The 288,358-nt window shown below is 46.2% G+C and overlaps 5 protein-coding genes and 1 non-coding gene across 13 annotated transcripts in view; 1 reads left to right on the forward strand and 5 right to left on the reverse strand.

The window, feature by feature from the left end:
• SMG1 (SMG1 nonsense mediated mRNA decay associated PI3K related kinase) overlaps nt 1-581 on the reverse strand; it is a 97,604-nt gene extending 97,023 nt beyond the window's left edge. For 3 of the 4 annotated variants that reach the window (XM_027098124.1, XM_027098125.1, XM_027098123.1), the window contains exon 1: nt 370-570. In XM_027098124.1, coding sequence (XP_026953925.1) covers nt 370-455 — 86 coding nt within the window. In that variant the 5' untranslated portion in view covers nt 456-570. Of the gene's footprint in view, nt 1-369 lie in introns of all 4 variants that reach the window. The other variant, XM_027098126.1, reaches the window with a different exon arrangement.
• A 30,720-nt stretch (nt 582-31,301) lies between these two features.
• On the forward strand, nt 31,302-31,408 carry LOC113615588 (U6 spliceosomal RNA). The gene has a single exon (XR_003431057.1). It is a non-coding gene; the product is annotated as a U6 spliceosomal RNA (small nuclear RNA).
• Nucleotides 31,409-82,095: 50,687 nt separating this feature from the next.
• Nucleotides 82,096-106,656, reverse strand: CLEC19A (C-type lectin domain containing 19A). The gene is made up of 5 exons (XM_027098117.1): nt 106,554-106,656; nt 94,833-94,998; nt 88,682-88,775; nt 85,121-85,253; nt 82,096-83,137 (listed from the first exon to the last, which is right to left on the reverse strand). Exons 1-5 carry the CDS (start codon nt 106,639-106,641, stop codon nt 83,058-83,060), a joined length of 561 nt encoding a protein of 186 aa, XP_026953918.1. The 5' UTR covers nt 106,642-106,656; the 3' UTR covers nt 82,096-83,057.
• A 6,325-nt stretch (nt 106,657-112,981) lies between these two features.
• On the reverse strand, nt 112,982-228,706 carry SYT17 (synaptotagmin 17). Of its 4 annotated transcripts, XM_027098111.1 has the most exons (9): nt 227,243-228,706; nt 221,800-221,913; nt 216,028-216,106; nt 194,595-194,729; nt 188,273-188,421; nt 184,880-185,499; nt 152,263-152,383; nt 150,294-150,449; nt 112,982-114,358 (listed from the first exon to the last, which is right to left on the reverse strand). In XM_027098111.1, exons 1-9 carry the CDS (start codon nt 227,286-227,288, stop codon nt 114,162-114,164), a joined length of 1,617 nt encoding a protein of 538 aa, XP_026953912.1. In that variant the 5' UTR covers nt 227,289-228,706; the 3' UTR covers nt 112,982-114,161. The 4 variants fall into 4 exon arrangements, with proteins under 4 accessions (XP_026953912.1, XP_026953914.1, XP_026953913.1 ...); XM_027098113.1 differs by lacking the exons at nt 216,028-216,106; nt 221,800-221,913; nt 227,243-228,706 and adding exons at nt 195,401-195,418; nt 199,014-200,839 and having other exon boundaries at nt 194,595-194,743; XM_027098112.1 differs by lacking the exons at nt 216,028-216,106; nt 221,800-221,913; nt 227,243-228,706 and adding exons at nt 195,401-195,423; nt 195,562-195,848 and having other exon boundaries at nt 194,595-194,743.
• Nucleotides 228,707-241,768: 13,062 nt separating this feature from the next.
• ITPRIPL2 (ITPRIP like 2) lies at nt 241,769-248,689 on the reverse strand. Its single transcript, XM_027098116.1, has one exon. The coding sequence runs from the start codon at nt 248,004-248,006 to the stop codon at nt 246,408-246,410; it is 1,599 nt and encodes a 532-aa protein (XP_026953917.1). The 5' UTR covers nt 248,007-248,689; the 3' UTR covers nt 241,769-246,407.
• Nucleotides 248,690-267,317: 18,628 nt separating this feature from the next.
• On the reverse strand, nt 267,318-283,015 carry COQ7 (coenzyme Q7, hydroxylase). 2 transcript variants are annotated; one of them, XR_003431051.1, is made up of 8 exons: nt 282,805-283,015; nt 276,918-277,093; nt 275,647-275,761; nt 274,640-274,779; nt 273,930-273,998; nt 273,419-273,497; nt 267,809-267,893; nt 267,318-267,549 (listed from the first exon to the last, which is right to left on the reverse strand). XR_003431051.1 is itself a non-coding variant. In XM_027098072.1 (7 exons), the coding sequence occupies exons 1-6, from the start codon at nt 282,875-282,877 to the stop codon at nt 273,420-273,422; spliced, it is 651 nt and encodes a 216-aa protein (XP_026953873.1). In that variant the 5' UTR covers nt 282,878-283,015; the 3' UTR covers nt 267,716-267,893; nt 273,419. The 2 variants fall into 2 exon arrangements, 1 of the variants encoding a protein (XP_026953873.1); XM_027098072.1 differs by lacking the exon at nt 267,318-267,549 and having other exon boundaries at nt 267,716-267,893.
• Nucleotides 283,016-288,358: the final 5,343 nt, after the last annotated feature.

Consider the following 288,358-nt stretch of genomic DNA (forward strand, 5'->3'; position numbering starts at 1 on the left):
CCCCAACTCATATCCCAACTTGAGGGCAAGGTGGCAAGTAAAAAGTGCCCCCACCGCCAGGTCCCCCTTCCTTCACCCAACTCCTAGGCCAGTGCCTTCTCCCGGCGCCCTGGCTCTTGGCTCCAGCCCCCGAGTTGAAATGCAGGGAGAGGGGAGGCATTTAGGCCTCGCCTCCCAGCGGCCTTCCTCCCCCGGCCGGGGCGGGAGGGGACCCAGGAAGCCGCGCCTGGTTCCCCGGGGCGGGGGATGGGGTGGGGGGAGGAGGGTGGAGAGCCTAGGCCGCGCCTCCCACCCCGGCGGTCCTAGGCCTCGGCCCGCCCGAGGCGGGGCCCGGGGTCGGGTCGGCGAGCTGGGCGCCGGCTCACCCACCTGGGTTGCCAGTCATTCCAGCTCCGCGGGTACTTGGTGCCGCCGCCGCCGCTGCTCAGCCGAGACCCCGGGGCTCTGCGGCTCATTACCTTCCCCGACACGACATGGCCAAGCGCCGCCGCCCGAAGAAGCGCGAGTCGCCGCCCGAACCGGCCGCCGCCGACACTCCGCTCCGGCCCGGGTCAGAGGAGGAAGCCGAGCAGGAGGAGGAGGCGGCGGAGGGCGGGGGAGGCGGACGGCCGTTCCGGGTTCCGCCTGAGCCCGCAGCGCAGGACTGGGAGGCGGGAGCGGCGCGGTGAGAGGGAGGCGGAGGAAGGGGAGGCGACGTCTCTTACAGGGCCGTACGCGGCCCGCGACGCCGGAGCGCAGGAGGAGGAGAACAGCGAGGAGGAGGCGGTGGCCGCGGATCCTCAAGCTCACACAGCCACGGCTACCCCACCTCCCGACTCCGCCCGCCGCGCCGCCGCTGCCGCACGGCATGCTGGGAGTGAGGGGCGGGGCCGGCGCCCGCCGGGCCAGGGGAGAGGGGCGGGGCCGGGCTCAGCGAGCGGACGATCCTCCCGCGCCCTGCGGTATTCTGCACTATCCGCGGACCTCGCCGAGGTCTGGCCCCGCCGCAGGGGATCACGGGAGAGGGGAATCTCCGCCACCACTCCCACACGCACACCCTCCCACATAAGCCCGGGAAAACACCTGTCCCCTTGAGGGCCGGGCAGTAAGGTGTAAACAAGCATCCAATTAAGAACCTGGGGTGCCCTTGCTGGGGGGGAGGGGGCGCGCGCGCGCGCGCACACACACACACACACACACACACACACACGGAGGCGTGCCTTTAGGGTTCACGTGCCTCCACGTTCCTCACCTTCTACGGTAAAAAGTGGAAATTAAAAAAAAAAGAGAGAGGGTGGGTATCTATTTACCCAGCCAACGCCTGAAATGCCCATGGAGTCCTGACACCTCGACCATTTCTTCACATTGCAAAAAACTAAATTAAATCGAGAAAGCGGAGTACTCTCAAGCACCAGACCCGATTCCCTGCAATGTGAAATATGCTCTGAAATCCTCTCACCGTTACACTTGCCCACCTTCCCCTCCAAAAAGAGTCGGGGGGCTGGGGGGCAAACCTGAGCACTCTCTCCCCCACAGCGACAGTCCGCCAGAAAGACTTCACTAAAGCATCTGATACGTGATGTGAATGCCATCCATATACATTGAGAAAAGGTCAGCAAGATGCACATCGAACAGGTAACAGGAGTTACCTTTGGGGAGGATAGTAAAAAGGATCTTACCCTTGTCTGCACAGAGGGTCTTAACCTATTTTATGTTGCAAGAAGAAAGTCTTTATATGTTGCTTGTGTGATTTAAAATGGTTACCAAAAGTACTTGAGATTATGAGGTGTTACACACTCATCCCGCTTCAACCCTGGGCTCCTTTCTTGTGCCCAGCAACCCCTCATAAAGGTATGATCCTGCCAGTTCTAGAGGATAGAAAGTTAGATTTTCAAAAGCACTTTTCTCCCCTCTCCCCTCCACCCATTCAGGAAAAAAGAAACTCCTCTGAACTGGGGCTATTTGACTCAACACAGAAATTCCCACTAGGTCAGACCCAAGCATGGTCACCCACATGTGTAAAAAAGAAATTTTTTTAATAAAATACCTGAGTGAAGAGAGATGCATCTGGAAGGTACACACTCTACCCTGAAATTTGCCCTGGGTTCCCCTGCACTTGCTGTGAGGAAGGATCCCACCAGTTGTAAACGGGGCCCTACAAGAGGTATCCTTTCTTCCCTACTCTCTGATGAAGAGAAAAAGTCCCTCTTGAATCGAGTCCCAAGATTAGGGTCCCCTCACTCAGTATGGTTCTCTCTGGAAAATTGTTAATCCTGCCACAAGTTATTTTGGTTTGTTTGTAGTTAATGTCTAATTACATAAGCAACAGTGAACATATTGTCCTCAAGTATGTTTTTAATGTGCAGCCTAATCATGATTTATTCTTTCATTCAACATTCAGCAAAATTTATTGATCATCTACTAACCAAGCAGTTGGGGACAGGGACAGAGATCCAGACTCAATCCTTGTCCTTAAGCAACTCTGGGAGTAGGGGTCAGAGAGATAGATCTATTATTAGAAATGTCTGGAATTGTTATGTTTGCTCAATCTCCCCTCTCTCCATCATTCTGCAAGCCTGTCTTGCAATCTGACTAAAAAGGCCCCTTCCCCCAAAGCCTTTTCTTAATTCTAAGTTTTGACGATTCTTGGACCTGTCTTCCTCAGATCCTTTTCTTTTTGTGCTCCAGGTAAGTTGATGCTCTCTTCCTCTTTGGGACCCTCAGACCCATGAGCAAATGGCTGATGTAGCCAATTAATAATTTTGACTTGCTTCAACAGTTGATTGCAACAAAGGTGCAGTGATGACCAAATTATGTCAATTGTTCAGCTTCCAAAATGATTCCCAACAGAATAATCAGAACCTTAGACCCCTGAGAAAAATGTCAGGAGTCCTTTAACCTTTTCAAATTACAGAACAACAGCAGAGTACTTCAAGGAAGGGCTCTGGGTTCAAATTCCAACTCCACTTAAGAGCTGAGGGAGCATCAGCAAAGCTCCTGACTCTCGCAGTGCCCCAGGTTCTCATCTGTAAAATGAAGATGATAATATTAGCACTGACCTCTTGAGGATGTTGAGAGGATTAATAGCGATCTTGCATGTAAAGTGTTTTTCACAGTGCCTTCCACATGGTAAGCAATCAAAAAAAATTACCTAAAGATCAGATTCACCACTTCTCTGAAGCACGTGGCTATTTGGATAATATTTGATCAATGAAGAAAAAGAAAAAGAAAGAAAAGTAGCTGGCAGGGGTTGTGCCCAGTTGCTCAAACAATTCCTTCTTATTTATCATTGTTTTTTCTACTTCTTTCATGGAAGTGATTAACCCTCAAAAACAGTGTTGGCACAGGGGAGGTGTGAGGACATGGGAGGTGGGTGAGTGTCATGTGGCAGCAACTTCCTGGAAAGCAATTTAAGAGTGTGTGTCCAAAGACTTAAAACTAACGCCCTTTCCCCCACTAATTCTTCTCCTGGGAAACTATCCTAAGGAAATGTGCCACATTACAGACAAAGTGATTTTCTTAAAATAAAAATCAGATCATGCGAACATCCTACTTAAAATGCACCAATGGCTTCCCATTCTTAGGATAAAATCCAGACTCATCATTACTAAGAGCCTGTAAAAGCTGGCTTCTCCTGCATTGCAAACATCCCAGGGCTGCTCATACCCAAAACAGGATCCTAACAATGGTTCTAAAGTTTGTCCTTATAGGAAAACGCCCTCATGTAGGCTGTACCCCAATTAAATCAGGATCTCTCAGTGTAGACTCAGGCATCAATACTTTTGACTTCCCCAGGGGATTCTAATATGCAGCCAAGATTGAGTAACACCACTTTTGAGCACCTAAGCACTGAGAAAGTTATTGGGGACCCCACCACATCCTCACCTCCCAATACATGTGGACTATAAAGACAATTCTAAACCACTGAGAAGAAAGAATTAAAAGCCCGGTTTTTCCCATGATGACTACTTGGATACTTAAAAATATATACACATCAAATATGATCAACTCTGAAAACTTTCCAAAATTTTTTCTCACTTCTTTTAGTAGTTTTGCTTCACTGGTTCCATTAGCACTTTTTCATTCCACTCCAATAATAGAGACAGAATTTCAGTTCCTGAAACACACTTAGCCTCTCCAGCCCCTGCACTTTTTTGTACTTGCTGTTCCCTCTGCCTGGAATGCCTTTCCTACCTTTACTCCCATCAAGGTTGGTACTGGGGTAAAGAGTGGAGTGCCTCTGGGGCCAAATTTAAGGAGGCACTCACCCTTGAGGTTGTCCAAGTGCCAACCCTGCACTTGCACCAGCCTGCGAGTGAGTGCCTCCTTAAATTAGGGCCTCTAGGCACCTCTTTTGTCTCACCCTAGTCCTGGCTCTCTTTTCCTGGCCCATCTCAAGTCTTTTTTTTAACATCTTTACTGGAGTATAATTACTTTACAATGGTGTGTTAGTTTCTGCTGTATAACAAAGTGAATCAGTTATATGTATACATATATCCCCTCCCTCTTGCGTCTCCCTCCCACCCTCCCTATCCTACTCCTCTAGGTGGTCACAGAGCACTGAGCTGATCTCCCTGTGCTATGCAGCTGCTTCCCACTAGCTATCTGGTTTACATTTGGTAGTGTACATATGGCCATGCCACTCTCTCACTTCATCCCAGCTTACCCTTCCCCTCCCGGTGTCCTCAAGTCCATTCTCTACGTCTGCATCTTTATTCCTGTCCTGCCCCTAGGTTCTTCAGAAACTTGCTTTTTTTTTTTTTCAGATTCCATATATATGTGTTAGCATACGATATTTGTTTTTCTCTTTCTGACTTACTTCACTCTGTATGACAGTCTCTAGGTCCGTCCACCTGACTACAAATAACTCAATTTTGTTTCTTTTTATGGCTGAGTAATATTCCATTGTATATATGTGTCACATCTTCTTTATCCATTCATCTGTCGATGGACACTTAGGTTGCTTCCATGTCCTGGCTATTGTAAATAGAGCTTCAATGAACGTTGTAGTGCATGACTCTTTTTGAATGATGGTTTTCTCAGGGTATACCATCTCAAGTCTTCTGAGAGGTTTTCCCTGACCTCCCTGCTCAAAAAAGCTGGCCAGTGCCCTTTCCAGGTGTGTTCTATCACACACCCTATTTCTTTCCTTGGTAACACCCATCACCATCTGCAAGTATTGTGTCTCTTTGCATATGTATTATCTGTCTCACCCTTAGGATATGAGCTCTGTGAGATTCAAGTCCATACCTGTCTCACCTTTACCGCCTCCATCCCCAGCACACAGCACAGCACCTGACTCAGAGTAAGCACTCAAAAAATAGTTGTTACTGGAAGGAATGAAATGGAAATTAACTAAGATATGGACCAAGATTGATACAGAAGTATTGGTCTCAGTTTTACTTATAAATAGCACACACAAAAAAAGAGGAGGCATTATTTCAGTGTCCAACAGTAGGAAACATTAGGAGACAGTCCATTCGTACTTGTAATTTTCTTCAGATTATTAAAAATTATAATTATGAAGATTTTAATGGAATCGGGAAGATATTATGCTTACATGTTTAAAAAAGAACATGAAATAGAGAAATGCAAATCAAAACTGCAATGAGGGGCTTCCCTGGTGGCGCAGTAGTTGAGAGTCCACCTGCCGATGCAGGGGACACGGGTTCGTGCCCCGGTCCGGGAAGATCCCACATGCCGTGGAGCAGCTGGGCCCGTGAGCCATGGCCGCTGAGCCTGCGCGTCCAGAGCCTGTGCTCCACAACAGGAGAGGCCACAGCAGTGAGAGGCCCGCGTACCGAAAAAAAAAAAAAAAAACTGCAATGAGGTATCACCTCACACCAGTCAGAATGGCCATCATCAAAAAGTCTACAAACAGGGGGACTTCCCTGGTGGCTCAGTGGTTAAGACTCCGTGATCCCAGTGCAGGGGGCCCAGATTCAATACCTGGTTAGGAAACTAGATGCCACATGCATGCTGCAACCAAGAGTTCACATGCCGCAACCAAGGAGCCAGCAAGCTGCAACTAACGAGCCCGCCTGCTGCAACTAAGACCTGGTGCAACCAAGTAAATTAAATAAATAAATATTTATTTAAAAAGTCTATAAACAGGGACTTCCCTGGTTAAGAATCTGTGCTTCCACTGCAATGGGCATGGGCACAGGTTCGATCCCTGGTCAGGGAATTGGGGTCCCACATGCCATGCAGCATGGCCAAAAACAAAGTCTACAAACAATAAATGCTGGAGAGGGTGTGGAGAAAAGGGAACCTTCCTACACTGTTGGTGGGAATGTAAATTGGTACAATCATTATGGAGTACAGTTTGGAGGTTCCTTAAAAAACTAAAAATAGAACTACCATATGATCCAGCTGTCCCATGTCCCATTCCTGGGCATATATCTGGAGAAAACCATAATTCAAAAATATACATGGGGCTTCCCTGGTGGCGCAGTGGTTGAGAGTCTGCCTGCCGATGCAGAGGACACGGGTTTGTGCTTCGGTCCGGGAAGATCCCACGTGCCGTGGAGTGGCTGGGCCCGTGAGCCATGGCCGCTGAGCCTGCGCGTCTGGAGCCTGTGCTCCACAACGGGAGAGGCCACAACAGTAAGAGGCCCGCATACCGAAAAAAAAAAAAAAAAAATGCACCCCAGTGTTCATAGCAGCAATATTTATAATAGCCAAGACATGGAAGCAACCTAAATCCATCAACAGAGGAATGGAGGGGACTTCCCTGGTAGCACAGTGGTTAAGAATCCACCTGCCAATGCAGGGGACACAGATTCGAGCCCTGGCCTGGGAAAATCCCACATGCTGCAGAGCAACTAAGCCTGTGTGCCACAACTACTGGGCCCACGTGCCTAGAGCCTGTGCTGCACAACAAGAGAAGCCACCTCATTGAGAAGCCTGCACACCACAACGAAGAGTAGCCCCCCACTCACCGCAACTAGAGAAAGCTCACGCGCAGCAACAAAGACCCAACGCAGCCAAAACTAAAATATAAATTAATTAATTAATTTTAAAATGAAAAAATACAAAACAGAGGAATGGATAAAGAAGATGTGGTATATACATACAATGGAATGTTACTAAGCCATTAAAAAGAATGAAATAATGCCGATTGCAGCAACATGGATGGACTTAGAGATTGTCATACTAAGTGAGGTAAGTCAGACAAAGAGAAACATTGTATAATATCACTTATATGCAGAATCTAAAAAGAAATGATACAAGTGAAGTTATTTACAAAACAGAAACAGACTCACAGACTTAGAGAAGGAACTTCTGGTTACTGGGGGGAAGGGTAGGGGAAAGGAATAGTTAGGAAGTTTGGGATTGACATGTACACACTGCTATATTTAAAATGGATAACCAACAAGGACCTACTGTATAGCACAGGGAACTCTACTCAATATTATGTAAAACCTAAATAGGAAAACAATTTGAAAAAGAATAGATACATTTATATGTAAAATAAAGTAAAATAAAATAAAATAGTGGCAGAACCAAAAAAAATAAAATGTGGTACATATATACAATGGAATACTACTCAGCCATAAAAAAGAATTAAATAATGCCATTTGCAGCAACATGGATGGACCTAAAGATTATCATACTAAGTGAAGTAAGTCAGACAGAGAAAGACAAATGTCATATGATATCATTTATATGTGGAATCTAAAAAAAATGATACAAATGAACTTATTTAGAAAACAGAAACAGACTCACAGTTTCGAAAACAGACTTGTGGTTACCAAAGGGGAAAGGTGGAGGGGAGGGATAAATTAGGAGTTTGGGATTAACAGATACACACTATTATATATAAAATAGATAATCAACAAGGACCTACTGTATAGCACAGGGAACTCTATTCAATATTCTGTAATAATCTATATGGGAAAAGAATCTGAAAAATAATGGATACGTGTATATGTGTAACTGAACCACTTTGCTGTACACCTGAAACTACCACAATATTGTAAATCAACTATACTCTAATGTAAAATAAAAATTAAATTAAAAAGTAAAAAATAAATTAAAAAGAGCATGAGATCCAAATGTGAACATGTGCTATGACCTCAGCTCAGTTAAAAAAGAGAGGGGAAGGGCTTCCCTGGTGGCGCAGTGGTTGGGAGTCTGCCTGCCGATGCAGGGGACGCGGGTTCGTGCCCCGGTCCGGGAGGATCCCACATGCCACGGAGCGGCTGGGCCCGTGAGCCATGGTCGCTGGGCCTGCGCGTCCGGAGCCTGTCCTCCGCAACGGGAGAGGCCACAGCAGTGAGGGGCCTGCGTACTGCAAAAAAAAAAAAAAAAGGGAGGGGAAGGTTTTATAGAAAAAAGATTAGAAAAAATGTATTAAATTTACTTAATATTGATATCCTGTGATAAGTGGGATCACGGGTGATTTTTTCCCTTGCTTATTGCTCGTTTTCTAATTAAAATATAGAAATAGTATTTGAAAACACAATTTTTTTTTTTTTTGAGGTACGCGGGCCTCTCACTGTTGCGGCCTCTCCCGTTGCGGAGCACAGGCTCCGGACGCGCAGGCTCAGCAGCCCTGGCTCACGGGCCCAGCCGCTCCGTGGCATGTGGGATCTTCCCGGACCGGGACACGAACCCGTGTCCCCTGCATCGGCAGGAGGACTCTCAACCACTGCACCACCAGGGAAGCCCTGAAAACACAATTTTAAGGAACTTCCCTGGTGGCACAGTGGTTAAGAATCCGCCTGCCAATGCAGGCCACACGGGTTCGAGCCCTGGCCCTGGAAGATCCCACATGCCACAGAGCAACTAAGCCTTTGCACCACATCTACTGAGCCTGCACTCCAGAGCCACAACTACTGAGCCTACGTGCCACAACTACTGAGTCTGCGAGCTGCAACTACTGAAGCCCACGCACCTAGAGCCCGTGCTCTGCAACAAGAGAAGCCACCGCAATGAGAAGCCTGCACACTGCAAGGAAGAGTAGCCCACCCTCGCCACAGCTAGAGAAAGTCCTCGCACAGCAATGAAGACCCAATGCAGACAAAAATAAATAAATTAATTAAAAAGAAACACACAAGTTTTAAAAAGCTAAAGCATTTGATAAATACGTGTTGAATGAACGAACAGAGAAACAATACTCTTATGTGGCAGTGACCGACATAGAACAATTAAATAAACTTTGGCCAAGGCATAGAGTGTTAGCTCTAATAATGGTGACCAACTCTAGCTAATATTTATTGAGCATTTGCTAATGCCTATTTTACTAATTTACTTCATGGAATTCTCCAAAACCACGCTATGCGGTAGGTATCTCTGATGCCAAGAGTAACTGAGCAGCCTGTCCAAAATCACCCAGCTGGTAGCAGGCAGGGGACTGTCATAGGCAGGAACAGAAGGGACATTTGGTCCTGCGCCTGACTTCACATTCATCAAGGTTTCAGATTTAGACCTTTGACGTTATTGCCTAATGAGGCTATACACAAAGTCCCAAAAACACACTGACAAGGAAGTAGCCTGGATTTTAAAAATTGTGTCCCCTTACCAGCCCACACACCTCGAAGGGCTGTGCATTTACCCTTTATAATTGTATTACATTATTCACCTGTTGAATAGGTAATCCTTTTGCATTGTAGTTTCTTCCCTCTTGTGTTAAAAGTGGTCAGTTGTAAAAAGAAAACTGTGAAAATATACCATAAATGCTGTGTCCTGTTCGCTATTTCTTAATTTTTTAATACACTCAGAAACTCCAAAACTATAAGTTGACCTGAGCCTTTAACTTCTGAAAGACCCTGGCATCAGGATTTGAACACAGGCACCAGGATTTTCCTAGATAGATCTTCCAAATTTCCTAGACAGACACTCAAATGTATAACCTGAGTAAACAAATCTGGGGATCTATAATCCCCAGATCTGGTGCAGGATTAACCCCAATTCATCTCCAAAAATCAAGGGACGTCATTCTCAAACAGGAGACTGGAGTACAAGAGGGATTTTTAAAAAGTAAACCCACATCATAGAGACATTAAAGCAGATTTTTTGAAAAGAAAAACAGCAGCCCTCATATTCCTGCTCCCAGCTAGGAAAGCTTTGTCACAGGTCAGGCTCCCTCAGTAAGGGCTATTTTTATAGCCAGTTTTCAAGTTGGTGCTGAAGGAATTTGGCTGGGAAACCTCTTGACACATTTGAAATCTCCCCTCAGGCTGCCTCAGCTTGAGGCAAGGCCAAGCTTCTGTGAATCAGGGCACAAGATGTGCTGCCCAGTGACTCGTGCACACTCCAGACAATAAAATAGGAGGACAATGATGCCCATCCAAAGCTGTTTGTGACATAAAGTGCAGGAAACATGAGGGTGAGATTCCCCCATGCTTGGCTCTGAGGTGCCCAGGAAGTTATATGATGATTCTAAAGGAGCCAGCTCCTTTGCTTTTTAAGATTTAAGCAATATCAGGCACATATGTAAATAAAATGCAGATTATGTAAATAAAATTTCCCAGCAAGTCATTGCCATCTATTGTTTGTACAGTCATCTTTTAACATTTTAAAAAGATGTCTTGTGTTGGACTTCCCTGGTAGCGCAGTGGTTAAGAATCCGCCTGCCAATGCAGGGGACACGGGTTTGAGCCCTGGTCAGGGAAGATCCCACATGCCGCGGAGCAGCTAAGCCCGTGCGCCACAACTACTGAGCCTGTGCTCTAGAACCCGCGAGCCGCAACTACTGAAGCTCACGCGCCTAGAGCCCGTGCTCCGCCACAAGAGAAGCCACCGCAATGAGAAGCCCGCACACCGCAACAAAGAGTAGACCTCGCTCGCCGCAACTAGAGAAAGCCCGTGCGCAGCAACCAAGACCCAGTGCAACCAAAAATAAATAAAAATAAATAAAACTTTAAAATAAATAAAAAGATGTCCTGTGTATATCTCCTTCTTGTACCTGGTATATGTCTTTCTGAAGAACTGGATTGTAGGGGAGCAAAACTTTTTTTTCAAATGCTAAATGTTAAGTATTTTCCGGCCAAAGATAGTTTATCTTCCTTTCTCGCAGGCCTTTAGTAGAAGCTCCTACCAGTGTAGAATTTGGTTTTTCCTCATTTTTTAATCTGTGACTTCTAGTGTCGTTTCCTGGTCTCTTATCCACCTCAGCCTTCTGAAACGTTTTGCCTGAAGTCAGGGCCCACCAGGATTGGGTTGAAGAGAAAGGATATTAATGTGTTGGGGGTGGGAAGAGGAGGTGTAGAGATGGAAGTTAACCCAGGGCAAAGAAGAGTGGTGCCTTTAGTACTTGTTGTCACTGCCTGGAAGTCACCCAAGTCTAATATGATGATGATGATACAGTTGATAATAACAATAGCTGACATTTACTGGGCTTTTGCTCCTCCCCAGTCATGGTACAAAGGCTCTACAATAACTAGCTCATCGTTCATGGAACCCTCAAGATGATCACATAAGATTGATTGCTCTTCTTATTCCCCTTTTACAGATGATGCAGAGGCTTATAGTGGACACAACTCGCCCAAGGTGACATAGGTAGCATACAGTAGAGCTGAAGCTTAAATTCACATGCCTGTCCCCATGTTGCCCGGATAATTTACTTTACCCAACAATCGACTTAATGCATCAATTTCTATGAGTAGCCATGTTTAAAAAAGCAAACAGGTGTTGCAAATTTAATTCACTGTAGTTAAAGAGCCTACCAAATAAGGGAGGGATAAATATTTCCCTGCAGAGCTTCTCGCTGAAATAGAACTCTTTGACCTCTTTAGTGCACTGCTATATGCGTTACTGAAACTGAAACGATCCCTTCATCCCATGCCAAGGAGGCAAACGCAGGCTTATTCTGGAAGGTCTTCTGTGCTACAATGATTTGAAGGTCACTCTGCTTGGCCTGGGTGTTTGGAACATCCCCCAGGCATACCACCTCTCAGGGGACCCTCCTGCTGGGCCCCGGAAGAAGCTTCTCAGTAAAAGCATGACTTGAGGTGGCTTTTGGATGCAGGGGAAGCAGATGGCCGAGTATGACATCACCTGGGGTAAGGGAAACAGAAATATGAAAATAATAGGATTGTAGGAAAATAATAGCCTAATCTCCAAACCACTGGCTAGTGTTTATTCCTAGCAAATACCAGGGATGGAAGAGAGCTAATAAAAGACAAATCCTGAAAGAAAAAAAAAAAAAGACAAAGCCTGGCCTTGAGCTCCCCAGTTTAAACTCAGAAACCACCTTTTTCACCATTTTGTTAAAATAATAGTGACTACTTACTGGGAATTTTAATTATATTTATTTCTAACTGCCACCCTTCCTCAAACGCTGGGAGGTAAATATTATCAAATCCTGATTTTTGCATAAGAGGAAACTGTACTCAGAAAGTTTCCTGAGTAACTTGCCCCAGGCCACCCAGCTGGTAAGTAGCAGAACCTGGTTTTAAACCCTGGGCTATCTGATGTGCGAAGAAAACCTGAAAACCACTTGAGGGGCATGTAATGAAGGAATATTTTTTCTGGTCAGTCCATAAAGTACCAAAATGATGTGCTTCTGAGGACACTATCAACAGAGTGAAAAGGGAGAAAATATCTGCAAATCATATATCTGAAAAGGAGTTAACATATAAAGACCTCCTACAACTCAACGCCAGCAACAGCAAAATATACAACTCAATTAAAAAAAAAAAACGGGCAAAGGACTTGAAGAGACACTTCTCCAAAGAAGATACACAAATGGCCAATAAGCACATGAAAAGATGCTCAACATCACTAATCATTAAGAAAGTTCAAAACAAAATCACAATAGGATACCACTTTACACCAATTAGGACAGCCGTTATAAACAAACAAACAGAAACTAACAAGTGTTGGCCAGGAATTGGAGAAAATAGAACCCTTGTAAGTTGCTGATGGGCATGTAAAATAGTGCAGACACTGTGAAAAACAGTATGGAGGGTCCTCAAAAAATTAAAAAATAGAATTACCATATGATTCAGCCATTCCACTTCTGGGTATATGCCCAAAAGAATTGAAAGCAGGAACTCAAACAGGTATTTGCGCACCCATGTTCATGGTAGCATTATTCACATAGCCAAAGATAGAAGCAATCCAAGTGTCCGTTGATGGATGAATGGATAAATAAAATGTGGTAAATCCATACGATGGCATATTATTCACCCTTAAAAAGAAAGGAAATTCTGACGTATGCTACAATATAGATGAACTTTACAGACGTTATACTATGTGAAAGAAACTATACACAAAAAACAAATACTGTATGATTCTACTTATAGGAGGAACTTAGAGTAATCAAATTCATGGGGACAGAAAGTAGAATGGTGGTTGCCAGGGCCTAGGAGGAGGGGAGAATGGGGAGTTACTTTTTAATAGGTGTAGGAAAAAAAAAATAGGTGTAGAGTTTCATTTTGGGAGGATGATGAGTTTCTGGAGATGGATGGTGGTGATGGTAGAACAACAGTGTGAATGTACTTAATGCCACTGAACTATACACATAAATGGTAAATTTTATGTTATGTATATTTTACATCAATTTTAAAATGGTAAAAAAAAAAGTAGAGAAAGAACAAGTCGTAGGAACTATTACTGTTCTCTACCTAATAACTCTGCCTTCCTAATGTTAACACGAAGCAAAAATAACAATCTCTAACTTAAAAAATAATAATTTAAATTATTTTTAAAGTAATGAATAATGGATTTTTCTTATGTGCTATTAATAGAAATACTTTTTAGATTAAAAAATATTGCTGGGCTTCCCTGGTGGCGCAGTGGTTGAGAGTCCGCCTGGCGATGCAGGGGACACGGGTTCGTGCCCCGGTCCAGGAAGATCTCACATGCTGCGGAGCGGCTAGGCCCATGCGCCATGGCCGCTGAGCCTGTGCGTCTGGAGCCTGTGCTCCATAACAGGAGAGGCCACAGCAGTGAGAGGCCCACGTACCGCAAAAAAAAAAAGAAAATATTGCTAACACCAGCATCAGAATAGAGTTTGGGAAAACTGCTGGAACCAAATTAACTGTATTCAAACTTTCTGGAAGACAGAACATATGAATAAGAGTGGTAATTTATACTAACATTGTCCAACATGGTAGCCACTAGCCACTTGGGGCTATTGAGCGCTTGAAATGTGGCTGGTTCCCATTGAGATATGATGTAAGTAAAATATACACCAGCTTTCAAAGACTTATTACCAAAAATAGAGTGTAAACTATCTCATTAATAATTTTTGCATTGATTGTATGAAGTGATAATATTTTGGATATATTGGGTTAAATAAACTATATTGTTAAAATTAATTTCACCTGTTTCTCTTTACTTTTTCTTTGTTTTTTTTTTTTTTTGGCCGCACTGTGTAGCTTGTGGGATCTTAGTTCTCTGACCAAAGACCAAACCCAGGCCCTGGGCAGTGAAAGCATGGATTCCTATCCACTGGACCACCAGGGAATTCTCTCTACTTTTTAAATGTGGTTATTTTCTCTTTACTTTTTAAAAGTTTCAAATTATATATGTGGCTCAAATTATATTTCTATTGGACAGAGCTGAGCTAGATAAAGGATAAGAATGAACCTTTATTAAGCACTGTCTAAGGGATGCTGACACTGTATCTGGGCAGCTCTAGAGATACAAGCTATTCCTGGGGCCTTGGCCACTCATCTGCAATCTCTGCTGAGAATTACCTCCCAGGGTCTCCTCACAAGACCCAACCTTTCTAACCTTCAAGGCCCAAATGAGATCTTGCATTCAATTTATCTTTAAGACCTGACCCTATAGAATAATCTTAACCATTCCTTTTGACACCTAAGTGTATTAAGTCTTAACTCCCCTATCAAGCCGATGTGGGTGGTTTGTAAGATTTTTGGTGAGGAAACACACAACAAGCACCCTATGTCTTCTACTAGTCTATACACACAACAGACATCAACAATCAATCACAGCACTATACCCACAAGAGACATTAAGAATCAATCACATGGACTTCTCTGGTGGTGCAGTGGTTAAGAATCCACCAGCCAATGCAGGGGACAGAGGTTCAATCCCTGGTCCAGGAAGAGTCCACATGCTGTGGAGCAACTAAGCCCGTGCACTACAACTACTGAGCCCTCGTACCACAACTGCTGAAGCTCATGTGCTCTCGGGCCTGTGTGCTGCAACTACAGAAGCCCTTGCACCTAGAGCCCCTGCTCTGCCACAAGAGAAGCCACCGCAATGAGAAGCCCGTGTGCCGCAGCTAGAGAAAGCCCTTGTGCAGCAATGAAGACCCAATGCAGCCAAAATAAACACATTAAAAAAAAATCAATCACAGCATATTTGCCCTCCAAGCCCATTCAAGGTCTTATTATTGTTTTTAATACAGAGCTCTAGGCAGCCACTACCCATTGATCAAAATTGTCATGAGAGAAAAAACCTATTTGTCAACCCTGTAATAGAGTCTTAGTGAATAAGATTGACAGAGTAAATTCAGCAAAGAAGCATATGTTTAAAGTTTTCTCTCTTTGCATCATAGGCTATATAACAAAAAAATGAGACCAATAAGTGGATTTTATTAATAGTGTGTCTTTAGCATGCTATTGTTGCCTGACACCAGGTATATGGGTAATGCCCATATGTCTACTGAAGACCGGGGAAGTTGTAAAACATGTCTGTCTTTTTTGGGAATCTTTTTAGCAGGTCCATCATTCCCTCTCCAAGTAGGTACTGAACAAAAGGTATTGGCATTATATACCACGTCAGGGTCTCCAAAAGTGAGTTTCACAGAACACTAGTTCTGTAGTTCTCTAGGATGCTAATAAATATTCAATGAAGAATGAAATCTCTAGTCAAATAAGTGAGAAGCATTGGGTTTATAAAACGTTAAAATGATTTATTGTTACTCTCCAAAAAGAGGATCTAGTATGCTCCCCAATTTTTCTGATGTAGAGTCCCATTTTCACATCTTGAGGAGCTACGTTCTAAGAAACATATTTTAGGAAATACTGTTCCAAAGATTAGCGCTGATGCTTTGTTTTTGAAATGGCTCAGGAGAGGGTGGGAGGGAGGAACATTGATGCTAAGAATCACCGTAGTCTTTCCTTTATTTTCAAATTTATTTCTTTGAACCCGGGCATTTGTTGCCATCATTTAATTGATGGTTAACCGGTGATAGATGAATCATCATGGTTATTTAGAGTGGAAGACAGATAAGCCATGGCCTGATCCACCCCCTTGAGTTTGCTGATGAGGAAACTGAGGCTCAGGGAGATTAAGTGCCCTAGCCAAAGTCACGAAGCGTATCAGTGCCTAACAAATTAGAAAGCTAAAAAAAAACAAGGGGGGGGTAGTTAAAATATGAAGTGGCCCAGAACTATCACCTCCGTAATCTCCTGTCCCTTAGACTACCCTCATCTTTCATTTGTTTACTTGGTTTACCTGCAAGAGAAAATTACATTTTGTGGGAGGCCCGTGAATGTGGACACACTCCTTTCATCCAACAGAAATAAAGAAGAGACTTATTACAGCAGAAAGTGGGAGAGAGACTCAGCTCTGTCAGCCTCCCTGGGGAAAGTGGGCAAAGTGAGTATTCATGTTAGAGTTCTTTCTACTCATGACGATACCATTCAAAGAGCTTCTCTGGCTTGGTTTCTAGAGTTCTGGACATAACTTTACTGTTCTGAATGCACAGTGTCCTCCAAACGTGGGCCCAGTGACAAGTAATGGTTAATGGTTGGAGCTGGCCTCTCAGCGGAGAGCTTTGCAGAATTTGACAACTCAGCCGACCTCGGCAATTCAGCCATCCCACACATTTCATGGCTTCTACTCTTGTGCAGCCCAAACAATTTTCCCCCTGGCAAATCTAATCAACACTGACCTTGACTAGCTCAGGGTTTCTCAACCTTAGCACTGTTGGCATTTGGGGCCAGATAATTACCTGCTGAGGGGGGCTGTCCTTTGCAGGACGTTTAGCAGCTTCCCTGGCCTCTACTCCCCGGATGCCAGTGGCATCCCCTAACTTGTAACAATCAAATATAGGTCCAGACATCAACAAATGCCCCTTGGGGAGCAAAACTGCCCCTGGCTGAGAACCATGGTTACATGAACCCAAGGAGGATGACCACCACTTCCAACAGACAGTGAGCTTCTCAGACAAGGAACTCAGAAAACATATGTTAATCATCTTTGTATCTCTCTCCCTGGCACACAGTAGGTGTTCACTCACCAATTCATTCCACAAATATTTGTTAAGCACCTATTATGTCCTAGGCACTCTTGCAGGAGATAGCGATACAGCACTGAACATCAGGTAATCCCTGGCTTCAAGGAGTTTATATTCCAGAGGGGGCAAGATATTAAAAATATAAATAAAAGTATAAATAAATATAGAGGGTAATTTTAGGCACTAAGGGCTTTGAAGAAAAATTGCAGATAAATATGAAAGAGGGCTGCCTTAGACAGAGTAGTCTATCAGTTGGAATTAAGTTGGTAACAGGATCCAAAATAACTGTGACTTCAACAAAAGTTTGTTTCTCTCTCAAGTAGAAGTCCAAAAGCAAGTAATCCAGGGCTGTTATGGCAGTTCTGCTCCATGAAGTCCTCAGTGATCCGGCTCCTTCCATTCTGTTGCTCTGCCGTGCTTGGCCTCCATTTCCAAAGTTACCTCATGGTCTGAGGTGGCTGCTCCAGCTCCAGCCATCAGTTCACGTTCCAGCCAGCAGAACGAATAAATGGGGAGAAGAAGCTAAAGGCATGTACCAATGGTTTTTTAAGGCTGGTTCTTGGATACTGCCACATGATATTTCTGTTTATATTGCATTGGATAGAACTTGGTCATGTAGCCATAACCAGTTTAAGGGAGACTGGCCAATTACGGACTCAGCTAAAAATAGGAGGTTCCATTTCTTTGGAAAAGGGGAAGAGTGGATACTGGGGGACGGCTAGAAGTCTGTGAAAGAGATGGTCAGGGAAGGCCTTTCTAAGGAAGAGACGATGAGAAGGAAGGCTGTCATGAAAGAACTTACTGGCAGGAGATGCAGATGTGCAAGCGACCTCAGTTGCCAGTAAGGGGGAAAACAGGTGGAGGCTAGATCACATAAGACTTCTGGGGCATGGCTAACAGTCTGGATTTTTATTCCACTTGCAATGAAAAGCCTTTGGAGGGTTTTGAGCCAAAAAGATATGTTATTTATGGTTTCAGAAGATCACCCTGGCTGCTGTGTTAGGTCAGAAGTGGGAGAGGCAGAGAGATGGGTTAGCAGGCTGTTGGAGTAGAGAAAATGGTGGCTTGAATTTACCTATACAGTGCACAAGGCGAGGAGTGATCCCATTTTTCATATAATGCCATGGAATATCGGAGTCAAAGTGCACAGGGCTACCTGAGGGATTTGATATGGGGTGTGATAGGAATAAGAAAAAATTAGAATGTTTTCCAGAATTTGACATATGGCATTGTCATTTATTGATATAGGAAAGGCTTGGGAGGAGGCAAATTTGGGTCAAGCGATCTGTTTTGACCAAGTCAAATCTAAGATACATATGAGATCTCCAACTAGAGATGCCAAGCTAAGAGCCGGAGATGCAAATTTGAGAGTCATCAGCCTAAAGATGGTGCCTTAAGGATAAGTGTGAACACAATGTTAGAGATAATTGGCTCAAACAAAAGGAAAGTTATATGTTTTTAAGCGCAATCAAACAAATTAAAAAACCTAGAATCATCCATCTTAAAGGCCCTCCCTACAAGCCCACTTCGGAATCACCAAGTATGCAACTCTTTGCTCTTGGTCTTCTAGTTAAACCTGGCTTAGCATGTGTAGCTAGAAGCACCACTCACAATAAGCCAAAAGCCTTTAACTTTGTTGAAAAGAACCCCAAAGGGCTTCTTCTGTTGTATTTGCATCACATCAATAGGGTTTTCTGATTTTTTAAAAAATTGCAGTTGTGCAATATTTAGGCCACCCTATAGTTTATTAGTCTTTTTAATTTTTAGATATTTATTTATTTGGCTGTGCTGGGTCTTAATTGCAGCACGCGGGATCTTCATTGCTGCTTGCGGGATCTTCGTTGAGGTGCGCGGGATCTTGTGGCGTGAGGGATCTGGTTGCCTGACCAGGGATTGAACCTGGGCTCCCGGCGTTGGGAGCGCAGAATCTTAACCTCTGGACCACCAGGGAAGTCCCCATCCTATAGTTTAAATAGGCTTTTTGGGGTTTGCTTGGGGGAGTAACCAACTGATGCCATCTCTACAGGAAAACAAACTTGAAGGTATACATTTGGGAACGCAACCAGCTGCTTCCAAGTTAAGAACTGCCGTCACATGATTTCCATCAGACCCAATGCCTAACACCTAGGAGTTTATAATGTATCAATAAAAGTAGTAGCGCTAGATAGCATTGTTTATTGAGCATCATCTATATGCCAAGTACGTTACAGACAGAATTCTAATCTTCACGCAGGCTTGATGGGGAGGTATTATTCTCCCCCATTTTACAGATGAAAATACCAAGCCTCAAAAAGATTGTGTGTCTGACTAAAGAACCAGGTCTGCCTTTCCTTAGACTTTTCAAAAAGCCTAATTATTCACTGAGCCTTATTATTTATTGGAGTATCTCACTTAGCTTTCCCATTTGCTCACCTAAAAGTAGAAAGCCCCATCTCATTCTTTTTTTTTTTCCGGTCAACTATGGTTTCTGGCTTACAATGGGTAATCAAATATTTATTGAAAGAATAAACTAGAGACAAAAATATGACTACACAAAAAACAACAAATTCATTAAAGGGGTAGAATTGGAATTCTTAAAGAGTGCTGAGATATCACTGAGGCTGGAGGACATTACTTAGCTAGCGCCGGTGGACTATGGCCTCAGGAGTGTTTGGTGTGGTTTCCAAATTCTGGGGGAAAATTTCTATTAGTTACCAATATTCAAAAACTGAGAAATTGCAAACAAAAAAGTCCAGATTTTCTTTTCTTGCTTCCTTTGAAATCTGGCAGCATTGGACCCACATTTTCACAGGTTAATAAGGAGAGAGAGGGGCTGCCCTTGCCCCATTTAGATTTCTACCTAGGCCCCTGGAGGTATCTGAATCTGCAACCACAACTGTAAACTCCCTTACTGTAGAAGCAAGAACACTGAGGTCCAGCCCAGTAAAGTGACTTGCTGTGAAGGACACTTACTCCCAGCCGAAGGCTCCTTCTATACCCTGCTGCCCAGGATACACAGGCATCCTGAAAATTCATATTCGTCATGACAACACACAAACACACATATACAGAGATGAGGAAAAAAGCTGACTATGTGGATTGGGTTAATAAAAAAGATCTTATAGGTTAAAAAAATTGCAAGGCAATAAAATTTCTATTGCCTTTGCTCACAGCGTCGGCCTATTTTAATCTGGACCTCCTTCCACTTCTTTAATAGTAAGTCATGGTTAATATTTATTCCAATTCTGAATCAGCCTTGGTTTCACTTTCTAAATCATTCAGTAGTGGTCTGGTAAGATGTTGAGAAATAATGAAATAAGAAATTGGAGGGTGGGGTGGAGAGAGAGAGAGAGAAAGAAACAGCTTGTTTATGGGGAGGCCTCCTGGGAGTTGCTATTGGACAAAGTGGTGATTAATAATATGGTGAACAGAATATGACCAGAATACACCCAAATGGTAACTAAAGTGTTTCTTCCTCCCTTACTCACTCTGTAGGGCCCCCTTGAGGTGCTTTTTGAATTTATTTCCTTTCCCCCAGGTGCTCTCCCCCTCCCCCATTGAAGGGGGGAGGGGGAGTGTCACCAGAGAACCAGAAAAACAAAATCAGCAACCTCTGGACCCGGTTCAGTAAATCATTGATCTATAAGTCACAAAGTTTGCGACACGCACTTCAGATTGCGTTTTTTGTACCCCAGGCCCGTGCTTGTCACATTTTAATGTGCTTATGAGTCACTTGGGATCTTGTTAAAGTACAGACTGATTCAGCAGGTCTGGGCTGGGGCCCTGAGATCTGACAGTTCTAACAAGCCCCCAGGTAATGCCAATGGATGCTGCAGGTCCGGAGACCACACTATTGAGCAGTGAGGCCCCAGATAGAGCAGTGGTTTTCAAACTCGCTTGCCCATTTTGAATTACCCTGGGGGATCCTTAAGAACTCCTGATGCCCAAGTCTCATTGCCAGATTCTGACTGAATTAGTGTGGGTGAAGCCTGGGCATTAGGATTTTCAAAGCTTCCCAAGAGAGTGTAGTACGAAGCACAGCTGGGGAAGCACTGCCCTAGACTAGAGCCGTAGTTCTCGAACTTTAGTGCACATCAGGGTCACCTGGAGGGTTTGTTAAGACATTCAGATTGCTGGACCCCACCCTGAAGGGTCTCAGTTGGTCTGGGTGGGGACTGACCGAGAATCTGCTTTTCTAACAAAGTGCTGTCGATGCTGTTGGTCTGGGGATTACACTTTGAGAGCCACTGTCTGTGGGCTGAGAAGGAACACAGAGCTGTGTCACTAAGGGGAGACATTAATCTTCACTTAAGTAAGCACCTAAGGAAGCATAAATTACCAGTGCTTGGAAGTTGCATTGACTGTCCTTCTCTTGCCACCTGGAGAGGACTGTCCACCCATTACATCCAGCCTATGGCCCCTGCTTCATGGCACAAGACTTGCCAGCTCTCCAATCTGTCCAATCTATGTGGATGACCCCCTTTGCCATAGTTCAGGCCAGTCGTAACCCTCTAGAGTAGAGGGTGGTGGCGTCATCCTCAGAGAGGTGATGCTGATGCGGCGGATGAATGCTGCACCTGTGCAAGCTGCAGATCGCCCACCAAGTCCAGACAGTGGTAGAACATCCACCTTTGCCTCAGGAAAAGCCCATGATCCCATTCCACAGAGACGGTTTAGCTAGCCTGGTTCTTGTGTAAAGAGTGGAAGAGCTCAGTTATAACCACAGGGATGCTGAGATGTGGCAGAAGAAGAGAGAATTCTCCTATGGGGACCAGATGGGAGAATGTTCAACGTCCAGGACTGTCCCCGAAAACACTGAGCTCCTTACTCCAAAGAGTTATTTTCCAAATTTAATGTTTTCTCCAGCTTTTTAAATTAAAAAAGGAAGAAAGAAAGAAGCATGCTATAGATTTATAGCTAAGCTTCAAGATAGAGCAGAGGTAAGGTCCAGCAGCTCTTTTTAAATATTCACTTTTATCTTCCCCAAAGAAAATTCCTTTACTTACCTATCTATTTTCTTTCAGGGACATTTTCATAATCAGTAGTCTGAGTTAAATAGCACTTTAAAAAAAAATTAAGATATATTTGATATATAACATTATGTACATTTAAGGTGTACAACATGTTGATTTGATACATTTAGGTACTGTGATATGATTGCTATTGTAGCAGTAATTAGCACATCACACAGTTATCATTTCCTTTTAGTGGTTGGAACAATTAAGATCTAGTCTCTTAGCCAGTTTGGTGATCATAATACAGTGTTGTTGTCTACATTCACTATACTATGCATTAGATCTCTAGGATTTATTTACTACTTATTGAAAGTTTGTTTAATCCTTAGAAGAAAATATCCCTAGGGATGTGGGAAGGAAAGTATCATTTATTAAGCATGCACTATGTCTCAGGGATTCCACAAACCTCTTTGTGTTCGTTAGCTCATGTACTATAGTAGAAAGCTCTGCTATCACTGAGATTATGATTGTCTGGAATTTTTGGAAAAAAATTTTTAAGCAAACTAAAGATAAATCATTCTTTCTCACAGAGAAAATGATGTAGACATTAAAGAAGCACGTAGAGCTCTGAATGTATGTGGGCCATTATGCCACAGAAACTCTCTGGACCTTGTACGATGAGCATTAAAATTCCTTCTGAGAGCTAGTTATTTAATCACATCACAAACAAAGTTTTAGCAGTTGCTTCCAATGGTTTTTCCAAGTCTATGGGGTCTCCCAGAGTTAGTGGGTGGTATGGCTAATTTTTGCCTCCTGGCAGAAACTTTAAGTATTGTATTTTTGTTGCTCTGTATAATAAATTATAATAAATTATACTGTGTCGACCATAAATTGTATAGCAAAATGAAGCCATTAGGCAAGGGACCTATTTCTTTTCTCTAAAATACTATATCAAACATTGGCCTTGAAAATGACTATGTTCTTTCATTTAATAGATATGTTTTGGGAGCTACAACACACCAGGCACTGGGTTTACACTGAAGAACAAAATAGACACGATCCCTGTCCTCAAAGAGCTTCAGAGCTGGCACAAGAAAGAGATGTTACAAGTAAATATACACCCCAAGGTGTGTGTTGAGACTTGTCTCTTTGTTGTATATATACATCCTCAAGTTATATATAAGAGAAAAATAACGGGAAGATAATTTATATTGGAAGTCCAGGGAGAATGACTTTAGCTTGACTCTAAAGGATGAGGAAAAAGGAGCTAGGCAAGGAGGTGGTGAGAGGAATAATATTTCAGCTAGAAGTAAAAGGTCCTTGAGGTGGGAAAGAACTTGGAGACTTCTGGGAACTGAAAGAAGAGTGATATAGAAAAGAGGATGTATTAGGGTCCTCCAGAGAAAGAGAACAAATAATATATATATATATATATATATATATGAAGAGAGAGAGATAGAAAGAGAGATTTATTATAAGGAATTGGCTTATGCAATTATGGAGGCTGAAAAGTCCCACAATCTGCTGGAAGCCCATGAAAGCTGGTGGTGTGGTTCCAGTGCATCCTGAAGGCCTGAGAACCAGTAGAGTCAATGGTGTAAGTCCCAGGTGAAGGGCAGGAGAAGATTGATGCCTCAGATTAAGCAGCCAGGTAGGGATCAAGAATTTTCCCTTCTTCCGGGACTTCCTTGGTGGTCCAGTGGGTAAGACTCCACGCTCCCAATGCAGGTGGCCCAGGTTCGATCCCTGGTCAAGGAACTAGATCTCACATGCCACAACTAAGAGTCTTCATGCTGTAGCTAAAAGATCCCACATGCCACAACTAAAGATCCTGCATGCTGCAATGAAGATCGAAGATCACACATGCTGCAACTAAGACCTGGTGCAGCCTAATAAATAAATATTAAAAAAAATAAAGGATTGTTTAAAAACAAAAGGAATTCTCCCTTCTTCCATCTTTTGTTCTATTCAAGCCCTCAACTGATTAGATGAGGCCCACGCACACTGGGGGAGGGCAATCTGCTTTGCTCAGTCTACCCATTCAAATGCTAATCTCTCCCAGAAACACCCTCACAGATACTGCCAAAATAATGTCTAACTAGGTATCTGGGCATCTTGTGGCCCAGTCAACACTTAAAATGAACCATCACAGAGGATGATGGCAAGAAGAGGCAAGAGAGGTGGGCAGGGATGTGTGGTTTGTATTGTGTCAACTCGACTCAGCTGGAAATGTTTCCTAGACTCCTCTTCCCTTTAAGACTTGGCAGAAAGAGGCAAGTGCAAGTGCAGCAATCACCATCACTGAAAGTCACTATGGTCAGATGCAGTGGCTGATGAGATGCAGAGATGCCCAGAGGTTCCATCTGAGCTTGCTCTCCTCTGCTCTGCCTCCTGCTGTCCCAGCAGGTGTTTGGTGGTGGCACTGACAGAGGTACAACTTGCCAGAGGGCCTTCCCTTGGCTCTCCTACTTTGGTGACTGAATGTGCTTGGCTTCCCAGAGGGACTGGCTAGTGCCTCCTTTGATCCTGCATTTTCCCTCCTGGACTGTCCCCTCCCCGCTCCTCCTATAGCTCTGTAAGGTCTAATCCCTAGGATGAATCTCCTATCCCATGACCCATTGTGTTTCTGTGTTGAACCCTGACTGATACAGTGGACCAGACCACCTGGGCCAAGGTGAAGAACAAAGGAAGCTATCAAAGGCCTCTAAGACAGGCAGTGGCCTACATATGCGATTGGGGCTCCTGTGACTGTAGCCAGGGTTCAAGGCCCCTGGGCTTCTAAACGGAGCAGGGCACTGTGCAGAAAATATTGCCATCAGACTATTTCCCAAGTCAGGCCCACGCCTGGTGCCCTGTGCCCTCCTGCTTCACTGGCCAGGGGTCACTATCACTTGACCCCTCACTCCTGACAAGAAGAGCTGGTGTTTGTATCTAACAAGTAGAAAGATTAACGTGCAAGAAAAGAACTCCAGTCCTTTATGGCAGTGGTGTTTATACGCAGCAGCTTTGGGGCAACCACAGGAGTAGGTTAAATGGGGTGACTTTTCACCAAGAGCAGCTGTAAATCTGCCTTCCTCCAGGATGGATGTACAGGGCTCTGGGGAGGAGAACGTGTAATTGGCTGAAGGAGGCATTAGTGGCTACATTTCAGAATCAGCTGGGGTGCTTTAAAAATACCCAGTTGCCCCACTGCAGACCATTTAAATCCAATTTCTGGGGGTGAGGCCCAGACATCTTGGTGGTGGTTTTATTTTTAGTCCAAAGTGATTCCCAAGAGTAGCCAGTGTGGAGAATCCATTCAATCACAGTGAAGAGGTTGCAATAAAGGGGACCTGTGGGCCATATCTTTATTTATTTGTTTGTTTGTTTATTTTGGCTGCACTGGGTCTTAGTTGTGGCACACAGGACCTTTAGTTGTGGCCTGCAGGATCTTTTTTTTTTTCAGTTGCAGCATGTGGACTCTTAGTTGTGGCATGTGGACTTCTTAGTTGCAACATGTGGACCCTTAGTTGTGGCATGAATGTGGGATCTAGTGCCCTGACCAGGGACTGAACCGGGCTGCCTGCATTGGGAGTGTGGAGTCTTACCCACTGGACCACCACAGGTCTTACCCACTGGACCACCAAGTCCTGTGGGCCATATCTGATTGACGACACTATTTTCTTTCAGAAATTTGAATTTACTGCTAATACTGAAACAGGGAGATTGCAAATACAAACCTAAATTTCCAGCTTCTTTCCTTTGAAAACCCGGAAGCAATAGCAATACTGGGCCACAGTCCCCTCTAACCCCTAATGTCTTGCCCTGCCTTTTTCACTCACTTTATTATCTCCCTGTCCACTGCAGACATTGGATTTGGGGACCTTGCAGGGATTAAGAGCAGGTGTCAGTGAACTATAGCTCTTGGGCCCAATCTGGCTCGCTGCCTGTATTTGTATGACCTGTAAGCTAAGAATGGTTTTTACATTTTGAAACGGGCGGGGGAAAAGTGAAAGAAGGATATTTCATGACACATGAAAAATTAAATAAAATTCAAATTTCAGTGCCATATTGGTACAATGATCATGGCCATGCTTATTTGTTTATGTGCTGTATGTGGCTACGTTTGTGCCACAACAGCAGACTGTGTGGTCACAAAGCCTCAGATATTTACTACCTGTCACTTGTTACAAGTTTGTTGATTAAAAGAATAAGATTTAGAATGAAAGAAAGCTAAGTTTGAACCCTGTATCTATTATTAGCTATCAGAGAGAATTTGGGCAAATTCCATCACCTCTCTGTAAAATGCAGAGAAGAAATCTTACCCTGCAGGGGACTGTGATGATGTCTACTAGGTGACTATGTTCGGCCTCCAGCCTAGCGCTGAGAAAGCGCACAATACACTGTACCCAACAGAAGAGGGAGACTGAAAATCACCTTCTTTGAGATTGATAGTGTTTTTCAATGAATAACAGAAAAAGAGCCAGGGGTCCTTAACTATAAAAAAAAAAGTTCATTGCTCTTCTCCTAAAGAGGTTACATTACTATGTCATTAAAATCACTTTGCGACAATTCAAGTGGAGTTATTGTTCTACATTAGATATCTTTTAAGTGTAAAAACTGCAATATTTATCAAATACAAAATCACCTTTTTACTCGACACTATTATTGGCTTTGTTATCGTATAAAAGCCTTGGAAATAATCACCCATTTAGCATTAATAATAATTTAGTTTGATTAGAAAGTGAACTGTCCATACAGAGTGAAAACTGTCTTTTCTAGGATATCACTTTATATTTTACATTGGAAGTTTATTAATTATCTAGAAGCTGATATTGTCAATTTCCCCCCAAAATGAATTTTCCTCTGTTTGATCAAAGTTGGCCAAATAAAAGACGTGGCTGTACGTATTTATAATCTAATTAAATCATCAGAACTGATCATACACTTAAAATACACATAACTTAACACTTACCATTTTAACCATTTTAAAGTGTACAGTTGTGTGGCATTAAGTACCATTCACAGTGTTGTACAGCCATAACCACTATCTAGTTCCAGAACTTTTTCCTCATCCCCAGAAGAAACCTGGTACCCACTAAGCACTCATTTCCAATTCTCCCCCTCACCCCATTGCCTAGCAACCACTAATTGGCTTTTTCTCTCCATGAATTTGCCTATTCTGGATATTTCATTCAAGTGACATCATATAGTATGTGGCCTTGTGTACCTGGCTTCTTTCACTTAGCATAGTGTTTTCAAGGCTCATCTGTGTTGTACTGTAGCATGTATCAGTACTTCATTTTTTTTGGTGGCTAAATAATATTTCATTGTATGGATATCCCATGTTTTGTTTATTCATTCATCCACCGATAGACATTTGGGTTGTCTCCATTTTAGGGCTAGTGTGACCAGTGCGGTGATGAACATTCATGTACATGAAAATCTGTCAGGAGTTCTAGTATCAAGACGCTTTCAGACAGTGCTAAGTGTCTGAAAAAAAATGAGCTGGATGGACAGTAAAAGGACTGAGACCTGGATGAAAAGGGTCTTGATAATGCATTTGCTTGCTTGCATAATACCTTGAATGCAAGGGCCATGAGGGCCAGGACTGTAGGTATGTTCACTGCTGTACCTTGAGAGATTGAATATACAAACAGACAATGCCCAGACCACATATAAAAATAGAACTCTGACTCACAATCTGCAGCAACCAGCCCAGGAAACCAACCCATTATCACAAGTAACCAGCCTAGGAAGCCAGCCTGCTCTCTCTAAGTCAGACTTGGAGGACCACCGTCCTCAGCAGCCAGCCCAGAAGCCAAACAATAACCCCTGTACCATCAGCCCCAAATGACCAGGACTTGATTCATAACTGACAGCTTCCCTAATTTTTGTCCCCTCTTCTAACTAGAGGGACCAACCAGAGAAAGCCAAACGTTCATGCTTAACCAATCACACAGGATGCCCTGCTTCTAGTTAGCCTACCTCCAACTTCCCTGTGCCAACAGCCTCCAATCGGACACACCTGGCTCCTTCTCTCATCCCCCCCCCCCTCTTTAACTATAAAGCTTTCCCACTCCTCTGCCTGCTTCTGAGTCTCTGCCAAAAGGCAAATGATGAGGGCTGACTCCCTTGCTCTACCAAGCTCTGAATACACAGCTTCATTATGTTCTCCTTTGGATGGTCTTTGTCTATTTCCACAACCTCCATCTCCTGGACAGGGCCTGGCACACAGAGGGGGCCTGGTCAGTAACTGCTGATGATGTGAACACACATTGCTGAGAAAGGGCCTGTGTGGTCCTATCACAGTCCCCTGCCTGGATACTCAAGCCCACAGCACACTCTCTGGTCTTATCCCAGCCCCACTCTCTCTTTAGAACTCCAGACCTGCACACACAGCAGCTGACATGCCATCTCTGCCTGGACATCCACAGACCCCTGGGACTCAATGTGTCCCACATCTACTGGCCACCTCCCCCGCTTCCTTCTACAGCTCTTCACCTGGCTTTATCACCCAGGGTCCCCCCATTGCCCAGCCTGGAACGTGGGAGTCAGACTACCTCCTTCTCATTCTCCCCAACCAATAATCTGTCAGTAAGTTCTGTTGGTTCTACTCCAGAATGCCTGGTGAATCCACCCCTTCTTCTGGCTCCATTCCTGGGACAGGCCCTCGTTGCAGCAACAGCCCAGAACTGGTCTAGCTGCCTTCAGTCTGTTCTCCTCCAAAACAGCCAGGGGACACTCCCCTGAACAACCCATTTCTGACCAGGAGATGCCCCTGCAGAGTGACCTTCCAGTCACCCTCAGATTAGAGTCTAAACCTAAGAGAAGGGAATTCCCTGGCTATCCAGGGGTTAAGACTCTGCGCTCCCAGAGCAGGGGGCACAGTGTTCCATCCCTGGTTGGGGAACTAAGATCCTGCTCACCACATCACGCGGCCAAAATAAATAAATAAATAAATAAATAAATAAATAAATAAATAATAAACCTACGAGAAGAGTTTTTCTGGAGCCTCCCAGACCTGGTCCTTGCCCACCTTCCCAGATTTAAATCTGGCCCAGCCTATACTCTAACCATGAACACGCCAGGCAACGGCACTCTTTGCTGTCCCTCCCTCCCCTCGCTTAACTTGGCAGGTAGCTCCTCTTCTTCAAGCCTCAGTGAGTCACTGCCTGGGTGGGGAAGGCTCGTCCTGACTGCCATGATCCCCTCCTCTTACCGGATCAGTTATTCTGGGCTCCTTACACTAGGGTGAGATTTGCTGGTCAGTTCCCCATCCCCCACCCCATTGTGTAAATTCCTTGAGGGCAGAAATTTTAGTTTTTAACCTTTGTCATCTCAGAACCAAATACAACGCCTGACACTTCGCAGATATCAAAATGTCAATACTTGTTGAGCAAATAAATGCTTGCGCAAGAAAAGAACCGTATCGGGGCTGGATTACCCAACGGACCTTAGGGCTGGTAGTGAAAGAGGGGAACCACCCCCAAATTATTTGGAAAGATTTTGATATGTGATAGTTGAATAAAAGCAATGAGGTCATCATTCTGAGAAAATAGAGGAAATGAGGATTTTGTTGGACTTCCTTACGTTCCTCTTGCTGTCTAGGTTTTTTATTTCCTATTTTATTTTATATTTATTTATTTTTTTAGAAGAATTTAGAAGAAATTTTTTAAAACATTTTTATTTCTTTAATGTTGTATCTATTTTATTTATTTATTTTTGGCTGTGTTGGGTCTCTGTTGCTGCGCGCGGGCTTTCTCTAGTTGCAGTGAGCGGAGGCCACTCTTCGTTTTGGTGCGCGGGCCTCTCATTGCGGTGGCTTCTCTTGTTGCAGAGCACGGGCTCTAGGCACGTGGGCTTCAGTAGTTGTGGCACGCAGGCTCAGTAGCTGTGGCTCGTGGGCTCTAGAGCGCAGGCTCAGTAGTTGAGGCGCACAGACTTAGTTGCTCCATGGTCTGTGGGATCTTCCCGGACCAGGGCTTGAACCCGTGTCCCCTGCATTGGCAGGCGGATTCTTAACCACGGTACCACCAGGGAAGCCCATATTTCCTGTTTTATTTATTTTTTTATGTCATTTAATTTTCTTCCAGTTTTATTGAGATGTAATTGACATACAACACTGTACAAGTTTAAGGTGTACAGCATAATGATTCGACTAACATACATCATGACATGATTATCACAGTAAGCTTAGTGAACATCCATCATCTCATACAGATACAAAAGTAAAGAAATAGAAAAAAGTATCTGTTCCTTGTGATGAGAACTCGGGATTTACTCTCTTAACTTTCATACATAACACACAGCAATGTTCATTATATTTATCATGTTGTACATTACACCCCTAGTGCTCCTTTATCTTATAACTGTCTAGGGTTTTTATTATTATTATGTTCTCAATTGTATTTGTAATACTTGACACATGAAACTTGCTTTTGAATAAATTTTAGGAATACTGAGGATATGAACAATTATATAACTCGTTATTAGCTTTTTTAAAAATTTTATTTATTTATTTTTGACTGCGATGGGTCTTCGCTGCTGTGTGTGGGCTTTCTCTCGTTGCGGCGAGCGGGGGCTACTCTTCTTTGCAGTGTGTGGGCTTCTCATTAAGGTGGCTTCTCTTGTGGAGCACAGGCTCTAGGGTCGCGTGCTTCAGTAGTTGTGGTTCGTGGGCTCTAAAGCTCAGGCTCAGTAGTTGTGGCGCACGGGCTTAGTTGCTCTGCGGCATGTGGGATCTTCCCCAACCAGGGCTTGAACCCTTGTCCCCTGCATTGGCAGGCAGATTCTTAACCACTGCACTACCAGGGAAGCCCTCATTATTAACTTTTAAAAAATTAGGATCTGCAGGAAAGATTTCTTTCATAGTTCTTCCCTTCCTTCCAAATACAATCTTAACCTCTATTGAGCAGATGTATGTTTTTAAATTTTCTCTCCCTCTTTGCCTAGCTTCCATGAAGGTCTGCACTGAATTTGTGGCCCATATTTTATAATTATGCAATACTTTTCTGACTACTAACTTCTCAGATTATTATTTAACCTTCATTTTTCTTTTTTATTACTTTACTTTTCAAGCTTAACTGTACCATGGTTGTTGCTGCTTTTTCAGTTAACAGACTATTTTTTACAGCAGTTTTACAGAAACAGCAGGTTTATAGAAAAATTGAGCAGAAAGCACAGAGAGTTTCCATATATTCTCTCTTCCTTAAGTTTCCCCTGTTATTAAAAACTGGCATTGGGTGCTCGCTTCAGCAGCACATATACTACAATTGGAACGATACAGAGAAGATTAGCATGGCCCCTGTGCAAGGATGACACACCAATTCGTGAAACGTTCCACATTTTTAAGAGAAATGAGTTTCAAGCATTTTTGTTGGAAGCATTTTTGCTGAAGACATTAAAACTGACTCTGGGCCTTACACAACTAAATTAGCTGGAGAAGATAGAATGATCTTTTCATATTTTTATTCGTTGTTAAGTATTAACCACCAAGCAAATTTTAAGACCAGAAATTATTGACCCCATAATTCTACCTTTTTAATAAAATTTAATTCAATAAAAATTTTAATTTTTTCAAAAAAGAAACTGGCATTGGTGTAATACATTTGATTCAGCTGATGACCCCATATCGGTACGTTATTATTAACTAAAGTTCATAACTCATTTGAGGGTTCACTCTTTGAGGTGTACAGTTCTATCGGTTTTGACAAATGTATAACATCATGTAACCAACATTTCAGTATCACACAGAAGAGTTTCACTGCCTTAAAAATCCCTGGTGCTTTCCGCTGCCCCCCTTCCCCACCTCCACACTTCGCTGTCTTTGCTGTTAGTTTTGTTTCCATTTTGAATTACATAAGAAAAAGGACAGAGAGGAATCACAATCATTTTATCCTATCATCTTATTGTGGAAACTTTCAAACATCCCTAAAGGTGCAATGAATGATCACCAGTATACCTTCCACCTGGATTCAACAATCATTAACATTTTGTCGATTTTATTCTCTATTGTTTATTTATTTTCCTTTATTTTACATATTTTTCTGAACCATTTGCAAGTAAGTTGCAGACACTGTGGACAGTTGATCTCTAAATACTTCAGCATACATCTGTAAGAATAAAGACATTCGCCTATACAATGTCGATGCCATTATCATAGCCAAAGAAATTAACTGTAATTCTATACTGTCGTCTAATATTCAGTACACATTCAAATTTCCCCAGGTGTCTTTCAGAATGCCTTTTATGACTGTTTTGTTTTCTCAAACCAGGATGCCATTAAAATTCATAGTTGGCCTGTATTGTCTTTTTAGTCCCTTTTTATTCAAAACTGTCCATTCATCTCTTTCCATCTTTTTTTTAATTGACATTCACTTTAAAAAATTTTTGTACAATATACATAGCATAAATTTTTCCATCTTAACCTTTTTTTTTTTTTTTGGCCATGCCTTGCAGCATTCAGGATCTTAGTTCCCTGACCAGGGGTCGAACACATGCCCCCTGCAGTAGTAGCGTGGAGTCTTAGCCACTGGACCACCAGGGAAGTCCCTTAACCATTTTTAACTGTACTGTTCTTGATCCTATATGAAGAAAACCCTAAAGACTTCACCAAAAAACTATTAGAATTAATAGGCAAATTCAGTAAAGCTGCAGGATAGAACATAAAATACCAGTAGGGCTTCTTTAAATTAACAATGAACTTTCTGAACTGAATGACATTAACGTTTTTTATATTTATTTATTTATTTGTTTGTTTGTTTATTTATTTAGGCTGTGCCGGGTCTTAGTTGAGGCATGCAGGATCTTCGTTGCAGCATGTGGACTTCTTAGTTGCAGCATGCGGGATCTTTAGTTGCAGATGCAAACTCTTAGTTGCGGCACACATGTGGGATCCAGTTCCCTGATCAGGGATTGAACCCAGGCCCCCTGCATTGGGAGCTCCGAGTCTTACCCACTGGACCACCAGGGAAGTCCCAGTGACATTGACTTTTAAAAGCCTCAGGCCAGTTGTCTTCAAATATGTCTCACCTTCTGAATTTTCTTGCTTCTTCCTGATGGTGACTTCCTACCCTGTCTTTCTGACAAACTGGAAGTTAGTTCTAGAGGCTTGATTGGATTCAGGCTAATTGTTTTGGGGCAAGAACCCTTCAGAGGTGGTATGCCCATCAGAGTGCCTCACCTCAGGAGGACACACAGCATTGCATGCTGCAGTATAGGAAGGGCTTAATCCAGCCTTGAGTTGAATGAAATCTCTGCTCCTCTGGTCCCACTTAAGTTGATGTCCCTACACTCTCTATAGCTGTCTCCAGCAAACTTCATGCTGAATTTTCTCCCAGCCACTTGTGTCCTGCCTTTAAAAAACAGCTTTAATCTTTAGCAGCCAAGGATGGGAAGGAAATATTCAAGTAAATTAGCTGCAAATGTTCTCCCCCACCCAACTCTCCCCTTCCATATTCAGAAGACTGCTTTAATCTCAAGATGCATTTTTATCCTTTACTTTTTTTTAAATCAATAAATGGATATGAATTTCATTGCTTTGATTTTATCATTTTGGTGCATTTTCCTTCCAAAGGTGTTGGAGTAGGCAATTTCAGAAAAGTTCAAAGAGGGCTTCCCTGGTGGCACAGTGGTTGAGAGTCCGCCTGCCGATGCAGGGGACACGGGTTCGTGCCCCGGTCCGGGAAGATCCCACATGCCGCGGAGCAGCTGGGCCCGTGAGCCATGGCCGCTGAGCCTGCGCGTCCGGAGCCTGTGCTCTGCAATGGGAGAGGCCACAACAGTGAGAGGCCTGCGTACCGCAAAAAAAAAAAAAAAGAAAAGTTCAAAGAGCCATTTTAAGATCTGGCCCCAGTTTCAATCATTATCTCTGGTTCATTAATCAGAAATATAGATGTCTAAATTGACTTAAAATTGTAGAAGGAAAGACAAATGGAAAACACTCAGATACTTCTGAAGAAGTTTGCAAAGGTTGGAGTAGGGGACTGGTAATAATGATTATAAAAATAGCTACTATTTACCGAACACCTGTCACATGCCTTGCTGCCTGCTGTTCTTTCCAACACGTTTTCTGATTTTCTGACATGAACTGGGTGTCCAACAATTCAGTTCCCTTTGAACACTACCTGCATCAGATCCCACAACTTAAAGGGCTTAGTCCCACAAGACTGCCCACACTTCAGATGGCAGCCACAAGGCCTGGGCCACCCATACTTCTCACCAACGGCTACAAATTTGGGGTTTTTCACAACTCCCTCCTCAAGTTCAATAATTTGCTAGGATGGCTCACAGAACTTGAAACCGTGTAACTAAGATTGGACTTGAACCCACACGCCGGGACTCAAACCCAGCCAAAACCCAGACTGGGACTTGAACCCATGGTCTTTTAACTGAGATCACACGCTTGGTCTCAGGACTTAATGAAGCTCAGACTCTTGATGCCTCATCACAGAAAGAATTCAGTGAGAGACAAAGTGATAGGTAAGAAGTGGATTTATTCAAAGAGAAACACACTCCACAGACAGAACGTGGGTCATCTCTGGAGGTGAGAAAGGCACCAGGAGTTGTCAGCTTTCAGAGCAGTGGGTAATTTCATAGGCTAATGAGGGGGAAGATTATTCCAACTATTTTGTGGGAGGGGTGGAGATTTCCAGGAATTGGGCCACTGCCCACTTTTTGATCTTTGATGGTCAGCCTCAGAACTGTCATGGCACTGGTGGGTGTGTCACTTAGCTTATGCTAACGTATTACAAGGCTCAAGGTCCACTGGGAGTCAAATCTTCTGCCATCTTGAATCTAGTTAGTTCTTACCAGTTCTTGTCATGTCCTATACAATATGTCATTCTTTTGAAGGTTGTACCCTGCCCCCTTCCCTCCCGTTTCAAACTCAGGAATACACTTCATTATATTTACCAATTTATTGTAAAAGATAAAACTCAGGAACAGACACAGGGAAGAGAAGCATAGGCAAGGTTTGAGGGGAGGGCAGCACAGAGCTTCCATGTCCTCTCTGGGCAAATCACCCTCCCAGCACGTTGGTGTGTTCACCAACCCAGAAACTCATGGAATCTCAATCTTATTGTAAAAGTCTTTATACAGCTCATCTCCAGCTCCTCCTCCCCTCCCTGGAGGTCCGTAGGTGGGGCTGAAAATTCTCACACTCTAATCACAGATAGTCAGTCCTCATCCTTGGGTTCAGAACGCTTAGATTCAACCAACTGAGGATCAAAAATATTTTTTAAAAAAATCTAGAAGTTTCCAAGAACCAAACTTGAACTTGCTGTGTTCTGGCAACTATTTACATATCATTTACATTGTATTTACAACTATTTATATAGCATTTGCATTGTATTAGGTATTATAAGTAATCTAGAGATGATTTAAAGCAGATGGGAGGATGTGCAGAGGTTATATGCAAATACTACACCATTTTGTATAAGGGGTTTGAGTATCTGTGGATTTTGGTATCTGAAGGGGTCCTCGGACCAATCCCCCATGGATACCACGGGATGAATATGTTTGGTCTTTTGGGTAACGAGCCCCACCCTGAGGCTATCTAAAGACCCCATCCTAAATCATCTCATTAGCATACACTCAGATGTGAGGAAATGGGCTTGTTAACGAATAGCAAAAGACTCCTATCACTCAGGAGATTCGAAGGATTTTAGTAATCCAGGACGAAGATCCAATATATTTCTTATTATTATGTCACACTAGTACATACTTTCTGATTGTCTACTCTATGCCAGAGACTGGGTCAAGGGCTGGAGGTGCAGTGGACACTGGAGGGTGGGGTGGGAGGGGAGGGGGGGGGACAAGAAATGCATGGTTCCTGACTTCACTGAGCTTGAAATTTAGTTGGGGAGACAGATAACTAAACAGGCAATTACAATTCAAGTTTATAAGTGGTATTGAGACAGGAGGAAAGGGGGCGAGGCACAACCGTTAAAAGAAAGATACAGCCATTGAAGATACAACAAAAATTGGTTAGAACCTACTAGGCCCAAGATGGTAGAAGATTCAACTTCCAGTAGACCTTGAGGTTCATTATATGCTCATTGTACTACCTTAGCATGTAATACACAGGCGCCATGACAGTTCCGAGGCTGACGTAAAAGGCCAAAAAGTGGGCTGTGGCCCAATTTCTGAAAATGCCCACCCTTTCCCCAAAATAGTTGGAATAATCCTCCCACGATGAAATGGCCCAGCCCATGAAAACTAATCATCCCAGCACCCCAGGGCTGCTCTTGCCTTCTGAGATCGACTGCATTCTGCCTATGAATGTGTATTTCTCGAAATAAACCTGCTCTCACTTTACCATGGCTCACTCTTGAATCCTTTCCTGTGCGAAGCCAAGGACCCTCACTTGGGGGCCCACCTCAGGGACTTACCCCAGACCTGGGGCATGACCATCCTGTTGCACCCCATTTTCCTGCAACAGTATGAAGGAGATATAAAAAGAGTGTTGGAGTGCCGAGGAAGGTACTGAATGTGGAGAGTGGGTTAAGGGTAAGGACAGAACACTTTATACTTGCTGACTCTGAAAACAGAATTTCACATGCAGAAGAATGAGGTTGAATCCTTATTTAATATCATAAAAAGATTAACACAAGATGCATTAAAGATCTAAATATAAGAACTAAAATTATAAAACTCTTAGAAGAAAACATAGGACAAAAGCTTCATGACATCAGATTGATTGCTTGGATATGACACCAAGAAAGCACAGGCAAAAAGAGAAAACAGACAAACTGGACTTAATGGAAATTAAAATTTTTTGTGTGTCAAAAGGCACTATCAACAGAGTGAAAAGATAATTCACAGAATGGGAGAAAATATTTGCAAATATATATTTGATAAGGGATTCATATCCAGAATATGTAGAGAACTCCTATAACTCAATAATAACAAAACAACCCAATTCAAAAATGGACAAAGGACTTGAATAGACATTTCTCTAAAGAAGACATACACATGGCCAATAAGCACATGAAAAGATACTCAACATCACTAATCATTAGGGAAATGCAAATCAAACCTCAATGAGATACCACCTCATTACAATTGCTATTACTGGAAAACAAACAAAAACCGAAAAAAACAAGGGTTGGTAGGGATGTAGAGAAATTGTTACGTTTGTGCATTGATGGTGGGAATGTAAAATGGTGCAGTGATTATGGAAAACAGTATGGTGGTTCCTTAAAAAAATTAAACATAGAATTACCAAAAGAGCCAGAAATTCCACTTTTGAAATTCTGAATTTCAATTATTTCAAAGAACGGAAAGCAAGGTCTCTAAGAGATATTTGTACACCCATGTTTAGCTATCACAATAGCTAAGATGTGGACACAGCCCAAGTGGCTGTCCATGGATGAATGGATAAACACAATGTGGTATATGCACACAATGGAATATTATTCAGCCTTAAAAAGGAAGGAGATTCCGACACATACAGCAACATGGTTGAACCTTGAATTCAGTACGCTAAATGAAATGTCAGACACACACACAGAAAAACAAATACTATATAATTCCACTAATATGAGGTACCTAGAGTAGTCAAAATCATAGAGACAAAGTGTAGATTGGTGGTTGCCAGGGGTTGGGCAGAGGGAAATGGGGAGTTATTGATTAATGGGCATGGAATTTCAGTTTTGCAAGATGAAAACATCCAAGGATGGATGGTGGTGATGGTTGCATAACAATATAAATGTACTTAATACCACTGAACTGTACACTGAAAAAGAGTTAAAATGGTAAATTTTATGTTATATATATATTTACCCACAATTAAAAAAAAAGACAATAACAAGTGTTGGCGAGGATGTGGAGAAACCCTCAAACACTGCTGTGGGATTGTAAAATGGTGCAGCTAGTTTGGGAACAGTCTGGCAATTGTACAAAAGTTTAAATATACAGTCACCATGTGATCCAGAAAATCCACTCCTAGATATATGCTCCGAAGAAGTGGAAACATATGTCTACATAAAAACTTGTACACAACGTTATTCATAATAGCCAAGATGTGGAAACAACCCCAATGTCCATCAACTGATGAATGGATGAAAAAATGTTATACATACAATGGAATATCATTCTTCCATAAGAAAGAATGAAGTATTGATTTATGCTACAACATGGAAGAACCTTGAAAAGATTCATCTAACCCTTCTAACCCTTCATCTAACCCTTCCAAGGGTTAGAAGCCAGACAAAAAAAGCCACAGAATGTTTGACTCCATGTTTGTGACATGTCCAGAGTAGGCAAATCCATGGGGTAGTTGACAGGGACTGGGGGAGGGGGCAGTGGGGAATGACTGCTAATGGGAGTGATGTTTGTTTGGGGGCAATGAACACATTCTGGAATTAGATAGTGGAGGTGGATGCACATCTTTTCGAATATACTAAAAACCACAGAATTGTACATTTTAAAAGTGTGAACTTATGTGAATTATATCTCAATTTTTAAAATTAAAAAAAAAAGACTCACTTGGAGATCTTGTTAAAATGCAGATTCTGAGTCAGTAGGGCTGGGGCTGCTCCTGTGATTCTGCATTTCTAACCTGTTCCCAGGTGATGCAGATGCTGCTGGTCCTTGGACCATACTAAGTAGCAAGTTGAGGATCTAGCCTGCTTTTGACTTAGCAGTTCAGCTTACACAAACACAACAGCTCTATCTCTGGAGCTCCTGAAAGGGCAGCTGCCCAGGAACAGGACCCTGAAGTCAAGTGTACTTCAGCCCCCTCAGTCACCTAGTATAATAGGCACAGTCAGAGTAACTGGACAGTGTCAAGAGATCAATGTCTCCTGCTATGAGAATAATCTCTGTGGCTTGGTCTGGGCATTCACAAGCAGCAAGAGACCATTGCATAGCAGTCACCTTGTATTATGGTCTCAGTACACACATAAAAGTTACAAATAAAATAAAATAAATGAGAAAGTTCACAGGCTGATTTAAGTTATTGCTTCTCATGACTGAAAAAAAGTCAGCATTTTGATGCTTTCCGTAAATCTTCTGGCTGTAGTTATTAATCCCATCCCAGAAATCTTGGTTCTTTGAATTTTAAGTCCATGGCCCATGTTGCTGAGGGTTTGTTTTAATTTATTTTTTGAAGTCTGGAATAATGTTATATTGGAAAAATAAACACAATAGAAATAGTTGAATCTGAGGTGAAAACCCACTGAAAGAGCCACAGACCAAAACTAAAGGCCAACTAACACTCAAAGAAATTTCTTCCTTTTCCAGAAATGATACTGTGTGGAAAGTAAAAAGAAAACAACTGATCTTTATTAAACATCCAATAGGTACCTGGCATTCTTCATGTATTGCCTTGTTTATATTTGTTAAGAAGGCTTTTGGGTATGAGTAAGAGAATACTTGACTGGGATGTATTCATCAGTTATTGCTGGATAACAAACAATCCCGGAATCTCAGTGGCCTTACGATAGTAAACATTTTTTTTTTCTTGCTCATACATCTGTGGATTGGCTGGAGTTGACCGTTCTAGGTTGGGCTTAGCACCAGTTCATGAGTTTGGTTAAATCCTGCTTCCCACATCTCTTCTGAGACAAGCAGGTTTCTTGAGGCACATTCTTCCAAGGAGATGTCAGAGGTTTAAGAGGGCAAGCCCAGCTACACAAGCATGCATTTCATTGGTCAATATCTCAATAGTCTATTCAAGTCACCTGACCAAGCCCAAAGTTAAGACATGGGGAAGGATGCCCTTCATGAGGCCAAGAGTGTAGATGGTTAATTTCACCACAGAACAGGAAATAATTGGGACCAACCTGCCAATATACCTCTATAGGTTAGCTAAATGGGGATTTTCTTTTTTCTCCCATAGGAAGTCTAGAAGCAGGCAGCCCATGGCTGGTGAGGCTGTTCAATGACAGTGCCATCCCAGGCCTTTTCTCATTCCTCTTCACCATCTTCAGCATGTTGGAGCCTGCCTGTGTGCATAAGTTTCCCTGACTGGGACGTGGCTACTCACTTGCAGCCCTACATCTGCATCGTCTGCAGGAACAAGCAGGAAGCAGGAAGGGACAGAGCCTGATTTCATAAGGCAAAAGCTTTCCCAGAAACCCTCAGCTTATTAGTCATTGACAGAAACTGTGTCACTTCCATCATGGAGATGAGCATGCTTACAAAGGCCCATTGCTGCCCCCAAACAAAATCGGGGTCCTTTCAGGAAGGAGAGGTAATGGACATTGGGTAGGCAGCCTGCAGTGTCTGCCATGCTGTTGAAATCTCACAAAAATTCTCTGTGATAAGCAATATTCCCATTTCAAAAATGAGGAAATCCTGGCTCCAAAAAGTTAAATTAACTCATCCGAGTTGCCTCAGCCAGGATGTAAGGATATGACAGGATTGCGATTTGGACGTAATACATTCATTTCACAACAACTCACTCCTTCCCACTAAGCTGGGGCCCAAGACACCTGGGTTCTTGTCTTTCTCTCTGCCACTAATGCAAATGTGTGACTTTGGATGTATCAACCAATATGAGTGAGTCTCAATTTCTGCATTTTTCCAATGTCCAGGTGGCAGTAGAATAACTTTATGAGTTCTTTTTCAAGCTTGAATATTCTGTGACTTTATGTGCTACTTCTAATATAAACTATGAAGATATATACCCTTCCTTCCTGCAGTGTTTTCAGTCATTTATTATACATTTAAGGTTGAAGAGTAAGTTGATCCACCAGGTTTGTTAATTTCATATTTCAAGTTTATTAACTTTCAAGAGTGTTTCTTCCAACTCTATTCAATTACTTGGCAATCTATTGAAACTAATACTATAGAAAAATTGGTGTTTAGATCAATACAGACATCGTATTTTCCCTCAGAGCATATAAACCTAGTGAATTACTTCTCTCTAGTCTTACCAAAAAAAACCCCAAACTAAGGTTCTTTTTAGCGAAACCAAAAGAAATTAAAATTTACCCATGGTTCCAATCACTCAATGATAATAAATGCTTCTAGAATATTTTATACACATGTATAAAAATAAATACATGAAATATGTATAATATATATTATTTTGGATCTGCTTTGCTTCCAATTTATATTTTATCATAAGGATTTTTCCACGACAATAAATATACATTATATCATCACTTGCAATGCCTGCTAACATTCCTTTGATTTATACAAATATACTACAATTTGTTTAACTGTTGCTGTTGTTTCCAACTTTTTGATGTTAAAAAGCAGTAATTTGCCATAATGTGATACAAGTAACTGGAGTAATGCAAGGTGAATTTGGATAGTACATTGATGAATTCTTAAACACTTAAATAGTTATATATTTATTTGTATACATATTATATATATTTGCTTATATATGATATATTTATTAGAAACAGTGTAACTAGCCTTTTGGTAGTCATGTAATGTTTAATTTTAAAATAAAATTAATTTAACTAAATGTCCTGGGTCAGTTAGAAGAATAAGAAAAGAGTAGGATGGGCTTCCCTGGTGGCACAGTGGTTGAGAGTCCAACTGCCAATACAGGGGACACGGGTTCGTGCCCCGGTCCGGGAAGATCCCACATGCCGCGGAGCGGCTGGGCCCATGAGCCATAGCAGCTGAGCCTGCGCGTCCGGAGCCTGTGCTCCGCAGTGGGAGAGGCCACAACATTGAGAGGCCCGCGTACCACAAAAAAAAAAAAGAGTAGGATGGTATGGTATGTGGATATAACACAGACCATGAGCACAGTGCTTGAATGAGACAAGTTTAGAAAACTCTGCCGCAAGCAGTGCTATGATAAATATCCCTGGGTACATATCTCTGTGTGTACTTGTCTGATGCTTTCCTTAGGATGAATTCTTACAATTGCTCAAGAGGTGGGCACATTTTTTTTTTAATTCTCTTCCTTTTAGTTCTTTATTTAAATACATTTTTTAAAAACATCTTTATTGGGGTATAATTGCTTTACAATGGTATGTTAGTTTCTGCTTTATAAAAAAGTGAATCAGTTATACTGGGCACATTTTTAAGTTTTTAAATATGTTCTGCCAAACTGCTCTGCATAAAGGATGCCCAATTTATTCTCCCACATTCCATCCCGTTGGAATAGAAGCTTCAGGAAGATAGACATTTTGTTCATTTCTGTAGACCCAATATTTACAATAGTACTTAGAAAAGAGTAGGTTCTCAATAAAAAATCTGCTAGATGGATTTGTCAAGGACTTTGAAGGGCCTGAGACCTTATTCTACTTGCAAGTGAACAAGGTGGCCTGCCACAGCTTCATGGATGCTGGCAGAGCAAACAGGACTCCCGGCTCAGAGACAAAGGACCTTACCACTCACTGCAATAGCAGTGGTTGGTGTACAGTATTTGTGCCAGTTCCCCAAGCCCCAATTTCCCAAGGGTGATGCAAAAGGGAGAGGGGATCCCAGCACACACAATAGGATGTGTTGCAGATAAGGAAGCTTGAGCTTAGAGACCTCTTATCTTTTATAATGAGCAACAAGCCTGCCTGAACTTTGCCCAGAGGGAGACGTTACTTTCTTTTTCTTCTCCTTTTTTCTCCTTCTCCTTCTTCCCCTTCTCCTCCTCCTTCTCTTTCTTCTTCTTTTTTGAGACATTACCTTCTTATACTGGACAGTAAACTAATTTGCCCTTTGCTCCAGAGAGAGATACTATCTCAATCTTCCAAGGCTGTTTGTTATACAAACATTCTTAAAAAGACAGTCCTGAAAAGTTCTGTTCATAAAACATGCAGAAACACGAGACTCATGGAGAATTGTCTCCCAACAACACCCAGCCTTCATTTCTATACTGTCCTGGCTTTTGGCAAATTCTCCCGTGAGTATGCCACTCCACTGGCCACGTCAGTTCATCTAACCGACAAAGGCTAGAACCGAGTCCATTCACTTTGTCTCATACAGCACTTAGTTAAGGCTCCTCTCAATAGGACTCCAACCAATAGTATTGTCCTTGGCAGTTCCTCCACCCATGGTCGTGGACTCAGTCGGCTGAACAAATCCCATAAACCATCTGGGTCACCCTTAGAAAGCCAGGTGGCTTTCTCCTTAAATTGTTGTGCTGACCTTTCCTCTTGGCCCAAGGAATTGGTTCAGATACAGCAGGAGGTACTAGAGGTTGCACAGATTCCACTGTGACCTGCAGAAAAGAAGCCTACAGCAATCACATCACCATAACAACCCTGGCCAGTGAGAGGAGGCTGACCTGAATGTCTCCCAGGGATGAGGAGGACGTATCACTGATCAGTTTAGCTAAAGTCAGGGACTGGTTTCATACCATCTATTCCAATTGGATGATTTCCTTTTTGGGGATAATTGTGAAAAATAATAAGTGTGAAAAACAATGAGCCAGGTTTCATTCTGGAAATAGCCTCATTTTGGAGAGATCCCTGCAGTTGTGCCAGTATTTTCTTAAATACTTGAAGATCTTTTATGACCATCCCTATGGTGCAAGTCATGGTGTTTTCAGGAGGGAGACAAGTCAATGCCTGACTTAAACACAAGAAGTACAGTCCCAGGGTTGCCCATGGTGCTCCTGGAAAGAGAGTGTTGTTTACAATTGTTGGGGCCTCCCAAGTGGGACGTACATCACTCAGAGGGGGCAGGTGACAAACTGGTAGCCTAAAGATGCCAGTTCAGTTTGAGTAATTAAGGAACTGCCTGAGGGCAACCTGTCTTGTCCATCCATGCCACCAACTGGGGCATTCACCCAAATTACTGAGCAATGGCTATGGGAATGGAGATAGACAAGAGGTTGACCCTGGGAGATACAGGAGCTGGGGCCAATCCCTGCTGTTCCCAATAGACTTCTCTGTAAGGTTAAGGAGACCAGTGATCAAATCACGGTTAGAGCCAGCTAGTGGGGGATGGCAGACCAGCTGACAGTTAGATTTAAGGCATTTGCAGCGGTTTGAGATCAGGGCACTTTCCTTTGTAAGGAAAGCTCTAGAGGTGGCTCTGCAAGACAGAAGATTGCTAACGGCCTTTCCTTCCCCATACCTTCTGGAGACCAAGGTGCTCCCTCCCCCGTGCCTGGGCTGACCTTCTTCCTCCACTGCCACAAATCACTGTGCGCCTTCCAGGAGCTATAACCTCACCTTTTCCAGTCACCCCCTGCTCATACCCAGACCTCTGTCTGAAAGGCTGGTGCAAGGACAAGGATGGTTTTATCAAACTTATAGAGAACCATTATGGCCCTAGCTTTAGGGGGCTACTAGCGGGGGACTCAGTGAGCAGGGTACTCAATGAAGCGTTCATTAACCTTATGATCTAGGACCATATTAATCCAACAAGAGAGTCCAGGCGGCTGAAGCAGAATTACGTGTGAATCTCCTAGGCCCCCTTTAGCCAGGTTTCTATCTTGTAATGATTAATTTTATATGTCAGCTTGACTGGGCCACTGGGGTACCCAGACAATTGGTCAAACATTATTCTGGTGTGTCTGTGCTGGTGTCTCTGGATGAGACTGTCTGACTGTCTTCCAGCTGGGACATCAGTCTTCTGTCTTTGGACTTGGACCCGCACTGGAACTCACATCGTTGGCCCTCGTGGTTCTCAAGCCTTCAGACTCAGACTAGAACAACCCCATCACCAGCGGCTCTCCTGGGTTTCCAGCTTCATGACTGCAGATCTTGGACCTCAGCCTCCACAGTAATGTGAGCCATTTCCTTACAGCGATCTCTCTTGTATATATCATATATCATCTATATCTATATATCTCTATCTATCTATGTTTGCATGTATGTATTTCCTGCTGTTTCTGTTTCTCTGGAGAAGTCTCACTAATATATTCCAGGAGAAGATAACCTGGGTTGCAATTAGCCCAGAAATGGTTAAGATGAGATTCTGATTTTTTTTTTTTTTTTCGGTACGCGGGCCTCTCACTCTTGTGGCCTCTCCCGTTGCAGAGCACAGGCTCCGGACGCGCAGGCTCAGTGGCCGTGGCTCACGGGCCCAGCCGCTCCACGGCATGTGGGATCTTCCCGGACCGGGGCACGAACCCGCGTCCCCTGCATCGGCAGGTGGACTCTCAACCACTGCGCCACCAGGGAAGCCCGAGATTCTGATTTTTAAAACAAATCACCCCTACCCCTTTCATGTTGAACATTACTCAAGGAGTGGCCAAGAGGAGATGATCCCTTTCCAGGGACATCGGTGTTCAGTGGCCTGTCCGCCTAACTAAGGTGCTTGGACCAGGAGGAGGTGAGAGAGGGAGAGTCAGAAATCTTTCTGAGTTGGTTTTCTAGGACTTAATTCTACCAGATGCTTATGGATGGTAGGGAGCGTTATGGGCAGAATTGTGTCTCTCCAAAATTCATATGTTGAAGTCCTAACTCCTAGTATCTCACTCAGAGTGTGACATTATTTGGAGATAGGACCTTTAAAGAGGTAATTATGGGAATTCCCTGGTGGCACAGCAGTTTAGAATCCGCCTGCCAGTGCAGGGGACACGGGTTCGAGCCCTGGTCCACGAAGATCCCACATGCCGCGGAGCAACTAAGTCCGTGCGCCTGGACTGCTGAGCCCACGTGCCACAACTACTGAAGCCCATGTGCCTGGAGCCCATGCTCCACAACAAGAGAAGCCACCACTCTTCACAACTAGAGAAAGCTCACGCACAGCAACCAAGACCCAAAGCAGCCAAAAATAAATAAATTTATTTTTTTTAAAAAAAGAGGTAATGATGGTAAAATGAGGTCATGAGGGTGAGCCCTAATTCAGCTTATATACAACATATATTTATACACACATATAACCTACCCCTATGCCACAACAGCCACGGAGTTTCAGTAAGCAGGACCAGCCACTGTTTATTGTCACCCCATGACCTAGAATAAACCAGGGTGAAGGTTGCAGCAGGGTTGGACTCGCACATCTTCTGTGTCCCTACCGACTAGCAGGTTGCTCTCCAGCAGGTCCTGCCTAGGGTTCTTCACTGGCCTCTGAGCATCAGCTGTGGCTTGAGATTCACAGTCAAGTCACTCAAACCAATGCCTCCAAGTCCCGTAAAGAAGCAGAGACCAGGAAGGTGAGAATTCTCAGGGTCCAGCCAAATGAGTTCCCTTTCTGTTTTCTCTCTCTGCATCCTGCAGATAAACAAGCTCTACTGCTTCTCACAAACCCCAGCGCCCTCTGACTCCCCGAGTAACATCACTCAACAGAGGTATCAGATTGTGACTGGTTAAAACAGGACTTAAGACTTTGGAAATGGAGAGAGACAATGGATGCATGCAGAAAGGACAGAATGACTTGGGAGCTTCCAGCATCTCTGTAGATTCAGTGTATCTCATGTGAGTGAATAAATTAATAAAGACACATGACCTACCCAAGGTCATACAGCCGGTTGGCCAGGGCTGGGATTCAACCCCAGGGTGCCATCTGAGGCCGCTGGAAACTTCTGCAGAACTCAACCCCAGGGTGCAATATCGTCACTTGGAATTTCTTCCTTCCCTTAGCATGTGTCTGCCAGGGCATTGCTCACACTGGAATGAAAGGATCTGTTGTGTGTCTCTCCCACATGACTCCAAGATCATGTGACATATTATCTATTTACCTGTTGGTTTATTTCCAATCAACTCCCATTAGGATGCAAACGCTATAAGGGCTGGGCTTTTTTCTTTTCAAATGACATGAAATTCACATAACATAAAGTTAACCTTTATAAAGTGTATACAATTCAGTGGCATTAAGTACATTCACAGTGTTGTGCAACCGTCACCTCTCTCCAGTTCCAAAACATTGTAATCATCTTAAAGGAGACCCTGTACCCATTAAGCAGTCCCTCCCCATCAATCCCTCTAGCCAGCCCCTGGCAACCACTAATCTACTTTCTGTCTCTAAGGATTTGCCTGTTGTAGACATTTCATATAAATGAAGTCATACAATACGTGTCTGGCCTCTTTCACTTAGTATGATGTTTTTGAGATTTATCCGCAATGTAGCATGTATCAGTACTTCATTTCTTTTTATGGCTGAATAATATTCCATTGTACGGATAGGCTGCATTTTGTTTATCCATTCATTTGTTAACAGTTCTTGGTGATTGTGAACAGGTAGGGTTTTTTTTTTTTTTTTTTGTCCACTCCTATCCCCCAATGCCTAGAACTGAGGAATAAAGAGTGGGCCAGGTGTTATTCATTCTATCCTCCCCAGTAGATAATGGGCATTACTAGAAGGCTTGTAGATCTGAGATCAAAAGAATAAATGACCAGAGAGGCAGTAACAGTGGAAGCCACTGTGAGGGAGGAAGGGAGGGGCCCAACTGGAGAAAAGCTTTCTATTTTCTACCTTTTGAACTTGAAAAAGTGAATCATGATGGCCGCAGAGAGACATCTTTATATGCCCAGTTCTGAGGAAGGAGGTTATTTATCATCAGACAGCAAAAGCAAAATGATGCATTAAGATGTTGGCAGATTCACAGTAAGTCAACAAGTAGGCAGAGAAGGCAGATTCTACCTACCAGGCCAGCTCTAGGGAGAAAGTCATTGAAGTCCAATTGTCTGCCCACAAAGGACTTCATTAAATTGCTGAAATTACCAGGAGCCTATTGCAAAAAAAAAAAAAAATAGAAAGGGCGAGGGGAGTAATTTCTCTTTAATTGTTGATGCAATTCAGAAGAAATTAAATTGCAATTATGTTCGTTTACTTAGGAGGAGACCGACTGTGAACACCCGGTGGGGACCCCTATCAGCCTTTTGAAAATAAGATGGCTTTTTAGCTCGTGATGGTTCCCAGGGGCCCGCCCGGTTCCTTAGCGAGTTTGGCTACTTCGGCGCGCCCTCTCGTGGCCATGTGTGGAAAGTTCGGCAATTGTCCTCCGTTCTCCAACGTAGTGTGCAAGAGCAAGGGGCCAATTTCAGCCACACTTAATTTGTCACACTTAAACCGGAAAGTCCGTCTCAGCATGTGCCACTTGGGGGGGGGGGAGGAAGGGCTGTAGGAAGGGCCGTCTAGATCAACTGACTTCAAAAAATTGTAATTATAAAGTTAATTATGATTATGGTTATAATTTCAAATAGTTTCGAAGATCATAATGTAAAAGGCCAGTTTCCCCGACCAACTTTCTCACATCCCAAATAGTATCACATGTTATTTCAGAAAATTCCAGAATTTTCCTCTGCATATACACGCGTGTCAAGTGTGTCCCCATCTTCCCTTCCCCCCCATAAACGGGATCACATTATACACACTGTTTGGCACTTTGCTTCTTCTTCAAGCCCTCCTCTTAACAGTATACGTTGGAGGGCTTCCCTGGTGGCGCAGTGGTTGAGAGTCCTCCTGCCGATGCAGGGGACACGGGTTCGTGCCCCGGTCCGGGAAGATCCCACATGCCGCGGAGCGGCTGGGCCCGTGAGCCATGGCCGCTGAGCCTGCGCGTCCGGAGCCTGTGCTCCGCAACGGGAGAGGCCTTAACAGTGTAGAGGCCCGTGTACCGCATTAAAAAAACCCCAAAAAACAAAACAAAACAAAAAAAACAGTATACGTTGGAGAGAGTCTCATGTGAGCACATGCAGATCCAGTTTATATTTTCTAAAGGCTGTATCATCTTACATGTCATGGATGTACCATACTGTTTTAACCAGTCCCCTACTGATGAACACATAGATTGTTGCAGCTGCTTCTCTTTAATTACAACAGAGCAGCACTGGATATCTTTGTATTTTTGCATATCTGTGCACATATTCCTGGCAGTGGGCACATTACTGTTGAAATGATAAAGCTGAAATGGCTGTTGAGGACCTTGTTGTTACCTCTCCCCGCTCCCCCCGCCCCAATCCCCTTCCTTTCACAAGCATTCACTGAGCACCTCCTGATTGCTGGACTGGGAGCTGAGGGTACATAGATCCATAAGCCATGCCCCTCCCTAAGCTGTCCACAGTGTATTTGGGCAGATGGACCAGTCAGCAAACAAACATCAGTAATATAATAAGCACCTGTATAATACAGTCCACGGTCTACATAAGAGGTAGAATGGAATGTACTGTGGACACAAAAAAAGGCTGTGATCAAGCTTGGGAGAAGTCAGGAAGGCATCCTAGAAGAGGCGATAACACTTAGGTGTCATAAGAACTTTCTAGGATGGGGCGCGGAGGGGCGATACGGGTTGGAGAAGAGAGAAAGAGGAGGAAAAATTCTTTGCGCATGCGCAGAGGTCAGATGCCCCTGGAGTCCTACATCAATATGGCTGAGCGATGGGAGGAGCTAGTCAGGAAAGGGGCGGGGCCAGGTAATCAGGGGCTTTGTCAATCACTCCAGGGAGCCTGGGTCTCATCTTGTAGGACAAGGTTTCTCGGAGTGGGCTCTGGAGACCACCAATTTCAGAATCCTCTGTGGGAGAAGGATGTCTTTATTTAAAAATGGAGATTCCCAGGACCCACCTAGATCTGCTGACGCATGCTCTCTGGAGACAGATCTTTGGAATCTATGTTTTTTAAATCAACTCTCTGGGCCATTTTTAGATTTACTAAAACCTGAGAACCTTGCTGTTGGCAGTCATAAATACACAATTGTTCATTAGCAGGTGTCAATGTTTATTTAAGTCAGTACCAGCCAGAAGCCAAAAAAGCTGATCTGAAGAGTATTTGAGGGACAAAGTTTACATATCAGTCAGGGAAAAAAAATGCAAGAAATAAGATTGCTAAGTTAGATAAAAGAACGGCTAGTTTTCTAAAAGGCAAAAACGAAAAATCATGTTTGAGGTTGACTTTGTTAATGGCCTGTAAAATTATAGCTGAGCATACTCTTATAGGAGAGTAAAGGGACTGCGTTTGATCAATTGTGCATTGTTCATCAAAATCTTGTGACAGAAAAAGCTATATTTTCCAAAGTGTCTGATGAGGGACAAGAAAGCTATTTAATTAGTAAATGCTCTAATTCAGGGATCAATCACATCTTTTCTGTAAAGGGCCAGATGGTAAATAATTTAAGCTTTCTGGGTCAAACATCTGTCTGATTACCCAACTCTGTCTTTTGTAGGAATGCAGTCATAGGTAATATGTAAATGAATGGACATGGCTATGTCCCAATAAAATTTTATTTACAAAAACAGAGGCCTGTTAACCTCTACTAGGACTTCAGCTCCAGGAGCTGTGCCCTCAACCACTGAGTGCACTGCCTCAAGTGCATAGCTCTGGAGCGGTTATGGAAATTCCAGGTGAGAGGTCCACTTTCAAGGGAGAGCACCAAGCACTCACTGCCATTCGATAACCTTCTTTTCTCATCAGAAGATGCCAAACTATGGAACCATAGAATAGTTCTTTGTAGCAGATGATCTCAAGTTACATGGGAATAATTACTGACTGATTAGGTTTGCATTTTACAATCAGAACGGCAGGCATGGCAGAAACTCCAGGTCGACTCGAGCTTTGGGTATTTTCACTTAAGAAAGTCCTTGCTGATGACAGTTGCATCAACTGGAACCCCAAATAATTTGACATGATTGGAGATTCCCACCCCACTGCTGAATTCTCGGGGCCTAGGATGCAAGTGAACAAATATGTCCCAAACACAGACGTTGCTAAACAGCTTCGTGCTTCAGCAGACCTATCAGAAGTTGTCACGTGGCTGAGGGGAATCAGCCTCCCAGGGAGGCTCACTCTTCTGGCTCTGGGTTGGAGGCCTCGGTTTCTCACCACAGGGACACTTCCACAGAGCTCTTTGAGTGACCTCACAACAAGAGGGCTGACTTTCCTCCAGCGAGACTCAAGACAGAGCAAGGAGGAGGGCACCTCCACTAGGAAGTCACATGCTGCCATTTCCCCACCATCCTACTGGTTCCACAGCCCTGCTCAACGTGAGCACCAGGAGGCGACACTCACTGGGGCCATCTTGGAGGCTGGCCACCACAGTCACATTCTAGGGGAGAAGCTGAGTCTGGCAGAAGTATAGCGAATCTGGGGCAGATGTAGCAGGAGTTGTGCATGGAAAAGCAGCTTGGGGCTAGGGTTCTGAGGCCTATCACAGCCAAGTCTAACAGTTTTAACTGGGAACCAACAAACGTAATTATTACAGGGATGTGACATGATCAGTTTGCATTTAGGATGCCGGTGCTGCTGGTAATATCTCCCGAAGATATAGAGAGAAGTGAGGGATTAGAGGCAGCAGATCCATTTGGGAGCTATTGTAATAGTGTAAATGGAGAGAGAGTAAATGATTAAGAGACAGGTAGGCTGCTGTAACAAAGAAACCTTAGAATACGATGTTTTTTTTCTCTCTCACATAACAGTCCATGTTGGAGATCTAGGGCTGGAATTGCGGCATGAAAGGGTTGGGGACCCAGGCTTCTTCCATCTTCTTGTTTTGCATTCTCAACACCTGCTTCCACCTTATGATCTAAGATCCTGCCAGCATGCCTACATTCCAGCCAGAGAGAAGATGGAAAGGTGACAGTGGAGGACAAGCTCCTGGCCTTTAGAAGCACAACCCAGAAACTGCATGCATCACCTCTGCTCCACACTTCATAGGTCAGAACTTATAATTCTAGAAGTACTATAGTGTGGTCATAGTCACATGACCACACCAGCAGCAAAGGAGGCTGGGAAATGTAGTCTTTATTTTGGTTGGCCATGTGTTTAGGGAGGCAGAAGGTGAGATCAGTCATGCAGGACAACTAGCCCTCTCTATCCAGGAGTGACAATGGTGAGGGAGACAAGGCGCCAGAATCAAGTGCTCTTTCTGAGGGAAATATAACAGAATTAATTCAGTGATTGAATGAATGAGGGAAAGGGAAGCACCTCAGATGACAATGAGGTTTCTTGTTGTCCTTTAAGCAGACGCCCTGCCTGGGGGTTTGGAACACGCACTCCCCCTCAGCCACTGATACGTACTTCTCCTTCCTTGGAAAATGTGAGCCTTCTGATGATTCTTCTCTTCTTCCAGCTCACTCGGGATGCTCTCCACCCCCAAATGTACTACCAGCTGCTGTTTACTTAGGAAATGAAAACTAATTTTAGTGTTAGCTTTAGCACAACCTAACCTCGAAGCAAATCAGCTGCTGCCATTGAATAAGTACAAGGGACTTCAGAGTCAAATAGAAAAAACTTCGGACTTACAGGCTCTATGAAGTTATCTACACCATAGCACAGCTCTACTATGGAGATAAAAATAACCATTTTCCTGCTGAATTCTGAAAATACCATCTTCATTATATTTGCTTTTTCCTCCACCTGGAATGCTCTTCCTTTAAGGTCTCTGCTCAAATGTCACCTTACCAGTGACAGGTGGTGACCACGCTGTGTAAACCAGCACCCACTCCATCGTGCTCAGATTCAACACCCTTTACCACTCTGGTGCTCATCAGAGCACCTGTCACCATCTGACAAATGGTATATATACCTGTCAAGCAGTTTATGATATTTCCTCACCCCTTCACTAGATTACAAGCTCCTTGAGGGCAGCGGCTTGTGCCTGCTTGTCACTGCTGTCTCTCTGGTGCCTAGAGCCGTGGAAAATCTTGACAGCCATTTGCATAATGGCCATTGCCAGCAAAAGTGGAAGGTAGGAGAAATGGACCCTTCAAGCAAACTCCTGGTGGCAATGTTATTCAAAACCAATTTTCTAGAAGACGATTTGGCTTGACTCTTTATGTGTTTATCCTAAGGTTACCATCAACAATGTAGACAAATGTTTAGAACGGAGATTGACAAATCTTTTCTGTAAAGACCCAGATCATGAATATTTGATGCTTTGTGGGACATAGAGTCTCTGTTGCAAGTACTCAACTCTGCTGTGATAGCGGCAGTAGACAATATGGAAATGAATGGGTGTGGCTGTGTGCCAATAAAATTTTATTTACAAACACAGGCCAAGGGCTGGATTTGGCTCATCAGGCCAGAGTTTGTTATTTAACTTTGGAACAAAATGTTATTTATAATGGCATATATTGAGAATATTCTAAATAGTCAACAGTTGGGAATTATTTAAATTATACTACATCCAGAAGATGAAAATGATGTAGCCATTAAAAATGGTGTCTTTGAAGAAATCATAATGTACTGGGGCTGTGTTTTTTTTTTTTTTTTTTTTTGCGGTACGCAGACCTCTCACTGTTGTGGCCTCTCCTGTTGCGGAGCACAGGCTCCGGACGCGCAGGCTCAGGGGCCATGGCTCACGGGCCCAGCCGCTCCGCGGCATGTGGGATCTTCCCAGACCAGGGCACGAACCCGTGTCCCCTGCATCGGCAGGCGGACTCTCAACCACTGTACCACCAGGGAAGCCCTGGGGCTGTGTTTAAAGCATAGTCATGTAGATGAGAATCAGGTTAGCCATTCATTAAGAGCTTGAACTCTGGAGTCAAAGAAAGCTAAGCTTGATTCCAAACTTGGGCATTTACTGGCTATTTGACCCTGGGCAAATTCCTTAATTTTTGGTAAATCTTGGTTTTTTCATTTGAAAAATGGAGACAAAAGAATTACTTATCTTGTACGGTTGTTGAGAGACATATAGCATACTTCTCAGAGTGTAATAAGTGCTTAGTAAGTAATTGTTCTCAAGTGTGGAAATTCAAAAGGGATTTATTTTTATAGTTTCATGGATTGTGTGTGGAGCTGCGAGGAAACATTGAGGGGCAAGCCTCTCAAAGTAGGTGCTCAGCAAAAGTATCCCAGCCTCAGTTGCCACAAGGCTAAGGAAGGACAGTGATTGGCTCATTTTTGAATCACATGACAACACCTTGGACCAATCAGTGTGTCAGAAAGTCAAAGTGCTGCTGGATTGGCTCAGACTTGCTCACGCACCTGCGCCTGCAGCAGGGAGGGTGGTAGTACAACCTGGACAGGCAGTGGGTCTTTTCTATGAACACCCTTGTGTGGCGTACTATAGAAAGTGGCTGGTGGGTCCCTGCCCTGCGGGAGTTTACAGTCTAGTGTGGTCTTGGGGAACTTGCTAGCCTTTGGCATAATAGAGTAGAGAAATGTCCAAAATATGTATCTTGGAGCTCACTTCCTGTTAACGCCCCTATGTTCCAACGGGTGCCGAAGTTATGGTTACTGTTTTGATCCCTTGGGCCCTTATAATATATACACGATACGGTGATTTACAGTAGTAGGGGTTGAGTAACCTGGTGTGGTTTTCAAGCAGTGAGGGACTGTGTTTTTGAAGATCTAATTTTTCTCTTGCTTCTTCTCTCCCTCCTCTCCCTGCACATAAAACTCCATTCTCTGATTTGTACTTTGTGCTCTGTTTTACTTCTCTGACTCTATCTTTGTCTCTCCAAAATACTCTACAACTTTCTCTAATTATAACTGCCCTCCTACCCTGGTGATTTCCACCTGACATCTTTGCTTAACTCAGATTTTTACTCTTGGCATGTTTAAAATCAAATTCAGTTTTCAAAGTTCCCTTTACACCTAACCCTTCCAAAAGTAATCTAAGGTGTCCATATTTATCTGTGCATTAAAAATCTTGTTGGATGTTAGTAGAAAATACAGATGTTCTCTGGGTCCCACCCGAGGCCTATGGACTCAGATCTCTGGGAGTGAGTTTTTGTAAAGGTTATTCTAACAAGATTTTCACAGGGGATTTAATGAATAGCTAGGTTGTCACTACTGAATTTATTACACTTGTAATTTTACATGAATTATATGTGGATGAATGTCTGTCTCCTCTGCAAGATCTTGAGCCTTATGGACATGAGACTGTGTCCAGCACACACTGCATGTTTAATACTGTGTGTTTGTGGAAAAAATGAACTGGCCTCCTGAACAGGGTGTGGTGGTGAAGCTCTCTCAGTCAACCAGCAGGTGGCGCAAGAGGCTAGGCCACGGTTGAGAATTACAAACCCGTGTTCCCATTCATTTAGGTCGCGGGTGGGTTTCCATTTTAAAAAATTGTTTTTACGAACGATTCCACAAATTTATGGAATAATTTCTGTTCACAGCACATTAAAATGCTCTCGGGGATCCTTTTAAAATTCAGTTAAAAATGGAAATGTTAAATGAATATCCCTAGAAGAGGAATGAATTTCTGTCCTCTGACAATCTCCTCTAAGTATTTTCGAAAAGTACTCGGTATATTTAAAAAATAAAAATATGGTGGTACTGCCTACACTATCCTTGGCCTCTGTCCTTCCTTCTGTAAAATGGAGGAGAAAAGATGGTTTCCAAAGTCCCTTTCTAGGCATATGCGGGGATCTTGGGTGGGCTAGGGGCGCTTAAAAATTTGTTTCTTGAACTGGGGGCTTGTTATACAGGTGTGCTCAAATTGTGAAAGTGTATAAAGATGTATGCTTATAATGTTACACTTTTATAATATATCTATTCTTTTTCGTATTCTTTTTCATTATAGGTTATTGCAAGATATTGAATGTGGTACCCTGTGCTATACAGTAGGTCCTTGTTGTTTATCTGGTTTATATATAGTAGCGTGTATCTGTTAATCCCAAACTCCTAATTTATCCCTCCCCCTCCTTCTCCCCTTTGGTAACCATAAGTTTGTTTTCTGTCTGTGAGTCAAAATAGGTGTACTTTTATGTGTGTATGTTATACTTCAAAAAAGTTAAAAAAAAAAAAAAAAGCAAAACCAATAAAGGTCCGCTATGAGTTTCCTATCACTGCCTTAACAAATTAAACGCAACACAAATTTATGGTGCAGTAGCTATGGAAAACAGTATGTAGGTTCCTTAAAAAATTATATATAGAATTATCATATGATCCAGCAATCCCATTTCTGGGTATATATTTAAAATAATTGAAAACAGGATCTTGAAGAGGTATTTGCACACCCATATTAATTGCAGCATTATTCACAACAGTCAAGTGGTGGAAGCAACTTGAATGTGCATAAACTGATAAATGGATAAACAAAATGTGGTCTCAACACAATGGAATATTATTCAGCCTTAAAAAGGGAGGAGGGCTTCCCTGGTGGCGCAGTGGTTGAGAGTCCGCCTGCCGATGCAGGAGACACGGGTTCGTGCCCCGGTCCGGGAAGATCCCACATGCCGCGGAGCGGCTGGGCCCATGAGCCATGGCCGCTGAGCCTGCGCGTCCGGAGCCTGTGCTCCGCAACGGGAGAGGCCATAACAGTGAAAGGCCCGCGTACCGCAAAAAAAAAAAAAAAAAAGGGAGGAAATCCTGTCACATGCTACAACATGGATGAACCCTGGGGACGTTATGCTTAGTGAAATGAGCCCATTGCAGAAGGATGAATAGTGCATGCTTCCACTTATACGAGGTATTGAAAGGAGTCTCCAATTTTTAGAAACAGAAAGCAGAATGGTGACTGACAGGGGCTGAGGGGAGGGGGATGGAGAGTTGTTGTTCAACGGGTATAAAGTTTCAGTTTCACTCTATGAAAATGGAGTGCATAGGATTAACACAGTTTCACTGTTTACCTAAAAATGATTAAGATGGTATATTTTGTGTAGCGTGTTTTTTACTGCAATAATGATGATAATAATAACCCCACAGATTTACTGTCTTACAGGTCAGTAGGTCAGAAGTCTGAAATGGGTCTTCCTGGACTAAAATCAAGGTGTCTGCAGGGCTGCATCCCTTCCTGGAGGTTCTGGGTAGAGTCAGTGTCCTGCTCATGTGAGTTGGCAGAATCTGGTTCCTTGCAGTTATAGGGCTGGAGTCCCAGTTTTCTTGCTGGCAGTCAGCTGAGGGTTGCTCTCGGCTCCTGTCACAGTCCTTGCTTCCCTTTCTCCATCTTCAAAGCCAGCAATGGTGAGTTGAGTCTTTCTCATGTGGCATCTCTCTGACCCACTCTTCTACCTCCCTCTTGCATTTTTTTCTTTTTTTTTTTTTTGCGGTACGCGGGCCTCTCACTGTTGTGGCCTCTCCCGTTGCGGAGCACAGGCTCCGGACGTGCAGGCCCAGAGGCCATGGCTCACGGGCCCAGCCGCTCCGCGGCATGTGGGATCTTCCCGGACCGGGGCACGAACCCGTGTCCCCTGCAGGCGGATTCTCAACCACTGCGCCACCAGGGAAGCCCCCCTCTTGCATTTTTAAGGACTCATGTGATTAGATTGGGCCCATCTGGGTAAGCTCCCCAGTTTCAAGATCCATAACTTAAATCTGCAAAGTCCCTTTCGCCATGTAAGGTAACACATTCACAATTTCTGGAGAATTAGGACGTGGATGTCTTTGGGGCGGCCATTATTCTGCCCACCACAGGCCCCTCCAGCCCTCACCTGATCATTCTAACTTATCTGCACGTGATGGCAGGAGAGGAGATAATTATATGAGAACGGATGCCAATATTGATCTACATATGAATATAAGGGTTCACCTTTATTGAGGCTTTATTATATGCCAGACACATTTGAAGAACATCAGACCTCTGTCTCATACAATTCTTCTTGGCGGTAAATGTCATTATTTTACAGCCAAGGAAACAGAAGCTTAGAGCAGTTAATTAACCTGTTTAAAGTCACGATGCCACTAATAATGGATTTGCTATAAATTTGGGATTTACATTCATACAGTCTACATGCTTAATCGGCTTTACTGCCTCTTTAATAAATACAATAATGTTGTTGGCAAAATATTAATTAAAAGATAATTACACTTGTACACTTAAAGAAATATGAGTAAGCAGTGAGTTCAAGAAAGTGGGGAATTAGACATGGTAACAAATTTATTTTATAATCAAAGACATTGGAGTTCAGAGGGAAGGCAGTTATTTGTGCAACGTCACACAGCCAGATGAGGTTTTGGATTCAGTCTCTTTGGACTAGAAGGGTCTTGAACTGGTAATCTATTTCATTTGGGTACGACCTTATACAGCAGCTTACAGAGAAAATCCAACTTTGGGGGTGTATGTGTGGTGATGGGAGCATAATTATTAACGTGGTTTTCTAATTACGCGTGAAAGGAAGCGTTCTTTCAATTCTCGCTTGTGTTCAGAAGATAACATTTGCCCCCCTGCAGCCTGAGTCTTGGTTTTTACCCTGTGTCTAGCCCTCCCCGTGTGACTCCAGAGTAAATCCTAATTGGTCTAAGCCCACAGTGATGGCCTGGGCTTTAGTAATGGGCATTTGGTCCTGACCTGGCAAATGTGACATGAAGGGAGTCTGCTGGGGGCTCCTGGGAAAGGTTCTTTGCTCTTCTTCAAAAGAGATGTGAAAAAAAAAAAAAAAAAAGAGATGTGTGGGGCTTCCCTGGTGGCGCAGTGGTTGGGAGTCTGCTTGCCAATGCAGGGGACGTGGGCTCGTGCCCCGGTCCGGGAGGATCCCACATGCAAGCCATGGCCGCTGAGCCTGTGCGTCCGGAGCCTGTGCTCCGCGGCGGGACAGGCCACAGCAGTGAGAGGCCAGCGTACTGCCAAAAAAAAAGAGATGTGTAAGGAGAAAAGGTCCTATTCCTCCTGCTCTGGGCATTGTCCTGCCTGCCCACGAGACTTGAAACTGAGGTCAACCAGAGGAGGGGACGTGGGGATGGCAGAGCCGGAAGATGGAAGGACTCGATGACTTTTTCTTTTTTAAATTAATTAATTAATTAATTAATTTTTGGCTGTGTTGGGTCTTTGTTGCTGCATGCGGGCTTTCTCTAGTTGCGGCGAGAGGGGGCTACTCTTCGTTGCAGTGCGCGGGCTTCTCATTGCAGTGGCTTCTCTTGTTGCCAACCACGGGCTGTAGGTGTGCAGGCTTCAGTAGTTGTAGTGCACAGGCTTCAGTAGTTGTGGCGTACAGGCTCAGTAGTTGTGGCAGGCAGGCTCTAGAGCCCGGGCTCAGTAGTTGTGGCTCTGGAGCGCAGGCTCATGGGCTTAGTTGCTCCGTGGCATGTGGGATCTTCCTGGACAAGGGCTTGAGCCCGTGTCCCCTGCATTGGCAGGCAGATTCTTAACCACTGCACTACCAGGGATGTCCCTTGATGACTTTGTTGAGCACTGAACTAACTGGCCCTGGATGCTCTCTGCTGCCCTAATTCCTCCGTTTAAACCACTGGCACCTGGGTTTCCTCATACTTGCAGATGGAGCATCCCGACTGGCTCACACATGCTAATTTCAGTCTCTGTTTATCCCGTCGGTTATAGTTTGTCTCAAGACCAATAGCTTAGATCTCTTATTCTCACCGTGCAGTGCTCCGGGAGGTTTCTAGTTACACATTTGTTGCATATCCACTTCGCGCCCAGCACTGCACATACATTTTTAGGTTCAGAGAAATGAAATGTTTGCTCAGGGTCACAAAGCTAGTAAATATCTGAGCTGTACAACACTCTTTTTATTTTTTTTTTTGCCCCAGGGAAGCTGCCTCACCTGTTCCAAATGCAGGAAGTGGTCCATTTAGTAAAAGACAGTGATGAGAATGGCTTACCCTGTGCCAGACATGGTTCTCAGCTCTACCCTATTAAGTCACAGAAAATATGTGTGTGGTAGTGCTCTTAACACCCCCATTTTACAGATAAGAAAACTGAGGCACAATGCACTTAATAACTTGGCAGAGCTAGCATTTAAGACTTCCTTCTCATAAGCTAACTGGCAGACAGGAACTGGCAGCTGCTGAGAAAACCTTGATCTGGGGATTTAGATGTGGTGGTTAATTAAAAACAAACAACAACAAAACAAAACCAACTTTTTCTAGGTTAAATAGAGAGAGATTTAAAAGGAAGTAGCCCTATAGTTCCCCAGAGGCAACCATTCATCAGTTTCTTGTATTTCTTTTCTTGGGAATTAAAGATTGTTTAAACCAAAGCCATGCCCATGGTATTGGTCCGAGAAGAAATAGGGAAGCAAAAGGAGTGATGAGATATTTCCCATGAGAAAAGCAGCAGGACCTGGGCAGTTGGTGGGAGATAATCTGTTTCCTCTTCTGTACTGCTAGGTATTTTTCCCTCACACATGCATTACTTATTTAAATAAACATCTATTTTTTCAGATAATAAGAGTAAATTTCAAAATAATTAGATTAATTCATAGAACATTGATTATTTCTTTTACTTTGGATTTCTAAAAATAGCTGTATCAAGATATAATCTAGCCGGGCTTCCCCGGTGGCGTAGTGGTTGGGAGTCCGCCTGCCAATGCAGGGGACATGGGTTCGTGCCCCGGTCCGGGAGGATCCCACATGCCGCGGAGTGGCTGGGCCTGCGCGTCTGGAGCATGTGCTCCGCGACGGGAGAGGCCACAGCAGTGAGAGGCTCGCGTACCGCAAAAAAAAAGATATAATCTGTGGGGGGGCAGTATAGGGGTGGGGAAGCAGGACGTACAAACTATTGGGTGTAAGATAGGTTAAAGGATTTAGTGTACAACATGGGGGAAATAGCCAATATTTTGTAATAACTGTAAATGGAGTGTAACCTCTAAAATTGTATTAAAAAAGATATCTATATACCATGAAGTTCACTCATTTAGACTGAATAATTCAATGGTTGTTATATTTTACAGCTGGTTTGTTCAAATCCAGATCTAAACAAGGTCTACACACTGCATTTGACTATTATGCCTCTTAAATCCCTCTCCCTTCTTTCTCTTTTAACTTTTTGTTGTAAATGTTTATTGTAAATGAAACATACTGAAAACCACACACAAATGACTAGCTTAGTGAATCATGATCATACAAATTTTGACATCAGAGAATGCCTTCAAACCACTTATGTCACCAGATTGCTTGTTAAGCTTTAATTCTCACAGGAAAATTACAATGCTTTCTCCCACTTCCCCAATTTCTTGACTAAATTTTCTAGTGATTCAGAAAAATGTACCAAGAAATACTCAGAAGGAATTCCTACATGGAAATACTACTTTCCAGTGGGTTTTTGAATGAAGCCCAGGCATAGGGTTGCCAGATAAAATACAGGATGCCTGTTCAACCCAAATTTCAGAGAAACAACAATCTTCTAGCCCAACGTCCCAAACCGTGCATGGAATATACTACAGAACTATTCATTGTGTATTTGAAATTCAAACTTAACTGGGTGTCTTGGAATTTTACTTGCTTAATCTGGCAACACAACCAGGCAACCAATCAGACTACGATCCTGGAACATAGAAGAAACACACCTGGGCAGCCGGTTTCCCACTGAGCCGCAGAATCCGCTAGCCCTGGTGTTGGCACTGTCTTTAAGACTTGGATTCATCTTTGCTCAATTGTCTGCCTAATTACCTTACCCATTGTCCTGTCTCCATTTAAAACTGGGTATTTGCTCTGAACTCCAACTTAACTTGTCTGGGGCCCTTAGTACCACCTCTTTCCATTTTCTTTCTTTTAAAATTTAATAAACGCTTTTTATAGAATAGCTTGAGATTTATAGACAAATTGCAAAGACAGTACAGAGTTCTCGTGTATCCCACACCCAAGTCCCCCTATTATTAACGTCTTACATTAATACTGTACGTTTGTCACAATTAATGAATTGATATATTATTATTAACTAGAGTTCATACTTTATTCAAACATCCTTAGTTTTCAACCTCAAGTCCTATTTCTGTTCCAGGATCCCATCCAGAGATACCATGTTACATTTAGGCTTCTCTTGGAGGTGACCGTTTCTCAGACTTTCCTTGTTTTTGATGACCTTAACAGTTTTGAGGAGTACTGGACAGGTGTTTTGTAGAAGGTCACTGAATTTGAGTTTGTCTTATGTCTTTCTTATAATTATACTGTGGTCATGGGTTTTGGGAGGAAGACGACACAGGTGGTGTCGTTCTCCTCACATCACACCATGGGTGTGTAATACCATCATGATTCTCACTGTGATGCTGGCCTTTATCACCTGGCTGGGCAGCAGGTGTTAGGTTTCTCCGCTGTAAGGGTGCTCACTTTCCCACCCCCTTTCCGTACTGTGCTCTTTGGAAGTCACTGTGTGCAGCTCACACTTGAAAAGGGCAGCCTTAGGCTCTGTCTCCTCGAGGGCAGAGTATCTGTGTAAATTAGTCACAATTCTCTTGCCTGAGAGAATCTTTTGTCTATGCTATGTATTTAATCATTTATTTATATCAGTATGGGCTCATGAGTTTATTTTTTATTTTTTTTTTTACTTTGGGTTATAGTCCAATACTACTTTATTTATTTTGGTGTTCAAATCATTCCAGCTTTGGCCACTGGGCTCCCGTGTCCCTTTGACATCCCCCTTCATCGTGGTTTTTCGTTTGAGCACTTCCTTACTTTCTTCATTACAAGATGCTCTAGGCTCATCTTGTATATTTCTTGTCCCTGTCCTAGAATCAGCCATCTCTCCAAGGAGCCCTATTTCCTTGTATTGGAGAATGGTATTAAACACCTAGATCTGAGAGCTCAAAGTGCTTATTGCTACTGAGGTGTCCTTGCTTCTCAGCCTTCTCAGCAGACAGTGCAAAGAAAAGTATCTGTATACTGATCTGTATATATACACATAACAGTAAATGTTTCTGTATGGAACCATCTGAACGTATGTTAAGCTAAATATGAGTGCAGACTGAGGTCTCCAACTTTAGTGCACCACCACATGGATCATTCCAGCCCTCTCTACTTGCTGATCTACACTCTCCCACTCCAACAATGAGAGCTTTGGTTCTCACCATTGCCATCCATCTACTTAGCTGTTCAATTCAAGTAAACACATAGCAGTGTGTGCCTTTGTTTTGAGCAGGGATTCTACCCGTAGGAATTTATCCTATTGAGAAATTCCCCCAAGAATATAAAGATGCACGTGAGAGGAAGTTCATGGCTAGACTGACTCTGCCAAAACTTGGCTCCCCTTTCCATGGGAGGATTATACTTCTCTGTCATTTGAACTGTGGCAAGACCAGGTGACTTGTTTGGGCCAAAACAAAATGTGAACAGGTCACATGTGTCACTATCTGGCAGAAGCTTTAAGCCTTTGTGCGTCGTCACGCTCTCTTTCCTTATGCCACACTGTCCTGCTAATTTCAGATAATGGCGTCTCCATCAGCCTGGTTCCTGGAGCGAGGATGACATAGGGCAGAGCCCCAGCTGACCAAGTATGGAAATGTGTCATGAGCAGGAAATAAACCTTTCTCAGATACTAAGACTTGAAATATTCATTATAGCAGCCTAACCTAGCATCCTGACTGAGTTTGTAGCACTGAAAACTGGAAGTAATGCAAATATCTAGCACTAGGGGACTAAGCTAATAAATTACGGTGTTTTTCAACAATAGTCTATTAGTGCAGCCCTTGACAAAAAAAAAAAAATAGTTCTGTCTTTATTACTGAGATGGAAAAAGTCTATATTGTTAAGTGAAAAAAAAAACCGTTGTGGAGCAGTTTATTCAGTATGATCACATTGTTGTAAAAGAAATAATTTATAAGGGCTTCCCTGGTGGCGCAGTGGTTGAGAGTCCGCCTGCCGATGCAGGGGACACGGGTTCACGCCCCGGTCCGGGAAGATCCCACATGCCGCGGAGCGGCTGGGCCCGTGGGTCATGGCCACTGGGCCTGCGCGTCCGGAGCCTGTGCTCCACAACGGGAGAGGCCACAGCAGTGAGAGGCCCGCGTACCAAAAATAAATAAATAAAATAAAAATAATTTATAGACATATGTTAGTATGTGCATAGGAAAAAACACTGGAGGAATATATACCAAACTGTCAGCAGCAGCTATCCGCACATTTTAGATTTCTGTATTGTTTGAATTTTTACAAGTTCTGAGTCAAGATTCCCTCTGCTCTGGGCTGGATCTGTTTCATCTGTCATTTGGCATCTAGACTGGATTATGCAAACTGGCTTTCCTCTTGGATGGATTTGACAGTCTCCAAGGTTAAGTCTGGAGGCAAACACATGGACTTGTTAAGTGGGGACAGGTTAATAAATAAGGCAATTTGAGCAGGTTTCCTGGAACTTCTTCCAAGCCCATCAAAAACACAGAATGTAATTAGTACTCATCTTAATTCCCAGTGTAAACAATGGTGATTACAAACTGATGAAGACTTAGATGGTTTCTGCACCACCATTTGTCCCTTACGACTCTTGGATAATTATTTTCACAGAGCAGTTTTAACAACATGGAGGAAACAGGTTGGGAGTGAGGGGTTTGTCTCATTTGTCTTTAAATCCTCAGTACCTGGCTCTGGGTTGGCCCAGGGTAGGTATTCAATTAATGTGATTCAGAAAATACATGTTTTCAATAATAATAATTATTATTATTATTTCTTTCTTTTTTTTTTTTTTTGCTGTACACGGGCCTCTCACTGCTGTGGTCTCTCCCGTTGCGGAGCACAGGCTCTGGTCACGCAGGCTCAGCGGCCATGGCTCATGGGCCCAGCCGCTCCGCGGCATGTGGGATCTTCCCAGACCGGGGCATGAACCCTTGTCCCCTGCATCGGCAGGCGGACTCTCAACCACTGCGCCACCAGGGAAGCCCAATAATTATTTTTTAAATACTTATTTTATTAAAAAATTATCATACATTAAAATTGACTTTTTGGTGAACAGATCTATGAATTTTAACACATGTATAGATTTCTATAACCACCATCACAAACAGAATACAGAACCATTTCATCACCCCCAGAAACCCCGTTGTGCTTTTCTTTTGTAATTACATTCTCCCCCAGCCCTAACTCCTGACAAGCACTGATATGTTCTGTGTCACTACAGGTTTATCTTCTCAAGAATCTCATGTAGATGTCATCTTCTATAGATGATCTTTGGAGACTGGCCTCTGTCGCTCAGTTTTTTATTACCGAATAGTGTTCTTCACTAACATTGTATGTTGAGCACCCTACTATGTACCAGGCACTGAGCTAGGTATTTGGGACAAAACAAAAGATAGGGCAGATATGGATCCTATAGGTTTAGAGCTTAGAGACATCCACAGTAGATTCATAGAATGCCAGAGTCCTAAGGGGGCTCTGAGCTAATCTAATTTCTAGATACTCGAAGTGTGGTCTGTGCACCAGGATCATCAGCCTCCCCCTGAGAACCTGTTAAAAATGCAGAACCTCGGGAATTCCCTGGTGGCACAGTGGTTTAGAATCAGCCCACCAATCGAGGGGACACAGGTTTGAGCCCTGGTCCGGGAAGATCCCACATGCCATGGAGCAACTAAGCCCGTGTGCCACAACTACTGAGCCTGCGCTCTAGAGCCCATGAGCCACAACTACTGAGCCCATGTGCCACAACTACTGAAGCCCACGTGCCTAGAGCCTGTTCTCCGCAACAAGAGAAGCCACCGCAATGAGAAGCCCGTGCACTACAATGAAGAGTAGCCCCCGCTCCCCGCAACTAGAGAAAGCCAGCGCACAGCAACAAAGACCCAATGCAGCAAAAAATTAAAAAAGAAAAAAAAAGTGCAGAACCTCAGGCCCCACCCCCAAACTAACTGAATCAGTCTATACAGTAACAAGATTCTCAAGTGATTCCTCCGCAACATTCACTGAGCGCAGAAATTCCTACATCCCTGCCCAATACCCATCTAGTCTTGGTGTGAATACCTTCAGTCACAGGGTTTTATTCTGTGCTTCAGCAGCCAGCCCCTTCCATGATGAGCAGCTCAAATTATTTGTGGTTTTTCTTAGTCTAAAGGGAAACTTGCTTTTGTATAAATTCCACACGACAGCTCTAGTTCTGACTTTTGGGTCAATCCAAAGCACACATACTCTTCTTTCATCTAATATCCCTTTGGTTATTTACAGACTTCATGTTCTTTTCTCCAGGTGAAACACCTCCAGATGCTACAATCATTCTTTATATTCATTTATTCATCCACTTTGTATGTTTTTATCGGTACCTACTACATGCAGTTACCAAATCTGACTTATCTCAAAAAAATTTTGACAGAGTTAAAATGGGTTAACTGGATGTTAAAGTGCTGAGTATTTCTGATAAGATATAAATGAAGAAAAGTTTTAAAGGAAACATTTAATACGGACAGCTAGGACTGGAAGACACAAGCCCAAGTGCCGCTTAGGTAACTACAATACACCACTTAAAGGGAGGTTGTTGCTGCCATTCAGCCCCACTATTGCAGAATCTCATTTTTCAAGACAAGTCAGAAATGTGGATTTTGATGTGAATTTTCTGATTTTTAGATGTGTGCAATTATACCATCAGGGATACCAACGGCTAACAGAATCTTCTCAAGATGGCTTAGCAGAAAAAGGGTTTATGGGAAAGGTATATTAGGTGGCTCAGAAAATTAACTGCAAGGTGGGGAACTGGACTCAGGAAGTGGGCAACATCCACGAGAGGCCCAGCAGCTGGGAACTCAGCCAGGTCACGTGAGGGGAGCAGGCTGGGAGAAAGCTAACATTGGCACCCCTGCCATGGGACATTGAGCAACGCCCCCCTAGACCATCAATCCCATTGCCTTTGGCATCTTCCAACTGCCCCCCACGTTCAGAATACTGGGTGTGATCTTCAACTGGCAGCACCTGGTTTGCATGTCCCAGCACCCTGGATTTCAGGGAACTGAGAGAGGGAATATCTGCCCTTTCTCATTCTTTGAAAAGGGGTAAGGATTTATTTGTGGAGTTTAAATAAGAAGAGTTGAGCACAGCAACTGTATTAGGAATGCTTTTGGCTGCAAGTTACTATGAACAGCTTAAAAGGCAAGGACACAAGAAACCAGAGACTGGGAGTCACAGAGCTGACTCAGTAATTCCTCAGTGTAATCAAGGACCAGGCTCTTTCTCCTTACACATACATCCTTCAAATACCGGCTTTTTTTGCACTTAGTCTTGTTGTCTCATGATCATAATATGGTTATCAGAGCTCAAACATCACATCTGCATTCCAGTTGTGGAATGCAGAAGAAGATGGGAGAGCATCCTTAAGTGTTCCTCATGAGGGTCAACAAAAGCCCAGCAGGTCTTGACTTATAGTTCATGGGCCAAACTTTGGTCACATGACCACATTTAGCTTCAAGGTGGGCTAGGACAGTGAGTATCTCACTTTTTTCCTTTTCTTTTTCTTAAAAATTTTTTTCTCACTTTTGGTAACTTTATTTTGAAATAATTTCAAACACAGCAAAGTTGCAAGAATAATATAAAGAACAACCATATATCCTTCACCCACATTCTCCAATTAACTTTTTGCCACATTTGCTTTACTATTCTCTATTTTTTGAATTATTTAAAAATAAGTTGCAAACAGCGTGCACTTTACCTCTACGTATCTCACAGTGTGTTTCCCAAGTACAAGTTTATTCTTATAGAAAACCACAGTAGAATAATCAAAATCAGGAAATGACACATAAACACAAGTATCTGGCTTTTTTCAATCTCTGTAGTGGATATGGGCAGAGAGAAGGGAGTTGGGAAGTCATCAGGGTAACAAACCGTAGCAACTAATTATTTTAAAAGTTTCCAGTGGAATTCCCTGGCGGTCCAGTGGTTAGGACTCAGTGATTTCACTGCCGTGGGCCCGGGTTTGATCCCTAGTGGGGTGAACTAAGAGCCCACAAACTGTGCAGGGCAGCCAAAAAAAAAAGTTCCCACTATACAAAACAAACAAACTGTGTCTAAGAACCAAATCCAGCCTGAAAGGCACCAAATTGCCTTAACTGCTTTAAACTTCTGGCTGATCTATCTTCCTTTTGATTAGAATAGTGAGAATATTTGTACAGTATACATTTCCACTTTTCACGTTGATGTCATTTACTCTCTAAATGGTGTTGGAAAGAATCTGTCGGAGATAACAGGCAAGTCTGGTTAAAGAATATTATTCTCTCCAAATTTTCACTAACTAGATAAAAAATGGACATTTTTTTCTTTAATTCCCTTTTAATGTCAATTTCCTGAAAACATCCCTGAATGATACGATTATACTGCTTTAATTCTCACAATTTATAATGAAATCAGAGGATAAAAGAGGGATATTGAGAGTTCTTCCTTTTCTCCCAGCAAAATTAAATTCAAATTGTGCTGGAGAGATAGGAGGCAGGACACGTGGAGTAATATTTTTATATTATCCTTTTTAATGAAATTGAAGATAGAAAGTGTTCTTTAAAAAGTGGGTGCAACAGGGGCCTGGCCTCTGGTCTGTTTGGGGGTGTGGGAAAAGCTATGTGTGACCGGCTAACGGGAGAGTCAGAGATGGGCGAGCAGTTAGGAAGGAGTGAGGGGGCTGGCAGTGAGTTTTCAAACGGGGAGAAGAAGAGATATTTTGACCATGTGCAGCCCTTTGCTCACCTAAAACTGCTCCCCCTCCTGCCATTGCTTTCATAGATCCGTGAGAGCTTCTGAGCTAAATATTTAAGCATGGAATATGAAAGAATGGGATAGAATACAGCTGGTTCCTCCACTCTGACAGGGAGGAGATCTTATCAGAAGTGTGGTCTCAGAGGTCTGGCAGACCTGAGCAGCCTTTTTGCCTACAGAGGGGTGGGTACCACAACCAGGTTCCCAGAGCGCCGAGCAGAAAAATTGCATCAAGAACTGGGTGCACAACAAGGGCTTAATTCCCAAAATATACAAACAGCTCATACAACTCAACAACAAAAAACAAACAACCCAATCGAAAAGTAAGCCGAAGGCCTACATAGACATTTCTCCAAAGAAGAAATACAGATGGCCAATAGGCACATGAAAAGTTGCTCAACATCACTGATTATTAGAGAAATGCAAATCAAAAGTACAACGAGGTACTACCTCACACTGGTCAGAATGGCCATCATTAAAAAGTCTACAAATAACAGGGGTTTCCCTGGTGGCGCAGTCATTGAGAATCTGCCTGCTAATGCAGGGGACACGGGTCCGAGCCCTGGTCTGGGAGGATCCCACATGCCGCAGAGCAACTAGGCCCGTGAGCCACAACTACTGAGCCTGTGCGTCTGGAGCCGATGCTCCGCAACGAGAGGCCGCGATAGTGAGAGGCCCGCGCACCGCGATGAAGAGTGGCCCCCGCTTGCCACAACTAGAGAAAGCCCTTGCACAGAAACAAAGACCCAACACACACAAAAATAAATAAATTAATTAATAAACTCCTACCCCCAACATCTAAAAAAAAAAAAAGTCTACAAATAACAAATGCTGGAGAAGGTGTGGAGAAAAGGGAACCCTCCTACACTGTTGGTGGGAATGTAAGTTGGTGCAGCCACGATGGAGAACAGTATGGAGGGTCCTCAGAAAACTAAAAGTAGAATTGCCATATGATCCAGCAACCCCTTCCCTGGGCATATTTTTAGACAAAAGTCTCATTTGAAAAGATACATGCACCCCTATGCTCATAGCAGCACTATTCATAATAGCCAAGACATGGAGAAAACCTAAATGTGCATCGATAGATGAATGGATAAAGATGTGGTACATATACACAATGGAATACTACTCAGCCATAAAAGACAATGAAATAATGCCATTTGTAGCAACATGGATGGACCCAGAGATTATCATACTAAGTGAAGTAAGTCAGAAAGAGAAAGACAAATACCATATGATATCACTTATATGTGGAATCTAAAATATGACTCAAATGAACTTATTTACAAAACAGAAACAGACTCATAGACACAGAAGAAACAAACTTATGGCTACCAAAGGGGAAAGGTCGGGAAAGGGATAAATCAGGAATTTGGGATTAGCAGATACAAACTACTATGTATAAAACAGATAAACAACAAGAACCTACTGTATAGCACAGGGAACTATATTCAATATCCTATGATAAACCATCATGGAAAAGAATATTAAAAAAAGAATGTATAACTGAATCACTTTGCTGTACAGCAGAAATTAACACAACATTTTAAATCAACTATACTGCAAAAAAAAAAAAAAAAGAATTGGGATCAAAGAGTGACATGCAGCTGGCAAGAAGAAAAATTGGCAGTCTCAGAGTTGGAAGTCAGGAAAGTCCAGAATTTATCGCCTGTGAGTGAAAGGCAAGTTGAGGCAAATAGTACAGGACCAAGATCACGTAGGATGTGTGGTTGCTGGAGGCCTGTGGATGAGTTGCAGGTTGTGGGGTGATGGTGGGGTGGGAGTTGGGGAAGAGGGCTTGGCAGATTAAAGAAATGAAGGAAAGCCTCCCTCCTCCCTATTCCATTGTTTCTGCCTTCCAAGACTATTCTTATTTGTGATGACATGGGCAGAAACTTCAAGGGGATTATTGGACGAGTTAATCTCTAAAAAAGTCAAGCTGAGCATAGGCATTTGGGACCAGATGATTAAAAAAAAAAGAAAAAAGAAATCTAATTTAGAGGTTAAAGAAGATGGGATTGGGGGCTCAGATATAAAATAAAAGCATAAAAATTATAAACAAAGAAGTAAAACTGTCTCTATTTGCAGATGACATGATTATTTACATAGAAAAGCCTAAAGAATCTACAAAACAACTGCTAGAACTAATAAGTGAGTTTAACAAGGTAGCAGAATCCAAGGTCAATATACAAAATAACATAACAAGATGCCTCACGAGGGGAGGGGTCCCAGTGGCTCAATAGTATCATCAAAGACCTAAGTTCCTTCTAGCTTTCCACATTGCCAAATATAACGTTGATCTTCATGGTTGCGAGATAACTGACACAGCTCCAAACATCACATCCCCACAAAACAATATCCAAATGTGTACATTTATGAGAAGAGAAAATTTTCACAGAGCCCCACCCTCCAGGCTTTCCTTCATTAGCCAGAACGATATCACATGCTCATTTACGAACCAGTTGCTGGCAAAGGTAGCAGAATTACCATGATTGTCTCGAAATATTCAGTATTCACCCTCCCTATTCAGTGGGGCTGGGGAGACGCACTGTATTCCTTAAAGCTCATGGCCACAAGATATCCGACAAAACCAGAATTTGACTGATGAATAAAAAAGTAAAAATAGTTACCAGGTAAGGAACCAGCAGTATCTGCCATAATATCCCACACAATTTCCAGAAATGAAGCCACTGGGTGGCCCCAAGCTGGTCATTTATGAGATTTTATCTTCTGTGGGCACTGGTGTCTATTTCCTGGGGGTGGCATACAGACCCTTTCTGAGTTTCATCTCAACCAGAAAAACCCTTCAGCTATTTATATATTCCTGAATGATAAAAAAAAAAAAAATTCTTCCATTCACAAGTATGTTTTTATAAATTGGGGGCTCATAGCTGACACTATGATTAAAGAAAAGATTGATCCAAGAAGACTTGGTTATATACAGGTTAGAGTTATCAGTGATACAGTTAAAATATTAACATCCCAAGTTACTTCGAGTTGCAGATATGTTGGGTTCCATGTGAGAATTACAGCTTCTTTGCTCCTGGGAGGCCCCTGATGTTCCCAGAGATACTGACAGCTAGAGATTGAAGGGAGGTGGCCTGATGAGGCCTAAGATTTATATCTCCCGGAGAACCAGGAGCCTGGCTACATCCCCTACAGAATCAAGAAAGTATCTTTACTGCCATGTATTACTCAGGCTCCCCAGTCTCTCAGGAAAAAGGCTGGAATTTGTTGAGCTCACTGATGCCAATTATCCAAAGAGGATGCAGTCCAGAAGCAAGAAAAGGATCAATAGGACTCAGCTGGGATTTGCCTTCTCCAAGTGCAAGGAATAAAACCTGTGATTAGCTCTGAAAATAAAAACTAAACAACATCTCAGGCAATCACAGACACAGTTCTTTGCTATCTACAAGATTTTTTAAAAAATTTAAACAGTGCTAGGATTTTCCTGTGTGGACCTCAGAGTCCAGCTTTCACACTGAAACCCACCATCACATTCAAAGCACCTGCTACCCATATGTGCTCCAGTGGGGCTTTGGGAATGTCAGGTGGTGCTGCTGGGCATGTTTGATTCCTACCTGCTACCACATGAATGCTCCAGGCTCCTGGACCCCTAGTGTTTCTCTGAGAAGAAACCTTGCCAAACTGTAATGATGCCAAGTAAGATGAACAGAGGGCATTTTGCCTGTAATGGCCAACTTTCAGACACCTGAGGTTTGGGGTCCTCAGTTCCAAAAGCCATGGGGCAGCTCTTAACCAGGAGAGAAGGTCCATGAGATAAGTTGCATTCTTCCAAAGTTGTTGTTTCAGATAACTGGGTTGTTTTTTTTTTTTTGCGGTACGCGGGCCTCTCACTGTTGTGGCCTCTCCCATCGCGGAGCACAGGCTCCGGACGTGCAGGCTCAGTGGCCATGGCTCACGGGCCCAGCCGCTCCGCGACATGTGGGATCTTCCCGGACCAGGGCACGAACCCGCGTCCCCTGCATCGGCAGGCGGACTCTCAACCACTGCGCCACCAGGGAAGCCCCTGGGTAACTGGGTTTTAAATAAACTGGGTTTCAACTGGTGCCTGTCATATCCTTTCCAGCCTGATGTTCTGGCAGAGGCGTGTTTAACTTCATAAATTTATGGTATATTGTGAACCACAGAGAATCATTAAGAAAACGGACTCTAAAGGGCTATTCCCATGGCCGTGAAACGCGCTTGCAATGATGCTTGGAGGGGGCTGTGAACAGTTACGCCTTTTGCGGCTGGCCCTGGATCCGAACAGAGCCGAGCTCTCCTGGGCTGCGTTTACTTACGATCCCACTGTCAGTCAGTACGGCACATTCACCAGACCGCAGGCTGGGAAAACTTCTCTCATAGCAGAGGGAACAGTTCCACTTGTTCAAATATCACTGTATGGCCAGCAATATCCTTTGAATAAAATAATACTATAACCCAAAGATCACTCAACATCTGTCCGAAATAGTCCAGACTTTGTGACGTTGCTAGGATGAACAAATGAATGGGTAGAATACTTTTAAAACTTGTGGTAAAATACATATAACATAAAATTTACCATTTTATACTAAATACCACTGAATTGTACACAATATCCACTCTATTACTGATTGCTTTGCTGTAATAAGACTTTGGTTAAAATGAGTCCATTTGGCAGAATCTTAATATCCATCTGCCAAAGCCAAGGTCAAGGTTGAAGTGGACATGTAGTGTTTCTGCTATCATGATTTTAAGTAACGTTATGAGTATTTAGTTTGCAGGTGGTGTCCTAAACTTTTATATATTTTAACTAATTAAAGTGTGGGCAGGACTTCCCTGGTGGTCCAGTGGTAAAGAATCCTCCTTACAATGCAGGGGACATGGGTTCGATCCCTGGTCAGGGAACTAAGATCCCACATGACGCGGGGCAATTAAGCCCGCACGGCACAAGTACTGAGCTTGCGTGCCTCAACGAGAGAGCCTGCTGCCGCAACTAGAGAGAAGCCCGAGCGCCACAATGAAGAGTCCGCGCGCCACAACGAAAAGACCCCTCATGCCTCAACGAAGACCCGACACAGCCAAAAACGATAAATTAAATAATAATAAATCTTAAAAAAAATAAAGTGTGGGTATTAATAGTATCCCCACTTTACAGATGACTGTATAGAGGACGATATAGCTTTGAACCCAGATGGGCTCTAAAGTCTGTGTACTTAACCAATAGGATTACTGCAACAATTACTGCTGTGTCACTTCTGCCACTGTCATTGATTGAGGGCTGACCATATGCCTTTATCCACACGAGGGAACATATATATACACCTCTCTAGGCCAGTTCTGAACAGTCAGCAAGGTAGGCATCATCGATGCCTTTTTTTCAGGCAAGGAAACTGAAGTTCAGGGACTTAAGTGCTCAAGGCCATAGGCAGCAGCAAAGCTGGAACTTGAACTTGGCTGCTCTGCTCTGGCTCCTCAGCCCACACTGCCTCTGTTGATGGAATTAACTAATGGAAAGTAGCACCCTGAGCCCTGCAGGAGAAGCAGGAAGATGCAGGTCAGGAAGATGGCTAGGCCTGCTTTGAAACCCAGCATCACTACTCACTTGGGGACCAATTCAAAACCAATTCCAGAGAGAGAAAGATGTTGACCGACTTACTGTTTTTTGTTTTGTTTTGTTTTTTGGAGTGATTCATTCATTTATTTTTCTTAGGAAAAAAGTGATCTTTAATACAGGGATTTCTTGTTTGGGAAACCTTTCCATTTTAATCATTTAATCCTAGAGAACTTGCCCCTGAAAGCTGTGTCCAATTTGTGATGCAGAGAGAATGAAAGCAAACGGGGAAGAAAAGAGCTGCCAGGAATGGATTTGTTCTTCAGGCCGTTGCTCGGTTCCTCTTGACTCACCAAAGAGAAACATGTTAGCTGTCATCTCTATTTAGGAAACCGTGCTGTGCTTCTGAAACTCCTTAACCCTAGTCACAGTCTGAAATAGGAAGTCTCTTAAAGACTTTGGGAAATACCAGGATGGCTTTTTTCCCCCGACTTACTGTTTTTCCTTCTATGGGTGCTATCATCAGGGTTGGACCAAGATGTGTGGACATCCGGTCAGGCTAATGATTTGGTGTCCTATTGAGTCAGGTGGTCAGGATTAAAACTCTGGCTCCATCACCTACCAGGTTTGTGGCTTTGAGCAAGTGACTGGAACACCGTGCCTCACTTTCCCCATGTGTAAAAAGGCAATAATAAATGATGCCTACCTTGTAGAGTTGTAATGAAGATTAAATCATCTCTCCATGTAGTAGGAGTCCTGTAAGTCACTGTAAAAAATAATGACAATTTTCTCTATCTGGTTAGATTTCTAGGGATGTTTTAGCACCATCCCTGTGGTTTGGCACCAAATGTCCCGTCCCTTAATCCAGTTCAGGCCGCAGCCTGGATCCTTTCCAAGCCCAGCCACTTTGCTAATCAGGATCTTATCACATCTCAGACTGGGCTCTCCCAGACCAGGCAGGGAGCCCCTGGGTCCTGCCAGCCTGCCGCCACCGTCTGTGTGGCTCTTAGCTGGGGAGACAGAAACCAAATCCTTCCCAAAGATGCTGGGAAATTAGTTTAGCATCGTCTGCCAGTGTGCAGTGACTCAGAGACTGCCTGCCCAGCGGGGCTCCCAAGCTCTGGGGTTGGAACAAGATTGATGTTGTCGTGAATGCAAAGCAGGGCGAGAGAACTGTGGGGTTGGGAGGCAGGGAGAGGGAGGGAGAGGCAGGGACTTCTGTTTGTCTCTTGCTCCCCTTCCACGTGAGCTGAGGTTTCAGGCAGCAGGACGGCCTCAGCTGCTCACCGTGATGGAGAGGCGGTAGGGAGTAGGGGAAAGCCAGCAGCTGGTTGGACTAATGTGAGGTGGGCATCCTGACCTGGTCACTTACTGTGTGACCTTGGGCAAGTAGCTTAACTTCTCTGAGCCCCCATTTCCTTGTCGGTCAAATGGATATCATAGCGACTGGGGTTGTTGTGAGGATGAGTGAGATGATGGATGTAACGTGCTTAGCTTAGCACAGCACCTGGAACACAGTAAGTGCTCAGTAATTGTGAGCAATTAATAAGATCAGATTTACGAGCTCCCTAACCCTTCCTTTTGTTAAACATCCTCATCCCTTCAAGCCCTTCCAAACAACTCTCTGAAAGCAAACATTCACCAAAAGGTGGGGGAAGGAAAGGATTGAGGGGAGGTGTTGTGAGTGTGTGTGTGTATGCGTGTGTGTGTAAGAAAGAGAGACAGACAGAGAGGGGGGAGAGACACACACAAAGAAAAAAGGAGAGGGACAGACAGACATGCACACACAGAGACGTGCACATGAGCATAGAGAGGTACAAACACAGAGACAGAGAGAGAAATAGGAGAGGCAGACAGCAGGGTCTGAACCCTGGCTCTGCCGCTCACTAACTGTGTGACCAGTCTCTTAACCTCTTGGTGCCTGGCCTTGCTCACGTGTGCAATGGGGAAAGCAATAGTTCCTCCTTCATGGGATTGATGTGTAGGTTAAATGAATACAATAAAGCAGTTGGTAGAGAGACTGGTAAATGCTCAATAAATTTGGCAGGTGGAATTCTAAGATGGCTCCCAAGACTGGCGCCCCCCTGGTGTACACTCCCGGTACAGTCCCCTCCCCCTTGAGTGTGGGTGGGTCCTGTGAATACTTGGGACCTCATGGATTAAGTTACATTATATGGCAAAGGTGAAAGGATTTCGCAAATATAATTGGGGTCCCTAAATCTGTTGACTTTCAGTTAATCAAAAGGGAGATTATCCTGAGTGGGTCTGAATTAACCACAGGAACCCTCAGAATCTGGTTCTAGAGGTCAGAGTCAGAGGAAGGCAAGAAATTCAAGCCTCGCTGATGTTCTCCAGATGACCTTGAAGAAGCCAACTGCCATGTGTGGAGAGTGCCATGTGGCAGAGCAGTGGGCAGCCTCCAGGAGCTGAGGGCCTCAGCTACACCTACAGCTACAAGGAGCTCTGTCAACAACCAGTAAAGGTGGGAAGAGGACCCGAGCCTCAAATGAGACCACAGCCCAGCTGACACCTTGATTTCAGCCAGATGAGACCCAGAGCCACATGTGGACTTTTGAACCACAGAAGCTGTGAGATAACAAATTTGTTTTGGCTTAAGCCCCTACATTCGTGGTAATTTGTCGTGCAGCATAGAAAATTGTTACTCGGTTTTTTCAGATTGTGCTTAAAAATACTGTAATAAATATGTAATAATAATATAAAATTTAAACTGTAACAAAGATAGCATGAAAGTCATTATCTATGAACTGAAACAAAAACCAAAACAAGAACCATTTATTATCTCACGTTTCTGCAGGTTAGAGAAGTCGGGTAGGCTTGGCTGGATTTACTGCTTTGAGTCTCACAAAGTTGAAATCAAGATGCCGGCTGGGCTGAGGTTTTTTCTGGAGGCCCTGGTGAAGCTCATTCAGGTGGGTTGGGTAATTCACTTCCCTGTAGTTATAGGACTGATCCCAGCCTCCTGCTGGCCATCAGCCGGGGCCACTCTCACCTCTGAGCGTCCCCTCCTTCTCCAAAACCAGTAACGGTGCATCAAATATTTCTTACACTGGGAGTCTCTCTGAGTTCTTCTTCCGCTATGAGCCAGAGAAAACTCTGCTTTTAAAGAGCTCATGTGATTAGATTAGCCCCACCTGGATAATCTCCCTTTTTAGGAACCCAGAGTCAACTTATTAGAAACCTTAATTACATCTGCAGAATCAACTTTGCTATATAACATAACATAATCATCAATGTGCTATCTTAGCAAATTCACAGATTCCACCCACATTCAAGGGGAGGAGAATGTGGGGGTCATTCTTAGAATTCTACCTACCACACTGAGACTGTGCCTGTCCTTTTCAAGTCTTGTCTCTCCCATTTTTCATTCCTTCCCGTGAGATATACTCTCTGTATACTTTCCATAAATTTTTGCTTCTTTGTTTAAGGTAGCGATTGTTGGCCCCAAACTCTAACTCCAAACCCGAATCCATCTCCATTTGCCAAGATTTCCATGTGTACACGTTGGAAGTCTGAGGTGAGGCCTGGAGTCTTATGACCTCAGAACCTTCTAGGTCAGTTCAGCTGGCCTTAGATGTGGTGGCTGAGAGGATCACTGAGGGAAGTCTGCTTGTGGATGGGCTAAGGGCTGTCTCACTCAGAGGGAGGAGGCCCCTGGGAGGGGTGCAGCAGTGGGGGCAGCATCTGGCCACCCATCTAGGAGACAAGACATGATGTGTGAGCCCCTCAGACCCAATCCAGGGCAATTTGGGAATGGCTTGGTTAAGAAATAGGAATTTGGGCTTCCCTGGTGGCGCAGTGGTTGAGAGTCCGCCTGCCGATGCAGGGGACACAGGTTCATGCCCCAGTCCGGGAGGATCCCACATGCCGCGGAGCGGCTGGGCCCGTGAGCCATGGCCGCTGAGCCTGCATGTCCGGAGCCTGTGCTCCGCAGCGGGAGAGGCCACAACAGTGAGAGGCCCGTGTACCGCAAAAAAAAAAAAAAAAAAAGAAACAGGAATTTACTTCCCCAAGGTCAGACCCCAGGGTGGCTTCTACACAAACGGAGAGACCATGAGAATCCAGTGAAACGAACTGGGACTGAATCCCGTTCAAATCGGCACAGCCTCAGGCTCTGCTTCCCCAACCAGCAGGTCTCTGCCGAGTGCCAACTCCTTCCTCAGGTGCTTTACATGCAAGAGTATAATCTTGAAGCTCCAGGGCGGGCTTTCATAGAAAGACACTTACACCCATTTTTCAGATGGGGATCCTGAGGCTGCCTGTGTGAGTTCCACCCCACGGTTGGCACTGGAAGTCTGAGCAGGCTTCTCTCGAGATTTAGAGGGAGCAATAACTTTTGGGGGGGTTACACTAGAGCAGGAGTCAGCCAACTTTCTCTGTCAAAATCCAGATAAGATGCTATTTTAGGCTTTGTGGGGCGGGTGGTCCCTGCCACAATTACTCAACTCTGATGTAGTTGAGTAGTGGGAACACAACATGTAAACCAATGGGCATGGCCATGTGCCAATACAACTTTACTTACAAAAACAGGTGCTAGGCCAGACTTGGCCTGTGGCTCATAGCTTGCTCCCTGCACTGGATGGTAATCATGAGACAGGGGGCGGAGTTAGTGACATTTTAAAACCTTTTCAGGACTTCCCTGGTGGTGCAGTGGTTAAGAATCCGCCTGCCAATGCAGGGGACACGGGTTCAAGCCCTAGTCCGGGAAGATCTCACATGCCGCGGAGCAACTAAGCCCGTGCGCCACAACTACTGAGCCTGCGCTCTAGAGCCCACAAGCCACAACTACTGAGCCCACGTGCCACAACTGCTAAAGCCCACACGCCTAGAGCCTGTGCTCCGCAACAAGAGAAGCCACCGCAATGAGAAGCCCGTGCATCACAACGAAGAGTAGCCCCCGCTCGCCGCAACTAGAGAAAGCCCGCGCGCAGCCACGAAGACCCAACGCAGCCAAAAAATAATTTTTTTTTTTTTTGCGGTACGCGGGCCTCTCACTGTTGTGGCCTCTCCCGCTGCGGAGCACAGGCTCTGGACGCGCAGGCTCAGCGGCCATGGCTCACGGGCCCAGCCGCTCCGCGGCATGTGGGATCTTCCCGGACCGGGGCACGAACCCGTGTCCCTTGCATCAGCAGGCGGACTCTCAACCACTGCGCCACCAGGGAAGCCCGCAAGGACTCTTGATGGGGCAAGATGCGGTCCTGCCCTTCTCTAAGAAGACTCTCCTGAGGCTGCAGTTACTCTTCCATGTTTTCAACCCTCCCCCCGAGTTTAAAATTTAAAGTTGGCTCCTCCTTGCCTTCTTGTAACAGAGATATTTTGTTTTGTTTTCAACATGACTTTCAACATTAGCTCTCTTTTGATAAAATAGCACCTCCAATTCCTTTTGGGAAGCCAGCTCTCCCCAGCTCTCAGCCTTGATTGCACAGAGCCTGATTGGCTAAAGCAATCAGGCTTGTCTTCCGGCCAGAGTGATTGGTTAAAAGTTGGCCAAGTAACCTGGTACAGCCAGTGAGGCAAGAGGAGGTGACTGCAAGGGCTTCTGGGAAAGAAAGGCCCCTCATTCTCTTGAAGGGTGTAAGATTTAGAATTACCCTGGCCATTTTTGCTTCCCTAAGGGGAGAGACTGGAGCTTCAGGGTCAAGCCAACAGCATGGAGGCAGAGCATGGACACAAATGCCTTTGGCGATATCACTTACATTCCTGGATCAAGCTGAGCCTGAAGGTAGATACCTCTGGACTTTTCAAGTCTATGAGTAAATAAAAGCCCTTTTGTGTTTAAGGCAGTTGGGGTTGGGTTTTCTGTCACCAGCAATTAAATCAGTCTCAGTGATGCATTTGCCGACAGAATGCCCCTGAGGGTTGCCAAGGGAGTGGAAGGAGTGTCCACTTGCTCACTGGAGGTTCAATTTGAAGGTGGGACCAATGTGTTGGCAAAAGTGCAGGTGAAGAGGGGCTCTCCTACACTGCAGGTGGAGTGTAAATTAGGGCAGACTTTTGGGAGGGCCATCTGAATATACTGCATGTATTAATCTGGGTCCTTAGAGAAGCAGGTGCCAAGATAAATTAAGTATATGCAAAGATTTTATTAGAGGAAATGCCTGTGTGAAAGAAAACAGGAAAGGAGCCAGGGAAGGCTGGTAAAGTCGTCAGACTTGGATGCAAGTCTGACTCCCAGTGAAGCAGAGAACGTGGAGGCGTCCTAGACTGTCCTGCAGTCTAAGGCGAGTCCTCTCTCTCTCTCTCTCTCTCTCTCTCTCTCTCTCTTCTCCCTCAAATTATTCTCAGGCCTGGTTGCCTGGCTTCCCAGCCCACAGCATCTCAGCAGCAACAACCTAGAAAAGATGGGGGATTCTGTGGGCTGTTAGAGACTGGCACAGTGACACCCAGATATGACAAGAGGAGACAAAAATACCTGAAGCTGATGCAGCCCACATGACCCTGAGTCATCTAGAAAAGACTAATCCCCTTGAGTATCTTCTGTTTAAGGAAGCAGGAGAATGTATAACATGGTTTAGAAAGATTTCTAGCCAAAGTGGAAAAAGTAGAGATAGTTGTGATGCTTGAGGAGTGAATTTTAGTTTTCTGGACACGTCACCTATGCAGAGCTCTTCATTTCCGAAAGCTGCCTGATAAATCAGTTAGAGCTGGAAGGGACTGTGTCTCCATTTTACAAAGGAGAAAACTGAAACTCAAGAGAGGTTAAACCACTTCCGTGAGATCACATGGTAAGTGGCAATGGTGAGATTTGAACCAATGTCTTTTTTTTTTAAGATTTATTTATTATCTATTTAATTTATTTTTGGCTGTGTCGGGTCTTAGTTGTGCACCCAGGATCTTCATTGAGGCATGTGGGATCTTTCGTTGTGGCGCGTGGGCTGCTCTCTAGTTGTGGCCTGCGGGTTTTTCTCTTCTCTAGTTGTGGTGCGCAGGCTCTAGAGCGTGTGGGCTCTGTAGTTTGCAGCATGCAGGCTCTCTAGTTGAGGCGTGTGAGCTCAGTAGTTGTGGCAAATAAGCCACCAGGGAAGTCTGAACCCCATGTCTTTCTGATTCCAGACGTGGTAACACTGAGCTGTACCACCCAGATCCCTACCTTCAAGGAAGGGGGCAGAGTGGCTTCCAGCTGTCAGCTCCTACAGGGTCAGCCTCAGCTGCAGAGAGCTGCCTTAATCAAAGTCAACTCCTTGGGACTTCCCTGGTGGCGCAGTGGTTAAGAATCTGCCTGCCAATGCAGGGGATACGGGTTCGAGCGCCGGTCCGGAAAGATTCCCACATGCTGCAAAGCAACTAAGCCCGTGAGCCACAACTACTGAGCCTGTGCTCTAGAGCCCGCGAGCCACAACTACTGAGCCTGTGCTCTAGAGCCCGCGAGCCACAACTACTGAGCCTGCGCTCTAGAGCCCGCGAGCCACAACTACTGAGCCTGCATGCTGCAACTACTGAAGCCAGCTCAACTACTGAGCCCATGAGCCGCAACTACTGAAGCCCGCGCACTCTAGGGCCCGAGTGCCACAACTACCGAGCCTGCGTGCCTAGAGCCCGTGCTCTGCAACAAGAGAAGCCGCTGCAATGAGAAGCCCACGCACGGCAACAAATAGACCCTGCTCACCACAACTAGAGAAAGCCCATGCAGCAATGAAGACCCAACACAGCCAAAAAAAAAAAAGAAAAAAGAAAAAAGAAAGAAAAGTCAACTCCTTTCCAGGGGAGCCCACATCAGTGACTGAGTGGAGTATGCGGCTAAAGGCCTGGCCATTTCAGTCTCATGTGGTCCACTCTGATCGCCTCTATTTGCCCCAGATCTCCCTGCCAGGTGGACCGATAATTTGTCAGGCTGCATCTCAATTCCGCTTCTTCCTCTGCCTTCCCTTCACAGGTACTTATCCCTAATAAACATCTTTTACAAACCCTGTCTCAGCAACTGCTTCCAGAGAACCCAGTCGGGAGCAGTCGAGGGAGCAAGTGACAAGATGGGGCTTAGAAGCTGGATCGCTTACCTTCCAACTGGCGATCAGTGGTGGTGTGTGGAACAGACAGCCCCGGCACGGGGCGGTCTTCAACCGTTCAAACTTCCATGGCGTGAACTGGGAGTGTTTACGGGAAGGGGATGCACTAGGAGGAGTGAGGTAGCAGGTAGTTGATGAGCAGAGAAGAGCACCTACAAGCATAACTAGACTGTGGCTATTGCTAAGAATTTGATGTTCTACAGAGAGATAATAAACAGCTGAGGGGCTTCCCTGGTGGCACAGTGGTTAAGAATCCGCCTGCTAATGCAGGGGACATGGGTTCAATCCCTGGTCCAGGAAGATCCCACGTGCCGTGGAGCAACTAAAGTCTGTGCGCCACAACTACTGAGCCCGCGAGCCACAACTACTGAAGCCTGTGTGCCTAGAGCCCGTGCTCCACAACAAGAAGCCACTGCATTGAGAAGCCCGCACACCGCAACGAAGGGTAGCCCCCGCTCACCGCAGCTAGAGAAAGCCAGTGGGCAGCAACGAAGACCCAACACAGCCCCCCCCAAAAAATATATATATATGATAATAATAATAAAATAAACAGCCGAGGACAAGTAACACGTTCTTGCTCCAAGAGTGAAAGCCAAAGAGTCTCTTTGGTTGCAGACAAAGAGGTTCTCATCTCTTGTGGCAGGAGGGCAGATCAAGCCTGGGACTCAGAGTGTCCGAACTGCAAAGGGAGTTGAGCTGTCAACCAGGGCAGCGTGTTGTGCTACCGTCAAGGCCCTGGTTGGGATCCTGACGATGGGATGGGGTCATCTGGGTTGTGCCCCCAAAGATGTTTCCACTTTGGGGGCCATTGTGAGTAACGCTACTATGACCATGCATATCTGAATACCTGTTTTCAGTTCTCTTGGGTGTATACCCAGAATTGGAATTGCTGGGACCATATGGTATTCCTGTGTTTCACCTTTTGAGCAAGTGCCAAGCTGGTTTCCAGAATGGCTTTACCATTTGGCATTCCCACCGGCAATGTACGAGTTTGGTGGTACTTTCCTTTGCCTTGGGGAACCACCTTCCTCCTTGGGCCCATGTGGTTCAGGTGATGTTGACCCCACCCCTCCTGCCCAGCCATGTGCATCTAAGCAGGGTCTAGCCGACCAGCACACGCCAAAGAGACTGCTTCAAGAATGGGCATGTGCCCTGAGCCAGGCCAGTGAGATTCAACTCCATCTAGAACAAGCCCTGGACCGTTATTACTTGGACCAATAAATGCACCATCCTTTATTTATAAAGCCAGCTGAGTTGGCTTTCCTGTCACTCGTCACCAAGTGATCACTCTGTATCTTAAGATTTGCTTGTATAAAATCTCTGTCTGGGAGATTTGTCTCCTCTGTGCGTTTTACATTTATTGAGTGTCGACTTTACATTAGGTACATCTACAAGTCGATGCTGGAGGTGGGCTTGCTCCGAGAGGGCGAGACTGGATCAGTGAATGGTCAGAGCTGCGATCTTGCAGACAAAGGGGAACTTTCGGCTGCAGGTGTTATCATTCCATGACCTCAGAGCTGTGACGGGAAAAGCAGAGACTCTGCGTGAAGGTCCATCCATCACAGTAAAAGTCACCCCGCCATCCCACCAGAGTAAAAGTCCTCTCCCGTAGGCCTGGTGTCTCCACTGGCATTCCTTTCTCGCAGATGCTTAATGAGGCTGCTGTCCAGCCTTACTCTCGCATCAGGCTAGGGTTGACTTGTCACTGTGGAGGAACAGGGCAAGCCTCACCCAGAGGCTTGGCCCAGCTCTGGCTCCCAGGATAGCAAGTCGCTGTTCCATGCCTCCCTCCCGTAATCAGAAAAAGAAAAAGGAGCAAAGTAGGAATGGCAGCAGTTCAGCACTTGCATCTGGAGTAGATATAGGTTTGAAACCCAGCTCCATATCTGCTTGCTGGACAAACTTGAATAAATCACTTAACTTCTCTGAGTCTTGATTTCTTCATCTGCAAAATGGAAATATTAATAGTTTTTACTTCTTAAGGTTGGTGTGAGCAGTGACGTTGTTGTTCACGATGATGGTGGTGATTGCTGATACCACATGCAAACCATTGCAGTCACTTTATGTCTCTTATCTTCTTTTTCCTTCACATCAACCCTGTGAGTTGTGTCATTAGCCCCATTTTGCAGATGAAGAATCTGAGACACCAAGAGGTTAAGGCACTTACTTTGGGCTACACAGTTCATAAGTGGTTGAGCTGGGGTTCAGACAAGGACATTCAGCTCCAGAGTCCATGCTCTTACCACTGTGCTGTATCAACTATATCTCCTTCAATGCTCAGAACAGCCCTGTGGGTAGCAACGATTATTAAACCCATTTTACAGAAGAGAAAAGGGAATCTCAGAGAGAATAAGTAATTGCCTGCAAGGGCACAGAACTAGAAAGCAACAGGGCCAGTACTTGTACCCATCTGGGTACTCTTTTCAGTACTACATCTGGGCGCTCCTCCAGGCATCCCTTCATTCTAATGTCCAGGAGCACGAGCCACCTCTGGTGCATTGGTGAGATGACATAAAAGCACCATCCTTTGGTCTCTATACAAGTTTCTTTTTTTCATGCTTCTATCTCTAATGTCTTTTCATCCAAATCACAGTTTGCATGTCAACAATGCACCATTAAACATTGTTTAAACTGGGCATATACCCTGAGAAAACCATAATTCAAAAAGAGTCATGTACCAAAATGTTCATTGCAGCTCTATTTACAATAGCCCGGAGATGGAAACAACCTAAGTGTCCATCATCGGATGAATGGATAAAGAAGATGTGGCACATATATACAATGGAATATTACTCAGCCATAAAAAGAAACGAAATTGAGCTATTTGTAATGAGGTGGATAGACCTAGAGTCTGTCATACAGAGTGAAGTAAGTCAGAAAGAGAAAGACAAATACCGTATGCTAACACATATACATGGAATTTAAGAAAAAAAAATGTCATGAAGAACCTAGGGGTAAGACAGGAATAAAGTCACACACTGGAGAATGGACTTGAGGATATGGGGAGGGGGAAGGGTGAGCTGTGACAGAGCGCAAGAGAGGCATGGACATATATACACTACCAAGCGTAAGGTAGATAGCTAGTGGGAAGCAGCCACATAGCACAGGGAGATCAGCTCAGTGCTTTGTGACCACCTAGAGGTGTGGGATAGGGAGGGTGGGAGGGAGGGAGACGCAAGAGGGAAGAGATATGGGAACATATGTATATGTATAACTGATTCACTTTGTTATAAAGCAGAAACTAACACACCATTGTAAAGCAATTATACTCTGATAAAGATGTAAAAAAAAAAAAAGCTAAAAAAGAAAGAGAGAAAAACAAGAAAAAAACAAACAAAAAATGCATCCACCATAGGGAACTGCCATGCCCCTAACACCCCACCCCCAACCCCCAGTGACCTCTGGTCACTCTCCAAGGTGTTGAATAATTCGCAGTTTCCTGGCTACCCCTGGCACCTCCCCAGCACCCCTGCAAGAGCCCTGGTCTCGAGGGCACCCACCGCTGGTGGGTCGGTACCATATTTGCACGCAATCCTCCTCTTCTGGGTCCGCGTGGATGCCATCGTCTGGCTGGCTCCCATCCCAGTAGCTATAGTCATAGGATGAGCCGTCTGTCCATTCAAACTGCCCTTCCTGGGGGGTTGCACCCAGAGGAAAAGAAGCAAGCCAAGGAGAGAAAGGTCAGGCATTTGAGCCAGCTCCAGCTTGGGGTAACATTCTAATACCTCCATATCTAACAGTGCAGAAGCCCTCACTTTTATCTGATATACTATTATTAACCACCATTACTGAAACTGAGCAAGACCCCACAGGGCCCTCCCAGGTACAAAAGCCCCTCCATGTCCCCGCCTCTTGTTTGCAGAAAAGCTATAGTCTCCCAGACCTTCCCTGAGTCACAAAAAAAGCCGGCTCAAACAGCTAATGATTAGGACACTAGAGTCACAGAATCTTTAGCTCCTTCCTGAAAGATACAGATCACAGTGTCCTATGTACATTCCTGAGTAGTTTTGCAGATATTATGACTGCCGCCAGAGGGAAAAAGCTAACTGCCTGATGACCAGACTGTAGCCATGATGTAAGCTGCTCCGTCTTGAGCAGTACTGAATCTATGGCTAGCTCAGGGCCAAGAACTGGCCTCAAGGAAGTGAGAACAAACTGACCCTGGAGTTGAAGATTATGCTTAAAACAATCAAGATGATGCTGATCCAACCACCGCATGACCAGTTTCGAGGTGACTGTCGGAGCTGGCTGTGCTGTTCTGCTCATAGCCCCCCTGCCTGTGCAGCCCTGAAACTCCCCTTTAAAACCTTTGTCTCCTAACCAGCAACCGGGAGATAGTTTGGGGGATGCGAGTCCGTCATCTCCCCAGGTTGCCGGCTTCTGGAATAAAGCATCTTTCTTGTTCTACCAACCCTGTCTCTCGAGCATTGTCTTTTGAGCAATGAGCAGCCAACCTGGAGTGTGGTTCTGGCTCCGGCTGGTAACATTACAAGCCGCCGTTTGTTGAGGGCTTCTTACGTACCATGCCAGGTGTGCTTTACTCATTTTATCCTCACCATCCTGCAGAGCAGGCATTGTCATCTCCATTTTACAGACGAGAAAACTGAGGCTCAGATTAGTCTACCCAAATTCACACAGTTAATAAAGCATTAGTGCTAGGATTCAAACCCGGGTCTATCTGACTCCAGCACTCGAGACCCTAACTACCATATTAAAAACAAAATGTTGTTTACCAGTGGGTGCGAGTCACCCTTCATCTCTTTTCTTTCTGTCCAAATAGTGTGTATTTTTCTTGCCTGCTGTGGAACTAGTCTGTCCAATTACAAGAAAAGTCTTGCTGGGAATTTGACAGGTGTTGCAATAAATGTGCAGATTAACTATGGAAAGAACTACTTCTTTGCAACGTCCTGGAACAAAAGTCATTTCTCCATTTATTCAAGTTTTTAGAGAAGTGTCTCCCAAAGCACTGATGATTTTGGAGGCCATGTCATGTAATGGACACTGCATGCTCCTTCTGGGAGAGACTAGAGCCTGGGATTCCAGCTCCGTCTACTCCCTAGCTCTGCAATCTGGACAAGTTACTTAACTTCTCTGAGCCTCAGTTTCCACAACTATAAAATAGAACTAATACTTCCCTCAGAGAAGTATTGAGAGAAGTGAATGAATTAAAAGCATTAAGAGACTTAGCTAGTGCCTGGCATGCGGTGCCTAGGCTTGAAAACTATAAAAAGAAGTCCTGGGCTTCCCTGGTGGCGCAGTGGTTGAGAGTCCGCCTGCCGGCGCAGGGGACGCGGGTTCGTGCCCTGGTTTGGGAAGACCCCGGGCCCGTGGGCCATGGCCGCTGAGCCTGCGCGTCTGGAGCCTGTGCTCCGCGGCGGGGGAGGCCACAGCAGTGAGAGGCCCGCGTACCGCAAAAAAGAAAACAGACAAACAAACAAAAACAAGTCCTTTTACTGTATCATTTGTTATTATTATTCTTAGGTCTTGTTATACAAGTTCCTTAACTCTAAGTTAAGGAACTCATAAGCCAATTTTAAAGTTACTATTATAATGGGACATTTTGGTTTTTTAATGTTACAACTTCTATACAAGTTTTTGGCAGATGAATTCTATTGATTTTTAAAAGTATCTATACTGAGTCTGGCCACTATTGATACTTCTGCTCCTTTTTTTTTTTTAGCTGTGGCATGCAGGCTTTTAGTTGCAGCATACATGCGGGATCTAGTTCCCTGACCAGGGATCGAAACCCAGGCCCCCTGCATTGGGAGCGCGGAGTCTTAGCCAACGGACCACCAGGGAGGTCCCACTTCTGCTACTTTGACAGCAACTTCAACCACCCTTAATGAGCTCTCACAGTGTGCTGAGCACAGGCTAAGCCCTTTACATACCTTGGCCCGTTTACTTTTTACAACCAGGCACTATTATTGTCATCCCATTTTACAGCTGAGGAAACTGAAGCTCAGAGACGCAAAAAAAAAAAAAAAAAAAAAGTCCCAGTCACCTACCATCCAGTACGTGGCAGAACAGGAGTGGAACTGGAACCCTATCTGAGGCAGGGCTGGAGGCATCCATGCAGGAGAGACGCTCAGGATACAACTTGTCCATGGAAAGCGTGGAGACCAGATCTCCAGGTGGAGTGTGCCGTGATATTGCCAGGTGTGAGATCTGGCCCAAGCCAGCCTCTTTGGCCTTATTCTTCACCGTTATTCCACTCACCCCTGCGCCACCCTGCATCCCAGGCACACTAGTCTTTAATGTCCTTGAGTGTGCCGTGATCTCTCCCACCTCAGGACCTTTGCCCATGCTGTGCCCTGTACCTGGAATGCTCTTCCTCTGGCTGGTTCCTATTTATCCACTAGACGTTAGCTTAAATATCTCTGACCCAGGGAGGCTGTGGCAGCTGCAGACGTGCGCTGCTCAGAGCTCCTTCAGGAGGACCAGCTGAGGGAGCGTGGCTGACTGAAAGCCCCTTGGACCCAGCACTGTATTCACAGTGAGACTGTGCTTCCTCCATGCTGTTCCCAGTTAGTGACTTAGCATGTCAGGGGTATTAGTGCTGGCTTCCTCCTGCCCAAGGTGGGACTCCTGGAATGGGCATCCTTTGCCTGGGGACACCCCACTGGCTTAGCTAAGACTTTCCAGGGTGAGCTGTGATCTAAGGCTCTCCCCGCTCAGCCGTTCCCTCCCCCTCTTCTTTCACAGGGCTCAGACCCACATCATGGCCTGAAGGTCTTCCCTGCCTCTTCAACCCTCCCGTCTTTTTTCCTTCGCCAATGTTTTCCCTCAAAAGCCTCTTACCCATCCAATCACGTTTTTGTGTCTGCTTTTTGGAGAACCCAAACCTAAACAGAGGCCGTCCCTGGCCATCCAATATGTTCCCATAATACCCTCTTTCACAACAATTATCATATTCTAACTGGGGCATCCTCGTGTTTGATCTTTCTGTGTGCTGGGCACATAGCAGTGACCTGGAACCCAGGTTCCATGTGAAAGGCTGGTTAAATCAAAATGGAATCTTGGCTGGAACTTCCAAAAGGGCTTGACGGTCAGCACTTCCTCACCTGCCTGTGATCGTGAAGCCCTGTCCAGATGTCAGCTGGGATCCCAGGAACACAGCTGTTCACGAGGTCATACACAAAGACATTCTCCTCCCAGCTGCGAAGGTAAGAAACCCGGTAGCCTGTTACTCATCGCCTCTTGCCATAGGATTGAGTTGAAAATGGACAGAAGTCTTCGTTAGCCCTCCCAGACCAAAGTAAATAGAGGATGTGATGCGGTCCTGCTTTCTCTTTTTCCTTTTTAAACTAAGGCACGCATGTGGGCTGTCCTCTCAGGGGCATCTCTGGATTTGGTCCAAAGCAGGACTCAGCACACACTGTTACTCATCCTAGAAATGTAAAAACACTAGCAAACAAGGTGGATTACATCGAAGACACAAAGAAAGGAGCTGACTTTGCATTGTACATGTCAAATAACGAAAATCTCCACTGGATGTTTTTGGTCTTTCTCAAAAGCCCTCCTTACGGCGCCAGTCCTTACATAGCCTCCTCTCTCCTAATCCTTTCTCACAGAACATCTTCAAAATCTTTTGTTTTGCTGGAAAATTCAGCTCGAGGCCTGAACCTGCATAGACGACTCAGCAAAACCAAATCCTGCAATTATCAGTCCACCCTCTTCAGCAGGTATCTTAGGCCATTCAGGCTGCTACAACAAAATACCACATACTGGGTAGCTTATGAACTACAGGAATTTATTTCTCACAGTTCTGGAGGCTGGGAAGTGAAAAATCAGGGTGCCAGCATGGTCAGGTGAGGGCCCCTTCTGGGTGCAGACTTCTTGCTGTGCCCCCATATGGCAGAAGGGGGCAGGGGAGCTCTGTGGGGCCTCTTTTATAAGGGCACTAACCTTACTCATCAGGGCTTCACCCTCAGAACTTAAGCATTTCCCCAAGGCCCAATCTCCTAATACCATCACATTGGACATTAGGATTTCAACATATGAATCTTGGGGGGCACACAAACATTCAAACCATAGCAGAAGGCATTGGTGTCTTCTTGGGGGATTCTCACCTCCTATTTTAAAGAGCTTATAAAGTAATTCACCCAAAAAAAGAAATTGATGGAGGACCCTGGAGGCAGTCTGCTGCCAAAAACAACAGAGAAATAGGGATGGATGAATGGATAGATAGACAGATAGATAGGAACACAGCGATTTTTTTCTTCAGGTCATTAAAATGTTTCTTGAGCACTGATTTCATGCCAGGTACTATGCCGAATGTTTTATATACATGAACTCATTTCATCCTCACATCAAGCAGGCACAGCGGCAGATGCTACAGGTTACCTGCCTCACAGTCATTCCTAATCCTTTTGCCCGTTGCCTACAACCAAATTTAGGAAGGCCAGATTTCACTTTCTCAGCCTCCTTTGCAGCTAACATTGGCCATCTGACCAAGTTCAGCCAATCAGATGTATGGGGGAATTGGTAGAGGACGTCTTGGAAACATTCTCCTCCCCTATAAATGGAGAGTGGTGTGTGGAAAAGGTCCCAGTTTCCATCACTGCCTCCCTTCCTGGGGTTGTAGCTGTGTGTGGACATGATACTTGGAGCTGCTGCATTGGAGGCCCTGGAGGGGGGGCCAAGGTAACCACTCACCTAGTGCCCCAATATCCATGAACCTGGGGAAGGTCATTTGCAGAGATGAGAAGGGTGGGCAAGGGATGTGATAGAAAACGAACAATAACAGGCACAGTTCACTCAAGCAGCTCACAGACCCAGAGGGACAGATCCCACTGGACAAGGGATTCCACATTTTTGGCTTCCACATGACACTAAAAGGTGAACATTGGTGTGTTGAAGAAGTCATTACGTAGTAATAATAATCAGCCCCAGACCTAACAAACACCTAACCAATAACTCACTTCAAAACAGGACTATGGGGCTTCCCTGGTGGCGCAGTGGTTGAGAGTCCGCCTGCCGATGCAGGGGACGCAGGTTCGTGCCCCGGACTGGGAAGATCCCACGTGCCGCGGAGCGGCTGGGCCCGTGAGCCATGGCCGCTGAGCCTGCGCGTCCAGAGCCTGTGCTCCGCAACGGGAGAGGCCACAACAGTGAGAGGCCCGCGTACCGCAAACAAAACAAAACAAAACAAAACAAAAAACAGGACTATGTTGAGGTACCCTTTACGTTACAACGGTGTATATCTGCTCCCATTGGCGTCTTCTAAATCTGGGGTCTCCAACCCCCGGACCGTGGACCAGTAGCAGTCCGCTGCCTGTTAGGAACTGGGCTGCACAGCAGGAGGTGAGCGGCGGGCCAGCGAGCAAAGCTTCCTCTGCCGCTTCCCATCGCCCGCATTACCGCCCGAACCATCACCCCCACAACCCCCGCCCTGGTCCGCGGAAAAATCGTCTTCCACGAAACCGGTCCCTGGTGCCAAAAAGGTTGGAGACACTGTTCTAAATGACCGCTCTCTACAGGCTGCCACCTTGTCTAGAACACCCACCAATAGATTTCCTTTTGCTTGAGACGCTGGTGGCAAGTCAAAGCACACAGAGCTACTCTCCTTAATTTTGTGTTTGTGGAAGACATTCTTAATCCATCCCAGAAGCACCCAGAATTCTGGCTCTCAGAATCCTTCTCAACGCAGTGCTCTAGGCAGTCACATGCCGGGCATTGTTAAACAAATATTGTTATGAACTGAATGCTAGTCCCCTGCCCCCACAATTCATATGTCGAAATCCTAACCCCTAATGTGATGGTGTTAGGAGGTGGGGGCCCTTGGGGGTGATTAGTTCATGAAAGTGGAGCCCTGTGAATGGGACTAACGCCCTTATAAAAGAGGCCCCAGAGAGATCCCTTGCCGCTTCTGCCATGTGAGGACTCAGCACGAAGATGACCGTCTGTAAGCCAGGGAGTGAGCCCTCACCAGAACCTGACCGTGACGGAGCCCTGATCTTGGACTCCAGCCTCTAGAACGGTGAGAAATGGATTTCTATTGTCTATCAGCCGCCCGGTCTGTGATATTTTTGTTATAGCAGCCTAAATGGACGAAGACAGATGTTATTAGAGGCAATGGAAAGGAAACAGGGTGGGTGAGTCAAGGCTTACTTGCCCTCCGAAAGATGATCTGACGTGCGCACGCTAAGTAAGCACTGACCTCTTGAGACACTCGTAATTATAATTAATAAAAAGAATAACAGCTCCCACCACGGAGCATTGAGTTACCCGAGCACTTGTGTAAGAACTTCAGATCCATTTTTATCTCCTCTAAAGCCCCTCAACCTTAAAGTCAGTGTGACTACTTCTATTTCCCAGCTGAGGACTCTGGCTCAGAGAGTTTATGGGACTTGGGCGAGGTCGCCCAGGTGGGAAGTGGTGGAGTGGGGACTAGCTTAGGGCTGACTGACTCTAATGCCCTCAATCAATACACATAACATTGCACAGGTTTCTTCCTTTAGAACATCTGCTGCCCCCATTCCCTAAGCTTCCCAAGCCTTCAAGATCTTGATCCAAGACTAGTTCTTCCAGGAAACCTTCCATGAGCACCCTCTATCCAATTCTTGCCCACCTGTAGCACAAAGTTTCCATACTCCCCAGGGCAGGCTGGTTGGTTTAGTTTTCTATTTCTGATGGGCTGGTCTCCCCAAAGAGAGAGACCAACACGGACCCACACGACGCCTTTTTTCTATTTGACATCTTATCTCACACCATCACCAGGCTCTATTCAGTGCTGATGTTCCAAGACAGTGTGTTCTGTCTAATATCAGAGTGGTAGATTTCTGGGGACAAAGTGCTCTCCAGTCCAATGGGTCTTTGCCCTTGGTCCTACCCAGTGAGGCACTGGCATCCCCAAGTGCCCCTCTCATGCGCAATTTGGGGTGTCCTACAGCAACTGCTGAACATGCATGGTGAGCGGTCATCTGGGGGAGTGGCTGCCCAGCCATTTCAGCACTAGTGCCATCTTTGTTCAGTGGCACCTGCTCAGGAAATTATTTCAATAGTTTATTGCATTTTCCCCATATCTGTTCAAAATAACTGGGACATAGAAAGGCCCAAGGTGCTACTGCAAGTAGTAAGCAGAGATCAAATGAACTTAATTCAATTCAACCGTCACTTGAAGCAAAGATGGAAATTATTAGGTAAGCTGAAAGTATGAAAACCTTACGCTTTAATCAGTTGCTCAATGAACGTAAGTTGATAGCGTGCTTAATTATGAAGGAAAAGAACAAAATTACAAAGCATGAAAAATTGCCAGAATTAGAAAATTGGATTGTGTCTCAAAGACAAGATGTAATTAGAGATTTTATAATATTGTCTGGCTTTATGGGAACTGAACTTATAACAGATGAATGCGTTGTGCAAATTCAACTTTTCTACATGTTTTTGGGAAAGTATTCTATTACATACCAAAGTGGAAAACTACCTGTATACGAGAGGAAATGCTGGTATAACATTTGGGAAACATTAGTATAAGAGAGAAAAAGAGGGATGTCAGGACTGGAGAAGAGAGGAAGGAGGTAAGTTTAGGAAGAAAGGAACAGGATCTGGGTCAGGGGCTGTTGGAAAACCCCTGAATTTGCCTGGAATCCTTTCTAATGCCTATTAAACCAAGGGATAGATTACAAGCACCATGAGGCAGGCTGAGCCGTCCTTCCTGCAGACTGGCCAAAGGGAAATCTTCATTTGGAATCACTTTTAAATTTACTGTTTATTACATATATTTCATTTTCCTCTATAGGTTGGTTATTTTTGAGAACTTATTTTATCCATCTCTATAAATGCCAGTCACATGCTGTGCTCTGTATCACAGGGGATTTGACCCCCGAAGATCGCCTTTGCCAGGCTTCCATGTCAGCTGCCCTCCATGTGACGGGAGGCACTGATGGGAAGGATGGGAGGGAGAGAGAAGCCAGGGTGTATCTTTCCCTCTCTGCCTGGGGAGGTGCTGGCAGGGGCTGCCTGCCTTCTGTGGCTCTAGCTCCCATAGGACTGGCCCGCCCTCCAGTTAGGGGTGGAGTTGGCTTCCTGCTAGTGTTAATCTCTAGATACACTACTGCTTCTTTAAGTTCTCAGAGTCCATCACTTGTGTATGTACGAAATTCTCTCTGTGTTAAATGTTTGTAGTGCTTCCTGTTTTCCTGGTCAGACCCTGACTACCTCACTATATTCTTCAGCACCACCAAGGATGCAGTAGGTGCTCAATAAATCTGCTGGATGAGTTGATGCAAGGATTCAAGACTTCTTTGGAAACTAAGATTGAGGACCCCTTCCCCACTCTTAACAAAACTCTGTGACTGTAAAGCATAAAGAACCAACCGTCATTGTAACTTCAAGTCTCTGAGATTCTTGAAAAATGAGGTAAGATTGTAAATTTGTAGTTTAGTGGCAATGGAACACATCACAGCTGGCTTCAAAGAACCCACGAATCAGCAAGGAAGACAGATGTGAAAAGAAGTCACTAAAGTGATGAAGAAAGTGCTCCTGAGAGGTGGGTGGTGAGTGCAGTCAGGTGCCATTGAGTCAGGGGCGACTTCGGTGGAAAGATGGCAGAACTGAGTCTGGAAGGTTAAGGAAGTGTCTCCCTGGAGGAGAAGATAGGGATGGGAATTCCCAGTGGAGGGAACAGAATGTGCAAAGTATGCAGGCGTAAATGGGCTGGACCGCTTTGGAGAACTTCGAGATGGTGAGCATGGCTGGGGCTTAGGAGGCATGGAGGAACACTGAAGGAGGCCTTGGTGGCTGGGCTATGGAACCCAACTGCTCAGGTTCAAATCCCAGCTCCACCACTTTATAGCAAGTTACCTTCTTTGAGCCTCAGGTTCCGTATCTGTGAAATGAGGATACTTACCTAATATGGTTTGCGGGAACCTGATGCTTATAAACTCTTAGCAAATAAATATCAGTTATTATGTCCTATGTTATGTTCTTTACATACATATTATGTGAGTTATATCATAGGGTCAAACCCCCTGCGATACAGAACAGGGCACAGCACAAGATCGGCACTTATAAAAATGGACCTTCCAGCCGCTGTTTGCTACCCTTGCTGAATGCTTTGTCCTCTACTGCCAAGGCCAGTTTCAATGAGAAATTGGGCTGAATAAAAGCTGCAATTACCAAAGAGAAACACCAGTGGGACACACCATTCCCCACACCCCTTTCCAGAGCGGGTGTTTGGTTGGGCTACAGAGGACAGAGGAGTCCACTCACCTGTGGATGGAGGCCAGTTTGGCGGACTTCCTGCCGATGGAGAACTCAGAGCAGTAGAAGTCAGCCTCAGCCCAGGTCTTATTGAGAGGGAAAAATCTATAGCAGTGGCCTTTGAACTCCATCCAGAACAGTGGGCACAGGGAAGCCTGGGGCAGCTCTGGCATGGCTGGGGGCAGAGAGAATACGGGTTGGGAAGAAGCTTGGCCGTGCAAACGTTGATGCTATGACATCTTTTTAAGAATGAAAGTAAAAAGTGTCGCCTTATGATTAACGCATACCTAAAGTTTACAAAATAATAAAAGTAATATGTGCTTATTATAGAATCCTTGGAAAACGTTACTACATTAGAGTGTTTTTCTTCTTGTCATGTTGAATGCAAAGATTTTTTTAAAAATGCAATTGCGATTTTATTGACCATACACCCCTGTCAGTATTCTGATTTCTAAAAATTAAGAGTATAAGCATTTCCCCTCATGTCATTATAAATTTTTGTAAACATTGTTTCAAATAGCTCTTTAATATTCCCTAGTGGTCCCCCTAGAGGTTATTTAATCATTCCCCAATTTTGGGATAATTAGATTGTTTTCTCTTTTTAAAAAACAATTAGAAATAACCCTGAGATGAAAAGCCTTGCGCATAAAGCTTTTGCAGCATTTCTGATGATTTTCTGGGGATAGATTTTTAAGGCTTTGAAACAATTTGCTAAATTACCTCCTGAAAGCAATTTATACTCCCACGGTGATGTCTGAGAGTGCCCATCGCACAGCGCCCTTGCCTGCGCTGAGTGTTACCACTTTAATGGCAATCTTTGCAAATTTTATAAGCAAAAAAATGGCATCTTATTTCAATCTGCACTTCTGGGCTGTCTGGCCAAGGTGTATATTTCCCTACTGTAGTCAAGACTACTTATATCTTTAGCCCGTGGAACTACTGGGGTTCAGGATGTGTTCTTAATTCTGAAAAGGGACAAACAAAAACCCCATGTTTGAGACACTAAAGTTCTCCAAAGTCTCAGCCCCTCTGGAGACCTCTTAGCATATACTTTTTTTGGAAACCACGATTGAAGATGACTGACTGGGGGAGAAAGGCATGCTGAGAACCTGCCTGGAACTCAGCTGGGTGGCTCATCTGTGACAGCAGGCACCGGGCAGTGGTGAACTTGTTAGACTGGGATCCAGAAGCCCGGGTCCCAGCTCCAGCTCTGCGCCTGACATGCCATGTGATGCTGGTACATTCCTTCCCTTCTCAGCTGTCCGATTAGAAGATCTTTGGGGTCCCTTTTTTGATGCCCAGGGGTGTGAAATCTTGCCTTCAAAGCCACTGTAATAGCTGGCTGGGCTCATGAATAAGGAAGTAGTGGACCACCTTTACTGAGCATTTATGATGTGTCAAGCACGTAGAGGGAAGCTGAGACTTAGACAGGTTAAGTGACTTGCCCAAGATCATCCTGCTGGTAGTAGGCAGAGTAGGGATTTGAACCCAGGCCTCCTGACACCAAAGTCTTTGATTTTAAAATCCACATGATACTTCATCATGGGAAACCAATAGGGCTGAGCATGGTTAATCATGTGTTAGCCCCTACTTCGTCAGGTTGCTAGGCCAACTAATTGGGTCAAATAAAGTCACCGAGTGCTTGGCATGTACGCATGCTCCATAATAGTGTAATTATTAACGATTAGCTCAGGGTTTCATCACTGAGGTTAATGGGCTTCAGGGGTCCAGTGAATCCCTCGAAATTAAATGCAAAATCAGAAGTTTGTATGCATGTATGTGCACACACACGCATCTATATGAATTTTTCTGGGGAAGGAACGGGACAGTTGCTTTAGTCACTAGAGCTATGCTGGGACTTCCCTGGTGGTCCAGTGGTTGAGAATCCGCCTTCCAATGCAGGGGATGAGGGTTTGATCCCTGGTCGGGGAACTAAGATGCCACATGCCGCGGGGCAACTAAGCCCGCGTGCCACAACGAAAGATCCCGCGTGCCGCAATGAAGATCCCGCGTACCGCAGCTAAGACCTGAGGCAGCCAAATAAATAAATAGATAGAATTTACTTTAAATCAATAAATAAAGCTTTAAAAAAAAATAGAGCTATGCTAAGCAGGCAGCTTCCATCTGGGCTACCTGTCCCTGATGAGAGCCATTGGGCTTTCCTGTTTGATCAGAACCAGCCCTTCCCCCATCCTAGGCAGCTGCGCTGGTCAGTCCTGCCTTGTCCCACCTCTCCCCACCAGCCCCGGCCAACCGTCTTTCAGTGTGTGCCAGTATCCAAACTGGAGCCAGCTGGTTCGGAATTTGCTCTCTTAACCCTCCCTTACATGGCAAAGGGAGAGAACTCTTGCTTATGGAGTTAGGGGGCTCAGGACCTCGGCCCTTCCCTGTTCCCTGCCCCTCCCTGGACTTCGGTCTCCTCCTTTCTCAGTTGAGAGCATTGGTCTAGGAGGATATCCCCTCGATGCTGAGAGGGCTGAAGGACCCCTTGTGATGCTGGGCATTGCTGAGCTCCCTGTGGGGACTTTTGCCCATTCCTTCCACACAAAGAGATTTGGCTGAATCATTCCCAGGGGTCTGCTTTTGGAGCAGTTCCCCCTTTGCATGGATGAGAAGCAGCAAATCATTTCCATCTGCTTTCCACCCATCACTTGTAACCCAGGACACTCATTGGTGAGAACGTGGCCACGTCTGTCAGGTGTTGGCTGGAATAGTTAGCCCAAGAGTATGATACTTGCTGGTGCTAAACCACTTTCCCCACTCTCACCCATCCTATAATTATCTTGCACCCTAACTATTCATATTAGAGATGGAAGTAGGGGATGTAACCACCCCAGTTTGCCCAGGACTGTCCCAGTTCTAAATCTGAAAATGCCACATCCCAGGCCCCCCTAAGTCGATCACCCTGGAGCACTGGTTCTCAACCAGGGGTGATTTTGATTCTCAGGGGACATTAAACAATGCCTAGAGACACTCTTGGTTGTCAAAAATAGAAGTGGTGGTGCTATTAGCATCCAACGGGTAGAAGCCAGAAATGCTGCTAAACGTCCTACAATGACCAGGACAGCCCCACAGCAAAGGGTTTTCTAACCCCAAATGTCAATAGACTCCTCGCCCTAGATGGAAGGCAGAACTCCAAAATGTAAAATAACAGGGCAGCACCACAAAACATCACAGCAAACGTCCACATGTCTCAGCCTATCTGTAGTTTCTTTAACAAAAATTAAGCCACACAACCGATTAGAAGTAGAGTTTGTGTTATTTTTCTAATTTTGGAGTTAAAATATATAACTGTTATAAACCCATGGCTTAAAAGCCCCGGGGCATTGCTAGAACACTGTGTTTAAATTTAATGGTACAGACTTCACCAAAGGATGCTGCAGAGGGGAAGTCTTGCATTTCCTCCCTGAGTTTGGGATGAAGCTGACAAACTTCTTCATCATCTCTCTGACAGAGGGAGGACCGCCCCCTCCCCACTCGGCGCATCCTTTCCTGTAAGGTGGGACTCTTCACGGGTCTCCTCTCTGTGAGAGGGTCCGAGTCTCATCACGCCCTCCCCGGTGTGGATGTGAAGCCCGAGCTTCTGTGTCAGGGAGGCTGACACCGCACCCAGCGCTCTGCCGCGCATGTGCCCACTGCTTTGGTTTCCATCTCTAACTTTGTTTCCCGCCCCTGGTCGCCCTCCTCACTTTCTTGGGAGCCCAGCTTAATTTTCAAAGGATGTTTGTAAAGTTTATCTGTATTTCTGGATGTCTATAGTGGAGACGTTTTCTGTTCTCTAATTTACCATAAGGTCTGATCTGGAAGTTTCCACCCTCGTTGTCCTCTATCTCTTTTTCTTTCCCTTCACTTAAAAAAAAATAATAAACTTTTTATTTTCGAATAAATTTAGATTTACAGAAAAGTTGCAAAAATATTATACAGAGTCCCTGAATAACCTTCATCCAGTTTCCCCTGATGTAAACTTCCCACAGTACATATGTCATAACTAAGAAATTAATATGGGTACATACTCTTCAGTAAACTACAGGCTTTATTCAGATTTCACCAGTTTTTTCTTTTTCTGTTCCCAAGATCCAACCTAGGATACCCCATTACATTTGCTCTACCTTTGTGATTTATTTGATATCAAATATTATAGTATAGCTGTCTTGATTAAAGCTACTGCTCCTTTCTTTCCCCAGAAAAATGCACAGTGTACACACACACACAGACACACACAGACACACACAAACACACACACACACACACACACACACACACACACACGACATAAGGGATCTTAGTTCCAGACCAGGGATCGAACCCGTGTCCCTGCAGTGGAAGCGTGGAGTCTTAACCACTGGACCACCCGGGAAGTCCCATACACACACAGTTTTGATTAGACAAAACTGACAAGAATTGGCTGGAACTGACCAGAATTGTCTAGCATTGTTGGATATTTGCCCCAAATCATCTTTACCTCCTCTCTTTCCCTCTACGCACATCGAATCAATTTTTAAGTCTTGTTTATTCCATCTCCCAGCACCTTTCCACTTCCTTTCTTTCTTTCTTTTCTTCCCTCCTCCCTTCCTTCCTTTCTTCTTTCCTTCCTGTCTTCCTCCCTCCCTCCCTCTCCCTCCCCGACTTCTGTCTCTGTCTCTTTCCCTTCCACATTCTTCCTCCCCCTGTCGTCTCTCACAGAGACCTCCTCAATTGACTGTTCTTCCTGCCTTATCTCACCTTCCAAATCCAGAGGGATCCTTCCAACACCCTGATCTCATCTCACCGAAGCCCTCCAGGAGTGCCCATCACCCTCGGGAACAGGGCTCCCACCTGCCCCTGCAGCTTATCCCGTGTCGCTCACAACATGCTCCAGATTTGCTTCAGCTCTTCCCATTTCTCAAAGGGTGTCCAGATCTTTGCAGATACTTCCCTTGGCCTGTCTTTGGCCAATTCGAGTTTCTTCTTTGAGTCTCAGCCACGTGGTGGCTTCTTTAGGGAAGACGAGGTAGGAGCCTCTCTAAGAGCTCCTAGAGCCCCTCATCCCTCCTTTCACACATCCCCGTGAATTCTTGTTCAGTCTGGCCTCCCCCTGCACAAGGTCTGCTGTGATCATCTCTCTCCCCAGTGCCTGGCACATAGTAGGTGTGCAATAACTAGTTTTGAATGACTAAATGCATGCTAGGAAATCAAATGCTGCTTCTTGGGGTCAACTGCCCCTTTTGGGGGACAGTGGTGAGAAGGGTGTGGGCACCGCCCATGTGCCCTGATGCCTCCAACCTGGTGTATCTTGACTCTAGGACGGCGTGCCTGGACTTTTCTAACTCAGCACTGAAGGCAGTTGACTGACCCTGGTTTTCCAGATTACTTAGCACAATGACTGCTGTTTGGAGCAATACCAGCATCACCAGGGAGCTCGTTAGCAATGGAGAATCTCAGCCCCCACCTTCCCGCCCTTCTCCCCACTCCTGGTCCCTTTGATTTTCTCCACTGAGCAAGTGGTGGTTATGGATGCCTGGGGTGAAACATACCAGAAAATGGGGCTGTGACAGGTCACTGCTCAATTACTCCCCTTTCCACCTGGGCAGGCAAAGGCTTTTAATTGGGAGGATCTGGGAGGCAAAAAGGAGCCACTCGCTTGCACTGGGATGATAATGAACTCCACCCGGCCTGGCAACCCCCTACCTCCTTTACCTCTGGGATTTTAGAAACAAGGATTAGACTTAGGACTTTTTTCTTTTTTTTAAAAAAAAAATATTTATTTATTTATTTGTCTGTGCTAGGTCTTAGTTGCAGCATGCAGGCTCTTAGTTGCAGCACACAGGATCTAGGTTCCCTAACCAGAGATCGAACCCAGGCCCCCTGCATTGGGAGCGTGGAGTCTTAATCGCTGGACCACCAGGGAAGTCCCTTAAAGGACTTTCATCAACCTGGAACCCAGAGTAGCCTTTGCTAATTTGTGTCTCTCTGGTGAAGAGATCTCTATAGCTTTATAGCTTGACACTCAGGTACTGATGGTGACATTACAACCAGGGCCAACCCTACTGAACTTCCGTCTGAGCCAGGCGTTGTGTCAGGTGCTTTGTACATATCAGTTCATTTGGTCTTCATACATCCTACAAGGTAGGTACCATGATCATCCCCCTTTATAGATGAAGAAACCAAAGCACAGAAAGGTTGAGTAACTTGCCTGAGGTCACACAGCTACTAAGTGGCAGAGCTGGGTTTTGAAGCCAGGCTGTGTGGCTCCAGACCTAATTTAGAGATTCCTGCTGCATTTAAGCCCATTTCCTTTTGTCTCAATCTTGATGGTCTGGTTCTTCATTCATCCCCTTATTCATTCAACAAGTCTTATTTGAGCACCTACTTGGTCTCAGGTAGTTGGCTATGTGCTGGAGATACTGTGGCACACTACACAGAGGTGACCTCTGCCCTCATGGATCTTACACTCTCTGGAGGCTGACATTAAGAAAAATAAGCACAGAAATAAAATGTCATTAATATGCAATTAATATGGATTTCTGTCATGCAGGCAAAAACTTGAGGGAGCAGCGCTCAAATTATTTTGGAAACTGGTCATTTGTTTGCCCCTTTTTTCTCCCTAGTTGAACTGGTGGCCACCCCAACCCTGCCTTCAGGGTGTCCACTGGTGACTAAGACAGGACACCAGAGTGAGTCCCCTTCCGGATGGGGAAAATAAAGGTGTTGCCACAGAAGCACATAAAAGTGGCACATAACCCGGATTTGGAGATCCAGGAGGCTTCCTGGAGGGGGTGATGTGAGACCCCCCACTGAGAACTGAAGGATGAGGAAGAGTCAGAGGAAGAGGGTTCCAAGTGGAGGGCACAGCACGTGCAAAGGCCCAGAGGCATGAGAGAGAAGGGAGCATTTGGAGAATTGCAAAAGGTTCAGCCTGGCTGGTAATTTGAGGGAGGGATGAGGCTGGAGGTGACGGAGGGGAGGGGTGGAAGCGGGGGAGGGATGCACAAAGCTTGTTGCTCTGGAAACCAAGAGGCCAAACTACATGGTATTTCACTTCAATTAGCAGCACCAAAGGCCCCCAAGGTCTCCCAGCTGGGGTGGGAGTCAAAGCCTTTGGAAGCTCTGAGCTTGTTAAGGAAAGAGGACATGCCACCGGAGTTCAGGACTTGTTTTTTTAATCTCTCTTTTTAAAAGAATAAATTGTCACCTTCCCACACGATCTGGCTGCTCACTCCCCTGGCCCCAGTCCAGCTGCCCACAAACACACTACACTGCCTCCTCCTGCCCAGATCAGCCTTGAGAGCCAGCTGGGAGTGGAGGGGGAGGCTCTGGGGGCCACATTGGCGGCCTCCCCAGCGCCCGTCACTACTGGGCCCCAGATGTCCCAGGGGGTCGGAAGTGTCTCCCAGTGTCTGGGAAGGTGGCCACTGGGAGGTCTCAGTCACCTTCATTGCCTGCTGTCTCCCTGGTCCACACATCCCACCCTCAGTGGGCCCTTCCCTGTGAGCCCTGGCTCTGGGGTGCAGAACTGCTGGTCCCAGGTCTCTCATGCCTCAGCTTTGCTCTCCCTCCTTCCAGGCTGCTTTTGTGGTCACGTGATACAGAGGAGACAGCACTGGGTGATTTTCTATATTGCTCATAACAGTGGCCATTCATTGCGTGGTTAATATAACCGTCGAGACCAAACTGGGAGGCGTATCTGTATCATCCCCATTTTATAGGTGCAGAAACTGAGGCTCAAAGATGTGAAGTCACTCACTCCCACAGCTAGCAAGTGGCAGTGTCAGGATGAGATTAAGGTCTGATGGACTTGAAAATTCCTAAGCACTACAGTGCCTCCAGAAAACATCTTTTTCTGGTCTTGGTTTTCTCATTTGGCAAGACAAATATATTAAACACCCAATTTAACAGCATTATGGACTGAATGTTTGTGTGTCCCCCTCCAGTTCATATGTTGAAGCCCTACCCCCCAGTGTGATGGTATTTGGAGCTGGGGCCTTCAGGAAATTAGGGTTATATGATGTCATAAGGGTGGACCCCCATGATGGGGTTAGTGCCATTAGGAGAAGAGGAGAGACCAGAGCTCTCCTTTCTGTGGCCATGTGCAAGCCAGGAAAAGAGCTCTCACCAGGAACTGAATTGGTCAACACCTTAATTCCGGAGTTCCCAGGCTTTAGAACTGTGAGAAATAAACTCCTGGGGTTTAAGCCTCCCAGTCTGTGGTATTTTTTGATAGCAGCCTGAGCTAACTAAGACCAACATAATTAAGTAATAATTCAATGTCTCCTGGGTGCTTATTTGGTTTGAGGTCTGTGCCCTCAAGTTGCTCACAGTCCGGAGGGAGGAATGCATAGCACACATGGCAATGAGTCCTCATATACTAAGGGACATTCTAGAAATATGCAGAGGGCTCTGTGACCATAGAGGAGGGGTAGGGAATGGGTTAGAGTGTCCAGGCGGGGGTACTCTAGGATCTGATTCTATGATACAGACTGGTGGGTAGGGAAGGGTGTACTCTAGGAAGTAGGGACACCAAGTTGCCCAAGCCTCTGTGCTCCAGCCTCAGAGTTTAGACTCTGGAGTTAGATGACTCCAGTTAGAAACTCACCTCTTTGTGCCTCAGTTTCCTCATCTGTAAAATGGGCATGATGATAGTGCCTACTTCACAGGGAAGCCTGTGCCTGGCTTATAGTAGGTGTTCTAGTAAACATGAGATGTTACAACAGAAACAGCCTGGGCCCTGGAATAATCCTGGTGCTGAGTGCACAATGCCAGTTCCTTGGAGGGGTGAGGAAGAGGCTATGGAACTTGACTGATTCTCCCTTCCCACCCCTGAAGCCCTGCAGAAGCAGGCCCTGAGCATCAAAACGTTTTGCTAGAATTTCCTTTGCTGTGGAAAGTTCTTGGGCTCAGGAGCCAGGGAAAGGAAACTTTTTTATGGTTATGGTTGAAGAATCATAACAGCAAATATTTATGTAGCGTTTACCAGGTGCCAGGCCCTCTTTTAAGCACTTAATATTTGTTAATCCGCGTAACCAAAGTGATCAAAGCCAGGTTCAGAGAAGGGTTTTAGGAAAAGGATCTAGTCTGGCTAAATCCTTCCCAGGCTTTCAGAAGTGTCTAAAGGTTTGTTTCCAAAGCAGATCTAAGGGTATGGCTGGGTTGCACTATTTGCGTATATTTGCATGTTCATGAAAGGTCCAGAGCAGTGGGATGAAGGATGGAATGACCCTGCTCTGTTTTGTACCTAAAGGCTCGGGATGCAGGAGAGGAAGAAGAACCAGGCCCACTTTCACTAAGGAGGGCTGTGGTTGTGCGCCCACCTTCATGGTCTGCCAACGGCTCACCAAGACCCCAGATAAGACTTCCCTAGGCACACATCAACATGCACACTCACATGCACGCACACACCCACTTGACACACGTACACACACTTAACTCACACGTTCTCTTCTGCATTGAAATCACTTTCCTCTAGCAGATTTATCCACTCAGGCTTGAACTGGGCTTTCTGCTGGACTGGATGGATGATGACCTTGGCCAGATTATTTGGCCTCTGTAGGCCTCAGTTTCCACAGCTGTATTGTGGAAGGATTGGGCCAAGTGGATTTCCGGGACCCTTCCTTCCAACTCCAACTCTGAGGTCTCCAAAGTTGCTGGGTTGGAAGGGATCTCAGTCTCCACATCTGTAGAGTGGGACTGAGGCATGGGGCTAGATGTCTGGAAGTTCCTTTTGGAAGGCATTTTGTCACAGCAGAAAACTGTGTCTCCTGGTCAATTCTATCATAACATCAACAACCACAGTGGCAGAAGTAGTAAGGTAATAAACCATTTTTCAAGTGCTTTCTATGTGTTAAGTGCTTCACTTGCATCTCATTGAAGATTCCCCGAAACGTTTGATGGACACCATTATCATCCTCACTTTCCACAGGAGGAAACCTGAAGCTCAGAGAAAGGTCCCATGGTCACAAGCTAGCGAGAGAGAGAGGACTCCCCATCGCTCCCACTCTCAAACTCAGCCTCAGGACTTTCCTCTTATGCTGGGCAGAAAGGCAAGATCTTGGAACACACAAGTATCTTTCAAGGATATTTTGTCCAACTTCCCTCCTGCTCACCCATTGCACGGATGAGGATACTGAGGCACAAGAGCAAGCAGGCAAAGACACTGTTATGGACTGAATGTTTGTGTGCCCCCCAGATTCCCATGTTGAAGCCCCAACACCCAATGTGATGGTGTTTTCATGGGGTCTTTGGGAGGTGATTAGGGTTAGATGGAGTCATGGGGCCCCCATGATGGGATTAGTGCCCTTGTAAGAAGAGGAAGAGAGACAAGAGCACTCTCTCTCTCCACCATGTGGCTACTTGCAAGCCGGGAAGAGGGCCCTCACCAGGTAACGGATCAGGTGGCATCTTGATCTTGGACTTGTAGCCTCCAGAACTCTTCCTGTTGTTGAAGCCACCCAGTCTACGGTATTTTGTTATGGTAGCCCGAGCTGACTAATACAGACACTCAGAGAGTTTATGGCAGACCAGAGCCCCTGATGCTTGCCCAGATGAACTGACCACCCTTTATCTCCCATCACTAGGGTTACCAGATTAAAAAAAAAAAAGAATTCCCAGTTAAATTTGAATTTCAGATAAACAAGAAATAATTTTTAGCATAAGGTATGTCCCATGCAATATGCGAGACACTTACAGTAAAAAATGATTTGTTTATCTGAAATTCAAATTTACCTGGACATCAGGTATTTTATCTTTCAATCTTATCACCCCACTATTTAAATTCCCCTCAACACTGTAACTGCCCAATAACATGGCTTTATGGGGATCGTACAGATGTTTTATTACAGTGTTAGTTTTATTTTAATGGGGATAGAAACAGTATCTCTGCCATAGGGTTATTGTGAGGATTAAATAAATCCATATGTAAAAAGTGCTTAAAACAGTGCCTGGCATGTAGTGAGGGCTACAAAAGTACCACTTGTTGTTATTGGTATTATTATAGCTTTTAAACCATGTGTGGAAAGAACCCTCCTGGTAGAGGTGACAGGCAAGATCTTCCACCTTGAAGGGACTGAAGGACGCAGGATTCTTCCTACCCCGGAGTCAGCACCCTAGCCTCCCGATTGCAAGGGTGAAGAAATTGAGCTCATTTGAAGCCCCGCATCCTCCAAGTGGGACACTGGGAGGCCACATGCCCGAGGCTGATGGATCCCAATCCCTGGGGACACTGAATATCCGCAGAGCTGGGTGTCACTGGGCCAGGCCGCCAGGGAGGTCACTAGAGGGACAACTATGTCCTCCTGCGTGCCCAGCTCCCTGGGAACAGCTGTCACAGCCAAGGTGGGACCGCGGAGCCCAGATGCCAAACCCCTAACAAAAATACCATCTTCAGATCTTCCTGTGGTATCAGGCACTTTCCCCAGATGATCTCATCTCCCTTGCACGGTAGCCCCAGAGGGTGTCACTGTGACCACCGTTTTCTGAAGGAAACTGAGGCTCAGAGAGGTTAAGAAACTTGTGCCAGGTCATACAGCTTTTAAGATGCAAAGCTGGGATTTATCACCAGGTCTCTTTGCGTCTGGCCCTAGCACAGTGCGCATGAGCTGGAGGGAGAGCAGCTGGAGGGGCTGTCAGGAGGCTCAGCTTGGCCCCCCAGCATTCCTTGGGTCAGGCAGGCCTGCAGCCCAGGCAGCGAGGCCTCACTGACAGCTCAAGCATTTGCGGGGTGTCCTCCTCTCCTCCCGGCCCTGGCCCCGTGCTCACCTGGGCTGATATTGATGTCCGTTTGCGGAAAGGCCTGTGCGGAGAGGAGGGTCAGGACGGCCGCGGCCCACAGTCCCCACCTCTGCATCCTGGGCCCCGAGAAAGCCACCTCACGGCCTGAGCAGAGGAGAGAGGCCCTGCCGTGGGAGCTCGGGTCCGGACGGCTCTCCTGCCCAGAGCTCAGGAGCACTGGGTAGACCCCAGTCTCCTCCCCCGCCCCTCCCCTGACTCCTGTTTCCTCCCTGCACGGCCGCGGCCAGCTCAGAGTGACAGCCTGAAAGCCGCCCCTGGCCGGCCCCCTTCGGAGAACTCAGAGGAAGCGCAGCCCTGCTTCCGAGCCACCGAGTGGCCTTGGGCACGTGCTTGCCTCCCTTGAGACTCTGTAAGATGGGACAATAGCGGCGCGCACGTCCCCGCCTGGCACAGCAGATAAAGCATCGCGGAGCCCTAGGAGGAAATAGTACCAGAAGGTAAAAATACAAGTCAGCATCTAGGGCAGAGGCCTCCTGGGCCCAAGCGAGCTCACCCGTGGATGTGATGTGTTGGGTCCATGCTGTGTTTTAAAATTTCTAAAAATTCGTTGTCAGGGTGTAAGATCAGGATATTTTAAGTATAAGTCGAGATTTCTGCCTCTGCTACGAATCTGAAGATCTGACAAGAATTAGGCCTCCTTTGCACATGGGAACAATTACGCGGAGCTGAGAAAGGGCTCCCCCTGCAGGCGGGGCCTCAGTGCTTTGGCTCAGCGGGGCCCCAACGTGTCGGCCCAGCTCCAGGGCATTGGATTCCCCGCAGCGAGGAGGAAGGGCAGGCCCGTCATCTCCTGCAGGGTCTCTTGGAGGTTAAAGGATGTGCCGGTAGAAGGTTCTCGACACAGAGGAAGTGTTCACCAAAAATAGGCAAACGTTATCATTAGTGTACAGTTCTAGCGTGTTCAAACTTAAAATAGATCCGCTGGTGTTTCACTGGAATCTCACTGCATTTATGAAGTGATACCTCTAAAAATCAGTCTTTGTGTATCCTCTGCCTCTCTGAGCCTCACTTTCCTCCTTTATAAAATAGGGGATAATAAGAGTACCTACCTCACAAAGATTAAATGTCATAATTTGTAATACTTAGCATAGAAGCTGGCTAGTAGTAGATGTTGAATACCTGACAGCAAATTTTGCTATGATTGTCATTGATCCAGTGCAGGTCTTTTCCTGGCTTTCCCTGCACACTCCCTCCTTTCTCTCCCGAAGTGCTCAGCCAGGTGCCCTGACACTTCGTGTGGCTGGCATTCACAAGGGCTCAAGCGTGTCCCAGTCGCTCACTTTCTCTCTGGAACACCTGCCGCTGTGCCTGTGAGGAATAAAACTCGTGCCCATGCAGCGTGTTTTGCCGGCCCACATGGGGCTGAAAGCCTGCCAAGGCCTGACTCAGGCTACGAGCACAGCCCAGGCCCAGTTTCAGCCATGGCGTAACTCACGTCTACCCGTTGTCTCAAAGCTTTGCGATGAGGCCCCCCAGAGCATGTGCACTTATTTATTTATAAATGACATATGTTTATTATATAAGTGATGTGCATCGTGTCTGTTATAAAACAGCCCTCCCCCAAACGGACTTTTTAAAAAAGTTGATACAAACTATAAAAATGGAAGAAAGTTGGAAGGCTTTCTCCCCACTCCCCATCATCTGGTGTGCTGACTGTACTTAGAGGCCCCTGCTGTCATGGAAATCAAACACCCTCTGCGTGAATGAACCTGGGGGAAAAGGAGAGTCGTCAGACACAGGCCGCTGGAAATACTTTTGAAAAGTGGAGGAGCCTTTGATTTGGCAAATAAACCTCCTAAATGACCTGTGCTGATAATACAGTATGTGACGGCTGGAGGTTTGGGTAAGCTGGTTCATGCCCCCTCTCTGGATGGAAACATGTAAAGTATTTGTGACACGCTCATTCCCAAGTGTGGTCCACGGACCAGCAGCGTTGGCATCTCCTCAGAGCTCGTTAAAAATGCAGAACCTCAGGCCCCACCCCAGGCCTGCTGAATCGGAATCTGCATTTTGACTAGATCCCCAGGGAGTCATGTGTACATTAATGTTATGAAGCATTGCTCTAGATGGGGGTAGGCAACGTTTCTAAAAAATTCTATTTTTTAAAAAAATAGTTTGTATTTAAGGCATACAACATGATGATGTGATATACATATATATAGTGAAATGATACCACAGTCAAACTAATTAACATATTATCTCCTCACAGGGTTACCTTTTGTGTGTGGTGAGTGTCCCTGAAATCTACTCCTTAGGAAATTTCCAGTGTTCAGTACAGTGTGATGAACTACAATCATTATGCTGTACCTTACATCTCCAGACTTACTCATCCTACACAGCAGCAACTTTAATTTTTTTTCTGTAAAGAGCCAGATAGTAGTGGCTTTGCAGGCCGCATGGTCTCTGTCACAACTCTGTGAAAGACTTTAGGAATGGGTCTGGCCAGGTTCCAATAAAACTTTATTTACAAAAACGAGCAGTGGGCTGGATTTGGCCCACGGGCCATAGCTTGCCACCTCTTGCTCTAGACCTCAAGTTTACTGGCTAGGAAATAGACAATTTATTCACTTAACAAATAGGATCTTTGCTGCCATTTGGAGGTTGTAGAGGTCTCTCTGTAACACAGTATGTATTTTCTGGGTTCTTAAAGACATTACTCTCCCCCCCACCCCGGGCCCATGCGTACACACACGCATACACACACTGTGCTCATGGTGGCCTGGGGGTTTGGTGAAGATCTATTTCTTTCTTCTTATCATCTGTCTGCCTATCTATCTGTCTCCTTTAGTTTCTTAGCTTTTTAAAATTGTCATTTATTTACCAGTAAGTAAAACAAAGTTCCCTTCCCCTCACCACCATCATAAAAGGGACAATAGAGGCTAGTTTATTTCATGCCTTTCAATCCAGGCACATCTGTATCTATGTTCAAATTCCAGACCTGCTTCTGTGTGACCACACACTGATTATTTAATCCATCTTAGCTTCAGTTTCCTCATCCGAAAAATGGGGACAAATCAATACTTTTCCTCATACAAGTGCTTAGAACAATGCCTGACCCATAAATGCTCAATATATGTTAACTACCATTACATCACTATGGAACCTTCAAAAAAACGGAATAGGAAGGTATAAAATTGAGAAGCAAAACCACTTCCCAAAAGTTAACCCCTGCAACCTTCAGGGCAATGTCTTCCAGTCTCTTTTCTAGACATAAGTTTTAAATTTTTACTTAGTGGTGCTCATTCCTGGATTCTTTTAAATGCTATTTTTGACCATGAAAAAAGAAAAGGTATCCCACTGGCGGTAGAAGACAGGCCACCCAGAAAGGAAAGGAACTCTTCCTCTTTCCCTACAGTGATTCCCAGCTTTCTGGGAGTCAAGTATCAGCACCCAAAACAGCTGTTCCTGGTGCCCTGGGAACCAGCACATCTGGGCAGGGCTGGGCAGAGGTCATAGCTTCTGTCAAGTCCCAGGGGTAGACTGGAGTCCTGAGGGGATCTGGAGTCCCCAGAGATGAGACAGCTCAAGATGAGCCCTGGGAAAATAGATGCAGATTCAAAACTTGACACCACCGCTTCTCCTCTACCTCCTTCCTTTGAACTCAGGTCCCCGCACCCCAGAGGGTGTGTAGGTGGCCCATGCACCTCCTTTCTCACCTCCTGGCCGAGGAGAAGGAGGATGCTAATTAAACCGGGCAGGTGGCCCACAATAAGGCACCTGGGGTCCAGGTTTCTATAGAAACCAAGTCATTTTTTCACCTTTCAACACATTTCCCTGATCTCCTGACAAACTATCCTTGGAGACGTGGATGGCTCTGACATCTGTGCTTCTGCTGTTCTCTCCAGTCACTCAGCAAACATTGCCTGATGTGTGCCCAGTAGGAATAGCCATCAAGTGCTGTGTGTTAGGCCTTTGCAGGCATTTATCCCGGCTAACCCTCATGTCACATACAACCCTATGGGGTAAGAACGGTCATCCTATTTTCAGATGAAACAGCCCAGCAGAGCGGTCAGCCACACCAGCTCTATATGAGTTTGTTAGGGCTGCCGTAACAAAGGACCACAAACTGGGTGGCTTAAATAACAGAGCTTCATAGCCTCATAGTTCTGGAGGCCGGAAGTCTGAAGTCCAGGTGTTGGCAGAGTTGCTTCCTTCTGAGGCTGGGAAGGAAGGAGCTCTCCTTGGCCTGGGTCTCCAGGCCTCCCTCCTTGCTTGTAGATGCCGTCTTCCCTCTGTGTGTCTGTCTCTGCGTCCTAATTTCCCCTTAATATAAGGACACCAGTCGTATTGAATTAGGGCCCACCCTGATGACCTCATTTAATCTTAATTGCCTTTAAGGAGCCTACCTCCCAATACAGTCACACGCTGAGGTACGGGGGGTTAAGGCTTCATGAAGTATGTGAGTCTGGGGGGAGATACAGTTTAGCCCATACCAGGCTCTAGAGTCAGCTGGGCCTGGGCTGGCATTCTAGCTCTAATGCCCGCTTGCCACTCAATCCCAGGAAACCTCGGCTTCCTCATTTATAAAAGAGGAATAAGAACACCTCTCACGTGGGGTGCTGCATGAGGACTAAATGAGATGCTTAGCACTTGGCACGGTGCCTAGTCAGCCCTGTGGTTATTGTAAACCAGGGGAGCAGATGCTGGGGATGCCCCACTCCCAGCCCTCGGCCACCTGAGTTCCCCCGATGCTGAGGTGGGCTGGGCCGTGCAGAGGGACAGCTCACTTGCTCGGGCACATGCCCCTCATTCTCTGCCCGGGGAGTTCTCGGGGCTACCCAAGCTGGCTCAGCCCACACAGGACAGTCCTAAGTTGCCAATCACTGAACGCCTCCGGGGCTGTCCCCTCAGGCGCTGAGAGACGAGGGGCAGTAGTTAAATAGCCCAGCTTCCCCATAACGATCATTCTCAAGCGCACTCTACGTGGGCCCCCAGCACGACTGAGCCCCAGCTGCGCACAATGCCCGTTAAAGCAGCCTCTGCCTTTCTCCTTCCCCTGACTTATCCTTCCATTTACGCTCCCTGGGCTCACCTCCCAAATAAACCACTGGCAGCCGAGTCCTTGCCTCAACGTCGGCTTCTGAAGTGCCCAATGTAAGGTAATGAGGAAACTGAGGCCCAGAGCAGCTCCGCGGCTTGTGTGAGGGCACAGGTAGGGTGTGCTGGGCCTGGGGTTTGAACCATGGCCTCTCTGGCTCCAAAGCCCACGGGCCCAATCACCGTATAACCTCATCTCTAGTCCCGAATGCCTGTCCTGTTTCTGTCTTTCCTCATTCTGTTTGTTCTCTCATATTTTTATCCTCTTCTGTACAACCACAGGAAGGAAGCCATTTTATAGAGAGGGAAAAGTTTCTCCTTTTGTCTCCTAACAAACATAACCTAACTCAACCTCCCAGCCTTTCCCCCTTGACCTTCGTGCCATCTCCACTCCAGAGTGAGAGACACCAGAGGGACCCACGAGGGGACCCTGCAATGCCCAATGTGGCCAGAAGGGGTGAAGCCATCTCAGCCCACAGGGGGTTACCTAGGTCAAGCCCCTTTTATTGGGCATGGCCAATAGAAAGCTAAGTAGCCATGGCTCTTGCCCTGAACAAGCAAATAGTTTTATAGGAAAAAGCGTTACTTTCCTCCCCTGGAAAATGGGGATAATAATAGCTTCTTTGTCAAAAGGTTGTTGTGAGAACTAAACAAGACTGTGCAGGTATTGGGCTTAGCACACAGTAAGGCCCCAAGAGTTAAATAGAAATATAAGCTTCTTGTGGGGAGGACAGGAAGCAGCTGTCATTTCTGTCTTGGAAAATCAGGAAGTGGTAGTTTAAGCTGGGTCTTGATGATAAGTATGAGTTGGAACTTAAGCTGCTGGTATCCATGACGCTCACCGAATGGGGAGAGCCTGTCCAGGAGACAGCACGATCAACAAAGCCCTGATCACTTCATCTGAGGCCCTGGATCCAGCTATGCCTGAAGCCAGGACTTCCTTCGTTGCTTAAACTATTTTGTGTTAATTTCCTGTTGCTTGCAATGGGAGGGACCTAACATAAATCCTCATCTTCTCTTTGCACGGGTTCTCCTGTCAGTCGTCAGATGAATACATCTTAACGTTTCGACCGTTCTTCCTTCCCAGACCACACACTCATCTTACCAACAATGTCCAGCGCGACCGGTTGTCTGGTTATACCCGCTGTGGCCCTCGAGTCTTCCAGCTGAGGCCGTAGGTCTCATGGGACAGAGACAAGCCATCCCCGTGTCTGCTCTCAATTCTGCAGCCACAGAATCTGTGAGCATAATAAATACCAGTGCTCTGAGCCGTTGGGATGACGTGTTACACAGTGGTAGGAACTGAAACACCCTCCTACCCTCCATGCCCATGTTCACGAAGAAAAAGATAACTCAAATGCATGGCACAAATAGATAATCTTTAATGTCAATAAATAGCTCCCCATTATACCAGACAATACGCTGTGGGAAAAGATACAGAAGCATCCAACAGAGAGAGAGATCTATTCTAACTACACTAATTTCTTAGCACGAGAGAGATGACTTTGGTTCACACACAAACACAGAGCGATCCTCAGGGTGTGACGGGGAGGGGTGTCGTCTTGGATGGGGGCGTGCAGCAGCCGTGGTGGCCATTTTCTTCCCTGTAGCTGTCCTTTACCGGTCTTCTGTGAGTCGCAGTCGCCATGATTCGGTCAAAAAACGTTACTTCTGCTCTATCGTGTTTTGTTTACTTGACTTACACACACGCTACTGTTACTGAAGGTGGGGTCTTCACAGATGGGAGGGCGCTGGGTGAAACTTCACTGACGGGCGAGGCAGAGAGAAGGGAGTACTCAGGACTGAGGTCCCGGCCCAGCACCTTGCTCACTAAGGGGACACACAGGCACACACACGTGCTCACCTGAGGGCACACACACCAGAACGTCCGCATACATACCCACAGGGAGTCCCCAGAAGAAAAGCTACCACAAGGACGAGTTCAACGAAGCCAGGAGCGCCTTCTTACACCGGAATATTTTTTGTTGCCGTTTGGTTTCTCCAAATAGTCTAATCTATTTATCACATCTACTAAAGAGAAGACAGAGTACTTAACACTTTTGGGGAAAGGTACCAGGTTTGAAGAACCCCTAGGAACAGCAGCCCATTCAGAAGTCACCCAGTGGGTGTGCATGTTGGGCATATGGGGGTCAGGCCTCCCAACACTGGCCAAACTCTTGGAAAATTCTGTCTCAATGGAGGTTGGCACCTTTGGGGAGGCCTTTCTCTGGCCTGAGGTTGAAAGTGCATTTTGGGGCAGGGGGATCCACGAGAGCCAGCACTGCCCGTAAGTCTCGGAGCGGAGCCCACTCAGCTCATGACCTGTGCAGGGGAATTCTGGGAAGTTCGCGGGCCTCGCTCCTTGAGGGCGGCCAGTGTGTGATCAAGAGTCAGCTTCCTTTCGGTTCTGAGAGGAGCTGTGCGTGTGGTGAGGAGTGTGTGTGCAGATGTGGATGTCATAGTATACATATATGGCATATTTTTTGTCCTAAGTTTTCTTCCTTTTTTCACAAATGAAAGCTGCCTTCCCCGCAGCCCTCAGGTCACCTCCAGCGAGGCAGGGGACACACGGTCACACTCGGCCCGGGACCGCAGGCTGTGCCACTGCTCCACGGCCGTGCGGTGGGCACTGAGCATCCGCCGCCAGTGGTTGGATTCTGAGGGGCCCGAAGAGTACTGGCCGATGACGATCCTCCCGATGAAGTCATTGCTGCTCTTCATGTTGTGGCCGAACACTAGCCAGAGGGGCGAGAGGAGGAGGGGGCAGGACGGGAGGCAGGAGCAAGACAGAGGTGTTAGTCTCCATACTCCTCAACTGCAGGTGCAAGGTCCTTGTTCTCAGGACACTTTTAACCATGAGAATTCCCGGATTCCCTCATCATCCTCCCACGAGTCCCTTGGCTGCAAATTTAAGCTTCTGACTCGTAGACTCACCACACTGTCCTCAGGGCACTACAGCCGGACAGTCCTGGTGGAACTGCCAGCCACCACTGGAGTCCAGCTGAGCACTTAAACCAGGCTTCTCAAGCCCGGCACTGTTGACACTGGGGCCTGGATAATTCTTTGTGGGGCATCCTGTGCACTGTAGGATGTCCAGCAGCACCTCAGGCCTCTACCCACCAGATCCCAGTAGCACCCACCGCCCCCAGCTGTCACAACCCCTGAGTCTCCAAACATGGCCTGGTATCCCCAGGGGGTCAATTCATCCCAGATAAGAACCACTGGGCCATGGGGCCAGACATCCTAGGTGAATCCTGGCTCTGTCATTCAACAGCTCCGAGACCCTGAGACAAGCAAAGGAGCCCCTCTGGCACTCAGTTTCCTCCTCGGTTACACAGGAATCTTAACAGTACTTTGAGAGCTTTCAGTGAGATAATGCACACTGTGCCTGGCACTCAGTAAGTGCTCAATAAACACGACACTGCTCTTTCGATCCTCAATTTCTACCTCTTGACCTTTTACAAAAGGGACTTAGGCAACAGAGGCAAGTTTCCTGAGAGAAAGGGCTCCAGCAATTTCTCCTCCCCTTGTTGCACTGCATGTCTCTTTGGAAGGCTGTTAATTCCCATGCAAGCTTAATTTGTGTCTTTCAAGCCTAATGAGATAGTTAGCTTGATTTATCTTTCCAGCCGAGTTCTGCCTAATTCCTTATCTGCATGTGGGTAGTCCAGGCATGCCATCTCACTACCGGGGAAGCAGGCTGTGTCTGTGTTACAAATGAAAGACTACAGAAAGGGGACCATCACAAATTCACCCAGCGTGAGCAGAGCACAGGCAGGCTGGATCCCAGGAGGGATGCCCATTATCAAACAAACCAGCTAAAATATGCAGCCCAAAACAGAGCTTGAATGCTAACAAATCTCTGTTTCCCCCTGTGGGGCTCACATCAAGAAATCCAAACGGGGGCTTCCCCGGTGGCGCAGTGGTTGATAGTCCGCCTGCCGATGCAGGGGACGCAGGTTCGTGCCCCGGTCTGGGAAGATCCCACGTGCCGCGGAGCGGCTGGGCCCGTGAGCCATGGCCACTGAGCTTGTGTATCCGGAGCCTGTGCTCTGCAACGGAAATAAAAAAAAAAAAAGAATTCCAAACATAAAAATATGGGGAAAAAAAGAAAAGTGGAAAAACAAAAACAAAAATCCCATCCATTGTCTTTAAACCCAAAAAAGACCTAGAGTGAACCAGGCTAAGTGGAACGCTGTGCCATCTCCATCAAGAGTGTCCCGTACCTGTCAGCTCCATGAACAAAAATTGGACCATGTATATTTTTTGTACATTTGGTAAAGTGTTCACTATGCATAGGTAGACCTTATTTATATGAAAATCCCTTACGGAAGAGAAAAATTAGGAAAAGAATCTTTGCTTAATAAAGGAAATTGCTGAGAAGCTCTCTGATGCATCTTAAAAAAAAAAAAAATCTTTTTTGAATAGGTCACATTCAGGACTCTTGAACTACACCTAGTGGGCAATGTAAGGTTTAATTTTCACCAAATGAAAACAAGTCACCAGAGTCCCCTTCCCCGCGGGCCTCAAATCTAAAGTAAGACATTAGGAGACCATTTCAGGCCCCATTTGGTTTTCTTTCCTGGGGGCAAAATGTTCTGTCTTCCTCTGCCTCTCCAAAGCTCAAGACTGAAAATGCACAAACATCCTAGTCAACAGGTGCAGGTTTTGCTTCCTTGGCAAGTGGTTCTAAGAAAGGAAATCTCAAAGGTTCTCAGGCACTGTTGGTGAAAGAGGAAGCACGTTCAACTTTTGGGGGAGGTTCACAGTATCTGCTCAAAATAAGAATGTCATTACTCCAGATCCAGCAATTCTACTTCTAGGGATCTGTCCCATAGAATTATCTGCACAAATGGACAAAGATAAACACCCAAGAATGATCCACTGTAGCAGGGGTTGGCAAATTAGAGCCCTCAAGCTAAATCTGGTCTGTACCGGTTTTTTGTAAATAAAGTTTTACTGGAACCCAGTCAAACCCATTTATTTCCATAATGCCCGCAGCTGCTTTTGTGCTACAGCAGCAGAGTTGAGTAGCTGCAGCAGAGACTGTGTGGCCTGCAAAGGTGAAAATCTTTGCTAGCTGGCCCTTCACAAAGAAGTTCACCAACTCCTGCTCTAGAACATCATTTGTGAGAATGACAAATGGAAATAACAAAAACACTTCATGACGAAGTGTGGCTGAGGCTTGCTGGTACCCTGCCTGCCCCCTCAGCCCACCCCAGAGGCTACCCATAGCTTCTGTTGCTGGCATCCTACCATGAGCGCCCGGTGCTCTCTGCCTGGGACGTGCCAGTGTATGCCGACAATGTGACTTTCGGTAGGGGCCTTGGACCACTCAATAGAAACTTGACCTCTGAAAAGGCTGGGGACTAGGGTCAATCCAAATCCTAGACACCGAGGCTTCAGTGCTCTTCCCCGGTTGGTGATCCTCCGAGCATGCTGCCACACATCATTACTGGGAGAATGAAGTGCTGTCCATACACAACTGGACACTCACAGCCGGTCTCTCCTGGACTCTGCCTTCTGCTGATTTGGGTCTGTACCCTTTCACTTCAATAAACCATAACCAGGAGTATAACAGCTTTTCTGAGTTCTGTGAGCCCTTCTAGAGAATCACTGAACCTGACGGTGGTCCTGGGGCCCTCCCGAGCTGCAGTTACCCACGCATCAATCGTCCTTGACTGGGGGCTTCCCTGGTGGCGCAGTGATTAAGAATCCGCCTGCCAATGCTGGGGACACGGGTTCAAGCCCCGGTCCGGGAAGATCCCACGTGCCGCAGAGTAACTAAGCCCGTGCGCCACAACTACTGAGCCTGCGCTCTAGAGCCCGCGAGCCACAACTACTGAGCCTGTGTGCCACAACTCCTGAAGCCCGCGTGCCTAGAGCCTGTGCTCCACAACAAGAGAAGTCACAACAATGAGACGCCCACACACCACAATGAAGAGTAGCCCCCGCTCGCCACAGCTAGAGAAAGCCCGTGCACTTCAACAAAGACCCAACACAGCCAAAAATAAATAAATAAGTAAATCAATCAATTAATTGATTAAATAAATTAAGAAAAAAATCGTCCTTGATTGGCCTGCCTCCCTTCCTGGTCTCACTTCCCCAGCCTCTTGTTGGTGTTTCCTGGGATCACCTTCCTCGTAGCCTGCTTGCACCCACGTCCTTGTCTTAGGACCAGATTTGGGAGCACCCAAACTAAGACTGGAGAGGACTAATTATGAGTTTTCTTCTATTGCGGTACGCGGGCTTCTCACTGCTGTGGCCTCTCCCGTTGCGGAGCACAGGCTCCGGACGCACAGGCTCAGCGGCCATGGCTCACGGGCCCAGCCGCTCCGCGGCATGTGGGATCCTCCCGGACCGGGGCACGAACCTGTGTCCCCTGCATCGGCAGGCGGACTCCCAACCACTGCGCCACCTGGGAAGCCCAAGAGGACTAATTAAATAATTTCTGATGTGACAACACCATGGAAACCAGAACCATGGTAAAAAATGAGACAGACCTATATATACAAGATGGAAACATCTCCAAGACATATTGCTAGGAGACAAAATCAAGCTGCAAAACAGTATATGTAAACACAATCTCTTTTTGCTTAAGAAAATGTTAACACATAGAATAGAAAATAGTATCTGGAAGAATATTCACAAAATTGTTAAGAGTAGCTCTCTCTAGAGAGAGGAAACAGAGAACTTGACACTTTTTCTAATTATTATATAAGTATGTACAGTTTGAACTTCTTACTAGAATATATTATTTTGGAAAGAAAACAAAGGAAAAAATAAGTTCATATTAGAGAATCAACATCGAAATTACCAGAAGGGGCAGAAGGATGAATGGAAATCTGATAGCCTACGTTCCTTATCCCAAGGTGCAAAGTAACTTGGCTTGGTAAATCACTCAGCACTTGAAAGGTGGTCGCTCCTCAGTGATTCAGCCCTTCTGATGGGAAGCAGTTGCTGCTATGGCCATCTGACCTAATTGGCAGGCTTTGGGACTTGCAAATCACTGGGTAAAGTTATGGCAATCTTAACAGTCTTTTAAAAAACATACATTTAAAATGCAAATTATAACAAGCTGAATAAAACTAATGACTTCTATCATAAAATTTGCCTGGGAGAGTATCAAGATTTGCCATCACTGTAAATGCTAGGGAGTGTGAGAATAGGGAATTAAGACTGGATATTTATTGAATCCAGAAAGGGGCTCAGAGACAGGAGACCAGATACCCCTGACCACTCCACTTTGTAGACAGGGAAGCCAAGTCACTGAGTAAGCTGGTGAGACACTCGCAGTATTTGCAGCAAAAAACCTGTAAAGGAAGCAAATTCCTCATAACTAGATCCCTACATTTCTCCTCTTTAGAAACAATAACATCTAGGAATTTTGTTGTGAGGCACCCCAAATATCCCCACTGGCTGTTATGGGGGACTCGTCTTACTGCAGTCAACAGTATACACCTGCAAAATGTACAGGCTCTAATTTACCCTCATCATCTGGAGGGAACTTCAAAACAACCTTTACAAACCAGAGAGTGAAGAAAAGCCATAGATGTCAGCAAGGACCTACGGTATAGCACAGGGAACTGTGCTCAATATCTTGTAATAACCCATAATGGAAAAGCATCTGAAAAAGAATGTGTGTGTGTGTGTGTGTGTGTGTATAACTGAATCACTTGGCTGTACACTTGAAACTAATACAACATTGTAAATTAACTATAGTTCAATTAAAAAAAAAAGGCATAGATGTCACAAAGTCCATGCACAAAACCTGTGAAGAGGGCGCCTCGCATTTCCTCTTAGATACTATTTACTCTTCATGGCTTTAGACATAATTCAAATAAGCTTGGTCATGTGGTTTCCCCATCTGGAGTAATTTAAATTAATCTGGTAGATTGTGACTACCAGACAGATACCAGAACTTAAAAAAGTACAACAGAACCAGGGCTATTTGGTGAAGCGGCAAACAACCCTTTTCTCCTTCATAGAGCCTGGGGAAATTCACTGTGTGATCATTTATTTTTATAATTAAGATTCTGAATCGGTAAGAAAGCTCAACGTCCTGGTTAATGGGTCAAAGGAAGTACAAACAGTTTTCTATCAAACAGTTAAAACTTTAAAGCCTTTTTAAAAAAATGATACATTTATTTATTTATTTTTGGCTGCGTTGGGTCTTCGTTGCTGCCCGCTGGCTTTCTCTAGTTGTGACGAGCGGGGGCTACTCTTCGTTGCGGTGCGCGAGCTTCTTATTGTCGTGGCTTCTCCTGTTGCGGAGCACAGGCTCTAGGTACACAGGCTTCAGTAGTTGTGGCACACGGGCTCTAGAGCGCAGGTTCCGTAGTTGTGGCGCACGGACTTAGTTGCTCCGCAGCATGTGGGATCTTCCTGGACCAGGGCTCAAATCTGCGTCCCCTGCATTGGCAGGTGGATTCTTAACCACTGCGTCATCAGGGAAGCCCCTAAAGCCTTTTTTAAAGTTTAAGGGGAACGCGCTTGGCGAGTAGAAAATTTACTCACACAAAACCCCTTTAGTGCCCCTCCCCCAGTGATCAGAGTACAGCACCAGGCGTGCCAGGAACGTGCTCTGTGCCCTGTCACACTGTTCTCTCTCTAACCTCGACAAACTCCATGCACCCTGATGGCTACAGTCTCCAAGGATCACCCTCCGTGTGGGCCAGTGAGTCACTGAAGTCCAGCTCTATCCTCAGACGGGGCATGGACACACCTGGCACATTCTACTTTCTGAAATTTATTTCTAAAGGATCACCAACATATTGAAACCATGTACAAGCCCTGCCTCCTTGTCATGTTGCAGCAAAAATAGAAATGAGGTTTTTTTCTTTTCTGACAAACAAGGAAAATAAAGGAACAATGGGTAGGCTAGGGAAACAACATAAACTGGCCCGAAAGAGTTAAGCAATCCTAGTTTTACTGTAACTGTTACTTGTCCTTCACAAAGCTAACTCCTTAAACACTCTCTGACTCATGTGAATTACATCCTGCACCTAGTCTTTACATCCCCTACACTCCCTTGTAACAATTTACCCCTTGTAGCATTCTTCATTTCAGAAAGGTCACCAGCTATAACCCACAGATGAACAGACCTAATTACTGGGCTGCCTGATGCCAGCTGTGACTGTTTTAACTTTTTGCAAAAAAAAAAAAAGAATATAAGGCTGTCACTGCTTTGATCCTTATCATCTATCCCAGACCTCAGACTACAAGACCTCTCCTGGGACTCCACTGGTGGCACAGTGGTTAAGATTCCATGCTCCCAATGCAGGGGGCCCAGGGTTCGATCCCTGGTCAGGGAACTAGATCCCACATGCATGCCACAACTGAGAGTTCCCATGCCACAACTAAGGAGCCTGCCTGACGCAACTAAGACCCAGAGCAACCAAATAAATAAAGTGTCGAAGAGAAATGCACACTTCAATATACATCCCAAGGAGGGGAAAGAAGAAAGACCTCTCCTAATTCCCTGAAGAGGGGGGCACAGTTCTTGAGGCGCTAGCCTGCTGTGTTCCCTTTCTGTCCAGCAAAGAATAAAGCTCTTTCTCCTCCAAAACTCTGTCTCCATATCTTATTTCAGCATCCGTGTAAAAAGAGCCCATATTTTGACATCAATATCTGTCTGCTTCTGTGGTGACGATTGCCATGGCAATTCAGGTTAGGGACACACAACTGGCAAAACAAAAGCATGATGAGAGGCGCCGATGGGCTCAAGGCTTTGAAGGAACACGGAGAGCACCACTGCTTTATGAAGCACCTACCATGTGTATGGCCCAGGGCTAGGCATATCACATGGATTAACTCACTTAATCTTCATATCAACCCACTAGCATGGGGTTTCTCATCCTCAGCACTGCTGACATTTGGGGCCAGACTGTTCCGTGTTATGGGGACTGATCTGAGCACTGCAGGGTGTCCAGCAGCACCCCTGGCCTCTGCCCACGGGATGCCATTAGCAGTCCTCTCCCCAAAGTATCTCCAGACATTGCCAGACATAATCCACCCCCCCCCCTTCCACTGAGAACCACTGCTCTAAGGCAGCTGCTGTCACTGGCCCATTTTACAGCTGGGGAGCCCGAGGCCCAGAGGTGCAGGGAGATCCCTGCTCCAGTCAACATCCACGTGCCCTGAGTGAGTCAGGGGCAAGTTGAGGCTTTCACGTGTTGATATGTGCTGGAAAAATGATTCTGTTCTTTCCCACAAGAGCTAAACTCCTTTGGTTGCTAATTTAGTTTGCCAAGGCAGACGGTTCTGGAAGGGAAGCTGGACGACTTAGAGTGTGGGTGTGATAAACACTGCAAATGAAAAGGGAAGAACATCTTGATCATTACCAGTGGGAGCAGACTTGGCAGCTGCCCAGTTTGCAGGTTCGGTTCACAAGGTGATGCCCCCACCTGCACAGAGACCCCCGCCTCGTGGAACCCCACCTCGTCGCTGTCCCCTGCAGTCCACCTCTTGGGTGCTGGATTGAGCATGCTCCCGCACTTCTGAAAAAGCTGCACTAAGCTACCAAAACCCATCCTAGCTGTTTCCCAGTCCTCTTGAACTCGTCACTCTGGAGGGATCCCCGCACTTCAGCAGGCTGTTCGGGAGTGATCTCAGCCCTTGGAGGAGCCCAAAGCAGTCTACACGCCCCTGCTTCCTCCCCTTCCCCCTCCCCACAGGCCACTCCACAAACGCACCCATTCTCTTTTCAACTTTTGCAAAACTTCCTCAAATTACAGTTGGTCCCCTGCATCCGCAGACACGGAGGCCATTTCATATAAGGGACGTGAGCATCCACGGAGTCTGGGATCCAAGGCGGGTCTGGAACCAACTGCCCGCAAGTGCCTCTTTTTTCTTCTCTCTGGAACCTAGAAGCTGTTTCAGGTTTTTCTTTAAAACCAGGTAGATCATATCACTTCCCTGGGCCTCGGTTTCCCCATTTACACAATGAGTGGGTTTATGTAGGATTTAAGGTCCCTTTCAGCTCTGAGATTTCTTCAGTTCCAGTTTCATCCATGATTTAAGGGTGACGTTTTTCATGCTTTCTTGGCTCATTCTGTGATTCACAGCAGCTGCATGGACGGAATTGTTTCTCCATGCTTTTCCTCCTAATAGTCATCGTGACAAGTTAGATAGCAGTATTACAATAATTTAAAATCAGCAATGCCGAATCCTGACATCTTTTTACTAGGCACTGAGCAAAGTACTTTGTATACATTTTTGACTTAATCAACACCACCATCCTATAGGGAAGGTGCTATCTATACACCCATTTTGCAGATGGGGAATTAGAGGCTCAGAGGGCTTAGGAGGTTGAGTGTCCAAGGTCACACAGCCAGCATGGGCATAGAAGTAATTGACATTCAAAGCTCAGCATCATTTCTCCTCCTTCTGTCTCAGAAAGAAGAGACTTCTCACCCATTCCCCCCTTCCACTGACCCTGCCACAAGACAAAGACAAGATTAGGAACAGAAATATACACAACAGGTCCTCAAGTCAGCATGTCAAGGAGAATGGCCCTAAAACCCCCTCATGACAGTGCCGGGTTGGAGACCTTCACACCATCTCTCTGGGGTCCAGCAAGGTCAGGTTAACCTCCAACATCTGAATGGATGGCTGCTTCTTCAGGGGTGCAGCAGACAAGGAAGTTGTCTTATGTTTAGGGACTATTGATATGAAAAGTATAATAATAGCAGCTAACATTTATATAGAGCTTATCATGTGCCAACCCTGTTCCATGGACTTTGGATACACTAAATTATTTAGTCCACACAACTCTATTTACAAAGAGAGTACTATTATTATTATCTCCTTGGGCCTAGAGGTCACACACTGGCATCATGGTCTACCTCCCTGAAGATGGACCTGGAGAAAACCCTAAGCAGGCTTCGGTCATTTGGGTGAAAAATTCTGGGATCCCAGTACTCAGAGGTGATCTGGAAAGGAAGATGTGGGCTCCAGGTGGGCACATCTCCTTGTCTCCCTGGACTCCTTGCCTTTAGACCCCCTCACCCCATTTAAAGTACAAGGCCCAGGAAGACCTAAATAGACATCTCTCCAAAGAAGACATACAGATGGCCAAGAGCACATGAAAAGATACTCAACATCGCTAATTATTAGAGAAATGCAAATCAAAACTACAATGAGGTATCACCTCATGCCAGTTAGAATGGGCATCATCAGAAAATCTACAAACAACAAATGCTGGAGAGGGTGTGGAGTAAAGGGAACCCTCTTGCACTGTTGGTAGGAATGTAAATTGATACAGCTACTATGGAGAACAGTATGGAGGTTCCTTAAAAACCTAAAAATAGAATTACCATATGACCCAGCAATCCCACTACTGGGCATATACCCACAGAAAATCATAATTCAAAAAGACACATGCACCCCAACGTCCATTGCAGCACTATTTACAATAGCCAGGTCATGGAAGCAACCTAAATGCCCATGGACAGATGAACTCATAAAGAAGATGTGGCACATATATACAATGGGATATTACTCAGCCATAAAAAGGAATGAAATTGGGTCATTTGTAGAGACATGGATGGACATAGAGACTGTCATACAGAGTGAAATAAGTCAGAAAGAGAAAAAGAAATATCGTATATTAATGCATATATGTGGAACCTAGAAGAATGGTACAGATGAACTGGTTTGCAGGGCAGAAATAGAGACACAGGTGTAGAGAACAAACGTATGGACACCAAGCGGGGAAAGGGGGTGTGGTGGTGGGATGAATTGGGAGATTGGGGCTGACATATATACACTAATATGTATAAAATAGATAATTAATTAACAAAAAAGACCTCTTTAAGTAATAGAAGACATGAAGAGATGAAAAATAAATAAATAAAATAAAAAATTAAAGTACAAGGCCCAGGGTAGAGGCCCCTCTTGCCCAGGTCTGCAGGCAATGATGGCTTAAAGCGTTGGGTTCCTTTAATCCAGTGGTTCTCAGCTGGGGCCAATTCTGCCCTCAAACTTGGCAATGTCAGGAGACATCTGGATTGTCACACTGGGGATGGGGGGTTACTACTGGCATCTAGTGAGTAGAGGCCAGGGATGTTCCTAACCATCTTACACTGCACAGGACAGCGCCATGACAAAGAATTATCTGACCCCAAATGTCCACGAGTGCCAAGGTTAAAAATCCTGCCTTAAGGGAAAAGCACGCGTTTGGCGGTTTCCCTTCATTAACACCCAATCCATTGTCACCAAAGGAAAGTCCCTGTGACCCAAGTGGCTACAAAGATCTGCAGGGAAAAAGAGCTGGGAGGGGAGAGGGAGGGAGAGAAGTCACCTGTCTGAGATAAAGAGGGTTTGGGAGCTCAACAGAGAAGAAATTCCCGAGCAAATTCAGGGCGAGAGGAAACCGGGGAGTGGGGGCAGGGCCTGCTGAGAATGTCGCTGTGGCTTACGAATCAGATCTTCCTCCTTGCCCAAGAGAAAGAACTCAAGATTGCAATGTTTTAAAATTCCTTCGGACCACGGCCGGACTACTTTGTGTCTGTGTGGAAACTGAGCCACGTGGAGCCTGCGTTTACAGGGATGACATATGGGTTGAAGCATCATGTTCAGATCTGTGTGTGGATCACACTGTCTAGGAGGAAGCATTTAGAAGTGTGACTGTAATGCAACGTGCTTGCTTTTACAAGAACAACTGAAACTTACACGTCTGAATGAGGAGCATCTTTGTAATATTTGTTTAAGAGATGCTGGCATTGCTTTGGGAGAGAATGTTCACTGCAAACTGTCTTCCGAGCTAGTTATACGACACCCACTGGAGCTTTAGAAGATGCCCCTCGTTTTCTAAAATAACTGAGAAAATAAAGGAGAGAGACCACGAACGTGAGAATCACTTGGAAGACTTTTAAAAGTATCAGTGCCGGGGTCTCACCCCAAGAGATCCTGCTGATTGGTTTAGGGGTGGGGGACTGGATGTCCGTGTTTTTCAACTGTTCCCCAGGTGAGTCTCATGTGTGGTCAGGTTAGACACACTGTATTAGAAGCAGATCAAAATATCCACTGGACTGGTGGCTTAGCTGGGGAAAAACCCCACACATTTGGTGTCAGAAATGTTGAGTAGAGAAAAACAGTTTTTTCTTTTCACTGTGTTCCAATAAAACGTTATTTATAAAAACAGGGAGTGGGCCAGATTTAGCCCATGGGCTGTGATCTGCCAATCCCTGATCTATCTAGGGCAGCGACCTTCAAAGTATAGACCCCAGAACACCAGCTCCAGCATCACCTAGAGCCTGTTAGGAATGCAAGTTCTCAGGCGCCATCAGGGATCTACTGAATCTACTGGAGATCTACTTGTCCTATATAATTTTTCCTTATTCCCCAACACAGTCTCTTTCTTAACCATCAATGCGGGTCAGTGCAGCAACTGTCTTGAATCCTAGCTCAAGACGAGGTGTCAAATCCTAGTGATAGATGGAGGCCCAGCTGGGATCCAGCCAGAGTGACAGTGGTAGAGCTGGGGTTGAACTCAGGTCCTGATAACCTCCTGGGTCCCTACTCTTAACCTCTCTTGGCATTTGCAGTATTCTAAATCATGCTTTGAAAGAAATGATGTTCATTTGGACGGGCACATTCTAGTATGTTTAAATATCACCCTACTTTTAGAATAGATACATAAATTGTTGTATAGTTACACACTGAAATACTATATTAAAAATGTGATGAAAGGGGACTTCCCTGGTGGTCCTGTGGTGAAGACTTTGCCTTCCAATGCAGGGGGTGTGGGTCTGATCCCTGGTCGGGGAGCTAAGATCCCACATGCCTCACGGCCAAAAAACCAAAACATAAAAAACAGAAGCAATACTGTAACAAATTCAATGAAGACTTTTAAAAAAACGTGATGAAAAACCACAAGAACACATAATTATATGAATAAATTTCATAAGGATGATGTTGAGTGAAGGAAGTGGTATGATTCCACTTACACAAAGGTCAAAAAGAGACAAAATGAATGTATGATAAGAAAAGTCAGCACAGTGTTCCCTGGGGGAGGGAGCAGTAATTGAAAAGGGCACAAGGAAGTTTCTGGGAACGCTCTTGTTCTTGATCTGAGTGCCAGTCACGTGGGTGTGTTCGTTTTATAAAAATTCATGAATTGTATCTTTAAGACTGATGCACTTTTCTATATGTATATTACACTGCAACAAAAAGTCAACTTTAAAAAACAAACGAATGCGACTAATGTCTACAACCGACTTGAAATGCACAGGAAAAAAAATGAATCAAGAGATAAATAGAGAGATGGAGAGACGTGTGATAAAGCCAGTGGGAAATTGCAGAATCTACGTGGTGGGAATACGGATGCTGACAGAACCATTCTTTCAAAAATTTTTAAAGTTTCTCAATAAAATGTTGGGATTAAAAAAAACCCAAACACACAAACAGCTTAATTGTCCTACTTGTATATTTTATAGCTTTCGCTTGCTTCTTTATACCACAGAAATATCAATTTCCAGGTCTGTGCGCCCATTCAGTTCACAGGCTGGTCACAGGGCTGTTGGATCCTGCAGTAGGTAGGCAACTTGGGGAATCATCAGGGACACAGGAGCGAGCAGGACAAGACTCTCTGGGGAGACGGTGCAGACCTCCCAGTGGGTCCTGCCAGCTTATCCCAATGACCACAATAACCAGACCACACATGGCCAGAAACACTGTCCTGCGTCTGAACCGGGGGGTCTCACACCCTGATGATCTGTCTACTCACAACACCAACTAAAGGTTCAAGTTGACTGTGGACCACTGACCACAGAGCAAACCCCTGCCTTCAATGCCTTCCTCCTTCCACATGATCTATACCACGGGTCATTGGGGAAACGCAAATTAAAATCACATCCAGTTGTTTCATTAAAAAAAAATTACCTACATAGGATAAAATCCATCCATTTTTAAGTATACAAAGTTTTCTCCCTAGTACTTAACATCATTTCTACTCGACATAACTCAGCTGTTTTGTTTACTGCCTGTTCTGTTTACAACATTCAAGCACTCACCCGATGAAACTGGGATTTTTGTCTCATTCCTTCACTGATGTATGTACAGAGCCTGGCTCACGAGAGGTACTCAACGAATATTTGAGTTGAATGAATATATACATTAATATGGAAAAATATCCAAGATATATTATGTGAAAAGGGTAAGTTGCATGAAAGTATATTTATATATTTTGGATGTTAACAACAGAGGATGGAGATCTATGCATACACACATGTGCACACATGTCTCACACACACACACACACACACACACACACACACACACACACACACACAGGTGCGTACATTCCTGGAAAGAAGGCTACAATAAGTTGTTAAGAGTAGTTACCTTTAAGTAGGGGGACTTAGGGATTTTTACTTTTTATTCTACTCTCTCCTGTATGTTTGTATCATACACACATATGTATTATACATACATATATGAATATACATTTACATGTACATATAATAACAACATAAAAAAGCCTCCAGTACTCCTTGTCCCATGTAACCCCTTCACGTCACCACATGCAGGTGACATGCACCCATAAACCACAATGTGGGGTGGGGTAGAGACCTGATTGAAAAATACTCTGCTCATCTGCCCAGGAGGGTTGCCCAGCCCTGTCTCCCGCTGAGCCAGGCCACAGTGCATCTGCCCAGGCCACACTACCTGGGACATGGGGCTTGTTTGCAGAGCAAGATGTTTCCGTCTGGCCCAGTGATTATGGGCAGAAACAGGGAAGCTGTTTGAAACCCTGCACAGATGAGCATGAATTCAGCCAACAGGCTCTGCCCCGAAACTCTTCACACTTAGGCAGCTAAAGCGAAACTGCTGGGAATGATGAGAGGTTAAAATGCCATAAAGAGGGCTTCCCTGGTGGCGCAGTGGTTGGGAGTCTGCCTGCCGTTGCAGGGGAAGCGGGTTCGTGCCCCGGTCTGGGAAGATCCCGCATGCTGTGGGGTGGCTGGGCCCGTGGGCCATGGCCGCTGGGCCTGCGCGTCTGGTGCCTGTGCTCCACAGCGGGAGAGGCCACGGCAGTGAGAGGGCCGCGTACCGCAAAAAAAAAAAAAAAAAAAAAAAAAAAAAAAAATGCCATAAAGAGAAGAAACATGCCCCAAACAGGCACATGACGTGAGCAGACCGGCTCCGAGCCCAAACCAACCTGCCCTTCACAGCTCCTGGCGGAGGCCACCACCTCACCTGCAAACTCCAAGGAGACCAGCAGAGCTGCTACTACATCTCAGGGGGTCCCAACCTCAGCATCCCTGACGTTCTCCTCTGTCTTGTGCAGTGTAGGATGTTCAGCAGCATCCCTGGCCTCTACCCACGAGACGCCAACAGCTTCCCCCAAGTTGTGACAACCAAAAATACCTCCAGACATTGCCAGATGTCCCCTAGGTGACAAAAATCAGCTCAGCTGAGAACCACCCATCTAACAGCTCTGCTACTTGAGTAGGTGCCCGGAGCTTGCCAGCCAAAACGTATTTGGTGAATATACTTCAAGGACTTCTCTTGTTAGGCTGAATTCCCCAAGCTTGGAATTTGGTGGTGTGGGATTGCCCATTGACACTGATCATGAACTCAGGTAACAGGTGCTCAGAGAGGCAGTGGAGCAAGCTGGTTCAGGGTCCAGGCTGGCTCTTTTGTTTGCCTCTTGGGTGCCTGTGGCAGAGACAATCGTGTGGTCTCCAAAGCCTTTTCTTCCTGGACAAGCAGCTGGACTACATTACCCTGCCTCCCCTGCAGGGAGTTGTAGCCAAAAGTGTCTGAGTGGAAGCAGAAGTGATATTCATAACTTCCAGGCCTGCCCCATAAAAACTTCCCAGGCAACACACAATCCTCAACTTTCTCTCTCTCCCCCATTCACCAGCTGGAGATGAAACCCTCCAAGGCCTGAGAAGATGGCAGAGCCACAAGATGGAAGGGGCCTGGGTCACTGAATCATGGAGTGGAAGGCCACTTGTGAGAAGACCCACAAAGGATCAGTGTGCAAGAAATAAGGGCCATGACTCCCTCTTGCAAGAGCACCAGAATCACAACTAACTGCTGAACAATCATCAACAGGAAGACACTGGAACTCAGCAAAAAAGATACCCCACATCCAAAGACAAAGCAGAAGCCACAATGAGACGGTAGGAGGGGCGCAATCACAATAAAATCAAAACCCATAACTGCTGGGTGGGTGACTCACAAACTGGAGAACGCTTATACCACAGAAGTCCACCCACCAGAGTGAAGGTTCTGAGCCCCATGTCATGCTTCACAACCTGGGGGTCCAGCAATGGGAGGAAGAATTCCTAGAGAATCAGACTTTGAAGGCTAGTGGGAGTTGATTGCAGGACTTCGACAGGACTGGGGGAAACAGAGACTCCACTCTTGGAGGGCACACACAAAGTAGTGTGCGCATCAGGACCCAGAGGGAAGGAGCAGTGACCCCATAGGAGACTGAACCAGACCTACCTGCTAGTGTTGGAGGGTCTCCTGCAGAGGCGGGGGGTGGCTGTCGCTCACCGTGGGGACAAGGACACTGGCAGCAGAAGTTCTGGAAAGTACTCCTTGGCGTGAGCCCTTCCAGAGTCCGCCATTAGCCCCACCAAAGAGCCAGGTAGGCTCCAGTGCTGGGTCGCCTCAGGCCAAACAACCAAAAGGGAGGAAACCCAGCCCCACCCATCAGCAGACAAATGGATTAAAGTTTTACTGAGCTCTGCCCACCAGAGCAACACCCAGCTCTACCCACCACCAGTCCCTCCCATCAGGAAGCTTGCACAAGCCTCTTAGATAGCCTCATCCACCAGAGGGCAGACAGCAGAAGCAAGAAAAACTACAATCCTGCAGCCTGTGGAAGGAAAACCACGTTCACAGAAAGATAGACAAGATGAAAAGGGAGAGCGCTATGTACCACATGAAGGAACAAGATAAAACCCCAGAAAAACAACTAAATGAAGTGGAGATAGGAAACCTTCCAGAAAAAGAATTCAGAATGATAGTGAAGATGATCCAGGACCTCGGAAAAAGAATGGAGGCAAAGATTGAGAAGATGCAAGAAGTGTTTAACAAAGACCTAGAAGAATTAAAGAACAAACACACAGAGATGAACAATACAATAACTGAAATGAAAAATACACCACAAGGAATCAATAGCAGAATAACTGAGGCAGAATAACAGATAAGTGATCTGAAAGACAGAATGGTGGAATTCACTGCCATGGAACAGAATAAAGAAAAAAGAATGAAAAGAAATGAAGACAGCCTGCGAGACCCCTGGGACAGCATTAAACACAACAACATTCGCATTATAGGGGTCCCAGAAGGAGAAGAGAGAGAGAAAGGACCTGAGGAAATATTTGAAGAGATAATAGTCAAAAACTTCCCTAACATGGGAAAAGAAATAGCCACCCAAGTCCAGGAAGTGCAGAGAGTCCCAGGCAGGATAAATCCAAGGAGAAACACGAGACACATAGTAAATAAATTGACAAATATTAAAGACAGAGAAAAATTATTGAAAGTAACACGGGGAAAACAACAAATTACATACAAGGGAACTCCCATAAGGTTAACAGCTGAATCTCAGCAGAAACTGTACAAGCCAGAAGGAAGTGGCATGATACACTTAAAGTGATGAAAGGGAAGAAACTGCAACCAAGATTACTCTACCTGGCACATATCTCATTCAGATTCGATGGATAAATCAAAAGCTTTACAGACAAGCAAAAGCTAAGAGAATTCAGCACCACCAAACCAGTTTTACAACAAATGCTAAAGGAACTTCTCTAAGTGGGAAACACAAGAGAAGAAAAGGACCTACAAAAACAAACCCATAACAATTAAGAAAATGGTAACAGGAACATACATATCAAAAATTACCTTAAATGTGAATGGATTAAATGCTCCAACCAAAAGACACAGGCTCGCTGAATGGATAAAAAAACAAGACCCATATATATGCTGTCTACAAGAGACCCACTTCAGATGTAAGGACACATACAGACTGAAAGTGAAGGGATGGAAAAAGATATTCCATGCAAATGGAAATCAAAAGAAAGCTGGAGTAGCAATATTCATATCAGATAAAATAGACTTTAAAGAATGTTACAAGAGACAAGGAAGGACACTACATAATGATCAAGGGATCAATCCAAGAAGAAGATATAACAATTATAAATATATATGCACCCAACACAGGAGCACCTCAGTACATAAGGCAACTGCTAACAGCTATAAAAGAGGAAATTGACAGTAACACAGTAATAGTGGGGGACTTTAACACCTTACACCAATGGACAGATCATCCAGATAGAAAATTAACCAGGAAACACAAGCTTTAAATGACACAGTAGACCAGATAGATTTAACTGATATTTATAGGACATTCCATCCAAAAACTGCAGATTACACTTTCTTCTCAAGTGCACACGGAACATTCTCCAGGATAGATCACATCTTGGGTCACAAATCAAGCCTCAGTAAATTTAATAAAATTGAAATCAGGGACTTCTCTGGTGGCACAGTGGTTAAGAATCCACCTGCCAATGCAGAGGACATGGGTTTGATCCCGGGTTCAGGAAGATCCCACATGCCACAGAGCAACTAAGCCCGCATGCCATAACTACTGAAGCCCGCCCGCCTAGAGCTAGTGCTGCACCACAAGAGAAGCCACAGCAATGAGAAGCCCGCACAACACAATGAAGAGCAGCCCCTCCACAACTGGAGAAGGCCCATGCACAGCAACGAAGACCCAACACAGTCAGAAAAAAAAAAAAAAATTACTACCTTAAAAAAAAATAAATAAATAAAATTGAAGTCATACGAAGCATCTTTTCCAACCATGATGCTATGAGATTAGAAATCAATTAGAGGGAAAAAAACCCGTAAAAAACACAAACACATGGAGGCTAAACAATACGTTACTAAATAACCAAGAGATCACTGAAGAAATCAAAGAGGAAATCAAAAAATACCTAGAGACAAATTACAATGAGAACATGATGATCCAAAACCTATAGGATGCAGCAAAAGCAGTTCTAAGAGGGAAGTTTATAGCAATACAAGCCTACCTCAAGAAACAAGAAAAATCTCAAATAAACAATCTAACCTTACACCTGAAGGAACTAGAGAAAGAAGAACAAACAAAACCCAAAGTTAGTAGAATGAAAGAAATCATAAAGATCAGAGCAGAAATAAATGAAATAGAAACAAAGAAAACAATAGCAAAGATCAATAAAACTAAACAGTGGTCCTTTGAGAAGATAAACAAAATAGATAAACCTTTAGCCAGACTCACCAAGAAAAAGACGGAGAGGACTCAAATCAATAAAGTTAGAAATGAAAAAGGAGAAGTTACAACAGACACTGCAGAAATACAAAGCATCATAAGAGCCTACTACAAGCAACTCTATGCCAATAAAATGGACAACCTGGAAGAAAGGGACAAATTCTTAGAAAGGTATAACCTTCCAAGACTGAACCAGGAAGAAATAGAAAATATGAACAGACCAAGTATCACAAGTAATGAAATTGAAACTGTGATTAAAAATCTTCCAACAAACAAAAGTCCAGGACCAGATGGCTTCACAGGTGAATTCCATCAAACATTTAGAGAAGAGCTAACACCCATCCTTCTCAAACTCTTTCAAAAATCGCAGCCAAAGGAACACTCCCAAACACATTCTATGAGGTCCCCATCACCCTGATACCAAAACCAGACAAAGATGCTACAAAAAAAGAAAATTACAGACCAATATCACTGATGAATATAGATAGAAAATACTAGCAAACAGAATCCAAAAACACATTAAAAGGATCATACACCATGACCAAGTGGGATTTATCCCAGGGATGCAAGGATTCTTCAATATATGCAAATCAATCAATGTGATATACCATATTAACAAACTGAAGGAGAAAAACCATATGATCATCTCAATAGATGCAGAAATAGCTTTTGACAAAATTCAACACCCATTTATGATAAAAACGCTCCAGAAAGTGGGCACAGAGGGAACCTACCTCAACATAATAAAGGCCATATACGACAAACCCACAGCAAACATCATTCTCAATGGTGAAAAACTGAAAGCATTTCTTCTAAGATCAGGAACAAGACAAAGATGTCCACTCTCGTCACTATTATTCAACATAGTTTTGGAAGTCCTAGCCACGGCAACCAGAGAAGAAAAAGAAATAAAAGGAAAATTGGAAAAGAAGAAGTAGAACTCCCACTGTTTGCAGATGACATGATACCATACATTGAGAATCCTAAAGATGCCACCAGAAAACTACTAGAACTAATCAATGAATTTCGTAAAGTTGCAGGATACAAAATTAATGCACAGAAATCTCTTGCATTCCTATACACTAACAACAAAAGATCAGAAAGAGAAATTAAGGAAACAATCCCATTCACCATTGCAACAAAAAGAATAAAATACCTAGGAATAAACCTACCTAAGGAGGTAAAAGACCTGTACTCAGAAAACTGTTAAGACACTGATGAAAGAAATCAGAGATGACACAAACAGATGGAGAGATATACCATGTTCTTGGATTGGAAGAATCAAGATTGTGAAAATGACTGTACTACCCAAAGAAATCTATAGATTCAATGTGATCCCTATCAAATTACCAGTGGCATTTTTTACAGAACTAGAACAAAAAATCTTAAAATTTGTATGGAGACACAAAAGACTCCAAATAGCCAAAGCAATCTTGAGGGAAAAAAATGGAGCTGGAGGAATCAGACTCCCTGAGTTCAGACTATACTACAAAGCTACAGTAATCAAGACAATATGATACTGGCACAAAAACAGAAATATAGATCAATGGAACAGGATAGAAAGCCCAGAGATAAACCCACACACATATGGTCACCTTATCTTTGATAAAGGAGGCAAGAATATATAATGGAGAAAAGACAGCCTCTTCAATAAGTGGTGCTGGGAAAACTGGACAGCTACATGTAAAAGAATGAAATTAGAACACTCCCTAACACCATACACAAAAATAAACCCAAAACGATTAAAGACCTAAATGTAAGGCCAGACAATATAAAACTCTTAGAGGAAAACATAGGCAGAACACTCTATGACATACATCACACCAAGATCCTTTTTGACCCACCTCCTAGAGAAATGGAAATAAAAACAAAAATAAACCAATGGGACCTAATGAAACTTAAAAGCTTTTGCACAGCAAAGGAAACCGTAAACAAGATGAAAAGACAACCCTCAGAATGGGAGAAAATATTTACAAAAGAAGCAACTGACAAAGGATTAATCTCCAAAATATACAGGTAGCTCATGCAGCTCAATATCAAAAAAGCAAACAACCCAATTCAAAAATGGGCAGAAGACCTAAATAGACGTTTCTCCAAAGAAGACATACAGATGGCCAAGAGGCACATGAAATGATGTTCAACATCACTAATCATTAGAGAAATGCAAATCAAGACTACAATGAGGTATCACCTCACACCAGTTAGAATGGGCATCATCAGAAAATCTACAAACAACAAATGCTGGAGAAGTTGTGGAGAAAAGGGAACCCTCTTGCACTGTTGGTAAGAATGTAAATTGATACAGCCACTATGGAGAACAGTATGGAGGTTCCTTAAAAAACTAAAAATAGAATTACCATATGACCCAGCAATCCCACCACTGGGCCTACACCCAGAGAAAACCATAATTCAAAAAGACACATGCACCCCAATGTTCACTGCAGCACTAGTTACAACAGCCAGGTCATAGAAGCAACCTAAATGCCCATCAACAGTCGAATGGTAAAGAAGATGTGGTACATATATACGATGGAATATTACTCAGCCATAAAAAGGAATGAAATTGGGTCATTTGTAGAGACATGGATGGCCAGAGAGACTGTCATACAGAGTGAAGTAAGTCAGAAAGAGAAAAACAAATACCGTATATTAACACATATATGTGGAACCTAGAAAAATGGTATAGATGAACAGGTTTGCAGGGCAGAAATAGAGACACAGATGTAGAGAACAAACGTATGGCCACCAAGGGGGGAAAGCGGGGTGGTGGTGGTGGTGGTGGGATGAATTGGGAGATTGGGATTGACATGTATACACTAATATGTATAAAATGGATAACTAATAAGAACCTGCTGTATAAAAAACGAAAATAAAATTCAAAAATTAAAAAAAAAAAAAAGAAAGAAGGGCCACAAAACCTCAGCATTTGATCTATTACAGCTGCTCGCCTTACCTTAACTAATACAGTGCCTTTTGAGGTCACTTGAGCTCTCTGAGTTTCCTCCTCTGTAAAATGGGAATAACACTAGTACGTTCCTCACTTGGTGGTTGTGAGGATCAATTGAGAGAGTGCTTGGGACAGTGCCTGGAACACACGAGCCTTGATAAAGGCTGGCTATTATGATTAGTGGGGAGAAGAGCTACAACTGAATTCCTGCCCCTCCCATTATCTCTTCTGTGAATTCTTCCAAGTCACGCTCAGTAACCTGGACAAGAATGATTTGCTGCCATCCTGAAATGCCTTAGGGACACACTGGGATTGTAGGGATACTTCTTGTAATGAGGCTGGGGACCCTCATTTTATCACGCGGTTGTCCAGGCATCTCTTAAGTATCCTGGCCTCTCCGTACCAAAGAGGCCACTGAGAAGCTAGCGTGACCCTGCACAAGGATGGAAGAGGACCCCACCCACGAATCATCCACAGGCTGCCTCTCCTCTGCTTCTCCAGCCCCGATGAGATGAAGTAGAATGAAATCTGAAAGCAGACACAGAATGGGAAGTTTGGCACCAAGCCAGTGGATACCCTTCTGGATGCTGTAACTCAGGATCCTAAGGGGAGTGGCTGAGAGTTAAGCCCCCAAAGACCCTCCCTTCCCGGCCAGCGTGGGCACCAGCTCCAAGAGACAGAGGGAAGGATGAGCCCTTCCGCCCACTCCGCTTATTCTTCACCCACTTGTATGCTTTGCTGTCGTTTTTTTTTCCCGGTAAATTATGCCCTTGCCTAAGGCCATCTCTAGAAATAATTACCATAGGTCAACTACATTCTGTCCTGATTTAATGCAGGGGGCGGGGGTCCGGCAGACACCCAGCGAAGCAGTTTTCATGTCAACTTACAAACGGGGAAAGAGAAAATTATGCCCACTGAGCATCTGCTGTGTGCTAAGGGCCCTGCACTCAAGTCAGCTCACCCATCCTTCGTGAAGGCAGAGCCACATCTGCCTTCCTATTTCCGTTTCTCCGGTGCCAAACAGTCCTAGGCACACGGGAGGTTATCACCTAAGCTCCTGATCATGGCCCCTACTTATCACTCTGACCTCACTGCATAAGTCACTCCCCTCATTAACTAGGCTCTCGCCACTGAACCATCTTTCTTTTCTTTGAACAAAACAAGCTCATTCTTACCTCAGGGTCTTTGCATTTGCCATTTCCTCTGCCTAGAATGTCCCTCTCTCCCATCTTTGCAGGGCTGCTCCTTTCTCAGCTTACGTTACCCAGTTTAAAGTAATGCTCCAGGCCCTCTCTGTTGCCTTACTTTACTCATCTTTAGGTGTTCATTTATTTCTTGTTTGTCTCACCGCAACTAGAATGCCAGCATCGTGAAAGGATGGATTACTTCTGTCTTTCTGCTATCTCTCCAGCAACGAAGCACAGCACCTCAACATAGTAGAGGCTTGATAAATATTTGAGGCTGTTAAAACCCAGCGACTGGGAGCCCAGATTCTGGATCGACATGACCCGAGTCGGAATCCGGGCTCCAGGATCTTGAACCAGATGTTCATCCTATTGCTTCCTCAGTTTCTTCATTCCTCACTAAAATGATGACGATGCCCATGTCACAGTGTTTCTATGAGGATTAAATAAGTTAATTCACGTGAAAACAGTTGGAGTAGTTCCTGGCATGTAGGAGACGCTGTATATCTATTTGCTATTATTATTGCTAAAAACTGAATGAACAGGGTCGGGGAGGGGAGGGGGGAGAGGAAGAAAGAAGTCAAAAGGTACAAACTTCCAATTATAAGATACAGAAGTACTAGGGATACAATGTACAACATGATGACTACAGTTAACATAGTATGATACGCAGGGAAGTTGTTAAGAGAGTAGATCCTAAGAGTTCTCACCACAAGGGGAAATGTTTTTTCTTTTCTTTTTATTGTATCTATATGAGATGATGGATGTTAATTCAACCTACTGTGGTGATCATTTCACAATATATGTAAATTAAACCATCATGCTATATGTCTTAAACACATACACTGATATAGGTCAATTATTTCTCAATGAAACTGGGAAAAAAAGAAATCTAAAATAAGAAACCAGGGGAAAAAAACTGAACAACCCCAAGGTAGATTCTAGGTGCATCTGAAGGATGGAGAATGGAGGCTCAAAGCTGTTAAAAGGTCCTTCACCACGTGATACAGCAACGAAGCTCTGGAATCTGGTTTTCTGATTTCTAAGCCACATCTATTTCCATGACGGTGAAAGCTCTCCTCGAAATATAGAGAGACCAGTAACACTACAGCTTGTGCCCTGCAGGCCCCGGCATTTTAAAGGTTAAGCCTTCTCCAGCTGACTGGCGGCTCTGGGTTGGTGAAGTCAGGTCAAAGCAATGGACAGAAGGGAGATCTGGAAAGGATACTTTTGATTTCTGATTTTACTTCACGCACAAGCCTTCACCTCAACCGCCCCCGGGTGCTGGCCTTGGCTGCCGGGCCTGACTGCTTGCAGCCAGCACTGAGGCACAGGTGAGGCTGAACCTGGCCTCCACTGGCGCCCCCTTCTCACTCCATGTAGCTCAGGCCCTGCAGGCACACATATGGCTGGATAAATTCCCAGCCCCCTGATGGTCTCCCCCGTGGGGACTTGCCTGGAACGAGGCTTCATCAAAAGGCACCAAAATCATTAAAAAAAAAACATGCAAATGGAATAAAAATCCCCAGGAACCCTGGCAGCTGGCCTGGTCTTCAAAGGCTGCCACTGGAACCCACAATGAAGGTTTAAGATCCAGCCAGGTTTTACCACCTGGGTGGACTCCGGCAGCCTCAAGGAGCCTCTGGAGAAGAGGCTAAAGTGCAGGTGCCACTGCGGGCTCTGTGCTCTGCCAGGGGAGCCCCAGGGTGACGGGTCTCCGCTTCCCTCTCCTGATGACTTGGCTGGAGTTCTGCGTCTGCGCACATCCAAGGTCAAAGCCATGATCTGCAGAGCCCTCACCAAGCACTGTGCTAAGCATGTTACATACAGGATTTCCTTTTGTCCCTGCAACACTCCACTCTGTGAGGTGGCAACTGAGATGTACAGATAAGGAAATCATGGTTCAGACTGAAGTAACTTGCTGAGATAGAGGATGGTCCTTTACATCTAATCCACCAGCACGTTCTGTTGACTCTGCCTATGTAGTTACATCCTACCACGTTACTTCTCTGAAACCCTTCTGCCACCTCCCTGGTCCAAGCCACCATCACCTCTCCCCTGGACCAGCACCACAGCCTCGCACATGGTGGGGAGCAGCCTCGCTCCCCCCTCCTGCTCTCCTTCAACCCAGCTCAACAGCTGGAATGACACTTTAAAACGTTATCCAAATCCTATCAGTTCCCAGTCAAAACCCCTCCAAATGTGTCTCGAAGCACTTAGAAAACAATGACAAGCTTCTTGCCCTACAGGCTCTACTTGATCTGTCCTCTGCTAATTCTCCAAACTCATATTGGCTTCCTTGCTCTAGATGTATTGGGGTAACATGGGAGAACAGAGGAAAGGTCTTCTTGCTATTCAAACTGTGGGCCTCACACCAGCACTGGGGTCATCCAGAGCTTATTAGAAATACAGATGCTCAGGTCCCATCTCAGACTTACTGATTCAGAACCTGCATTTTAACAAGATCCCCAGGTGATTCATACACACCTAAGTGTACGATGAACAGTCAGGAAGGCTTTGGAATCAAACAGATTGAGTGGGAAGCTCAGCTCAACCACTCACCAGCTGGGTGACTTGGCACAAGTGACTAGTTACTTGCTGTGCAGTGAAGAATTCACCTACCCAAAGCGAGGGGTGGTCAATGCCCTTGGCTCCTGGGAGGTGATCTCCAGGCCCCTGGAATGTCCTGCTGAGTGCCTTTGTGTGTCTCAGGGCTCTGGCCATGGGACTAACAACGTGATTTTTGATGGGAGCTTTTGGCCTCGCAGTTCAGTTCAGACCCCTGGAGAAAGTGATGACTAAGACACGAGCTGGACCTCCGGGAGGCGCTAGAGACGGAAGGTCAGCCACCAGACAGCGTGTGATCAAGCCCCAGTCAGAAGGCTGGACGTCAAAGGCTCGGTAAGCCTACCTGGTTGGCAATACTCTGTGCACACTGTCACCCTTAGTGACCAGGAGGAGGTACCGCTCGCTGCCCATGACTCCACAGGGAGAAGATGACGGGATCCCCTGGACTCTGCCCTGTGCATCTCTTTCCTGGGCTGATTTTAATTTGTACCCTTTCGCTATCATAAAACTGTAGTCATAAGTAGTGCTTTCCTGAGTTCTGTGTGTCATTCTGGTAAATTATTAAACCTGAGGGTGGTCACAGGGACTGCGAACTTGTAGCCAACTGGCATGAAGTGAGGGTGGTCCTGGGGACCCCTGAGCTGGGGACCACTGAGCCTGAAGCGAGGACAGTCTTGTGGGGATGTTCTCTCAGGCTCTGCAGTTGACTCAACTCATTGCACTTCCCTTCTCTGAGCTTCAGTTCCCCCAACTGAAAGATGGCCATCAAAGAGATCACACCTTATATGGTTGTTGAAAGATTCAATGAGATACTGAGTACATAGGAGCCTCATGATAACTACAAGTATCAGTATTACTGTTCCCATTGTTCAGACAAGGAAACTGAGGCTCAGAGACGTAAAGCAACTTGCCCACAATCACACAGAGTGTGAAGCCAGGTCTGGCTGACTTTGTCCACAATGCGATACTGTCTACTCATGACTTGCTGATGTGTTCTGGGAAGGGAAGGACAGTAGTGGTCCTGCTGAGCTGGGGTCATCCACCCTCATCCCAATGCTCCCCACTGTTTCTCTTCTCTTCTTCTGGGATTCATGTGACATAAATATTAGACTTCTTAATCTTTCTCCATAGGTCTTTTTTCCCCTTCTTTTCATCTTCCCCCACCCCCAGAGAATTTTTTTATTTTTTATTTTTTTATTCTCTGTTGTTCAGATTGCCTAATTTCGCTTGATCTCTCTTCAAGTTCACCAACTCTTCCCTCTGTCTTCTCCAGTCTGCTATTGAGTCCATCCAGTGACTATTTCATTTCAGTGACTGTACTTTTCAGTTCTAAAATTTCCATTTGGGTTTTTTCTTTTATATCTTCTATTTCTATATCTGTTGATCTGCTGTCTTTTCTATCTTATTGTTCTTTTTAAGAGGGTTCACTCCTACTTCCTGAAGCATGGTTGTAACAGCTGCTTTAATGTCTTTGTCTGATAATTCCAATACCTGGGTCATCTTGTGGTTGGTGTCTGCTGATTATATTTACTCTAGGAACTTGCCAGATTTTCTGGTTCTTCATAAACCAGGTAATCTGTATCCTGGACATTTCGATCTTGTATTATGAGAGTCTAGGTCTTGTCGAAATCCTACTGAATATGTTGACTTTTTTAGCTGTAGCAGGCAACTGATCAAAGATTAGGTTCAGACTGCAAGTTCTAACCTGCCTTCATGTGCTGTCATTCCGATGCCAGTTCAGTCTGCAAAGCCTTTGCAGTGGTATCCCTATGCGTGCCTCACGTGTGTCCCCCAGGGGTCTACCCTGTGATTCAGTTCTCGAAGTCTCTGATACACTGTGCAGGGCCATCTCCACTCACGCGCAGCTTGGGATGAGCTCAGGAGTTTATACATAAGCTTATGGGATCCCTCCTGGAGCGCCTCCTCTCTGCAATCTTTCTCATTCTGGCTTCCAGGGGCCCACTTTCAAGGCCCTCTGGCCAGAAAGTGGAGGTTTTAGTCTTCCCACTCTGCCGCTCACTGCCCGTGACTGGGTCTGGAGCCAAGTGCCTACTGCCAGCCCCGCACACACTGCCAAACCCAGGGCACTAAAGGCAGCACAAGCCGGCCTGGTCCTGTGGCTGCGTCCACACAGCTTCAGTGTCCATCCCTGGCTCCTGGACGCTGTACCAGCTGGCAGCTCTGGGGTGACGGTGATTAGGTGAGGGAGACAACCACAGGCAGCTGGGCTGAGCCAGTAACCTCAAAAGTGCCAGTGTTTCAACTCACACACACTGCGATTATTAAAACAGCAGGTATGGATTTCTAAGTGGTCACTTCCGGGATGGACAGGTCCACATGATGATCTGCCTTCAATTCCCATAATAGGAATGATTTGCTAGATTCTACACAAGAGAAAGTTGGGACTCAGAGAGGTGGAGTCATTTGCTTGAAGTCACACAGCTGGTTAACAGTGAGGCCAAGATTCAAACCCAAGTCTGTGTAATTCCAGGGTCCACTCCTCTATGGCAGCGTCCATTAATCTCACCATCATCATCAATCTGGTATCTCTTATAGATTTATTGATTGGCTGCATTAGTTCTTCTGTTGCTGCGCACGGGCTTTCTCTAGCTGCTGCGAGCGGGGTCACTCTTCGCTGCGGCGCGAGGGCCTCCCATTGCGCTGGCTTCTCTTGTTGCTGAGCACGGGCTCTAGGCGCGACGGCTTCAGTAGCTGTGGCTCGAAGACTCTAGAGCGCAGGCTCAGTAGTTGTGGCGCACGGGCCTAGCTGCTCCACAGCAATGTGGGATCTTCCCGGACCAGGGCTCGAACCTGTGTCCCCTGCATGGGCAGGCGGATTCTTAACCACTGTGCCACCAGGGAAACCCAATCTGGTATTTCTTGAGCACTAACTATGTACAAGGCACTGCCTAAAGCTCTTTTTTTTTTTTTTTTTTTGCAGTACGCAGGCCTCTCACTGCTGTGGCCTCTCCCGCTGAGGAGCACAGGCTCCGGATGCCCAGGCTCAGCGGCCATGGCTCACGGGCCCAGCCGCTCCGTGGCATGTGGGATCTTCCCGGACCGGGGCACGAACCTGTGTCCCCTGCATCGGCAGGCGGACTCTCAACCACTGCGCCACCAGGGAAGCCCCTAAAGCTCTTTACATGAATTGTTGAGACTGGAATGTTATAACAGGGGAGGAAACTGAGGCTCAGAAGAGGGATACCAATTACCCAAGGTCACAGGCACTTGCTGAGTGGTAAAGGTGACATCTGAACCAAATTGCATCTCACTTCCATCCATACTCTGAGTGGCCATGTGACCATCTCTCCAGGAGGCAGAGCTAGGCCTGGTACCGAGTGAGCAGGGCTGGGAGAAGTCAGAGCCTGCGGAGGCTGCAGAAAGGGGGCAGGGCATAGGTGGGCCGAGGCCAGATGCTGGGGAACATCTGTGTCCCAGAACAAACCCACAGCATCTTGATCTCAACGGCGTTTCTGGCTCTCACAGAATGGCTATGCCCCTCTCAGACTGGCTTGCCCTTCTCTCCTTGGCTAGAAACCCACTGCTCCATTTCTCAAACCCCGACACTTTTCCAGCATGTCCTCTGTTGCCCATTCAACCCTGAGGTCTTTCCAGGTAAGAGGGCGGCACACTGTGCTCCAGACCTCCCCTCTCATTCTCCTCCACGCCTCCCACCCGTCTCATCTCACCAGCAGATACAATTAACCAATTTGATGCTACAGCTGCAGAAAGCCAAGCAATTATGGAAAACAGACCAGGTGCCTTGGAACTCGCTCTCACAGAGGGCCCTGGGAAGCCTCCAAGCAGACAGTGGGGTCGGGAGGGAGGAAGAACAGGACGGGCAAACGCTTGCCAACCCAGGCTGTGCAAGAGGTCCACCTGGGAAGCTTTGATAAACACACACACACACATCCACACACCCTCCAAATACAAATGCCCTGGCCGATTCAGCTGCTCGGGGCCAGGGCCTGGGCATCAGAATCTTTTTAAGTCCCCACATAATAACGAATGTACAGATGGGGTTAAGAAATCTAATGATGTGCAGAGGTGAGGATCACAGCTGGAGAGCCTGATTCTTTCTAACACAGGCAGAAAGACTGTCACTCACCCTGAAGCACTTTCTGGGTCTCTCCATATCTGCTCCCCAAAGCATGGTCTGCGGACCTGCGGCATCGGCACACCTGGCTGCTGTTAGAAATGCAGAATCCCAGGCCCCGCCCCAGACGGAGTCAGAATCTGCATTTTAACACTACCCTGGGGAACGCCGTTGCATGTGAAAGTCTGAGGTGCCAAGTTCTCTAGTCCTGGCTAGAGACACTAAGCGTTGGCAAAAAGCTAGAAGCGTCATTCATTGCCTGGCTTCCCTTCCCCGGTGTTCTGCAGCCGCCCGGCACTGGTTATCACTGACAGGCCCCCTTCGAAGCCTATGCCCAGGCCAATTCCTACAGCAGCTGCCTTGAGAAATTCGAACAGGACAGGAGGGCAGCAGGGCATGGGTTAGCGCCCGTTAGCACCAGGCTGAAATGTGAAGTCAGCCTCGATTTCTCCTCCAGCCCTGCCTGATCTCCTCTCCCTCCCTACACCCTTCAGCTCCCAGCTCACATGTCACCTCCTCTCACTCCCCAGACTGGCTCAGGCACTTCTACAATAGGCCCTGCTTCTCTGCTTCATAACTCTTAGGCCAACTCACAATTACATCGCTTTGCTGTGGCATTGGATTGACGTCTCCCTCCAGAGGGAAGCTCCATGAGAACACGTGTCAGGAACGTCTGGTTGTCTACTGAATAAGGAGCACCTAGCACAGTGCCAGGCACATAGTAGGTGCTCAAAAAAAATTCATTTGGTGGGGACGGACACCTGGTTAGCTCCTGTCTTGGGCAGCTGGACCTGCCCGCCCCCAGCTCTGCCATCAGAGGCCGCCTGTAGGCAGCGGGTCCCCACTCCTGCTGCCCCCAGGCATTGGGAACCTTTTCTAAGCTAAGTGCCTCCTGACTAAGGTCACCAGATGAGTAAGAGCTTTGAATGCTTTTCAGAAGGCCAGGAAGCCCAGGGTACTTAGGGGAAACAGACAGAGGCATAGGGCCAGAGGAGCATGACATAAACTTTAGTTCCTTCTAACCTAGCGATCTCCCCCAAACTTCATCTCCAAGCAGACAGAGGGTCTTCCTCTGACACTCAGAAGGAGAGGGACAGGAAGATGAGACAATACCCCACCCAGGTAAGTCTGTAAAATAAGTCCTTTCCTTTTTGGACTTTCCACAGAATCTCAGACTCTAAATTGACAAAGTGGGTAGAACATATTATTTATTTATGTATAATTACCTGTCTTCTTTCAGAAGCTTTAAGATGGCATCTGGCTGCATAAATCTGGGGTCTATCAAGTAGCAATCATAGTAGCTAATACTGAAGGAGCACTTTCTCTGAGCCAAGCACCATTCTAAGCCTTCACATATATTAACTCATTTCGGGCTTGACAACATCTACTGAAGTAAGGGCCACTGTCCCCATTTTACAGATGAGGAAGCTGAGGCAAAGAGAAGCCAAGGAAAGTGCCAAGATCACGGACTCAACCTTGGGCATCTGGCTCAAGGGTCTGGCCCCTAACCACTGCACTTACCCCCTCAGGGAGGACAGTCTGCAAGGGTCTGGCCTCAGCATCCAGGAACTACGCTGAACCACTGGGGTTCTGCGGAGCTCAAGCTACATTTCTTGTCTCTCTCCTTTTTTTAAATTGTGGTAAAATACATGTAACATAAAATTTACCATTTTAACCATTTTAAGTATACGGTGGCGTTAAGACAATTTGCATCGTGCAGCCACCCATCACCACCATCCATCTCCAGAATCTTTTCATCCTCTCGAACTAAAACTCTGTACCCACTAAATACTAACTCCCCATTCTTCCCTCCCCTCTGCCCCTGGTAACTCTATTCTACTTTCTGTCCCTATCAATTTGATTACTCTAAGTACGTCATATAAAGGGAATGACACACTATTTGTCCTTTTATATCTGGCTTATTACTTAGCATAATGTCCTCTAGTTCATCCACGTAGGAGCAGGCGTCAGTTTCCTTCCTTTTAAGGCTGAATAACATGCCACTGTACAGACACACCACATTCGTTTACCCATGTATGCATCCATCAGTACACACTTGGGTTGCCTGCTCCCATCCCCACTCTTTTTAGCTGTTGTGAGTAAGGCTGCTTTGAACACGAGTGTACAAATATGTCTGAGTTCTGCTTTCAATTCTTTTGGGCATATGCCCAGAAGTAGAACTGCTGGATCATATGGCAATTCTATTTTTAATTTTTCGAAGAGCTGTTATCAAGCTACGTTTCCTTTTTTCTTTCTTTTCTTTTTTCCTCCTACTTCCAATAACAGCCCAATACGCCCAGTGACCAACTCCACTTGACTACCTGGAAGGCCTCTGGACCTCAGGCTGCTGTCTCAGGAGTCAAAAAGCCATTTTTCCCGTCTTTTCTTTTAAACGTAAGCTGCAGAAATCACCTGATTGCAAACTGCAGAAGAACCCTCATCCCACACAGGAAAGGAACTGTTCAGAAAGCCCAGCCCACCAGCTAATTACAGGCTTTTACCAGGATTCTCCACAAATGCTTCAACTGCAGATCAACCTTCCTTTTGTTAGGTGTTTGGAAACATGCTAATGGACTGGCTTTCAGATGCTTAGCCTAGAGGTGACAGCTCTTTCCCCCAGTGGATACATAAAGCAAGTTAGAACCTGACGCATTTGAATTCAGGAGAATCACAGCTTTGCCTAGATAGATACCAGCTTAATCCACATTTCTTTATTATTCCAGCCAGTGGCCTTTATGTAAAATGCTACCCCAGCTGGGATTTCCACTCAAAGCTGTGGCTCGGAAGGCTGACTGAGCATTAGAAATATCTGGGGGGCTTTAAAAATATAGATATTTATAGAAAGCCCAGGACCCCAGCTTAGCCCAGCTGAATCAGAGTCTCTGAGATGGCATCTGGCCACTGGTAGCAGTTTAAAGCTCCCAGCTGATTCTAAAGTACAGCCAGGTTTGAGAATCCATTGCTTAAGGGGGCACAGAGGCCTGCAATCCTTCCTGCTCTACAAAGAATATTTTCAATGGGCTTTTAACCTGAGGAGAGAAACCCGAGCTAGGGGCCTGAAATGCCAACCTTTAAAGGAAAGAAGCAGGTCTTCCACAAATGGAGAGCACCGGCCTTGCTGATGGCCGCAGCTGACAACTGCCCCCTAAAGTTGGGGGAGGGGGGATGTCAAATGAGAGATGTACGTTGGGGAGGTGGGGCTGGGAGCGCCACTCCGGTTTGAGGCTTCTGCCATATTGGCCTCACATATGGGATTCAGGGGGTTCAAAACACCTCTGAACTGTGTGCAAAATTTTCTGTCCTATTGTGTATTTTTCTGGGGAGGGTACTCCAGAGTTCCTATCACATGCTCTGAAGCTCCGTCATACACTCCTACCCCCGCCCCCAGAATGAGGAACCTTGGCGTTTTATCACAGTATACCATGTGATGGTATATAATGCGGTTATTAAAGACAAAGAGTTAGATCCATTCACATTTGCATTGACCTGGAGGGACTGAACACATTCATTGTTAATGAAACAGAAGCAAGTTTCAGAGTGACGTTCACAGAATGGTCCAGAAACCTCCACAAGAGCAGGGACTGCTTAATACACAGTTCTGGAATTAATGAATAACTTTTTAAAAGAACTGACTCTTCCATATGTGGATGACGTTTGTGTGAACAAGGGGAAAAGTGTGGAGTGAGACACACCAGGACGTTAAAGGTGGCGACTTCAGGGAGAAGGGCCTGGAAGGAGGGTGAAGAAGAGAGTAAAATTTCCTTTTAATAATAGTTAACAGTTAGCTGAGGGCTTGCTTTGTGCCTGGCACAGTGCTCAGCATTGATTATGAATGGATCTCATTTAATCTACATAACAGTCCTTTGAGGTCTCCTTGTATGGTTATCCCTGTTTTACAGATGAGAAAACCAAAGCACGCAGATCTTGCCCAAGGCCACAAAGTCAGCACCCAGGCTATGCAATGAACCCCTCTGTTCTTCTGATTCTCCGTTCATACACATCCTTCGGTTGTATCACTCACAAGCATGTGCTACTTTTGTCATAAAATTTTAAGTAAAATACAAAAGTGTCAGGACTTTCCACACAGACTCTCTCAATGCAACCCGCCCCCTGCCCGAACCCCTTCCTGATCTAAAGGTGCAACGTTAAGTCCTTTATTCTCAGGAGGGATGTAGGAATCGATATTCCATACTTGGATCCAGTCTTGGTTCAATATGGTTCCCACTGCCTGCTGGCTACTTTTAAGGAGTCAGTGGAATCACTGTCTTGTCTTGACCTGAAACCTTCCAGGGAGTGGGGTCCTTGTCTGTTGGTAACTCAATCTGGACAGAAGCCATCACAGGCTCTATCAGAAATCATTACATCTGCTGGGGCAGGTGGGCCTGATTAGATGCAGACTCTCTGGGTGACAGGTCTTGAGAAAGCCCAGAACCAGCCTGCCTCGGAGGGGTCTTGGAGCACGGAATATTAGCAACCTTGGGGATGAGAAGCAATGAGCTTGTGCAGCGGAAGGATTGCATGCAAGGATTTTTCAGCCATGGGCTGCTTTCTTGGGACACCTGCGCCAAGGATTCTAGACTGGATCTAAACAGATGAAGGTTTCCAATTACTCTGGAGCAGGACTCCTCAAAGTATGATGTCAGATCCCTAATGCCAGCACTACTTGGGTGTTTGAGGAAATGCAGATCCCTTGATTTTAGGAGCTAGCAAGACCAGAGCTTGAATCCTGACTCTTACCAGCTTGAGACCCTGGGTGGATTGCTTATGTCTTAGGCCTCAGGCCCCTGCCCTGTAAATGGACGAGGATGATGTTGACTTGACAGGATGCACTATGATGAATATTAGCAACCACACAGGTGACGTCTATGAAAAGGACACTGGAAATAATAACCATTACTTCTACTAACTACCCTGTGCCGGGTGGGGGGGGCAGCTTCTAAAATGGCTCCAATGATCCCTGCCTTCCAGTATCCACACCCTTGTATCCTCCCCTCCCCCTGAATGTGAGCTGGACCTAGTGAATTGTTCACACCCTTGTATCCTCCCCTCCCCTTCAATGTGAGCTGGACCTAGCGAGTTGCTCACACCCTTGTATCATCCCCTCCCCTTGAATGTGAGCTGGACCTAGCGAGTTGCTCAAACCCTTGTATCCTCCCCTCCCCTTGAATGTGAGCTGGACCTAGCGAGTTGCTCACACCCTTGTATCCTCCCCTCCCCTTGAATGTGAGCTGGACCTAGCGAGTTGCTCACACCCTTGTATCATCCCCTCCCCTTGAATGTGAGCTGGACCTAGCGAGTTGCTTTTAATGAGTGGAATATGGCAAAAGTGATAGGACGTCACTTCCAAGACTGGGTTACATAAAGACTCGAGCTTCCGTCTTGCTTACCCTCTCTTACTCCCTCACTTGCCCACTCTAATGGAAGCCATCTGCCATGTTGTGCACGGCCCTATGAAGCAGCCCATGTGGGCAAGGTCACTGGATAACACCCAGGAAGGAACTGAGGTCTCAAGCCAACATTTTGCAAGGAACGATTCCTGCCAACAACTATGTGAGAGATCTTGAAAACAGATCCCTACCCTACCTCCAGTTGAGACTTCAGATGAGACTGCAGCCCTCGCCAATACCTTAATTGCAGCCTTGCCAGAGAACCTCAGCCAGAAGCACCCAGAAAATCTATGACTGGATTCTTGACCTACAGGAACTATGAGATAATAAGTGTTGATTATTTTAAGCCACTAAAGTTTGGGGTGATAACTAATACACTCTGGAAACAGTAGATTAAATTACACGCTGGAAACAATAGATTCAGCCAGAGTGTGGCACCTGAAGCCTCTACTTAAATACCATGTCCTCTGGGAAGCCTTTCAAAATCCTCCTCTCGGAGTTAGGTGATCCTATTTTCTCATGTTTCCCTATTAGACCATAAGCCACTTGAATCATCATAGTGTCAAAGCTAACACAGCACTTACTATTATCTCAAAGACACAATTTACTTAATCTTCACGACAAACCTATGAAGCAAGTATTATTATTGCTCACGTTTTATAGATGGAAGAAACTGAGGCTCAGAGAGGCTAAGTTGGCGGTCCCCAACTTTTTTGGCACCAGGGACCGGTTTCGTGGAAGACAATTTTTCCACAGATGGAGGTTGGGGGTGGAACGGTTGTTCAGGCGATAATACGAGCGATGGGGGCGATGGTTCAGGCAGTAATGTGAGCAATGGGGAGCAGCAGATGAAGCTTCGCTTGCTCCCCCGCCGCTCACCTCCAGCTGTGCAGCCTGGTTCCTAACAGGTCGCAGACCAGTACCAGTCCGCAAACTGGGGGTTGGAAGCCCCTGGGCTAAGTAACTTGCCCAAGACTTTAGAAATTATGTGGAAGGGCCAGGAAATCTGGCTCCAAAATTTACATTTGTAACAATTATACTTTGTGGTTCTATGAATCTTTTCCAAGTCCACAAATGGTGAGTTCAAACCCAGGTAGCTGAATACCAGATGCGAAGTTCTTAAACATCACCCTCTCTAGATCACCTTCTATCCCTAGGACAATACACTGAATATGCCTCACCTGCAGTTCATCAATGTCTGGAACACTACCTACCTGTAAACACTAGGCTAGCATTTTCCAGTTCTTCTTGGGGAACTTTGAAGCTGAAGGATTCATTGTAGAAAGGATCAATTGTGCCTCTTAAGAAGGATGTCTTCTTTGTTTTCACAAGCTTGAGTCCATGTACCAGCTGGATTTTCACAAAGGGATCTGAGAATTGGATGCAGAATCATAGCGTTGGAGATCAGGAAACCCAATCCATCCATCCATCCATCCATCCATCCATCCATCCATCCATCTATCCATCCATCCATCCATCCACCTATCCATCCAACTTCCCATCCATTTGACAGCCCAACCACTGACCCATCCTTTCGTTTCTCATCAGTCCATCCATTCCAGGTTTCCACTCCTCCTTTCATTCATCCATTTTCCCATCTATCCATCTATTATATATTCTTCCTCTTTCCCATCCAGCTGCTTTTCTGGTCACCCCTTTCTCTCTTACTCTAGCCATCCAAAATTTATTGAGCTCCTCCCGTGTGTCAGGCATTGTGTTCATTTTACAGATGAAGAAACTCAGGACTCAAGACAGGAAATGATTTGCTTAAGATCAGGCTAGTGGAAGAAGAGCTAGATCCAGAGCCTGTCCTAGTTTTCTGCCCTTAGAGACCCATTAACATGTCAGTGAGCCCATAGCCCGTACAGGGAAAAACGGAATTATAACTGTCATTCTCAGATCACTTTATGGTTTACAAAGAGATTCATGTACATTATCTAACCTTGTATTTGTTTAAACAACCCAGTGAGATGAATACTGTTATTATCTCAATTTTTCAGAAGGAGAAATTGAGGCTTGTAGAGGTTATAAGTATATATACTTATATATGGGGAAGTATATATAACTTCCCCAAGCCCACATTATTTATAAGCAGTAGAACTAGGCTGTGGTTCCAGGCAGTTTGACTCCGGAGCCTTTAATCATTTTATCATACTGACTCTCCCACTGTGGTGATTCTGAAACTCTCCAGCCTTAATACCATTTCCTCTACTGGTCCCTTCAAAACCTGTTTTCATAATGTGTTTTTTGTTTTTTTTTTTTTTCCGGTACGTGGGCCTCTCACTGTTGTGGCCTCTCCCGTTGCGGAGCACAGGCTCCGGACGCGCAGGCTCAGCGGCCATGGCTCACGGGCCCAGCCGCTCCGCGGCATGTGGGATCTTCCCGGGCCGGGGCACAAACCCGTGTTCCCTGCATCGGCAGGCGGACTCTCAACCACTGCGCCACCAGGGAAGCCCTATAATGTGGTTTTTGAGAATACAAGTTGTCTTCTAAATTCAGCTGTCACTTTATAGCAAAAGTAATTTATTTTAGCTACGGCACTTAGAGAAGACGGTACTTCCCCTACTGAGCAACCATGGCTGCTTTCATGATAATATCCTTTGCTGTCATGGGAAAGCTACATACAAATGGAATGTAATCTGTTCTATTTCATTAAAAGTCACGTTTGAATTGGTGTGTTATAGGCACTTTAAATACAACAGTCTTTTCAGAGCTGGGATTTATAAAGACTTAAGCTACTCTTGAAAAGGGCTGGGAAAAGAACCTCAGGGTGTGTCCACGGCTCTCACAGATTAGAATGCATGGTCAGTGCACGCTACCGCCACCTGGAGCATGGTGTCTGCATTACATGCATAGCATCTGGGAAGGCAAGTTAACTTCTTTGGGGCTGCATGTGTACAAAGAGGATCTAGATTTCAGTAGTCATCACACCTGGTCTCGGTCAAACCCCTGCTTCAAATGGAGTAACTGGAATGGTATCACTTACCTGCCTCATCTTAAGAAACAACCGATCGTTTATTCTTCCTCTTGAACTAACATCCTAGATACGGATGCTATTACACCCTCAAAGGGTCGCGTTAATTAATAGTATCCAGGAGGCAGAAAAAGAAAATCAGGTCCCTTGTGCCAAACAAACATAGATGGCTTGTTAAAGAAATGGGGGAAGGAGAGGCCACACAGTACCTGAACCTTGGCTCACATCTGTCTGAAGAAGTTGCTTGGCTCGAATGACATCAACGTTCAGTCTCCCAGCACTCGGGAGATAATTCAGTGACAGAAGCAGCTCCCCCAGTTCTACCTCATTCTGCGGAGGAAGGATATGGTCAGGAAGGTGCATTTTCTTTTGTATTCTTTTTGTACCTGTCACGCAGGAAACTGATTCTAGCAGCTCACAAATGGACTTCTGTGGGTGGATCAGCTAACAGTAAGTGCCTCTTTCTTTGACTTCTTTTAGCCTCTGTCCCCACATATTTTCTTCCATCTATTTCAGAAAGTTTGTTCTGCTCTCAGAGCAGCCACAATATAGTAAGAACAAAAGCATCAATAATGAGAATAAATAAATGCTACATGTCGAGCTCTGTGCTAAGTACTTAACATGTAATTATTAGTTCAATCTTCATAACGAGTCTGTGAGATATGAGTGTTACATTTAATAAGAGAGGAAACTGAGGCTCAGAGGAAACAGAGGCTCAGAAACATGTCCAAGGCTACACACAGCTAGAAAGTGGTAGTGCTGGCACCCGGAGCCAGGGAGGCTGATTCCAGATTCTCTGACCATTGTGCTATTCTGCCTCCCTGCAGGGTAACAGGGAGGAAGACCACCCTGCAGGGAAACCATCCAGGTGAGAAATCTGTTCTCAACCTGCAGGCTGAGTCCACAACAGAGCCCATGCTTCTTGCCTCACCAAGGCAAGCTCAGACTGTGACATCCCTTGTTAAAGAGTACCCATTCCTCTGCTGTCAACACTACCACACTCATGGGAAATTCACATACGCACCCAGTGTATGACTCCATACTTCCAAAAGTACCTGGAAACAAGAGGCCCCCACCTCTCTATCCCTTTAAACATTTTTTTAACTGTAGAAAATTTCAACCGTACACAAATTAAACACGCCAGTTCCATGAATCTCCACATACCCATCACCCAATTGTACCAATTATCAACATTTTGCTGAAGGATGTTTCATCTTGTCTTAGTCCATACAGGCTGCTATAATAACAAAGTACCACAGACAGGGTAGCTTATAAACAACAGAAATTTATTTTTCACAGCTCTGGAGGCTGGGACATCAGGGTGCCTACATGGTCGGGTGAGGGCCCTCTTCAGGGTTGCGGACTTCTCACTGTATCCTCAGCAGAGGGCTGGGAAGCTCTCTGGAGTTTTAGTAAGGGCACTAATCCCATTCAAGGGGGGCTCCACCTTCATGACCTAATCACCCTCCCGAAGGCTCCATCTTCTAACACCATCATACTGGATGTCAGGATTCCAACATGCACATTTGTAGGTGGTGGGGAGGGGAACACAAACATTCAGATCATAGCACATCTATACCCTGACTTGTGAAAATTTTTAGCTGAATATTTTAAACCAAGTCCCAGACATGACGTCATTTTACCTATATCTCTTTCAGAGTGCATTTCTAACTGATAAGGACATTAAAACAAATATTTTTAGTATGGGAAATTTCCAATCATATTCAAAAGAAGGCAGAAGAGTATAAGGAACCTCCTCATAGCCACCATCACTCAGCTTCAACAATTATCATCACATGGCCAATCCTGATTCACCTATCCCCGCGTTCAACTCCCTGTATTATTCTGAAGTAATTCCCAAACATCACATTATTTCATCTGCAATATTTTAGCATGTATCTCTAAAAGATCAGATTGATCTATCTGCCTATCCATCTATCCATCCATTCTTCATCCACCAACCCACTCACACACCCATAATCTCTATCCCTTTTGCTGTCAGTCATTTGAGCAAATTAATGCCAAGCGGCAGCTCTAGAACAATGCTCCGTAGATACTCAATAAAGATTTATTGACTAGATGAAGAGTCAAACGAAAAGATTTCTGAACCGAGCGACTTAGTCCCCAAACAAGAAACAACCTTGTAAATTAACTCAGAGGTTGCAGACTGGCAGCCTGTAGATGCGTTTCGTTTGGTTCACATCATGTTTAAACAGATAATTCCTTGCTGATAATTATAAAATTTAAGAATCAAGATTTTTCACACTAAAAAAAGTCTGGATTTCTTGTCTTTCTTGAAAAACAGGAAGGTCTGGCAAGGCTGGGCCCACATTCCCACCTGGCAACATCTGGCCACAATGCAGTGCTCTCTAGATGGGACCTGCCTCTTCACGTCACTGGGTCCCCACCTGTCCTCCTTCACCCTTTAGGTTCCTGCTGTCCAGCTCTGGGCACATAAGCTTGCAGATTTTTCAAGAAAGAAACGGCCAACTCAGTGTCCTGAGTAATCAAAGAAGTTCAGAGCCCTTTACGCATTTGCTAGGGGTTTCATTCTTGTTCTTGAAGGCCTGGAAGATGCCGCATCTTCAGAGCATGACCCTGAAGACATATTTGTCCTCAGGCAAAGAATGCTGTGAACTATGCTGGTGCCCAGGCCATGGAGAAGCCATTCATGTCCTGTGGACTTTTTGTTCCTCCCAGGTTTATAAGTCAGAGTGATGCCTTCCCTGCTTCTAGAACAAACCAGCATCTCCTTTGATGATGTAGCTGTAAAGACAGCGATCAGGACTTGTAATTCAGTCAGCTGAGCTGCATAAACAGGGCAAAAAATGGATTCAACCAATCCAGTCATTGAGGGTAGTTTGGTTAGGGATGGGCTCAACTGAGGAACAATTTAGGATGGCAAGAAATTAGCCCACGTACACAGACCAGTGGTTCTCAACTGGGGACATCTGCCAATGTCTGGAGACATTCTGGGTTGTCACAACTCGGGTCAGGGATGCTCCTGGAACCCTTCCCTTTGTAGGATACCCAAATCTAGTGTAAGTCCTGGACCCCAAAGAATGATCCAGCCCCAAATGGCAACAGTGCTGAGGTTGAGAAACCCTGGATAGACAAGAGAAAGCGGGGTAGATGTCTCTTTTGTGATAACAAGAAAAGAGTAAATATTCTTTAACCCAATAGTTCCATTCCCAGCAACCTACCCCACAGATATCCTCAGACATGTGTGTCGGGATGTGTACACACAAGGATAATGAAGACAATATCACGGCTTCCATAGACTGCTTGTGGGCCTACCATGTGCCTGGACTGGGAATGGGATACGGTCCCTGCCTTTGTAGAACATACACTCTGGCGGTGAAGACAGACAGGAAACAGACTAAAAAAGTCATGAATGAGGTGATTTCAGATAATGTTGAGTACCAGGAAGAAAACTCCTGCAGGCTACGGGAGGTGAGGGGCCTTTCTGGGGATATGGAGACATTCTGTATCTTGATTGTGGTAGTGGTTACACAGGTGCATTTGCCCCCAAATCAATAAACTATATATTTAAAATGTATGTATTTATTGTATGTAAATTATACTTCGATAAAGTTGATTAAAAGGAAAGATCTAAAGTAAGCAAGTAGCGCAGAACATTAGCCCTTGTCAAGTCTGGGAGATGGGTACGTGGGTGTTTGTTTTATTGTTTTACGTTAGAAATATTTCATTTAAAAACACAAAATAGGGCTTCCCTGGTGGCGCAGTGGTTGAGAGTCCGCCTGCCGATGCAGGGGACACGGGTTCGTGCCCCAGTCCAGGAAGATCCCACATGCCGCGGAGCGACTGGGCCCGTGAGCCATGGCCGCTGAGCCTGTGCGTCCGGAGTCTGTGCTCCGCAGCGGGAGAGGCCACAACAGTGAGAGGCCCACGTACCACAAATAAAGAAATAAAAATAAAAACAGAAAATAAATATTAAAAAAGAAAGCAAGAAAACTCAGGCAAGAGAGTGGTGACCGATCGGGCACACGTGGGGACCCCTATGTGAGCCACGGTGGTCGGAGGGCGAGGCCTCTCTGTGAGGTGAGCTTGGAGGCGGGGGACACGCCAGGCAGAGAGAACAGCAAGTGAAAAGAGGGAGGAACCAAGCCGGTGTGTTCAAGAACACAGGGAAGGCCAGTGTGGCTGGAGGGTGAGAAGAGGTGGATTCTGGAAGCGTCCCCGGAGCCAGAGAAAGCTGCCCAGCGGCTAACCGCGTGGGAGCCTGCTCACCCCCGGCTACCAGTTCAAGAGATGGATGGAGAGAGAGGCGCCTGAGGCCAGCTCCTGAGCCCTCAGCGCCTAAGAGGCCCTCAAGCCCTCTCTAAGTGGAGAGTGCTTTCTGGAGTGGAGAGAGCTAGAGAGCTGCTCTTTCCTGCCCCTGAGGCCATTGACTGAACCCTCAACGAGGCAGCTTCCTGGTGTCATCACCTTTCTAAGAAGGCTGTTTGTTATCTAAGAGCTTCTTTTAGTCTTCCTTCCCTTAGCAGGACACAAGCTCCCTGTGCCCTCCCGGTGTTCCGCCCCCAGCACAAGCATATCAAGGTTTTCATGTTCTATTTTTCCAGGGAAGCCGTTCCATTGATCGAGCCACTCTTTCTGTCTGTCTTGGGAGTGATCAGTTTGCAAGACAGCTGTCTGGAATTTGGGGAACAGTTGGTAGAAATATAAAAGAAGGCTAATTGAGCAATATCGAAGGGCTGATTCATTTAACAAACATTTATTCAAGTTACTGGGGCCTGGGCCTGGAAAGTTATGAACATGGTTAATTACAGCAAACCTTTATGGAGAAATCACCCTAGGCCAGGCACTGACCCCGGCAAGTTAAGGCTCAATCTCATTTCTTCCTCTCAATAGCCCTAGAAATTTCCATTTTACAGACGAAGGGATTCCAGCTCAGAGAAGGCAAGTGACTCAAGAAATCATAAAGAGGACAGGATGCGAGCTCGGCCCCGGCATTAACTCTCACACCATGCTGCTGCCAACTAAAGCATAATCCCAGCCATCAACAAGTCAGTCTGTTGGGGAAGACTAAGGAAGGTATAAAAAAATAAAAATTCCAGGGGCCTCATGCTCACTAGGATGGTTATTAAAAAAACAAACAGAAAATAACAAGTGTCGGCACAGATGTGGAGAAACTGGAATCCTGCACATTGCTGGTGGGCATGTAAAATGGTACAGCTGCTCTGCTGTAAACTCTAAACCGTTTGGCCATTCCATGAAAGGCTAAACATACAGATACCATATGATCCAGCAATTTCACTCCTAGGTATATACTCAAGAGAACAGAAATATGTGCACATGAATTTCACAGCTGCACTACTCACAGTAGCCAAAAGGTGGAAACAGCCCACATGTCCATCAGTGGATGAATGGGTGAACAAAATGTGGTCTATCCACACAATGGAATATTATTCAGTCATAAAAAGGAATGAAGTACTGATACATGCTACAATGTTGTGTAGAGGAACCTTAAAAACATGATGCTGGGTGAAAGCCAGACACAAAACCACATCTTGTGTAATTCCATTCATGAGATACGCAGAATCGGTAAATCCACAGAGACAAAAAGCAGATTAGTGGTTGCCAGGATCTGGGAGGAGGGGGAAATGGGGAGTGACTGCTTAGTGGGTTCAGAGTCTCCTTTGGAGTGATAGAAATGTCCTGGAAGTAGAGAGAGGTGATGGTCACACAACGTTGAGAATGTAGTAAATGCCACTGAATTGTACACTTTCAAATGGTTAAATTGATGTTATGTGAATTTCACTTCAATTAAAAAAATGTTATAGGTCCTAACTGTTAATGAGCCATATGAACCAGACCTAGTGCAAGACGGAAGCACAACCCACTCCTGGGAGGGGCATGATTAGGGAAGGCTTCGCTCAGGATGCATTTGAGTTAATCCCTAACAGGTAGACAGGATGTGTTAACTAAGCTGATCACGGTAGTCACTTCAAAATGTACACATCTATATACGTCATCACATTGTACCCCTTAAACTTACACAATGTTCTGTATCAATTAGATCTCGATAAAGCTAGAAAAAAGAAAGGTAAGTAGGATTTTGTCCAGCAACTATTGCGGGGAGGCACACTCCACACAGATGGAACAGAATGAGGGAACCCTTCACTGCAGCCCTGGCACCTTTTGCCGCTCTGATCCTGAAGGTTCTTGATTTCAAAACCTAAAGTCCCGCGTAACTTGCTACTAATAATAAAGTAGCCAAAGAGGGTTAATAATTTGGATTTCTAAAATAAATTAGTGAGGATTCTCCTTACACATAAAGTCTCTAGACATTGCCAAAGGTCCCCTCAGCGCAAAAGCGCCCAGTTGAGAACCACTTGTCTACCAGGATCTAAATAATCTGACCCCTGCTTACGTCTCAGACCTCATCCAGCTGCCACCTCTGCCTTCCATCCCTTGAAAACAGAAGACCGCTCCTACCCCAAGGCTTGCTGTTCCCTTAGCCTGGGAATCTCAGCTCAAATGTCACCTCTTCTAGGCTTTCCATGACCACCCAGTGGACAAGAGCCCCCAGCCTCCATCACTTTCTATCACATCACCTTGTTTTCTTTCTTTCATGGCACTCGTCCTCGTCGGATGTTTTCCTGTTCTCCATAAAGGCAAAGACAGTGTCCGTCTCTCCACCACTATATTCCGAGCACGTGGAAGAACTACAATCCAGGGGCCGCGAGAACAAGCTATGCGGCCCCAACGTGGAGGCTTCCTGCACCACATCCTGGTCCGAGAGGGGTCATCGGCACAGTGTCTGTCGCCTGTCCTACCCAACCTCCAGAGAATTGAAGCTGAGGTGGGAGAAGGACTTGGGTGACTGGTGACACTTCTACCTTTTCCCGTTTCAAGACAACGTCACAAATAGGCCTCGTTTCCTTTTTAAGAGCCTGATAAGCTTCATTTGGTTGAATCACGTGGGGTGGGCTTGGGAGAACTGAAATAGACCGCCCGTAAGTTACTCAGATGAATCCAGAACCGCCCTGCCAGCCCCCCTGCAGCTGGCTTGTGCAAATGCTCCTCCACTCTCCACCCAGAGAGAACTTCGGTCTCTCTGCAGCCTCTGAACACAGCTAAGTTCTAATCAATAAAAAGGAAATCAAAGAAAACCATTTGGGACAAAAGACACGTTCTGGGGAAAATAACTGCCCAGCTCTCCTCCTGACATACTTCCTTTGAAGTGTTTCTAATGGCACCCTGGCTCCTGCTCCCCTAGCAGAGGGGGTTTCGGATGTGTGCACGTACTTTGAACGATGCCAAACATAGCTGCTGTGCGCCCACTGTCTTTGTCCCCGTGGGTCAGCAGAAACCTTTTGTCTCTTAATTTACTGCACAAACAACATTAAAATAGGAACGGATTTTTTAAAAAAGCGAAATCCAACCACAATCACAGCACGTTACACATTTCATCAAATGCTTTCTTTTCTCCACTGCCCCGCTTTCAGACTCTTTTCCAGTCCTCGTCAATAATCAAAACAATATTTGCATAGCTGCATTGACAGCACAGGTGAATTCCGAAATACCACCCCCGACCATTTTAAAACTTAAATAAACAGACACACACATTTTCCAAGTTATTACCCAGACATCACAAGTATCATTCGTAATGTCTACTTAGAATATTCCATTAGGCTGAAATACTGCAATTTATTTTAACCATTTTCCTATTGCTAGGTACTCAGGTTATTTTTAATGGTCTAAAATAGGGCACTCTGGCACTTTTCTTCTTTTAGATTACATCCCTCTAATAAAACCCAGGGGTGAGATCACTGGGTCAAAGAATATATTAAAACATATCAAAAATATCCAGATATTTTTCTGTCATTCAGTAATGAACTGCCAGACTGTTTGTTAAAAGGGCTGAACTAGGGCTTCCCTGGTGGCGCAGTGGTTGGGAGTCCGCCTGCCGATGCAGGGGACACGGGTTCGTGCCCCGGTCTGGGACGATCCCACGTGCCGCGGAGCGGCTGGGCCCGTGAGCCATGGCCGCTGAGCCTGCGCGTCCGGAGCCTGTGCTCCGCAGCGGGAGAGGCCACAACAGTGAGAAGCCCGCGTACCGCAAAAAAAAAAAAAAAAAAAAAAAAAAAAAAGGGCTGAACTAACCTCACAGCCATCAGGAGAGGGAGAGGACAGGAGTATCACCATAACATCACCAGCATTGGGTATTAACATTTTGACAAATGGGTGTGGGATCAGTGTGGTTGCATTTCTTTGATTGAATATCTAGCCATATATCAATTTAATTACATTTCCTTTTTTACGTGGAAACACTGAGTTTCTGTGTGAGTTCAATGCCCCTCCTCGACATATGCCCATGCTGTGGTCAACAATACACACTTCGCACTGGACTGTATGTGTCTGTTACTGTCAGGCTTTCTAATTATTCCTGTCCACTGGATATCTTACTGTGGATTTAGTTTATATTTCCCTGACTGCTAAAAGGACTGAGTATCAGCTATTCATTTTTTTCTCTTCTATGAAAACCCTGTTCATTTCTTTTGGCCTTTTCTTTTAAAAAAAAAGAAAACTAGGTGTCTCTCTTTTATTTATTTATTTAGTTAGTTATTTAGTTAGTTATTTGGTTGCACCGGGTCTCTCAGTTGCGGCAGGTGGGGTCCTTAGTTGTGGCATGCAAACTCTCAGTTGTGGCATGCATGTGAAATCTAGTTCCCTGAGCAGGGATCGAATCTGGGCCCCCTGCATTGGAAGCGTGGTGTCTTAACCACTGGGCCACCAGGGAAGTCCCTTTTGGCCCATTTTTCTATTGGGCATCTACTGATTTATAAGAAGCCCTTTAAATATTATGGCTATGAAATTACTCACCAGTTATATGTTATGGGTTAAACTGTGCCCTTCCCCAAATTCGTACGTTTAAGTCCCATTCCTGAGTGCCTGAGAATGTGACATTATTTGAAAATAGGGTTGTTGCAGATGTAATTAGTTAAGATGAGGTCATAGTGGAGTAGGGCAGGGCTTTAATCCAATTAGAGGGAGAAATTTGGACACTGACATGCACACAAGGAGAACGCCATGTGAAGACTGGAGTCAGGCTGCCACAAGCCAAGGAACTACCAGAAGCCAGGAGAGAGGCCTGGAATAGACCCTTCCTAGAACCTTCAGAGGAAGCATGGCCCTGTCAACATCTGGATGTCCAGAACTGTGCAACAGTAAATTGCTGTTGTTTAAGCCAGGTTGTGGAATTTTGTTACAACAGCCCTAACAAACTAATACATGTGTATAGTTTTCCCAGTCTGTGGCTTGTTTTTACATTTTTTTTTACCATGTTTTCTGATGAGCAGAAGTTTATAGTTTTTTTTTTGCGGTACGCGGGCCTCTCACTGTTGTGGCCTCTCCCGTTGCGGAGCACAGGCTCCGGACGCGCAAGCTCAGCGGCCATGGCTCACGGGCCTAGCCGCTCCACGGCATGTGGGATCTTCCCGGACAGGGGCACGAACCCGTGTCCCCTGCATTGGCAGGCGGACTCTCAACCACTGCGCCACCAGGGAAGCCCTGAAGTTTATAATTTTAAAGTGGTAGAATGCATTTATCTTTTTCCTCTATGGTTCATACTTTATGACTTTTTCAGAAATGCTTTGCTATTCTTAGGTCACAAAGATATTCTCCTTTTTTCCTTTCTAAAACTTAAAGTTTGGCTTTTCAAAAAGTCCTTGGACCACCTGGACTTGATTTTGGTGTATGATGTGAGGTAAGGCTCTGTTTTCATTTCTGAGGTAGTGACCCTCTTTTCTCCTATCTTTCTGCCCATGAGGCTGTCAAGGGTCGTGATTTTATGTTACCTCCGTCCATCTCCCCAGGTATAGAACAGACCCTGGGTGAATGTTGGCCAAGAGAAACGTTTGTTTATATCCTCTGTATGAAGCTAAACCTTCCAGGGAAGATGGGAGAGAGGCTCAATCTTCTCATGTCTGAGAGTTTATGTCTAGTGCTCACTGGCTGTCCAAATTAGATCAACCTACTTCAGATCCACTCAAGCATCTTGAAAGAGTGAGATACTGACTCTATTCTAAATTGGGCCCCCAGTGAGCATCTTGTAGCAAAGACAGCTGTTCTAGCAGAGATGCTGCCATAATATGCAACACTATCAACCCAAACCTGAATGGCAGACATGAAGCCCTGCCTCCAGCTACCCAGTGTCCATAATGAAGGGCCAACAGTGGACAGTTAGGGAGAAGCAGCAGCAGCAGCAGCTTCCAGGATGGGCCAGGGCACTTGCAGGCAAGTGGCTGGGAGAAGCTCTGCCAGCCAAGGGAGGGCTTTCGAGTCAGCGGGGTCCAGCCCCAGACCTTTCTTTCGTCTGCTCATCCCACTTCTGCACAGAAAGCCCCCCTCTGCTTCTCTGTGTCTTAGTCACCTAATTAGACCACCCCCTACCCAACCATCCAGTCCACAGATATTTATAGAGTGTCTACCACATGTCAGGCACAGGGCTAGCATACAGTAGGTGCTCAATAATTATCTGTTGACTGGGCAGTCATGCTAGACACAAAGGACACAGCAGTAAGCAAGACGGTCAAGGTCACTGTAATGCAGTTCCTGAGAGTAAACATTATTTAATGAATTACTATGCAGAACTAATTAATAATGAGATGATTTAATTAGCACTGTGGTGTGTGCTATGAAGAATAACAGGGTGCTGTGGCAACCGACTTTCCTAAGACTCCCCTGCAGAAGTAGGGACAGGAGTTAGAGGGCCAAGGAGTTAGAAGGCCAAGGAGTTAGAGGGCCAAGGAGCAGGTCCACTGAACAGCGGAAAAGGCCTATATGGACAAGTAAAGGGGGAAGGGCTGGGGTAGGGCAAGGTGCAGAGCTGAGGCTGGGGGAAAAAGCAGGTCAGCTCATGCCTTGCAGCCAGGTAAGGAGTTTGGACTTATCCTGAGGAATAGGGAGCCACAGAAGGTTTTAGACGGAATCACCTAATTCAACTTGCATTTTTAAAAGATCTCTCTAGCTGCATGTCCTCCCTCTTCCGATGGAAGCTGTTTCTGCTTCTGACTCCCTCTTCCACTCATGTTGTAATTATTCAACTTCTCTGCACCTCTTGTAACAATCTCTTTTATGAGGCTATTTTACTTTTCATGTACTATCATTTCTCCGGGGCAGGGCTGCACCTTCTATGTTCGCCCTCACCTCTCTTTCCTACCCCAGTATTTGGAGGTAGGGTGGTTGGTATGCGTTGAATTGTGTCCCTCAAAAAGATCATGGAACCAAACCTCCCTCAAGGCCTCCAGAAGGAACCCGACCCTGCCGACACCTTGATTTTGGACTTCCAGCCTCCAGAACTGGGAGAGAACACTTTCCTGTCGTTTTAAGCCACCCGATCTGTTGTCACTTGTTACAGCAGCCATAGGAAACTGATACAGTGGTGGTATAAGTAGGACTGAGTCACAGCCCTACAACCCAATGCCAGCTCCACCACGTACTCACTGTGTGGCCTTGGACATGCTGCTGAACCCCTCTGAGCCTCTTTTCCTCTCCTCCTGGGGAAAATGGGGGGCATAATAAGACACCCCACGAAGTTGTAGTGGAGACCAGCTCTTCTTGCAGTTCTGTCACCATGCACGACAGGGTTCTCACCTACCTTCCCTCTCCCTCTAGCTTCTGTTTCCTGGTCTTCATAGTTCCTAATCCTTCTCCCCTGCCCTTAAATGCAGTTTTCCCCAGAATTCAACTCATGGTCACCTTTTCTTCTTACATTATACAGTGTTTCTCCGTAAATGCTGTTGATGCCTAGGGTTTCAACTATCATATTTTCTGTGTATCCCAAACATGCTGATTTCTTTCGAGTTCTAGTCCTGCCTAAGCCTTATATGTTTTCTTTCCTCCTTCTCCTTTCCTTTCTTCCTTACTTGCTTCTCTTCCATAAATATTTTTATTGAACATCTATTATGTACCAGGCACTGGAGGACCAGCAGTGAACAAGACAGAAAAAAATCCCCATCCCCTTGACCTTCACATTGTAGTGGAAGGAAGAGATAATAAAGAAATCAGTTTGCAAAGTCTGCTAGTGGTAAGTACTGTGGAGAAAAATAAAGCTGCCTAAGGGGATAGAAAGTGATGGGGCTGCTCTTAAAGAGGGAAGTCAAGGAAGGCCTCTCTGAGATGGTGACATTGAGGGCAGACCTAAATGAAGAAAGGAGGGAGCCATGCAGGTATCTGGAGGGAGAGCATTCCAGGCAGAGATAGCAAGTGCAAAGGCCCTGAGGCAGGACCATGCTTGGTGTGTTTGAGAAACCCAACAAAGTTGGTATGGCTGGAGCAGAGTGAGGGAGGCCACCAACAGGGAAAAACAGGTTGGAGGGAGAAGGGATTGGATCTTGTTTAGATTTTATCTTGAATGAGATGGGAAACCACCGGAAAGTTGAAAGCAGGAGGAAGACCTGAGCCGATATTCATTTTACTAGATTCCCTGGCTGCCGTGTTGAGAATATATTGAGGTAGGCAAACGGATGAAGCAGGGAGACCCATAGGAGAGTTTACGATAATCCAGGTGAGAGGTGAAGGTGGCCTGGACCAGACCGTCGGAGTGGAGGAAACTGGAAGTGGTTGGTAGGGCTGGCATGGTTTGCTGATGGTTGAAGGATAAGACTCCTAGGTTTAGAGGTAAATGCTGATACCACTGATGGATATGGACAACATGTGTGGAGGAGCAATCTGGGGAGAAATCAGCAGTTCAGTCTTGAATGTATTACGAGTGAGGTGTCGGCCATCCATCCAGGCAGGGGACAGGCCTAGGCTTACAAAGTTCCATGTTTCCATAGCTTCCCTCATCAAAAGCATCCCTGGGGGATTTACGGGGCCTCCCCAAACCTCCTTGATCAGATTCTTCATAGGAGGGGCCTGGGAATTCGTATTTTAAACAAGTGCCCCAGAAAAACTGATAACACAGGTGTTTCCAGTGCTGGGATCAGACACAATCACTTAGGGAGTTTAACTTCAGTCCACAGGAAATCTCCACATGGATGTTTCACGGTCATCCTCAACCCCAGCATCCCAAAATGAAGTATTCATCACCACCCCCACTCATCCCCCACCTGTTCCTCACTGTCTAGCTCCCCCCGCCAGCAAGCCCCTCAAACTGAACAAGATCCTGGAGGCCTCCTTCACCCTCGTCCCTTGTGTCACTTCCAACAACTAAACACCCTCGACTCCGAGCCCACCCCCGCCCTCAGTCACAGCAGGACACCTCGCCCACTAGTTACAGGCCACCCGCCTCTGCTCTCACACTTCTCTCAACGGGTGCTTCTCAAGCAGGCTGTGTGCCCCCAGGGGACATTTCGCAGTGCCTGCAGACAGTTTTGGTTGTCACAACGTGGGTAGGAGGTGCTACTGGCATCTCGTGGGTAGAGACCAGAGATGCTGTTAATAATACTCAGTTCCGCCTAAAAGAGGATAATCTGGCCCAAGATCAGTAGTGTTGAGAGTGAGCTCTAAACTATCTGGTCTAAACACCCCAGAGGATTAGCCTAAAATGCAACCCTGGCCAGGTTTCTCTGCTACTTATCATCTTTCAGTGGCTCCTGCCCCCATGCCCCGCTCAGGATAAACGCCATCTATGAGGTTCTTCACTCCCCAGCTTCAGTTTCCCTCCATCTCATGCTGTGAAATTCCTTGTAGGGTCCGACTATGTGCCGGGCAAACAGAACATCCCAGACCACCCAAGCTCCCTCCATGCTCCCACCCCACCCCCAAGTGGGGACAGGGGCCCCTCCCACAGGCCTCAGACTTTCAGAGGAAATGCTACCAACAGGTCATTCATTCCACAAACAGAAGCTCTGCTCTGAGCCAGGCGCTGGCACAGCACTGGGCATAGAGCAGTGAACATGTCCCCCCAGGAACCTCAGCCCAGGGAGGTACCAGCGCAGAGCACAACTTAGGACACTGGGTTCTAACTGTCTAGACTGAGAGTCTGCACTAGAGCTGGTACATGGGAAACCCTGCAAACAAGTTCGCTAAATAAATGAACAACCGCAGTAGAAAATATTGACTGAATACTTCTGTACCACACGTGGGGTGGAGCACGTGGCATGTGTTATCTCATGCAGTTCTCAAAAGAACCCGTTGATAATGATAATGATGCCGATGATGATGATGATGGTGATTATGTTGATGTTGATGATGATGATGGTGATGATGGTGATTATGTTGATGATGATGATGTTGATGATGATGATGGTGATGATGTTGATGTTGATGATGATGATAACCAACACGACTGAGAACACACCACGTGCCAGGCCCTGAGTTCTGAGCCCTTTCCTTTACGTTCCCATTTAATCTTTACTACAACCCTCTGGGAGAGGGACTATTATTATCCTCATTGCACATATGAGCAAACTGAGACACTGGGAGGTTAAGACTTGCGCCTGACCTTACATAGTGAGCACGGAGCAGAGCCAGGGTGTGATACAACGAGAAATACATATTTGGTCGTTGTCCCCAGTTCCTGGCATACATGTCCTAAAACTCTTGGGATCTCTGAAGTGATGAGTATCTTCTGGATGCTAACAAGATAACTGATTTAGGCTGGGGGGTCCCAAAATAGCTTCAAGATGGAGGCTGGTCACCAGAAAGACCAAGGCAAGATTAGAGGGTTGGAACTCTCAGCCGCAACCCCCATTGTCTGGGAAGGGGAAAGGGTTTATAACAGGGTTTAGAGAACTTCTGAGTTGGTGAACACACTGAGGTACTGGGAACGTGGTACCCCTGGAGAGGGCATGGACGCTCTCCCCCCTCAACCCACCCAATACCTTGCCTTAAGCGTCTCTTCCATTTGGCCATTCTGAGTTGTATTCTTTATAAAAAACTGATAATAGTAGGGGCCTTCCTGAGTTTTGTGAGCCATTTTAGCAAATTATGGAACCTGAGGAAGAGGTCGTGAGCACCCCTGATTTACAGCTGGGTGGGTCAGAAGTATGGCTGACAACCTGAGACTCGTACTGGGCATCTGAAGCGGGAGCAGTCTTATGGGACTGAGCCCTTAACCTGTGGGGTCTGAGCTAACTCCAAGCAGTTAGTATCAGAATCAAACAGACTTGCAGGACTCCCAGTTGGTGTCTAGAGAAATGGAGAATTTGCTGGTGTGGAGAAAAAACCCCACACATTTGGTGTCAGAAGTGTTATGAGTAAAAGCAGTTTACGGCGTATGAACCCAAGGAGGCTGGCTCCAGATTGCGCCTTCTTGACAACTATGCTCTCGGGCTTTTATCCCCATTTCCCCCACTGAAAACTAAGTTTCAGAAGAGTCAAGTAACTTTCCCAAGGTCACATAGCAAGTGGTTCCTATGACAACACTAGTGCCCTAAGTGCTCAGTAAATGTTTATTGAATAGATGAAGGCATACTTACACTTGGTCAAGTCTGGATTAGAACTCAGGTCTGTCAGATGTAAGTCTAATACATCTATTGATGGAAGGAAGGAAGGAAGGGAGGGAGGGAGGGAGGAAGGGAGGGAGGGAGGGAGGGAGGGAGGAAGGAAAGAAAGAAAGAAAAAGAAAGAAAGAAAGAAAGAAAGAAAGAAAGAAAAGAAAGAAAAGAAAGAAAAGAAAGAAAGGAAGGAAGGAAGGAAGGAAGGAAGGAAGGAAGGAAGGAAGGAAGGAAGGAAGGAGGAAGGAAGGAGGAGGGAAGGAAGGAAGGAAGGGCATTTCCTTTCTTACACCTGCCGCCCTTAAAAGCCCTCACTTATGAAAATCCACACTTTCTCTCAGCCTTAGGCTTTGGAGGGGCCCTATAGGGTGCACCTGTTATTTCTGCCTATTTAGCATCCCTCCCACTTATCAGAACCTCTTTGGCTGTGGTTTGGGTGGGGCTCACCCTGGGCATTTGACACCCCCCCCCCCGACTAGAGTAACTCCTCCTCTCGCTGGCCAGGTGACGGGCTCAGAGATGGCCATGTGACCAAACCACCCAGTCAGAGTCCTCCCCCATGGGGGATGTGGGAGATCCAATTCTAAGATGGTCCCCAAGACTGGTGCACACCCTCCCACACACAGATGACCCTCCCTGAACAATCAATCCCCTCCCCTTGAGTGGGTGGGACCTGGGTAGAGGATCCGACATCACTCTCATGATTAGGTTACATTGATGAAAACGTAAAGGGAGTCTGCAGATGTAATTAAGTCCCTCATCAGTTACTCTGAGTTCACCAAAAGGGAGATTATCCCGGGTGGGTCTGACCTCATCAGGCGAGCCATTTAAAAGGGGATTTCAAAGTCAGAGATAAGGAGCACCAGCACAGACTTACTAGAGAATGGACTTGAGGCTATGGGGAGGGGGAAGTGTAAATGGTGACAAAGCGATAAAGAGGCATGGACATATATACACTACCAAACATAAGGTAGATAGCTAGTGGGAAGCAGCCGCATAGCACAGGGAGATCAGCTCGGTGCTTTGTGACCGCCTGGAGGGGTGGGATAGGGAGGGTGGGAGGGAGGGAGACGCAAGCGGGAAGAGATATGGGAACATATGTATACATATAACTGATTCATTTTGTTGTGAAGCTGAAACTAACATACCATTGTAAAGCAATTATACTCCAATAAAGATGTTAAAAAAAAAAAAAAAAAAAAGTCAGAGATAAGGAGCACCAGCAGACACTCTCCAGTTCAGGTTCAAGCTGACCCTGAAGAAATTGTCATCTGCAGAGAAAGCCACAAGGCAGGAACTGCAGGAGGCCTCTAGGAGCTGAGGGCTCAGTCTACAACCACACAAAACCGAATTCTGCCAATAACCAGGGAGTCCAAACGAGGACGCCAAGCCTCAGATGAGATCAAAGTCCCAGCCAACACCTTGATTTTAACTTGGTGGGGCTCTGAGCACCCAGCTCAGCCGTACCTGGAAAGTGTGAGATAAGGAAGGGGTGTTGTTTTAAGCTGCTAAATTTGTGATTGTTACGGAGCAATAGGAAGTGTATACAGGGTGCCAGGCTGTGAGCTGGCTGGCGGCTGTCTAATGACAGAGTCTATCTGAGGGATGGAGAAAGAGAGAAAGGTGGCCCTGAGAACAAGGCTCGAGCCTCTGGAGCCAGCTGTGCCTGAAGCCCGGGAAACTCCAGGGGTTCTTAGTTCCCTGAGCCAGCATCTCTCCTCCCATCTCCTATAAAGGAAGCCTGAGTTGGGGTTGTGTCCCTGGTGGCCCGAAGGGTCCCGACACACTTCACAAATGTCACAGGAGGCAAGTCCCAGCCCCCATTCCCACCAGAAGATGAGGGGCGGCCGGCCTCTCCGTGCTGCAGATAAGCAGTCTCTGTTAGCACCCTGCTGCCACACAGAAACCAACTTCTTCTATCACACAAGCTTGAAGCGCAGGTAGTGTAGTCACCTGGACCATCCAGGGGTGGCCGGGGCCTCAGTAGGGCCTGGTGCTAAAGGCGACCTCTGCCATGGGCCTTGAGAACGTGTGAGGGGCCATCGAGAGAGCCCTGGATGGTGGGGGGTTGCAGCTGTTCCCCAGAGGGTTCCCCCACTAGGATGCACAGCCTTTCTTCCAGATGCGTCTGCAAGCTGATCTGACCTTCAGCCTCCGTGCACCGACCTGCCTGCCTAGTTTAATTCCTGTGCCAGTTCAAAGGGGCAGCTGAGCCAAGGAAGCTGGCAGAGTCACCAACGTGGGCAGAAACACTTCAGGAACTGAGTCGGCATCTCATCTCTCCCTCTCTCCTTGCCCCCAGCACTGGATTACACACACCCTGAGGCCAAAGCCAACTGAAGTAACTGTCCAGATCAAACAGGGCCACGCCTTCCGGGGGTGACTGACAGCACCTGCCCAAGACCCCCAGCCCAAGGTGCGGGCCCACTGGATTCCCTGTGTCCTGGAAATTTGAAACTGGAATGGAGACAGAGAAAGAAAGCAACCCCACGCCCTTGGATCCAAGTCAATCCCTCTTCTCGCTCTAGTGCTGCGCTGTCAGAACAGACACCACCAGCCTCCCGTGGCCACTGAGCTCCTGAACGATGGCTACTCCAACCTGAGCTGTGCCGTAAGCATGAAATAGACAATGGAGGCCACGATCTAGTGTGGAAAGAAGATGTAAAATCTCACACTAAAAAAAAAAATGTTCACACTAATAATTTCTGCTGATCACACATGGACATAACATTTTAGTTAGATTAGACTAAATAAACTAGTACAGAATAAATTTCATCTGGTTCCTTTTAGTTTTTTTAAATGTGGCCACTAGGCCATTTCAGATGACGTAAGTGGCTCACGTTATACTTCTGCTCCAAAGGACCCCAGAGCTGCCTGGGAGCCTTCAGGGCTCAATTCTTCCTTTGCTTTTATGAACTACTCCACTACCCTTTCTATACTGCCCTCTTTTTCTCCCAGAGAGCCTGGTATGAAGCCTGGCTCTGCCATTTACTGTGTGACCTTGGGCAGGTTCGCTAACTCCCTGACGTCCGTTTTCTCATCTGTACAATAGGGACAGTAAGAGCACCTGTCATACATAATTGATGAGAGAATTAAATGGATTAATATATGGGAAGGGCTTAGAGCCCAGCATTTAGTAAGTGGATCTATTATTTTATTTATCATTTCCCTTAAGGTGGCCACAGTCAGACCTGCTGCTGCTTGAAATGAACAGACCGTTCTCCTTTGGTCCCACTAATTTTCACCTTGTATCATAGTTACTGATGGCCCCGACTTGTTTCTCAGAGGCACTTCCAGGTAATGAGGAAGGACTGAGCTCCGGAGTCACCTAAGTTCAAATCCCGGCTCCAATATTTATTCCTTGAACACCGAGGCAAGTCACTCATCGACTTGAACCTCAGTTTACTCCCGTGTAAAATGATCACGGTACCTCACAGGCTCGTATGATTCAACGGGATCATGTATGGAAAACGCTTCGTGCAGTGTTAGGAAACAGGGAGCACTGACAAATGCTTACTATTGTTACACAGTCGTTCCTTGGTATCTGCAAGGGACTGGTTCCAGGACCCCCTCAGATACCAGAATCCACGGATGCTCAAGTCCCTTATACAAAAGGGTGCAGCACAGTTGGTCTTCTGTTCCGCATCCGCGGATTCAACCAACTGGATCTGGATTCAGAACTCCTGTATATGCAGGGCCGACTGCATTACGATGAGAATCTTAAAGGAAGGGATCAGGTCTCACTCATGTTGGTAGCCCCAGAACCTGCCCTCTGCGTGTGCTCAAGCAATCGGGACAGCCCGTGGAAATTTTCAACCTCTCCCTCTTTGAAGAGAGCCCCAGCATCCTCTCTGGGGTGCACCGCCAGATGCCTGGACCACCCAGCCTGCCAGCCACTCAGAGTGACAGCCTCATCTTCTCAACCCCAGCTGGAGTGGATGAATGGCTCAGCTGGCAAATGTTGCTTTAAGCTCCTTGGTCAAACTGAGTTGCGGTCCCTCGGCTGGGAAGATTTTAGCGCAATCATCATGGTAACGATTGACAGTGACATTTACTCAGTGCTTACCAGCAGTAAGCACACGTCAGCTGAGGCCCTGCCACGTGCCGGGCCTGTGTGAACAGAACAGGCGTTATCACATCCCACCCTAACCACAGAACCTCAACGAGACAGGGTGGTGGCCAAGAGCAGATGCTGGGATTTGAACGGAGCCTCCTTCCTTCACTGACTGCGTGGCCTTGGGCAAGTTACTCAGATTTTCTGTCTCACTTTCTTTAACTGTAAAATGGGGAGAATGACAGTCCCTGGTGGTTTTCTGACTTACACGGAAAGCCCCAGAAGAGTACCGGGTCATTATGGGAAGCACTCAGGAAGAGTCAGCAATTTCCATTATTACCAGTGACCTTGAGTAACTGCCCAAGGTCACACCGCTGGAAGTGGCTGGACTGACTCTGGCCTGAAGATTTGGGGACTGCTGGGTCGTGCTCTTGACCATGACATGGCATGACTGTATACACGTGTCAGGCTCTGCTCTGCGGGGGAGGGGGCAGAAGGTGGAGGCTCTGATTACAAATGCTACAGCACCTGTCAATTTCATACACAGTGGCTGATTTTCAATCTGCCAGTGTGAAGTCAGTGGGTTTGTGAAATTCCTGAAAATAACAATTGACTCTACAGGCCAGTTCAAGCTGGTTCCAGCACACCACATGATTCCCATTTTATAGACAAAGAAAACTGAGGCTTAGAAATGATAAAGTTAACTTTCCTGGACCCACATCTGTAGAAGGTGGCAAAGCTGGGACTTGAACCCAGGTCTGTATGACCCTAGGGCCTGTGCTCTTAGCCACTATAGATCCCTTCCCTTGTGGGGTAAAGCAGTATGTGCCAGGAGTAAGACCTCCTGCCTGCTGATCAGGTGACCTAACTCTAGTCTCCTTTCTGTCACTGAAAGCTGTGTGACCTTGGATAAGTCACTCAACATCTCTGTGCTGCAGTTTTCTCATCTATAAAATAGGATTGGTTCAAATCATCTCTGGTTCCCCTTCCAGTTCACATTATAAACTAGGAATCAAAAGCTCACTTTAAGGCCTGAAATGTAAACTACACTTGTATTTTAGGAGGAAGAAACAAGAAGGACCACATAGAAAGAACCTTCTAGTTAATGCTGCCTTGTAAGGTTCTGGTCTGCGCCCAGCCCTGGCTGCATAGTGGTGCCAACACTGCTGTTCACCAAACCTGGGCAGGAAACCCTTTTAACTAACACACGCAGAGGACAGGTGTCTGCCGAGAGGGTCAAGGCTGACAACAGCTCAGGACAAGTTAAAGACGGCTTCTCATTAAAAAACTGACATATGCCTCGTCAAGGGCCTTGACTACTTAGGCATCAGGTGGTCAGTGATCACCAAATACAGTATGCAGTCAGGAGAGGCTGGGGCGTGTACGGCCCCAGGCAGATTCCAGGTACTAGGCCCAATCAGCACATGCCTCTGGGTACCTCAAATCATCACCATTTTTGCTATTAAAAAATGTCCTCAATTCCTTCTAACTTCATTTGCCTGGGGCACGGTTAAGACCAAAGTTGCACATATTGAAACACGAATCGGATTCTAAGGCCAGTTCCTCATGGCTCAATCTCAATTGCTCCCCAACCTCTCCTCCCTCTTTTTTTCCCTCCTCCTTCCTCAGTTCCCTCCCCAACCTCCTGGTACCTGAGCTCCTGGTCACCACTATTCAGTGTATATTATACGCCAGGTGCTTTGCGTGCCAGACCTTGGGTTATCAAGAGGCAATGTAGTGCAGTAGAGTGGCTAAGTGCACAACCCTGGAGCTGGACTAGCTTGGGTTCAAATCCCAATTTTGTGGCCTTAGGCATGTTACTTAATGCATGCCTCAGTTTCCCCATCCATAAAATGGGATGCTGAGAGTAGTGAATACAATAGAAGCCTTAGCACCATGCCTGGCACATGGTGAGTGCTATGTAAGTCAGACGTTGCTATTGTTATCTTCACGATGTTCCCCCAACTCTCCACGCAGTAAGCATTATTATTCCTAATTTAAAGGTGAGGAGTTGAACCCAAGTTCATTCAGCAGTAAGTGGTGAAGCCAGGACCTTCACCAGGTCAGTCTAACTCAAAAGCTAACACTCTTTATACAATGATATTTATTTAATTCAAAAAACACCTATCAAGTTCCTTCTAAGTGCCAAAGGTACAGAGAATAAATAACAAAAGCTGACGTTATGGAGGGTCTGGGAAGCCTTTAGCTGTGCACGGACAGAACGTGGAGGGGGACTTTTCCTGTTAGGCCAGAACTGGCTGCCTGGGCCCAAAGCTGGGGACTAGGGAGAGGCAGCAAGGGGTTGGCAAAAACCGGGCCCAACACCTCCCTCTGGGATTTTTAAGAGGCAGAGACCTGGTGCTGCAGTTTTCAAAACCATCCTCCTTTCCCACCTCTATAAGCAGAGGGGAGGTGCTGGCCGAGTGGGGAGAGCTGGGGATTTTCCCTGCCCACCCACTCAAAACCGAGAGAGACGGCTGCCAAGAGGGTCCCTTGCAAACATCAGGCACCTCCTCAAGGGGAGACCGGCGCCTTTTTCTCCATGGCATCCACTTAGCCAGGGGTCTTGCTCATCTGCTTTGCACCTTCCTGCCCAGAGGAAAGAAGAATGGAGAGGGAAGGGGGAACGCGGAGGATCCTGCACTCGGAGGCTTCGACGTGGCAAGGTTAAGTGTGGCCACGTTGAGGGTGCACCCCGGCCCCCGGCCCTGACCAGCCCGCAGACTCTCTGCCCACAGAGTCTCAGGTCACCAGGGTCCTCTTGAAACCCAGTCCCCCTAAAACTGAGTTCCTCTTCTGAGTTTATGATTACCTCTCTCTATCCAAAACTTTACTCCTTTTCTTTTCCTGAACCTGTTCCCCTCAAGATTGAGGACTACCAAAGAAAAGGGGGGATGGGGACCATATACAAGCCCCTTTGAAGTAAAGGCCTTTTTGCTTTAGTTTCCCAGGCCTCCCTTTGATTCTCTAAAGGCCGGCTCAAGACTTCATAATTAGGAAACGTGAAGATGTAGAAACAGAATAGCTATTGGGCCGGGACACTGGTACCAATTTAGACTATAAATCCGCCACACAGCAGGATGACCCAACTTCCAGTTCCCTGAAAGACACAGATACAGGCCTGACACACAGTCCTAAGTTGTTTTTATAGGAAGCTGACCCCCTCCAGATGGAAACTGCTGATCGCAAGAACGCAGGCCCTAGGCTGGTTGAAATCAGAAGGCTGATGATGCTTGAAACTTCACCTTCATGCCGACCAACCCGAGAATTGAGCACGAGCTGATCACACACCCTGCAGCCCCCTCCCTCCCACTGCCTTTAAAACCCCTTCTCTGAAAGCCATTGGGAGTTTGGGTCTTTTGAGCACGAGTTGCCTGTTCTCCCTGCTTGGTGCCCTGCAATAAATGTTGTACTTTCCTTCACCACAACCCAGTGTCAGCGGGCTGGCTTTACTGTACGCAGGCGAGTCGACCCTGGTTCGGTTTGGTAACACTCTCTCCTCAGATGCATAAGGCAGGCTGGAGGAGCCTGGGGAATTAAGCGCTTCTGGAAACATCCTTCAACCTGTGCCTGCTGGGAGTTGGGGAACACATGCCCCAGCGCCCCCCACCCCTGGGGAAGCCTACACCGAGAGTCCAGGAGGGTCGCGATCCACGTGCCCACAGTGGGGACTTGCCTGATAACACTGGTTCTTCTTGGAATCACCCCCCAAATAAAATACTTGCACTCAAATCTTGATCTCAGGGTCTATTTCTAGGGGAGCTCGACCTAGGCCAATAGATGACTCTCTCAGGGGGCAGTGAGCCCCAGAGAAGGGAGCTGGGATTGGACCATCTGACTAGGGCCCACCCTCCCGGGCTGCTCCTCACTGAAGGGACCCCAACAGTAAGAGGCCATGGGAGACACTCCCAGGGCTAGGAGTCCACCCACCCACCACCAGGACGTTCCAAATAGTTGACACATGCCTGCCACCAGGGCCAGCTCTTGAACCCTGCCTGCCAAGTTCTTCCGTGGGGATATTAGCCAGAGAAGCTTCAGCAATAAAAACTGTGGCTATGGCAGTGAAATAAGGAGACAGTCATGCTTCCTTCTCTGAAACGGCACTCCTTCCCACTTCAAGGCTGTGAAAAGCCACGCTCCACTGTGCATGAGGAGGGCAGGATGAGGGAGGCCAGGCCCCTGAGAATCCTCCCTGGGACTTCTGGAACTTTCGGGACAGGGGATCTCTCTTTCCACTGGTGTGGCCCAGCTGGCAGGAGGTAAGCCCGGGATTTGCTTCCCTGGGGAAAGGGCCTTCCTGAGAAGAAAGGCAACGGATGAAGGCGGCGCTGAGGAACATTCCAGCTGAGAAATTCCCAGGATACAACCTGGACGCCAGACTCAGTGGAGCCTGGAGCCCACACAACCGCAGACTTTTCTCTTTGACCGAAGCCAGTCTGTGATGGGTTCTGTCGGCTGTAACCAGCATTTTGGGAGCCACCTAAGAAAGTAAATCTCTTACTTCAGAGTCATGCAATTTTTCTTCTATTGCTCAATCAGAACAGCAGTTCCCACACTGACAATCAACTTGGTTACCAAATCAGACTGTCCTTTGGCCTCTTCCAAAGATCCAATCAGTTTGGTGCTCCTGAAGAAGGCCACCAGCTCACCCCTCAGACTCTGAAGGCTCTCCTAAGGGGCTCCAAGCAAACACAGAAATCCTCTGAATGGCTCCGAAGGTGGAAAGAAGCAAGATACACACTGATATAAAAATCTGGGTATACTTATGAGAAATACAGTCTTATCACATCCAAGTTACACGGGGTAAGTCAATTTACAAAGTCCTCAGCCAGGACTTCCTCCTCAATAGATTATTTCATAGCGGTTATGGATATGGGCTTGCAGTCCGTCTCAGGTTCAAGTCCCTACTCCAGCTGTGCAATTTTGGGTAAGTTTCTTAACCTTCCTGAGGCTCAGGGTCCCCATCTATAAAATGCAGGTGCCAGTGCCATCCATCTGGTGGGGAATCGTTAAGTATTACACCGAGCCCAGGGTCTGGTATGTGGTGAGAACCAGAACACGCTTATTGCCACCACCTCTGACTCTTATGCTGCAAAGGCAACACACACAGACTTCACTTCCTAAGCCACGGGCCCTGAATTATAGGCACTGAAGGTCTAAAAGGCATTCCTTTGGACAAAGCAAATCTCACATTAAAGCAGTTTTCAGAAACATAAATATCCAGTAGCCAGATGTGCAAATATCACTTTTGACTAAGCACATTTTCTTTCTCTGGGCTCAAATCAAACATTGTTCCTCAGCAGGCAATGTGGCTTTGTAATAAGAGATACTACACCCCACATGACTCCGAATTATCCCCCAAGAACATCTAAGAGCACGCTACCCGGAGCCTGCCCCTTTCCCAGACAGCTCCATAAAATACCATCCTAATGGCAGCCTAGATCGGGCTTGCAGGCAGCCAGGCCAGCTCGCTAAACCAACACAGCAGCCGACCAGCGACACCACATCTCAGACCTGTCTGTCCAGCTGCAACAGCCCAGCCCCTTCAGCATTCCACTGGCCACCCAAGTGCCTCCCAGAATGAGGTCCGCAGTTCACTTATGTCAGACTCTCCCAGCACATTCACTCAAGTGCAGGTTCACCCAAGACTTAAGAAATCAGAATCCAGGAGGCTGAGGTCTGGGAACCCCACAGGCACAGCTCCTGGGTGATTCTGGTGCTTGGGAAGTAAGACAACAGCAGCATCCCCTGTTTGAGAATCCCTCCTCTGTTTGAGAGCCCTCATTTACAGCACCCCTGAAGCTGGAGTGTAAAGGCTAAGGGGCTGGCTCTGGGGATCAAAGACGCTGCCTTCAAACTGTCTCCCAAGCTGGGCACTTGTCCGCTCCCCTTCCCACCCGGAAGCCCGCAGCGTATTACTCCTAACTGGTGTTCCCCAACATTTTCTTATGAACGTTATCAAATACAGAGAAGCTGAAATAACTGTACACTGAACCCCTTTAAATATATCACCGAGCTCGTACAATGAACAGTTATTAATTCTGCAACTAATATTTTGAAAATATGCTATATTTGCTTTATCGCATATCTATCAATCTTTTTCTGAGAGCATTTTAAAGTAAGCTGCAGGCACTAGTGACCTGAACACTTCAGCAGGCATATCATTAACCAGAATTTGAGGTTGACGGCTCTTTTATTTTTCAGATAAAATTTATATGCAATGAAATGTGCAAACCTTACGTGATGAGTTTGACAAATGCATACACCTGTGTATCCAACGCCCTATCACTATTAGTCTAGAAACTTCCCTTTGGCCCCTTTCCAGTCAATCCCCTTCCCCAGTCACAACCACTGTTTTGATTTTTCACCATAGATTAGTTTTGTCGTTTCTTGAACTTTATATATATGCGATCATCTATATGGGCTCTCTTGGGTCTGACTTCTATTTCTCATAATGATTGTCAGCAGGATGTCCTCCTCAGCATAATGTTTGTGACATTCATCCACTCTGTATCAGTCCTTTTTCCTACTTACTGCTGAATAATGTTCCATTACATGAATACACCATAGTTTGTTATCCTTTATCCTGTGGATGGACACCCGGGCAATTTCTAGTCTGGGGCTATTACATGTAGAGCTTCTCTGATAATGCATGTACAAGTTTTTGTGTGGACATAACATTTTCATTTCTCTTGGGAGTGGCACTGCTGGATGGTGGGGTAGACATCGGTTTAGTTTTACAAGAACCCACTAGAATTTCTTCCTAAGGGGTTACATCACGTGATACACCCACAGCACTGCCCGAGAGTTCCAGTGGCTCCACACCTTCACCAACATTGGATGTTGTCAGTCTTTGTGATTTTAGACATTCTGGTAGGTGGGTTGTAGTGGTATCTCACTAAGGTTATAACCTGCATTTCTCTGATGGATGATGAAGTTGAGCACTTCCCCATGTGCCTTTAGACCATTTGCATGAGTCTTCTGCTGTGAAACATCTGTTCGAAATTGTTGCCCATTTAAGAATAGGATTTTGTCTTGTATTTTTGAGTCATTGGAGGTTTTTTTGGCTTTTGCTTTTTTTTAAATTGGGGTATAGTTGCTTTACAATGTTATGTTAGTTGGAGTTCTTTATATATTTTGGAAATAAGTACTTGTGGGTCCCCCAGGAACAGTTCTCTCCAGGCAGCCTGGCTGGGTCACCCTCCTTCTCAAAATACTCCAAGGCTTCCCGTCACCCACAGGAATAAAATCCAAGCCTTTACCTCAGCCTACAAGATCAATGTGATGGGGCCTTTTAAGCCAGTTCAACCTCAACTCCTGCTGCTCTCTCCTCACTCACTCTCCTCCAGCCTTCAACACACTCTGCCTCAGGGCCTTTGCACTTCCTATACTCACTGTTTGGAATGCTCTTCCCCTGGACATCCTCCAGGCTCACTCCCTCAACCCTTCCAGCTCTCTACTGAAATGCCATCTCCTCACCCACCTAGAACAGCTTCCCCAGTCTCACCACTCAGCCACCCCTCTCCAGCCCCTTATCCTGCTTTCTTTTTCCTCCCGGCAGAGACAATGCCAACAGGCATGATGTGTTAATTCGTTCACTGAGTATCTATGTCCACTAGAATGTAAGCTCCATGAGGGCAGGGGCTCTGTTTTGCTTGCTGTAGAGAACCAGTCTCATGTCTTGGTTATGGTGCATCACTTTGTAAGCCAAAGACCTCAGTTCTACCACTCAGCACAGAAAGATGACTTAGCTTCTCTCTGCCCAGTTTCCCCACTTTGTAAAATGGGCCCTTGTGAAGATAGACAAGTGAGCACATGTAGAACGTTGCTTGGCTCATGGTAGACACTCAGGAAACTCAGAGTGAAATTAGTAGCCCCAGCCCCTAGAGCATGACAATCACCTAACAAATACTCATTGACTAAATAAACGGATAGTTTATATATGTACAATATTTTGACTGTATATTTATAATGTACAGTATATTTATAATTTTCCTCAACTCGAGGGACTTTCACAGCCAGAAGCTACTTTCTCCTGAGAAGAGTTTATAGCCCTAGAGAGGCACTGCAAGGGAGCGGGCAGCAGGCACCATGTCTCCACCTGACACGAGCAAACAAAGACCTACAGGGTTACATGACTCCAGTCACAAGGGAACGAGTGAAAGGGCTGGAACAAGAACGCTGGTTCCTCCTAATGCTCTGTGAGGTTCTGGCATGCCCACGGGACCTCTGCTCTTTCCACCTCCCTCCCCCGTCCTTCCCCAAACCACATGATCTCAAGAGAAAACGAACGTCCTTCATCCTGAATGTTTTTCTGGCTCAAAAAAAGGTTGAAGAAATAACTGCACACCCCTGTTCATAGCAGCATTATTCCCAATAACCAAAACATGGAAGCATCAATGCATGCATGAAAAAACAAACAAAACGTGGTCTATCCATGCAATGGAATATGACACAGGCTTCAAAAGGAAATCCTGCCACATGCTACAACATGGATGAACCTTGAGGACATTAGGCTAAGTGAAATAAACCAGCCCCAAAGAGACAAATATTGTGTCATTCCACTTATATGAGGTACCCAAAGTAGTCAAACAGAAAGTAGAGTGGTGGTTGCCAGGCGCTGGGGCCAGTGGGGTATGGGGAGCTATTGTTTAATGGGAACAGAGTTTCATTTCTTGCAAGATGAAAAGAGTTCTGGATATGGGTGGGGGGTGATGACGTGTGTGTATGTACTCAACACCACTGAAAGATGGTTAATTTTATGTTATGTGTGTTTTGTCACAATGATTAATAATTTTTAAAAAAAGAGTTGAGACTACACGGATTTCACCTCTAAATGGCCAAAGTATCAATTCACTTCAATCCACTTGGATGAGAGAATTTCTCTCAGAGGCCACTATAACTTCATACCACATCAATCACACCACACACTTCGGTATTTCTATGTCTTCATTTCCATTATCTTTTGGCCCAGCGTTCTCAATGTGACCAAAAAATCTGCAGTAGATCCATTAGCTGCTAATTTCCTGAATGTCAAGATCAAAGACACAATGTTCAAAGGCACAAAACAACTGGGACATTCTGCCGTGAGCCAGAAGATGCCTATATGCTGGCCCTACAAGCCAGCAATCTATACGCCCCCACGGGGTCTCCACGGCAGACTGTGGAACTAATAAACCCTCAGAGTCGCTCTGACCCACATACCACGAAGTCAGGCTGAAAACGAGAAACTGCTTCCACCCCCCGCCCACGCAGCTGCATCTTCGGAGCGCTCTGGCGAAGGCAGACGCCTGCCTCCAATGGAAGTCAGCGGTGATGGCCAACCTAACCGCCTGGGCGCACTGTGTGAGGATTTCGTTTTCTGTCTCCAATGCAGGTCTATTTTGCTTCATGTGGATTTTTGTTCAAAACCGCTATCTCCTTTTTCACATTTGGAATGAAAACCGAAGCAGCTACCTGGAGATCTACCCCTCACATCATCTTCCCCTTGGCCCGACCCCGACCCCTGACAACTGTCTCTCCCTGGAAAACCCTCCTTCCCCAACAGGGAACAGCCCAGCTCCTGTCTTGCCTGTCACGGCAGACCCTGCTCCGTCCCCCCAACCTCCATCCTCCCCTTCACCCCACAGCACTACGGACATCGTGGGCCAGATCATTCTGTGTTGTAGGGTCTACCCTGTGCGTTGCGGGACGTTCAGCAGCATCTCTAGTCTCTACCCGCCCGAGGCCAGCAGCACTCTCCCATCCACCTAACCCAAAATGTCTCCCAGCACTGACAAATGTCCTGGGACCAGAACTGTCCCTGTTCAGAACCACTATTCCATACTATAGAGGCTTCAGGAAGGCCCAGGGCTGCCCGGCTGAAAATCGGATTTCCCAGTATGGTCCCCGCCAATGACTGACAATGTGGGCTGGCTGGCTCCCTTGTCTGAAGGAGGAAATGCTACAATGAGATCCAGGACCTAGAGTCCCCTCCCCACCACACACCAGGCTGAGGCTCAGCCTTGCTTGGCTGTCACCCTTCACCTTGACCACTTCACACCCACCCCTGCAGGGTTTTCTCTTGCGGCCCATTTTGGATTGAATTGTATCCCCCAAAGATGTGTTGACCTCCTAGCCCTCAGTACCTCAGAATGTGACCTCATTTGGAAATAGGGTCGTTCCAGATGGGATTATTGAAGATGAGGTCATCGTGGAGTAGGGTGGGCCCCTAATCCAACATGACTGATGTTCTTACAAGAAAAGACACAGACACACACAGAGCGAAGGCAGGCTAAGTGAGGGGGAGGCAGAGATGAGAGTGAGGCAGCTATAAGCCAAGACTGCCAACAACCAGCAGCTAGAAATAGGCAAGGAAGGATCCCCTCTGGGTTTCAGAGGAAGCACGGCTCTGACAGCACCTTGCTCTTTGACTGAAAGTCTCCAAACTCTGAGACTATAAATTTCTGTAGTTTTTTTTTTTTTTTTTTTTGCGGTACGCGGGCCTCTCACTGCTGTGGCCTCTCCCGCTGCGGAGCACAGGCTCCGGACGTGCAGGCTCAGCGACCATGGCTCACGGGTCCAGCGGCTCCGCGGCATGTGGGATCTTCCCAGACCGGGGCACAAACCCGTGTCCCCTGCATCGGCAGGCGGACTCTCAACCACTGCGCCACCGGGGAAGCCCCAAATTTCTGTAGTTTTAAACCACCCAATTTGTGGTGCTTTGTCACAGCAGCCCTAAGGAAACTAATCCACACTGAAATGCTATCTCAAGCTCTGCTCCTCGGGACCCCAACCGCAGACACTGACCTTCCCACTCAAAGAGTATAAATTCCAGAGCAAGCTTGAGACGGCAGATATGAGTCCATTCTTCCCTCAATTTCCACGAGCCTTTCTTTACATGAGAAAGAAGAAGAAGAAGGAAAGGAGGAAGGGGGAGGGAGAGGAGAAGGAAATTTACTTTGGGGATCCTTCCTTCCTCCATCCTCTACTCATTCAATAAATATTGCTGAGCACTACCACGTGCCAGCCACTGTTCCAGGAGCAGGTGAGAGAGCGGTGAACGAACAGACAAAAGCCACTGCCCTCCCAGGGTTCACATACTAGCAGGGGAGACAGACCATAAAACGTACGTCTACGGGATGATGACAAGTGCCATAGAGAAAACTAAAGCAGGAGAAGCGGGCGGGGAGTGCCCGGGGCGGGGGCTGCCTCTGGTGTCTGATACAAATGTTCCCATGGTCCTGTCGGGCGAGGTCTCAGCTCAGGCAGAGGGCGGCACACCTGGTGCACACCAGTACACTTGGGCTCCTTCTCTTTTCTGCCCTAGCCCTTCAGTGAGGTTTCGGGAGCCCACCTGGCCAGTGTGCTAGGACGGGCTCCATGTCCGTCCCAGTGCCAGAAGGGCGACCTTCAGAACCACCACTGACTCTGACGACCCCTCCTTCCCCGTCTCCTCCTCAGCTCTCACTTCTGCTTCTTGGGATCACCTCCTAAATTAACGATCTGCACCCAGGCCCCGGCCTTGGCCTCAGCTTTCAGGAGAACCAAACCAGGGCAGAGGGGCCAGGAAGACTTTCCATTTCAGGCAAGGTAACCTTTCAGCCAAGACCTACAAGAGCCAGGTATGGGGATGTCCGGACTCTCTACCTCCGGGGCCTTCCACTGACGTGAAGGGAGGAGCTGGCAAATTTGGAATTTATTTTGTCAGGTGGGCCTCCCTCTTTCAACATAATTTTCTTGACAGTTGAAAAGCGAGTGATATCAAATATCGAGGAGGATACACACAAAGCACCAAATATATCCTGATCGTGTGATGGGAAAGAGGATTTGGGATTATAGCAGACACTGCCAACATCGTGCCCGCTTCTCCTGACCGTGACCACTTCAGCCTGCCAGCTCCTGCACTTATTTTTGCATTTGTGGATGTCAAAAGTCTCTGTACCGGGCTTCCCTGGTGGTGCAGTGGTTGAGAGTCCGCCTGCCGATGCAAGGGACACGGGTTCGTGCCCTGTTCCGGGAAGATCCCACATGCCGCAGAGCGGCTGGGCCCATGAGCCACGGCCGCTGAGCCCGCGCGTCCGGAGCCTGTGCTCCGCCAACAGGAGAGGCCACAACGGTGAGAGGCCCGCGTACCGCAAAACAACAACAACAACAACAACAACAAAAGTCTCTGTACCTGCCAGTGTAACAGGACAGAAATACCAGGAAATGAACCTCCCCATCCCCCCAGCCCTCATTCAGTGGCTAATAGGAGGTGCTGTACAAAGACCCCGGCTCCTTCACCCCTCAGGTGGAAAGGCTCTTAGGTGTCTGACACTGGCTCCCAGTTCCCCCAGCAGGTTTCAGCTCCAGTCACCCACAGTGGTGGTCGGCTCAATAACTGCACCCCTCATGCGACTTTCCCACCCCCTCCTGGTGTTTCCTCTGGTGTCACCTCCCTATTAAATGACTTCCCCTGCCTCAGGGTCTTCTTTTTCTTGGGGAATATAAACTAAGAGAGTGATAGCTTTGAAGATGTGTACACACACACACACAGTGGAACAGCCCCTCCAGCCCTCATGTTTAACACCTGCACCCCAAATGTGATGCTAGCGTATCAAATCCCTGGCCAGTAGACCTCGGCTTTAGAAGCCCCTTGATGTATTCGATGCAAAATAATCCCATCTGCGTTACACAGGATCACTGTCCCCGCGTGGACGGGCTAGACCAGCCTCCAACTGGTGGGGTTTTTTCCTTCCCATACACTCCCCTCATATCTTTGCACCCACAGTGGGGGCAGTGCTGTCCTCCAGCCCACAGAATGCCCAAGGGAGGGACCCTAAAAGTCCACTGGTGAGACAGCCTGGTCCATGGGTGGCTCCCCAAGGGGCCAATTGCTCTTCCCTGGGCTGGAAGAGGGAAGGAGGCTAATCTCACAATTTGCCTGAAAAAAATCCATCTATCATCCCGTTCTCCAGCCTTCATTTTATTTTTCCCAAATCAATTTCTGAAAGTCAAAATGACTGATAGCTTCATACCCAGGACCATCACTCTCCTTAGTAAATAACCCAGCATCAATGACAAAGAGCTCCCAGGGCAGTGGTGGCCACATGAACCCACACACATGGGAAAATTGCACAGGGTCTGTAGTTTAGTTACTAACATCAGTTTTCTGGTATCGCTAACGCACTCGGATCGTATCAGATTTATCATCGGGGAAGCTGGATGAAGAATACACAGGACTCTCTGTACTGTTCTTGCAACTTCTTGGGAGTCAAAAATTATTTTAAAAACCAGAGGTTTTAAAAATGCAAATAAAAAAAAAGTTAAATACTGAGATAAAAATAATCATTTTTTTAAAAAGCTCCCAAGAGGAGATGCTGCCAACCCATCCCTTACCTGAGAACTGGGAATCAGCGCCTTCCACCAGTGTCCGCCTTTCACCAAGTCGACCTCGCACAAAGGCACGGCCACCTTGCCGATGACACAGTGGCGTGAGAACTTATCAAAGTCCAGCACAGTCAGCAGCAGGGTCCTCCTCTGCGCCTCCAGGAAGGGGATCTCAAAGGTGTAGCGCTCCTCGAACACGGGCTTCTGGGTCTTGCGTTTGACCCCGGTCTGCTTGGAGTTCTTCTGGTCCGGCAGGAGGCAGATCTTGACGTAGGGGTTGGAGTGCGCCATGTCCTGGCGCGCGCCATCGTGGGAGATGGGAGGTGGCAGGTCCCTGGCCTCGATCACGCGCACCGTCAGGTGGTTGTGCAGCAGGTCGTACTGGGTGCTGAAGTGCAGCATGCCCAGCTGGTACTTGGACAGGATCTCTGCGTCCGTCAGAAAGTCCACGTCGTCGCTGTTGGAGCCGAGGGAGTACAGGCGGGGCTCGAACTTTCTGAAATAGTCATCCGGGGTATAGGTCCGTCTGAGCACCGAGGGCTGGATGGGCTCCTTCTTGGAGCTGAGAACGCCGAACTCGATGGGTTTAATATCGATGAGTGGGGAGCTGGGTCGTCTGGAATCGAGACCTACACACCCATCAGAAATAACAATGAACACCACACCAAGTACCGGACCGGACCTGGGCCGATCTGTGAGACTGACGACAGTTCCCGGATCCTCACACCTGTTCGCTCTGCTTCATGATGCTCTTTGCCAGGTGCTCTCCACTCCCGGGAATTCTCTTATTTACTCTATGGGAGGCAGCCTGGCGGTACAGCCATCCCCATCGCCATCATCACGGCAGCTAAGCGCCAGGCACTGCCCTAACTGCGCTGCGTATATCCAGTTATCTAATCTTCACAAGGTATTAGCCAGAGACTGTTATCTCCACTTTACAGATGAGGAAACAGAAACTTTAAGTCACTCACCAAAGGTCACACAACTAGTAAGAGGAGGAGCCAGGAGTCAAGCCCCACCTGTCTGGCCCCAGAGTCTGGCTCTAACCATTACCCTATACTGCCTCTACTTTCACAGAGTAGGCTCTGGGGCCAGAGTGCCTGGGTCAAATTCCAACCCGGCTACTTCCCAGTGAGTGTGAATCTCTAGTAATGAGCCGTGTGACTCCAGGCACATTTTACACACTCGGTTTTCCCATCTGAAACATGGAGTCCATCACAGCACCCACCTCAGGGACTGTGGTGAAGATTCACTGAGCAATGCAGAGAGGGCTCAGCACAGAACACGCACATGGTTAAGAGGCACTAAATGGTAGCTACTGCCCATCTTCAAGGATCACACTCACACCTCGTCACTTACGGGATACCTCTCCCCGGCAAGCAGCAGAGTTCACTGCTCCCAGTTCATCATTCCAATCTCTGCTCATCCCTCTACTCTAGCAATGAGCTCATGGCATTCTTTTTTCATTTTTAAAGGACTTAATTGAGGCATGATTGACATACAAAAACCTGTCTATATTTAATATACACAACTTGATGAGTTTGGAGATAAGTTTGCACCCATGAAACCGTCACCACAACCTATACCATAAACGTATCCATCACCTTCAGAAGTTTCCTCCTGCTTTCTTTCTTTATTTAATTTTATGTGTGTGGTAAGAACATAAGAGCTACCCTCTTTTTTAAGTACTCCATACAGTACTGTTAATTTTATGCACTCTGCTGGACAGTGACTCTCTAGAACTTACTCATCTGGCATAAGTGAAACCAACACCTGCCTGGTTCCAGCTCCCCCTGGGAACCATATTCTACTCTCTGGGCTTAGGAGTTTGATTATGAGATGCCTCGTATTAATAGGATTGGTATTTGTCCTTTCATGGCATCTTGTTAATTGCCCAAAGCCTGTCTTGCTGGCTAAAATCACGAGCCTTTGCCGGTGCGTGGCTGCACTCTCTGATAAATGTGTGCTGAATGCAGTCATCTCTGTATAGAGCTGGGCACGAGATTTAGGAATCATCTAGACTAGCGCCATCCAAGAGAAAATAAATGCGAGCCAGATACAGATGTACAAGCCACAGAGGTAACTTAAAATTTTCCGGTAGCCACAAGTTTTTAAAACTACCAAGAAACAGGTGAAATCAATTTTAATATCCAATATATCCAAAATATAATCATTTCAATATGCACGCAATGTAAAAACATTTTAGTGAGACACTATAAATTCTCTTTTTTCACACTGGCTTCAAAATCCATTGGGTATGTAACAGGTGCGGGGCATCTCAGCTCAGCCACATGGGTGGTGGCCGCTGTGACCAGCGTGGGGGGCAGGACAGCCCTCTCATTCTACAGATGGAAAGACTGAGGCTACAGAAGCCCGACATCCCCTCCGTTTCACTATTTCAAGCCCTTGAACTTTACTTCCTTCTTCTTCCCCCCATAGTCCCGGGAAAGATCAGACATCAGTCATTTCCAGCTGAGTGGATTAGTTTCATGAATTTAAGCTTTTTCCCTGTTAAGTGAATTTCAGACATCAGCTGAATGAAACAGAGGAGACTCATTTGGGGAGTGACAGGAGGTTGGGAGTCTCTGGGCTTTCTCCTTCCCACCCAGATCATGCCATCTGGTCAAACACACAGGCTATACATGGACAAACTGAGTGGCCTGAGGGCCACATTCAACCCAGAGATACATTCTGTTTGAGTTTAAAAGTAAAGAAGTTTCATATAAAAACCCAGACTGCCAGTTTCCCTTTCCAAAGATCAGGCAATACAATCCCACATGGCAAGAGCTGAGTAGTAGCTGGCCCCGTTCAATGAGACATTAGCTTCCTAACTGGCCCCAATCCCTACCCTGCCCTAGTACAAGGCCAAGAGTCAGCTGCCATTTGTCACTGCATTAGGGTGATATTTATCTCTCTCCAACCCTCTGCACTCAGTCACTGACACAATCCATTTGGCCCCTGAAGTCACTTGAATTTGCAAGCCCTGCTACGTAACATGGTAACTAACACTTGCCTTTCGGGGTCCGAAATGATAATATGATGACAATGTCATCAACTGAGCCAATTCAATGAAACTTGTGATCAATACTACAAAAATCAATCAAAATGATCGCTTCTCACTGAACTTGGAAGAAATCAGGTGCGATGCCCTCCTTTGTCACACTGCCATGATCTCTGTCATCTTGTCTCCTGGCCTGTCACACCACTCCACCCCCTCCCCAGAGATGACCCTGTCCTTCACATCTTTCCCGGGGATGCTCCTGAGTGTCTGGGAATGCCAGCTTTCTCCATTTGTCCTGGGGACCCAGATAGCGGGGGTGTACTTCACAGACTCTGAGTGGCAGCTGAGCAGCAAGGCTTGCTCGAGCCAGGACCCCTGACCGTCACGGCAGAGACGCTTACTTGAAATCCTCCGGGTCAGGCTGTATGTAGACTTAGATGTGTCCGAGGACGAGCATCTCCGATCTGGGGAGTTGGTCCGTGGGGTCAGCGGGACTTCACTGGCTGTGTGGACAGAGTTCCCGTCCTTGTCACTGCTCCGGCTGGCCAACCTGTAGGAGAGAAGAGGTCTCAGTGGTTGTCAGAGAATCCCCAGGGATTGGCATCTCTGTCCCATGGGAGACAGACCCATGACGAAACTGCTCTCAGACCCAGGTTATGCAACTTGGAATAAAGCAAATTTGAAATAAACTCTCAATAGCTGTTAACTCTCAATAACATCTTGCTTGTTGTACAAAATGTGAAATGATATAAATGAGTATTTCCCAATTTAGAACAATCCGTCAAGAATTTGCACAATTTCAGAGCTGAGGCTGGGGTGGGGGGAGGGGTATGGAAACTTCCTCAGGATGCTGCCACACGGAGGGTACCACTTTGACTAAACCAAGACAAGACCTGTCAGTCTTCAGTCTGGAAGGGAGAATGTGGCCGTTTATATGCATCAGAACTTCTGCGAGTGGCTTTTGGTAAGAAGTGTCCCACTATTTCAACAGTCACTGTGTCTATAAGATCTTTAAAAAATATCCTATAACAATGTCACTCCAAGTTTCTTTGAATGGCAAGGCTATGGCTACAAAATGGCCCTGAGAATCAATGATTTAAGAGCAACATTTTGATGTGTAGAAACAGCTGCGAATTAGCAGCAGCCACAACTCAGTGTGCTCCCAATAAGGATGAGAAATGCTGAAAAAATAGAAAGCACTTCGGGGGGCGGCGGTACAAGGTAGTAATTAAGAGCTAGCTCAAGGCAAGTCCCTCCCTCTCTCTGTGCCTCCGTCTCCCCATCTATAAAATGGGACTAATAATAGTACCTGCCTTACCCAGTTGCTGTGAACACTGAGTTAACAATATAAAATGCTTAGAACAGTGGTTGGTATGTTGCAGGTAAGTGCTCAATACATTTTAATTGATGTTATTATAGCACAGGTGGCTTTAAGATCCCCCAATACTCACACAGCTACTAAGGACGCTGGGAAGGGGAAGGGGCGGGGAGACAGCTTGCAAAGTGGCCGTGAGACTGATGCTGCTGACAGCAAGCCCCTCGGCCATACCTTCAAGACTGCATCCCCCAACTTGACATTTAAACCTGAGGCGAAACTAGTCTTGAAAAATGCAACTTTCAAATTCTATAAGGTCTGCAGATGCAGCCTGGGCATGACACGAGACTGATCTGATGTTCCTCCAAAGCTAGGGTCACAGCCAGGACGAATGGGCACGTTACGGGGCGAAACTCCCAGTCCTTGCTTGCCTCCTGCTCCTGGTCTGTAAAAGGAGAACGGAGGGGCTTCCCTGGTGGCGCAGTGGTTGGGAGTCTGCCTGCCGATGCAGGGGACGCAGGTTCGTGCCCCGGTCCGGGAAGATCCCACATGCCGTGGAGCGGCTGGGCCTGTAAGCCATGGCCGCTGGGCCTGGGCGTCCGGAGCCTGTGCTCCGCAGCGGGAGAGGCCACAACAGTGAGAGGCCCGCGTACCGCAAAAAAAAAAAAAAGGAGAATGGAGCAGATGGAATGTGGGGCATGGAAGGGGGCAGGCGAGGGCACAGAGATGCGATCGTACTAGATCAGTCCTTCTCTCTCTCCTGTAAATGAAGCAGCAGCACCTCCCAAGGAAGGCAGGACCAAAATGCGACGCGGCCACTGGGGCCCCTCCGCCTGCATGGCCTGTTTCCCGGCTGTCATACCTCACCGAGGCCGCTGCCTCCACCTGTGAAGTCCCATCAGTCTTCAAGGATCAGCTTAAAGGCCATTGCTTCCTGAAGCTTTGGTTGAGTCCTCTCAGACACGGTAGCAGTGTATGCCCAGCCCACCCCGGCCCTTTGGCGACCATCAAGCCTCCGTGCCCTCTGTTCCTTCCGCCTGGAATGCTCTTCCTGCCCTGTCACCTGTCTTGTTCCTCCTCATTGTTCAGATCTCAGCTGCAACAGCACCTCCTCAGAGGTCCCACCCTGTCCCGTCACCTCCTCCCACCCCGTCACTCCTTATCCCTGCACCTTCTTTTCCCCACTTCAGCACATAACTCTTCTTCAGTGTGGCCTGCCTGCCTATCTTCTGCGTCTAAGCCACAGCTCCACGCGGGCAGGGGCAGTATCTGCCTTACTCACCACTGCCCTCCTTGCCCTAGCACGGCACCTGGCACGTCTGGGGCGCTCTGGTTTATTTTTTTCAGTGAATGGGTGAATGAATACACCTTTCCAGTGGTTCTCATCTGACTTATCTTGTGTCACTCTGATCTGAGGGCACGCCTTGTCACTCCTCCCGTAACAGGGTGGGATCTGTACTTACTATGATCAAAAGTACCAGGTGCTGAGCACCTACTGTGTGCCAGGCACTGTGCTCAATGCTCTGTATGAACCATCATTTCATCCTTGAATCAATGCAGGAGTTAGTCGTTATGAACCACCCCCACCCCCTTTACAGACAGGGAAATGGAGGCCCCAATCGGGTGGAGGGAGGGGTGGAGAATTGACCTGCACCACTGTGAAATGGCAGAACCCCAGTGGAATGCAACAGTACCAGACTCCGGATCACATGCCCCACGCTACAGAGCTGGGTATCCCCTGGGAGGCCTATAAGAGCCCTGCGCTTAGTAGGTACTCAACACATGCTTGTTGGACAAAGAAATAACCTAATTCACTCTTCAGTGAGGGTCTTCCTGGCACTGCCCCAAAAGGAGCCAGTCGGATTGTACCGTTTTTCTGACCCTCACCAGCCCAGCCCAGCCCAGCCCAAGAAAGCTGGGGGGACCCACGTGATGGAAGCATATGTGACAATTAATGGTGTGTCCCCCCAAATCACACACACAAAGGGCCAGCTCATCTGCCACATGCCACCCCACAGAGAGGCATGTTCTGTGGTTCTTGGTTCTAATGTCACAGTAGCAACAGCACTACAAGGCCTATACACTTGACATTTCTACTCTCTGCCTGTTTGATAACATGCAACTGCCTGCCTGGTAAATAAATCTGAGGAAAGCACAAGCACTAAATTCTCTTTCTGGAGGATTTAACCGGCCTCCCCTTTACCGATTTCTCTTAATATTTCGCATGATCTTGACAGTCAAAAATGTACTCAGTGTGCCCAGGATTCAAGGAAGACCTGGGTCATCTTAGGAAGCACAAAGGTCATGTACAGCTGCTCAGACTGTACACTGCACTACTCTAGGTGGTCCCATTCATAATGACCACCACGTGAAGGGCACCTCCTGAAACTGTGTGGTGTGCTGGCTCTGCTGGAAGGTTCCAGCCCACTTCTCTGCTTGTGGCATAACCAAAACTAGTGTCTTCCCTGAGGGTCCCACCCCAGAAGAAATCCCCTGCTTGTACAAAGGGTCAGCAGCCTGGGCAAAGCAAAACTATCCTCCAACTCAGTGGCCGTGCATCTGTAACACTCTGCATCTGGGGCAAACAGATACCAGGCTGTGATTTTCAATGTCTATCAGGGGTCTGCTCTGGTTCAGAAGAAAATCCAAATTCCTTAATCTGGCATTTGAGACCCTACACAACCTGAGCTCGCAGGCTCGTTTTCTATGATCCCCCCGATTCGTGGCGTTTGTCCACCCTGGATCCAGTCACAGCACCCAAATTGTTTATTACCCAGGTCTGCAAACTACAGGGCCAAATCCACTGCCTAATTTTGTAGAAGTGTTATTGGAGCACAGCTATGCCCATTCACTAATGAACTGTCTATGGTTGCTTTTGTACTACAAGGATAGAAGTGAGTAGCTGCAACAGAAACTAAGCCCAAGAGGCTAAAATATTTACTATCTAGCCCTTTATCGGAAAAGTTTGCCAACCCCTGTTCGACTAGCTTATTATTTCTTGTGTTTCAGGTGGAATAACCCTTTCCCTGGTTCCAGGATGGTCAGGAAACCCAGGAATGATCCCAGCACTTTTTCCTCCAAGCAAAAGTGATTGGATCAAGTGATTGGCACACGACCCGAGCCAGGGCAATGAGAGCCTTTCCTGATACATTTGTTGCTGTTAAAAATGAGGCAGAGAAAAAACAAAGCTTAAGAATGAGGCCAGGGCTTCCCTGGTGGCGCAGTGGTTGAGAGTCCGCCTGCCGATGCAGGGGATGAGGGTTCGTGCCCCGGTCCGGGAGGATCCCACATGCCGCATAGCGGCTGGGCCCGTGAGCCATGGCTGCTGGGCCTGCGCGTCCGGAGCCTGTGCTCTGCAACGGGAGAGGCCACAACAGTGAGAGGCCCGCGTACCGCAAAAAAAAAAAAAAAAAAAAAAAAAAAAGAATGAGGCCAAAACAGAAGAAATGTAAAGAAAGAGAGTGAGAGCGCGTACATGCACGCCCATGACATCATTTGAGCCCCTGGAGCCAGCTATGCCTGCAGTCATTCTCCCAGGATTTTTCCATAACAAAACTCTGCAAGACCGTCATACGGGCGTGCAGGGTGTGAATACACAAACTGAACTTATATACCTGCTGTACCTCCTATACTAGAGTTTAAATCCCCTGAGCATGGGAACAGGACTCTATCTAGCCTTGTAGGGCAACCTCAAGAGAAAAACTACCGAAGAAACTGAGATTAACTTTTCAATGGCATGACTGCCACTTTCAGGACTCAATTTCTGCCTGCAGGTTAGTCAGCTGGTCAACAGCCATTTTTGGGAATGAACAAGATAGCCCTGTCACAGCAGAGCTGGAGTTCTTCTGAGCATGGCTTTAAAGACACCAGATGGGCTGAGCCAACCTCTGTCACTGGAAAATGGGGATGATCCCTTGATTAACGAGTTGGTTTCACCAAACATCTCAACTCTATGCACACCTGCAGGATTCAGGCTACAACCTGTGAGTAATGGGAGGTTCCTTAACATTATCTTTATCAGTTGAAAGAATCTTGATCTACACCTAATAATAATAGAGATGAATACTTACTGCTGTGCTCAGCACGTTACGTGCATATCTCATGACGCTTAACAGCGACCCTATAAAGTAAGTTCTATTACTTTTCCTACTTTACAGATGGGGAAACCCAGAATAGGGTAAAAAGAATCACTTAACGTCTATGATTACCAACAAGGTATCAAGCAGCCTTAGGTACTTTTCCATACACTAATTCATGCAATCACCACAACCACCCTATAAGATAAATACTATTCTTTTTATCATCCCCATTTGACAGATGGGAAATCAAGGCACAGAGCGATCAAGCAACTTGTCCAAGGGAACAGAACTAGAAAAAAGTAGGAGAAACAGGATTTGAACTCACAGAGCCTGACACAGAGCCATTTGGCTATGGAAATATCTGATACTTGCTTCTAAGAAAATAAGAGGACTGAGGCATGACCCCCAACTTGGAGGGAAAGATGGGGCGCCAGAGGCTTCTGGAATCTTAGCCCAAGGGTTTAGCTGAGACAGCACTGGATCCCCACTGAGGCTGCAGCTGTGGGCCCTCACACTGTCTTCCCAACTCTCTGAGCCTCCCCTCTGTATCATGAGAAGTGGCACCTGATGATTCCCAGGCCCTGGCCCTCTAGACTCAACCCAGACTCTCCGGCCACATTCCTCTCCCAGCCACAGAGAGGTGGACCAGACACGTGGCTGAGAAGCTTCAAAACTGCGTTCCCAAAATATCCGAGCGACTGGCAGATGGAGATGTTGTATGCGTGCGCGGGAGGAAAACGAATTGGAAATAAAACGAAAGACGCCAGAGAGAACATAAACAGCGAAGGAGGACACGATGGCGACTGGAGGTGCTTTTCTGCTCCCCTGTTTCTGAAGTTCCTGCTCAAACCAGCAGAGAGGCACTTGTTTGTTCATGCTGTCCACACCAAATACTCCTTGAGCATCTAGCATGAGCCAGGCACGGGCCAGGTGCTAGGACAGTTTGTCGTACTGACTTGGATTGAAACCTTTAGAATTTGGACATCCCTTGAAGAATATAGATGCTCACAGATCTCTTTTTTCTGCTTGGAACGACACTCAGCGTGATTAAACGTGCCCACATGCTTAGCGTTACACAGTTCGTATCTCAGAAGGCCCGATGTGAAACCAGCTACACTGAAGCCCCACCCCCAGCTGGTCTCACCAGCCTGCCGAACGCAGCGAGGCACAGAGCACATCCCATCAGCAGCTAAGAGGTCGATGGAAACGCAGCCTTTCCCACTTTCATACCCCAAATCCTCCTTCCCGGGCCCCAAACCCCCTCGCAGAAACGGAGAAAAGAAAGGTCTTAAGATTGCCTTCCAGGAAGTTCGAAGCAGTTTTACTTACAGCCAGGGAGGAGTCTGGGCAGGGAAAGGTCCCAGAATTTCAACTTCATCCTCACTCGACTGGCAACAGCTGGATTCATAGCACTTCTGACAGCAGTGCCGGCAAGTCCATCTGCAGAGCAGCAGATCGGAGATTCTAGAAAGAAAACCCTGAGGCCATTGGGGGAGGTGGGTAGTGAAGAGGGGTAGAGGGGAGGTGGAAAGGGTGGGGAGGAAAAAGAGGAAAAACACCCAAAATTACAAGCAGCTGATCCCTGATGAGAACTAACGACATTCAGGAGGTCTGCCTCCGCCACTGATCACTTAGAACAAAATGTTTTCCATTTCTATTTACCAACTGCAGGCACAAAGATGTGGCAAACACCAACCCGCTCGAGCCATTAACAGCGAGCACAATATTTGCAGGTTATTTCCTTTTGCAGTTTATGTGAACGTCTTTCTTGACATGGGGGTGGTTTATTCAACATCGTGAGGGCTATGCAATATGTTCTCAAAACACAATGAATATTACTTTGTCTTCTTGAAAGCAAAGCAAAAATATTTTAAAAAAATAATCTCATGACATGAGAGTAAACAGAGATAATCAAATGGCAATAAGTAGGGGGTGGGAAGGAAAACTTATCTCATCAACTAGTGTCTTTTCACCGGGATCTCCCTTCCGTAGAAGGGGATCGAAACTATGCCGTTATCAACATCCGGTTGCTGTTTAATATTCAATATCCCCGCAGCCCCACATATGGCTCCAAAATGACAAGCAAGCATTTCTTGATTAGAAGCCAGACCAAGCGAATCGCCGAATTAACTCACCTCGTTTAAAGGTTCCAACTGCCCTTTTAGAGATCCACGTGAAGCCAAGGGGCGCAGAGGGCGAGGGGGGTGACAGAGAGAGAGAGAGACAAGACCAGTTTAGCAATATTCCAGCAACCCAAAAAAAAAAAAAAAAAAAAGCCCTGCTTCTTTCCACTTACCATCCTGGGAAGGGAGCTGACCTCCTAACAAGGTGTTGCTACCTTCAGGGTTGCTGGTAGCCTCCTGGCTAACCAACACCGAATAAATGGGAAACTTTAGCATTTCGATTTGATTTGCACCGTATGCTGTTATGAATCAGAGCGGGTGGATAGATAGTCATGCTATCCAATGCAGCCACACTTCAGGAGAGGAGCAAACCTTCCTATACAGAAATAGCCATGAAGCCAACCCAAAAGGACATGATTAGCTAACATGCAGGCAGACACAGCGTGGATGTGACTTGGCTCCCCCGCCCTCCCCGAGGCCCTACCTTCCAATTCTGCTCCAATGGTGGGGAGCTTCACATGACCACCCACAAACAGAGGGAGCCAAAGAAAAGAAAGCCATAGTCTGGTCCTCGGGAAGAAGGGAGGGAGCCCCTCCCTTCTTCAGCCCCACCTCCACCCCAGTTTCTTCTCTCCGGTTCCCAAGGCACAGGCTCCCGCCACCCTCTTCCGGGAGAGAGTCTTAATGGCTTTCCAAACGGGCCAAGTAAACCAGGTAGGTTAGGAGGAGTCTCCCACAGAACTCAGAACTTTGAGTCAAGAGGGAGAAAGTTAACTGTCTTTTTCAATTCTCTTGCAAGGAGGAGAAAGTCTTAATTTGGTACCATTGTACGTGACATTTTTCTAACAGTTGCAAATCCCATCCCCGCCTTCCTTTTTAAACTGAGAGCAGACCCCAGCTCAGAGCCTTGGAGACAGCCTACCCATCTAGAATCCAAGAATGTGGCATTATTCTCATGGTGTTTATTTTTCCTGTTGCCTTCTGTTTATATCACGTGACCCTGGTTTTCTATTATGGTAATGACATAAAGTTTCCTTGTCATACTATTTTTTAAAGTTAAAATAAAGTGCAAGTCCATTTATAGAAAAAAAATTAAGTGAATAACAGCACAGGTGGTTCGCAGCTCATGAAAAACTCAAAATCCTTGAAGTGATAAGCGATTTACTGCAGCTTGGGAAACGAAGTCTCGGGCACTAATCACACCGAGGCGGGTGAGGAGAAGGGTATGAAACTGAGTGAAGAAGCGCTAGTCCTGGCCTCACCAGTGGCCAATCATGTGACTTGGGCAAGTAGGGGTGGCGGGGGGGGGGGCCACTCTGAGCCTCAGTTAACCTCTTCTCTTTAGTGGAAGGGCTAAGCTAGGACACTATGAAAATGCTTTGTCCTGCCCAGCTGCACAATATCTGAACCCCTTCTGTGGCTTATGAGAACCAGACAGTTTGTCAAGTCCAGTTGGAACCTGCTAGGCACCAGGGACTGTCCTGGCCAATACAGCGGTGAGGTGAACAATGCAGAAAAAGCTATGCCCTCGTGGGGCTCACACGAGAAAGTGTTTTAAAATGCTTACGGTCAAGTGCAAGGATACAGTGATGCTTCTTCACAACAAGCCAGGCTCACAGGGAAGGGTTTCTTGGGTATGCAGTGATCCAAAGAGAACCATTTCTAAAACCATGATGAGCAGAAGCAAGGCCACCTCAGGGGCCCCAATGAGGTACAACCACGCAGCTTTCTCAAGGCCCAGGTGCAAGGTGACTGTCAGGGCAGCAAAGAGAAACCAAGGAAATGAAGAAAGAGGAAAGGGAAGATGCTCTGAGGCTCCCGGGAATGCCAAGTCTTTGAGGCTCGGTTTCATGGGTTTGACCCATTGGAGGAGAACTGATTCGAGCCAGGAAAAAAAGGAGGAAGGAGGAGAACCCAGATATTCTAGAACAGGGGGTGCAAGCTATGGCTAGCAGACCAAATCCAGCCTGCAGCCTGTTTTTCCAGGGCCCTCCAGCTAAGAATGGTTTGTATATTTTTATTTGGTTGAAAAAGAAATTTAAAGATTAATACTTCCTGACTCATACAAAGTATATGAAATTCAGTTTCAGTGTCCACAGACTTTTATTTAGACACAGCCATGCCCATTAATTTACTACTGTCTATGGCTGTTCAGAGCCAGAGTCAAGAGGCTGTGACACAGACCGTGAAGCCCTCCAAGAAAAAAGAAGTATTTACTATCTAGCCCTTTACAGAAAAAGTTTAACACCTTGTTCTAGGAGGAAAGTCAACATCACCGGGCCATCCTCATACCAGATGCTTAACAAATCCCCCACCGATCCCCACCAGCCCCCCTTTTAGGCCTCACCACGACCCCTAAGCACCTGTATGGCCTTGGGCAGGTCACTTAATTACTCTGTGCTTGAAGGCAGTCATTAAGACCCGGAGAAGCGTTGTTCCTTTCTCACTGCACTGTGCATTCTGAGGGGCAGGGACCTACTGCTTTCTCAGCTGTGTCCCCACTGCCATACATAGTAGGTGATTAGCCAAGTGTCTTGAGCAACTGTCGCACAGCGCCCCGCCCGACAACATCCACACAGTAGGTGAACAGTAAATGTGACCTTCATTGAACTTGAAAAGATGACCTAGGGATTCCATAAAAGAGAAGTCAATGGAGCGAACCTAAGGAGAGGGATGTGAAGGCTATGGCCTAGGTGGCAGAGCAGAGTTCCTGGCAGGTGGAAAAGCCTAAAGACATGACGAGGGAATGCGTGAGCCAAAGGGGCACGAGGGGACCAGCAGCAACCCCAGCTATAGCCGAGGGGAGACGTGAGCCCGGATGCACCCTTACTGTGGGAGCCTGGAGGCTTCTCTGCCAGGCTGAGGAGCCAAGCCCAGAAGCAAGCAGCTCAGCGGGTCTGACTGCATGACCTTGGCGCTGACCCGTCGCCACTTCCCCCCCATGTATCGAGACGAAAGGTCTTTCAGTCAAGCAGCGCCCCCTCACCGCCCCCTAAAGAAGGTGCTTGTAAATTATTTCAGCCTAAGTTCTTGGGGGGTGTCCCCAAGATGATGGTGGTCCACAACTCCCAGACCCCAATGCAATGGCCCAAAGTAATCGGCTGCCCCCCCCCCACCACCAGCGCGCCTCTGGTGTGTCCCCCACCGCTCAACACCCAGTGCCCGGGAAAGACGACGTCCTTGTCCCTCCTGGCCGGAACAGGCTCCCTCCGCCGGCCAATTAGCCGGAGCCGTCACCAAGGCAACGGCAGCTGGCGGGCCGGGCGGCTGGCGCGCCCCGGGCCGCCCTGCCCGCGGCCCCTCCCCTGGGGAGGGGTGCACGAGGCAGGAGGTGGGGGAAGGGAGAAGAAAAGTCCGCCCCACCCCCATTCCTTCCCCAGGAGGTGAGGGCGCGCGTGAAGAGTCCGCTTAGGGCCTTTCGTCACGGGGTGCGGGGGTCCCCAGCCTCTTCTCCTGGGGCGCACCCCCCACTGCTGCACAGGTAGCCTGCGCTCAGACACCCTTTTTCTCCAGGCAAGTTTGTGGCAGCGCAGCCGTCTGCCCTCCCTCCCGCGCGCTCACAGTCGCAGGGGGCGCGGCACCCCTCACCCACACCGCGGACCTGGCCCCCCGGCCTCAGCCCTACCTGAATGTACGCCATTTTCGCCCGCGCGCACTCACTCCGGCCCGGGCATGGCGCCGCCACGGCCACTTTGCCCTCGCCAGCCCGAGAGAGGGGAGAAAGCAAAGAGGGAAAGAAAGAAAAAGGCAGCCGGGTGGCCCCAGACGTGACTGGCGTGGCTGATGAGCGGCTCCCGCCCCTCCGTCGGCCGCCCCGTCCTTGCCTTCCCCTGCGTTCCGGCTCCCGGAGTCGGGGCCGCCTCCCAGGTTGGGAGAGCTCGGGCGCCCAGGGCCTCCGCCTCGGCCTCCCTCGCTGTCCCGCGCTTCCCGCGAGGCGCTCCCCAGGCTACATTAAGGCCGGGACGCCTGGGGAGGGAGCCCGGGGCAACCACGGAGACTGCAGCGACCCCGGCGCGGGCGGGGCCGGAGACGCTGGGGCCAGAGCGCGCCAGAGGCGGGGGAGGGGACCGCGAAGGGGAACGGGGTGGGAGGGGGCGGTGCGCGGGTCAGCCCATCCGGTCGGCACCGATGCTGGCACCTACGAAGAGCGGGGCCTCCGAGGCGGCCGTGAAGCCGAAGGGGCACGGTCCAGCCCACCTTGTAGTCTGGAGCTGGGAGAGTCCTCCCCATCCAGCCCTCTCCCAGACCAGGTTGGAAAAACTTTATTCCCGCCCCCGCCCCGACGCGCCTAGAACTGTTGCGGTGAGGAACGCAAAGGCCAAACGAATGGGAGCCTCAAGTTAAGGTGGGGCCTTGGGCTCCCCGAGGGAGATACCGCGGCCAGGGTGGCAGGGGCGCGCGGAGAGATCGGCGCGTCCCTTTACCCTAAAGCTGCCGGACTTGCGCCCTGGGCGCAACAGGTCTGGCGCGGGACGGCCCAGCAGCGCCACCCAGCGTCGCGCCCAGCGTCCTGCGTCTCTGCCCGCTCGAAGCTCCGCGCCAGCGAGCGTGCGCCCCCGGGCGTGTCCACCGCCAGCCTGCCAGCCCTCGTGGCTGGGACGGTCTGGGCCTGGAGGCCTCCCCCAAGCCCGTCCTCCCACCCCAAGGCCACAGAGCCGAGGCTGGGTCTCCACTGAGGGATATGAAGTGGAACACTGCCCTTCGCTGGTTCTCTTTTTAAAATGCCCAGCCATCTCCAGTTGCCAGTCACCTCCAGTTGCCCGTCACCAGTTTACCCGCTTTTTAAATCTCCCACTGCCTCTGTCTTTTCATCAGTAAAAATGGCATAAAATCTCTGCCCTGCCTTTCCTCCAGGGCTGTCTTGTGGGAGTAAATGAGGAAATTAATGCGGAAGTTATAAACAAAAGGTGTAATATACATATGTGTAAATATTTTGTGTAAATATCTAGCATACATATACATTTCTAAGTATGATATACTATTTCATTTGTAGCACATGGCATGTAACACATGTTGAGCGATTATAATTCTGCAGGCACCGTGCTCAACCCTTCACAAGCATTTCATTTTGTCCTCCTCTGCCTTGCGTACTCCTATACATCTAGCAGAGTGCTTGACTCCTCTTAACTTTATGAGGGAGCTGCTGCAACTATCCCCAGTTTACAGATAGGGAAACTGAGGTGCACAGAGGTAAAGCCACTCTACCAAGTTATGACAGCTGCCAGTTGGTCGCACTGGCATTTGAACCTACCATGGTCTGTACTCCTAACAACTTCATGGTATGTATCCACAATGTTTCTTTAACACTGATGGGAAGTGTGCTTGGTCGGGAGTGAGCTTCACAGAGGAGGGATGCCCACTGGGATAGGTGCCCCTTGTGGGGACTTGAGGGAGGTGGAGGGGTTTGCCAGGTGTTCCCATGAGGAATAGCTAAGTTTTTTTGTTTTTTTGTTTTTGTGGTACGCGGGCCTCTCACCGCTGCAGCCCCTCCCGCCGCGGAGCACAGGCTCCGGACGCGCAGGCTCAGCGGCCATGGCTCACGGGCCCAGCCGCTCCGTGGCATGTGGGATCTTCCCGGACCGGGGCGCGAACCCGTGTCCCCTGCATCGGCAGGCGGACTCTCAACCACTGCGCCACCAGGGAAGCCCTAGCTAAGCTTTTAGAGACAGTGCCAGGCAAGGCTTTAAACCTTTTAAAACCTTTTACAGCAAATTCAATCTTTTAATTCTCTGATATGCTTGAGGTGGGCACTGTTACTGTCCCACTCTTCAAATGAGAAAAAAAGGAGGCACAAAGCAGTGAAGTTGCCCAGGGGCTATATACAGCGTCGAGGAGCTGGAATTCAAACCTAGACCCCTTAAACGGAAATCCTTCCCTAGCCACTGCCCCACGTTGCTGCATAGTGCCGGATATTGGGGGTAGGGGGATGAAATCCTTAGGGTTAGTTTGGTACCTTAATCCGTAAAGACTTAAAACTGCCTCAGAATACCAAGCACCCCTCCTCCAATGAAGGAGGTTATTTTAAATGGGGATAATAGAACCTACCTCTGGGATTATCAAATACTGCCATTTATGTCAAGCGCCAGCATGCAATGGGTGCTTAATAAATGCTTGTTGAATGAACAAATGGATGGTGTTAATAGCTGATATGGGTGCCTCCAACTCCTGAGTCATTATTATGATCGAGGGCTGATCCCTTCACGTGCGTTCTTGTGTAATCCTCACCAGAGCCCTGCAAAGTGGGTACTATCATCGTCCCATATTACAGGTAAGGAAGGTGAAGATCTGAAAGGGGAAGGGAGTTGCTCAAGGTAAACAGGTGAAAAGTGGCAGAGACAGGAGAAAAATGCAGATCTGGTTAGCTGCAAAGGCCCATTTCTTTAGGGCTGCACCATCCTGCCTCCAATGAAAGAAGGAACAAGAAATCGGTCCTAAGTCATTCATCAGGGGAATGTCACTTCAGGGTCTCCGGCTCTGCGAGCCTCTACCTGCCCAACAGGGGACCTGCGGTCCAGCTTTGAGGTGAAACCTGGACTCAGACTGAGGCTGTGCCTGTTTGGATAGGGCACCTTCACGGGTCTCGGTGGAGAGGCCCCCAGGCCAGTACACTGACAAATTCATGGAATTGCATATGACCTGTGGTGTGATGAAGGGAGGCCCAGGGGGCTGTCGGGGTACTGAGGAGGGGCCCTAACCTAGTGTGGTGAGGGTCAGAGAAGCCTTCCTGAGGGGTGACCTTAAGCTGAGTCCCAAAGAACCGAGATGAGGAGATTATTCTAGAGCCCAGTGGTACTTGACTGGGGTGGAGGAGTCCATGAATTTAGAAAGGCATAAAGTTACATCTCCATGGTCACTGACCTGGGACTTCGTCACCAGTAGAAATCACATATGTTCCTATCACATTACAGTTGTTGCTTTTATAACTTGACTCTTCATTGACACCCTTTACTGTTTGAAAATTACGGCAATTATTAGGCCTCCGCACTAGGTCTTTCTATTTAATGCATTATTGAAGAAGCACACGCATTACCATAGTTAAATTTAAATTGGTTTTAATATTTTGATAAATGTATATCAGTATGTTATAATTTCATTATAATTCCATGTATCCTGCTCTATGATTGAAAAGACATTATTCTGAGGTGGGGTCTAGAGGCTTCCACAGACTGGCAGAGGGGTCCATGGCAGAGAAAGGATTAAGAACCCCTGGAGGTCACATGTACATTAGCTTAGAGATGAGAGTGCGAACTCCAAGTAGCTCTCTAGCTGAAGTGAGGGGAGGGTGGTACCAGCTGAAATTCAACAGGTAGGAGGGACCAGGGGCCAGGTAGTCTGGCAGCCTTGTGAGTTACCCCATAGAAGAGCAGGAAGGGTCAGGCCGAGGCAGATTTCTGGCGTGTCTGTGTGTGTGTGTGTCTGTCTGTCTGTCTGTCTGTGTGTGTGTCTGTGAGCACCGAGCAGACAAGCCTGAAGGCAGGGAGGCTGTTGCAGCAATCTGGCTAAGAAGCAGTGTGAGTCTGAACCAAGGTCATGGCCATGAATCAGTGGCCGAAACTGAATCAGCAGTGATGAGGTGGGGAAGGCAGGGGAGGCTGGAGGAGGGCAGGTTTGCTGGGGGAGGAATTGGGGTTTTGTGTTTGGATATGTTGAACCTCAGATGTGTATTGTCTAGGGTTCCTGAAAGAAACCCAGTTCAATCCAGCTTGAGCGAAAAAGAGCTGATGGGCTTATTAAGTTGGAAGGCCAAGGGCAAATCCCACAGAGATGTCTGGATTTAGGGATGTGGTGAAGTCATGAGGACTCACTCTCTCTCCATATCTTCTCTCTGAACATTGGATTTTTTTCCCCCTGGAGTAGGTTTGTTTCACATGGCAGAAAAATGGCCACTAGTGCCTTAAGCTTATATTTTAACAGTTTATGCTCCAAAAGGAAGAGAGACTTTGTATGAAATCTTAGGGAAAAACTCTAAATGGGCCTACTTAGGTCACGTGCCTACCTCTGGACCAAGCAGTGTTTCCAGAGGACCCAGCACTCTGCTTGAGTCAGCCTGGACCAGGTGACCAGACATATGTGGGTATCATTAGCCATGACCCCATAAGGACCCAGAGAGGGGCAGGAGGGGTTCTGTAAGAGATTACAGGAGACAAAAATGCGCACAATGATACGGCAGTGGAACATCCAGGTGTAGATGCCCAATGGGCAGGTTCGATGGTTCCAGAGTTCAGCCCCTCCTAATGCAGAAAGACACTCAGAGTTGCAGGTCAGGAGATGAGGCTTCAGTCACCTCCTGGTGGCACGCCCAAGCTCATCTCAGTCTGCAGCGTCTACAAGGAACCTGGCCTCTCACATTCTCCCCCTCAGAGACCCAGCCCTGGATGCAGACACAGGCACATAATAATGGTTTTCCCTTCAGGATCCTTAAGAAGGTAGTTAGAGGTGGCATTGTAAACCACAGACCTCAGGATAGCTATTATAACTAAAAAGCACCAGAACGGCAAAAGCAGTTACTGGCGTCCATATGGGCAACACACACTCTGGTTAGGTGACTTTCTATTTCTGCCATACAGGCTGACGGCATCGTCTCCCAAGTCAATTTTAATTATACAGCTTCCAGCACATGCCATTTAGGTCCTGTTTTAGCTGTGCCCGTAACCCTGGGCAGTGTTTCTGAACACCACGGAAGTAAGAAGCCTCCGGGCTAATTAAATAGCTGGTCTGGAAATAGGAAGGGCGGCCCCAGGGCTGACATAACAGGGCAACCCTCTGAGTGACCATGCATTGGAGTCAGACCCCTTTCATCTCCATCTTCACCAGGCTAGTGTGGTTTGATAGCTCCAAGTCCAACCTCACCTACATAATAACTGTGTGGCCTCAGGTAAGCCATTTAATCTCTGGGAACCTGAGTTTTCCTCACCTGAAGAATGGGTATAATGCTTTCCTCCCAGGGCAGGTGTGAGATGGGGCCAATGAGAAAAATGCATGTGAAACACGAGCGCATAGTTCAAAACTAGTGGCTTCTTTCCGCCATAGCATACATTTAATCTGCAGCCACGGTGCCTCTTACCCTATTTTACAGCTGGAAGGGAAGAGTGTGTCAGGGGCAAGGAAGGGATAATGTGGAGGTTAAAATCCTGACCTCCGGGGTGAGCCGGGCCTGGGTCTAAGTCGTACCACCTGCCACTTAGAAGCTGTGTGACTTCACACCTGTCTCTCTGTGCACCTCACCTCCCTCCTCCATGAATGGGATGCTAACAGCCACTATTTCATGGAAGTGAGGATTCATCCCTTAGCACAGTGCCTGCCAACGAGGGGGTTCTCAAGAAATGCTAGCTATTATTATTTTTTATTTTCAAAATATATACACACTACACAGACAAGTCACTATTTTTACTAGTCGCTGTACTAGATGCTTTGTTTGCCCTGAACCATTGTCCTTTTCTGTTCATGGCCAAAAAAGAGAAGGAGAGCTGTACCACACACTAGGACATTCGTTCTCAAACCTGACTGCACAGAAGAGCAGGATGGGGGCTGTCTTGTTAATTTCCCATTCTCAGACTCCTCAGCAGAGATTCTGGTGCAGTGGGGTCTGGGGAATCTGCATTTCCTAACAAGCCTCCTAGGGTAGGCTGATGCAGGTAGTCTAAAGTTTGACCTTGACCTCCACACACTATAACATCATCTTTGGACTTCCCTGGTGGCGCAGTGGTTAAGAATCCGCCTGCCAATGCAGGGGACACAGGTTCAAGCCCTGGTCTGGGAAGATCCCACATGCCGTGGAGCAACTAAGCCCGTGTGCCACAACTACTGAAGCCCACGTGCCTAGAGCCCGTGCTCTGCAACAAGAGAGGCCACTGCAATGAGAAGCCCGCGCACCGCAACGAAGAGTAGCCCCCCGCTCGCTGCAACTAGAGAAAGCCCGCACGCAGCAACAAAGACCCAATGCAGCCAAAAATAAAATCAATTAATTAATTAAAAAAAAAAAAAGAAAGAACATCATCTTTATGTTGGTCACATACTTTCTACCGAGGAAGATGGTCACCAGCAGCAGGCTGCCCCATGAGTGTCGTTCCATTGGCTAGAAAGGATCAGGTGGAAGATTTCATGGAGGCAGGGGTAGGCCTGATGGTGTCCATAATCCTTCAAGATGTTTGACTCACCGGTGATGCTTGACCTCCAGCTGATCCCTGCATCCCACTGGCCATCTCCTTATCTTGCATGCTGTCTGCTGGCATCACTTCTAAGGGCCTTGCTCAGATGAAGGAATCTGAAGGTCTAGCCTTTGAAACCCCACTGAAGCCCCCAACCCATAATACCTCCAGCCCTCACACTGGTTCAAGAATTTCTACCACATAGGCTCCTGACTAAGGCTGGTAGCTATAGTCAGCCAAACTCTCTCCGCCCCTTGATTCAGAAAAGGGTAGCTAATTATTTAGCCTTGAAGAAGGAAAATCTGAGGGCAATTTAATAATGGGCTGCAAACATAGGAAGAGTTATTAGCAGGGAGCTGGTGACCACCTGTTCCCTCTGTCTGCCATGGCTAGGAGAAACGGAGATGGGATTTAACTGCAGAAATAAAACAGGACACCAGGGTAGTCATGAGCGTACATCACTAATGTGATTTCAAGGGGCAGCATATAAAATCTACCTTCCTAGGATTTACGGCAAGGAAAGAGCTTTGGAACTGATGTGTTGTCTCCCCTCAGAGGCCAGAGAAAGGCCTGAAGCTGTGAGCCACTTCAAGGCAGGGATTTTATCTTACTCGGCCCTGAGCCCCGGCACTGGGCATACCGTAGACCAGCGGTTCTAAAAGCAGGGTCCCTGGGGTTTCCCTGGTGGCGCAGTGGTTGAGAGCCCGCCTGCCGATGCAGGGGACACGGGTTCGTGCCCCGGTCCGGGAAGATCCCACATGCCGCGGAGCGGCTGGGCCCGTGAGCCATGGCCGCTGAGCCTGCGCGTCCGGAGCCTGTGCTCCGCAACGGGAGAGGCCGCAACAGTGAGAGGCCCGCGTACCGCAAAAAAAAAAAAAAAGTAAAAGTCAAAAGGCCCCACATAACTTGGCCCCCATTACCTGCCCTGCTGTGCTCATCTCTTCTCCCCTACACCTTGCTCGCTCTACTCCAGCCACACTGGCCTCCTTGCTGTTCCCTGAACACTCCAGGCAAGCTCCCATCCAGGACCTCTGCATTTATTCCTTCTGCCTGTTACACTCTTCCCCCTGGGGTCCCCCATGGCTCACTCTTTCATCTCTGTGACGGGCAGCTTCTAGGATGGTCCATAGTGATCCTGCTTCCTGGTATTGACACCCTTTCATAATGTCCTACCATTGAGTATGGGCGGGACCGATCACAGGCAATGAGACATCAATTATGTGATTAGGTTACCTAAGGCAGTAATTTCTGCCTTGGTAACAGATGCTTTTCCTTGCTGGCTTTGATGACCCAAGTTGCCATGTTGGAGAGACCCACATGGCAAGGAAATGAGGGGTGCTTATCCAGGAATTGAGACCCTTAGTCCAATAGCCCTAGAGGAACTGAAATTCTGACAACAACCATGTGAGCTTGGAAGCAGATCCTTCCTGAGCTGAGCCTTTGGGTGAGACCCCCAACCCCAGTCGATGCCTTGATTAAGGACTTGTGAGAGGGACTTCCCTGGTGGCGCAGTGGTTAAGAATCCGCCCACCAATGCGGGGGACACGGGTTCGAGCCCTGGTCCAGGAAGATCTCACATGCTGCGGAGCAACTAAGCCCGCGTGCCACAACTACTGAGCCTGCACTCTAGAGCCTGTGAGCCACAACTACTGAAGCCTATGCAACTAGAGCCCGTGCTCCGCAACAAGGGAAGCCACTGCAATGAGAAGTGTGCACGCCACAACGAAGAGTAGCCCCTGCTTGCTGCAACTAGAGAAAGCCCAGGTGCAGCAATGAAGACCCAAAATGGCCAAAAATAAATAAATTTATTCTAAAAAAAAAGACTTGTGAGAGACCCTGAAGCAGAGGGTCCAGTTAAGCCATGCTTAGCCCCCTAACACACAGAAACTGTGAGATTATAAATGTGTTGGGTTTTTTAAAATTTTTTTATTTTTTAGATGTTTGTGGCAGATGTATACAAATGGATTGCTTTTAGTAGATTGATCTATTAGCAGCCTTGATGAACTCTTACTTGCTTTAAAATTTTTTTTTTTAAATATTTATTTATTGGCTACATCGGGTCTTAGTTGCAGCACGTGGGATCTTTCACTGTGGCAGGGGAGCTTCTCTCCAATTGTGGCGCACAGGCTGCAGAGCATGTGGGCTCTGTAGGGCTCTCTAGCTGTAGCTCGTGTGCTCAGTAGTTGCAGCGCATGGGGTTAGTTGCCCCGTGGCATGTGGGATATTAGTTCCCTGACCAGGGATCGAACCCGCATCCCCTGCATTGCAAGATGGATTCTTCAGTGGACCACCAGGGAAGTCCCATAAGTGTTGTTTTAAAGCAGCTAAGGCTGTGGTAATTTGGTAGACAGCATTAGATACTACAACCCGCTTCAGGTTTGGCTCAAATGTCACCTTTTAAATCTGACCTTTCTGACTTTCCTCTTTAAAATAGCAACCTTTCCATTCTGCCAAGAACACCCTATTCCTTTTCTCTGCTTAATTTTTCCCCATACTACATATCACCTTGTGACATATATTTTTCATATTTTTATGGCCTGTCTCTCCAACTAGAAGTAAGCATTCTGATCTAAGGGTTTGTTTTCTTGTTTGTTTTTTGTCTTTTTCTCCCATACCTGTATCCCTAGTACCTAGAGTAGTGCCGAGCATGTAGAAAGCACTCAGTAATTTTGTTGAATGAATGAATGAATTCTGCCGACAGTCTCCCTCCATACAGTGAACAAGTAGCAGTAATGGGCACCAACCTTAGTTTTTCACTATAGCAACCCCCGTGAGAAAAGAGGTTTTTCCAGACATTTTTATACAGTAGTCCTCACTTGTCTGTGGTTTCAGTTACCAGGGGGTCAACTGTGGTTCACAAATATTAAATGAAAAATTCCAGAAATAAACAATTCATCTGTTTTATATTGCATGCTATGCTGAGAAGTCTGATAAAATCTCACGCCACCCGATTCTGTCCTCTAGGCTGAGAATCATCCCTTTGTCCATGTCCCACCCATTAGTCACTTAGTAGCAGCTCGGTTATCAGATGGACTGTTGGGTTATCTCAGTGCTTGTGTTCCAGTAACCCTTATTTTACTTAATAATGACCTTCAAGGCTGGCAATTCAGATGTGCCAAAGAGCAGCTGTAAAGTGCTTCTTTTAAGTGGAAAGGTGAAAGTCCTTGACTTAACAAGGGAAGAAAAAAATTGTATGCCTAGTTTGCTAAGATCTACAGTAAGAATGAATCTTCTAGCCAAAGATTGTGAAGAAGTAAAAATAAATCTGCCCTAGTTTTGCTGTTGCACCTCAAACTGAAAAAGTTACAGCCACAGTGTATAAGTGCTTAAAGGTGGAAAAGGCATTAAATTTGTACAATAAAATATTTTGAGAGAGAGACCGCATTCATATGACTCTTGTTACAGTATATTGTTAAAATTGTTCTGTTTTATTGTTATTAATCTCTTACTATGCCTAATTTATAAATTAAACTTTATCATATGTATGTGTAGGAAAAATATAGCGTATAGAGGGTTTGGTACTGTCTGTGGTTTCAGGCATCCACCTGGGGTCTTGGAACATATGCCCCACTAACAAGGGGGACTACTGTGTATCAATCCAGGAAAGGACTAATTGGTCCCACCTGGCTCTTGTCCCACCTTATTAAGAGAAACGTGAGAAAATCCCTTATACAGGGACTGAGACCTTCTGACATCCGTGTATCAACCTGCCTTCTCAGGAGTAGCGGATAAGTCTTAACACTCTATCCATCATTGTCAAGCAAGGTTCACCGGAGGCCTGGGTACATTTTCTTCCAAGAAAGAGCTTGCCTCTCTGAGGTGAGGAAGGAGAATTCAGCATTGTCTACAGAGCCCTTGCCCTGCATGAAGACTTGTGTGTGAACGTTCAGAGCATCACTATTCATGATTGCCCCAAAGTGGAAACAACCCAAATGTCCATCAGTGGGTGAGTGGATAAGCAAAATGAGGGTTAGTCATGTAATGCCTAACTTTACAGCAATAAAAAAAAAAAAAGCAAGGGACTTCCCTGGTGGTCTAGTGGTCAAGACTTCGTGCTCCCAATGCAGGGGGCCTGGATTTGATCCCTGGTCTGGTAACTAGATCCCGCGTGCTGTGACTAAAAGATCCCTCACACGGAACTAAGACCCGGCACAGCCAAATAAATAAATAAATAAATATATATTTAAAGTCATTAAAAAAAGAGCAAACTACAACATGGATCACCTCAAAAGCATTCTACTAAGTGAAAGAAGCCAGACAAAAAAACCATGTATCATATGACTCCATTTATATGAAATGTCCAGAAAGGGCAAACCTATAGATAGGAGGGAGTTAGTGGTTGTCTGGGGCTGGTAGTGGGAATGGGGAATGAACGCAGCTGCAGGGGGGAATGGGGAGTGGTGATGGAAATGTTCTAAAACCATATGGTGGTAATAGTTGCATGACTTTGCGAATTACTAGAAATCATTGAATTTATACTTAAAAATGGGTGAATTTTATGGCATGTAAGTTGTACATTAACAAAGCTATTTTTAAAAAGAAGATAAAATGAAAAGCCCTTGCTGAAAACCTTTTTTGGTTCTATGTCTGAAGGACCTCCTCTCAATTCTCTTTGGGGCTTATACTTCTTTACTTTTTAGATGTCTGTTTCTATGAAAGATCAATGAAAAGCCCCCATTGGTGTCCCAAATAATATACATGAACACAATAAATTAATAAATAAACAAGCAGGCCTTGTTTCTGCCCTATGGCAATAAAAAGGTCATAAGATTCTGACCTTTTGAAGTGGTTTTCTGCTCATGTATGCAGACCCTTTGTCATCTGACTCTGTCACTGCGTGAACTGCACCAGCTCCAGGGGTCTGTGCCCATCAGAGCAACTGAAGAATCCACATTCATGTAGGAACCGGAAGAGTACGAGTAAAATCTTGCATTGTGATTACAGGAGTTGGAGAAAGAATGAAATACTCTGATCAGTCTGTCTCTTGGTGACCTGCAGTTTCCATCTCAATGCAATCAGAGGACAGAGGCAGCTTCAACTTCGGCAGCCCCTGGAGCGAGCGCAGATGCAAGGGGGGATGTAGCGCTCGTTTGGCACTGCCTCGGTCAGGTGCCCATGTAAGCATAGGGACGGCACATCATGAATGGCAGCCCACTGGAAACACAAGGAAAAGAGAAGGGAAGTTCCCACAAAGGAAGTAAGGATGGTGAGGAGGCAGCAGCACCAGAGAGCCGTTACATTACTCCCACATGTGGAAAAATCACAACAGGGCAAGATATCCTATGGGCAAGGGCAGCTAGTAGGGGCTTCAGAGAGCACAGGTCTAACATCTGCTCATAGGGAAATGCCTTCCTGGTTATATTCAGATCCACCTTGATCAAGGACAGCACGATTTTCCTCTCTTAGGGCCAGCCCCATACACATACAGGTCCTCGCTCTCCACTCAAGGGGACTTAAAAGTGTTGAGGATTCTGGGATAGCCTGTGGTCCAAAGCTGGTGGTCATTGGATGATTCACACGGGCAGTGTGAAAACAGCAACCTCATATAAAATAAAATCGAGAAACCAGAAGAGGGAGCTCTCATGTCCTGCTACTGACATGACTCCATGTCAATCGTCTCCCGGAGGGAAGAAGGTACCTTGCACTCCTGAACAGGAAATGCCAAGGCGGAATTTCTCCTAGCACAGCAACAGCCCAGCCAATGAGAAATGTCACTGCTAAGCTAATGAGACGTCATCACCACCCTGAGTTCCTCCTTTCCCCCAGTGAACTGTCATTTAAAACAGCCCCTCCCAACTCCTTCCTTTCCCCTATAAAAGCAGGCTCCCTTCCTTTGTTTTCTGGACATGCTTAAGGTTTATCATAGATTGCACGTCCCCAATCACAGTACTTTGCTGTTCCCAGATAAACTCATTTGCTGGTAAAATAACTAGCTGTTTTAATAATTTAAGGTCAGTTTTAAAACTGTTGACAGTTTTTAAGGTCAACAGCCAGGCAGTGCATTGTCCACTGGGTCCTTTCCACCCCTGACCTTTACAGTTATGCAGGAGTGGCTACACATAATTTTCAGGGCTCAGTGCAAAATGAAAATGAGGGGCCCCTTCATCAAAAGCAAGCACAGGGTCTTTCTGAGCATGGGATCTGTGCCACTGCCACTAAAGCTGGCCCTGTCCTCATGACATAAATGTCTTCTTTCTGGTCCTACTTAGAAGACTCCGGTACCCCTCTCTCCCCCTAGTCACCTGTGCCCCCCTCTTCCTTCACCTCTGGCTCCACTTTTATCTAGTATTGAAAACTAAACACCCAAACAAAAACAAAACAAAAAACCCACCTCTCCTGCAAGTTTAAATCCAAATATCTCTGAGGCTAAAGAGCTCTGCCAGGAGAAAGAGTTTTGCATTTTAAGTATCTTAAAGTACGTCTTACAGTATTTCTCCTCATCCTTGCCTAGAAACGGCCCCAGCATTTTTCGTGGGCCTCGGGTTGAAGATGAGTAGCTTCCTGAACGGAATCCCAGTCCCCAGGGCTGTCACCACTTGGTGATGTTTAATAATAACTATTTCCATTTATTGAGCCCTTACCCTGTGACCAAGTACAGCCCTACACACTCCACATACATGGATTCCATTCCATCCTCACAACAACTCTGTAAGCCAGGCACAAAGGCAGTATCCACTTTTCAAGAAAAAAACTGAGGCTAAGAGATATTCAGCAAATCATCCCAGGTCAGACAGCCAATCAGTGGCAGAGCTGGGATCTGAGTCCAGGTCCGACAGGGAGCAGAGTTCCTGCGACACCAAACAATGTTTTATCATTCCATTTCTAACCCCACAGAGTCCCGGAGACTGGACACAGGGCAAATGAAGCCATTATTATCTTAAGATGCATGTGGGTGCCTTTTGCAGTGCTCAAATTCCATTAAAACTGATCAACTTTGAAGGTTACCATGGAAAAGAAAATCAAAGATAGGTCAACCAAAGTGCTTTTGGTGAGAACCAATGTCAAACCCTACTAGACTATTCATGTTTCTAGGTTCAGAGTTAAAATCTCTGAAGCTTGAGCGATAGTCTTCCTGAATAAAGCAAATGGGCAATTAGTAGAAATGAGTAAGTGTAAACCACCCTGCAGAGAAAGGATGGGTTGGAGATTGCTTTAGAGAGCTGGAGGAGAGGCTGTACTAAAATAGTGGAAACTTGCCCCGTCTTCCCTAAAACACTGTTTGAATCATTTATCCCGCCAAGTGTATTGAGCATAATGTCTATGAGCCAGCCAGAGTGTAGGGAATGGGAGATTCAAGGTGGGCCATCTCTCAGCCCAAAGGCCTCCCGTGGCCCCCATTGCCTACAGGACAAATACCACCCCCTTGACCTGGCATTCAAGGCCTTCACTAACCTGACTTCATGCCATCTTTAGAGGGAAGGCACACAGTGCATGCGAAGCTGGAGAAGGCGAGGGATCGTACTGGCGAGAGCTGAGTTAACAGTGAGGTCAGGCATTGGGAAGGGAGAAGGGTCTCCTGACTGTCAGTTAACAGTGGCTCATCTCTGTGGCTGGGCTGACTTCACTGTGTGGGAACCACATTTTGCCTTCCTGACCGCCCGAACCACAGATCTCCCTGATGAGATCAGAGGCCCCATCACAGTCTCAGAGTGCATGGTGTCTGACACACAAGCTTGTACCCCTTGTATGGGGCTATAGGATCAGGCCACCCAAGATGGCCGTTCTCTTGCTCTCTGTACATCCCCTGCTCGGCCAGTCCCTGCTTCACCTACGCCTACTCACATGACTAACCTTCTCTCTTAACTCTGGAGCCTAATCAGTAAATGCCTACATACTTGCCCTGACCCCAGCTTGTGATTGTTCTAATCTTTCAATGAGAACTATCTCCACTATGATAGTTTATCAAAGAGGCGTGCCCCTCTGCGGGTTTCCCTGGCAACTGATGAGCCAACCTGAGGTCAAGTCCCTCTATAACTGGTAAACCACCCCCCACGCTGCCCCCATAGCGAAGCTTGCTGCCATGTCCTGCCCGCCGTACACTGCGCACAGTGGGGTGTGACTCCAGGACCTTGCTTCAGATGTGTATGATCCCCCATCCATTAAACCATGGATGTCTCTGTCACTGACTCTGGGCTCTTTCTTCAGTCTTGAAGCTGGGCAAGAAAAGTGCTTACAGGCCTATGGGGTACAGCCCAACACGGGGTATGTTCACTTGGTCACCCCAGGCCTTTCCCTGGATCTGGCGCGACCCAGAGACTGTCCCTGCCCCTTGGGCCCCCGCCATTTCCAAAAAAATTGCTGCTGACCCAGTGAGTAACCAAGTAATTCCTAAGGGGCCTGGTCTGCTTGATCCTAGACCTGCTCTCACACTGTCGGTTCAGCCAGTTTTCTCAGACAGAGGCACACCTACCTACCCATCACCCCATCTGGCTCAAATATTACCCAGATCCTCACTAGGCATGTCTGAGCCTCCTAGCAAACCCCTCACCAAAGTCTTCTAAGGATCAAACTCTTTTTGCCTCAGACAAATCTTCATTTGTCAAAAGTTTTTTTTTTCTTTTGATTCTGCCTTCTTCTTATCTCTCTCTCTCTTTTTTTTTACATCTTTATTGGAGTATAATTGCTTTACAATGGCGTGTTAGCTTCTGATTTATAACAAAGTACATCAGCTATACACATACATATATTCCCATATCTCCTCCCTCTTGCATCTCCCTCCCACCCCTCTAGGTGGCCAAAAAGGCTTTTTTTAATTAAAAAAATTTTTAATTGAAGTATAGTTGACTTACAATGTTGCATTAATTTCTGCTGTACAGCAAAGTGACTCAGTTATATACATTCTATTTCATATTCTTTTCCATTATGGTTTATCACAGGATATTGAATATAGTTCCCTATGCTATGCTGTAGGACCTTGTTGTTCATCCATTCTATATATAATAGTTTGCATCTGCTAACCCCAAACTCCCAATCCATCCCTCCACTACCCACCTTCCCCTTGGCAACCACAAGTTCATTCTCTATGTCTGTGAGTCTGTTTCTGTTCCGTAGATAAGTTCATTTGTGTCATATTTTAGATTCCACATATAAGTGATATCATACGGTATTTGTCTTTCTCTTTCTGACTTACTTCACTTAGTATGATAATCTCTAGGTCCATCCATGTTGCTGCAAATGACATTATTTTATTCTTTTTATGGCTGAGTAGTATTCCATTGTATATATGTGCCACATCTTCTTTATCCATTCATCTATTGATGGACATTTAGGTTGTTTCCATGTCTTGGCTATTGTATATAGTGCTGCTATGAGCATTGGGGTGCATGTATCTTTTTGAATTACAGTTTTGTCTGGATACATGCCCAGGAGTGGGATTGCTGGATCATATGGCAGCTCTGTTTGTCAAAACCTTTGATGTAATTTATGTCAACTGTGAAATACCTCGTAACAAATTTGATACTTACACATTATTGTTCAGTTGTGCGAAACCGGCAAGTTTCTTTGTTTCCCATCATTCTTCGCATTTGGGTCTGAAATTCTCTTCCTGTTTCAGGAAACTTACCTGTTAAAGATAATCCAGTCTCCTCTCACTTAAAACAGACTTTTCCCAGGAAACAGAGGGATCAGAACTCTTTCCCTCAGCTCAAGGGCTGTGCCGTATCGTGACCCCTTCGCAAGACGGATGCATGGAACATGTAAGAATCCCAAAGGCATTCTGGGAAGACTGTTGGGTCTGTAGGACCTCAGTTTGGGGGGGGTCTCATCCCACATGTCTTTGTGTGGGGACTGGGGCTACGGTGAGCACTGACCCTGCACTTGAACTACCCTTAAATTTGGGGTTCTAAAGTGCCTTCCCTGCCTGACCCTACTGCGGGCCCCGCTTTCCCTGTCAGCTGCTGTTCTTGCTGCTTCCCACTGAGGAGTCGCAGGTCTACGCTAGTCTGCATTGTGTTGTTTCCTAGATTTCATGCTGGAATCCGTTACCCATGATGGTGGGTCCTGCTCCTGCTTCCATCCTCGTGTCCCTGTGATTGTTCCTTTCCGACCCCAGCTTCTAAAGGTCCACAATGACCTTTGTAGCCCCAAGGCAGGGGGGAGGGTGATGTAAACCCTTGGGTGGCAGGGAGGTTGTGCAGCAGTTGAGACTCTGGGCGGTCACCCTCAAGTCCACCCTCACCCCAGGTTTTCCTCAATCTCTGTCAATCTACCATTCCTGAGCCACCTTGAATCCGATGCCACGCCAAAGCAGGTTTCTCTTAGAGACCCACAGTCTCTCTAGGCTGTGTCACGGAAAGCTGGATTCTCTCAGATCCCCCAAAACCTTTCTGGAGATTTCTACAACTCACTGGCCTTTGCTACTTCCTCCAGGAGGTAAGCAGTGAGGACTCTTAAACCTAATCTCTTACCTCACTTCCCTCTTTCTCTCCCCTCCTCCTCCCAGCCGATCCTACTTCCCCATTATGTCTGGTAGGAATCTTCTTTCATCATTACCTCATAGCTGTTTCCTTCCTGTTCAGGAGTTCCCAGAGTGTGGTCCCAGACCAGCAGCAGCAGCAGCAGCAGCTAGGAACTTGTAAAAAATGCAGATGATTAGGACCCAATCCACACCTTCTGAATCAGCAACTCTGACAGTGGGACCCAGCAATCTATATTTGAATAAGCCCTCAGGGGGGTGCTGATGCATGCTCAAGTCTGAGAACCCCTACTTTAAGGTCTAAATCAATAGTTCTCCATCCTGGTTGCTTTAGGATCTCCTGGGTAGCTTTTAAAATTTACTGGTTGCTAAGTCCCATTGCAGGCCAACTAAATCCAAAGCCCATAGAGACCAGACCAAAATCAGCCCAGCCAAGTGTAGATCAACAGAACTTCCCAAGCGACCCACAAACAATAATAACAGGTGTAAGCATTAATAACAGGCATTGTTTTATGCAACTAAGTTTGGGAGTAGTTTGTTATGCAGCAATAGCTAACTGATACACAGCACATGTGTGAACTTCTGGTGGAACAGTGATTGATCTCCTTACTTCCCCAAACCCAGCCCTCATTTCTGTTCCATGCCTGTTTTCCTAGCTGCCCCAGCCACTGGGAGGATACCCCAGCCTGCCAGATCAGACCTTCCCACTGACCCTGACCCAGGCTCAACAAGGCAACCAGTCAGGACCAGATAGAGGCTCCAAATAAATAGAAATATAACATGAGACACATACTTAATTTTATATTTCCTACTAGCCACATTTTCTAAAAAGGTAAAAAAAAAAACCCAGTGACATTAATTTTAATAATATATCTTGTTACATATTTTATTATGTATTTCCTTTAACCCAGTATATCCAAAATATTGTCATTTCACCATGTGGCATGGCACATTGCAAATGATGACTAGCCACATACAGCTAGTGTTTTGGACAGAGCAGCTCCATGCAGACCGCTACGCATGTCCCTTCCAGAGCAACAATGACAGCAGGAGTGAGTAAGAAGCAGAAGGAGGGCTCCCCTGGTGGCTCAGTGGTTGAGAGTCCGCCTGCCGATGCAGGGGACACGGGTTTGTGCCTCGGTCCGTAAGGATCCCACATGCCGCGGCGGAGCGGCTGGGCCCGTGAGCCATGGCCACTGAGCTTGCGCGTCTGGAGCCTGTGCTCCGCAACAGGAGAGGCCACAACTGTGAGAGGCCCGTGTACCGCAAAAAAAAAAAAAAAGAAGAAGCAGAAGGAACAGAAAGAGCAGAGCCTCCACCAACCATATGTCACACAGAATCTTGACCCAAGAACAACTATGCCCAGCATTCTGCCGCTTGTAAGACATCTGCTCATGCTCTCCACCTGCCCTATACTTCTTCCCATTCTGCCCAACAGCTCAAATGTTGCCATCTCTGTGAAGCCTTCCTTGAATGCCCATAGCACTAACTTCAGAATTCTAAAACAGTTCTTAAAGACATAGAGATGGCCGACAGGCACGTGAAAATATGCTCAACAACACTAATTATTAGAGAAATGCAAATCAAAACTACAATGAGATACCACCTCACACTGATCAGAATGGCCATCATTAAAAGTCTACAAATAACGAATGCTGGAGAGAGTGTGGAGGAAAGGAAACCTCCTACACTGTTGATGGGAATGTAAACTGGTGTAGCCACTATGAAGCACAGTATGGAGGTTCCTCAAAAAACTAAAAATAGTGTTGCCATATGATCCAGCAATCCCACCCCTGGGCCTATATCAAGACAAAACTACAATTCAAAAAGATACATGCACCCCTATGTTCATAGCAGGACTACTCACAATAGCCAAGACATGGAAACAACCTAAATGTCCATCAATAGGTGAATGCACAAAGAGGATGTGGTACATATATATACAGTATAATATATACAGTAGAATACTACTCAGCCATAAAAAGTATATATGCAGTAGAATACTACTCAGCCATGAAAAGGAATGAAACAATGCCATCTGCAGCAACATGGATGGACCTAGAGATTATCATACTAAGTGAAGTAAGACAGAGAAAGACAAATACGATGTGATATCACTTATATGTGGAATCTAAAATATGACCTATTTATGAAATAGAAACAGACTCACAGACATAGAGAACGGACTGTGGTTGCCAAGGGGGAGAGGGATAGTGGAGGGATGGATTGGGAATTTGGGATTAGTAGCTGCAAATGATTATATATAGACTGGATAAACAACAAGGACCTATTGTATAGCACAGGGAATTATACTCAATCACCTGTGAGAAACCATCATGGAAAAGAATGTGAAAAAGGATATATATACATAACTGAGTCACTTTACTGTACAGCAGAAATTAATGCAACATTGTAAGTCAGCTATACTTCAATGAAATAACTTCTAAAAAATAAAACTAAAAAATTCTAGGGGACTTCCGTGGTGGTCCAGTGGTTAAGAATCCACCTTCCAACACAGGGGACGCAGGTTCGATCTCTGGTCGGGGAACTAAGATCCCATGTGCCGTGGGGCAACTAAGCCGGTGCACCACAACCTACCAAGCCTGCACACCATGACGAAGAGCCCGTGTGCCGCAACTAAGACCCGACACAGCCAAAATAAGCAAATAAATATTTTTAAAAATTCTACGAAACACACACACAAAAATAAAGTAATTAAATTGTTCTTAATAGCCTGTCCCCAAAACAGCTACCACTTAGTGAGTGCTTTCTGTGTGCCAGGTACTGGGCTGAGCACTTAACCTGAACTATACCATTTGATGCTGACACTACACCCTGAGTAGGAATTATTGTCCTCATACAGAGGAAGAAACTGAGGCTCAGAGAGCTGAAGGAGCTTCCAAGCTCACTCAGCTAGTTAGTGGAGGAACCAGGATTTGAACCCAGGGTTGTCAGGCTCCAGAGGCCATGCTTCCAATGCCTGGCCCCTCACTAATAAAATGTGGTCCTTAGACCAGTAGCAGCATCACCTAGGATCTTGTGAGAAAGGCAGATCTCGGGCTTTTCCCCAAATCTGCTTCTGAGAGTATGAATTTTTAGAAGATCCCAGGTAGTTCATGTGAATATTAAATTATGAAAGGTGCTGGCCGAGGCTAGTCAGTATTTTAGTTACCTGTTTATATGTCTGTTTCATCCCTAGGCCACCAGCCCCGCAAGGGCAATACTGCACCTCTTTCACTTCTCTGTTTCCTGAACACCTATTACAGAGCTTCGCACAGTAAACTGCTGGGAACGGTACTGAATCAAGTTCTCATCCTGCCTATTGGAGTTTTTATCAAGCAGCCTACTTCCTTTTTTTTTTCTTTAAACCCTGCCTAGGGAAAAGAACAAGAATCCACTGCACAGAGCCAATTTACTACATCTGCCTGTGTCCTCAACAATAGCCTGTTCCACTTTAAAAGGCATGACAATGCCCTGGAGTCCCTGGTTGCAGAGCTAACCCCCCAAAGCTGTTGAAAGCCAGGGCCCAAGACTCAGCTGTGCCGTTCCGATGTTTGCTCTCCAGGAAAGTAATTTTTCTGAATGGAACCCATTCTGCTATCTTAGGAAGGGTAAATCTTTGGACACTACTCAGCAGAGGTAGCCCCAGAATTTTTATACTAGGAGACGCGTTGGGACTCTGCTGGGAAGGAAGATTGAAAATGAGGATGTCGAATAGCACATCAGATTAAGAAAATGTCAGCTGCCCATATTAAAGAGCAGTGGGGTGACGGAAACTGAGGGATGGGGAAGGCTAAAGCCTCCCCTTACCCCCCCAGCCAAACACACAGACACACACACACACACACACACACACACACACACACACAATGATGTCCCCTTGGAACCACCAATGGTATTCGGGTCTCAGGAGTGGAAACCACAAACCATTGGAAGCATAGTTATTTGGGGTTCAGTGTTGATCCCAATCAATGTAGTAGAATTTTACGATCTTAAAACATCAGAGCTGGCTGTGACATGGCATAAGATGAGTGTTTCAGAAATATTTCTTAAAAGTTTAGCAGTGGGCTTCCCTGGTGGCGCAGTGGTTGAGAGTCCGCCTGCCGATGCAGGGGACATGGGTTCGTGCCCCGGTCCGGGAGGATCCCACATGCCGCGGAGCGGCTGGGCCCGTGAGCCATGGCCGCTGAGCCTGCACGTCCGGAGCCTGTGCTCCACCACGGGAGAGGCCACAACAGTGAGAGGCCCGTGTACCACAAAAAAAAAAAAAAAAAGTTTAGCAGTGTTGCCAAAACTCAGCCTCTGTTCACCAGTGCCAAATAGAAATGTGGAGACAGAGTTTTGGGTGAAGCAGAAAAGAATAGCTTTATTGCTTTGCCAGACAAAGGGGGCCACGGTGGGCTAATGCCCTTAAAACGGTGTGTCCCCTCCTGGAGGGGGTAGTGAGGAGTCTTATAGTGCTCAAGGAGCAGGGCGTGATCGGTTTGTGGACACTCTTCTGATTGGTTGGTGGTGAGGTAATCGGGAGTCAGCATCATCAACCCTCCAGTTCTAACTCATGTGGGGTCCACGTGCTTGTGGGCAGCGTACAGTTAACTTCTTCCACCTGGTGGGGATTTCAGTATTTGCAAAACAGCTCAAAGGACATGGCTCAGAATATTATCCACAGTGCTTGAGGAGGAGCTAAAGGTCCTTGACTTTGTTTAATGGCTAAAGTATTATTATTTTGTCTTGCTTGACTGTCTTCCTTTCTTTCTGCATTTTCTCACTTCTCTGATTAAATATTTTCTTTGACTAAAGTTTTTCTATAGACAGAAGGCGGGCAGAAGACATGGATGGGGTCTATTCTGGGAAGGCCTCATAGGACCCTGCTTGGTTACAGCAGGAATTAGCTTGGGTTGAGATTTTGCTCATCTTTTAGATGCTACTGAGATCCGGGATCCAGGAATGCCTGAATCTTGCCCCTGTCAATCTCCTTATACCACCCCCTCACTCCACCTCATTCCCAATGTTACTTAGGGAGCCATGTGCAAAGGATAGTAGCTAGATTGGAATCAAGACACCTTATTAATAGTTGAACCTAGACCTAATAATCACCAGTGTAAAATTTCCTTTAAATATGGCACAAATGAACCAATCTATAAAAGGGAAACAGACTCACAGACATGGAGAACAGACTTGTGGTTGCCAAGGGGGAGAGGGGGAGGGAGAGGGATGGACTGGGAGTTTGGGGTTGGTAGATGCAAACTATTACATGTCGAATGGATGAACAACAAGGTCCTACTCTATAGCACAGGGAACTGTATCCAATCTCCTGGGATAAACCACAATGGAAAAGAATATAAAAAGAATGTATATATATAGTGTATAACTGAGTCACTTTGCTGTGTATCAGAAATTAGCACAACCTTGTAAATCAACTATACTACCATCTTAAAAAAGGAAAAAAATAAAACTCCCTTTAAAAAGGGAGCACTTTTCTAGAGCACTCAGTTTAAGCTCTAGAATACAACGGGCTCCTTAATCCCCGCCCCCGTCCATGAATATAAATCTTGGAGCCTGCCCAGCCTCATGGAGTGGGGGAGGGGCTGAACAGAGCTGCAGCCATTGCCACACAGTGACCCCTCCCACTAGTGACCCACGGCCCAGGGAGTGTCCTGGACTCTCAGGGAGCCGACTAGCGCCTTCCCCTCATAGAGGAACTAAAAGGGTGATGGGCAGTGGGGTCAGGCATGATGTCTGAAGAGTCCTCTATGTGGACACAAATAAATCAATAACCTCTCAGGCACCACCCAACCCCCTTCACTTTGCACGAGAAAACCGGGATCCCCAAAGGAAAAGCGGCTCACACAACAGGACCACCGGCACAGCTGGAGTGAGAACTTGGGTTTCTGATTTCTGATTCAGAGCTTGGCAGATGGATTCTCCTCCCAGCTGGACACAGTCTCCAAGACTTATCAACTCTGTAAAAGAATGAAAGGTACTCAAGTGGCATCGAATCTCCTGGAAATGAAAGTAGCCCTCCCCTTGGCCAAAACAGGATCACACAGATACCCCTGGTTGCAAAGACGTCTGGGACAGCAGGGAATAGTATTTCCCAACTGACTGGCTTAGTGACCCATAGTCTAAGATGAGCCCACTCCTACCTGGAACTAATTCAGAGTAGGCAAAAAAATAGGGGGGATAGGTAACTTGTAGGTAACATCGTCCATATTACAAATGAATAGCCTGATATTAGAGAGGTAAAATGATTTGCCTAAGGTCACAGCTAATTAATGGTCAAATTACATTTCTCCCTTAATTCCCGAGTTTGAGCTCTTAGCTGCAATGAAACACTGACTTTCAGAAAGAAAACAAAAATACGCGACTCTTCAAAATTTTGGAAATCTAATCATTTTTAAATCATCTCAGTTCAAAGATACTTGAAATTTGTACACATTTTTCGTTCAAAGCAGCAGATCATTTTTTCTTCACAATGGAAGGATGTAGGACGATCAAACCTCACACCTCCAGGAGGCGCTACTCACACGGGACCTGTGCTATCAGCAGCCTCTAAGTTGTGCAGTGCACAACCTGCCCGGCCACAGATATCAAACGGTGCTATGCTTAATCTGTCTGGGCTCCAGTTCCTTCATCTGCAAATTGAGCTGGTGGTTCTGGAATGATTCTGAGGTCCCTTGTGAGACCTGACGATACTGTGACAAACCATGTGTATTCACACAGGAGAGTAACAAATAGGCCAGTACAGGAAGGGGTCATGCTTTCCCAGGAGGACTTGCTGGTGCTTTGCCAAAGTGCAGCGTAGAGATGGTTCTGACATTCCCCATATTGCCCATAAGACAGCCCTTTTGGTTGTAAAACACCCTTGTCAACAACCCAGAACTCTCTGGAGCTTAATTTTTCAGAAACCAAGTATGTCCTTATGGTCACATAAAAGTGATGCCTCTTCCTTGTCAGACTCTCAGCGAATAGGGTGCTGATCCTTGAAGGACACTCTTCCTGGGCATGGTGCCTGCTGTGAATTGGCATGACCTTTCCCCCTCATATCTGTCTAGTCCCCAGAGGCATAGGCCCTCTTATTACATTTTCTCAGCCTGGAGTTTAGCTCCACAGGCAACCTCCTGTCATTTGTTTGTCTGATGGATATTATTTCTTCTAAGAATCTAATTAGGATCTTTTAAAGGGTTCAGCCTGGGAGTGAGGGAATTAACTATGACTCAGAGTGTGTGCTTTTCAAAGCCAAGCAAAAAGTTAGATGATCATTTGATTTATTCATGTATTTATTCATTCCACAAACCCTGACAATGCACCTTTTTTGTGCCAGTCTCTGCTGGGAGTTCAGGCAAGTGGAGAGAAATGGATGATTTCTGGGCTTGCCTGGTGGCACAGTGGTTGCGAATCCACCTGCCAATACAGGGGACACAGGTTTGAGCCCTGGTCCGGGAGGATCCCACATGCTGCGGAGCAACTAAGCCCGTGCGTCACAACTACTGAGCCTGTGCTCTAGAGCCCACATGCCACAGCTACTGAGCCCATGTGCCACAACTGCTGAGCCTGCGTGCCACAGCTACTGAAGCCTGTGTGCCTGGAGCCCGTGCTCCGCAATGAGAGAGACCACCACGGTGATAGGCCCGTGCGCCATGGCGAGAGGCCCACACGCCATGGCGAGGAGTGGCCCCCACTCGCTACAACTAGAGAAAGCCCGCGCGCAGCAACGAAGACCCAACGCAGCCAAAAATAAATAAATAGATAAAAAGAAATGGACGATTTCTTTCCACCTTGGAACTGTTTAGCCACATATCACAAGTGCGCTCCACTTCAAGGAAAGTGATGAAACATGGCACAAAATGCCATGGGTCCAACCAAGTCACCTTTTAGTTCCCTCTTTTTGGGGGGTGGGGCCACGTAACTAGTTCTAACCAAAGGGCTCTAGCAGAAGTGACCAGTGTCATGAAGAAGCAGGGTGCAAACATCCATTCTCTCTTCCCCTGGCTTGGCGACCAAGAGTGCAGGGGTGGAGGTGTCTGAATATCTGTCAGCCTGAGTCTCTGAGTGACTGAGTGAGGCAGAGCCCCACCCCTGCTTCCTATACCCTAATTCAGATGTGTAGCAGGAACGAGAAATAAACATTTGTCTTCTTAAGCCACTGAGATTCGGGGATTCACTTATCACCACTACAAAACTTAGCCTCACCTGACTAATCTAAAATCTAAACATTTAAACCAGTTAAACTGGTGGTGATGGACCTGGGGAGAACAGTTATATACCTCATTTATTTGGTAACTGTTTACAGAGCACAGACTATATGCCATATACAGTGTTGTGGTTCCAAAAATGAGTAAAGGATTGTCTCTGTCCTCATGGAGCTCATGATTTGATCGTAATCATAACATTACAGTGTCTGACACATAGTAATTGCTCAGCAAATAATATTACTACTCTAACTGAAGCTCAGATATTCACACCTGCAGTGCGTTCCCAGCAAGATTATTATTCCCCAGAATTCAATATTTGTGTATAGGTAAAATTCCAAATGGTAGTTCGCACACATCTTTAGTAGAGCACTTAATGGGTTCTGACAAAGGCACACAGCTTCGCAATCCAAACCCCTATCAAGATACAGAACATCTCCATCACCCCAGAAAGTGCTCTCATGTTCCTGCTTTTCTCATCCATGCTGATCTTCACCTCTGTAAAGATATCTAAAAGGGTAAAATTAAAGGCAAACACACATAATTCTAAAAGAGCAACTCAAAGTTCTGCAAGCCATGGATGGCAAACCAGGGCGGGGGGTGCCACTTACGGAGCATCTTCTGTGACCGAGGCACTGCAGGTGCAGCAGTGAACTAAACAGCCCCCAAAATCCCTGCCCTCACTGTGTTTCTATACCGGTGTGGGGAGTGGGTGGCAATAAACACAGAAATAAGCAAATATATGGATTTCCAGATAGTGATAAGTGCTACAGAGAAAAATGAAGCAGAAAAGGAAACTAGTGGGTATGAGGCACGGAGACGTGGGGTTGCGATTTTAAAGAGGGTGGTTAGGAAACCTCACTGGGTGACAGTTAAGCAAATACCTGCAAATGGCAAGATGTATAGGAAAGTGTGATGAAGGAATATATGAGCGTATCAGTCGGCCAGGGCTGCCATAACAAAGTAACACAGACTGGTGGTCTTAAACAACAAACATTTGTTTCTGAAAAGTTCTGGAAGTCCCAGATCACGGTGTCAACAGGTTTCTCCTAAGCCCTCTCTCCTTGCAGATGGCCACCTTCTCCCTGTGTCCTCACATGGTCGCCTCTCCATTTACGTGTTGTCTGTGTCCTAATCTCTCCCTCTAAGGACACCAGTCATATTGGATGAGGGCCCACCCATCTGACCTCATTTTACATTAATTATCTCTTTAAAGGTCCTGTCTCCAAATACAGTCACATTCTGATGTACTGGGCATTAGGACTTCGACACAATGAATTTTGAGGGGAACACAATTCAGTCCATAACAGTGAGTGAATGAATGAATGAACAGATGAACCAGTCTGCTGCTTTGCTTCTGGGTGAGAAAGTGAAGGTAGCCAGAGAAGCATGAAGAGAAACAAAGGACAAGGAACAAGCAGCCACATCAGGAGAAAAGCTGAGGATTTGACACGTGTTGTTTTTCAAATCCCTCTTGGCCAGTTCAAAATGTGCTTTTTTCTGGCTCTGGCTCTCAACTATTTCCAGAAGTGGTTTTATTAACTGATGGCTTGCATCAGGAAGTCGTAGAGGAAAACCCTGATCTTGGAACCAGAAGAGCTGGGTTCTGTATCTACTCTGCTGAGTGACTTTGAAGAAGTCACTTAACCTCTCTGCTTCATCTATAAAATGGAGATGAGAATCCTGTCCCTTCACAGAACTGGCAGAGAAGTGAAGTGAGGCAATCGGCAGGCAGATGAGGGCGTGTAGCAACAGGGCTTAGTAAACAGGGAAATGTAATATAAATAAAAGCGGAAGGTATTACTGTGAAGCTTGCAGTGAAAACTACTGCAGACAGCTCATAGCTGGGGCCTTCCAGCCACTTCAAAGGCAGTTTATTAAACTCTAGTCCCTGTCCTGCTTGTTTCCCCTCAATCCCCAGGGCCATCAGAGAGCTGGGAAGGTGCAGGTTGGGGAGAAGAAAGGCTTATAAAAATGGGAAGAGAGGTTGACCCCATCTCAGGCGCAGAACTGGCCATTCCTGCCTCACCAAGGATCCTTTATACACACACATACATATATAAAGCTGTAGATGTTTAATGCATACAACCTGATGTGTTTGGAGATAAGTATATACCCGTGAAACCAACATGACTGTCGATGCCATAAACTTATTCATCACCTTCAAAAGTTCCTCCTGCCCTCTTTGTTTTTGTTTTTTTTCTCTTTTGTGGTAAGAGCACTTAACATAAGATCTATCCTCTTAGTGAATTTTGAAGTATATAATACAGCACTGTTAGTCATGAGCTCTATGTTATACAGTAGATCTCCAGAGCTTTACTTTGTATGACTGAAACCCTTGGACCACCAGCCCCCAGGCCCTGGCAACCACCATTCTACTCTCTGCTTCTGTGAATTTGATTATGTCTGAGTCCACATATGAGTGAGATCATGCTGTATTTGACTTTCTGTGGTCTGATTTATTACTTAGCATAACGTCCTCCAGGTCCACCCATGTTGCTGCAAGTGGCGGGATTTCCTACTTTTTAAGGCTGAATAATATCCCATCATATGTATATACCACATTTTCTTTATCATCAAGGATTCTTGGTATCGAAAGCTGACAATAAGGGACCCCCTCCTTGCCAGATTTGGTACTAAGCCCCCCCCCACCCAGGCATCAATTCACTGAATCCCGACAATACCCTCTGAGTGTGGAGCTATTATCTACCCATTTTTTAGATGAAGAAACTGAGGCTCAATGGAGTTAAATAATTGCCCAGAGTCATGTGGCTATTAAGAGACAGAATTGAGCCCAAATCAACTTCCACCTACACCCTTTCATAATTACACAAAATGCGCTAAGGTGTGCCTGGCACTAAGCAGGTGCTAAAGATATTTAAGGCATCTCAATTCCGTTTGAATCCCAGCTCTGACACTTCCTAGCTGTGTGACTTTGGACACGTTATTTACCTTCTCAGAGGACTACCCTGCCCGCCTGTCACCTCCAGTGCTGGCCACGTGTGAGCTGGGGGTTGTTCTTTAGCCTCTTTGAGCCTCAGTTCCCTTAGCTGTACAATGGAGACAATAACAGCCCATATCCCAAGTGAAAAGCACTTACCCCAGGACCTGGCATCTATCATTTTGTGACAGCAACAACAGTGCATCTACACCGCACGGGGGCAAGGAAGAAGAGCAGAGATAGAAACACAAACAGAAAGAATAAATTTAAATTTTGTACATTTTGCCCTTTCAGAGCTTAGGATCAAAAAATAATTATCTCAGCTAAAGATGTGTCATTATCCTTTGATTAGAAAACAAGAAACGGTGTGATGTGTTGTGTTTCCCTTTTTGCTTTGGCGACCAGAAAGCTCACAGCTAAATTCCATTCTTATTCATAGTAACTGGATAGAACAGAGTCTAGGCTTAGTCTTCCTTTATGCTATATGCATTTTAAAATTTCTGTTCTATTGACTTTATTGTCCTGTAACATTTAGAGTTAACATAAAAAAATTAGTAATCCAGCCTCTTGAAAAGTAGGTAAAAATAGTCAAGACATATTATGTAGTTATATGTCAACTATATATAGGCTAAAGCAGTACATTTGAAATCAAAACATTACCTGTTACTTGAATTTTAGACAAAGATAAAAGGCACTGAGATTACTTTCAAAGTAAGAGATTACTTTCAAAGTGGATTAGTTCAGATGAAATATTTAGGGGGAAGAAAATGTAAGGGATTCCCAGTGCAGGTCAATCCTACTTGCAGGCAGAGAGGAGGGTCAGTTCTGGGCCCCCAGGGTCCACTGGGCTGGCCCTCAGCTTTTCCAGGTCCCAGCTCTACGAGGAGCAGAGGCCTGCACCGTTTCCCATGCCTCCAGGGGTTTCCTGTTTATCTTTCCAGATCGTGTGTCCACTTGCACAAAGATGTGAATCCGTGGCAGAAGCCAAGATGACAGGAGCTATTTCTGTAAGTCAGTTTGATGTTAAACATGCTGGAGGAAGGAAATTTACATTTAAATTAAATTTGGTTATATTCCCATTGTACAGAGTCTCCAGAAAGAGTAACTGTGTGTGTGAGAGAGAGTATGTGTGTTTATATCCAAATATGATATTCTCTCAAACTGATGGTTACAAGGGTTCTCATTCTGCTGCTAGTATAATGGCCAAAAGACTGGAAACAACATAAAATTAATCAACGGGACCCGGTAGGATGATACGCCCACAGGATGGAAGAGGACGCAAGGGTTAATAGAGAACGAGGACCCAGCCACTTTGGGAACTAGTCTGGTTAAGATGAACTCACACGTAACCCAGGATTTCCTCAGCCTCCGTCACTCTCAGAAAAAAATCCAAATTCCTCAGCCTGGCCTACACCAGCCTTTCTCACCGTGGGCACTGTTGACGCTTGGGGCCGGATAGTCTATGTAGTGGGGGGCTGTCTCGTGAGTTGTAGGATATGTATGGACGTCCCGGGGTGCCACCCATAAATGCCAGTTGCACCCCTGCCCCCTAAAGTTGTGACAACCAAAACTGTCTCCAGACATTGCCAAAATATTGCTTCATGCAACAACATGGATAAATCTCACAAACATAAAAACACACACACAAAAAGAGTACATATTGGGAATCCCCTGGCAGTCCGCGCTTCCATTGCAGGGGACATGGGTTCGATCCCTGGTTGGGGAACAAACATCCCCCATGCCGTGGGGCATGGCCAAAAAAACAAAAGAGTACATATTATTTATAAACCCATTTTGTTGGGAGAAAGAAGGCACAGGCAAGGGGCTTCTGGGATGAAAGTAACAGTCTGTTTCCAGATTGAAGTACTGATTACTCAGGTGTTTTTCACTCTGAAAATTCATCCTGTTGTGCACTTTTCCATAATTATGTTATAATTCAGTAAAAATGGTTTTTAAAAAATGAGGCGTATCTACATGGCTTGATATGGAAAAATCTCCAATACACATGGTAAGTGGGGAAAAAGCAAGCTGAAGAACACAAATGCTGTAAGTCCATTTATAAGGTATTTCCGGAAGCACAGGGGGCGGGGGGGAGGGAAGCACACACACTACTGATGGGAGTGTGAACTGTTAATCACCGCACAGCGTCCTCACTAAAAATGCCAAGGTGGCCCACACCCCACGACTCAGCACCTCTGGACCTCAGGAATGTGCTCTCGAGAAACTCCTGCCCACTGCTCAAGGAGACTCACACAAGGAATGTTCACCACAATGATGACTGAGGCTCAGAGGAGTTAAGTAACTTGCTGAAGATCACACAGCCTGTGAATCAGAAAGCCAGGATCTGATCTCAGGAGGTTGAGGGCTGCTAGGGGCTCTAACTCTCCAGCACTTCTGCTGGTACTGCATGTGGGTGGAGTGTCCTGTCACAGCTGGCTAAGAGTCCTCCAGCGGAGCTGCAGGTGTTCACAGGACGCAGGCTTCACAGTGTGGAGGTGAGTGCAGCCTCGCTACACATGCTGCCAGCCCATCCCCCCTAGACTTCAGTGTCTCCTTCCCAGCCTTGGGTTACACCACAAAATGCCCCCGTTTTATTGCCTCCTCCTTGGGAGGTACCAGCCTCAGGGAAAAGAGGACACAAAGGAAAAGTCCCTCTCTCCTCTCTACTGTAGGTTAACCTGGAATGGCCCTTCCTCAGAGGGCCTGGCAGCCCTGCCCGTTGCCCCAGCCCAACAGAGGAGTGATGACAGATTAGACCCCACCGCCTTGTGGCAGGAAGCCAAGGGTGGCTCTTGCCTTTGGGAAGGGCAAAGCTGTGAGCTGATTGAAGAGATCAAAGGCAGCTCCATCCTTTTCAGATGAAATGAGCTGCTAGCACTTTTAAAGAGAGAGAATAAGTAAACACTGAAACGATCTCGGGGCCGAAAAGAAAAGTAGTCACATCCTAGAGACTCTTGCTAGACTCTGAGCTATTCTGCTTTCTCTTCTTCTGATTTGGGATTATCCACCAAAAGGTCCAATTCTTTCCCATATTGATGGTGATGATGGTGACAGTAACAATACCAGAGACTCTCACCACTGAGGCTTGTGTAAGGACTTTACATCTAGTAACTCATCTACTCCTCCCAGTTCACAAAGAGCCTAAGAAGGAGGTTCAGCTGGTAGCCCAGGCTTGCCACGGAGAAAACTGAGGCCTTGATCAGAGGCAAGTCTCAGCTCCAGGCCAAACCCTTTCCAACTCCGCTGAGGTCAGAATTCTAACTTGGAAGTCCACATCCTGCCATTGTCCCCGATACGCTGGCCTCAAGGCAGGAGATGATGTCATGGGAACTGATGTTTTTGTCGGAAGGGATGGCAAGGCTGGGGGGAGGGGCGTTCGGAGGGCAGCCCTTCTCTCCCACTCCGGGTCGCTCACAGGGGTGTCCAAAGATCTTTACTTCTTTCTCACATGCTTCTGTGATATTTGCAATTTTTACGGCGAGCATAGATTATTTCTATGATCAAAAACAAACAAGAAAGCTATTTTCATTTTGAAAAAACAATCCAGGGCCAGTTTGCACTTTTCTAGATTCCCAGGGTCAGTTTCCGGCCTATCTGGGTCACTTGCTCCTTGGCCTGGCTCTCTGTGAAAATAACCTAACAGACCGGGAGTCTCTCTCCGGTTCCTTCAAATTCAGACTGCTCTCTCAGGCTCGAAGGGGTCATAGCTGAGGGTTATTTAGCACAGAGCCAAGCACCTAATGAGCACCAACACATGACCCCTCTGTTGTTATTCATGAGTCTTAATTACGTTCTGTGCCGAATACCGCGCTTGCATGCTTGGTTGAGAGAGAGGTTCCCATTTTACGGATGAGGAAAATGAGATTCAGAGAGGCAAAGGGACTTCCCCAAGGATCTGAAGTCAAACCACATTGCATCTTCTGCCTGGCACGTCTTTCCCTCAAGTCTGAATTCAGTCCAATGTCACCTCCCTGCGTGGTCCCTCTCTGAGCTGATTCTCACTTACCTTGCCGAGGGCTCTTTGCCCCTGCCTTCACGTTTGAATCATATGGGGAACGTTAAAAAATCCTGTTTCCTGGCTGCTTCTGTATCAATGACATCAGAATCTCCGAGGGTGTAATAGTAACTTGGGGGTAGGATGGAGCATAATACTGGAGGCCCGGCAACAGTATTTATTAACACTCCCCAGGCGATTTCAACGTGCAGCTAAGATTGAGGTCTGTCTTCACTTTCTCGTAAGAAGGACCAAAGTAGGGTAAATAACTGTCCAGTTTGCCCAGGACCGAGGGTGTTCCAGGGACATGGGACTTTCAGTGATAAAACTTTGAAAGCCCTGGGCAAACTGAGATGTGTTGGTTACCTTGGCCGAAGCCAGGTCCCACTGGCGGCAAAACCAAATGTCTCCAGGTATCAAGCCAGTACCTAAATGTCTGAAGTTGCCCGCAATGGGCAGTAGGAGATGGTGTTTGAGAGCAGACAGATGAAGAGAGCGTGTCCCACCTGGACCCTCACATTCAGGTGAAATAAACATAACAAGCAGTGCTGCACTATCGGACCAGAGCCACTTGTTTTAAACTTCCAACGGGCAACCTTCAACTCCTACTCTAGAGCCACCAGAACAATTGTCTACCTACAGCAGAGTCCAGTGGACCCATAGTTCTCAAGCTTACACTGCAATTACCTGGGGAGCTTTAACAAAATCCTGATACTCAGGCCCGGCCCACAACAATTGACTCATAGTCTCTGAGGGTGGGACTCAGCAGTTGCTATATTTTTTAATCTCCACAGGTTGCTGTAATGTCTGGCTAGGGCTGAAGACAGATGCAGTGGGCGACGAGATGAAGGAGGAAAGGGGGACATTTGTTCTCCAGATCTGGTGTGTCTCTAAAGCACCCTTGGTGTCTGACTTATAAGCTTTGAAGAGCATTTCTGGTCTACCTGCTCTTTACAGCCACTAATAAAAATCAATTCTAAAGCAACAAAGATGTCCTGCAGTAGTTGAATGAACTGTGGTACATCCAGATGACAGAATATTTTTCAGCACTAAAAAGAAATGAGCTACCAAGCCATGAAAAGACACGGAGGAACCTTAACTGCGTGTTATTAAGTAAAAGAAGCCAATCGGAAAAAAGGCTACATACTATATGATTCCAACTGTAGGACATTCTGGAAAAGGCAAAACTATGGAGACAGTAAAAAGATCCGGGGGTGGGGGGAGGGGAGAGTGATGAATAGTAGAGCACAGAGGACTTTTAGGGCAGTGGACATACTCTGTATGATACTAGAACGGTGGGTACATGTCACTAGACATTTGTCCTAATCCAAAGAATGTACAACCCAAGAGTGAACCCTGATGTAAACTTTGGGTGATAATGATGTGTCAGTGTAAGTCCATCAGTTGTAACAAATGTACCATCTGGTGAGGGATGTTGATAAGGAGGGAGTGGGGACAGTGGGTACATGGGAATCTCTATACCTTCCAGTCAATTTCGTTGTGAATCTATAACTGCCTCTAAAAGAATGAAGTTTTTTTGGTTGGTTTTTTTTAATCAAGACTGAAGAAGTGCTTCCAACTCATTCATTCATCAGGCACCACTGAGCACCCAGTGCCTGACCCAGCTGCATGCTGGGAGATCAGGGTGTGCTGCAGGGGGATGGCTTCTGCTGTGTGACACTGGGCAATATACTTAGCCTTCCTGTGTCTCAGTGATTTCCTCCATGTCAACATCAGCTTGAGGTGCCTGGGTCTCAAGTCCTATGGACATTCCAAGTGGGGCTGGGGATCCAGGGTCCTGGACCCATAGGCCTTGCTGTGGTAGAGAGAGATTTTGCACAATGGTGCTAAGGTAGCAGGGTTTTCTGGCATTAGAACAATACCCTGTGCAAAAGAGGGGAGGAAAAGGTCGTCTGAGTCACTGGTGGAAATTACTATGGTCAGTGGAGAGGGAGGAAACAGTGTGGGCATATGTGTGTACATGCATGTGAATAGGTGTGATTACATATCTGGGGGGGGGGTGTCTGTGAGGGCATATATACCAGGAGTGTGTGTATGCGGTGGAGTGTGTATGTGTGAATGCCTGTGTGCGAATATGAATTTGTGTATATATGAATCTGCAGGAGGATTTTGTGTCTATATGAGGACGTAGGTGTACGTATATATGTGAACTGTGGACATATGTGATGGATATATATGTGTAATGGTAATGTGTGACTATGAATGCACAGGCATATTTGTGTGAGTGAGTGTGTATGAGGGTGTGTGCCTGAGGGTGAACTAGGTGCTGGTGGGCAAGTTGTTTAACCTTTCTGTGTCTCAGTTTCCTTATGTCTAAAATGAAGACAAGTACTTACTGTGGTAGGTTAAAAGTCGTCACAAGCTCTTTATACCCCTGCCACTGATAGGTGGAGTCCATGTCGCTTCCTCTTTAACCTGCGCTAGACCTGTGGTTTGTTCTGACCAACAGAATCTGGGCCTTACAAGACCTGCAGTTCTGCATTTGCACACGTGGAACACCTCCCCTGGAAGAGTCCAGTGGCCGAGCCATGAGAAGCTAGAGCCAAATGGTGAGGCCACATGGAGGGAAACTGAGGCACACCAGTCCAGCACCAGCTGAGTTCATAGCCCACAGGACCACCAACTGCCCACTACAGGAGTGAGCCCTCCCGGACAGGCCTGTGGTCCCAGTTGGCATCACAAGGAGCAGAACTGAAACTGAGAAGGACCCTCAGGGCCCTCCTGAGTACAAGCCCCTCGACGTCCCCACTTCTTGTTTGTAGAAAAAGCTTTAGTCTCCTAAGTCTTCCCTGAGTTCCAAAGAGTAGGCTCAACAGTTAATGACTGGAGAAATGAGAACAATAAGGTCACAGGACTCCTGGTTTCCTCCTGAAGGGGTACAGATAACAATCTGATGCACATCTTTGAGTTGTTCTGCAAAAACTAAGACACCCCCCACCAACGGGGTAAAGGATGGTGATACATGCTGACCACAAGCATGTGGACCCCAGACTGGTTGGAACCAGAAGGCTGATGACTGAGATTCCTGAAACACCCCCCTGTTACCTCCCTACCAACCAATCAGGAGAAAGTCCACAAGCTGATCACACACCCTGCAACCCTCACCCCTAATGTTGTCTTTAAAAACCCTCACCTAGGGGCTTCCCTGGTGGCACAGTGGCTGAGAGTCTGCCTGCCGATGCAGGGGACATGGGTTCGTGCCCCAGTTTGGGAGGATCCCACATGCCGCAGAGCGACTGGGCCCGTGAGCCATGGCCGCTGAGCCTGTGCATCTGGGGCCTGTGCTCCGCAACAGGAGAGGCCACAACAGTGAGAGGCCCGTGTACCGCAAAACAAAAACAAAAACAAAAACAAAAAAAACCAAAAAACCCTCACCTAAAAGCTATCAGGAAGTTTGGGTCTTTGAGCACAAGCTGCCCATTCTCCTTGCTCGCTGCCCTGCAATAAACACTGCACTTTCCTTCACTGCAAGCTGGTATCAGTCGATTGGCTTTGCTGTGCTGTGGACCTGAGTTCAGTTCCACAGCAGAACTGCCAGCAGAGCTCATTAACACACAGACTCATGAGAGATAATAATGGTGGTGGTTATTTTTGAGCCACTAAATTTTAGGGTGGTTTATGCAGCAATAGATAACTGATACTATATAGAGTTTTTAAGCACTTAGAACATGGGGTCAGCAAAGTTTTCCTTTGAAGGGCCAGATAGTAAATACTTTAGGTTTGGGGGCCATATGGTCACAGTTGAAACTACTTAGTGCTGCCTTTGCGGTGCAAAAGCAGCTAAGACAGTGCATTAATGATGAGGGTGACTGTGTTCCAATAAAACTTTATTTACACAAACAGGCAGCCGCTGGATTTGGCCCACAGGCAGTTGTTGGCCCAGACCTAGAAAACTGCCTGGGACACGGTACATGCTATAGAAGTGTTAGCTATGGGTGCACGTGTGTGAGTTCAAGAGTGTGTACGTCTGTGAGTGCATCATGTACACACGTGTCTGCATGTGACTGGATGAGTGGAAACGTGTGTGGAATCTGTTTAGTCCTTCTGTAAAAACACAGCAACTAGCCCGTACCAGCTGACGTTTCAAAGCACCTCCGCCCGGGGTTCCTGCTTCTATTCTGAGGAGAAAGCAAAGCATCAGAGAAAATCAAGAGAGGAGAGAGCTGGCCTGTCCCATGGTTTGCATCTGGGCTACTGTAGCGTGACACCCACGCCTTCCTGTCTGCTGGAAGGACGGTGAAGTCAGCTCTCTGGTTGGAGGGGGAGGGGAGGCCATAAAAATGAAAAAGGAACTCTAGAGCTTTTAAGGAGGGGCTTGGGGGGAGGCTCCTGTGTGTGGAGGGGGTGGCGGGGGGTGGCTTTTCTAGGCAACCTGTAAACATCTGCCTGCTGGTTTCGTTTCGTTCTCCCACTGTGGGACTCCAGAGGGGCTACTTCCTGCATGACTAACCGTCTTGGGTCAATTTGCAGGGGCCAGAAATGCATCAAGTGTTAGCTTGGGAGCCAGTAGATGTGGGTTCAAATCCCTGTCCGCACTTGCTTACTAAGTGGCATTGGGCATTCAGCCTCATCTTGCTGAGCCTCAGTTTCCTTACCTGTATCATGGGGATGATATTAGCGCCACCTCCTAGGACTGTTACAACAATCAAATGAAGATACTGTGCATCAAGCCCTTGGTAAGGAGCTTTGCACACAGTAAATGCTCTGCAAGGTGACACTCTGACACAGACCCCATGGGTTCCTGCGCTGGGCTCCAAGATTTCCAGGAAGTCTTCCCTAACCCCCTGGGGCTGCCTTAAACTCCTTTGGATTTACAGTGTCATAGAAACCTGTTTCTTTCCTTCAAAGCTTCTACCTCTATTTGTTATTCAGCATTCGTTGGCAGGCTTAAGCCTCTGCCTCCTCCAGCAGATTGAAAGCTGCAGCCAGATGAGATGGTGTCTGTTTTGCTAACCACTCTGTCCCCAGGGCCAGCACAGGGCCTGGCACTCAATGATTAGTGACCGAATGAGTGTGAATGGAGATGGAAAACTTCATAATCTGGACGTTTCTGGGGCTCTAGGGAAGAACATCTCCTCATTTTTAATCAACACATGAATTTGAGAGGCTTCCGATAGGGTCTTCCAAAATGGGGTTTGGATAGGAGCCCTCTTCCGCAGCCTCTTGTATTAGTTAGGTTAGGCTGGGCTATGCTGCTGAAACAAAGAGCCCTGACATTTCATTTCAGAGGCCTAACAGCACACAGGTGGATTTCTAACTCAATCAAAAGCCAGTATGAATCGGGTGACTGGCAAGGGCAGCTCTTCTCGGTTCCATCTTGTGCTGCTGGCATCTTCGTGTGTGGCCTTTACTGCCTCTGCAGGATCATAACCAGTCAGTCAGCCCTATCAAACTGCAGGGGTGCTGGGAGATATTGGGTTCCTCGGGGCTACTCGGCAAGTAGCCAAAGAGTCTCTGCCACATGTAGGAAGGGCTCAGACTTCTTGGCTGGCCACTCACAGGTCTCCCAGGTCCTGGTGTGAGGACTACCAAGTGCATTCTGAAGGCTTGGAAAGTGGAGATTCCTACTAATTAGCCTGTTTTTTGAAAATCAGGTATTTATCAGAGGAAAAATAACCAATCATCACAGATCCTTTGCCTAAAATACGGAGCAGTGTTTTCAGTGCAGTTTCTTGCCATGCAAGACCCTGAGGGCCCCCCATCTTCAAACGTCAAAAGCATTTTTCTCCATGGTTGAAATACGTTTTAATGGTTTCACTTTGATAACGATCGACAGCCGCCCATCAGAGGCTGAGCTCCTAATTCAAGGAGACCAATGATTAAATAAACAATAAAGATAAAGATCTTTTGATGACATAAGGTCCTTAAAAGCTCTTGGTCTGAGTCTGGCACACGGTGGGATTCCTAGTATTTTTTTTCCTGGTTTCATTGGAAGGCGACCTGATGGACTGTAATTTTTCTTAAGTGCCGGCTTAAAGTCACTGCATCTAAGATGGCAGTGGGGGGAGGGGAGACACTGAGACAAAGCGTGGGAGAAACCACTGAATATTCATGAAAAGAGCCAGCATTTTGTGAACTTAGGCTGTATATGATGTATGTCCTCTCCAGGCTAGATGACAAAAAGAATGAGGGAACTATCACTTCTATTATAGAGGCTTTTCTTTGCTGAGAAGTTTCAGGGTGACTCTGATGACATTTTTTTTAATTCAAAATTAAAAAAAAAATGTTTTCATATCCCTGGGGTTGTAGAAAAAGGGAACTGCTAGTGGGATTAAATCCTGCGCCTGCTTGGCAATATTTTGCCTTGTATGCCCCAGCTGAAGAGTTCTGTCCTAGGGTTTTATTCCTACACCACCACCGCCAACCCTTCAGCTGCCTGTCTCTGTCCCAAAGCAAACCTTACACACACCAGCTGGTGGTTCCACAGCACCTGGTGGGGAGATCCCAGTTTCTCTGCTGAAAGGTTCCAGAGAGGCCATCTGACCTAAGTCAGTGGTTCACAACACTAGCTGCATTCTAGAATCGTCCACAGAGCTGTAGCCATGCCTGGGCTGCACCTGGAGAGTTTCTGACATCACTGGGCCAGGGTAGAGTCCTGAGCATGGATAATTTTACAAAGCCCCTTGTATAGCCAGGGCCAGGACTGAGAACTACTAGCCTGAGCTTTCCACCAGGACTCAAATATCATTTGAGAAATGAAGTGGGGAGAAGTCTTAGAAGATGGCACAATTCAAAAGAAAGAAAGAGACATAACGGTGGTCGTTTCTCTCATTGGATGTCCTCCCTCCTGGGAACATGAACAACAAATATTCATAAGTGCTAACTCACTCACAGTCCTGTGGGAAAGGAAGTTTGGTGATGGGCAGGCTCTGAGCAGAGTGCCTGAGGGTGACCCCTACCCCTTAAGATACGGATTCACCTTCCTGTTGTTCCAGAGATGCTGGGGCACCACTCCTAAGATACGGCAACTAACGTTTGGTAGTGCTTCTCAATCCCATGTGCATTACCCTTTGATTCTCCCGATTAGCCTGTAAAAGGAGGGATTATCAACCCCATTTTGCAAATGAGGAAATTGATGTCCAGAAAACTTAACGGACTTGCCTAAAAGATTACAGCCAGGGAATGGTAGAGCTGGGACTTCAGTCCTAACATTTATGGAGCATTTACTATATGCTAGGACTCAGGATGGGTATAAATTATATAATTATGGAATTATAAATTCCCCAATTACTTCTCACTTCAGTGACATAATCTTCTGCTATTTGTTTCTAGCATTTCTGTGGCAGAATCTTATTTACTCACTAATACCCATTCTTTTTTCATATTTTGCTCAGGGCTGCTGTGTGCCATGTGCCGGGCTCTCTTTCCAGCTTCCCTTGCAGCTAGGAGTGGTCACGTGACACCATTCTGGCCAATGAGATGTAAGGGAAGTCTACTGCATTCCTTAATCCAGTTTCTCTTCTCCATGGCTGTAGTAGCCATTGTGGGATCTTGATAGGACAAGCATGAAGATAAAGGTGAAAATACCCAGAATGACAGAGCAAAGAGATGCCTGGATCCCTGATTCATCCCTAAACTGCTGGATGCCTACCTCCAGGCTTCTGGATGATGAGAAAAAAGAATTTGTTACTATAGATTAGGTTTTCACAAGTTGTGGCCAAATGTCTTCCTAAGTGATACAGTTTCCCACATGCCCTTTATCATTGCTGTTCTTTTCCTTTACAGTTGAACACGCCACCCACCAGCTGAACACCAGCCAGTACCTGACTGAAGCTGAAGTTTAGCCAAGAGGGGACACTGAATCAGTGTCTCAACTGTATTACCTTTGAGACCTATGGCATGTTGTCACCTGAATCAGCACTTTCATTTTCCAGCTTCCACTTGCTTTTATGAGATCAGGGCAAATGCAGGAACACAAACAGCCGTGTAAACACGCCCCCCAAAAGATGGCAACACTGCCACAACTCAGCCAACACTGTGCTTCAGCAGATGAGGGAAACCGGGATTCACTGCGGGAAGGTGGGTTGCATCAAAGTCTGGCCGTCTGAAAGTCAAATGCACAGAAGTCGAGACTGCCTGTATTTACTCCACCGGCAGCCTCTCCAGATTTCTTCTTTTTTTTTAAGTTTCCAAATCATTTAGCTACAGCTGAGCTACAAACTACCACTAACTCAGTGGCTTAAAACAATGTGTTCATTTTTGCTTCGAGTCTATGGGCCAGCTGGGTGGGTCTGCTGATCTGGGCCAGGCTCGGCTGGTCTTGGCCAGGCTCCTTCAAGTGTTTCAATCATTCTGTTGTCTGGTCAGTTGCGGGGGAGAAGGGGAAACGGAGCTGGTCTGGGATGGTCTCGGTCGTGTGTCAAAGGCGGCTGTCAGCTCTGGCGACAGGATCACGTGGTCCCTCATCCTCCAGCAAGGCCAGTTATTCACGTGGGGGCAGCAGGTTTCCAAGAGAACAATCAGAGGCAGACAGGCCTAGGCCGGGAACTAGCACAGTGCCCCTCCCGCCACATTCTACTGACTAAAGAAAGTCACAAAGCCATTCCAATTTCAACGTGTAGGTAAAAAGGCTTCCTTCGTGACGGGAGAGACTGCAAAGTCACTTCGCCAGGGGCAGAGGTATAGGAAGCTTTGGAGAACAGGGGCGGCTACTTTTGTAATCAGGCTACACGGTACCCAGAGTAAGAGCTTTTCCTACAGGGGAACACCATGGGCAACAAGGAGCAAGATAAACAAAATCTGGGTAGCAGAGAGATGGTTGGGTGGACAAAAGGGAAATGCACCCTGCAGAGGAGGAAGAATGAGCCCAAAGGGAGCAGAGGAAGAGGTTGGAGACACTGACTAAATGAAAATTCCACCCCGAAAACTGCTTCCACACTGACGCACACTGCGTGCCTAATGTGCGGCAAGTCCTTTGCAGGCACAATCAACTTAATCTCATTCACTCCTATGAGGGAGGTCCTATTATTAATCCCATTTTATAGATGAGGGAATTGAGGTCCAGACAGGATTGGGTAACTTGCAGAGAGACACACAGATGAGAAGTGCAGGATGCAAGACTTGAAGACAGGCCTCTTGGTGTTAAAGTGCTGGCCCTAACATGACACTGGTCTGTCTCCAGAGTAACTTGTGTCTCTGTCCCCACTCCCCTGCCTGGGCCTGGACCACTGCAGCATCTGATGATTTCCAGTCTGATTAAGTCCAGCCAACTTTTCCGTAAAAGGCCAGATAGTAATTCTTTTCAGTGTTGTTTTGCAATTACTCAACCCTGCTAATGGAGAGAGAAAGCAGCCAGAGCAGTATGTAAATGAATGTGTGTGGCTGTGTTCCCATAAAACTTTATTTACAAAAATAGAAGAATTGCCACCCCCTACTCAACCCATTCTCCACCTTGCAGCCAGAGTGGGCCAAACTCAAATGTGACCTTGTCATTCCTTCCTAAGGTGGACTGCCAGTATCTTGGGGACCAGTCCAGACTTTCAGTGTGGTTTACAAACTTGTGATCAAAGAGTGGCCCCTGCATCAGTGGCATTGCCATTATCTGTTAGGAAGGCAGGCTCTCAGGTCACACCCAGACCTGCGGAATCAGAACTTGCATTCGGACAAGACGCCCAAGTGGTTTGCACATTCGAGTTTGAGAAGCTTTGGCTTCCAGAACCCCTGTGCCCTGGTGCCTTCCTACCTCTCCCACCTCATCCTTTGCCCCCGGAGCCTCCTCGCTCCTGCCCACCCCCACCTTCCAGCCAAACTGACTGCTCCTGTCACCTCTGTGTCCGATGCATTCCTCTCCAGCCCAGCTCCCTTCACGCAGCAAACTCCTATCTATCTCTGGATCTCAACTGCGACACTTCTTCCGAGCAGCCCTCCTCCCTGAAACCCCCGACTGCATGAGGTGCCCCTCTTCTGCGCCTCCAGACCCCTCCCCCACCTAGCACCCACCACACTGCACAGAAATGACTTCTTTAACTGCCTGCCCTCTTACAGCAGTTTGTGAGCTCATGAGAGGCCGTATCTGTGGTTGCCTCTGTGTGTCCTCAAAATGCCTGGGGACAGTAGCCACTCAAGAACTAATTGTTGAAAACTAAACACAACACAGCCCGCCACACCTTTCCCCTGGGAGAGTGCTCTCCACAAGCAGTTTAGCCAGCCAGTGGCTGCAGGTTTCCCCAAACCTCCACCTGGCTCTGAGGCTTTGAAGAGTCCTACGTGGCCTCCAAGATTCCATCTCTCATGAAGCCTGGTGGGTTTTCGTATTAGCAAATGTTTACCATTTGGAGAGGACCTGGGGGCCTAAGAGATTTCTGGGCAAAATTCTTGAGCTATAAATTAGCCACAGGCCAAGACTTGAGTTGTGTTTGGGCTGGTGTGTGAGAGCCGAGGGTGGAGGGGGTGGAGGTGGGTGACAGAGGAAGGGCAGGGCCAGAATGTTCTCGATCAGAAAAAGACTTGAAGGCAGGCCCCCGGGTGCCTACAGAGCCATGAACTGGCATCCTTTCCCACCTGTGTACGGTGCCAATTCTGTACAATGATCCCAGCTTTGCTGTGTGGAAAAAAGTCCCATACACCCACTCACTGAAAGCAGGTGGGCCTGTGTAAGGAATCACAAGCCAGTGTAGCCACAGGCTGCTCTCCAGGAAGACGACAACCCTCCCCAAATCTGATGTTCAGTGCACAGGTTTCTACAAGTTCCTTTATTAATAAAGCAAAGTATGAAAGAACAAGGTCCCCAAATGACCCATATGATTAAAAGTGCAAATTTACTCCAACCTGAAATAGAAAACAAATGGCCGGCCTCGACTATTGGGCCGTGGAAATCTGGTGTGATTAGAACGCCTTTTAATCACACAACTGTAGCAGCTGAACCATACTTGATTACCTCTTTGGTCTCTGTTATTGGAACAAAACATACACTATGACCACAGCCAACAGACTGCATCATAATACACAGTTTGGGGTCAAAATCCACACTAAAAATAACAGTAAAATAAGAGGAATGTTTTAAAGTCAAGTGACTGAATCAACGCTTTTTTTTTTAAGCAAAGGGTGCTAAAAATATTCCTGAATATCTGATACTTCAAAAACCAGATTACATATAATTTAGCTGCATGTTTTAGTCTGTTCTCTCTCTACTGATGTTCACATACATCTTCGTCCTCTCCCACCTTATACTTGCTTCATCCCCACCAAATCATGTGCTATGTAGGTACCGAAAAAATAAACAGTAGTGTCTAAGAAATAGACATGCAATTTTTTATAAAAACTAACAAACGCCACAATGATAACACTGAACTTTTTTCCTTCCCAAGGGATACTGGGAATGTTCACCAGGTTCATTTTTCCCACCACTGGGGAGGGAGGTAATAACCTTCCTCCACGTGGATACGATAAGTCATCGTCACGGTCAAATGCCACATTTTACGGAAAAGGTGACTTACTCCATGAGGTTAAAGGAGACACTTTGGAAGGCTATTAGTTTCATTCCTTCAGAAGGCTAGGATGTCAGTTTTGGTGGGAGCCACGGAGTCAGAAAGGGATAGAAACATATGATCAGAACAGTTCTCTTGGCACTGGGGCTGGTAACAAGCCTAAGAAGCTTGGCTGGGAGACCCAGCACCACTTTGCCGGTGTTCACGGCCACCAACCATCATTGCAAAGGCTAGGAAACTACTAAAAAAAATAATAATTAATTTAAAAATAAAATACAAATAAAGAAGAAAACAAGTTATTCTGCAATCCTTCCTGATCACTCACCTGCAGACTCTGACAGAGCCAAGGAGTTTGGCCCCAACTCACCAGGAAGGAAATGCCAAGAGCTGGCCCCTAGTGGTCTGATGTCCCATCTGACTCCTACGGGTCCAGGGTGGAGAATCCTTCCGGGAATTGTGAGTTAAGTGTTATCTGTGGCCGTGTTAATTTGGGGGGTTTGTTTCTACAATAAAGCTTAGCTCTGAGCGATAAAGCAGACTTGAAATATCATGCCCCCCCACCATGTATAACAACATCATATCCATAACAATAAATATAACCTTATACATACTTGAGGGGTTACCGTCTAAGGCAGGGGTCGCAAACTGGTGGCCCCCAGGCTCAAGCAAATGTGTTTTTTGGCCCACTTGTGTTTTGGATATTTTTTAATTATGTTGTTTAAAAATCAGAAAGTTTCTTTTTTTTTTTTTCTATTTCCAGCCCCACCCTACCCTTTTCCCCGCATGGAGCTGAGCCACGTGGCCCCTGAAGGCGGCACAGCCCCCCATCACCACCCAACCCTTCTCTTATTTACCTCCCTAACTTGCTTCTGCAGGCTGCTGAGTTTGCGACCCCTGGCTTGAAGTAGCACATATCTAGAAAATGTGTTTCCTAACCCAGACCTCTCTCGCACCCTCACGTGATTTCCGCCCCACCTCCCCTCCTGCCCAGCTCTTCGTTTCACGTCCATCTTAAGTCCTCCTTCCTGAAATCTTCGGATTTCTCTTGGTTTGCCCACATTTTCCCTTTTAGCTTCAGTTTCATTTTGCAAAAACACAGTCTCCTCCTCTCAGCCCACGAGCATTCCGGGATGACTCCCAAGACTGGTCAGTGGGAGTTACTGAAGGGTGTCTTAAGGCAAAATGGCTGAGTCATCTCCCCAAACACTTTCTTCAGACACTGGCTGGACAGTTAATCTTTTCTTAAACGCACGAACAATTCTGAGCTTTCTTGTATGAGAATATTTGCAATACATGAACCTCCAGTACCAAGTATACACCAAAAATGTATATATTTCAGATCAAGGACATGATGGAGCCCTAATAAAATACAGAATCGAGCTTAATTTAAGTGCCTTGGGCAACCATCACACCTGACTAATGCGCCGTATTATTTTCTTTGTACACAGTACATGTTTTGGATTACTAAACATTGATCAAAATTGATCGAAATCTCTAAGTTTTTGGTTACCATGTACAGAGAACAATTGCTCAGCATGGCATTTAAATAAAACATTAATATTTTAAAAATTCACAAACACAATGCCCCATTCATTAAAAAAAATAAAATTTAAAAATCTTGAGGATGGATGAGGCTTTGGGTAATTAACCTGAAAAAAAAAAAACCCACAAAGAAACTACAAGAACTGTATGTTACCAGATTCAAAGTTCAAAATGCTATTCAGATAAAAGAGGAACCTATCAACTCAGCTAGAAATATTTGGAAAATTCAGTTTTTAAAGCTTTATAATCCCTCTAATAGCCTCGCCTTCCCCCACTCCAACTACTGGGGAAATTGTAGCTGAGTATGGAAACATTATAAATATATATATTTATATAAAGATCTACCTACTCTTGGAATTTATTTTAAAAATAATTATAAAAAACACTGTGCAGTTTATATCTTCGCAGGAAGTTGGTAGACTGATTCCTGTGCTAAATGCAGTACCTTATGACCTAACACTGACCTCAAAAGCTAGGAATGACTTTGTGGAATCAAGGGGAAATGTCCCCAAACAACCTCAAAGACACAGCACAACATTTGCAACTGTTTCTCTTACAGCCCAAGGTTGCAAAGGACATAAGAAATCTCTGTAGCTCTGATGAGAAGGATTCCCTATAAATCATTTATTCACAACGATTTCCCCACAGTGGCCAAGCAGGTCCCCTAAAGAAAGAAAGTTTAAAGAGTTCCCTCAAAATAGCTCAGAAATTAAACAATGGCCCAATTCATGTGGCTACTTCTGTCTTCCAAGTTTTACCTTTAAGAGTCTCTGTTAAAAAAAAAAAAAAAAATCCCAAAGCTATAAAAATCCCAAAGTATATCACTGGGATTGGCTGCATTTTCTATTCAGCAGATGATGGACCATTCTAAACTTCAACTGAGTTTTATGTCGACTGATGCAACTGAGAGCTGTTAGAAATTTGGGAGGACGGTGAGGGATTTCAGAATGCGCTAGCTGCAAAATACACCCAGCCTGGTGATATTTATGCCCAGAGAGAAGAAAGAACAGACAGCTGACAAAGGATGTCTCCCTCCATCTCCCCCTAACTTGCCCTCCTCTGCTGTCTTTCTCCTCTGTCAGCTGATTGGGAAATAACTGATCTTCAAGCACAGAGCCCAAGATACTGAACTCTAAGTGAAATGCATTGCAAGACCTGTGCTGAATCAACCACTCCTCAAAGGTGGGCTTCGGGCCAGTTAAAGGCCGCTTGGGCAATGAGAGCAAAACTTCCCAACTACGGAGGATCACTGAGCATTGGCTGAAAGCAGGCATTGCCTCTTCATTATCTCATCAAACTCAGAAAGAAATCTCCATGCAAAGGGGTTTGCCAAAAAGACTTAAAACAAAACAAAAAAAGGTTTCTGTCTCCAGCCAGCAGCAAGCCCTGCTGAGACATCTTGCTAGGCAAAGAGTGAAATATCAATACATCTTTTTCGAGACCCAACATGTTTCATGCCCTCACCGGTGTTGTCAGAAGCACGTATCCTGTTGCCACTCTGCACTGTGACTGGCTCACAGCAGACGCTCAATGAATCAGCGCTGACTGGTGCACATCCCAGCGCGTGCCTAGAGGGACGTTGAGCAAGCCTGCTCCTCAAGACTGCACCTTTCTTAATAGTCGATGTAACTGGCCTCCCTTTCAGATGCCACACTTGGCACTAGCGATTACCACAAAATGAAAGAACTTATCAAAATAAAGTGCTATTTGCTCTGGAAGTTTCACTAACCAACTCCCGACTGCCTTTCAACACCTGTGACTTAATTCTTCATAATCCTCTCAAACACCTGTGATGGGCCTTTAAAAAATACATTAATACCAATTTGAACAGTGGAAACTATGTTCTTCAGAACATAAGCCTCTAGAATAGAACTACAATTCCAGTTGTAGATCAAGATTCAGATTTTTAAAAAGACAATCAGGAACCCAGGACCTACCAAGTAGTTGTGTCAAAAACCATTAGCTTCTTTAAATTTGGGGGCCAGAGAGATCTGTCTAAACAACCCACAATCCCTTCCTTTACTGATCCTCCCTAAAAGCTGGATCCTTCTACAGAATCATTCCACACAAACCAACATTTGGACCAACTCTTAGCTGCTAACGTTGAACGTCTTTCCGTAGCTTGCCCAGGACACTCTGGTGGGCGTGAAAAAGATGCCACAGCTATCTGGATTGTGGAGCCAGGGGGTGACGCCGAAGCCACCAAATGTCATCCTCTGAATGTTCCAACACCTTCTGCAGGTCATCTTCCTTGCCTTAAACTGGCTTCACTGCCATCCCCACCCCCACCTGGTGGGTGGGGCTTCAGGAGCACCAGGCCAGGCTGGGGCTCTGGCAGGGTTTAAGGTTCATCTTCAGGGAACCCCTGGGGGCGCTGATTCCGGGGTGGGGGACACCTGGCAAGGTAGCGGGGACCCCCATAGGCCCGGAGAAGCTGGGGCAGCCTTCGCCACGTGGACAGCAACCGTGCCGCTGCGAGTTCCCGGGCCTGCCTGTCGAAAGTGGCCAGGAGGTCAACCGGGGTGGCTTCACGCAGTACCTTGGGCAGTGGGCCCACCTCGGCGGCCGCCCCTCCAGGGCCCAGGAGGCAGTGGAAGAGTGTACGGCGTCGCAGCAGGCAATCCCTGAGGAACTGTACTAGCTCTTCCAAGCGCTCGCCCAGGTGCGCCTCGTCCCAGCCTTGTGTGGGAGCCCCCTGGCGTAGCAGCGCCGCCAGCAGCACTGTCTTGAGCACGTATGAGGATAGGATGCGTCCCCACTGGGTGGCGGCCGTCGGGTCCAGCCCGCGGGCACCCAGGTCTCGCAGAGCTTTAAGCAACTGCAGGCACTTGAGGTAGCAGGCACCTGGAGGGGCCCTTTCCTGCAGCCAGCTCAGCAGCTTCTGCTCCTGGCGCGCCGTGTTCACACCCCACAGTGCATCGGCGCGCAGGCCTCCCGGGAGCTCCGACAGGGGCCCGACGGGTGAGGGTGGCAGTGGTGGGGCCACCAGGAAGACGCTGTCGCCCAAGTGGACGGCAGGGATGAGACGCACGGCCATGGAAAGGCGGCAGCAGCCGTAATCGGTGCGGCAGGGGAGGACGTGTAGGGTAGGGGGCTGCTCCAGGCCGCCTGGGGTCAGGCTGACCCGACAACGCCCCTCCAGGCTGTAGCGCACGGTGGCCAGGGAGCGCTGCAGGTGCGACTGAAACCAGCGCAGTACCAGCGTAGCCGAGAGATGGCGCCGCCCGCGCACATCCACGCAGAAGCCGTCGGCGAAGGCTTTGCAGTCCCGGAGCCAGTGGCCCCCGGAAGCCCCTGGCGGCGCCTTCAGTGCGCACACGAAGCAGCCGTGGAAGGCTGGGGCCAGCGCGGGCTCCGCGCCCAGGCTCCGCGGCTCCAGCGCCACCAGGGGAGGGAGGCGCAGCGGCACCAGCACGTCGAAGCCGTCGGGCCGGCGGATTTTATGCTGCTCGTAGGCACTGCCTACCTGGATGAAATCTCCGCGAAAGGCCAAGGCCAGCGCTCCCCCGGGGATGGGGCCTGGGGACCCTCGGGCGCGGCCAGCCCGCACCAGCTCGCCCACGATCCGGCTCACGTGTGCTTTGCTGTGGCCCAGCACGTGCGGCGACAGGCGCACCTCGTGCTCGTAATAACTCTCCAGCAAGATGTCGAGGCTGGGCTCTCCTAAGTGTCTAGGAGAGAAGGCGGAGTGGCCCCCCAGGCGGGAAGACCCCGGCAGGAAGCGCTGCCGGACAGCGTGGCGACAGCGCAGGAGGATGTAGCCGAGGAGCAGCAGGACGGCCACCTTGAGCAGCGGGAAGCCGCCGTCCGCGCCTTCGGGGGGCTCGGTCCGGGCGTCCCCGCTTCCCCGCAGGACATGGTAGAGGCACACGAGGGCGGTGCACAGGCCAGTCACCAGGGGCCAGAAGACGCGCAGATTCAGGGTGTAGTGCACCGACATGCCGGGCGCCCGGGGCAGCGGCGGCCGAACAGCCCAGGGCGCGAGCCCCGGCGGCGTCCCAGGCCCAGCATGCGCGCAGCGCCCGGGCAGCCCCGCTGTCCCGGTTCCCTTCGCCTCCGCGGCGGCGACCCCGTCGCAGGGCCGGGGAAAGCAGCCCTCCAGCTCGGCCTCCTCTCCCAGCTCAAGCGCTCCTTCCAGCAGCGGCCCGCCCTGCACGCTCCAGCTCCCAGCCGCGCCCCGTGCCGACTGCGCGCTGCGTCCGGCCCGCCGGCCCTCCCCGCCCCGCTCCCCGGCGCGCTGCCTTCGGCCAGCTTCTGGTCCCGCTGCGCTCGCCTCCTACCTCGGGCCGCCCTCCCGGCGCCGTGGGTCCCCGGAGTCCCCCGCTGCTCCCCTCCGCTCTTGTTCCCGTTACTCTGCCACGGGAGTTTCCTCTTCCGAGGGGAGGCGAGGCCGCGCCAGCTAGCGGGGAGGAAATGCCGAAGTCTAGAGCCGCGAGGCGAGCGGGCGGGCGGGGTCGGCCCCCTCCCGGGCCTCCGCCTTAAAGCGACGCGAGGCGGCGGGAGGGACTTCAGGACGCGCTGGCAACTGGCCTCCCGCGGTCCACCCCTATCCTCCCTCCCCGAAGGCAGAACCAGGAAGGCTCTGATTGCGGGGCGGTAGCCTTGTCCAGGGAGCTTCTGCAGTTGTATTCACACAAAGTTACACTGGGAAGTTGAAAGGAGGGAAAAAGAGCGCACGACGGAACCGTCCATCCCCCGCCCCCCCAGCAAGTCGTGGTAGCGTGGTGTTGGTGGCGTGGCAGGCCCTGGAACGGAAGCTGCCCTTGCCAGTGTGCCGCTGTCCTTCATTCAAACCAGTAGCTACTGAGCACCTACTATGTGCCAGGCGGGAGACCAGGTGCTGGCGAAATAGCAGTTGACAAAATAGACAAGGCTTCTGCCCTCCATAAAGCTTACTGCCTTTTGAGAAAAGGAAACCGAAAGACAAGGGATCCACAGCAGAAAATGCTCTGAAAGAAGCAAAACTGTGTGAGGGAGTGTGAAGGTAGGGGCTGCCCTGTGGAAGCCTGAGGCTCTCTGTGGGTCTGAGACCCACAGTTGGTCTGAGACCTGGATGAGGAGGATCCAGTCTTGAAGTAATAATCACAGCCTTTACAAAGGTCATACTGTGTGCCAGTACTGTGCTGATCACCTTACACATTCGCTCCCCAGTTCATCCTATGAAAGGGACACTATTACTTGCCCCATTTTTCAGATGAGGAAACTGAGGTGCAGGCAGGTTCACCCCTTGCCCAAAGTCACACAGCTTTTAGCAGAGCTGTACCTTGAACACCTGTCTCCAGAGAAGCTGGGAGGCAGGACTCAGGGAAGGGGACTGGGGAGTCCCTTCCTCAACTGCTGAGAAGTGTCCTTTGTCAGGACCTACCCTGGGACCTCAGGCCAGGAAGCTTTGTTTTGTTTCATAACAGGGAGCGCTCCCTGAAATGATCGGCATTTATTTAATTATCCGAATTTATTTAAACAATTAACTGTACTTATTTACACTTCTTGAACCTTCCTTGCTCCCGGAGAGCAAGGGTAAACAGATTTAAAATGTCAGAACCCACATGCCATCTGGGAATCAGGACTCAGGGGATGCTCCTGGCTTAAGCACCAAGATGACTCCCAGGAAAGCCTCTCAGAGCTGAGCAGAAATGCTTTCAGATCCCCATTCCCACTACTATTAGCTGTGAGATCACGGTCTATTAGTCAGGATTCTTCGGGTTGCAGGTGACAGAAACACAGCTTAGAAAGCATTTTATTGTCGTATTAACTGAAACGTCCATGGGGCTCCTGCTTCAGCATGGCTGGATCTAGGTACGCTCAATCCACTTCTTAGCCCTGCTTTCTTCTCAGTGGGCTGCACTCTCAGCGAGCCTCTCTCCATAGGCCCCTGGCTGCTCTAGCCTTATATTTTCCTCAATGAAGAGGAAAAGAGAGCTTCAGTTGCCCGAGAGTTGCAGCAAATGTCATGCCTAGGGATAACGTTGGGTCCTACTCTAAAAGGGACCAAGTAAGAGAATGCACTGATTAGCCTGGCCTAGGGTGGTGTGTGGACTGAAATGTGTCCCCTCAAAATTCGTATGTTGAAGCCCTTTTTTCCCCAAATTAAGTTCATATTCACAGGTTTCAGGGGTTAGGATGTGAGCAAATATTTTTGGGGAGCCACCCTCAGTAAATGATGTACTGTTATTACCGTTACTATCTTTTCTGCCTGTAATCAGTTTCCGTAGCTCATTTCCTCCAGAGAGTTCAAGGTACAGACCTCAGAACTTTGCTCTTGGAAAAATCTACTGTATGTTTCAGAGCAAGTACAAATTCATTTATTCATTAATTTATTACCCAACATACCATGTGCCAGGCAGAGGGGGATGTGACGGAAAAGAGGGGGCTCTACACTTATGGACTAAAACGCCATACAGTGTGGAGTCAGAAAACTGCCACTGTTTCATTGACTTTTGATCATTATTTCATTAAAAATCTCCTTTAATGTTTAATAGTTGACAAAGGCCACTCCTGGGTTTTTTTAACAGCTCAGCAAATATATATACACACCCCTCCCAACATTTCTGATATCCCGGAGGTGTGTCCTGTGGAGGAAGAATGGCAACATTGATGAGGGGAAAAGGGAACGAGGTGGTGACATTTCCCATGGGAGGCCCAGGGAAGGCTCCTGGGAGGGAACATCTGATCAGGCTTTGAAGGATGGGAAGGGACAGTGTGTTTGATAGCATGTCTGATATTTCCACTGCAAACATTTTCATCACATAACTAATTGGCCTTAAGGCAATGTTGCTGTAAAAGATAAAATAATGAAAACCAAAAGAGGAGCATTAAAAAGGACATAATGAAACATGAGAAATGAATAACAAAATTAAAAAGACTTTATTGTAAAATGCAAAAATATTGAGTACATTTAAAATGTGTGTCAATTTATGGCAATACTGCACAGATAATTGATTTTGTTCTGTAAGTTGTACCTAAGCAATTGCCTTTCAAGTCTTTTGTTTATAGTATTTTAGAGATATTTTGCTTTTGACTCATCTCCCCATTCAGCTTTGCACTTTTTCTCTAAAATTTCTTCCATCCTTAAGAGGGGCATCAGCTTCCAAATACCGGGATGCATATTTGCACCTGAGCCTTGTATCGAGTTGGGAAAACTGTTTGTTTTTGGCAGGTTGTCACATGTCTACTGATAGACGTTCCAAAGTTCTATGAAAGGTGTAGGTTCAACTCTGTGCCTTCAAATCACTGAAGGATCTGCAAACTGATATGTTATCATTTTCTGGTACAGTATGTGCTCTGGCATACTATCTTACTTCACACTTCCAGTAACTTTTATCACCATATTTTCTATCAAGTTCACATATGTAGTTGTTATCATCCTCTATTTTAAGACCGCCACGTCTACTCATCACTGTACAAACCATCATGAGGGCTGAGATTGATGGAATATTAAAATGAGAGTTCTATGTCAGTGGAGAAATAAAACCAAACTGTCAACCAATTGAAAGCAAACTGTCAAACAAAACTGTCATCCAGTTATTTTATCTTTTACAGCAAAATTGCCTCATGACCAATTAGTTACGCAGTGAAAATGCTTGTGGAAATGTCTGTGCAAAGATGCTTGAGGCGTGAGTCCCGGGAGCCCTTTGAGAAATACCGTGTGCCTCCTGGACGCAGCTCTTCCCCTGTGGTGGCTCCTGAAATGCTCAGAACCAGGCCAGTGAGGGAGGTGCTGCTATCAATGCCATTCTACATACGGGCAAGGTGAGGCAGAGAGAGAGCAAGAAACTTACTCAGAGTCACACAGCTGGCAAGGCTGACTCCAGGGCTGGACTCTGAACCCCTCTGCTTCACTCCCTTTCACATTGTAAAGGGTTTTACAGGCACATCTCGTTTTACAGCACTTCGCTTTGCTGTGCTTCATGGATGTTGCATTTATAACAAACAAGGTTTGCGGTCACCCTGTGAGCAAGTCTGTCGGCACCATTTTTTCCAACAGCATTTGCTCACTTCGTGTCTCTGTCACATTTTGGTAATTATCACAATATTTCACGTTTTTTAAAGTTTATTTATTTATTTCTGGCTGTGTTGGGTCTTCATTGCTGTGCGCGGGCTTTCGCTGGTGGTGGTGAGCAGGGGCCACTCTTCGTTGCCGTGCACGGGCTTCTCATTGTGGTGGCTTGTCTTGTTGTGGAGCACGGGCTCTAGGTGCACGGGCTTCAGTATTTGTGGCTCATGGGCTCAGTAATTGTGGCTCATGGGCTCTAGAGCACAGGCTTAGTAGCTGTGGCACATGGGCTTAGTTTCTCCGCATCATTTGAGATCTTCCCAGACTAGGGCTTGAACCCATGTTCCCCTGTGTTGGCAGGCGGATTCTTAACAACTGTGCCACCAGGGAAGTCCCTAAACCTTTATTATTATTATATTTGTTATGGTGATCTGTGATCTTTTTTTTTTTTTGGCGTGGTACGTGGGCCTCTCACTGTTGTGGCCTGTCCCGCTGCGGAGCACAGGCTCAGCGGCCATGGCTCACGGGCCCAGCCGCTCCACGGCATGTGGGATCTTCCCGGACCGGGGCACGAACCTGTGTCCCCTGCAACGGCAGGCAGACTCTCAACCACTGCGCCACCAGGGAAGCCCTGATCTGTGATCTTTGATGTTACTTCTTTGACTCACTGAAGGCTCAGATGATGATTAGCATTTCTTAGCAATAAAATATTTTTAAATTAAGGTATGTACATTGTTTTTTTAGACATAATGCCGTTGCATACTTAATAGACTACAGTATCATGTAAACATAATGTCTATATGCACTGGGAGATAAAAAAAAATATTCGTGTGACTCACTTTATTGCGATATTCACTTTATTGCAGTGTTCTGGAACTGAACCTGCAGTCTTTCTGGGGTGTGCCCGTATAGGACAGAAAGAGCGCATTCTGGGAAGGCAGGTTAATTTATGTTTGTCTCTAGCTCCCTAACCAAGTGATGAGATTCTTGGGGGCAGGGACATATTCGTCTTGGTATCCCCATCAGCCAACATCATGCCTGCTACTTTATAGAGCTTTATGGGAGGAAGGAAGGAAGGAAGGAAGGAAGGAAGGCAGGAAGGAAGGAAGGGAGGAGGGAAGGGAGGAGATTTTGACCAGCAGAAATTCAGGGAGGCCATTCCAGGTAATGGAAACAAAATGTGCAAATGCTCGAGGAGCATGTGACAGCTGGGTGAACAGGATGTCAATGTTGTTACGAAGTCTGGTGTTTGTGAATGGACACTGTGGCATTCACTGGCCAGCCATTCCAGCCTTCTTCCAACAAGCCTTCCACAGGCAGCAGTGGGGCCAGAGGCAGCAGCTCCCTTGGTGACCCAGTTCTGCTGTGTGGCTTAGGAATCTTTCCTGGAAGTTGGGCTCAGAGCCCTTTCCTGCAGTTTTCCCAGTGGTTCTGAAAGTATCTGTGATAAATGATCTGTTGCCGTTTTTTTAAACTTTCCTGTGTGTCCTACTGTGCTTGACTACTGCACAGCTGACGTCATGCAACTCAGAATATCCACACGGGTCTATCCTCTCTTCAGAGAGATGTGCCCATCAATCACTTTGGTGAATGCCAAGGCAAGGCCAAGTTGATGCAGATGTGCCTGAACACTTCTATCAAGTGACTGCATCAGGGCGGCCAGTAACAAGGGGGCCTGACACCCAGCTTTGCCAACAGTGCCATCCAGTACTTGACGGTGACCAAGTGACTCAAACCTATCTTCTGTCTTGGAAAGTCTGAATGGGACACAGAAGCCGTGAGGAAGCAGAGTTCAGAATTAAGCTGAAGCCATATATAAGCAGAAGGATGGAATAGGCAGAGGCCTTGAGGAAACAGAAACCATTGCAGGTCAGGGGAGGGTAGGAAGAAGCCAGGAGAGTAAGCAGCTCACCTGAGAATGGTGAGTGTCAGAGTTGATATTGGGGCACTGCAGCTGCCGGTGCCCAGAGAAAATTCCAGGCCCCCTCCTGTTTGATGAGCAGCTGCCTCAGTTCCTGTGGAACCTGATAATAATCCCCACTGGGCTCTGAGATCAGATGAATGTGTCTCTTCCCTGCAACCCAGACTCAGGGTTGGGGAGGATTTTTAGCCCGGTTCCCTGGAAAACAGAATCTAAGAGTACAGCTTGCGTATGAATGTGTTATTGGGGGTGCAAGCCCAAGGCAGCAAGAGTGAGAGCAGAGGGGGAGTGAAGCGGGGAAGGAAGGGGAACACATACAATATGTTGCACACAGAGCTGGCCACGCATTTCTGCAAACACAACTAGTTCCCCAGTCACCCAATAGGCTGCACAGAGCCTCTTTATCTCTAAATAGTTAGGGAGGAAAAGGGCAGACAATTGAAGGGATGTCTCCTTCCCATCTCCTGTCCCTCATCTGTCAAAGTGTGCCCATGGGGCACTAACTGACCACACTTCCCCACTGTGTCATGGGGCTGCTAGAGCAGCCAGGGTCTCTGTGGGTGTAGCCCAGTCTGAGCACCTGCGGGCAGTCTCTCCTTCTCAGTCGGCACCGTGCAAAGGAAGTCCTTGGTCAGTGGCTGTGACAGGAACCGGCTCTTTCCAGCTGTGAGAATGGAGTGAGTCGTGGCTAGGGCTGCTCTGGGCAAGAAGCAAGGCCGAGGCCCGCATATGCAGATGAGGCTGAATGGATCTGGGGAAACTGGGTCTGGTAAGAAGGTTCCCTGGGGGAAGTGTCTGCTAAGCTGATTTTGGAGGATGAATTGATTATTGCCTGATAAAGGGATTGAGAAAGCCGACTGTGCAGAAGTCCCTTCATGTATGGAATCCTGGAGAAATGAAAGCATGGTTCGATTCCAGTAAGTCTGAAGTTTGGAGCTTAGGAGAAAAATGTTGAGAGATGAGACTGGAGAGCTGGTCACAGCCTCGTGTACCAGGCTGTCTGGTTAAAATGCTCTGATCTGGTTAAAATGCTCTGATCTATAGCTGGTTAGTCAGAAGCACAGGTGACAACCTGGACTTGCAATTGGCATCTGAATGCGGGGCGTGGTGAGGAAACTGAGTCCTTAACCTGTGGGATACGGCACTATCTCCAGGCAGATAATGTCAGAATTGAGTTGAATTGTAGGACACCCAGCTGGTGACTGAAAATTGCTTGGAGGTATGGGAAAAAAACTCTCCACACATTGAAATTGGTTCCAGCATTGTACATGGCCACATATAACAGCAAAGGAGGCTGGGAAATGTAGTCGTTATCCTAGATAGCAAGCATCCTGCTAAAAATAAGTGTTTTATTACTATGGAAAAGAAAGAGAATAAATGTTAGGAGGCAGTCATCAGCCTTTGGCATAGCAGGCAAACAACATTATCTGCTCTATGGGCTCCATCCTAATTGTGAGGCATTATTCATGTGATTACTAATTACATGTTTGTATTTCTAAATATATCCTGAGGGTTTTTTTTGTGAGCAGGTGCTACATCTGTCCAGCGCATGCTCAGTGCTAATTGTTAAATGACTGACTGAGTAAAGAAACTGAATCTATTTCAGGAGTCCGGCATAGTAGTCCCATACTGATAAAGAGCGTTTCACTAGAAAATGTTCTTTCCTGATCTCCATTTTCAAAGCCACTGTTTATAAAAGAGTCATGAATAATGAAACCGACATCCGTCAAAGGGAAGCTTCCGTCTGGCAGAGACGAAGGGCTAGGAGAGAGCTAATGGGTCTGTAATGCAATTTGGTGCCAATAAAATGGTGCGATATTAAATTCAAGGCCGTGGGATTTACGTTATAAATCCAACACAATTAGAGAGTAAGAACCCTATCTCCCACGTGCTCAGTTCCTCTGGTTTGAGTCATTTTATGGACGCAGACTTCCCACAGACATTGCCTGGTGACGTCATGGTGAGAATTTTGACAGTCATTACATTTCTGGCTGGAGGGCCAGCGGGGCCAAAGAGACTCAGAACTGAGTGGAACATAAAATCACCGGCTTCAGTAGGCACAAAGTTAATGTGCCCCTCATCCCCGCCTCCTGCTGTTAGAGCTGGTGATAAGGTCAGCCTCTCCTGAGTGTTCCCCACTCAGCAGGCAATGTTCTACTCAGGCACTTTACATGATGTAACCCATTCAGCCCTCACCACACAGAACAACCTTATGAGGGAGGCCTATCTTTACCCATTGTGTAGCTGGGGAAACTGAGGCCTAGACGCAGGATACATACTTTGCGTGAGGTCAGAGCGCCAGAAAGTGGCAGAGCTGGGATTCAAACCCACGCTTCCTGTACTGGTATTTTTAACCACCGCACAAACTGCCTGTAGTCAGTTCTTTCCAAATGGGCATCTGGTGATGTTTTCCAGGGTCTGGGGCAACAGAGCAAAATAAGACACGTGAAAGGCATTTTTCATAAAGCTCAGTTCCCAGTGGGCGTCTCGTCTCGCAGGGTAGGGACATTTCAAAGTCAGCACATAGCAGAACAAAATCTAATTTAGCGCAAATTACCCATGATAGATCGGCATAGGGGTTCGGATCACACATTTGTCAAAACTCATGGAGTGGTGCACTCCAAACTCAGGCACTTCACCGTATCTAAATTTTCCCTCAAAAAAATTACAAACACACATTGGATTCTAATGAGTGATATGCATGCTGAAGTGTACGGCCTCAGCAATTGCCTTTGAAATGTATCAGAAAATAAGATGGACTGATTGATGGGTGGAGAGAGGGATGAATGAACAGAGAGATAAGAGAGAAAGCAGTCAAGTTAAACATTCATGGTAGAATTTAAGAGGTGGGTACATCAATGTTCTCTGTACAATTCTTTCGGTTTCTCTGTATATTTGAAAAACGTTTTTAATATAATGTTGAGATAAAAAAATACATTTGAAAATCTTTTAGGAAGTAGCTATTGTGGAAACTGATATTCTGTCTCCCATTGGCCATCACAGTCAGAGTTTTTCCAGCATTGAAACCAAAGTTTCAGCAGCTGAGCCCCTGATGAAGGAGTTGGTTTGAGTTCATGGGCCAAATTGTAGGAATAATATATATCTTTAGCCACCCAGCTTGAAGTAAAGTGATGAACGAGGTTGTCCATGCTATTTAAAGAACTCTCTCCCACACCCCAAAGCATGTTTATGTAGCTGTGAACTAAAATTCATATTTTATGGCAAGACAAGAAAAATTTAAACATAAAACCTTTTTCTCTGCCCTTTTGGCCTCCTCTCTCCCCTCTACGGTGCGTTGTTTATCTGCATTAGGCATCAACCAAACCTCCCCATTGGTAGAAATACCTGTTCAGCCATACAGAGCAGCATTCTCCCAGCATCAACAAGACAATTCCTTAGGAGATAACATTCCTTCTTAATCTTGTAGGGGTCATGATGACCCAAGACCCACTATTCTGCTACTGCTAAATTGTGAAACTGTCAATAATACGCCATTTAAGGTACAGCTCTCTGTCTCAAAAACTTATATAATTGTGCTTTGACCTCTAACCAAGGGAACAGTTCTCAGCTTTTTGAGAGGCTGTTCCCGGCTTACAGTCCTCAATTTGGTTCAAATAAAATTTTCCATTTCTTTCTTAGAACGACTGATTAAATTTTTTCATCAACAACTTAAACTTACATATGATATGGTTCTAATATAGTCATTTTAAAAGTTTGTCCGTTAAAAGCACATCCTTCCACTCTGTTGCATGTTAAAGTAACCATTTTCTTCTAAGGAGAAATTGATAGTAATGATATTCATGGGATGGTGGTTTCTTTCTTTTTATAAATTTATTTATTTTATTTATTTATTTTTGGCTGCGTTGGGTCTTCGTTGCTGCACACGGGCTTTCTCTGGTTGCAGTTAGCCGGGGCTACTCTTTGTTGTGGTGCACGGACTTCTCACTGCGGTGGCTTCTTTTGTTGTGGAGCACGGGATTCAGTAGTTGTGGCACACGGGCTCAGTAGTTGTGACGCACGGGTTTTGTTGCTCCACGGCATGTGGGATCTTCCCAGACCAGGGCTCGAACCCACGTCCCCTGCATTGGCAGGACAGATCCCTAACCACTGCGCCACCAGGGAAGCCCATGGGTTCTTTCTTTAAATGCTAACAGAAAAATGAAAAGTTGGCAATCCCGGGCCACTCGAATGTGGGCAGGGCTTTTATCTGTTTCATGCCCCATTATTTCCCCAATGCCTGGCACTAGAGTCACTCACTGAATAAATATTTGTTGAATTCATTTTACAGGCTTGTGAAATCTGAAGGGTTGGGGAGAAGAAAAGCCTGCACCAAGATGCAAGTAGTCATTACTGAACGCATGGGCTGCTCTGTGGTCGGCCCCGTAGAGACGTCCTGTGATCATCTGTTTGAGGACATAGTCATGAAGGCATTCCAACCGGCAAGAGCAGAATGGCAGCCTGGCCAGGATGCCCCAGTGCAACACACACTCCGTACATTTCACTTGGGATGTCTTTCCCACAAGGAGAGAAAGCGTTGCTCTGTGTTGCGCCTCAAAAGCCAAGAGGACCCTGTGTGTTTTGACACCCAAAGGAGGGTCACTGGCGATTTGCATCTCTGTTAGATGAGGAGTAAAAGAGACTCCGAAAAGAAACACAGCAGAGAGGAGCCCGGGACTGCCAAGACTGCAGGGATTTTCAGAAAAGATGCTAAAAGTGTAACATACTAATGTAATGATGAGCGGATCTGGTGGAAACATCTGACCTGGAAAAGGTGCCTGGTTTTGAATATTGGTCACTTTTTTGGTGGTATCTTAATCTCTTCATGGGGATCCAAACCTCTACCATTTACAGTTTTCCTATGAGTCGAACAGAGAAGCCCCATCCCTAAACCGAACCCCACAAGGTTTAAAATTTGGCCATTTGTACCTCTAAGGTGGTTCAAAAGAAAGTATTGGGTTGGCCCAAGAATTTGTTCGGGTTTTTCTGTTGACATCTTACGGAAAACCCCAAATGAACTTTTTTGGCCAACCTCATACTTAGAAACGAAGTTAGAATATATGGAAGTGGATGGAAACTGTTAAGGTCTGGAATACAGTCGGAGCACTTTTCATTTATGTGACTTTTGCAGGGGACCCGCCCATCTACCCTTGGGTCTGGAGCACATGCCTCCTTCTCGGTGAGTGTAAGACAGAAGGTGGAAATCCGCTGTCCCCTCACCCTATCCCACTGCCACCTGCTGGGGGTAACATATTTAAAGCTTGCCATTTCCCTTCAACACGGTCCCAAGAAACAACCCCTTACAGTGCTCAACCAGAGAAATACAGTGATGGGTTCCAGCCTTGGAAAAAAGAAGCTGGGTGTATGGAGGCAGAACCATGCTGTATATTCCAGGAATTTAAGTAACTATTTCAAGGGTATCTTTGCCAATTCGTGCGTTTCACCGCCTTTGGTCAATTGCAACTTGGAATGCTCTCGCTCCAGGGTCTGACTCTCTTCACCCGACCCGTGTGAACCCATCGCAGATGTAGATGTGATTTCTAAGTCTCTGAGCGCTGGTATCGCCAACGATCTCCGGAGCAGCCTGCCCAAACCTCCTCCCCAGCTCAGCCTGACAGTGGTCCACACTGTCCCTTCTTCATGTGGCTTTCTTTCTTTTTTAAAAAATAAATTTACTTTATTTATTTTTGGCTGCATTGGGTCTTCGTTGCTGCGCGTGGCCTTTCTCTAGTTGCAGCGAGTGGGGGCTACTCTTCGACGCGGTGCGTGGGCTTCTCATTGCGGTGGCTTCTTCTGTGGCGGAGCTCGGGCTCTAGGCGCGCGGGCTTTAGTAGTTGTGGCACGTGGGCTCAGTAGTTGTGGCGCACGGGCTTAGTTGCTCTGCAGCATGTGGGATCTTCCCGGACCAGGGCTTGAACATGTGTCCCCTGCATTAGCAGGTGGATTCTTAACTACTGCACCATCAGGGAAGCCCCTTCGTGTGGCTTTCTTAAGGTCCCCTTCCCTCAGATGGGAATAAAGTAAGAGGTATGAAGTGACTCTCAGGACGACGGGCTCTCAGCCTTAGCTATCACCCAGGACGGGTGTCTTTTTCTCCTCTCTCCCCCTCCCATCTTTCCTATACTTTAGGCTGGGCTTTAATTGATGGCATTAAATTGAAAATGTGCAGATAATTTTCCTTTGGACAATATCTCATCCCCCCAGCAAACACTTAACACTGTTAGTAACATCCTTATCACCTTAAGTAGCTTGGAATTGCAAAATATGCTTTATGTCCCTTTACTTTGATGAATACCAATAACTTTCTATTTCTTAATTTCACATATAGTAACTCTTCAAATACCTCAAATATTTCCATGGTCCTCCTGAACCTTAAGTGAAATCATTTCTAAATGTTGTGGCTCTTAAAGGGTGGGGGATGGTGATTTCACCGAGAGCCCTTTCTACCTGCCAAGGAAATGGAGTTGAGAGAAATTCAAGGGGATGAGATTATAGATCTTAAGAATTATTCCATGTTGAGGGCGAGGCTAAAGACAGAGGCAAGGATGGATTTGGCCTCTAGTTTAGGCAACTGGTAGATCTTTTAACCTCCCACAACTGGCACTTCATCTGGCACAGGGCAGATGTTAAGTACGTATTTGTGAAGGAAAAAGACCCCCCAAACCAGTCACTTCCTTGATTTGATTCCCGTATTTCTGTCATACGTTCTGATTGTTTTCCTAGTCATTCAGCCTGAAACTCATCATTGACTCATCTTTCTTTTAGGTTCTGTATTAGTCAGGGTTCTCCAGAGAAGGAGAACCAAGAGGAAGTGTAGAGAGAAAGGAAGAGACTCATGTGATGAGGGAGGCTGACAAGGGCCAGGATCTGCAGTCAGCAAGTCAGAGACCTGGGAGAGCCGATGGTGTGGTTCCCGTGTAGAAGCTGGTGGCTTCAGACCCAAGAAGGTCCGGTGTTTTCCATTCGAGTCCAAAGGCAGGAAAAGCTTGTTGTCCCAGCTCAGCAGCCAGGCAGGAGGAGTCTTCACTCAGGAGAGTCAGCCGTTTGTTCTATTCAGGCCTTCAGCTGATTGGATGAGGCTCACCCACCTTGGGGAGGGCACCTGCTCACTCAGTCCACGGAGTCAAATGCTAATCTCAACAAAAAACACCCTCACAGAAACACCCAGAATCATGTTTGACCAAAGGTCTGGGCACCCCGAGACCCGATCAAGTGGACACATAAGATTGACCAGCAGGAGTCCTTTCCGATTAGCCAACAAGTCCAGCTCTTATTCTGGAGAGAAGCTGTCTATGCAGTCAGTATCCTGGCAGGAGAGAGAGGGACACGCAGTAAGGGGTAACGGAAGGGAGGTGAATGGTGGGATTATTCAGAAGCCCCAAGGGCCTGGGAAAGCCCGAAGTGCCGGGCACTGCTCAAAGCACTTGCCACACACTACCTTGAAAAACCTCCACGGCTTAATTCACATACCATAGAATTCACAGATATAAAGTGTACAGTTCAATGGCTGTTGGTATATTCACAGTTGTGCAACTATCACCAGGGTCAGTTTTAGAACATTTTCATTACCCCCCCCCCACTCCTCCCAGCCCCAGGCAATCACTAATCTACCCTCTGTCTCTATAGATGTGCCTGTTCTGGACATTTCACGTACGTGGGTCATACGTTATGTGGCCTTTGCGATCGGCTCCTTCCACTTGGCTTATTGTTTTCGGGTTCATCCATGACAGCCCTGGTGCCATCTTTTTACAAGTGGGGAAATTAAGGCACAGAGAGGTTAGGCGACACCTGGTAAGTGGCAGAGCAAGAATTCAGACCCAGGTGGTGTAGACCATCTTGTTATGCTGCCTGTCAACCCAGAGTCCCCACCCAGGTCGTCATCCAACATCAGGGGAGGTTACAGTAATGTCCCCCCTGGTCTCAGCCTTCCAGCCCATCTGGAACCCACTGCCCCACTTGCATCCACTCAAGTCTTGTCCCGTCACGACTTCCTGGGCTCAGGGGATATCAGGCCTTTTGATCTGCCCGACATCTGTTCTCCCTTCTGGTAAGAGGACTCTGGCTTCCTTTGGGGGAACCACCTTACCCCACTCTTGACCCATGTGGCTTGGGTGGAGTTGTCCCCACTCCACCCACTTCAGGAGCAACCATGTAACCAGGCATGGCCAATGAGATTAGTCTCAATCCTCCAGGCCAGGTTGAGGGCCAGGAATGTGATCCAATTGGAGGAAAATGAAGCTAGAGGTGGAGGAGGGCTGTATTTTGGATTCTGGGCAAACAAAATTTTCTCTTTCTTCTGCAGAAGCTAGAGGAAAAGACCCTCATCCTTCTTTTGGATGGAGGAATGCTAGGAGGTGATGTATGGAAATGCTGCATAACAATAATTATGTGGCCATACTTGAAGAGGGACTTGGGGGCCACCATGAGCCTAATATCAACCCTGTGGAAAGAAAAGAGAGGAGAGAAAGAAGCCAAGTGTTTGGTTTGAGCTCCTGGATCAAACCATACCTGAAGAACACCCTATGGATTTTTCATTTAGCAGAACTAACAACTTCCTATTAAAGCAAAGGTGAGATGTTGTGTTGTGTCTCTTCTAAATAATATAAAAAGAGGAATGTGAATTTCATGTCCTAAAATTCCTTTATTCCACAGTACTTAGAATAATATGCTACCTTAAAGCATCCAGATGACTGAGATAATTATTCTTTTTAATGCCCATGTTGTCTTATTTAAGCACACATACAGGAAGTAAGTGCAACAGGTGGCATCTCCACGCAATTTTTTTTTATTGTTTCAGTAAAGCCAGTTGGAAGTTAGGCATGGAAAATACCACACAAAGGTTGCTCGCCCAGCAGTACAGGAAGCACTGCTGTTCACCACTGCTCCCACCTGATGAAGACAACTTGGTCTGGAATATGTTTCCAGCTGTCATGGCACTGAATGGGCTGGAGAAAACTGGAACTACAGTCACATCTTAGCAGAAGGCAGTGCCGGAGAAGTGGTGCAGTGTGGAAATCTTAAATCAGCCCAGAAAAATAGAATGTAAAGCAGGGGAAAGGCATCCATTTGGAGGCAGGTTTAAAATAAAGTCCTTGTGGAATTATACCATTGATTCTTAACCATGGCTGCACATCAGAGCCGCTGTATGCGTTTTTAAATTATATTCCTACCTTAGGCCCCGCCCAGAAGCTTCTGCTTCACTAGGACTGAGTGGAGCGGGAGCATCTGTAGATTTTTTTTAAATCTCAAGAGTTTATTCCGATGTGCATGCCCAGTTAGGAACTCCAGGAGGAAGCAGTATGAAATTCTGTATAACCTTGGAAATGCTGAGGTTAACAAAAAAAAAAAAAAAAAAAAAAGGAAGAAAGCATCATGAAAAGAAATTCTCAAAAAACAAAACACAGGGCTCCCCTGGTGGCGCAGTGGTTAAGAATCTGCCTGCCGATGCAGGGGACAAGGGTTCGATCCCCGGTCCGGGAAGATCCCACATGCCACGGAGCAACTAAGCCCGTGTGCCACAACTACTGAGCCTGTGCTCTAGAGCCCACGAGCCACAACTACTGAGTCCACGAGCCACAACTACTGAGCCCACACACCACAACTACTGAATCCCACGTGCCTAGAGCCCGTGTGCCACAACTACTGAGCCTGCGCTCTAGAGCCCATGAGCCACAGCTACTGAGCACGGGCGCCACAACTACTGAATCCCACGCGCCTAGAGCCCGTGCTCCACAACGAGAGAAGCCACCGCAATGAGAGGCCCGCGCACCAAAACAAAGAGTAGCCCCTGCTCGCCGCAACTAGAGAAAGCCCGCGTGCAGCAATGAAGACCCAACGCAGCCAAAAATAAATAAATAAAATAAACAAACAAACACCACAGCAGCAATGAATAAAAAGCGTTTCAAAGGACAAGAGTAGAGACATGGTCATGTGTTAAGTGTTTGCCAGGCTTTGGGGTGCAGATGGACAAGAGGACTGAAGGGCACTCACAGGTTGACCCTCCCTTCCCACTTCATACTTACGTCCAGAAGTTTCTAGGTGTGCTCATACTGAGATCAGGAGGATCGTGTTACTACTTGTAATTACTTTTGCTGCATTCTATGAGTCCACGTGTTTTTTTTAGCGTAGATTAGTTTATCAAACGTCAGCTGAGGGCCTGCTAAGCTGCAGGTGTGGGGACAGCCCTTGACTTTTGAGAAGCTCGCTGCCAGCTTGGAGAGATGGTAGGAAAGCAGGTAATGACGGGATGCAATACAAATGCAAGAAGCTGAGGGATGGGGGATGGGAGATGCGGTGTGGTATGACTTCCCCTATGAGCTGGGGGTTTAGAAGGGCAAATAGCCTTCATCAGGCAAAGCGCTGAGCACGTGGGTGGGAGGAAGGCGTGTGTCCAGGGAGCAGCACGACCTAATGAATAAACATTCAGTGAGACTCCTCGGACACTGCTTGACGCTTGAAGCCGGTTTCATCGTGTGGTGCCCCTAGAGGGAGACTAATCGACCTCCCCTGTGTTTTCCTCTCCCTTTTCTGAAAAAGAAATTGCGTCCTCCCTGTAAAGGACGCTGAAGTCAGTGGGCCCGCGCAGACAGGAGCAGCCAAGTGAGCCCGCCGCATCTCGCAGTGTGTGAACGAGACGTTCCACTCCCGTCCTACAGCGGAGATCCGGAGGCCGGATTATCAGCACTCCTAGCAATGACCTGGTCTCGCCCGCCGGGCGTGTCCCCGTGACGTCTGGCAGGGCCTGGCGGGTCAGCGGCCGGCCGCGGACTCGGAATGCCGGCGCGAGGGCGCCCTCTGGTGATGGCGGCGGGCGGGCGCCGGAAAGCCCGAGACCTTCCTCAACCTTGGCGCGCCGGGGAGCAGATCTACCTACAGGATCCGGATCAAAGGCCCGTGGGGTTCAGTCACAGCCCTGCCGGGCTGCCATTTCGGTAACGGGAGTGGGAGGAAGCACGTCCCCGAAGGCAAAAGGAGCCTTTTAAACCTTTGAAAACATATTCAGTAGAAAAGTGCTTTGTGCTCCTGCAGAGCCAGAGAGAGCGATTTTGAGGAAAGGTTCTTTTGTTCCTCGCGGTTGGGAAAGGTCACGTTTTCTTCTCCCCAAATCACCCGGATCAAGACACCTTAAGGAGGCCCAGGGGTGACGATCCAGAGCTTTTATTATATGGTCAAAGAAGTCTGGGATCTCCAGAAAGGTTAAAGACCCCAAGGGGTCCCTCCTCTGGAAATTCCATAGAGACTGTGTTCAGAGGTGGTCCCTGAAGCATTAGAGGTCCCCCAGTTCTGTGTTAATAACCCCAAATGCCCACCGCTGGGGGTCGAGAGTACGTAAGAGGCGGAGGGGCTTCGTGGTTAAGTTCTAGCCTCTCCAGCACCTAGCGTTTCCTCCTGTGCGGCGCGGGGGTCGGGAAAGCTGCGCTGGGTGGGGCGGTGTGGGAGCCGCCGGGTGCAGCTGTAGGGCAGTGCAGGTGGGCCTGTGGGTAGCGCTGGCGCAGGGCCGCGTGACGGAGGTGGCCCTGAGGCAAGGCAGCAGCCAGCCGGCGGGGCGAGGTGGATCGCAGGGGCTGACTTGAAAAGGTGGCCAATATGGGTCACGAAGTGGAAAACGTGCGAATCAAGGCAAGATGCCCAGTATTACTCCGTTTGGGGAACAATACAAACCCAAAACTATACGTATGGATAGACTTTTTGAGTCTGGAAATGAACACAGTGACTATTAATAGTGGTTACTTTTAGGGAGTAAGTTTGAAAGGGGTGCTTTTTTTTTTTCTTTTTAATGTACAGGCAGTTTATATTGTTGGTTTTTGGGTTTTGTTTTAGTTTATATTGTTTTTGAGGCAAGTGTTACTTTTGGAAGTGAGGGGGAAAAGGGAATGTGGCAGATTGCTAATAGTTAATCACAAGGTAAGGCAAGTGGTCTCAGTTTCCTGGTAATCAACAAACAGGGAGATATGCTTGTCACTGTAAATACCCTTTAACTCTTGGAATATTTCACCATGTGCATACATCCACTATTTATTACAAAAATAGTTTTAATTTTTAAAAATACAGGGCAATTTAACCTTGTATTTAGCCCAACAAAAATTCACTGAGTGTCAGGCACTGTACCAAGCCCTAAAGATAAGGAAATGCCTAAGTGGTCTCTACCTTCCCGGAGTTCATGGTCTAGTTCGGTGCTTCTCAAACTGTAATGTGCTTCCAAATCACCTGGAAGTGTTGTGTATTGGTTATTTCTGTATAATAATTCACCTCAAAACCCAGCAGTTGAAAACAACGAACATTTATCATCTAACATAGTTGCTGAGAGTCAGGAGCTCAGGAGTGACTCAGCTGGGTGGGTCTGGCTCTGGGTCTTCATAAGGTTGCAGGCTGGATGTTGGCTGCAGTTATGTCGTCTGAAGTCTTGACCAAGGCTGAGGATTCACTTCTGAGATGTTGTGCAACATGATTGTTGGCAGGGGGCCTCAGTTCTTGGCCATGTGACCCTCTCCACAGATTAACTGCTTGAGTGTTCTCACCACATGGCAACTCTGGCTTCCCCAAGGACGAGAGATCCTAGAGAGAGGTCTTTTATGACTTAGCTGCCTTGGAGGTCGCACTCCACCATCTCTGCCTCATGGTTTGTTATAAACAAGTCACTAAGGACAGCCCGCACTCAAGATAAGGGGAATTAGGCTCCACCAAACAGAGGAATATCAAGGAGTGTGTGGACATACTTTAAAACCACCACATCTTGTTAAAATGCAGATTCTGATTAGGTAGGTTTGGGGAGAAGCCCCAAATTCTGCATTTCTAACATGCTCCCAGGTGATACCACTGCTATTGGTCTGTGGGCCACTTCTATTTTTAAATTTAATTTAATTTAATTTAATTTTGGCTGCGTTGGGCCTTCGTTGCTGTGCGTGGGCTTTCTCTAGTTGCGGCGAGTCGGGGCTGCTCTTCATTGCGGTGCACGGGCTTCTCATTGCAGTGGCTTCTCTTGTTGCAGAGCACAGGCTCTAGGCGCGTGGGCTTCAGTAGTTGTGGCACGTGGGCTCAGTAGTTGTGGCTCCTGGGCTCTAGAGCGCAGGCTCAGTAGCTGTGGTGCACGGGCTTCATTGCTCTGCGGCATGTGGGATCTTCCTGGACCAGGGCTCGAACCCGTGTCCCCTGCATTGGCAGGTGGATTTTTTTTTTTTTTTTTTTTTGCGGTACGCGGGCCTCTCCCCGCTGTGGCCTCTCCCGTTGTGGAGCACAGGCTCCGGACGCGCAGGCCCAGCGGCCATGGCCCACAGGCCCAGCTGCTCCGCGGCATGCGGGATCCTCCCGGACCGGGGCACGAACCCGCGTCCCCTGCATCGGCAGGCGGACTCCCAACCACTGCGCCACCAGGGAAGCCCGGCAGGTGGATTCTTAACCACTGCGCCACCAGGGAAGCCCTGTGGACCACTTCTGAGTAGAAAGGGAATCAAAAACATGCAAAGAACTATAGCTCAGATCACATCTTTGGAATTGCACTGCTTGCATGAATAATATCCTTTGTCATCCTGGCATGATCTTTGGATGGTGTCCCATTTTAAAATCACATTTCCTCTGAAAGATCAGAGCAGTAAAGTAAGAGAAAGACAAGATTACCTTGTTAATACACGAGGACAAGCTGTAATGGAATTAAAAACAATCAAAGAGGGATTCAGAAAATCTCTCTGGCCTTGTTCTAGAAGATTTCAGAAGCATAAAACATCAGACATCAATTCTGAAGGGGATGCCAAGCACACAGCAGCAAATCTGGGCTTTTAATAAGGGTTGAACAAAGTCCCTTCACAGGACTAAGACTCCTGACTGCAATACTTACAAAATGAGCTTTGATACAGGAAGGCAAGAAACAGCCCCAGCACCTCAGAAGATCAAGGCTTCCACATGCTCTGCTGGCTTGAAGGCTGTACGTTAAAGAAATTGTTTCCCCATTCAACAGCCTGGACTGAATTTCCTTTCAAATATAGCATGAAACTACAAATCCTGTATTTTTTTTTTATTGCTATCATTCATACCATTCATACCATAAAATTCACCATTTAAAAGCCTACGTTCCAGTGGTTTTTAATATATTCACAGGTCCATCACCACCATCTAATTCTAGAACATTCATCACCCCAAAAAGAAACCCGAAATCCATTAGCAGTTCCTCCCCATTCCCCCCATGTCTTGAAGTCCTAGGCCACCACTAGTTTATTTTCTGTCTCTGGATTTGCCTGTTCTGGACATTTCATATAAATGGACTCATACAATATATGGCCTTTTGTGTCCAGCTCCCTTCACTTAGCATGTTTTTAAAAAATTATTACTGTAAAATATACATAACATTTACTGTCTTACCATTTTCATGTGTAGAGTTCAGTGGCATTAAGCACATTCACATTGTTGCATAACTATGGCCACCATCCATCTCCAGAACTATTTTCACCTTCCATACTGAAACTCTGTAACCAAACATCATGTTTTTAAAGTTCCTCAATGTTACAGCATGTAACAGTACTCCCTTCCTTCTTATGGATGAATAATATTCCTCAATGTTACAGCATGTATCAGTACATGCTGATATACTCAGCATATACTCAATGTTACAGCATGTATCAGTACTTCCTTCCTTCTTATGGATGAATATTCCATCGTATGAATATACCACATTTAGTTTATTGATTCATCAGCTAATGGACATTTGGGTTGTTTCTACTTTCTGGCTATTATGAACAATGTTACTGTGAAAATTCATGTACCACTACCTATTTGAACACATTTTCATTTCTTTTGAGTTTATACCTAGGAGAGGAGTTAACTGTACCATGGTAATTCTATGTGTAACTAACTGAGGAAATGCCGGACTATTTTCCAAAGGGGCTGCACCATTTTACATTCCCATCAGCAGTGTATGAGAGCTCCAATTTCCCCACGTCCTCACCGACACTTGTTTCTTTCCATCTTTTTGACTGTAGCCATCCTAGTGGGTGTAAAGTGGTATCTCATTGTGGTTTTCTGTAACGATGTTGAGCATGTTTTTCAAATGCTTATTGGCCATTTGTGTATCTTCTTTGGAGACATGTCCATTTGCCTATTTTTAATTAGACTATCTGTCTTATTGTTGAGTTGTAAGAGTTCTTTATATATTCTAGATACAAATCCCTTATCAGATATATGATTTGCAAATATCCTCTCCTGTTCTGTTGGTGGTCTTCTCACTTTCATGATAGTGTTCTTCCAAAAACAAAAGTTTTTATTTTGATGAAGTCCACTTTATTTTTTTCTTTCATTGCATGTGCTTTTGATGTCATATCTAGAGAACTGTTGCCTAATCCAAGGTCACAAAGATTTACCCTTATGTTTTCGTCTAAGAGCTTTAGAGATTTAGTGGTCCATTTTGAGTTAATTTTTCTATATGCTGTGAAGTACAGCTCTAAATTCATTCTTTTGCATGTGGATTCACATGCAAAACTCCAGCCTCTAATTTTGAAATCATCAGCAGGAAACGTAGAGAATGGCCTTCCTTTGGTTTCCTGGTAGCATTTCCCCCCAACCCCCAGCCCCACCACTCAGCTGAAAGATTCTGTTTTACAGCAAAACAATTTGTACAGACCAGGGGGCCAGGGGCCCAGCTCAGCATCTTCTCAATAAATCTCCACTGAATTTTGCTGACATGCACACAGGAGTAGTTCTGAATTACTAGTTATCTAAAAATGACTTCTAGTAAGGGAGAGCAATTTCTTCATTCAATCCCATCAACAACTAGTTATTGAGTGCCCATTATGTGTCAGTGATTAAAACAGAGATTTCTGCCCTACAGAGCTTACATTCTTGTGGGGAGAAACAGACAAAAAAACATAGCAAGTACATTACATAATATGCTAGAAGGCAGTAAGTGCTGTGGGGGAAAAGTGCAGAGCAGAGCAGAGCAAGGGGGATGAGGCATGTGGCGGGGTGGGGTCTGCAATTTTGAAAAAGGGGTCCTTTCAAAAGTGACATTTGAACAAAATATTAGGAGTTAGTGAGGGATTTGACCATGCAGATATCTGGGGGAAAGGATTCCAGGCAGAGGGAACAGCCACTGCAAAGGCCACAAGGCCGAAGCATGCCTTGGCACTTCAAGGAATAGGAAGGGGGCCGGCATGACCAGAGCAGATTGAGGAAGGGGAACTGGTCAGAGAAGGCCAGATCACGTAGGTCTTGTAAACCATTTTAGGGACTGTGACTTTTATTCTGTGGTAACTGGGGAAAGCCACTGGGAGGTTCTAAGCTGAGCAGTATTGTGATCTGACTTACGGTTCAAAGGGTCATTCCGGCTGCTGGGTTGAGAATGGATTGTGGGAGGACAAGGGTAAGAAGAACAGTTAGAGTGCTTCTAAAATAATCTAGGTAAGAGATGGGGTGGGAGGGACCTGAGTGGCAGCAGTTGAGACAGTGAAGAGGATGTGGTAGAACCTGAAGAATGTCCTGGTTGATGGGACTGTAATAGAGGCAGGTGTCAAAGGTGACTGTAGAGCTTTTGGCCTGAGGACCAGAAGGATGGAGTTGCCATTCCCTGTGATGGGGAGGCCACTGGGGAAGCAGGACTGGGGGAGGGGAGGCAGGGAGCTCAGCTTGGGGTGTGTGGAGCTTGGGATTCTCTTGACTTCCAAGTGGAGGGATCTTGTAGGCAGATGGATATTTGAAAATGAGAAACCTGGACTGGAGATACAACTGTGAAGGAGTCAGCCACAGGCAGGATGAGATACCAAGAAAAAGATGATGGACAGAACAGAGCCAGGGACCACACTCTGGGAAACTCTGGCACTGAGATCCAGAGGAGAACAGGAACAGCCATGGAGGCCATTTTCCTACCAGTTTGGTAGCTACTTATGTACGTTTTGTCCCTCCCTCCCTTTAAATGGGTACCTACTATGTACCAGGAACCGGAAAAGATGTTTAGCCCTCAATAAACTCATAGTCTTTACAGGAAAGACATAAAATGCACATTTATAAAATAATGGAGATACAGGCAATAACTGAGTAGGAAACTTGGCTTTTCAGTTGTTAACCAACTACACTAACTATACTACAGACATCTGTTTGTAACCTAGCACAAGAATTGAGAATTCATTTGTCTTCAGCGCTTCCCTCCCATGTTTAATTATTATCAGAATATTGATTCACTTGATCCCTTAAGATTAAATTCATGTTCTGTTTAGGAAAAAAGAGGTTGTAGAGGACTAGTCCACACTATCCTGGTGTCACAGTCCTTCAAAACAGGACCCACTGTGGCGAGTCGGCCCATCACGAGGTACTGATTAAACACAGGGCGCTGGGTGAGAGGCAAAGACCCAGTGACGTGATTCTTCTCCACGAGAAGCTGACAATCTAGTCCAGGGGTCCCCAGCCCTGACCCACCCCAGAATTGCCTGGGAGCTTTCGAAACCATTCTGATCCTGGGCCCCACCCTAATTCAGTCAGAATTTTTTCTTCACAACCTGAAAAATTCTAAAATGCTCTTCAGGACATTCTAATGTGCAGCCAGAGAAAAGAATACCACCGATCTAGGGTTTTTTCATAAATTTAACAATTTGAAAATCATAGAAGATTTCAACAAAGTATGAAAATTATAGTCCGTTTTGGCCCATTCTTTTGGGAACAGACCTAAAGGAAATGATTATAATTCAACTTCACAAATAATCCACAATTTAGTACATTCTCTGATGGAAGTAACCTGCTCTAAACCCACAATTCACAATAAAAACAATGTCAGTCGACAAAGGATTAATCTCCAAAATTTACAAGCAGCTCATGCAGCTCAATAACAAAAAAACAAACAACCCAATCCAAAAATGGGCAGAAGACCTAAATAGACAATTCTCCAAAGAAGATATACAGACTGCCAACAAACACATGAAAGAATGCTCAACATCATTAATCATTAGAGAAATGCAAATCAAAACTACAATGAGATATCATCTCACACCAGTCAGAATGGCCATCATCAAAAAATCTAGAAACAATAAATGCTGGAGAGGGTGTGGAGAAAAGGGAACACTCTTGCACTGCTGGTGGGAATGTGAATTGGTTCAGCCACTATGGAGAACAGTACGGAGGTTCCTTAAAAAACTACAAATAGAACTACCATATGACCCAGCAATCCCACTACTGGGCATATACCCTGAGAAAACCAAAATTCAAAAAGAGTCATGTACCAAAATGTTCATTGCAGCTCTATTTACAATAGCCCGGAGATGGAAACAACCTAAGTGCCCATCATCAGATGAATGGATAAAGATGTGGCACATATATACAATGGAATATTACTCAGCCATAAAAAGAAACGAAATTGAGCTATTTGTAATGAGGTGGATAGACCTAGAGTCTGTCATACAGAGTGAAGTAAGTCAGAAAGAAAAAGACAAATACCGTATGCTAACACATATATATGGAATTTAAGAAAAAATAATTTCATGAAGAACCTAGGGGTAAGACAGGAATAAAGACACAGACCTACTGGAGAACGGACTTGAGGATATGGGGAGGGGGAAGGGTGAGCTGTGACAGGGCGAGAGAGAGTCATGGACATATATACACTAACAAACATAAGGTAGATAGCTAGTGGGAAGCAGCCGCATGGCACAGGGATATCGGCTTGGTGCTTTGTGACCGCCTGGAGGGGTGGGATGGGGAGGGTGGGAGGGAGGGAGACACGGGCGGGAAAGAGATATAGGAACATGTGTATATGTATAACTGATTCACTTTGTTATAAAGCAGAAACTAACACACCATTGTAAAGCAATTATACCCCAATAAAGATGTTAAAAACAAAACAAAACAAAACAAAAACAATGTCAGTCAGTCTTCCGCTTACAGTCTTGCTTGGTCAATCTTAAACATCATTGTGTTTTAAATTACTTTGTGTTACCAGTAAACTCTTTTTTTTTTCTCTTGAAGATTTCTGTTACTTTCTTAATGATTCATTCATTCTTATGAAAAAATTAACTACAGACCAAACAAGGACCAGCTTATTTTGCTATAATCTGAATGCACCTGGTGAACTGTCAGCCGTATGGCCATAAAGCAGCACAGAGAAAAATCAACACTGGAGGGGCTTCCCTGGTGGCGCAGTGGTTGAGAGTCCGCCTGCCAATGCAGGGGACACGGGTTCGTGCCCCGGTCCGGGAAGATCCCACATGCTGCGGAGCGGCTGGGCCCGTGAGCCATGGCCGCTGGGCCTGTGCGTTTGGAGCCTGTGCTCCGCAACGGGAAAGGCCACAACGGTGAGAAGCCCGCATACCGCAAAAAAAAAAAAAAAAAATCAACACTGGAGAATTTTATTAACAAAAAAACCTCTCGCAGTTTATTAACAAATTCACAGAACAGTAACTGTACGTTTCCTTTTCTGCTATTGTCACTTGTTAAATTACTATCATCGTTTATACACAAGGAAAACTGGACATACTTTACAGTCTTTCTGATAAATAAATTGCCATGCTGCATCCAGCCTGGATAACGCTCTTCAGAACAGCGTACGCTGGAGCCTGTTAAAAACAACAACAATAAGCAAACCAAAGAAACCTGCTCTATGTTCACCTTCAGTTGTAAGGTACAGGCCTGGCATGGCAGGGTTGGGACTTCTCTGTATAAGTAATAAGATCTAAGAAACAATTTATTTTAATTGGGGGGAAAAAAAACCTATTCAAAAGATTGGAATGCCTCTGCTGCATCCAAAACGTTTGACCCAACTGGTTTCTCACCCAAGAGGGAGAAAGTGCTGGGTAAAAGGATAAGGAAGAGAAGCAAGAAATAAGATTCCCAGTTGGGAGAAAGGCATTTGCTGGCTTTCTGTCAGGCAATGTATTGGTTCTCTTTGTCTGACAGCCACTTTGTATCTTTCTGGGAACAGAAACCTTCCCATCCCTCATCCTTCCAAATAAGGTCACCACAAGCAAACAATAAAAGGGGTTCCCCACCAGTTCTGCGTCGTGTTCGAGGCCTATGTCATGGTGCTCAAGCTCTTCATCCCGAAATTTCCTTATCACCTGATTAAGGAAAAAGAAATGGAAGCAAGTCAGCCTACCAGCTCCCTGCTGTTCTGACTTATTTTGGAGACTAAAGCCTCATATTATCATCTAAGACACAGGTAGGCAAACTTTTCCTACAAAGGGCCAGAGTCAGTACTTCAAGCTTTTGGGGCTGTAAGGTCCCTGTCACAACAACTCAACTCTTCCATCGTAGAGGGGACAGCAGCCATGGACATGTAGACAGATGTGTGCAGCTGTGTTCCAACAAAACTTTATTTACAGAAACAGGTGGTTGGCCACTGACTTAGCTTCAAAAAAAATTAAACAGTTCCCTTATTTGCTGTAGAAAATTTCTGAGGATATTTATTTATTTAATCTGAAGGGTTTGTACTCATGGCATTTGCTCAGAATCTATCAATGATCCGGAAGCAGAGAGAATACAGGTCTGGGCTCAGGAAACACGGGTTTCAGTCCCAGCTCTGCCCAAGCACGTGACAGGGCATACGGCTTCAGCAGCCTCAGTTTGCTTGCTTTTAAAATGAGGTGCTGCCCTAGGTTTCTGAGGCATCGCAATTCCCTAACACTCTATTTTGTTCCTCTTACCAAACTGCATATCTGCCCTTCCCCCACAGCAGCCCCTTCCAGAGCCAGTCAAATACCTGAAGAAGCTCTTCATACTTTTCAGGCTCCTTCTCCATCAGCATCCTGATCTGGTTGTTGTAGTGGTGTGCTATGGACTCTTCCACAGCAACTGTGCAGGCCATTGCGCCCTCCTTCCCAAGCAGGGCAGTTCCTGCACCTGGAATTGTCAGACCCAGAAGGCAAAGGATGGGGCTGATACCACTGGGGATGGAGATCAGCTGAGGTCAGGGTTTGTCACCTTGGCACCCTGGACTCTCGGGCTGGATAATTCCTTGTTGCGGGGGAATGTCCTGAACACTGTGGGCTGTTTAGCAGCTCCCTTGGCCTTTACCCACTAGGTGCCAGTGGCATCCCCAGTTGTGACAACCAAAAATGTCTTTAGATGTTGCCAAGCATCCTCAGGAGCAACTTGCCCCCCTTGAAAACCACGGTTTTAGGTGGTACCAGATCACAGTGTTAAACCCTGAATCACATAGTAAGAATGTTCTTTTTTCAGTGCTTTTTCTAACCTTCCGATTATGGCAGGAGTGAGTCTTCACTGAGGGTGAGTGTGTTTTGGGTTCCTCTATACCACTGATTCCCCCCGCCACCCTTCTTTTTTTGGCCGTGTCTCGTGGCTTGCGGGATCTTAGTTCCCCGACCAGGGATTGAACCCAGGCAGTGAAAGCGCCGAGTCCTAACCACTGGACCACCAGGGAATTCCCTGACTCCCTTTTTAAGAGTGAGCAGATCTCAGGTTTAGAACCTTCATCGGGGAACACCATCTGGCTACAATTGAATTGCTCTAGCTTTTTTCCTCTCTGTTGTATTTATTTTCACTGTACCCTCTATTTATAAAAGTTCTGATTTTAAGATTCTATCTTAAATAAATGTAAGCAAAAAAAAGTCAATTTAACTTCAGAAAAATATTAAGTAAATTAAAAGGTTGTAAGAGGACACAGCAAGAATTGTAGAAGTGGTTATTTAATGATTCAATCACCCCAGATCCCTAAGCTCACACAGGCTCTTCTGGACAGACACATACCCAGTGCAAAGCCCAGCACATTCCAAAAGGGCATCAGAATGGTTGGCCGCACCCTGAATGCAACCATCAACTCATTGAACTTTTTCAAGTGGTCCTTTTCTTGATCCCACATTTTCTGTAAGAAACATAAAAACAAAGACATGCAAGCATTCCACAGAGACCGCCTGCTATATAGCAAGGAAACTAATGCCCTGTCCACGTGCGGTAAAGGAAGCAAAACCGGCAAAATGATGAGAACTGCTATTTCTCCCATTCCCCTTGAATCGTCGGAGAAAAACCCTAAACATCAGGCTACGGAGAAGAGAGTGACAGCAAACCAAAAGAAGCATCTGTAATCTTAATTCCAGAGAAGCGGACCCCGAACCATGGTGCCAGAAGAAGCTCCTCCGACCCACAACGCGCCTATTCAGGGACAAGAGTGCGCACCCAAAAGAAATGAGATGTGTAGCCCATTTCAAAATCAGAAGGGCAGAATATTACATTTTATATAAGTTCCTTTCAGAGAGCCAGAAATGTATCATTTACATCAAAGAAAAAAGGGAGAATGATTATAAGAGCTAACACTTAAGAGTATGTCCTATAGCCAAGTACTGTCAAATAGCTTTACATACGTAATTAACTTAATCTGCACAACTGCTTTGTGAAGGACAAACTGTTATTATCCTCATTTTACAGACGAAGAAAGTGAGGCACAGAGAGGTTAAGTAACTTGCCCAAGGGCGCAGAGCAGGCAATTTAACATGTGCTAAGTGTCTATTACACGCCAGGCATGGTATTAGCCGCTCTACACCAGCTCATTTATTCTTCACCAAAACCTAATGAGGTGTTAACAGCTCATTTTGCAGATATGGAAATGGAGAGGTCATGTGACTTCCCCCAGGTCACACCGGGAGAGAGCTGGAATATGAACCTTTATAGTCTGTGTGACTATAAAGCCCAGGCCCGACCGTCTGCCCCTCAATATAAAATACCTCCACTGGCCTCCACTATGGGCGGGACCACAACGTCTCACAACTGGCGCTTTTACTTAACGCTGACTCTCAGCCCTTTTTTATCGCCCGCACCGCCCCCCACCAAGACATTTTAATACTACAGATATACTGTATGTGTTTATGTACGAAATGTATGTGCTTGATAAAAAAATAATAATATGCTTTTTACTCCTCCATCCCCACCCGCACAACCAATTCTTGCTTGCCTGGGGACAACAGTATCTCCCTTGAGAAGGCATGACCCAATGCGATTCATTACTCAGATAAAGAGGCGCCCACCTGAATGACTGGCCCGACGCTCGTCCGACCCAGGATGGCCATCTGCCCTGCGTAGATGCGGTTCGCTCCATATTCACCTGCATGATCCACCCGGATTATTCGATCCACAGCTGCCCGACTGATACTGTCTAAGGTCACTCCCGAACTGCAAAATCTGACACTGCTTCTTCTATAAGCTGCAACGCAAGTGTTTATTCTCCATTACTCTCGGGTAAAACTGAGTTGTTTCCTTCATAGACAGAAGAAAGAGGCACCTTAGAGCAAAGGTCACAAATAAACTCCCCATAGGTGGGGTACGCCCACGGGTGTATTCTGTTTAACCTGCAATGGTTTTTGTTTTGTTTTTTGAAGTAAATTAGTTACCAATATTTAAAACATAGAAGATTTTAACTAAAGATCTGGACTCTGGCTTCAATCTAAGTGTCTGATGATCTAGAAATACTGATCCTGCCTTCTCACCAGGCAGTTAACGTGGTAGCTGCCTCTAGACGGGCACGGTTCTCCAGTCCACCCACTCGTGCCAGCTTGCTCTGTTCCCAACCCTGGCTGCACAGAACCCCTAGGGAGCTCTCAAAAGCACGGATGCTCCTCCCCAGTTGATCTCTGGGAGGGGACACAGATGTTTTTGAAAAGTTCTGTGCACAAATCCTCTCTGCAGCCACGGTTACGAACTGTAGATTTAATTTCTCCTAAAAATATCTGCACCCATGGGCATCTGACTTTGAGAATTTAGCCTTAGAGCTTAGGTTTCATCTCATTATGGTACTTAATTCAACTGAACTCTTCTTGCTTTCAAAATATAAATTCTTCAGGATATATTAGATTTTGTCTTTTAAAAAAATCTCCAAACAGCAACACCTTGACTGTAATCTCTGAGGCTTACATTAGGGCAGTCCCAAAGTTCTCTCCCCTAAGAGAAGAGTTTTGTAACATGTTTAGATGTATAAGGTGTTATCAACTCATTTTGAAGATATGGAAATAGAGACTCAGAGAGACCATTTAGTTTGGAATGTGAACTTTGACCTGTATCGATATCATCTTGAGATGTGTTTCAAGGCTCTTATGTATGACTACTGTGTGTTTAATAGATACTTCTTTTCATTTAGGCTAACTTGAACACCCACACAATGTGCAGAAAGTTTCATTTTGGATACATCTATAGTTTGTTTGTTTGTTTGTTTTTCCATTAAAAAAGGCTTGAGTGCTTTGGACACAGTGATGGAGTAGGCCTGATGAAATATGAGGGGGTTCTGCATTTGAACTTTTCAGGCAGGGGATTTTAAATGACTAAACAAAGGAGCAGTGGATATTAGGGGTTCGAAGCATGGTGACCCAGCTGTGATCCAGTCTTCCACATATAACCTGCTCCATCTCACCGAGCATATTTGACTCAAGAAACTGGATGGAGTCCAAGTTCTGCCAGGTGTAAGGTACCACTCAGATCTGTGCCATCAGACAGTGGGTCACTGTGGTCCGTGGCCATGCTTTTATGTGGAGAATAATTTGAGACATTTGAGAAAGTCAAGGTAACCTGTCTCAAGTTTTTGCCTCCAAGTCCAAGGACTGGTGCTTCCATCGGTCTGGCCTCCTTATAGAAAGATGGGGCCCAATTAAAATTGAAAACGATGAGATGACTCTATTTTTTAAAGTAATCTTGTTTGCTTGTTCTTTTATTTTGTTACTCCCATCCAGAAACGTGTTAATGGGAAAGAACTTTAAAGACAACTCAATACTCTTTTTTTTGGCCGCTCCCCATGGCTTGCGGGATCTTAGTTCCCCGACCAGGGATTGAACCCAGGCCCTTGGCAGTGAAAGCACCAAGTCCTAACCATTGGACCATTGGGAAATCCCTCAATACTCATTTTTAAGAAACCACTTACTGAGAAATAGCAAGGGGCTGAGTGCATAGGATGAGGGTGAGTTCAAACGCACATCTGACTTCTGATGGGTAGAATTATATTTCTATTAAAAACATACTTGAATTTTCCCTAGCACTGCAACACTCTTCCAGATTCAGGCACCTAATAAATGCTTTTTGGGAGTATGTGTGGAGGGTGGGGTATTGTAATATTTGCTATTTCTATCTTTTCATAATCTCTGCAAGGTCTCTTTAAAAAGTATGGGATGGATACTCCTGGATTGGAAAAATTAATATTATTTAAATGGCCAAACTACCCAGAACAATCTACAGACTTAATGTGATCCCTATCAAATTACCCACGGCCATTTTCACAGAACTAGAACGAATAATCCTAAAATTTATATGGAACCATAAACGACCCAGAATTGCCAAAGCAATCCTGAGGAAAAAGGACAAATCTGGTGGCATAACCCTCCCAGACTTCGGACAATATTACAAGCCTACAGTAATCAAAACAGTGTGGTACTGGCACAAAAACAGACATATGGATCAATGGAATAGAATAGAGAGCCCAGAAATAAACCCACACACCTATGGCCAATTAATCTTTGCCAATTAATATACAATGGAGAAAAGACAGTCTCTCCAGCAAGTGGTGTTGGGAAAGCTGGACAGCCAAATGTAAATCAATGCATTTAGAACACACCCTTACACCATACACAAAAACCAACTCAAACTGGCTTAAAAACTTACATATTAAGACATGACACCATAAAACTCCTAGAAGAGAACATAGGCAAAACATTCTCAGACATAAATCACACCAATGTTTTCTTAGATCAGTCTCCCAAGGCAATAGAAATAAAAGCAAAAATAAACAATGGGACCTAATCAAACTTATAAGCTTTTGCACAGCAAAGGAAACCATAAACAAAATGAAAAGACAACCTACGGACTGGGAGAAAATATTTGCAAACAATGCAACCCACAAGGGCTTAATTTCCAAAATACACAAACAGTTCATACAGCTCAATAACAAAAAAACAAACAACCCAGTCAAAAAAATGGGCGGAAGACTTAAACAGACATTTCTCCAAAGAAGACAAACAGATGGCCAACAGACACATGAAAAGGTGCTCAACATTGCTAATTAGAAAAATGCAAATCAAAACTACAATGAGGTACCACCTTACACCCGTCAGAATGGCCATTAAAAAGTCTACAAATGGGCTTCCCTGGTGGTGCAGTGGTTGAGAGTCCGCCTGCCGATGCAGGGGACACGGGTTCGTGCCCCGGTCCGGGAAGATCCCACATGCCGCGGAGCGGCTAGGCCTGTGAGCCATGGCTGCTGAGCCTGTGCGTCCGGAGCCTGTGCTCCGCAACAGAAGAGGCCACAACAGTGAGAGGCCCGCATACCACAAAAAAAAAAAGTCTACAAATAACAAATGCTGGAGAGGGTGTGGAGAAAAGGGAACCCTCCTACACTGTTGGTGGGAAGGTAAACTGGTGCGGCCACTATGGAGAACAATATGGAGGTTCCTCAAAAAACTAAAAACAGAGTTGCCATATGATCCAGCAATCCCACTCCTGGGCATATATCTGGACAAAACTCTAAATCGAAAAGATACATGCACCCCAATGTTCACAGCAGCACTATTTACAATAGCCAAGACATGGAAGCAACCTAAATGCCCATCGACAGGTGAATGGATAAAGAAGATGTGGTCTATCTACCTATACACACACACACACAGACAATGGAATACTCTTCAGCCATAAAAGAGTGAAATAATGCCATCTGTAGCAACATGAATGGACCTAGAGATTATCATACTAAGTGATGTAAGACAGAGAAAGACAAATACCATATGATATCACTTATATGTGGAATCTAAAATGTGAAATTATTAAGAAATTAACAAATGAACTTAAGAAACAGACTCACAGACATAGAAAACAAACTTATGGTGACCAAAGGGGAAAGGGGGTGGGGGCGGGATAAATTAGGAGTTTGGGATTAGCAGATACAAACTACTATATATAAAATAAACAACAAGGTCCTACTATATAGCACAAGGAACTATATTCAATATCCTGTAATAAACCATAATGGAAAAGGAAAAAAAAAGTACAGTATGGATCACAGATTGGCAAAACATTATTTCTAAAAATCTCCTTTACCAATATAGGAGATTTTTCTCTATTTGTAACCACTTTAAAATAGTAGAAATTACATTCTGAAATTCACCACATGGTCATTAGTGTTCTCTCTAGGTATTGGGGTTGACATACTAAATTTCTTCCTACTCCTTTTCTCTATTTTTAGTTTTTCTACAGAGAACATTATTGCTATTATTATTTCCACTTTACTGTTAGTGAGAACGTACATTGGTGCAAATTGGTTTCTTAAGGGGAGGGTTGGGAAGGGAAGATTTAGCAACATATTTCTACAGTATGGATCACAGATGGGGCACAGAGCTAGAGCCAGAAAATACATATCCTGTCTCTAACACAGACCTTAGACAATTCAGAATTGCCACTTCTTACATATAAAATTGGGAATGATCAGTTTATTTCCTTTTTAAGGGAAAACACGCAATAATAAAACCTTTCTTAATGAGTTATCATGAAGGTAAAATGAGATACAGGAAGCAAAGTAACTCTTTAAATGAAAAACAATGATTCTTATTCTGGTATTGGCTCAACTAAGGAGCATTAAAAATCATGTTCAACAGTCCTCTGAGTTTTGCCTGCACTGTCACACACTTTAAAATAAAACTGAGAAATAATATATAAAATTGAGGCCCAGTGCTATAAGCTCTCAAATGCATCATTTTATATTCATGTTTTCCCAAAATGTGAAACACATACCTATGATGGTACCTAGGAGGTTTCATGTGGTTTATAGGAAAACCTTAAGTGGCTACGAACATGCATTAAATAACACCCATGTTTTTCGGCAAGAGTTATTCTCTTCCAATTTTTTTGTCTTCATCAAGGAGATGGTCTCAGTTTACAGCTGACACATCTTAAACGTCTTCCTAACACTTGCTAACCTCCCTTTCTTACCAGAAAGAAAGATGATCTTGGGTTCAAGCCTTGGTAGGCAACAGTATCTAACACAATAACTTCTTGTTTTCAGCGTATTTATTTTTTATGATTACTTTTCTTGGGACAGGCGATACTGGTTTTCTGTTTACCATAAGGATCTAGTTTCCGTGAAATTACTTAATTTAAAATGGGACACGGTTTAGGGAAAAAAAAAAAAAACCTTTAGTAATCAAAATACAAGTGGTATTGCTATAAGGCAAAAGTCGTCAAGGTGGTACACGAATGATTTAACTTCGAGAAAATGACCTCACAATTTTCTGAGGCAGCTCGGATGAAATGAGGAAAGGAGGAGCCAGGATCCAGGCCTAAGTCTCCCTACTCCCAATTCGATACTCCTTCTAATACCCTGGTGCCTCTCAAACTTGCAAATGCACACGAATCATTCGAAGATCTTGTTAAAATACTGACATATCGATCCAGTAGGTCAGGGGAGGGACCTGAGAATCCGCGTTTCTAACAAGCTCCGGGGTGAGGGGTGGAGGTGTCGGGGGCAAGCGGACGCTGCTGGTCGTAGGACTACCTACGAGGCCCTGAGCAAAGGCTACGAGGAGGACACCCCCCACCCCCCCGTCCCCGGGACACTAAACTTTTAAGGTCGCCAACTGTCCTCAGTCCGGAACGCCGACCACACCTGCAGTGACGTCACGTAACAGGTGCGCAACTAGGTCATCCCCAATGCGCCGACCCGGAACCGGCGCTCCAGACGGTTACTGCGGAAAACCACCCCACTTCCCGCCCAGCGGACCCGCGGCGCACTACTGGCCTAGCCCCGCTTTTCCAGCCGCTCAGTCGCGCTCCGTCGCAGCCCTGTGACGTAGTGAACGTCTTCCCCGTGACCTCTCCGACCCAAGCCTCAGGAGAAAATTCCCCGGCTCGTCGGCACGGGGCGGGGCCACGGTAATGCTCCCCCTTTACCTGAGAGGGACCTCGGGGCGCCTGTGCGCAGCTGCCACAGACAGCAAGCCGCCGCCGCCCGGGTGCAGCTCATTGTCGCGACAACAGCGGAACCACTTCTTGAACAGAGCAACCGTGCCCTTGTCGCAGACTGATGACGCACGGCCGACGTAAGGCAGATAAGACCCGCTCTTGCCTCGGTGGAAACGCCCTGGGCCACCTGCTTCCACTCGATTGGTTGGAAACGTCAAATGAAAAGATTCTATTGGATGAGGTCACTATCAATCACTCAGACCGACCGGGTAAAGGGTTGCCATGGAGATGAGAATGCTAAATTGTTCATTCAAAGATCCCGACGGGGTAAAGATTACTCTAACTCAGTTCCTGGGAAGGAGGACCATGAAGGAATTGTTTACTGGCATAGCCATTGTGTTTTATGCTTTGCCAATATAGGAGATTTTTCTCTATTTGTAACCACTTTAAAATAGTAGAAATTACATTCTGAAATTCACCACATGGTCATTAGTGTTCTCTCTAGGTATTGGGGTTGACATACTAAATTTCTTCCTACTCCTTTTCTCTATTTTTAGTTTTTCTACGGAGAACATTTATTATTGCTATTATTATTTCCACTTTACTGTTAGTGAGAACGTACATTGGCGCAAATTGGTTTCTTAAGGGGAGGGTTGGGAAGGGAAGGTTTAGCAACATATTTCTTACTTTTAAGTCTATATCCAATCTGACAATGTAGACTCATCAATTGTAACAGATGTATCACTCTGGTGGGGGAGTCGGTGCATGTGTGGAGGCAGGGGGTATATGGGAAATCTCTGTACCTTCTTCAATTTTGCTGTGAACCTAAAACTGCTGTAAAAAAAATAAAGTCTTAAGATAAAAAAAATTGGACGCTTTAAAAAATGCATATCCACTGATACAACAATCCTACTTCTAGGAATCTATGGAACAGAAATAATTTTTCGAATGTGTAATGTATATGAGGGCAAAAAATCAAAGGTGCATACCTGAAAGGATGTACAGCAAAACGTTTAATAATGGTAACTTCAAGGGGTTGGGATAGTGAGAAGGGGGCTTTCATTTTTTACTTTACACCCTTGGAATACACACACACACACACATATATATATATATATATACCTCTTTATTGGAGTATAATTGCTTCACAATGCTGTGTTAATTTCTGTTGTACAACAAAGTGAATCAGCCATATGCATACATATATCCCCATATCCCCTCCCTCCCACCCACCCTATTCCACCCCTCTAGGTCGTCGCAAATCACTGAGCTGATCTCCCTGTGCTATGCAGCTGCTTCCCACTAGCTATCTTACGTTTGGAAGTGTATGTGTCGACGCCACTCTCACTTCACCCCAGCTTCCCCCTCCCCCAGCCCCCCCTCCCGTCCTCAAGTCCATTCTCTATGTCTGCGTCTTTATTCCTGCCCTGCCACTAGGTTCATCACTACCATTTTTTTTTAATTCCATACATATGCGTTAGTATACGGTATTTGTTTTTCTTTCTAACTTACTTCACTCAGTATGACAGACTCTAGGTCCATCTACCTCACTACAAATAACTCAATTTTGCTTCTTTTTATGGCTGAGTAATATATGTGCAGCATCTTTATCCATTCATCTGTTGATGGACATTTAGATTACTTCCATGTCCTGGCTATTGTAAATAGTGCTACAGTGAACATTGTGGTACATGTCTCTTTTGGATTTATGGTTTTCTCAGGGTACATGCTCAATAGTGGGATTGCTGGGTCATATGGTAGTTCTATTTTTAGTTTTTTAAGGAACCTCCATACTGTTCTCCATAGTGGTTGTATCAACGTACATCCCCACCAACAGTGCAGGAAAGATCCCTTTTCACCACACCCTCTCTAGTATTTATTATTTCTAGATTTCTTTTAATATAAATTTTTATTTATTTATTTTTGGCTGTGTTGGTTCTTCGTTTCTGTGCGAGGGCTTTCTCTAGTTGCGGCGAGCAGGGCCCACTCTTCATCGCGGTGCGCGGGCCTCTCACTGTCACGGCCTCTTGTTGCGGAGCACAGGCTCCAGACACGCAGGCTCAGTAGTTGTGGCTCATGGGCCCAGCTGCCCTGCGGCATGTGGGATCTTCCCGGACCAGGGCTCGAACCCGTGTCCCCTGCATTGGCAGGCGGATTCTTAACCACTGCGCCACCAGGGAAGCCCTATTTCTAGATTTTTTGATAATGGCCATTCTGACTGGTGTGAGGTGATACCTCATTGTAGTTTTGATTTGCATTTCTCTAATTATTAGTGATGTTGAGCATCTTTTCATGTGCCTTTTGGCCATCTGTATGTCTTTTTTGATGAAATGTCTCTTTAGGTCTTCCGCCCATTTTTTAATTGGATTGTTTTGATATTGAGCTCCATGAGCTGTTTGTATATTTTGGAGATTAATCCTTTGTCCGTTGTTTCATTTGCAAATATTTTCTCCCATTCTGAGGGTTGTCTTTTCATCTTGTTTATGGTTTCCTTTGCTGTGCAAAAGCTTTTAAGTTTTATTAGGTCCCATTTGTTTATTTTTATTTTCATTACTCGAGGAGGTGGTTCAAAAAAGATCTTGCTGTGGTTTATGTCAAAGAGTGTTTTTCCTATGTTTTCCTCTAAGAATTTTACAGTGTCCTGTCTTACATTTAGGTCTTTAATCCATTTTGAGTTTATTTTTGTGTATGGTGTTAGGGAGTGTTCTAATTTCATTCTTTTACATGTAGCTGTCCTATTTTCCCAGCACCACTTACTGAAGAGGCTATCTTTGCTCCATTGTATGTTCTTGCCTCCTTTGTCATAAATTAGGTGACCATATGTCTGTGGGTTTATCTCTGGGCTTTCTATCCTGTACCATTGATCTATATTTCTGTATTTGTGCCAGCACCATACAGTCTTGATTACTGTAGCTTTGTAGTATAGTTTGAAGTCAGGGACCCTGATTCCTCCAACTCCGTTTTTCTTTCTCAAGATTTCTTTGGCTATGGGCTTCCCTGGTGGCGCAGTGGTTAAGAATCCTCCTACCAATGCAGGGGACACGGGTTCAAGCCCTGATCTGGGAAGATCTCACATGCCACAGAGCAACTAAGCCCGTGCACCACAACTACTGAGCCTGCGCTCCAGAGCCTGCGAGCCACAACTACTGAGCCCGCGCGCTGCAACTACTGAAGCCCACACGCCTAGAGCCTGTGCTCCACAACGAGAAGCCAACGCAATGAGAAGCCCGCGCACTGCAGCAAAGAGCAGCCACCACTCACCACAACTAGAGAAAGCCCACGCACAGCAACGAAGGCCCAACGCACCCATAAATAAATAAATAAATAAAAAGATTGCCTTGGCTATTCAGGGTCTTTTGTGTTTCAATTACCCGTTACTATAAAATATTTAAGATACACTGCCATTGTAAAAATAACGTTGCTAATTGTTTTCAAATTAACACACTGCAATAATTTAAAATTATGATTGACTACCATATACCTTTTTAAATCCAAATAGTTGGTGAAAGTGAGGGTGTTGTAACATTCTCATGTAAAACTCCTGAGTATAAATCTAGCTCTCAAAAGCCTTAAAATCTTGGCCATAATCCCATTTCCAGGTCTCTGTCTCAAAAGAAAAAAATATATATATATTGACAAAGATTTGTGTGTCTCGGGCTTCCCTGGTGGCGCAGTGGTTGAGAGTCCGCCTGCCGATGCAGGGGACACGGGTTCGTGCCCCGGTCCGGGAAGATCCCACATGCCGCGGAGCGGCTGGGCCCGTGAGCCATGGCCGCTGAGCCTGCGTGTCCGGAGCCTGTGCTCCGCAACAGGAGAGGCCACAACAGTGAGAGGCTCGCGTACAGCAAAAAAAAAAAAAAGATTTGTGTGTCTCATTTATTGTCAGGGACATTTGAAAACAAAATGTTAAGCAGCAAGGGAATGTTAAAAAAAATGTGGGGACTTCCCCAGTGGCCCAGTGGTAAGACTCTGCCTTCCAATGCAGGAGTTGTGGGTTCGATCCCTGGTCGGGGAACTAAGATCCCACATGCCGTGGGGTGTGGCCAAAAACTTTAAAAAAAATTTTGATCCATCTGTATGATGTTATGTAACCTACTGAAATGCTTATAAAGAACTTTGGATAAAATGAGAAAACACTTATGAAAAAGAAATGAGAATACCAATTTTTTTCTTTCTCTTCTTTTCATCCTCCCTCCCTCACTCTGTTCTTTCTACCTTAAAGGGAATTTGCCAAGACTAACAGTGGATGTCCACACATATTGCTCATATATGATTTTTACTTTTGTTTTCTCTGTAGCTTTCAACGTTCCCTTTATTTTCTATAATAAACAAGTATTTTTGTAATGAGAATACAAAATTTCATAAAGAAAAGGCTTATTATTCCCTAATTCAATCCTCAAAAATAGAAGTGAATGTCTATATTATTTTTCCTTCTTTTTTTTTTTTTTTTGCGGTACGCAGGCCTCTCACTGTTGTGGCCTCTCCTGTTGCGGAGCACAGGCTCCAGACGCGCAGGCTCAGCGGCCATGGCTCACGGGCCCAGCCGCTCCGCGGAATGTGGGATCTTCCCAGACCGGGGCACGAACCCGTGTCCCCTGCATCGGCAGGCGGACTCTCAACCACTGCGCCACCAGGGAAGCCCTATTTTTCCATTTTAAAGATAAGGGATCTTTATCTCACAGTGGTAAAGACACCTGTACAAAATTACACAAAGTACAAAGCCATTCTATGTCCCCAGTACATCCCATGCATTGGAAAGACAATACACCAAATGGAATTTACTAATAAAGCAACACCCTATATAAAGAAGACACATTCAGAAGTTCTATCTTCCTAGGGATCAGACCTTGCAGTGCCATCCCAGGAAATTAATTCCTTTCTTCTCCAATACTTACCCAAGTGGGTATCTACAATCAGATATGTAGCTGCAAGAATTTACTTTGCTAACTTAAGAGTTAATGCAAACTAAAGACTTGCCAAACTGGATTCTTCTCTTTGCTGGAATTAGAATATTTTGTGATTGCAAGAAAGTGCAAGGCCACCTTGATAAAGAACAAGAACCTGAAGCCAATGGGATAGAACAGAGAAAAGAGAAATGTTTGCATGTACTTTCAAAATTCCAGCTCCGAGTACTTGTCATGAGGTGTGTGTGGGGTCCGGGGCAGGGGGATGGGAGGAGGGAGTGACTGAAAACTAAGTATCCAGTATTGGTGAATGATTATGAAAGTATACACTGACACAATGGAAGAATACCATGTAGTCATTAAAAAGAATGAGTAGCTACTCTCCATATAAAGATCTTCAAGATGTTATTAAGGAGAAAAAATGGAAAAGCTCATAAATAAATAAATATCACACATACAACTACAGATACATATCTGCTTGAATATATAATTTTCTGGGAGAATAAAATAAGCATTATTAGCAGTGTTTCCCTCTGGGAGGTGGGATGGGGAGTCTTGAAATAACTTTGTCTTTTAAGTTTAAAACACACACACACACACATCCCTCCTTGGCTTAAAAGCAAGTCTTAAAAGCACTC

The sequence above is a fragment of the Aethalodelphis obliquidens genome, unplaced genomic scaffold, assembly GCF_003676395.1.
Source record: "Aethalodelphis obliquidens isolate GAN/ISIS:26980383/991018 unplaced genomic scaffold, ASM367639v1 scaffold120, whole genome shotgun sequence".
In the NCBI taxonomy this organism is placed as follows: Eukaryota; Metazoa; Chordata; class Mammalia; order Artiodactyla; family Delphinidae; genus Aethalodelphis; species Aethalodelphis obliquidens.

Coding starts and splice junctions, on each gene's coding strand:
- CLEC19A (XM_027098117.1), bottom strand. CDS start 106,641: ATGCAGAGGTGGGGACTGTGGGCCGCGGCCGTCCTGACCCTCCTCTCC. Junction 88,776..94,832: donor AAACTGGCCTCCATCCACAG/GTGAGTGGACTC, acceptor TTACCTTCGCAG/CTGGGAGGAGAATGTCTTTG. Junction 83,138..85,120: donor ATGGTACCGACCCACCAGCG/GTGGGTGCCCTC, acceptor TTCCCGTCACAG/CTCTGAGGTCATGGAATGAT.
- SYT17 (XM_027098111.1), bottom strand. CDS start 227,288: ATGCACTGTTGTTGCTGTCACAAAATGATAGATGCCAGGTCCTGGG. Junction 221,914..227,242: donor GATAGATGCCAGGTCCTGGG/GTAAGTGCTTTT, acceptor ATTCTTTTACAG/AGTTGATAAGTCTTGGAGAC. Junction 114,359..150,293: donor TGCTAGCCTAGTGTTTACAG/GTAGGTAGTGTT, acceptor CCCTCTGGCTAG/TGTTCGGCCACAACATGAAG.
- ITPRIPL2 (XM_027098116.1), bottom strand. CDS start 248,006: ATGTCGGTGCACTACACCCTGAATCTGCGCGTCTTCTGGCCCCTGGTG.
- COQ7 (XM_027098072.1), bottom strand. CDS start 282,877: ATGAGCTGCACCCGGGCGGCGGCGGCTTGCTGTCTGTGGCAGCTGCGC. Junction 274,780..275,646: donor TGTGCTGGGCTTTGCACTGG/GTATGTGTCTGT, acceptor TGACAATTCCAG/GTGCAGGAACTGCCCTGCTT. Junction 273,999..274,639: donor AGTATGAAGAGCTTCTTCAG/GTATTTGACTGG, acceptor TTCCTTAATCAG/GTGATAAGGAAATTTCGGGA.